This window comes from Lagenorhynchus albirostris, chromosome X, assembly GCF_949774975.1.
Source record: "Lagenorhynchus albirostris chromosome X, mLagAlb1.1, whole genome shotgun sequence".
NCBI classification, from domain to species: Eukaryota; Metazoa; Chordata; class Mammalia; order Artiodactyla; family Delphinidae; genus Lagenorhynchus; species Lagenorhynchus albirostris.
This window is the reverse complement of record NC_083116.1, coordinates 25,068,609-25,356,755: the sequence shown is the minus strand read 5'-3', so window position 1 is coordinate 25,356,755 and position 288,147 is coordinate 25,068,609. Positions and strand designations below refer to the sequence as shown.

General features: G+C 38.0%; 2 protein-coding genes, 1 non-coding gene and 2 pseudogenes across 6 annotated transcripts in view; 3 read left to right on the top strand and 2 right to left on the bottom strand.

Moving 5' to 3' along the window:
• LOC132513061 (partitioning defective 6 homolog beta-like) overlaps positions 1 to 5,142 on the bottom strand; it is a 17,721-nt pseudogene extending 12,579 nt beyond the window's left edge.
• XIAP (X-linked inhibitor of apoptosis) overlaps positions 1 to 42,677 on the top strand; it is a 55,068-nt gene extending 12,391 nt beyond the window's left edge. For both annotated transcript variants that reach the window (XM_060138740.1, XM_060138739.1), the window contains exons 2-9: positions 11,778 to 12,686; positions 13,784 to 13,883; positions 15,811 to 15,889; positions 17,727 to 17,769; positions 21,319 to 21,531; positions 27,780 to 29,626; positions 38,164 to 38,217; positions 41,941 to 42,677. In XM_060138740.1, the coding sequence (XP_059994723.1) occupies positions 11,810 to 12,686; positions 13,784 to 13,883; positions 15,811 to 15,889; positions 17,727 to 17,769; positions 21,319 to 21,531; positions 27,780 to 27,973 (1,506 nt within the window). In that variant the 5' untranslated portion in view covers positions 11,778 to 11,809 and the 3' untranslated portion in view covers positions 27,974 to 29,626; positions 38,164 to 38,217; positions 41,941 to 42,677. The remainder of the gene's footprint in view (positions 1 to 11,777; positions 12,687 to 13,783; positions 13,884 to 15,810; positions 15,890 to 17,726; positions 17,770 to 21,318; positions 21,532 to 27,779; positions 29,627 to 38,163; positions 38,218 to 41,940) is intronic.
• Positions 42,678 to 64,458: 21,781 nt separating this feature from the next.
• Positions 64,459 to 180,403, top strand: STAG2 (STAG2 cohesin complex component). 3 transcript variants are annotated; one of them, XM_060138737.1, is made up of 35 exons: positions 64,726 to 65,258; positions 65,547 to 65,677; positions 105,342 to 105,485; positions 108,680 to 108,758; positions 111,940 to 112,104; positions 117,579 to 117,675; positions 121,958 to 122,034; positions 124,700 to 124,904; positions 126,865 to 127,016; positions 129,455 to 129,528; positions 130,662 to 130,785; positions 131,578 to 131,676; positions 131,773 to 131,852; positions 136,451 to 136,558; positions 137,518 to 137,629; positions 141,941 to 142,058; positions 142,490 to 142,593; positions 143,628 to 143,720; positions 143,863 to 143,952; positions 144,545 to 144,748; positions 146,288 to 146,358; positions 146,684 to 146,771; positions 146,864 to 146,944; positions 149,067 to 149,159; positions 152,452 to 152,626; positions 156,613 to 156,752; positions 158,219 to 158,320; positions 160,328 to 160,476; positions 162,095 to 162,223; positions 165,846 to 166,069; positions 169,012 to 169,201; positions 169,292 to 169,402; positions 172,834 to 172,960; positions 173,944 to 174,021; positions 178,478 to 180,403. In XM_060138737.1, the coding sequence occupies exons 3-35, from the start codon at positions 105,442 to 105,444 to the stop codon at positions 178,499 to 178,501; spliced, it is 3,807 nt and encodes a 1,268-aa protein (XP_059994720.1). In that variant the 5' UTR covers positions 64,726 to 65,258; positions 65,547 to 65,677; positions 105,342 to 105,441; the 3' UTR covers positions 178,502 to 180,403. The 3 variants fall into 3 exon arrangements, with proteins under 3 accessions (XP_059994719.1, XP_059994721.1, XP_059994720.1); XM_060138736.1 differs by lacking the exons at positions 64,726 to 65,258; positions 65,547 to 65,677 and adding an exon at positions 64,459 to 64,693; XM_060138738.1 differs by lacking the exons at positions 64,726 to 65,258; positions 65,547 to 65,677; positions 169,292 to 169,402 and adding an exon at positions 64,459 to 64,693.
• Positions 129,166 to 129,266, top strand: LOC132514216 (U6 spliceosomal RNA; annotated as a pseudogene).
• Positions 180,404 to 283,541: 103,138 nt separating the features above from the next.
• TRNAG-CCC (transfer RNA glycine (anticodon CCC)) lies at positions 283,542 to 283,614 on the bottom strand. The gene has a single exon. It is a non-coding gene; the product is annotated as a tRNA-Gly (tRNA).
• Positions 283,615 to 288,147: the final 4,533 nt, after the last annotated feature.

Sequence of the window (288,147 nt, the reverse complement as noted above, 5' to 3'; positions counted from 1 at the left end):
GTTGACTACCAAATAGTAGTCACTTTAAGAAATTACTGTTAATTTTCATTTCAAGTAAGATTTTTATTAGAAAGCTTAATACTTAAATACATTTCTGAGTAGTGTTCTGATATTAAATCTCACAAAAATATTTCCCTGCATGGGATTTTTTTTTCTATTGCTTTAACATTAGAGGTTTTTTTTCAATTAATCCAGAATTTATTTCTTCATATTTTTTTAACCATTTAGAGAAGCTATCCTTTAAAAGGGAATCATTTGATCCTTCATTGTTTTAATAGCACACAACTGTTACAAAGGCATCCATACTAGCCCTATTATAAGATGATTTTAATAATTTTGGGGGGAATTATCTATAAACCACAGGGAACTTCATAATATTCTTAATTTCTATGTACATGCATACTGTAGTGCTTATGCACATTGTACAATGATAAATGCCGAAGAAATCAGGTAAAGAATGAAAGTTCGCAGCCTCACACTTACTTGTTCTAAGTGGATGTGTGGGAAATAAATAGCCTAATGAAAATAATATAGATAAACTTTACTTGTCAGTGGTAAATACCACAGCTTTCTCTTAAAGTGTAGGCAGTGTTCCCAGAATAATCCCACTGAAGAAAATCCAGAATCTTTGCACAAAAAAAGTGCACAGGTTTGTCCTGTGTGTAAAAACCTTTTAATCTAAGTGCATTTTATATCCAAAACAATTTGCACTACTTGAATACAGATCTTCCTCAACTTACTATGAGGTTACATCCCAATAAAACCATCCTAAGCTGAAAGTATCATAAGCTGAAGATTCATTTAATACACCTAACCTACCAAACATCATAGCTTAGCCTAGCCTACTTTAAATGTGCTCAGAACACTTACATTAGCTTACGGTTGGGCAAAATCATGTAACGCAAAGCCTATTTTATAATAAAGTGTGGAATGTCTCATGTAATTTATCAAATACTGTACTGAAAGTGAAAATGGAATGGTTGTAGGGTACAGAAAAGTTATGAGTATATCAGTTATTGACTCTCGTGATCTGAGCTGACTGGGAGCTGTGGCTCGACATGCTGCCCAGCATCACTACAGAGTATCAAATTGTGCTAGCCCAGGAAAAGATCAAAATTCGAAGTAAGGTTTCTACTGAATGCGTATCACTTTCGCACCATTATAAACTGGAAAAATCATAAGTCAAACCACTGTAAGTTGGGGACCATATGTACATTAAAAAAGTTCAAAAGCCTACCAATATAATATGTAGATATACACACCCAAAACAAAAGGAATACTTTCCAATGAGATTAGGAATGAGGATAAGAATTAAAGGAGAGTGTCTTCTATATTACCAGAGTCAATGAAATTAACTGCATTTTAAAACATAAATTATACCTATTTGGAATTATTTTATAAATATATAATCTATAGGCTGGACAAACATCAATGTGAAAAACTGTCACAGAATTTCATAATTTAGGAACATAGCTTCAGTGCTTCATAATGTGGAAAGAAACTCCTAAGAACAGCCAATTGGTTTGATTTCTTAGAAGTTAGAAAATAATGCATTTCAGAAAATGATTTGTAACAGTTAGTGACAAAAGAACAACATTAAGAAATAAAATACTGGGTACACAAGAACTGAGGTCCTCAGAGTACCAAAAGAGAATCAGACTTCACATTAAAATTTAAAGAATGTGGTTAAAGGAAAAACTAACTGGAATCTTTGTAACAGGTTAAATATTTAACCACTTCAAACAGAAATAATTTAGTCCTCTCACATAGTTCTGAAAATGTACTGTAGCATCTAGTTTTCCATATCAAAAGCATATAATTTGATTAGCAGAGCTCCCTTTGTTTTAGACTTAAAATCACCTCTGATCCACCAAAATTTGTACTAACAATTACCAAACTACTATTTGAAAAGCATTTAAACAGCTTTATTGAGATATAATTCACATACCATAAAATTAATTTTAAGGTGTACAGTTCAGTGATTTTAGTATATTCAGAGTTGTACAACCACCATTACAATCCAATTTAGAATATTTTCATTACTCCAAAAAGAAACCCAGTCAGTAACCATTTGCAGTTATTCCCCATTCCCCTCCTCTCCCAGCTGTAAGCAACCACTAATCTATTTTCTGTTTCTATTTATTTTAAGAACATTTTAAACTTACAACATTATTGTTCTCATGCCTATTCCAGGTCATTGGCTCGGAGGTTTGAAAGATCTTAAACTACCCAAATTTGCAAGTCCTGTGACATCCTCACTCAGAAAACATTCAAACGATGGTTTCATGATTGTTCAGTCTTCTAAGAGTTTTTGATCTGGAACATGTGTTTCAAATTCTGTTTGTACCATTTGCTAGGGGTGCTAAACTCATTTAATTAGACGGAATAAAACTATTCTTTCCAGACTCAAAACTGAGTTTGTTCTATTTGGGTTAACCATTTCCAGTCTTTTGATAGTAGGAACAGCTTTAGGAATCTAGTGTGGCACACCGCTGTCTTCAGTAATAATGTCATCTTCATCCTTTGGCTCAATGTTTGGTTCAATCTGCTGTGGATAGCCAAGAAAGCTGTTATCAGTAGATTGGCTAGAGCTGCCAGAAGTCCTACTGTTCCTAACGTTATTCTCCTGTTTACTTGCCTTCTATTATGATGAGGTTGTAGCTGTTTGCAGTCATCCTATTACTTGATCAAAACTCTTCCCTGAAACTTCTATACCATTAACATCTAAAACGTCATCATTAACAGCCAATATAGTCCTGTGCTGCGAGCCAGACCTCCTGGAATAAGCCAGGATATAAAGCTCCCTGGCGGGGGGTGGGTGGGGGGAGGAAGGGACTTCCTTGGCGGTCCAGCGGTTAAGACTGTGCTTCCAATGCAGGTTCAATCCCTGGTCAGGGAACTATGATCCCACATGCCACACAGCATGGCCAAAAATTAAAAAAACAAAAATAGCGCGCACACACACACACACACACACACGATCCCTGGGACCTTCTCTGAGCCATGTAGTGTCTCCGTTAGAATGAAACCATCCCAGCTATAGAGTCCCTAGGGAATGTTCAGTGTTGTGTTTGTAAAGATGAACTAATCCTATGGTGTGTTTCTGGGGGAGTGTCAACATCTGTAATAGAAGACACACATCTGAAGTCTTGGTGCATACCAATTACTAGATCTGGCATTTTTCTGTGGTTGACATTGAACATTGGTTAAAACATTTTCCTTCTTCATTAGCATGTCTGTACCAAAGGCACTGTTTGTTTCTTCCTTTTTTTCTGTGTAAAAATCTTAAGCAGCAGGTTGGTTGTTGAAGCAGTTATGTGATAATTATCATCTTTATTTATAGATAGTAAGTATCCCTGGATCTCTGTATATCCTAATAAAATGTCATCGTTAGGTATCTTATGAACATGTTGCAGTAATCCATAAAACTCCTCAAAAATGTCCAAGTTTTGCTCTTTCTATCAAAAACTGATGAAATTCAGTGCCAAACCTGCTCTTCTCCAGGATGCCCTGGCAGCCGCAGTCACGCTGAGTGCAGGGGCTGCAGCCCAAGAGCCTGCAACTCACCAAACGCACCTGCAGAGGTGGCTTGGGTCTCAATGCTGAGCTCCACAGGGTGGCTGGGCAGCCTGTCTGTGGTGCAAGTGGAGACACAACTCCATCCTGTCTCCCTCTGCTTTGGTGACTGCAGAACCCTGGTGGAGGAGGATAAGGGGGCAACTAGCCCATCCACCTCTTTGCTCTCGGCTGCCTTCCCCATGACCAGGCTCCTGACCCAGGCCAGTGGTGCTAACCGCAGAGACTTTAAGTAAAAATATTATTAAAGACATTTTGGAGAAAAAGGTCACCTATAATCCTGTCCCCTTAACTAACATATTTTACCCATATATTAAAAATTACCTCCAGGTTTGTCCATGAGTATATATTTTCACACAGTTGCAGTCAGATGTACATCCTACTTTATATCCTTTTCCTATTTAAAATAACCTTTGTTCTATATATTTGACAACTTTAATAATAAAAACCTGAAGGAAACAGAAACTTTTGTATTGTGTGCAGATACCAGGTAAGTGGGTTTTCTGTGTGTTTTTTTCTCCCCTCCAACTCCCCATATTCCCGCATTATTGCTAGAGAAGCAGTCAGTCTCCTCTCCTTGGCACATGCCCATGGCTATCTTTACCCAGCTGACTAGGCTAAATAAATACACACACACACACGTATACTGTGTGTATGTATATGTACAGGTATATGTATGTTTTATTTTTTTCATTGAAGCTTATTAAGCCTTCTTTTATTTTTTTTAACATTTTTGAAAAATTTATTTTATTTTTGGCTGCATTGGGTCTTCATTGCTGCGTGTGGGCTTTCTCTAGTTGTGGCAAGGAGGGGCTACACTTCGTTGCGATGCATGGGATTCTCATTGCGGTGGCTTCTCTTGTTGTGGAGCACGGGCTCTAGGCGCGCGGGCTTCAGTAGTTGTGGCTCACAGGCTCTAGAGCACAGGCTCAGTAGTTGTGGTGCACGGGCTTAGTTGCTCCGCAGCATGTGGGATCTTCCCGGACCAGGGCTCGAACCCATGTCCCCTGCCTTGGCAGGCAGATTCTTAACCACTGCGCCACCAGGGAAGCCCCTCCCCAGGAATTTTTAAATCTTTCCCTCTTAGAATAAAAGGTTTTCTGTGCTTTAAAACAGTCATAAATTTTAAAATTAACTTGTTATGCTATAAAAGTTAATTTCAGTCCTATTTTAAATAGGTACTACTTGGCTAACATGCACTGGTAATATATTAGCAATCCCAGTTGCTTGACAGATGTAGATGTTAGGTGAAAGCCAGTTGGTTAAATTATACTCACTTGTCCAAAGAGGAACGTAACTAGAGAAATTAAAAGAAATCCTCGGGCTTCCCCGGGGGCGCAATTGTTGAGAGTCCGCCTGCCGATGCAGGGGACGCGGGTTTGTGCCCCGGTCCATGAAGATCCCACATGCCGCAGAGCGGCTGGGCCCGTGAGCCATGGCCGCTGAGCCTGCGCATCCAGAGCCTGCGCCTCTGGAGCCTGTGCTCCGCAACGGGAGAGGCCACAACAGTGAGAGCCCTGTGTACTGCAAAAAAAAAAAAAAAAAAAAAAAAGAAATCCTCAACATTTAGGCAGTGTCTAACCAAAAAGAAATAGAAACAACGTGAGTTAGTTTCCTATAGCTGCTGTAACTGTTTTGCTTTTCTTTTTAACATCTTTATTGGAGTATAATTGCTTTACAATGTTGTATTAGTTTCTGTTGTATAACAAAGTGAATCAGTTATATGTGTATATATATCCCCATATCCCCTCCCTCTTGCATCTCCCTCCCACCCTCCCTATCCCACCCCTCTAGGTGGTCACAAAGCACAAGCTGATCTCCCTGTACTGTGCAGCTGCTTCCCACTAGCTATCTATTTTACATTTGGTAGTGTATATATGTCAGTGCTACTCTCTCACTTCGTCCCAGCTTACCCTTCCCCCTCCCTGTGTCCTCAGGTCCAATCTCTACCTCGGGGTCTTTATTCCTGTCCTGCCCCTAGGTTCGTTAAAACCATTTTTTTTTTTAGATTCTGTATGTATGTGTTAGCATACGGTATTTGTTTTACTCTTTCTGACTTCACTCTGTATGACAGACTCTGGCTACATCCACCTCACTACAAATAACTCAATTTCGTTTCTTTTTATGGCTGAGTAATATTCCATTGTATATATGTGCCACATCTTCTTTATCCATTCATCTGTCGATGGACACTTAGGTTGTTTCCATGTCCTGGCTATTGTAAATAGTGCTGCAATGAACGTTGTGGTACATGACTCTTTTTGAATTACGGTTTTCTTAGGATATATGCCCAGTAGTGGGATTGCTGGGTCATGTGGCAGTTCTGTTTTTAGCTTTTTAAGGAACCTCCATACTGTTCTTCATAGTGGCTGTATCACTTTACATTCCCACCAACAGTGCAAGAGGGTTCCCTTTTCTCCACACCCTTTCCATGATTTGTTTGTGGATTGTTTGATGATGGCCATTCTGACTGGTGTGAGGTGGTACCTCTTCGTGGTTTTGATTTGCATTTCTCTAATGATTAGTGATGTTGAGCATCCTTTAATGTGTTTCTTGGCAATCTGTATATCTTCTTTGGAGAAATGTCTATTTAGGTCTTCCGCCCATTTTTGGATTGGGTTGTTTGTGTTTTTGATATTGAGTCGCATGAGCTGTTTGTATATTTTGGAGATTAATCCTTTGTCAGTTGCTTCGTTTGCAAATATTTTCTCCCATTCTGAGGGTTGTCTTTTCATCTTGTTTATGGTTTCCTTTGCCGTGCAAAAGCTTTTAAGTTTCATTAGGTCCCATTTGATTATTTATTTATTTATTAAAACAAATTTATTTATTTTTTAATTTTTGGCTGTGTTGGGGCTTCGTTGCTGCATGCGGGCTTTCTCTAGTTGCAGTGAGCGGGGGCTACTCTTCATTGTGGTGCACGGACTTCTCATTGCAATGGCTTCTCTTGTGGCAGAGCACGGGCTCTAGGCACACGGGCTTCAGTAGTTGTGGCACGTGGGCTCCAGTAGTTGTGGCTCACGGGCTCTAGAGCGCAGGCTCAGTAGTTGTGGTGCACGGGCTTAGTTGCTCCGCGGCATGTGGGATCTTCATGGACCAGGGATCGAACCCATGTCACCTGCATTGGCAGGCGGATTCTTAATCACTGCACCACCAGGGAAGCCCCCATTTGTTTATTTTTTGTTTTTATTTCCATTGCTCTAGGAAGTGGGTCAAAAAGGATGTTGCTGTGATTTATGTCACAGAGTGTTCTGCCTATGGTTTCCTCTAAGAGTTTTATAGTGTCTGGCCTTACATTTCGGTCTTTAATCCATTTTGAGTTTATTTTTGTGTATGGTGTTAGAAAGTGTTCTAGTTTCATTCTTTTACATGTAGCTGTCCAGTTTTCCCAGCACCACTTATTGAAGACGCTGTCTCTTCGCCATTGTATATTCTTGCCTCCGTTGTCAAAGAAAAGGTGGCCATGTGTGCGTGGGTTTGTCTTTGGGCTTTCTATCCTGTTACAGTGATCTATATTTCTGTTTTTGTGCCAGTACCATACTGTTTTGATTACTGTAGCTTTGTGGTATTGTCTGAAGTCAGGGAGCCTGATTCCTCCAGCTTTGTTTTTCTTTCTCAAGATTGCTTTGGCTATTCGGGGTCTTTTGTGTTTCCATACAAATTTTGAAATTTTTGTTCTAGTTCTGTGAAAAATGCCATTGGTAGTTTGATAGGGATTGCATTGAATCTGTAGATTGCTTTGCGTAGTATAGTCATTTTCACAGTGTTGATTCTTCCAATCCAAGAACATGGTATATCCCTCCATCTGTTTGTATCATCTTTAATTTCTTTCATCAGTGTCTTATTTTCTCTTTCAGATTTTTTGTTAGTGTATAGGAATGCAAGAGATTTCTCTGCATTTTGTATCCTGCTACTTTACCAAATTCATTGATTAGCTCTAGTAGTTTTCTGGTAGCATCTTTAGGATTCTCTATGTATAGTGTCATGTCATCTGCAAACAGTGACAGTTTTACTTCTTCTTTTCTGATTTGGATTCCTTTTATTTCTTTTTCTTCTCTGATTGCTGTGGCTAAAACTTCCAAAACTATGTTGGATAGTAGCGGTGAGAGTGGGCAACCTTGTCTTGTTCCTGATCTTAGAGGGAATGGTTTCAGTTTTTCACCATTGAGAACGATGTTGGCTGTGGGTTTGTCATATATGGCCTTTATTATGTTGAGGAAAGTTCCCTCTGTGCCTACTTTCTGGAGGGTTTTAATCATAAATGGGTGTTGAACTTTGTCAAAAGCTTTTTCTGCATCTATTGAGATTATCATACGGTTTTTATCCTTCAGCTTGTTAATATGGTGTATCACATTGATTGATTTGCATATATTGACGAATCCTTGCATTCCTGGGATAAACCCCACTTGATCATGGTGTATGATCCTTTTAATGTGCTGTTGGATTCTGTTTGCTAGTATTTTGTTGAGGATTTTTGCATCTATGTTCATCAGTGATATTGGCCTTAGTTTTCTTTTTTGTGGCATCTTTTTCTGGTTTTGGTATCAAGGTGATGGTGGCCTCATAGAATGAGTTTGGGAGTGTTCCTCCTTCTGCTATATTTTGGAAGAGTTTGAGAAGGATAAGTGTTAGCTCTTCTGTAAATATTTGATAGAATTCGCCTGTGAAGCCATCTGGTTCTGGGCTTTTGTTTGTTGGAATATTTTTAACCACAGTTTCAATTTCAGTACTTGTGATTGGTGTGTTCATATTTTCTATTTCTTCCTGGTTCAGTCTTGGAAGGTTGTACTTTTCTAAGAATTTGTCCATTTCTTCCAGGTTGTCCATTTTATTGGCATAGAGTCGCTTGTCGTAGTCTCTCATGATCCTTTGTATTTCTGCAGTGTCAGTTGTTACTTCTCCTTTTTCATTTCTAATTCTGTTGATTTGAGTCTTCTCCCCTTTTTCTTGATGAGTCTGGCTAATGGTTTTTCAATTTTGTTTATCTTCTCAAAGAACCAGCTTTTAGTTTTTATTGATCTTTGCTATTATTTCCTTCATTTCTTTTTCATTTATTTGTGATTTGATCTTTATGGTTTCTTTCCTTCTGCTACCTTTGGGATTTTTTGTTCTTCTTTCTCTAATTGCTTTAGGTGTAAGGTTAGGTTGTTTATTTGAGATGTTTCTTGTTTCTTGAGGTAGGACTGTATTGTTATAAACTTCCCTCTTAGAACTGCTTTTGCTGCATCCCATAGGTTTTGGGTCATCATTATATGTATATTTTAAACACAACATCTCAGCATCTTGAAATCTTCCATACCCCTCGTATAAACATGTACCACCGCTTGCTGATTCTTTTTATACCAGTGTTGGCTTTCAGAGTGCCATTTTTCCCAACCACTGTTCCCTCACGATTTCTGACTGCCTGGCCCCTTTATGTCAAAGCTTTCTTGGACATCTTTCTCTGTGTGTGCCTTCTTGCCTTTCTCCTTACCTGGTACAAAGCCTGAATGTGCTTTCACAAAGAGGCCTTAAGTTACCTCAGCATACTTTATTCCACTCTGACTTGTTCACATCCAAAACCTTCTCCAGTATTCATACCTCATTTTCTTCTGTATTCCTGTGCCCCACATATACTTATTTTCTAAATATCATCTTCCCCACCTGCATTTCACTTAAATACTTTTTTTTTTAATCATCTCCCATCCCTTTCTTTTGGTGCTTCCCTCCAGTCCTAAGGTTTCTGTCTTTTGTCAATCGGTTTTCTCTCTTTTAGTCTTAACCTTTCTGGTAGTTCTGTTTTCTCACCCTTCTGCAAAAGCTCACACTCTGATAATATATTTGTAGTTTTCAGTTGAATGCTTCTGAATAAATATCTGCTTTTCAAAACAGTGAAATCTAAACTATTCGTATGGAAATAACCCCTGGGAAGATGAGGTCTCCGCCTGAAAGTTTCAAATAGAGATTCTCCTGCTAGTGTTGAATGATGGAGCTTTATCTTATATTATCTGAAATGGGATGACTACTTGAACCATGCAAAATATTCACTATTATGAAATGAGAATAGATCATTGATTTTACACTTTTATTTTGATTGACCTGAGAAACAAAACTTAGCCATCTCAGAGAAGGTAACTTTCATATGTTTTAGATTATATTCAGCGTTTATTCTTCAGGATAATTATAGACTTAGAAATGTTTAATACTGTCTCCTAGTCCATGCCAAAGTCCCTTCCAGTAATGAGAGGAATTCATAAGCTACAAGACAACCCAGTCCATTTTATACTGATATTGATTGTTGTAGCTGTTCATCCCTGTATTGGGTTAAAATCTACTGGCTTTAATTATATTCATTAATTCTGCCCTCAAGCTAAACAGAATTTGGATCCCTTTTCTACATGACTGCCTTTTAGATATTCTATCCTCTACACCCCTCTCCCTACAATTTTCTTTTCCCTTTGAGATAAATACTTGACTCTTCCAACTCTTCTTCATAGAATACCATTTTCATCATCCTGATTGCTCTCTATGGAAGTTACACTTTGTTAATGTCCCTTCTAAAATGTGTTCAGAATTAAAAATAATATTCAGTATGTAGCAGAATTGAATCTGGATGTTGCACACCTGTACGTTAATGCGGACTGAAGTTACTTCAGGTATTTTAGCTGCCATGTAATGTTGGCTCATGATGAGTTTGTAATTAACTCAAATCCCACGATTTTAATCTGGAGGTTTCCCTTCACATGACTTCTTTCCAAACCAAGATTCTATCTTCCTTTAGTTGTACCACAGATTTTTAAAGTCAGAATATAAGACTTTACACATATCCCTATTTTATCTCATTAGCCTATCAGCCAGCCTTGGTTTCTTTGAATCTTGGTTTTTGTCATCTACCTTATGCTGATTCAACAAAGAGTCTTGAAGCTAGTGCTAGAACTTTTTCAGACATCTGGGAAACAATAATCAAAAATCATGGAGACTGTCTTCCAAAAATTGTTGTATGCAGATATAACTCAGCTCTTGAGGTGTATATGAATTAATACCATTGTAAATTGGGCCCAGGAAAGACTGAAGTCCATTGCCAGCCTGCAAGACAGAAGCCTTTTGTTGAACATTAACTCCAAGAGAGATGATGTTCCAAGACATATTGTGCCAACATAATGCCAAAAGAGCTGCTAATTCTTCCCAAGAAATCAGTTACTATACGTATGAAGTAGAGACAGAGTCATTGTGACCATTCTTTTATTTTTCATTTGGCAAGCATGTACTGAGCACAGTGTCAGGAACAGTGTGAGGTTCTAAAGAACCAGGTTTGCCTGGGGCAACCCTTATTTGTGCCTCTTGTCCCAATGAAATTATTAGTAGCATCATTTTTCAGTTTCAAAAGAGTTCAGGTTTGGAGGATAAATTATCTCTTCTCATAATCCAGCCAGTTCCTGTTAGTGTTTTATCTTGGTTAAATATTACACAGCTGTAATTTGGCAGCTCTAATGAGGCTGCAATAGTACTTCTCTTCCATTTGAACAGTTTGTCTCTTGACCGTGGGCAGTTGATAGCAAAAGTAACTGCAGTTAAGGTCTACAAGTACTTAGTATTTTTCCTGAGCCACCCTCTAGAGGGCAGTATTATATACATTTGAAATGATCCAATTCTAACAAAAATGGACTCTTTATACGTGAAAATCATAAACATTTGATGCTCTTAAAGAATACATTGGAACCAACATTGTGAATAAAACTTATCTTTTGCTAATCAATAAAGAAATATTAAAAATTCATTAACATTCTGAACATTCTTTTAATTGTAAAAACTAAACTTAGTTGCCTTGAATATACAATGATCCATTATAACAATTATGCATAGACTTCAAGAATCTGCATATTTTATGCTTCTTTCGTGCTTTTCCTAATTAATGATTTTACATGGTTAATAATTTTAATATATTCTGCATCATATAGTTTTCATATTTATGTAAAATAGGCACTTAAAAATGAATAGTTCTGATCTACCTGCTTAAATATTACTTTCCTCTGAAAGAGAAAACAAAAATGCTAGTTTTTACTTTATAACCTGAATCATGTGGTAATGTAGGATTCTAGTATTTAGAATTAGAATGTTTCTTTAAAATTGTGTCATCAGTGGGTAATTTGTTAACTCCTAATATCAAAAGTATATTGCTTGTGTTTGACATTTTTGGATTTCCTAATGTAATGTTCTCTTTTTAGAAAAGGTGGACAAGTCCTATTTTCAAGAGAAGATGACTTTTAACAGTTTTGAAGGATCTAAAACTTGTGTACCTGCAGACATCAGTAAGGATGAAGAATTTGTAGAAGAGTTTAATAGATTAAAAACTTTTGCTAATTTTCCAAGTAGTAGTCCTGTTTCAGCATCAACACTAGCACGAGCTGGTTTTCTATACACTGGTGAAGGAGACACTGTGCGGTGCTTTAGTTGTCATGCAGCAGTAGATAGATGGCAGTATGGAGACTCAGCAGTTGGAAGACACAGGAAAGTATCCCCAAATTGCAGATTTATCAATGGCTTTTATTTCGAAAGTAATGCTGCACAGCCTACAAATCCTGGTGTCCAAAATGGTCAGTACAAAGCTGAAAACTGTCTGGGAAACAGAAATCATTTTGTTTTAGAAAGGCCATCTGAGACTCATGCAGACTATCTTTTGAGAACTGGACAGGTTGTAGATTTATCAGACACCATATACCCAAGGAACCCTGCCATGTGTAGTGAAGAAGCTAGATTAAAGTCATTTCAAAACTGGCCAGACTATGCCCACTTAACCCCAAGAGAGTTAGCTAGTGCTGGACTCTACTACACGGGTATTGATGATCAAGTACAATGCTTTTGTTGTGGCGGGAAACTGAAAAATTGGGAACCTTGTGATCGTGCATGGTCAGAACACAGGCGACACTTTCCTAATTGCTTCTTTGTATTGGGCCGGAATTTTAATATTCAAAGGGAATCTGATGTCGTGAGTTCTGATAGGAATTTCCCAAATTCAACAAATCCTCCAAGAAATCCAGCCATGGCAGATTACGAAGCACGGATCATTACATTTGGGACGTGGATATACTCAGTTAACAAGGAGCAGCTTGCAAGAGCTGGATTTTATGCTTTAGGTAAACTTTATTATAAAAGTAGGCTAATAAATAACTTTCCAACTATCCCAGGGCTCCTAAAAAGTAAATAGATGCCATTTGCCACCGGAACTGGTAAATATTTAGGTGTAGGCCGACATCATTATTTATATTAGTATTATTCTGTGAACCCTTATGTTGAATCTGTAATATAACCACTGAATTTACATGGAAAAGATTACCATATTATGAGTCATATTTATCTTTATGTAATTGTGTTTTGGAGAAGAATGACATGCCAAAGATGATAGATATCCCTGATAGAAGAATAGGTCTGATAGTAATACTAACTATAATTTATTACACACCTACTATATGTGCTCAATACGTATATTACATGCATTTTCTCTATGCTTCACAACAACCCTATAAGAAGAGTTAACATTAGGGAGTTTACTTTGGCTGATGTTAAAATTGATACCTGCCTTTTGTACATAGACTGTATATTTGAAAGCTGCCCTGTATATTCAAAAGATACCTTATTGCTTAAAATGAGCACTTTTCAAATGGACTGCTGTAGACATGTCAGTAGGGAAGGAAGGGCCATTAGTGTGATGGCTTCCAGGAATATTCAGAAAAATTATACCGTTATATATCTGACCCAGTTACTTTAAGATTGAATAGTGCCAAAATACAAAATATAAGTTATTTCAATATTTTATTTACTTAGTATCATATAGCAATCTTGAAAGTTTGTTTAGTGTCATATAGCTATAACCTTAGAGAAACTTATATATATGCTGAATTTTATTGTTAAAGTTTCACAGTTTGAAAAAGTAAATGTAGCATTGATGGCCCCAAATGACATATGTTAAAACAATTGTGATTTTTCACATAAAAATTGGGAAATTTTATTTGTGTCTTCTGTAAAATACCTCAAATTGAATCAGTGAATTTAGTGTGTATTTCCTCCTCAAATGATCTTATCTGTTACTTAGATGTGAATTCAGATATCTTCTTTTAAGCTATGAGACTTTCATGTAATTTAGAAATGCTTAATTTTATAGTATTTAAAAGGATATTTTGGGGTAAGCTTGTAATTGCACAAATACATGTATTTTTACTTGTGTGTTTCTTAGGTGAAGGTGATAAAGTAAAGTGCTTTCACTGTGGAGGAGGGCTAACTGATTGGAAGCCCAGTGAAGACCCTTGGGAACAACATGCTATGTGGTATCCAGGGTAAGGTATTTAAATGTTCCTTCAGTGACAGGCAAGTTGGACAGCACACAAGCAGTGGGAAGACTTGAATAACTTTTCACGTCAGCTATTTTTGCCTTCACCAATTGAAATTTGAAATTCACACCAGGTTTATAAAAATGGGGTCACCTACTTTATATACATTTGAACAAAACACCTAAGCCAGGCTTCCCTGGTGGCGCAGTGGTTGAGAGTCCGCCTGCCGATGCAGGGGACACGGGTTCGTGCCCCGGTCCAGGAAGATCCCACATGCCGCGGAGCGGCTGGGCCCGTGAGCCGTGGCCGTTGAGCCTGCGCGTCCGGAGCCTGTGCTCCGCAACGGGAGAGGCCACAACAGTGAGAGGCCCGCGTACCACAAAAAAAAAAAAACAAAAAAAACACACCTAAGCCTTCTCCAGTGACCAAACCATTCATTACTTACGTATCACATCTATGACGTTCAGATGATTCTATTTCTAAACACCAAATTAGGAACGTATGGGACTTCCCTGGTGGCGCAGTGGTTAAGAATCCGCCTGCCAAAGCAGGGGACACAGGTTTGAGCCCTGGTCCAGAAAGATCCCACGTGCCACAGAGCAACTAAGCCCATGCGCCACAACTACTGAGCCTGCGCTCTGGAGCCCGCCAGCCACAACTACTGAGCCTGTGAGCCACAACTACTGAGCCCGTGTGCCACAACTACTGAAGCCCATGCACCTAGAGCCCATGCTCCACAACAAGAGAAGCCACCGCAATGAGAAGCCCGCGCACCGCAATGAAGAGTAGCACCCGCTCGCTGCAACTAGAGAAAGCCCCCGTGCAGTAACGATGACCCAACGCAGCCAAATTAATTAATTACTTTTTTTTAAAAAAAAGGAATGTATGCTTTTGTTGTTGTTTGGAAGTAGGCTCTTTATTTTTTTTATTTTTAAAATTAAAAAAAAAAATTTTTGTCCTTGTTGGTCTTTGTTGCTGTGCGGCTTTCTCTAGTTGTGGTGAGCGGGGGCTACTCTTCATTGTGGTGCATGGGCTTCTCATCATGGTAGTTGCAGCACGCGGGCTCAGTTGTGGCGCACGGGCTTAGTTGCTCTGCAGCATGTGGGATCTTCCTAGACCAGCGGTCGAACCCGTGTCCCCTGCATTGGCAGGCAGATTCTTATCCACTGTGGGAAGTAGGCTCTTTAATGATGGGCATGAGAGCCCATGTTGCCAAGGAGATTCCTTAAGAATCCATCATGCCCTCTAACAAATACTACTGAATCTCGCGGATTCTAAGGCACACAGTTGGTCACATTTTCAGATCTCTGAAACCAGGACACATCTGGTGGTGGGTCATAATTTAATTGGCAGTGGTAGTACATAATATAATCATGCTGCTTACACTCAGTGGCATCTTAGAAAGATGACATATTCTAAACATCTCTTTGCCGTCTTGCCTCTTTAAAATAAAGTACACAGATGTGTACAGTGTACAGTGATGTGGATTTTTGGCCTACAAAATAGTACAACTTAAAACTTCAGAATGATCATTTGAAAATAAATTTTAACCTTAAACAGCCTTAAAAGGAAAAGCTGAAAGCCTAAAGAATTCCTTTAAAATGTACAATTGGTTAATCTCTAAATAAAACTCGTTAAGATTACTTAAAACTTGTTTTTAAATGTCAAGGTGCTAATTTAATAATTTGTGTAAAAGCTGAAAGTTCTCAAGTTGATATTTTTGTTGTACTGACATTAGCATATTAGGATAACAAAGAGAACATTTTTTTAACCTTAAAATGATAGTTTAATAAGGAATTGAGTAACATTTTATTTTGTGGCTCCTTAGAAATATCGAAAAGCAAGTTAATGGAATTAAGATGATGGAGGTTATATCTTTAATTATACTTTACTAATTTATGAGCTACTAAAGTTTAACGTTTTATTTGTTTAGGTGTAGATTTCTGTTAGAAGAGAAGGGACAAGAATACATAAACAATATTCATTTAACCCATTCAATTGAGGAGTCTCTGGTAAGTCACATATTGTAGAATATATATTTTCAGATATTACATAATTTGTTTTGCAATGATTTCTTAGTATAAAATTCATAGTATAGTATTTTAGATTAATAATGTATGGTGATAGAATGTAAAACAAGGGTGAACCCTAATGTAAACTATAGACTTTGGGTGATTATGACATATCAGTGTAGGTTCACTGATTTTAACAAGTGTGCCACTCTGGGAAGGATGTTGATAATGAGGGAGGGAACGTATGTGTTGGGGCAAGGGGTACATGGGAAATCTCTGTATCTTCCCCTCAATTTTACTGTGTACCTAAACAGTCTTTAAAAAGTAGTTGTCAAAAAATATTAACTCTGCTACATTGCTAAACAAAATATAATGGTTCAGAAGAGAGTTATGCAAAATCACCTAAAGAAACAGAATCGCTCCCAGGGCAGAAGGCTTGATGGAGGTGTTAAGACACCAAAAGAAGGTATGTGTGACCAAAAGGAAGTCAGTGAGCAAAAATGATACAAATGAACTTATTTAACAAAACAGAAACAGACTCACAGAAAACAAACTTATGGTTACCAAAGGGAAAAGGTGGGGAGGGGGATAAATTAGGAGTTTGGGTTTAACATACACAAACTACTATATTTAAAATAGATAACCGGGACTTCCCTGGTGGCGCAGTGGTTAAGAATCCGCCTGCCAATGCAGGGGACATGGGTTCGAGCCCTGGTCTGGGAAGATCCCACATGCCGCGGAGCAACTAAGCCCGTGCGCCACAACTACTGAGACTGTGCTCTAGAGCCCGTGCCACAACTACTGAGCCTGCGTGCCACAACTACTGAGCCCTTGTACCACAACTACTGAGCCCTTGTGCCATAACTACTGAAGCCCGCGCCCCTAGAGCCTGTGCTCCGCAACAAAGAGAAGCCACTGCAATGAGAAGTCCACGCACCCCAGTGAAGAGTAGCCCCAGCTCGCCACGAACTAGAGCAAGCCCGTGTGCAGCAATGAAGACCCAACACAGCCAAAAATAAATAAATTTATTAAAATAAATAAATAAAATAAAATAGATAACCAACAAGGACCCTACTGTATAGCACAGGGAACTCTGCTCAATATTCTGTAATAAGCTAAATGGGAAAAGAATTTGAAAAAGAATAGATATATGTATAACTGAATCACCTTGCTGTACACATGAAACTAACACAACATTGTAAATCAACTATACTCCAATATAAAATAAAAATTTTAAAAGTAAAACAGTAATGTATGGTGAGCTTAAAGGGGAGATCTTGAAGAGTGCTCGTTTTTCTTAAGCTAAAGCAAATTTGTGAAAAGGGAATCAGAATGAACTGATTTAAGTATCACTGTAGGCGAAAATGGGCTTGAAGAACTAAAACACTTAAATCCCTCAGCCTTCTGAACTTAGACTTGTATAATGTGTTTTGTACTACTAGTCTTTAACTTTTCACAGACAATATTTAAAATCTCAAAAAGGTATCTATATTGATAGTGTGGCCTGGGGTGGCCAAGGCATCAGTACTTTGTGGAAAGAGCCCTGGACTAGAATGAGACAGAAGAGTTGCCATTATGGCCCTGCCATGAACTGTATTGCCTCAATCAAGTTGTTTAATCTCCCTGAGCCTCAGCTTCTTGTCTGTAAAGTGAATGGATTGGGTTAGATGATCTTTTAACTTCTAGCTTCATCAGGCTATATGCCTCTTGTGAATATTCATATGTTGAACTGGAATAAAGCTAATTTATAAACTCATGATTAACATAACTTCTCAAATTGAAGTAATTGTCTTCTACCAAAAGGAATTCTAACTTATAATTCATATTTCTATTTTAGACGAGAACTGCTGAAAAAACACCATCATTAACTAAAAGAATTGGTAAATATTCTTATTAAAATAAATACTTTAATTTCATTGCCAGTTTATTATACTTGTTATTTATAAGGTGGAAAGGTAAACTGATTCTTTCAAGGTATATATCTTTGAGATGAGATTGCTGTAGACTTAAGAATTAATGAAGTGCCTATAAATTTAAGTTGGATATTTATATACTGGGAACATTAGTTCAGAGGTTGGACAGTTTTTCCAAGTTCCAGAGGAACAGCTGTAGGCTCTCCATTGTTATTTCTGTTAAAATCACAAAAAGCGTTAAGTGTATTTTTTTTTTCGTTAAGTGTATTTTTGTCAATGCGGTTTCTTTAGTTAGCCAGGATTGTGAATCCAGTGCTCTACTAATGTGCCATCACCATGATCAGCCCTAACCTTCCTGCTTCCTTATTCCATGCCATCTTTTTGCCTTCCCCAGCTTCTTCACAAAGGGGTATGGTTTGGTTTGTTTACCTCCTATTACCTTTTAGAGAGGTAGAGGATTTTTATCACAAAGATTATTTACTCATGATAGGCATCTTTAAAAACTAAGGTGTGCAGAGAAAGATATTATGTGAAACAAAGAAGATATCGTTATCCCACTTTTCAGATGAAGAAACAGAGAGGTTAAGTGACCTGCCCACGGTTACATTACAAAGCGTTAGTGGAACTAGGACTGTAAATAAGGTCTTCTGAATCCTACATCACACTACAGATCTCATTCTCAACGTAGGCATCATGTTTCAAAAATAGAATATGTCTGGTGATTCCCCACTCCCTATACTCATAACATCATCTATTTAGTATCTTAAGGATTAGAAGGCAAGAGAATACTATATATATTCATACGTATGCTAGAGAAGGAGAGCCAATTTGATACTATTTGATTAAGGTTTTGTAATGTGCATAAATGATACAGTTTAAGAAATCATTTATTCCAGCCTGTATTTTTGAAATTGTCCAGAAACAAAGATTCTATAACATTTCTTGATAATAATCATCCTTATACTGCATACTATTCCTTTTATGACTAGTAAGACTCTTGCTCTGGTTTAGGATTAGTGTTTTTAAATGAAGATATAATTCATATAGCAAAAATTGCACCCGTATAAAGTATACACTTTAGTGGGTTTTGATACATTCACAGGGTTGTACAACCATAACTACTATTTAATTGCAAAACATTATCATAACCCCAGAAAGAAACCCCATACTCCTTAGCAGTCATTCACCATTGCAGCCCCTCGACCCCCAAGCACAAACAACCACTTATCTACTTCTGTTTCTATAGATTTGCCTATTCTGGACGTATCATATAAGTGGAGTAATAATGTGTGGTTTCACGGTTCATCCAGTCATATAAGTTCAACCCTTATCATATATGAGTACTTCATTATTTTTTATGGTGGAAAATATTCCTTTATATGGATAATACCACATTTTGTTTATCCATTCATTAGTCAGTGGACATTTGGGGTGTTTCCACTCTTTGGCTATTATGAATGATGCTGATGCTGCTATGAATGTTTGTGTTCAAGTTGTTGTGTGGGCATATGTTTTTAGTTCTCTTGGGTATATGTTTAGGGATGGCATTTCTGGGTCATGTGGTAACTCTATGTTTAAACTTTTGATAAACTGCCAGACGGTTTTCCAAAGTGGCTGCACCATTTTATATTCCCACCAGCAGTGTATGAGGGTTTCAGTTAGTTTTTCTACATCCTTGTTAACACTTGTCTGTCTCCTTATTACAGCCCTCCTAGGGGGTGTGAAGCATGTCTCATTGTGGTTTTGATTTGCATTTCCCTGATATCTAATGATGTTGGGCATTTTTTTATGTGCTTATGGGCCATTTGTATGTCTTCTTTGGAGAAATGTCTGTTCATCTCCTTTGCCCTTTGTTTAGTTGGGTTACTTTTTTTTATTATGGAGTTGTAATAGTTCTTTATATATTTTAGTTCTTTATACATTATACATATAAGTCCCTTGTCAAATATATGATTTGCAAATATTTTCTCCCATTCTGTGGGTTGTCTTTTCACTTTCTTGTTGGTGTCCTTTGAATCATATTACTTTTTAATTTTGATGAAGTTCAACTTGTCTGTTTTTTGTTGCTTATACTTTTGGTGTCATGTCTAAGAAATCATTGCCTAATCCAAGGTCACCTGTGTTTTCTTCTAAGAGTTTTATGGTTTTAGCTCTTACATTCAGGTCTTTCATCCATTTTGAGTTAATTTTTGTATATGGTATGAGGTAGAGGTCCATCTAACCATCACCCAGATCAAGATATAGAACATTTCCACCACCCTGGAAAGCTCCTTCAGGCCCCTTCCCAATCAATATCCACCCTCAAGTTATATTCTGACTTCTATTACCATAGATTAGATTTGAACATCTTAAAAATGTAATCATACAGTATGCACTCTTTTGTCTCTGGTTCATCATTATGATGATGTTTTGTTTATCATATCTATGTGATTGATCCATGTTGTCTGTGGCAGTAGTTCATTTTTCTATCTTGCTGTGTAATATTTGAATATACCAGAATTTACTTATCCATTCACCTGATGATGGGCATTTGAGTTGTTTCCAGTTTGGCCCTGTTATAAGTACACTGCTGTGAATATTCTTGTGTATGTCTTTGGTGGATATATGTACTCATTTTTAATACCCAAGAGTGGGGAAGTTCCTGGCGGTCCAGTGGTCAGGACTCAGCGCTTTCACTGCCGGGGCGCAGGTTCAATCCCTGGTCGGGGAACTAAGATCCTGCAAGCTGTGTGGCGTGGAAAAGAAAAAGAAAAATACTGAAGAGTGGAATTGATGAGTCAGAGGAGAAGTCTCCTCTTTTAGCACATCACTACACAATCTGTATTCCTACTTTGAGTGTCATTAAAGTGACTTTCTATTTGCTTTCTTGCCTTATCTAGTCCACCCTCCCCCCAGCTGCAGAAACTAAGTCAGAGAGATAGGAAGCTGATACATTCAAGGTTACAGACTGCGTCTTCCTCTATTTCCCATGATTTTTTCAAAATAATTGCTGGTGATTCACTAAAGGCATCCACGCTTTTCAGAATTTTGAAGCGCTTAACCCTTTTCTTATCTGTTTTACCTTATCTTGTACTGTTCATGTAGTCTTTAAAGCACCTAATCTCAATTCATAATGCTACAAAATACATACTCATTGCATTTTCAACTGTTGTAAGATTCTGAAAGTGATTCTTCAACGCCCAAGTATTTCTAAGTCCTCTTCCCAAAGCAGCTTTGGTTTGGTGGTTTGGTTTTGATTTGTTGTTGTTGTTGTTTATTTATTTGGCTGCGTTGGATCTTAGTTGCGGCACTCGGGATTTTTAAATTTTTTTTTGAGGCATGTGGGATCTAGTTCCCTGACCAAGGATCAAACCTGGGCCCCCTGCATTGGGAGCGCAGAGTCTTAGCTGCTAGACCACCAGGGGAGTCCCTGGTTTTGATTTTTTGCTTGTTGCTTAAATTTTTCTTTTCAATTATACTTTGCTGTTGAGTTGTGTTCATGAAAATAATTAAACTCTATGATCTTTTCCTCATCAGTTTTCATTTCAGATGATACCATATTCCAAAATCCTATGGTACAAGAAGCTATACGAATGGGATTCAGTTTCAAGGACATTAAGAAAATAATGGAGGAAAAAATTCAGACATCTGGGAGCAACTATAAATCACTTGAAGTTCTGGTTGCAGATCTAGTGAGTGCTCAGAAAGACAATGCACAAGATGAATCAGGTCAGACTTCGTTACAGAAAGGTACGCATGCCTGTTTTTAAAAAGCAAGACACACCTAACATCACTTCATTATGGATAGTATCTTACATGACTTGGTGGCCCATTCATTTCCCTCCTCTCATATTCCCCTTAGGATAAATGTTTTTTAAAACTTTTTATTATGAAAACTGTCAAACATACTCAAAAGTGGAGAGAATAGTATAATGAACCCTCACGTACACATCGACCATCTTCAATAATTATCGACACTTTTCTAATCTTGTTTCACTTCTTCCCCCACCTTTTTTTCTTTGCTGTAGTATTTCAAAGTAAATCCCAGACATCCTATATATCATTTACCTATAAATACTTTGATAAATATCTAACAGATAGGGACTTCTTTTAACATCACCTTAATACTGTGTGTTAATCTGCTCAGACTGTTACAACAGTACTGTAAACTGGGTGGCTTAAACAGCAGACATTTGTTTCTCATAGTTCTGGAGGCTGGGAAGTGCAAGACCAAGGTGCAGGCAGATTTGGTTCCTGATGAAGACTCTCTTCCATGCTTGCTGATGGCTGCCTTCTCTAAGTCCTCACATGGCCAAGAGAGAGAGCACTCTGCTTTCTGTTCTTCTTCTTATAAGGACCTTGATCCCATCATGGAGTCCCATCCTCATTACCTCATCTAAACCTAATTATCTCCCAAAGGCACCACCTCCAAGTACCATCACACAGTGGGTTAGGGGTTCAACGTATGAATTTTGGGAAGACAGACATTTAGCCCATAACATACTATTGTCACACTTAACAAAATTAACAGTAATTCCATATCATCTGAAATTCAGTTGGTTTTAATTTTCCTCATTGTCTTAAAATGTTTTTTCAGTTCATTTGTTCTACTCAGGGTCCAAGTAAGATCCAGTGATCCATTCATTTTAAAAGTGTGAGTTTATGCTTTATTTTAGATAAAGAACAACAAAGACTAACTTTTATCGTTGTGTGTAGACTATAAGTTTTGTAGTTGAAACTCTTTGGATTTAGAGTGTTCTGCAACTTTTCATATGATGTAAATATATAAAGGGGTCATATTGCTAAATAGAGCTTGAATTAATGGCATCTTAATACTATGAATCATGTATAGAAAGTGTATTAAATAATGTAGAAGAGAAGTATATAACCTCCTTTTAGGAAAAAGAAAGATAAAAAATACAAGTTTCTCCTTTAAGGATGACAGCTACTCTAGAGCTTGCCAGCAACATTGGAGGTTAAAGAAAAGGTTTCAAACTGAATACATTCTTGGGGTACTTTATTATAATCGTTCTCTAAGCTTTTGACCACCTGTATCAAAAGATGAGAACTCTCCAAGGGCTAATGAACCTAAAAGTTCACTTTTTTTTTTTTTACCTTAAAGACCCTTTTGATCTTTAGGTTATTTCAGATGTTTTTGAAACATTATTCAGATAATTACATAAGTCATAAAACAGTATAACATTAATGATGTTTTAAATTACATTAGTTGATGTAAAAGATTCAGCAGAAAGCATCTTTTCCTTAAAGATGCATGTATTTTAAACCTATAATAGCTCCACGTGTCTTGGTGATAGTGAAACAAACCATTTACTTCGTGATACCAGTGATTGTGCCATTCTCCCCTTAACCACAACTCAAGCTTAATTAAGTTTGACAATAAGGTGTTAGTTTTTATACCTGAAGGTGTTTACAACAGAAAGATTTAGTGGGTTGCAGTAGAAAGAGAACAGGGGACAGAGTGCATTGGGGCATGTTTGTCCTCTATCCAACAGGAGTTGGTGGGGAGTTCTTATTACTGAGACTACAAGCCAGGGTAGTGTGGGAAGGAGGGCCTAAACAAATGCCAGCTCTCAGGGGCACGGGTTAGAATTCATCAGATGATTTCTCCTTAGTCTCACAAAATTGAGAGGCAAGTAATTGTTACAGGCTGTCTTCTCATGGAGGACTGCTGTCTATTTCTCTTCCCCAAAGCTGATGAGGAAAGACTGGCACTAAGAATCTTTTAATTCTATACAAAATAGAGGGTGGGCCTAATTGAAGTAAAACAGATGGAAGTTATTAGAAAAAAGTACAATGTTATTGTTACTCATTGAGAAATCCTAGATTCAATACTAGTTTTTATCCCATTGGCTCTGTGACAGAGAATACCCCAGTCTTCTAAAGATAGTACCAAATTAGTATCTTTTTTTCTTTCTTTTTAGAAACAACATAGTATGATACAAAGCCCTTTATTTCATGTGTGTGCTAAGGCACTTGCTTTAATCCTTATGTGTATATTGCAGAACATAATGTAAAAATCAAATAACCCATACACATTTTTTATCAGTCTGTCTTTCCACATGAATCTGCTCTGATAGGAACATTAACAACATCAGTTTATTCTAGAAGTGGTTTAAAATAATGTAGTAAAAATATTAGCAAATAACATCAAAGATGATCTAGCTGTTGCCTTTATTGCTATGTGCCAGAACCTCCCGACCTAGAAGGGGGCCTTGTAGAAAGTAGAAGGGGAAAGGTACCTCAGGAAAGGAGAGAACCTAGCAGTTACTCTAAAGGCTAGAGTGAAGTAATTGCCAGAGGTAAACTACTAGTCTGGAAAGAATGCCCAGACCATCACCATCTCAAGTAAGTGTCTGTATGCAAGCCTGAAATAAGGTAGGAAAAGTGGAGTTAATGATATCTGTGTTTGGTAGGCATGACATTTCATCCATTGTGGTCTGCAAACATGGAATCACAAATAATCGGAATGAAAGGAACCTTAAAGATCATACAAAATTTTCATTACTTCAGAGAAAACTGAACTGCAGATATGCTGTTACTCAAGGTCACTCAGATAGTTGGGAGTAAAATTCAGGTTTCCTGACTTCTGGTCCGGTGTTCCTGTTTTTTCTTGTTTTTTTTTTTTACTTTTTAAAAAATTGTGGGGAATTCCCTGGCGGTCCAGTGGTTAGGACTCGGCGCTTTCACTGCTGAGGGCCTGGGTCCCATCCCTGGTCAGGGAACTAAGATCCAGCAAGCCACGCGGCGCAGCCAAAAACAAAACAGTTGTGGTAAATACACATAAAATTTACCTTCCGAACCATTTTTAAGTGTACAGTTCAGTAGTTTTAAGTACATTCACACTGTAGTGCAGTCAATCTCCAGAACTCTTTTCATCTACAAAACTGAAACTCTTTACCTATTAAACAACTCCCATTTCCCCCTCCCCTGGCAACCACCATTCTGCTTTCTGTCTCTGTAAATTTGACTACTGGAGGTATCTGATCCAGTGTCCTTTTTTATTCATTGTGGCATTACATCCAAAAGTAATGTGTAAATTACTTAATTGTCTTCCTTTTTTTGATTTTTCTTGGAATTACAAAGCTACCTTTTTTTTTTTTTTTCCTGCGGTACGCGGGCCTCTCACTGTTGTGGCCTCTCCCGTTGCGGAGCACAGGCTCCGGACGCGCAGGCTCAGTGGCCATGGCTCACGGGCCCAGCCACTCCGCAGCATGTGGGATCCTCCCAGACCGGGGCACGAACCCGTGTCCCCTGCATCGGCAGGCGGACTCTCAACCACTGCGCCACCAGGGAAGCCCTACAAAGCTACTTTTTAAAAAACACTGGGAAGGGGTCGTCCCCTGACCCCCAGGACTGGCCCAGGTGTAGAGAGACTACCTGAAGGGAAGGAAGCACAAAAGAGACCTGCTGTAGACTCAGGGCAAAGGGAATGCCAGGCTGGGACCTGTGAGCACTACAGGAGGAAACTCTAGCATGGTGGGACTAGCTCCAGGCACACAGGAGAAGTACAAGAGGATTGGACATGAAGTTACTTGGATTCTTCGTTCTCATTTGCCTTTTTCTGCTTCTGCTGCATGATCTCCGAGTCCCTCTGCTTGTGGACGGCAGCAGAAAGCCTGTTATCTCAAATGCTTTCCCTTCACCAAGTCACTCTGCTTTTCCATATTCCTCTGGCAGGCTAGCTCGCACTGGTTACCACAGTCTTGGTGATGGCATGAATATATACTTTATTCTGACTTTTTTGGTCAGATGCTTCCATATAATATAAATCAGTTTATAATGCCATCCCTTTGCTTCTGTTGTTTCCTATGCCCCGAATGCCTTTTTCCTGTTTGTATACCTCATCTGATGCCCCACTCCACCCCCAGTTCCTTAAATCCATTTCTTGAACTCATCCTTCAAGGCTCAGCTCAAAGGTCACTTCTTTGAAGTTTTCTCCAATACCCATAGCAGAGTTTGCAGCTCCCTCTACTCTCTCTGCTGTTAAAGCAATTGTAACATCATTTTGGAACTGTCTTCTTTTCTCTCCTGCCCATTAGACAAGCTTCTTGGGGGCAGGCAGTTTATCTTCTTATCTCTATGTTCCATCTTTGAGTTTTGATTATGCCCAGGAAGTTGCCTTTTAAGAAAAAAGAGATTATATAATCCTTTTCTCCACCGCTAATCAAAAAAACCTTTCTGAAGCAATTCTGATATCTTTTTCCAGGTTAAAACCCTTCACTGGCTCCTGGGGTCCTCGGTGTCAAGTCCAAACTCCTTTACATGGGTTGCCAAATCCTTCATGATCAGGCTCCTGCTAACCTGTAGCCTCATGTCATGCTATTTCCCCCTCAGATTCTCTTCCCAAGCCTTACCCGTGCACTTGCAGGCCTGGTTCTGTCTCTCTCCTTGGAGCCTGCTTATGTCATTTCCTCTGCCCAGAACCCTCTTCTCCCATTGCTCCTGTCCCCCAAGGCCGTCTCCCTCTCCTACTTTACTCCTACTCATCCTTTAGGACCCAGTTTAGGTATAATTTTTTCTGGGAAGCCTTCCCTTTATGTGTGTGTGCACGGACACACACCCTTCCTGTGTTCTTCATAACACGTTATAATTCCTTTTTATCATCACACTGTATTATAATTTCCTGTCTGCTTGTGTTCCTTACTTGTCTATGAATGATTGGGAGCCCAGGGTCTATGTATTTGTTAATTGTTCTTTCTCTAATGCCTAGAACCTAGCTAAGTGTTCAGTAAGTATTTGTTGCATAAAATTAGACCACTGTTTCCCAAACCTGTTTTCAGAATAGTGTTCCCCAGAATGTTAAAAGAGATGCCATGAAAAATGAACTCTGTAGTTAAATAGGGAAATGCATTTTGAATTTCTAAGAGGGCATATATGCTTTATCATACTGCCCTGAACTTGATAGTCATGGTTCCCAAATGCCAGTGTGCTCAACCCCATTATTTTAGATTCAGTGAATGGGGCCAAGGAATATATTGTTAAAAAAATGCCCCAAGTGATTCTCATGTGAGGCTGAATTTGGTATACACTGGTATACAGTGATTACAAAGGTTGTTATAATATATAATGCATTTGGAATACTGCGTAGTACATAGTAGAAGTGCTATATTACTGTTAATTGCTGCTGTTGTTGATGTTGTTGTCATTATAGTTATATATGACAGTGAAACACATCTCTATGACATATTTGTTAACATTTCACAAAACTTAGTTTGACAAAGGCTGAATTAAGCAAGAACTTCAGTGCCACCTGTGTATTGATGACACCCAAATCTCTATCCTTAGCCCTAACTTCTTCTGATCTCAAGACTTGACTCTCCGATTGCCTGTTGGACATTTTTATATGGATGCTGTGCAAGCACCTCAAAAAATCTTGAAAATCCCAAACCTGTACCTCCTTGTATATTTCCTATTGGCATTACCATCCCCTTGTCAGCCATGCTAGAAATCTTGAAATCAACTTTATTTCCTTTCTTCCTCATCCCTCACATCTAGTCACCAAATCCTACTTGTCCCACTTCAGAAGTAGCCCTCAAATCCATCCCTCCATTTCTGGAATAAGCCATGCCTTTTCTATATGCTACTTCTTTTACCTAAGCCTTGCTTCTCTGCTTAGCAAATTGCTATTTTTAAATGTCACTCTTCCACTTCCCCCTCCCCCATCCAACAGCCGCCAACCCGTGAAGCCTTCCCCAGCTAATCTGAACAGAAGAACTTGTTCTGTGGTCTTGTCCCAGAGACTTTGTATGTAACTTTATTATAGCACTTATCACTTTGTGCTTACCTCCGTAGCCTCAGCTCATGTCTTTCTCTCCCACTAGCATGCGAACTACTTAAGAGCAGATGCCATATGTGAGTCATCCTATCTCCCAACACTTGATTAGTGTCTGGCACATAGTAGGGGTTCACATTATTTCAGTGAATTTAAACAACTAAGAAAGTCTAAAATTAACACTTTTTTTTCTCTCTTTGTACAGAGATTAGTACTGAAGAGCAGCTAAGGCTACTGCAAGAGGAGAAGCTTTGCAAAATCTGTATGGATAGAAATATTGCTGTAGTTTTTATTCCTTGTGGACATCTGGTCACTTGTAAACAGTGTGCGGAAGCAGTGGACAAATGTCCCATGTGCTACACAGTCATTACTTTCAAGCAAAAAATTTTTATGTCTTAATCTAACTACAGTAGGCATGTTATATTCTTATTACCCTGATTGAATGTGTGATGTGAACCAACTTTAAGAAATCAGCATTGAATTCCATTAGCATTTGCTACCAAGTAGGGAAAAAATGTAAACTGTGATGTTATAGTTAGCAATCTAAAATTTGAATTTCTGGATTTTTCAGGATTTTAGCTGTATTATCTGTCCTATTTTTTCACTGTTATTTAATTGAAACCCTAGACTAAGAAGCATCATATTATTATAACTGATCACAATTTGTATATGTAGTACACTGACTTAGATTTCTAAATGTAAGTGAATTAATCAACTGACTTTTTCATCCTTTTTAGATAGGCTTAACAAATGGAGCCTTCTTTGTAAACGTACAGATTAATCTCCCCAATCACATAATTTGTTTTGTGTGAAAAAGGAATGAACTATTCTACACTGGTAGAAAGATAGAGATTATCTTTAGATGTTTGTGTTTTAGGATTTTGTCCACTTTCTTTTAAAATTATACACATGTACTTGGGTGGATGATTTTTAAAAATGATTTTGCCATCGTTAAAAGGGTATTTAATGATTGAATACCATCTAGCCTACACGTACTGACGTGGAAAGATGTCAGAGGTATATTAAGTTTAAAATCAAGTGGCAAAACACTGTGTATAGAATGAGCCAAGTGAGGTGTGTGTGTTTTATATACGTATAGAACAGAAGATTTGGAAAGATAGGCACTAAACTGTTAAATGTGGTTTCTTTGGGGGGGTATGGGTCCCAGAGGGGCTTTACAGGGAGGGACCTTTCACTTTCTACTTTTTTTATTTTGTTCTGTTTGAATTTTTTATAAGTCTGTATTACTTTTGTAATCAGAATTTTTAGAAAGTATTTTACTGATTTAAAGGCTTAGGCATGTTCAAACGCCTGCAAAACTACTTACTGCTCAGCTTCAGTTTTTCTAATCCAAGAAGGCAGGGCAGTTAACCTTTTTGGTGCCAATGTGAAATTTAAATGTTTATATGTTTTTCCTGCTTTGTGGATGAAAAATATTTCTGAGTGGTAGTTTTCTGACAGGTAGACCATGTCTTCTTCTCTTGTTTCAAAATAAATATTCCTGATTTTGTAAAATGAAATATAAAATATGTCTCAGATCTTCCAATTAATTAGTAAGGATTCATCCTTAATCCTTGCTAGTTTAAGCCTGCCTAAGTCACTTTACTAAAAGATCTTCGTTAACCCAGTATTTTAAACATCTGTCAGCTTATGTAGGTAAGAGTAGAAGCATGTTTGTACACTGCTCGTAGTTATAGTGACAGCTTTCCATGTTGAGATTCTCATATCGTCTTGTATCTTAAAGTTTCATGTGAGTTTTTACCTTTAGGATGATTAAGATGTATATAGGACAAAATGTCAAGTCTTTACCTAAGTTTTTTGTTTTCTTGTCTAGTGATAGTAGTAGATACTTCTGAAATAAATGTTCTCTCAAGATCCTTAAAAACCTCTTGGAAATTATAAAATATTGACAAGAAAAGAAGAGTTGTTTGAATATTAAAGAAAAAATAAAACTTGAATAAGAATCAGTATATATTAAAAAAAGAAAATGAAAGTTTAAAAATGCTTCATAGAACACCCAGACAAAGATTCTCACAACAACCTGTTGTAGAGGTGAGTGAGGCATTTTACTGTAGAGAAAAGTTTGAGAGTGGAACTGTTAAAAGTTATATTTTTGTTGTATTTTCTAAGAGAAAGAGTATTATGGTCTCTTAACCTCTGTTGATTACTACTTTGATATTCATTTAAAGCACTGCAAATTTAAATGAGAATTTTAAAAATCAAATAATGACTGCCCTGTTTTTGTTTTACTATGTAAATCCTCAGTTCTTTACCTTTGCACTTTCTTCTACTTAGGTTTAGTTATATATTCATTAAGTTAAATTTTACATGTATAGTCTAAGCTTTAAATTTAAACTTAAATTACAAGGGGAGAAAAGTGTTAAAGTTTTAAAAATGTGTTTTCCAGGACACATCAGCTCCAAGTCAGGTAGTTAGTTCAGTCTAGTTGTTGGCCGAGGACTGAACTGTTTTAACATAAGGCTTTTCCAGTTCTGGAAGCCTCAGTTCATTAAAACTCTTTTAAAACTTGTATGTTTAGAGTTAAGCAAGACCTTTTTTCTCCCCATGAGTTGTGAAATTTAATGCATGAAGCTGATGTGGCTAACAAGTTTATTTTAAGAATTGTTTAGAAGTGCTGTTGCTTCAGGTTGTTAAATCACTCAACACTTCAACTTCTAATCAAATTTTTAAAGACTTACCAATGTTTGCCTTTGTTTGCACTATGAAAAGCCCTGGATCCTTCCCATCTAATTGTGCAAAGAATGATCACTTGCAAGGTCAAAAATATAGCCAGATCCAAATCTCTGCCTCCTCCTTCCCAAAATAGTTCTCACTATCTACATGTAGACATTCTTTTCTATATAAAGTTCACTCTAAGATTTCAAAAGGCACCACCTATTTTACTACATTTTAGTCATGCGAAGAGTCAAGTTGTTTTGTAATAAATAATTATCTTTATTCGTAATAATCTGGTGTGCTGATCAAAAGCTTTGTCTTAATTTTTGAGAAACGGGTTTAGTGTTTATAAAATAAATTCCAGTTTATTAATTAGTAGCTTTGTATTGCCTTTCCTACTAGATTTTTTGTTTGTTTTTATTTTTTTTCCCCTTTGGTTTGGGGCTAAGATGGGGTAGGATGGGTGTAGTGAATGTATATGATGTGATTTGGCCCTGTGTATTATGATCTTTTGTTGTTATATTATTTAAATGTTGGTAGTTTTTTTCCTGTTTTCATTTTAGTGGATAAAATTGGTATTTTGAACTCTGAATGGAGACTACCACCACAGCATTAGTTCCACATATCGTACCCTTTAGATCAAAATCATTGTTTTATTTCCTGCTCACCCAGTTGTTGAATATGGGGAAAAGGGGTGGAGGGGTGGGAGAAGTAGGATAGGTTGTGTATCATTTCCATTAGAGAAATAAGAAAACAGGAGGGAATATTTGACAAATATGGTTATTTTTAGCCAAATCTGCTTTAAAAAAGAAAAAAAGAGGTAACCATTTCTTCATCTGTGAAATGAGAATAGTACGTGTCTTACAAAGTTATGAGTTCAAGGAGGCCATATATGTAAAATACCTGTTATAAATGTTAATTCCCTACCTAACACTCTTTTACCTTCCGTGGATATGCCTTGACTCTGGAAATGTGGGCTAAAACTTAGATGATATCTTTCAGTGACTCTTACTCATTTTTTTTGTTTGTTTGTCATAGTCAAGATGCAAATTACAATGAACAAGTAGGTCAAGTCCTTAAAAATATTTAAATTCCTGTTTTAATAACTTGAAAAAAATATTCTTACCAAATTTAGTTGAGCTTTCCTAATAGAAACAGTTGGCTTATTCCCACTTTCATAATCAGTTCCAGTTTGACTCTTGTACACTTAGCACAGTGTGAATTTCATTTGCAGCATAATAGGATCATAGGGTGTCAGAGCTAGAAGAGACCTTAGAGAGTATCTAAATTCATCCCTCTTGTTTTACAGATAAGGGAACTGAGGCTGAAAGGTGAAATGATTTGTTCAAAGCTGTATAGCTAATTAGTGATAGCTCAGACTGGGTCATAGTTTGACGGTGAAAAACTTCAAGCTACCTCTCCAGGGAGGTCTCAAATGTTTATTTTTTCTTGTATACCATACCATAACCTTCACTACATATTAAATGATACTTTATAACTAATACAATAGGACAATCTTAAATACATATAGCTTCAAATTGTACAATACTACATTAATGTTTGGGTGGTAAGATTCTATTTTGAAGTCTAAAGTTTGCAGAAATGCATATAGATTTTTTGGCATTTATTACATTCTTGTGTATCATTGATGTAACATTTAAAATTACTATATATTTTGTCATTCTGTCTATACTTAGCAACAAATTTGCATTTTTTATTTGATGTAACAAAGGCTTTAATGTAATTTTTGTTAGAAGAGTTTGCATTTTTTTCATTACTGTTATACTTTATCTAACCTGACAAAATGACTGATTCTTATGTCATTGTATTAGTGTTGTGAATAATCATGTGAAATGTGTGAGAAAGAGTACTATATTTGTGAATATAATTTTATGGCTCTTTTCATTTAGTAGAAACCTTTCCATCAGTATGGAAAACTAAGAAAATTGCTTTCTACTGTAAAATCTGGCAGTCATCATAGATTAAAGCTTATTTTTCTGTGAATAAAACTTATTCAATAAAGCACTATTCTTTAAAATGATATCTTATTAGTTTCATTTTCTCAGAAGAAAATAAAATACTTAAAAATACTAAAATGTAACCTCCTAAATATACCCTATGCCATTGGGCCAGGCAGTAAGGTACACATCAAGTCAGATCATATTTAAAAAAAAAAAAAAAGACATCTGCTTTCAAATTAATTTATAGAATTCTATAAGTGCATAAAAAGTTAATTTTTAACATGTGTAAAAATATGAACCCCCCCCCTCCCCACAAAGATTGGCCTGGTTGACTCAAGAGATAGTATAGTCACCATAACAAGGCTTGAACAAGCAAGAGACCTAAGAAGCCACTGCCCCTTTGAGGCAGGCAGCAGAGAAGGATTTTTGTGAGTCTGTATTGGCAGCTGCCCAGAGAGTTTCAGAAGCTACAAGCAAATCTGGTGGAATAAAAAGTGAGGGAATAAAGGATCTTTAAAGGGAGAGAGAAATTTAGAAGAGGGCTATTTCCCCTACCCCTGCCTGCCCACAATGGAAGTTCCTAAATTGAGATTTGTATTTCAGGCCTAGTCTGTATAGTGACTGATTATTGAATCCTTGACTATGTTATCACTCTTATCCGAGATATACCATTAAGACCTTGTTTTAAATGCAGTCCACATTTTATACATGTTAACTACACTTTCAATGAATATTGATGAAGATGTGAATTTTCAAAGCTTTCTCTTAACAGAAATTTTCAAACTTACATAAAAGTAGAAAGGGAAATATAATGAGTCCCATGGTAATCATCATTCAGCTTCAACAAATAACATTTTGCCAGTCTTGTTTCATCTAGGACTCTCCCTCCCTTTATTTATTTTTAGATTTTATTTATTTATTTATTGCTGATATATTCTAGAGTAAATCTTAGACATTATGTTATTTCTCCTGTAATTACCTTGTTATATACCTATACCAGATTAGAACATTTTTTAAATTGTGAATTTTTAACACCGCTATTACTGCTAAATATTAATGGACATCTAAACAAGAATTAAAGGCAACTTTATTCCCCCTTTCACCCTATTTGAAGATTAAGGTAAATAAACCCCCTCAAAACTGATATTTAAAAAATACTTTTAGGGAGTTCCCTGGGCGTCCAGTGGTTAAGACTCAGTGCTTTCACTGCCGTGGCCCGGGGTTCAGTCCCTGGTCGGGGAGCTAAAGATCCCACATGCCACGTGGCGCAGCCAAAAAGAAAAAAAAATTTTTAAATGATCTTCTCACTATTTCATTTGTAGTTTGCTTATAGATTGTAGAATAAATGTGGTGCCTATTAAAAGTTGGTAGGCTAACTTGCAACAACATGGATGGACCTAGAGAGTATTATACTTAGTGAAATAAGTCAGAGAAAGACAAATACTGTATGATATCACTTATTTGTAGAATCTAAAAAGTAAAAATATAACAAACATTCACAGATACAGAGAACAAACTAGGGGTGAGGGAGCAGGTAAGGGACAAGATAGGGGTATGGGATTAAGAGATACAAACTACTATGTATAAAGTAAGCAACAAGGATATATTATACACCACAGGGACATATAGCCATTATTTTGTAATAACTTTAAGTGGAGTATAATCTAAAAATATTGAATCACGGTGTTGTACACCTGAAACTAATAAAATACTGTAAATCCACTAAACTTCTATTTAAAATTTTTTTAATAAAAAAACTAAAGGTAGGCTAACTGCATGGTGTATGGATACCTAGTGGTTCTCAAAGTGTGGTCTGGAGACCAGCAGCACCTGCATCACCTGGGAACTTGTTAGAAATACAAATTGTTGGGCCCCAACCTAAACCTAGTGAATCAGAAATTCTGGGGTGTAACACAGCAGTCGGTGTTTTAACAAACCCTCTAGGTGGTTCTGATACAGGCTAAAGTTTGAAAACCACTGGCATATGGTATGGGGTCCGAATCCAGAAATAACTAAGTGACTGAAACCTGTAAGTTAAATTGATGTAGCTCTCTGCAGGTGACTGTCATCCTTAACCTTTCTTCTCCTTGTAACTCATTGCTGATCCAGTCCTGTATTTTCTCCTGCTACCAAAATGCGAAGACTTAAAATGCAACATCCTGAAAATCCCTTCTGATTCCACTTTTCAACAAAATTTTCTTGCATACAGTACTCTTTGAATTTGATAATGCAAATCATTCTTCAGCCCCTACACTGCCAAGTTCAGAATAGCCTCACATTGCTCATTGCCATTAAACTGTCCTCCAATCAAGCAGTGAAAGGGTTAAGTATTTGAAGTCTCTCTTATAAGCACTAGTGTGACAGCAATTAGTTGAAATTGTACAGAACAGACCTGCACTTCTAGAAAGAGCCAAAGCTTCAGTGAAATGTGAGCAGTTAATCTACAAATGATAGAGTTGGAAGTGGTCAGCCTCTCTAATTCATAATAAGTAGCAGTTCTGGATTCTTTTTTTAGGTCTGAAATTTTAAAGTGTGGCACAAAAGAAAATTCTTGTAGTGGTTTTAGGTCTCTAAAGGTCTTCATAGTTGCATAAATCCACACTAAGGTCAATATTGGTCTCTAACTGTATCCAAAATAAAAATTTTAAGGTAGATAAAGGCTAGATGAAAGTCAGACTTAGTTTTCTTTTCCTGCAAACTACTAATTTGCTTATAACAAACACTTCCATAACCTAGCCATTTGGCTTTGTATAGATTTGGTCTGTTTAGAGTTTTTTTTTCCAATCTTATTCTGTTTAATTTGATATTTCCAAGACCCTATATGCGCCATAACTAGTAACTACAGCATAAGAAATCTTTTGCACGGGCCTATGCTTGTTAACTTTAGGCTTATGAATAAATAGTAGAAGAATACTGGTTCAAAACAAATAAGGAATAAGAACCCAAGAGAAACCAAACTTTATTTCCCCCTTTTATTTTCCCAGAAGAATTTAAATATTCAAAAAAAGAGTAGGGTATAATTAATTAATTGAGGTAATAGTATTTAAACAATGATCTTGCTTCAAAATCTAATTCTTGTTTCAGACAATTTTATGTTTCAAAAATATTTTTTACATGCAAAATTATAAATGTCCATTTGTTACAAAAACTTTTGAGCTTTCTTTTAAGTCTGTGTGTTGTGTTTTAACTTTATTTCGTTACTAGGTACTAGGGATTTCTTTTGAATTCCATTAGCTTAAATAAGGGGCTTTGCATTTTTGGCTAAAGCATCAAAAATGTATTTTCTCATTAAATATTGGAATTTTGTTTGGCAGTGATTAGGCTCTCCTTCTGCCAGATTACTGACAATTGGATTGAGGAAGGAAAAAAGAACACACAAGTATGTTCATGAACAATTACTGATGTTTCAGAGGAACTTAAATTGAAAACAAAGACCCCAAATTTCCCCCATAAAATTAATCTGGAGTGGAGAAAAACTTGCTAAAAATTATTTTATTTTTCATTAAATAAACATTGTGCAGGGATTTCCTAGCAGAAATTTAACAAAGGCCTGTGTTAATCATTAAGAGAATGACCTGACTCACCTGGAAAAACTTGTTTTTCTTTCAACTAGATTTTTGTTTGTTATTTGACTACTAAAAAGAACGTACTGTACTTATGCCTTTCTTGGTTTTCTACTGTAAATATTTCAGATACATTATGTTCTTATAGCTCATATAAGAATTAAGTAAAGGACTTCCCTGGTGGCATAGTGGTTAAGAATCCGCCTGCCAATGCAGGGGACATGGGTGTGATCCCGGGCCTGGGAAGATCCCACATGCTGCGGAGCAACTAAGCCCGTGTGCCACAACTACTGAGCCTGCGCTCTAGAGCCCACGAGCCCCAACTACTGAGCCTGCGTGCCACAACTACTGAAGCCCGCGTGCCTAGAGCCCATGCTCCGCAATGAGAGAAGCCACCGCAATGAGAAGCCTGTGCACCACAACGAAGAGTAGCCCCCACTCGCCGCAACGAAGACCCAATGCAGCCAAAAAAATTTTTTTAATAAATAAATTTTAAAATAAGAATTAAGTAAAAAGACCTATACTTAGTATGAGTTATAAATCAATATATGGTCATTTACATGTAATGAAATGTAACAAAAATATTAACACATAGGGATAAGTATCCCTGCTCCACCTACCTCAGAGGAGTGTTGAAAGGATCGTATGAGTAAATGTACATGAAAGAGCTTCAAAAAGTATAAACTATATAAGCCCAAGGAATCATTCCTCTAATTAGAGTTTACTGGACTAATTATGGGTTAGTTTCATACAAAATTAAACAGTTGTGGACCAGTATCTGATTAATCAAGGATGTATAGTGATGAAATTCATTTATACAGTTTCTTGGCCATTTCCGTGGCTCTCAAAATCCTTTACATGCATTATCTCTTTGCCTTCCACTCTCTACATGGTTACTCCTGTGTTTAAATCAGAAGTGTATGGGTAATGGCACGGAGATAATTGGAGAAATTGTTGCTGTACAATTTTGGAAATTGTGTTCATAAACCCTGCCATTCAAGTGGCCCTTAAATAGATTTACTTGGGCAGTCAGGCCAGCTCTGTTTTCTAACGTATGAAAATAAGACTATATAAAACGGATAAATTCAGGGAGGATAAAATAATTGGTCTGGTACTCTTGCACTATGCCGTTGTGTCTCTCATTCATTATAGTCACAGCACCTCTATAATTTATAGCTGAAGAACCCCAGACATAGAGGTTACCTGACTCACCTAAATCATATGGTGAATCACGAGTCGAGCTGTTCTTATAGGCAGTGAATATGTTTCTGGCTAATTTTCGGCATGAATTAGCTAAATTGGCTGCCTCACTGTCTGAACTTTTGAGTGTATACGTCCAAATCCAGGCTTTTTTTTGTACAGCAAGACCTGACTGGCCATATGATGCCAAACCACAAAGCCAAATAGAATAAATAGGTATATGTGGTCCTTACCATGTCTACTCAACTAGAATTGAAAAATTAAAGTAATTCTAAAAAACAAAATTGATTAACTATGTCTCTGATCTTAAGAATTTGGAAATGAGGAAGAGAATGTTTCACTACGTTGCCAAGGCAAACCTTGGAGGTCAGGAACCATATCTTCCTAATCACTATGTTCCCAATGACTAGCATGCTGTCTAGTCCATTAATAAGCAGAGTTAATTTTTTCAATACATAGATGTATGAGTGAAGGAATGAAAGAACAAATTAGTAAGTGAATGGAGTGGGAAAGCCTCCTCATCTAAAAGTTGTGCATTGACAAATGTAATACAATTTGGAATCAATACTGACTTTCTACAAATTTCATTTTAGTTTTTTTTTTTTTTTTTTTTTGCGGTACGCGGGCCTCTCACCGCTGCGGCCTCTCCCGCTGCGGAGCAACAGGCTCCGGACGCGCAGGCTCAGCGGCCATGGCTCACGGGCGCAGCCGCTCCGCGGCACGTGGGATCCTCCCAGACCGGGGCACGAACCCGCGTCCCCTGCATCGGCAGGCAGACTCCCAACCACTGCGCCACCAGGGAAGCCCCATTTTAGTTTTTTTAATGCACCAACATTAAACACCTACTATGTGCCAGGCTCTGTGCTAGATGCTAGGGAGTCAATTCTATCACTGAAGGGCAATAGGAACTGTATCTAATTCAAACTTTGGGGAGGGTGTGTGGGGGGCAGTATTCTGGAGTATGGGGCCCTTGCAGTAGTCAAGGAGGTGGCGGAAGGGATTTCTGCCTGGGAGGGAAGCATGTGCAGAGCTCAGAATCAAGAAAGTCTGACATATCTGAAGACTAAAAATGGAGGTTTTGAATGAGAGGTCTAAAGCCATTTGCTGGGAATCCTCATGGCCATTTTGTGTGCGCTAGGTCTCCTTGGGTACACATTTTGGATCAGTTTGGTTTTCTTTCTCCCTACAGATTAGAGAAATTCAAGATGGTATGATGGGTTTTGAATTTCTGGGCACGAAACAGGTGAGTTTTTTCTAAAGCAGGTTATGTGAGGTATGTTGGGGTATAAAGGAAAGGATATTCACTCACCAGGCAACCATCACCTTTTCTAAGCCTTTGCTGGGGCTGGACGGTATATACAAGGCTCACACAAGTTTCTTTTTATTTGAAATATATATTCAAATTAAGGCACCTTGTTTAATACGTTTAATGAAATCTTGTTTCACTTCATCATTGACCTCCACCAGTGTCTCTTAATCCTATTTAATCGTACCAACAGTGTGTAATAATTGCTTGCAGCGTACACAGAAATTCTGGGACATAGTGATAGAAGAAAGTAACACCCAGGCTGGGTCCTCCTGCAGTTTATAGTCTTGGTAGTAGAAAGAGATTTACATTCATCATTCACAAGGTATTCCCCCATTCCAAACATAATGCAGCGACCATTGGTAACCACGGTGGGTGTTGTTTAACTCAAAACAAATCAAAGGAACAAAAGAGTGTAAATATAGTGTGATACAGAGCTAGATTGTGTGGTATAGACTAACATTATTACAGGAACAAAGAAGGACAAGTGAGGTTGTGGCCCAATAATTGGAGCAGGTTTCATCAGAGTGGTGTGACCAAAGTTACAGACCCTGAGATTGTTGAAGGCTGTTCAGATACTAAAATTTTATGATTGTATGTGATATATTTGTTGTTGTTGTTTTGTTTTGTTTTCTATGCAAGGTTAATGGAGGACAAAAGTACGCACTTGGGCTGTTATGCTATAGGCTTCTGTGTGTGTTCTGGCATGTGTCTTGAATAATATTTTAATATATTTCCATACACATTCCATTAAATAATGACTCTTTGAACAGCATTTCATCTTAAAAGGAATTCAGCCTCCATTGCTTCTAAGCAAAAATTAGAAGACAAAGTTCCCTCAAAGTCCTGCTCAAGCATTCCCTCTTCATTGGGAAATGGTCAGTTAATTCAAATGACAAATGAGGAACGGGAGCAACTCAGCAGGTGATTCATGGTGTGATTGAAAGGGCCTGGTACGTTTTCTATGTCAGTTTCTTCATCTATCTGTAGGAAATAATGGTCTCACAGAGGTGCTATGAAAAATAATTAAAGTTGGTAATGTGCTTTGAGATCCATGGATGAACTGCGCTTTCAAAGTGCATAAGTACACACCACAGTGAGTCTCTCAGGCTGGTTTCCTCTACTCAGTCTTTCATAGGTATTAAAAATGACCCAATATACACACTATCAAACGTAGTAAGGTAGATAGCTAGTGGGAAGCAGCCGCATGGCACAGGGATATTGGCTCGGTGCTTTGTGACAGCCTGGAGGGGTGGGATAGGGAGGGTGGGAGGGAGGGAGATGCAAGAGGGAAGACATATGGGAACATATGTTTATGTATGACTGATTTGCTTTGTTATGGGGCAGAAACTAACACACCATTGTAAAGCAATTATACCCCAATAAAGATGTTAAAAAAAAAAATGACCCAGTTCAGGTAGGTTTTCCTTGTTCTCCAGTTGCTACTACATTTTTTAGCCACTGATACCAGTCGCCTTTAAAATGTTTAGAATACAACCCACAGTAGTAGTAAATACCACTAATCCTTTGGCTTTAGGATTCTTAAAGTCTTTTCTTTGGCGGAGTTTAGTTTTCCAGATCACTCTCTACCTTCATTCTCAATCTTTCCACTTCAGTTGACTCACTTATCTCCTCTCTGAGGCCAGTCCCAACAGATTGTAAAAGATCAGCTCAATGGCTTCACTGAAACCAAACAGGAGGTCTCGCTTTGCTTTGCTTAATACTTGATCATTTCTTCTTTGCTGTTCTTATTCCTCTTCTTTCCCTCCTGCCCTCTCCCCCATTTTAATTGGCCTGTTGGAAACACCCAGCAGGTGAAATTCTTTAGATAACTCCACAGCAGGCTGAAATCCAAATGTTGAGCTGTTGAGTTGGGGGAGGAAAGAAGCTAGGATTGGCCAAGCAGAAAACAAGAGGGGAGTTGGGAGCAAGATGTTGTGACAACATCCAAGTCTATCTGGGTAGTAAGGGGAAACCTAGAACAACAAAACCAACTGAGAACAACATGAGAAAAGAACCACTGACCCCTAACCTGGGCAGCCTTCCCACAAACTCCTTTTGCCATTTTTGCCATTTGAGAGAAGGAAGCAAGAGAACGTGGTATTGCTCCCCATCACAGGAAAAACAACGTCAAGCATATATTTCGTAATGCTCTTGGATTCACAGTGACATCTTTATGTTCAAAGGAAAGCACACTTCTTCCAAACGTTTGGTTCCAAGATGGAATATGAAATGGAATGAGACTATGAGTATAAATCAAACTTTTTCTTAAGCGCCTTTTGAATTCTGTCATTTATCAATATGTGATACAATTTCAACATCTGAATCTCGGGCAAAAGCTTTCCTTCATTCCCCCCAACCCCAATGTTCTGTCTGCACTGCCTGGTGGAGGGAGGGGGCAGAGTTTCCTTTAATAGAAACCACTGCTTGAAGCAGTGCCCATGCTGAAGGGCTTCAGTTACCGTCACTAAATTAGAACTTTACCAGAGTAAAATACCCAGAGACTGGGTCAATTTTACTCTTTTACTTTGCCGGTAGGAAATATTTTCCTTCAAACGGAGTAAAAAACACAAAGAGGGCTTTTACCGTTCTTGAAATACTGTAGCACTGCATATGCTTCTCACTCTAAGTGCAGAAAACTTTTGAAAAGTATCTATTTATATAACATTTTGGAAATGACGAAATGTAAGAAATGGAGGACGGATTAGTGGTTGCCACTAATCTGACTGCCTAGCCAGTGCTTTTCCAAAAAAGGGACGTGTAAGAAACAAGATGTAAAGGTCACTGAACTAAAAATCAAAAGAAATAGATTTTATTAGTAGCTCTGCCATTGTATGTGTTGAAAAGATACAAAATACAGACTTTTTTTATATAATGAGGAGGGGAGATCAGAGGGAGGTGGGTGTGGTTATAAAAAGGCAACTTGAGGAATCCTTGTGGTTTGGAACTGTTCTGTATCTTGACTGTGGTGGTAGATACATGAATCTACATGGGTGATAAAATTGTATATAAATTAATACAAACATGCATGCTTGCACCCACAAACACACGTACACAAACTAGTACAATTAAAACTGGGGACAACAGGGAAGACATATGGGAACATATGTTTATGTATGACTGATTCACTTTGTTATAAAGCAGAAACTAACACACCATTGTAAAGCAATTATACCCCAATAAAGATGTAAAAAAATAAATAAATAAATAAATAAAAAAATAAAAAAACTGGGGAAATCAGAATGAGACCAGTGGACTGTATCAATGTCAATATTCTGTTGTGATATAATATTACAGTTTTACAAGATGTTAACACTGGGAAGACCTGGGCAAAGTGTACAAGGGATCTCTCTGTATTATTTCTTATAATTGTAGGCAAGTCTACAATTATCGCAATAAAATTTTCAATTTTAAAATAGTTAACCAGGTCTTTTCTAGGCCCCACTCAAATAGCATAGGCAAAGAGACAAAATACCCATGGCTGAGATAAAGAGAAGAAAGCTGGACCCTGAAGACTGACTGACCCAGAACCAGAGTTCGATAAATCAGAAAAGAAGAAAAAAAGGGTTTTGGTTACAACTTAGCATTCCATGTAAAGGATTTAATTTACAAATTAGTAAAAAAGATGCTGAATTGTACAATATTTATTTCTCTTTAAAGTTGGTCTAGGGCTTCCCTGGTGGCACAGTGGTTAAGAATCCGCCTGCCAATGCTGGGGACATGGGTTCGAGCCCTGGTCCAGGAAGATCCCACATGCCGCGGAGCAACTAAGCCCGTGCGCCACAACTACTGAGCCTGCGCTCTAGAGCCTGCGAGCCACAACTACTGAACCCATGTGCCACAACTACTGAAGCCTGCACGCCTAGAGCCTGTGCTCCACAACAAAGAGAAGCCACCGCAATGAGAAACCTGTGCACCGCAACGAAGAGTAGCCCCTGCTTGCCACAAATGGAGAAAGCCTGCGCACAGCAACAAAGACCCAGCACATCCCAAAATAAATAAATAAAATAAATTTTTTAAAAAATTTTAAAAAAAGAAATGGTAAAATTTATTGAAAAAGACAAAGTTGGTCTAAGATATTAACTTTAAAATACAACTGTAATGGGGATATATATATATATGTATATGCATAGCTGATTCACTTTATTATAAAGCAGAAACTAACACACCATTGTAAAGCAACTATACTCCAATAAAGATGTTTAAAAAAAAATAAGATAAAAAGATGCAATGTACAGCACAGGGAATATAGCCAAAATTTTATAATAACTATAAATGGAGTATAATCTATAAAAATAATGAATCACTATGTTGTACACCTGATACTAATATAATTTGTCCTTTATACTTCAATAAAAAATATAAATTAAAAAAATACAACTGTAGAGGGAGATCAGCTTGGTGCTTTGTGAGCACCTAGAGGGATGGGATAGGGAGGGTGGGAGGGAGATGCGAGAGGGAGGGGATATGGGGATATATGTATACATATAGCTGATTCACTTTGTTATACAGCAGAAACTAACACAACAATGTAAAGTAATTATACTCCAATAAAGATGTTTAAAAAAAAAACAACTGTAGACAAGGACTTACTGTATAGCACAGGGGACTATATTCAATATCTTGTAATAACCCATAACAGAAAAGAATCTGAAAAAGAACATATTTTATATATATATGTATAACTGAATCACTTTGCTATACACCTGAAACACTGTAAATCAACTCTACTTCAAGTAAAAAAAACAAATAACTGTACCTCCTAATGCCTATTTAATTATTTTATTATAGAATTCTATTTTTATGAATAAGGGTGAGGAAATCATGCTGATGTCTGGGCAGAAATGTGTCTTAACCCAGGTGCCATAACTGTGAAATGACTGCCTCAGATTTGTTTGGAGAAATGAATAAATCTTATAAAGGTTAAATCTTCACACTAAGAGTATCAAGTGTCAGCAAATGTAGATACAGATTTTTTTTTTTGGAAATGAAGAAAAATATTAAGTCTAGGTTTTGAATATATATTTGAACCAAAAAGGTAGCAGTAGATAAGACCAAAGTGAGATGCAAAAGACTCTAGTTGTAGCCACTGATATTCTCAGTTAGATACTTATTATCCTGAGGGAAAAAAGGGGAAAAACCAGTTTAGCTCATCTGTTTAAGTATTAAAAGATTCTCCAATTAAATTATCCTGTGTGAGTAAATAATGAGGTAATTCAGATAGACTCAAACTAATAAACACCTTGATATAGAACTGAAAAGAATTCCGGGTCAAAGTCAAATCTCTGCCTAGTATCCTATTGGTATAATATGCAAGACTAGGTGTGGCTGAACAATAATGAATAATGTATATGCTGGAAGTCCAACTACTGTATGGATATTCCTGGCAAGTAACAGCATTCTTTCAAACAACATCCTGAAGGCTCAACAGGATGATATCTTCCATCCCCACAAAGACGAAGGATATCATCCAAGCAAAAAGGAAAATAATTTCCTGGAGGCTAAGTTAGGGATCTCAGCACCAGCGTGGAGTAGGAGAGAGCTCATAACTTAGCAGACACAAGATCAAGAGTACCACATTGGGGAAAACATGGGAGAAAGGGAAGGGCTGCTCTCCTAGAGGTTTGCAAAGACACAGTAAAATGGAACTGTCCGCTAGGTACACTATAAAAGAATTAAAGGGCTATACAGTGATTTCTAATGAGCCAGAAAAGAAACTGGGTGGAGGGAATTGAAAAACAGTATTCTTGAAAGCAAAAAGGGGAAAAGAAGCAATGAAGAGCTCCAGATCCAGAGGCTGTGAATATTAGCACAGAACTGATTCCAAGACCTCCAAATGCCTGAGAAATTATACATGAATGAATCAGTCCTAGGCTGTAAGAAGAAAGTGAAACAAAAATAGTAAGAACTTAAAAATGAGGATTTCAGAGAAGTATTACATAGTAACTGAAAAGGGAGTCTGGCCATATGTAATGTGGCTTTTTTTGCGCAAAGTTTACTTTGACGTTCAAGTATTCCAGGTGGTCTCTTACCAAATCTGGTGGCATTAAGCCAATCACAGTTTCATGGCCACTTAAAAACCTAGAGTCTATTATTTCAGAAACAAATAAAGGATCTTGATGGCAATTCTTTCTGTAAATACAGTATTGTCTTAGATAATAATAATTATATGAAAACCTCTCCTTTTCTGGGGCTAAGCATGCTCTATTGTAATCTACTGCCTGTCAATTTCACCCAATAGACTATAGACTTCTAGAAGGTAAGAACAGTGGCTTACTTTTTCTGAATCCCAAGTGCCTGGCATATGCTAGGAACTCAATAAATGTTTGCTTCTTTAATAAATGAACAGCAAAGAAAATTTAGCAAAAATGAAAGGCAATGTTAACTTACCCACTGGGCAGGCAGCTAAATTCTGAAAGTGTTTCTTAGTAATCTCTACATGATGACATTGAAGAAACTAGATAACGACCGAAAAATTTCTTCGAGGAGGTTTGGGAGAAAAGAGTTCACAAAGGAAAGGAACAATACAAGAGGAGCACAATTCCTGTGTGATGTTCTAAGATACGATGACATTAAACTGCAACTGGTAACAAGAGTTTTCCCTTCCAGACTTACATCCAGCTTCCCCTTTCATCAGCTCCTCCCTGCAGCATACCTCCTGTTTTCCTTTAGCCACACAATACCACTTGCCCTTCCTGAGATAGGCTGTGCACTTTGACACCTCTGTGCCTTGGTTCATTATATTCACTTTGCCTGGAAAGCTCTTGCTTCCATTATCTTCCTGGAGGATTCCTTATTCACTTTTCCATTGCCAGTTTGTCTCACTTACCTATTGCTGCATAACAAACTCCCCCTCAACTGAGTGGCTTAAAGCAACCTGATTTATTATTTCCCAAGATTCTTTGAGTTGGCTGGGCAGTTCTGTTGGTCCTCTCAGGCTCACTTGTGTGGCTGCAGTCAGCAGGTGGGTCATCTGGGGTTGGGCTCAGCTGGGACACTCTTACACCTGGTCCTCTCTCTCCACGTGGTCTCTCTTCCCCCATGGTCTCTCTCTCCACATAGCCTCTTTCCAGCAGAGTAGCCTGGGCTTTTTTTCCATGGCAACTGGGTTCCAAGAGCAGAGGCAGAAACTGCTAGTTCTCTTAAGGCCTGCCTAGGCTCAGAAATCCCAGAATGTCACTTTTGCTGCATTTTACTGGTCAACGCCAAGTTACACGGTCAGCCCAGATTCAAGGGGGAGAGGAAATAGACTTCACCTCTTGATAGGAGGAGTCGTAGCATCACATTGTGAAGGGACATGAGCACAGGGAGGTATAATTCACTGGAAGTCATTTTTAACAATCATACAACTGAAATGTCACCTCTTTATTCATCATTTGTGTTATATATATATATGGAGAGAGAAATCACATTATCTCATTACCTGTATCTATGTCTGTTTGAAGGAGGCAGGGCTTTAAGAAAACAGCCTGAAAGGACCACTTTCTGTAATCTGACTGGGGAAAGCTATACTCATGAGATACAGTTGAAAATATAATTTGGGGCCAGATCATGGGGGACCTTGAATGCCATACTAAGAAATTTAGATTTTATTTTGCAAGCATTCAGAACTGAAGTCAAGAAAATCTCTCCCCAAACTGCTTCTCCTATATTTCCTGTCTGGGTGAATGATAGAAATAAGGATTCACATCTTCTACCTACCTTATCCGAATGGCCTCTAAGTGCTGCTACTTCTTACAATTCCTAAATATCTCTTGACTCTGTCCCATGCTCCCATCTACACTGCCATAGCTTTAGTCCAGGGCCTCGCTCATCATTTCTCCTTTGACCTATTGTCACAGCCTATTAACAAGTTTCCCTGATACTAGTCTTGCCCCCTTGTCCATCGTCCATGATTCCACCAGAATCATCTGCTGACGTTAGCCCCCTCATTATAAGCCTTCATGGATTTCTATCACTCTCAAGATAAAGTTCAAAGTCTTTGGCACTGATTACAAGGTCCCTCCACAATTTGGTCCCTGTCTAATCTCACTCTACTGCCCCCCTGCCCTTGCCCTTTATATTTCAGCAATACTATACTTCTTGTTGTTCCTCGACTCATGCTGTATCCCCTTGTGCCTTGGTGCCTTTGCCCATGGTAGACTCTGTGTCAAAAACCATTGTCCCCTTCTCTGCTTGGGTAACTCCCAGTTTTCTTTCAAGACTCAATCTCTAGGACTACTGCCCAAACCCCCCTCTCAATCTGGGTTAGGTGCCCCTTTTCTGTGTTGCAATATCACCCAGTGCTTATGGCTATCAGAATAATACTATTTATTGATCACTCACGTGAATAACTCAATTCTTGTATCAACTGTATGAAGTAGATTCTTATAGTGACAGCTAGTAAATGACAGAGCCAGGATATGAACCCAGGTGGCCCAAGGACCTACTGTTGAAAGCACTATACTATTTTCTCGCTCAGGCACAGCACTCATCACTCTGTACTGTAACTGTCAATTTACCTATATGTCTCCCCCACCGATTGTGAGTTTCTCGAGAATAGAAATTATGTCACATTTTCTTTTTTTAAAATAATTAATTAATTAATTTTTATTTTTGGCTGTGTTGGGTCTTCGTTGCTGTGCACGGGCTTTCTCTGGTTGCGGCGAGTGGGGGCTACTCTTCATTGCAGTGCGCGGGCTTCTCATTGCGGTGGCCTCTCTTGTTGCGGAGCACGGGCTCTAGGCGCGTGGGCTTCAGTAGCTGTGGCTCGCGGGCTCCAGAGCACAGGCTCAGTAGTTGTGGCGCACGGGCTTAGTTGCTCCGCGGCATGCGGGATCCTCCCGGGCCAGGGCTCGAACCCGTGTCCCCTGCATTGGCAAGCGGATTCCTAACCACTGCGCCACCAGGGAAGCCCACATTTATCTTTTTATCCTCAGAAACTAACATAGTGCCTGCCACATAATAGGCACTCTAAAAATATGAGTTGAATGGATGGGTGGACAAATGAACGAATGAATGACTCCTGAAATTTATGAGTGATTCTTCTTGCTCTGTTGTTTTAGCCATTTTTTAAAGATAAAAAAATGCTTATAGAACTAGAAACATACTTCGATAAAGACCCAAATTATATTAAGGAAAAGAACAGAGAACTGTACACAGGTGATACATTTTCTGTTTACTGATGTTCTGTCAGCAGTTTAAAAAATGCAAGCAAGGGGCTTCCCTGGTGGCGCAGTGGTTGACAGTCCGCCTGCCAATGCAGGAGACGCAGGTTCGTGCCCCGGTCCGGGAAGATCCCACATGCCGCAGAGCAGCTGGGCGCGTGAGCCATGGCTGCTGAGCCTGCGCGTCCGGAGCCTGCGCGTCCGGAGCCTGTGCTCCGCAACGGGAGAGGCCACAGCAGTGAGAGGCCCGCATACCGCAAAAAAGAAAAAGCAAGCAAAATAATTTTATTAAGAAAAAATATGCAACAGTCTAATAAAAAAGGCACTAGATAACAGTAAGAGTTTAATTCTTCCTTCAACTTCTCCCCATTAAGGTAAGACATGAAATGAAACCTACTATTAAGGGAAGCTAGAGAGGGACACAAAGGCTGCCTAAGAAAGATATAACCTTGACCAGAATAAAGATATTAATAATACATAGAAATATAATACAATAATATACTGAAAAGTCTTGGTTGTAGTAGAAAGTACATACATTTTACATCCTAATTAGATATGAGTTTGAATCCTGCCCTGGCACTCTCTGTGAAAGTCATTTAAACTCTGAACCTCAGTTTTCTCATCTGTATAATGGAGATCATAATATCTACCACTGGACTTGAAGTCAACCAGACCTGGGGCTGAATCCTGGCTCGGCCATTTCAGAGCTTTGTGATCCGGGGGAAATTCCCTTAACCTCTCTGAGCCTCAGTTTCCATATCTGTAAAATAGGGATAATAGTACCTACTTATAGAATGAGGGGGTTTGTTCACTTATACCCAGGTCTAAAAACCAATTTAAAATGTAGTATTTTGGTTTGTGAGCTCTGAAAAAACAAAACTCATACCTATGAACGACAACCTAATTTAGGAGTCACAGCCATCAAAAGGCTCAAATAATCTGGTGTGATCCCAGAGATTTTGAGAAGAAATTTTTGTTAAAAGAACATGAAGTACTCTGGAAAATGTAAAATAAGAAGAATCTACCTGCTTATACCTGAGGTGGCTTCAACAGTACTTGGATATTGGAAACACGGTATCATGATGGGTTCACTGAAAAAAGGTCCTGGATATGCAGAAATGAGTTCTGGATCCAGAATTAAGTTGATTCTCTCTAAAGTACAGCCACTCTGAAAAGCCCTGTTTGGGTGGAGAGCTGGCCTCTTGCCATACCATCTCTACCTCAAGAATCTTTATCAAAAAGCATCAATTCATAAAATTACACACAAACCAAAAGGACTAGCTTAAAACTTTACAATCAGTTTTCATTAAACTAGTTTAGTTCTCTCCCATCAAAAGAAATACTGGACTTCCCTGGTGGCTCAGTGGTTAAGAATCTGCCTGCCAATGCAGGGGACATGGGTTCAAGCCCTGGTCCGGGAAGATCCCACATGCCATGGAGCAACTAAGTCTGTGTGCCACAACTACTGAGCCTGTGTGCCACAACTACTGAGCCTGTGTGCCACAACTACTGAGGCCCGCGCACTTAGAGCCTGTGCTCCGCAACAAGAGAAGCCACCGCAATGGGAAGCCATGCACCACAACGAAAAGTAGCCCCCACTTGCCGCAACTAAAGAAAGCCCCTGCGCAGCAACGAAGACCCAACGCAGCCAAAAATAAATTAAAAAAAATACAAAAACAAAAAACATATGTGAATGAAAACCACAAGCCACAAAAGGATATGTATGGTCTGATACCATTTATGTCAAATACTACAATACAATACTATGTATTTTTCTCTACCTATTTAGGTAGAAGTATTTAAAAGATTTATCTGGAAGAATGAGCATCAAACTCAAAAATGGTTATCTATGGGAAGAAGGGAGGGGAGCAAGTTGGGGAGGTGACCAAGGGGACTGTGATAATCAGTTTTATGTGTCAACTTGAGTAGGCCATGGGGTTGCTAGTTATTTGGTCTAAGATTATTCTGGGTGTGTCTGTGAGGATGTTTTGGGGTGAGATTAACATTTGAATCGGTAGACTGAGTCAAGCAGATTGCCCTCTCTAACATGGGCAGTCCTCATCAAATCAGTTGAAGGCCTGAATAGAATAAAAAGGCTGACCTAAAAAATAAAAATAAAAAATAAATAAATAGGGCTTCCCTGGTGGCGCAGTGGTTGAGAGTCCGCCTGCCGGTGCAGGGGACATGGGTTCGTGCCCCGGTCCGGGAAGATCCCACATGCCGCGGAGCGGCTGGGCCCGTGAGCCATGGCCGCTGAGCCTGCGCGTCCGGAGCCTGTGCTCCGCAACGGGAGAGGCCACAACAGTGAGAGGCCCGCGTACCGCAAAAAAAAAAAAAAAGACTGACCTTCCCTTCTGCCTGATTGTTTGAGCTGCTCAAACTGAAACATCAGCTCTTCTTGGGTCTCCAAGCCTGTTCGCTCTCAAATCGGAACTAGACTGTTGGCTCTCCTGAGTTTCCAGATTTCCAGCAGCAGATCTTGGAATTTCTCAGCCTCCATAATTGTGTTGAGCCAACTCCTTATAATCAATCTCTCTCCCTCTCCACACACACACAGATATAGATATAGATATAGATTATAGATATAGCTATGGATACAGATATGGATCCTTTAGGTTCTGTTTCTCTGGAGAATACTGATTAATACAAGGATTTTACCTTTATCTTTTTAAATATTTATTTATTTATTTGGTTGTGCGGGCTCCTTAGTTGCAGCATGTGGACTCCTTAGTTGTGGCATGAGAACCCTTAGTTGCGGCATGCATGTGGGATCTAGTTCCCTGACCAGGGATCAAACCCTGGCCCCCTGCATTGGGAGCTAGGAGTCTTATCCACTGCACCACCAGGGAATTCCCACCTTTATCTTTTTAGTGTCCTGATTTTTAAAAAGGAGAATAGATTCATTTGTTACATTTATTATTAAACGTATCTTCAAAGAACCAAAATATGTCAAGCCTGTATTATTATTCCCAGTTAACAGATAATGAAACTGAAAGGTTAAATGATGGGCACAGTCCTTCCCCTTAGCTCCCCCCATCACAGTTGGTGCTTGCAAAGACAAATGCAACATTATAAAATAACAGTATTTGGAGCTCCTTGTTAGAAATTAAAGGTATTATCATTTCTTGATTTTTCCTTCTCACCTTCTTTTCTCAGATCTTCCACACCAAAGGGGTGAGCTCACACACATAGAGGAAGAGAGAGGAGGCAACAAATGTCTCATAAACATGGTAATTAACCCCATGTTCCTTTCAAGTTGTGAGGATGTGCTAAAAGTTGTCTGACCCCCAGAGTGTGGAGTGAATACTGCTTTGGAAATCATTGACAATCAATGCTTCAGAAACATAATTCATGGGCACAGTAGCTAGACAACAACATTTGCAGTGGAAAATTCCTCTCACTCCCAGGTTAAAGGATGGGGATAATTGTTCTGGACAGGAAAAATGTGCTTTGAAATGTGTAAGAGGAAGGCAGAAAAAAAATTAAAAGGGGGAAAAAACGACATGAATATTTATAAAATATCCGCTCTCTTGACTTCGTTGTCTGTGTTTCTAGGGGAAGAGATATTGACAGGAAATTTGTGGGATTTTCTGCTTTACTAAAGAGGGGACAATAAGAATAAAAGTGTTTCTTTCTGTTGTCAACAAAACCAGAAACCCCCTTTCCACCAAATTAAGAGAAAGTTACCTCATCTTAGATTTTAGGAGGTCTCCTGTAACTACCTGAATGTCTATAAACAGGGAGATAGAACAGTCTCTCTTCTCCTCTGCCTCGCTCCAAATCAATGACTTGACCTTTAAATTAAAATGTGGGATTAGTTGTTACACAAATAAAATGTCCTATTATTCAAATAGAATTATGCATCTTTTCAAACCTGATCTTTTATCAGGACACTTCTGAAAGCTGCTTTCAGAATCCTTCCTTTTCCTTGATTAAGTACAACTTTTTTTAAGCAATGTAATTTAAATGTATAAACAACAGTATTGTATTCCAAAATGGTTATGTGGACTTCTGGTTTGAATTTGGACATGGTCTCTCAAGATACTGTATATGTTGTGCTTATGTGAATGTATGCTAATAATATTTTATTGTGAAGTTTCATTACTTTTATCTGTAGAAACTAATTTTTTTGGATTGTATCACTGAGCTTTTATTAAATATCCAAGTGCATTTCAACTGAAATGAAAAAGGGTTTCTGAATTTCACAGAATATTTATTTTGCATTATTTGTATAAATATTTAAACTACAATCAGAATTGTTTATTACATTGGAGATCCAAGACACATACTCTGGCTTTATAATATACCTTTTCATTTCTTCTGCTTAAAACTTGTTTTAAAAATTATGAAATGTTTTACAAATAAAGATATATAGAGAGAATAATATAATAAGCTTCATAGAGAATAATATAAGCTTCATTATACTCACTACCCAGCACTGTCAAGTCTTAAATGTTTCCCATATTTACTGAAGATCTTTTTTGTAAAAGAAATAAGACTTTATGGATATAGCTGAAGTTTACCGCCTCCATTCATTTACCGTCTCCCTTTCTCAGAAGGAGCCACATTTGTGGATTTGATGCCTTTCATTTCCATGCATGTTTTCATATTTTTACCACATATGTGTCTATCCATAAGCTGTATAGAACATCGTTTTGCATATTTTAAGCTTTATTAAATGGTATCATACAATCAGTAGTAGAGGTAGTATAGTGCAGTGAATAAGAGCACAAACATTGGAGCCAAAGGTGGTCTAGAATATCTGCTGTACATGTTACCAGCTGTGTGACCTTGGACAAATTACTTAATCTCTCTGTGCCTCATTTTTCTCATCTATAAAATGGAAATTCATAATAATACCTACACTGTAAGGTTGTTTTAAAGACTAAATGAGTTGATACCATACAAAGCACTTAGAACATAATAAACTAAGCATGATGTGTTAGTATTATTCTGCACCTTGCTTTTTTTAACATAACATTTTTGAGATTTATCCATGTTGATACATGTAGCATTAGTTCATTTTCACCACTGCATAGTATTCTATCATATGAATATACTGCAATACATCTACTCTTTTGTGATGGACATTTAGGTTGTTTCCATTATAAAAAGTGCAGCAATGAACATCCTTGTACATGTCTTCTTGTGTACATATATGAGAGAATTTCTCTAGATTTCTCCATTTTTAATTAACTATTTCTAGAAAGGTACATTTTTAGGAAATATGGCTCTGATTTCTTTTTCACAGGCAAAGGAGCTATGTATGTGTTTTATCCATTCCAGTGTCTTCAAAATCAACAGTGCTTATGACTTTCTAAACATTTGCAGCTATCCTCTTGAGCATCAAAATCACAGTTTGGTTGAAATAATGATGGCACGACAGCAAATACTGGTCTCATTAATTAATCTTTAAAATTTTCATTATTTTTTTGGCTGCGTTGGGTCTTAGTTGCGGCATGTGGGATCTTTCGTTGTGGCATAGGCTCTTTGTTGTGGTGCAGGCTTCTGTCTAGTTGTGGTGTGCGGGTTTTGTCTTCTCTAGCTGTGGCATGAGGGCTCCAGGGCGCGTGGGCTCTGTAGCTTGCGGCACGCAGGCTCTCTTGTTGAGGCACGTGGACCTAGTTGCCCCGTGGCATGTGGGATCTTAAGTTCCCCAACCAGGGATCAAACCCACGTCCCCTGCATTGGAGGGCGGATTCTTTACCACTGGACCACCAGGGAAGTCCCTCATTAATTAATTTTTGATTGCCTTTTATTTTTAACATACTGTTATCTGCGAATTGAAGGATAGAACCTGACCTCAAATCAAACAGCACACAATTTTTCTACTATGTATAAAAAATCTGATCACTATACTTCAAAGGTTTTGAGGTCTATGTCACAACAGTTGTAACTAATGAATGTCTTTTCAAACTGACTGTTTTGTTATTTCTTCTTGGGAAACCACTGAATTGGTCAAGTGGCTGTTTTATTGGTCTTAACTTACTGAATGGTAGGCTGTAAACCTTAAGAATGTTTCAACAACTCATAAAGGAATAAATACCCCAGTTAAAAGTCTCTGATGATTGGGATCTTAGACTACTAACCTCATTAAGTTTCATCTGGTAGTCCTTTTGAAAATGTATTCAAATTTTATCATTTTCTCTTTCTGAAGATTGTAAGAAAGTGTTATGTTTTATAAATAGGGACAGACAACTTCTGATAGCCATTAGTTTTTGCATTTTCTTGTGCTACTAATTAATACACTTCTCCTTTAAGAATACCTAAATGGCTATAATATTTTGCCCTGTAAAGTGACTTTAAATTGATTCTCAAAGTGTTCTATAAACCGTATTTAAATCTGAAAGAATAAAACCTCAATAAAGACTCCAAGGCTGATCTCATTTTATAATTCGGCACCTAGACATTTGGATGTCCCACCCTCTGGGAAACAAGTCATCTACTTTCATTGTTGATAGCCAGCTCTTCATTTACAGCTCTAAGAAAATACATGGCAGGTTTTATAGCTTCGTAAATAAATCAAAAGGCATCTTTGAAAAAAAAAGAGTACGCGAAAGGCATTCCAAACTAATGGATATATCAAGTGCTTATTGAGCACCAAATTTTATTCATTGAGCATCTACTGTGCTAGATAGATGTTCCTACTCTCGGAGGGAGTAAGCATGCTAAGTTTGGCCAGGAAGCAGAAGACTATGGTCTAATATTTAAGTCTGGTCTGGCAAGTGTGTGCTCTAGTGGCGTAGAGAAATAGCTCAGGGTTTGGGGAAGAGAGAGGAGGGTGTGCTCCTCACTCTGTCACCGGACACTGTGTTATACTGGGGACATTAGTCTCTTGGTCTTCAGTTTCTCCTCTGAAAAACGAGGGGGTTAGTCTGGATGCTCTTCTATGTACCTTCCACACAGTTTTATGAACTGGAAGGAAGGGACCAATGTGGAATGTGGTATTCAAGAGAGACCTTATGGAAGACATGAGGCTTCACAAAGTGCCAGGAAGAATTCAGATGCTTGGGAGGCAAGCAGTGTTTGGGCATAACTAAATTGATTTCTACTGTTAGATATGTGATTGCTTTTAGTTTACTGTGTACAATAAATAACTACAAAACTAAGATAATGTATATATTTACCTACTTCTTTTGGAAGATGTTTGAAAGATATTTTCAGGTGATTAGAGGATGACATATTAAAAATATTATTATTATTATTATTGAGTATTTAGCAGCACTAGATCTTTTTGAATGTTATCAACTCAGGTTAAAAGCAAATTATAGTAACAGAAAAATTTCATGAATCTAGACATTATCTTTGATTTTGATCCATGGCAAATATGTTTTAACAATTGGCTCTCCAGGGGAAAAAACAGCCCTGATCTATAGCATTTGCTGATTTTCATGGTGTAAATGCTCTCACCATGGCTGGAGCTGGGAAGACATGCATACAATCAGCTCTCGGGAGCTGGTGCTGGCAGGTTCTAGCATGCTACCATAATATGTAACGTGTATATAAAGAATATATTTACCTTTCTTTCCGAACCATTTAAGTTGCGGACGTAATGCCCCTTTTATCCTTAAGTACTCCAGTGTGTATGTATCTCTTAAGAATAAAGACATCCACTTAAGTAACTACAATACAATTATCAAAATTAGGAAATTAACACTGATACAGAATTATTATATACTCTACTAGACTGTATTCAATGTTGCCAACTGCCCCAATAATGCCCTTTATAGCTTAAAAAGAAAAAAAAAAGGTTTGGTCCAGAATCTAATCCAGTATTGTCTATGTTTTGGGGATAAAATGTATTTTCTCCGAAGTTTCTATCTCTAGCCCTCTGCCACTTTGCAAATCTCCCTTCATCCTTTCTTCACACCTCTTAATCTTTCCACAAGCAGTTCTAGCATTAATTTCTAGAGTCTAACATTAGAAGTGCTATCAGCATATAACAGTAAACTTGCTACCAATGATAGACATCAAATGTTGACAGTGGTTCTAGAATTTGAATTTTACTTAATATTTGTAGTTACTAGTAAGAAATACTGCACTTAAATTCAAGGAGTCGTCTTTGTTGCTATTAAAGTTAGTGTCCCTCTTAGTTACTAATATGACTTTGGCTTTACAAATTTGCATGCATGCCAATAAAAAAGAGTCTTATTGGAGGCTCTGGGCAACGCTAAATTTATTCATTTATTTATTTATTTTAAATATTTATTTGGCTGCGCTGGGTCTTAGTTGTGGCTCGCGGGATCTTTAGGGATCTTTAGTTGCAGCATGTGGGATCTAGTTCCCTGACCAGGGATCAATCTCGGGCCCCCTGCATTGGGAGTACGGAGTCTTAGCCACTGGACCACTAGGGAGGTCCCTGGACAATGCTAAATTTAACCAAATCACTTTCCGCAATATAGGGAAATAGCTAAAAATGTTTATTTGGGGTGGCTGTGTTGGTGTGTTGTTCTGCTGACAACAATGTTACTGCTTCCAAAAATTGCTATTTCTATAAAAGTGAATACCCAGCAACAGTTCCACAACGGCAACAAACAAAATGAAAAATAATGTAACCATTAAATGTGTATGGATTTGAAATGATAAATGTCTCTTGAACATACTGAAAAATCCTGCATCACAATAGGACCTTCAAAGTAATCCATAAGTTTGAGTTGATAGGTCTGCCTGTGCCATGATGTCTTTTTTGTTGTTGTTTATTAAATGTTGGCGCTCAAAAAAATAAGGCAAATGTCATCTGTCTACGTAAACAAATCCTATGACATGTTTAACTACTTAATACAAATAGCTAGGATCAGTGGCAGCATTAAGTGATGAAAGTATTAGCTGCTGAAGGAATGAGTTATTTTGGCTACTATTTCTGAAATGATTTAAGCAGAAAGCAGTTTTTTCCTTGAAATTTCCAGATAGTCACACCAAGTTTCGATTTTGCTTCCATGGAGATTTGGCCATTCAGTGAAGGCTGTGTCCCTGTATGTGAAAAGGAAAAGAAAAGAAAAAAGAAAGAAATAAAAGAAAAGAGAGGAAAATCGAATGGATTATCAAATAAAGACAAAACAAAGATGTTCACTGTAATTATCATCTGATTTCAAGCTAAAAAGCACACATACCCTATCTAAATCCTGACTACATTTTCACTGCCACTGCTTATTTAGTCCAAGCCCCATCACCTCTCAGACTGTCTAACCCTTTCCAATCTGTCTTCCAGAGACATCTTTCTAAAATGTCAAAATGAGCAGGTGGCTTCCATGTCTTCCCGTGGCCTGTGGGATACCAGGCTCCTTCCTTAGCAAGGCATTCCAAGGACCCTCTGGGATTGGGCTCCTGCCTATGACTCCAGCACAAACTTCTCCAGCTCTCCTTTTAATAGAGCTCTCTGCCTTCCAATTCCTAGGTGTAAATCAAACGAACTACTTGTAGTTCCAGGAGAGGGTCTCACTGCTTTGACTTCCATGCCTTTGTTTACCCTCCTCCCTGGGCAAAGCTTTTCATCTTTTGTTTACCTGATGAATACTAATCTTACTTTGCTTACAAATCCTCTTCTGACTCCTGCCCATATTCACCTTTGTACACACATTCTACTTTGTCAATCTTCTACAATAGCACCTCTAACACTTGATTGGATTTATTTGATCCCATCTTTTCTTAATAGGTTGCAAGCTCTTTGAGGTCAAGGACCATGAATTATTCATGTTTGTATCATCAGCTCCTAGCCTATTTTGTGTCTGGCACAGTAAATACTGCTGAATGGAGAACAATTGTAACTAGAATTATCTAGATAGCCATGGTCCAATACGTAGCCACTAGCCACATGTGGCCATTTACATTTTAATTAAATAAAATAAAAAATTCAGTTCCTCAGTTGTACTAGCCACATTTCATGTGCTCAGTAGCTACTTGTGGCTACCATACTGGACCGCACAGATTATGAACTTGCCATCATTGCAAAGAGTTCTAATACATAGTGTTGATCTAGATAATTCTTTTATTCTCCCATTTCAGTTTAATATAAACATTGATTTTCTACTATATGCCAACATTTGTGCTAGGCATGGTGGTTATAGCAAATGTGAACAAAACATGAACACTATCGTTATTATTTGCAAGGCATTCAAAATCTGGTAGGGAAGAGGCTTGCAAAATGAGAGAGATCATTTCCGTACTGGGACATCGGGGAAGGCTTTATGGAGATTTTCTCCTTTAAACTGGGCATTTAAAGATGAAGAGAATTTGGGACTTCCCTGGCAGTCCATTGGTAAGACTGTGCTTTCACTGCCTCAGGCGCAGGTTTGATCCCTGGTTGGGGAAGTAAGATCCCACAAGCTACGAGGTGCAGCCAAAAAAAAGCAAAAACAAAACAAAAAACCAAAAATGATGAAGAGAATTTGAATGGGGCAAATCTTAGGAAAGGAGAGAAAATAGTGTGAGAAAAGGTATACGTGGGAAAGTACCAGGAAAATGGGAAGTAATTTAGTTTGCTTAGAATGTACAGTATATGAGCAGGGAATTGTTTAGTTCAGTCAGTCATTCCTTCAATCATCCATCTAATGTTTTTTGAGCACCTATCTTGTTTCAGGCTCAATACTACACGCTGGGGATACAACAGTGACCTATACAGACACTGCCCCAGCAAAGTTCACAGTTATGAGTGATGAGATTTGGATAAGACTCCGTGGAAGGCACTAAAAACTACCCTAAAGAGTTTGTACTTTGTTCCTCAGGCCCTCACACTCAAAGTGTGGACTTTAGACCAGCAGCATGGGCTGGGCACGAACTGGGAGTTTGTCAGAAATGCAGAATCTGAGGTACCGCCCTAGCCTCAGGCTCATTGAATCAGAATTTGCATTTTAGCAAGATTCCCAGGTAATTCTTAAGCACATTAGTGTTTGTGGAGCATTGTTTTTGACCAGGTGAGCCAATAAGAGAATATGTAAGTGAATGAGTTAGAGTAAGTAAGGGAGTAAGAAAGAAGCAAGTAAGCAAGCATAAAAGTAAGGAAGTAAGGTAGAGTATTCTAATCAGGATTGGATTGGATGCAAAAGAAACTGGACATAGGACTATTATTGCAGCTTAGACGAGAAGTAGGAAGGGTTGGATGTGACAGATTGAATCTTTCGTATAAAGATATAGCTTCAGTTCCATTAACTGACACTGGAAATATCGTATGTTATTCAAAGTAAGAAAAAAAATCAGCAAATTCAGTAACATAACATTTGAGATGTCTCAGTAGGTACCAGCTATTCATTTCGGATAAGGCTTATTGATATGTCTAGTTCCTGTTGACACCACAGTCCACAGTCTTCTCCTGAGTATCAAAGTATCAAGCCCTTAATCATATAAGTTCATAGAATATTGATAAGGATTTCAGAAATTAAGTCATTATACGTCAGTTCACAAGAAGTTGATTTGTATATGAGAAATTCAATCTATTAATTTATAATGGAGTAATTACCTTTCTAATAACCAGAGATTTTTTCTTTTATTACCAGCATTAAATTTTTTATTACAACTTTTTATTTTGAAATAGTTTAGAACTTACAAGAAGTTGCAAAAATAATACAGAGAATTCCATGTACCCTTCACACAGCTTTTCCCAACGATAACAGCTTACATAACCATAGTACGATGTCAAACCCAGGAAATCGACAGATACAATAGTATTAACTCAAGTACAGACATTATTTGGATTTCACCATTTTTTTCATATAGTCGTGTGTGTGTGTGTGTGTGTCTGTGTGTGTGTGTAGTTCAATAAAATTATTATTTTTTTGGCTATGCTGCGGGTCATGTGAGATCTTAGTTCCCCAACCAGGGATCGAACCCGCCCCCCTGCATTGGAAGTGAGGAGTATTAACCACTGGACTTCCAGAGAAGTCCCAAGTTCTATAAAATTTTATCACATGTGTAGATTTAAGTAAACATCACCACAATCAGGATACACAACTGTTCCATCACTACAAAGAAACTCTCTCCCATTACTCCTTAATAGTTACACCCTTTCCCCAACCCTAACCATTGGAAACCATTAATCTGTTCTCCATCACTATCATTTTATCATTCTGAGAATATATATAGTGGAATCATATTGTGTGGCTCTTTGAGATTGGCTTTTTCCACTAAGCATAATGCCCTTGAGGTCCATCCCAGTTGTTGCATGTATCAATAGCTCCTTTTCATTGTTGAGTCGTATTCCATGGTATAAATGTACCATAGTTTGTTTAGCCATTTACCAGTTTATAGACATTTGGGTTATTTCTTGATTTTGGCCATTTAAAGTACATTTGCCATGAGCATTTATGTACAGGTTTTTGTGTAAACATAAGTTTTCATTTCTCTGGGATAAATGGTCAGGAGTAAGATTGCTGGTCATAGGGTAAGTGTATGTTTATTTTTTTTAATTAATTAATTAATTTATGGCTGAGTTGGGTCTTTGTTGCTGCGCACAGGCTTTCTCTAGTTGCCGCAAGCGGGGGCTACTCTTCGTTGCGGTGCGCGGGCTTCTCATTGCAGTGGCTTCTCTTGTTGTGGAGCATGGGCTCTTAGGTGTGCGGGCTTCAGTAGTTGTGGCCCCCGGGCTCTAGAGAGCAGCCTCCGCAGCTGTGGCGCATGGGCTTAGTTTGCTCGGCGGCATGTGGGATCTTCCTGGACCAGGGCTCGAACCCATGTCCCCTGCATTGGCAGGCGGATTCTTAACCACTGAGCCACCAGGGAAGCCCTGTATGTTTCACTTTATAAGAAACTGCCAAACTGTTTTCTGGAGTAACGAGTACAAGATCGTAAAAATTACCTAAGTAATACATGCTCACTTAAAAAAAAAAAAATTAACATAACAATGTATAAAGTGAAAAGTTAACTTACAAGCCCTGGAACCCTGTACCACCTATTTCCTGAGAGGTATTGCTAACCTGTTAGGTTTCCTGTATGTTCTTCAGGAATGTTTTATGCCTATACAAGCACATATATATGTTTGTAAATATACATATTCACAAATGGGATCATACTATACAAGCTATTTCCAACTTGATTTTTTTTTTCACTTAACCCATCCTAGACATATTTGTGTATCAGTAGATAAATACATACTTAATTGCCTTAATGGTGGGCATAAAACCCTATTGTATGGATGTATCACAATTTCCTTAACCAGTCCCCTAATGATGCCATTTCTATCATTGTCAGTTTCTCTTTATTACAAAGCTATAATGAAAATCTTCTATATAATCTCTGTATAATTGCATGAGCATCTCTGTATGATAGATTCCTAGAAATGGAAATGCTAGGTCAATTTTTCATGTTATGACATGACTTCATTTTTTAAACAATTTACACTCCCACCAATGGTATATAAGAATTCTTAGTTCTTCACCAACATTGAGTATTATCAGAATTTAAGGGCTTCCCTGGTGGTGCAGTGGTTAAGAATCTGCCTTCTAATGCAGGGGACACGGGTTCGAGTCCTGGTCCAAGAAGATCCCACATGCCGCGGAGCAACTAAGCCCGTGCACCACAATTACTGAGCCTGCGTTCTAGAGCCCGTGCACCCACAACTACTGAAGCCCGTGTGACACAACTACTGACGTCTGCGCGCCTACAGCCCGTGCTTCGCAACAAGAGAAGCCACTGCAATGAGAAGCTTGCACACCGCAACAAACAGTGGTCCCTGATCACAACTAGAGAAAGCCCGCGTGCAGCAATGAAGACCCAACACAGCCAAAAATAAATAAATAAATAAATTAAAGAAAAAAAATTAAAATCTCTTGCCAATATGGTAAAAGTGGTATTTAATTTGCATGTCTTAGTGGTGAATGAAGTTGAGCACTATTTTATATATTTACTAGCCATGTGCATTTCTTGTCCAATAAGTTGACAGTTTATATCCTTTGTTCAGTTTTCTACTGGAGTATTTTTATCTTATTGATTTGTGAGAGTTCTTTGTATATAAGGAAATGAGCCTCTTTCATTCGTGTAGCAAATATTTCCTCACAACTTATAGTTTACCTTTTGACCTTGTTTATGGTATTTTGATACACATAATTTTAAATTTCTGTGGACTCAAACATATTCATCTTTAGGCTTCTGGATTTTAGGTAACATATAGAATGGTGTTAGAAAATAAAAAATATATATGTATGCTGTGTAAAGTAAGAGACTATCTGGAAAACCTAATTATAATCAGAAGCTTGCTCCATTTACATGGAGTCGGAGCAAAGAGAATTGTGGTATGCTTTATTCTGACTGTGGTAAGACTGGAGGATCATCTCTGCTACACAGTGGGGTACGCATTTCTAAAGAACAAAATATTTTTGCATCAAATACTGTCTTGCCCCTTACACAGTATCAAATATTCTAACTATTCAACTTTACTTTCTCAGTATTTCTTATCAGGCACCAAAAGCTTCTGCCATTACAATATTATCTCATGAAGGACATGCTACAAATAATTAAGATTAAAGCTTATTTTACATCAGTTACATATTTCATTTGATGACATTTTCTCACTTTGTCCTCAAATTCTAAGGATGTACTCTTGGTCTTTCAGTACCCTAGGAAATAAATTCCACTTCTCAGATAGGACTGGGGCACACAGCACTCTGGTCTGAACATATTGAAGGTTTAAAAAATATTTTTTGAATGAACTCTAGAAAGAAAGAGGAGCTACTGTGAAACATTCTCAAATATTGGTATATATTTGCTATAAAATTTCTGATGTTACACCAGTTACACTTATTAATTTTCTTCAGTGGTAATTTTTACAAAATGAAAGTAAGTTTACTAAACAGAGGAAGTTTTCAATTTTGTTCAAAGTATAAAATTGTTTAAAGAAGTCTCAGTTGCTACATAGACAATCAGCTGATAATGTTAATTTATAAAATAAAAAACTATTTGTACCATGTACTTTCAATGTGATGTTTGGACCAGAAAACCAGTAATTTTCAGCTAATACTAAAAAGGAAATCATTTAATATCAATTGATATTAAATTGGCACAACTGAACTAAATTAATGTAAAATGATTTGGTACAGAGCCCAATTTTTCTATTACTTTAAGTGGAATTTTGCATTAACTTATAACTGTAAAATTTCCACTACTCCCTATTTAATGTTCTAGCTGCATCATTCTGTGACTTGAATCTGTTAAAAACTGAATAACATTCTACCAAAGATGGTCTATAAAAGAAACGGAAATTTATTTTGAACAGTATTCCACTCTCCAAAGTTTTTGAGGTAAGTAAAAATGTCTCAGATTTTATTTCTTGTTATTGATATTTAGATGATTCTGTTTAACTTTTATTTTTCAGTTGAATAAATATACCATAACTTTTTTAAAGTTGCAGGAAAAAATTTAAAAACCAGTGAACAGAGTTTCTCTCCTATCCTAAGACACAGGCGTGATAAGGATATAATTTAAGGATTGAAAATAATCATTATATTGCTTTAGGAATGTTTTAGAAGCGATATCGGGTGAATTCTCCACGACTTAACACGGGGGCTTGCATTATTTCTCATTTGGAAAATTTGTCTTGTTATTAAATACATTTTTTCCTTCTAATTTAAATCTAATTTAATATTAAAAGAATAGCTTAACCAAAAATTAAAGAAAAAGAAACAGCTCTTATTAACTAAACACTATTGTATAAATTTGTAACAGCAAGGGAAACACTGTAATAGGTCACTTCTCCCCGTCCTAGGAAAAGCGGCGCTTCGGAGGACAAGCCGTCCCCGAGTTGATCCTTCCCCCCCCCCGCCCCGTAGAGAGCTTTCGGCGGTCAAAGGTCCGGGACGCTGGATTCGAAACAAACAAAAAAATAAATAAAAAGGATAAAGACTTAAGAGTTTGGGGTCGAAGGAGCGATAGGGTATCCTTTCGCATTTCAAACATCTTGAGGGAGGGGTGAGGAGGCAGGATAAGAAGGAACCAAAATTCTTAACTAAGTAGCGAGGCCGCCTCCACCCACGCTTCCAGGAAGACTGTGGATAAGCGGGGGAGGCGGGGAACACCGGGTAGGTGCTCCTCGACTCCTTCTGCCCGATTTTCGATTTCCCTCCACTTCGCTCCGTCCTGTTCCTCCCCTCCGCCCCAAGAGTGGAGAATAAACTGTTCCAGCGCCCGGCCTAGCCTAGTAGCCCAGTTCCCTAAGTCTCCTAGACCCTGGAGAGAGACAGACCACGTTTTCTGGGAGACGGGACTAGTGTTATAAAGAAAAAAAAAATTTTTTTTCCTCCAGTGCCAGGTCTTCCCGGTAGAGAATCAGCTCGCTTTCTCTCCACACCCGAAGCAAAAAACAAGCAAAACAAAACAAAACAACTCAAAAAACAACCCCCCTAAATCACTTAGGATCAGGTGCCGGAGTCACGCGAGTTGAGTTCTTTCGGTGGGAAGGAGTAGGCAGTGCGGTGAAGCGAGGGTCCGGGATCTAGGGCCAAAGGCCCTCTCGCTGGGGCCTGTCACAGAAGTGGACGTCGGAGGGTGATGCCCGACTAGGCTGCCACCTCGGGCTGCGCGGGGGGCGGAGAGGCCCGGAGCACGAGTCCCCAGCGAGCCCAGTTTCCGATTTCCCACAGCACGGGGGCTCCTCCGGACATTCCTACCGCCCTCCCCTCGACCCCCCCCAATAAAGAAAGAGGAAACGCGGCGCGCCCGGCTGCGCGGCGGAAGCGCTGCTAAACGAATGAGTAAGTCAGGCGCGGGCACGCCACCTTGTTTACCCCACTCGGCGGCGCGCCCCTGCGGGCGCCTCGTTGGGAGGCGGCGTCGGAGACGCTGAACCCGGGAGGCAGTCGGCCCCGATTGGCTGGAGATTGGGAGGAGGATGCTGGGTGGGAGGGCAGGGGGCCAGGCGTTGCAGTGGCGACTCTTTGCCGCTAGATGACGCTCCCTCCCAACGGGAGCCGGGCGCGGGTTGGCGGCCGACAGATGGCGCCTGCGCGTTCCATTCGCCTCCAAGTCGCCGAAGAGCGAACACCCCAAACAATCCCGAAGCGCCACCAAAAAAAAAAAAAAAAAAAAAAAAAAAAAAAGAGAGAGAGAGAGAGAGAGAAAAAAAAAAAAAACCCGCCGGATCCGACCGCCACTTTCAAAACCCCCCACCGCTCTAGAACCGCGGGAGCTTCCGTCCCTGAGTAGAATTCGAGGGTGTAAAGAAGAGGAAGGGAAAAATATCTTGTACCAGCCCAGGGGTGAAGAAGCCCCCGGCCTGAGAAAGAAGGAAGGAGGAGTGGGGGAGGCGAACAGTCTCGTTGCTGCCTCTGTATACGCTGAGGGGGGAGGTAAGTTATAAAATGGCGGAGGCGAAGCTTCTAGAAGTTTGGAGGGGCACCCGGAGGGCGCGGGGCCCACCGTGAGGCGAGTGTGGTTGAAACAGGGCGCGAGAGAGGAGTTGGGAGGGAAAGACACTGGGCACTCTTGCCGTTTAATTTCCTCTCTTCTTCCTTTGCCTCCAGCGGGGCCCGCCGTGGAGCGGGCGGTCAAGTGAAGGCGGGGAGAAGCCTCCTCGTCCCCGCGTAACCCCCAGCCCTTCTTTCTCCCCTCTTCCCCCAAGTGGCTCCCTCAGCACTACCAAGAACTTCCAGCCCCCCTTCCTCCCTACCTCCTACTCCTAGAGTGGCTTTCTACCGCAGGACTCTTCTTTTCGACTACCCTCGCTGAAGGTTTTCTCTTCCTTCCCTCGCCCCACTCTCCCTCGGGGCCTCTACGGAGACCCCCCCCCCATGGGTGGCCCAAAATGGAGAACGCGGAGCAGCGCAAGATGGAGGCTCTGCTTCTCGGTGTAGTGTTAGATTTAGGTGCCTTTTCTCCGGCAGGCTCTTAAGCCTGGGAGAGCCCGAACTGGAGGTGGGGTGGGGTGCGAGCCGTAGTGGGGAAGGCCGGGCGGCCGCGGTTGGGGTGGGGGAGAGCGCGGCATCGCGGCGAGGGGAAGGAAGAGAGCAAAATGGTGGTGCTGGGAACCTAGGGGGGAGGGGAGGCGAGGAGGCTCGCTTGTGTATATTTGGGCCTCGGACCGAGGGAGGCGAGGGAAAATCTACTCTGATCACACCCCTCCCTCGTGCCCCCTCCCTTCTCCCTTCCCCTCCTTCCTTTCCTCCCTCCCTCCTCTCCCTCCCTCTCTTCCTCCCTTCCTAGAGAGGGAACAACATTCATGTGACGGGCCCCTCTGCTTCTCCCCCGCCCCATCATCTCCAGCGCGTGGTGGGGGAACTGCCGGGGAAAGCGATTGGCATCGATCTCTCCATCCCTTCCGAGGCCCGACTTCGGTCAGTTTTCTTCGGGCAACAATTTTCTGAATAGGTTGGGGTCTGGCGGTGTTGGCCCCCGCGTGCAGACCTTGCCCCGAAGGGGGCCCTGCCTGCCTGGCATGGGAGGAGGGGGGAAGGGCGGGAGTGGAAGGCTGTTTGTTGGGGGGTTTTGGCGCCACTTTTGTTTTAGTTTTAGTGCTGCTTTTCGTTCCCACCCCCACCCGCACTGTCTTTCTCAAGGCACGAACTGAGCTGATCCTTGCCCCAGGTAGGCAGCTTCTGCTTTTTCCCTCCACACTTTTATTCTTGCTTGGGGTCGACTTTCTTTTTTCTTCTCTCACGTACCCGGTGATCTGTGGACGGCGATTTTAGGACGGAAAGGGTCGGATGGGCCATGGGAGAGAGAAGGTGTGGGAAACAGCATCAAGTAGTTCCGCAAAACTTTGAGCCCCGTTCTCATTTTCTTCTGGCCTACATTCGTAAACGTATTGTTGATTTCTGCCCTTTTTTTCCCCCGTCGCGAGAATGTCTTGTTTTGCCTTTAGTTTTTTTATAAACCGCTGTACTTTCGACATTTAGTTTCCGCTCCCCCTTGGTGTATATGCCATTTTATTTTTAATCATGAACTGTAATGGGTTTTATCGTGTGATTTTTCGTGCTGCAGTGTTCAGCTTTAATTTTTAATATTGCATTAGTAGTTTCATCTGGTTTGTGAGACTTTCTCTTCTGTGGCCTAGAAATGTTTTATATGTTGTTGCCTACCGCCCCCCCTCCTTTCTCTTGGATGTAGTTTGTTAATTGAGGGTCATGGTGTTTGATTAAATGGTTATTTACAGTTTACGTGATATATCTATTAGAAACTTTTGATGTGTAGGATTAGATTTAAGTAAACGAAGAGCTCGTGTTGGTTTGAAATGGTTCCTTAAAATGCGCGGGCCGCCCTCCCCCCCCCACCGTAGAGCCCCATCTTCCCCTCACACTGGAGTGTAAATTCCATACCCCTTTTCTCCCACGGACCGCCGTATTTCACGGCAGCCACACCCTGTATTTGTCTCTGTGGATTGGGCTCATTATCAGCTTAATTTAGTGACTCTTAAACCACCATGATGGGACTTGCTTAAGCACGAAGCTTCTTTTCCTGTTTAGTCCTAGTGGTTAGTGTCGAAAGAGGAATAATCGAGGTTTCTTGATGAAACCTGGTGCGGTCCAACCTCTGCCTTTTTTCTGTTGTCTTTTTTCCTACTCCGGGCTGTTGGCGGTGTCAGCACCGCTGCTGGGGGCGGGGGTGGAGGGGAGAAAGAGTCGGGTTACCGAAGTGCGTCATTCCTGGCTCTAGCAGGGCCTGCTCGGGAGCTGCTGGTGTTTGTTACTGTCCTCGCAGCACTTTCCTGCCAACCTTCTCTCTCTGCGTATTGGTTAGGAGCAAAAGCAGGAGGCGGTCTCCTAATTCTATCTGTAGCCTAGCGCGTTGCGTTTAAGGGTATATGTGAACTTATTAAAAAAAATCGGCCTGGAAAGTGGATACATTTCTCTTTAATGACATACAATTCAGGTAGTTTAGACTTGATTTCATATATTTTCCAGTGAACGGTGGGGTAATTTTGAACATTTTAAACCACTTACGTTAAAATGCCTGTTTTTTTTCCTACATTGATATCAATCTATAATTAGGAATCAGAAGGACCAGTTAAGGCGTAAGTGTTCAGCGGTCTTTCAAGTGCTTGAACTGTAATTTTATGACACATTATGTTAAATAGTCTTTTTTTTTAGTTTTGAGCCAAGGTGCTACGTGAATGCAAGCTAATTGTAAATGTTTAAGTTCATTTTCATCACATTCTTATTTACTCTTTTAGACGTAATTTTAAATATGTCCTTGGGATCTTATTGGCTTTATCAGATTCTTAAAGATGGGTATTTCCCTGTTTAAAAAAAATCCGAATTCTTAAAAAAAATTTACCACCTAACAAGTAATTGTATAGGGTGGCTGTACAGTTACATTGTTAGATTCTTGACTTCTTGCTAGTCTTTGATACTTTTTTATCTTTGGATTTTTCTCTGTACATACTGAGCACAGTGTCTTCCTTTTAATTCTTTTCTGAAGATAATTGGGGGAGAGGTGGGAGGTAGAGATGAAACAAAAGTGGCCTTGAGTTGATGATTGTAGCTGGGTGATGAGTACAGGAGAGCTCATTGTACTATTCTCTCTACTTTAGCGTGTACTTGAATGTTTCCATACTTAAACAAAAAATTTGGAAGAAAAAAATTCAGATTGTCTTGCAATTTTGGTGTAATGACTTAAGTTTATATTTACATATTATTTGCCTGGGAAACTTGGCCTTGTGTATAAGTAATTACACAATGTCTGACTTACAAACTCAAAAAATATTTAAATTGAACCAGTATAGAATAAGCAAGATAAATGGTTATAAATTGGTTGAACTTTAAATGTTTGTAACTTAGTCTGAACGTGCTCTACTTTTAGTTTCTTTTTTAATCCTTTGAAAAATAGGAAAATTCCATTAGCAAATTTTGTAAATTCTGCTTGGTGTCTATTTCATTAAGTTGGAGTTCCAGTGAGTCAGTATGAAAGGGATTTACTATTAATAGGAGGGGCTTTGGCAGTTGGAATAAATGACAGTGGAAGGGATTCGGGTGCCCTAGGGAGCATTCCTGGTAAGAAGATCGAGGTAGGAGTTGAATTCAGTTTCAGTATTTGGTGTTTAATGAATGGGTAGAGAAGAGGATTGGAAAAGAAATCTACTTCTTACCTGTTCTTTCCCACTGTGAAATAACTATAGCATCCTAAGGTATCAGAGACGGGCAGTGGGGGTGGGGTGGTTTTTTAAAAAATTGATCTGAAAATGAATGTTTACATACAAAATGAGTTAAAGCTCCCCTCCCCCCACTTTTAACCATCTGATGCCATAAATAGTTAAAGGTTGATATGTAAAATATTTTAATGTTTTATATTAAGAACATCTGACCATTACCCATCAACAGTAAAGTAAAAATGCGTTGCCATTAAAACCTTCAGTCTCCTTAATTAGTGTATTTGTAAATTGCTCCTACAAAGAATTTGTAGATCATTTGAAGTTAAGTGCCTTATTTTCTGCAATTTTGTGTTGTTCAGTGGCAGGTTTTTTCACCCTATAAGATGTATTTCTGAACATACGTCAAAGTTTTAAAGGGAACCGAAAATAATGGATATTTAACTTCTGTATTTGGCGAAGTGTGATCCCTAATCATTATTAAAGCAAAAATTCCACCCTAGGCTGGGGACAGACATTTCGTAATTGTTAATATTAGTCTGTTTGTATATTTCGTATTCATCATTTTAGCTTTAGAAGGATGTTACGAGAAGACAGATTATGTATTTTGAACTCTTATATGCGAATAATCTTAAATGTTGAGGATTGTGACTTCAGATTTATTTTATTGTGAGGCAAGAGCTAAACTACTAAAGCAACAAACTATGAGTTTGGTAACTTTGAAGTCTATTTAGTTAGGTTTTTTTTTTTTAAAGCCCAAGTACTCAAGATTTTAATGAAATTAAATTATACATTATTTTTTCATTGTTTTCTTTTTGAACCTTAATGACGTTGGTGGTCTCCTGAGAACCTGTGAATTAAAATGGGTGGGTTGGGGTGGGGGACAGGCTCAGGCTCAAACTACCCTTTGGGAATATAGGGTTAGATGTGAATATACACCTTGGACAGTTTAGTAATGCTTAATACTCTGCATGTTTAACTGATGCCACCCACAATTATGTGTGGGAAGGGAGTAAACAGTGAATAGCATATTCTTCTTTGGGTTCTTTATCATAGATGGAAGACTTCAGTTTTTGATGCTGCAAGTTAACTTTCGAGCTTAAAATTTACAGTAGATGGACGCAATGATCTATTACACCTCAATGGGATAAGGTTCATATCTTTAATGTGACTTTTTTGTCTCACATGTTAAAAAAACACTGGTCTTGTGTTAGTACTTTGACTTCGCTATTAGATTATTCGAAGACTTGAACCCAACAGTTTACTGTGTAGTGGAGCTCTATCCTATACCTATTTTGGGAGTTGGGGAGATAGCAAAGGCAAGGGATAGTCCCAGTTATCTATGGGTGTCAGTATATATTGAAACACCGTTAATTATCAGAGAGTAAAGAAGAAACTTTAAAGATACAGATTATTTTAAGAGTTCTTTACATGTATTTTATTTGTGTAATTTCTACATTTGATACATATTTAGGACTTTTAATTTGTGGTTCAGTACTGCTCCTGTATAATAATTTTCTGATATCTCTGGATATCATGAGTGGTGGTTATTGCGTGTTCTCTTTGCCAAAGATACATGAGAAAACAAAATTGTCAGCTTGATATTTTTCAGTCTCCTGAGTTGCCTGCTTTGTATTTAATTTAACCAAATTTTATATTTTGTCAGTGTGAGTGGTGTTGCTTGGTGGAGTCTTAATTTTTGTATATGTGCATTTAAAAAAAAACTACATCTCTTTAGCAGCTATGGTAATCTGCTGCCTGAACTGTATTTTTTTTTCTGAACTGTATTTTTAATGTATGCTTGCTATAGTTCTATCTTTGCTACTAGCCAGAAGAAAACAAATCTTTACATATGGTTGGTCTAGTCTAGAGATTATTGAAATTGTTTTAAGCCCCATCATCTCCCCCAAATGAGAGGAGGGTGAATAATGTTGATGATCTGTTCTTTTTTATTTTAATTGGAAAATACACGGCTAGGCTTGATGAGACAAACTAGAGCGATTTCTGTAAACTCTGGATAATCTAATGTACACCTCAAAGGTAAAATTCCTTTATAAAAATATATTGTTCAATCTTTGCGATTGGCTCCCTACTGTATCCCTTTAAATTCTTCAGGAACACCCAAACACTGGTAAATATAAACAGCTTGTGATCGCAATAAATATATATATATTGTTTAAATTCTGTTGAATGTTGTTAGGGGGGAAAAAGCAGGTCCTATTTACACTTCTGCATGAATAACATTTGTTTTAATGGGATTTGACCTACAACTTGTTGAATCCTGAGATATTCTAAGAAACTCTTAATTTAGTTGCCATTTGAGTGACTTTTAAATGCCAATAACTGTACACTGTGTGTTTTAACATGTATTGTTTAAACTTCTCTGCTACCTTGCAAGATAGATGGTTGTCATTTTACAGATGGGGAAATTGAGGCTCTCAGAGAATAAATGACTTGTCACATGATAATAATTGACAGTCTGAATTCACACGCATATTAGCCTGGCCTCAAAACCTTTGTACTTTTTTGTTAAACTCAGTAGTTTCTCTTAACTGTGTTAGGTCTTGGGATATCTATCATTGAAAGCATGTATCTTTTCAGTGTTACAAAATGAAGATTTTTTTCACGTATAGTACAGGGTTAATGCAGATTTTTAATGTAGGGTTAGATGAGTTGCTGCCTGATGAACGGTCTAATTGTGTTTTATACTAATAGTTGAAATAGTTGAAATAAATCTGAGCTTTAGGTTTGTTTGAGTATGCTCATTATACAAAAGTTTGTGGAATAATATATATACTTTTTTGTTTTAGATGGGATAATATGTTGAATTGTATTCTTAATTTTTGGGGGGTCATACTATGGTAGATAGAGTGGTTTCACTGATTTTTTTTTCTTTTGTCATTTAAGCTCTATATAGAATGGAGCTAAATGTGTCTGAGAATAGTTCCCCAATCATTCAGCATGTTTATCGAGTGATTTGAAAAGAGAATTTAGGTGACTCTTATAATTCACTGCTCTGATTGGTTCTGTAGGGTTTTTTTGGTTATTTAATGGTACCTTAAAAATATTTTCTTCTAAGTGTTAGTACCTTATCTGTTTCTACTTTCTATTCTAGTTCATCTTTTCACTTAATTAAAATTTCTTGTTCTTATTTTTTATCAGGTAATAGTTAATATTGCTGCCCTGGATTATTTGGTTCATTAGTGATCAGAATCTTGGTCTCAGCCTTCTTTGCTTTTCCTCTTTCTCCTTCCTGCTTTTCATAAACTATAACTAGAACTTTTCTAATCTGAAGGAATGCTAGATATCGTGTAGCTGGCCTAAGATAAATTAGTGGAAATGGGGTAAAACCAAAAATATTAGTGCTTTTCACAGCCATGAGTCAAATTTATATATTTTATGTTAATCATTTCCTTAAGCTTTATTCTGTAGGAAATATTTTTTCCAGGTGATACTGTCTTCTACCCAGAGTCAATATTGAGTCTTTTCATCCATATTTTCCCCTTTGTAGTCCAAGAATACCACTGGTGTTCTACCACAGAATTATGCCCCAAGGCATCCATTGTATATAATAAATTAGTTTCTCTCCAGTGCATCTAGAAAGATACTAGCTATGTACTGTTCTTGGGAGAATTCAGGAAATTGTCACTCAAATCATTTTCTGAGTTCTGTGGTTAATAACATGAGGAACACTGGTTGAGAAAGGTTGCTAGAATATTAAGGGACTTGGTTTGATGTCAAACAAGGTTTTACTTTTCATGGTTTCTTTCCTGTCAGTAACCCTAATATAGCCTCTACTTAAAACTTAATGTTTGATAAAAAGTGAATGCAGTTGCTGATACTGCCATTTCTGTGGGATAAATTGGTCAGTGTTGATTTCAAGCAGTTAGTGCTACTTAGTTGTTTTAAATAATTGAATATTGAATTTGGGAAGTTAAATGCATAATTTCATTTGTAAAAAAGAATATTGTAGGAGCTCTGTTCATTATATTATTCAAAGCCTTTTATAAGAAGCCTTTGACAGTGACTAACATTAACAATAGGTAACACTAACTGTACTCTTACTGTGTGCCGGACACTATTACAAATGCTTTATGTGTATTAGCTCACTTAGTCTTCATAATCCTCTGAAGTAGGATGACCATATGATTTTTTGTTCAAACCAGGATACTGTTGAGAGTGAAAGGGGGCACTAAGTGGATGGCATGCTAGGATAACAGTATAAACTAGGACTGTCCCAGAGTAACTAGGATGTATGATGACCCTAATTAACAACTCCCACCCCTTTTTTAGAAGAGAAAACCAAAGCATAGGAGGCCAAGTAACTTGCCCAGTTAGTAAGTGGTAGGAAGAGATTCGAAACCCCTATGGAGATTTCTTTGGGCATGAACGTGATTTAAATTACTTTACACTGCCATATTCTTAGAGTTTGTTTTTACTCTTTGGAGGAGTTTTTATTGGTATGGGGTCGACAGTAAAAGACAAGATACAGTGTTTTTAAAAACCCAGTAGAATTTCCAGTTGGCTTTTTTCAAGTGACTCTTAAGACTTCAGTGATGATGTCTTAATGTTGAAAAGCAACTTCTCTGAGTGAGGTCCTCCTAAATAAAAACAGAAAACTCCATGATAACTACTTTTACTGTTTACATCTGTATTTGTTTTCCTTACATTGTTTAGACTCCCTTTACGGGTTTCTTAGGAGGAAATGTGAATTGTATGATATTTCATGGGGGCTCTTAGATGGAAAATTTCTTCTGAGAAGAAAGCTGAAAGAGACACAGTTTTGTGACTAAGGAGAAGTAGTATTAGAAAAGAAAGAAAAAGGTCTAGTTTAGAGACTTATTCGAAGTTAAACTGATTCTGTACCATAATTTGAAAATTAAGTCTTTTGGAGATTGATGTGTCATTTCATAAAATTAATAGTTGTCTTTTATTTTTGGTGACTTTTGCAACTGCTTTGTATTCCCAGCCTGTTTGTTTGTGGTACACACCCCCCCCCAAATGATTTAAACATTTGGTGAAATGATTTCAGCATAATCACAGATTTTACTATTTTGTAAAATAAGATTTTTTTCCCTCTTTTTTCTTTTAGTGAGGGTGAGTAGTAGAGAGCTGATCTTAAGAGGACTTCATACTTAGCTATTCTAATATTTCATTGAGGAATTTGTTTTTTTTTCCGCTAGCTAGTTCACTTTTATAAGTTTTGTTGGCATCACTATCTTATAAACAACTGAGAGGCTATTAAGTAGGTCTATTCAATTCTTAAAGTCATTTGTTTAGTTCATTTTTAAAGCCATCGTGAAGTTGGAAGGTGGGGACTGCATATCTGACCAGAGGAAGGAATTTGTGGGCTGCATAATGACTGGTAAACAAAAGGTTATTTTGTGGATTTGATTTATTATAGAAATTAATGCAGTTGGTATTTTTAAAAAGCTATTGCTGGGTTTTAATATGGGGCCCATGGATAGGGTGGAGGTGTGAGAACCCTGTGAAATTAATGTACAACATGTATAACTGCATTTATTCAAGTTTTCAAAAGAGTTCATTCGTTGTTTTTTCAGCTGGTACTTAAAGTGCCTTCAGGGATGGGATATACAGTGGTAAACTACATAGTCTCTGCCCTCAGTCAATGTTGTCAGTTGAGTTTTATCACCCCAAAAGGGTTAAAACTAACCCATTTTGGAAACATTATGTACTGGGATTACTGTATATTAAAGAATACTAAGCTAAAACCAATAGCCATCAATGCAGTTTTTTTATTATTTTTTATTTTTTTTGCGGTACGCGGGCCTCTCACTGTTGTGGCCTCTCCCGTTGCAGAGCACAGGCTCCGGACGCGCAGGCTCAGCGGCCATGGCTCACGGGCCCAGCCGCTCCGCGGCATGCGGTATCTTCCCGGACCGGGGCACGAACCTGCGCTGCCTGCATCAGCAGGCGAACTCTCAACCACTGCGCCACCAGGGAAGCCCAATGCAGTTTTGATAGTGTCCTTAATTTAAGATTAGTGACAAGTATTTAAAAATAAGGAGTACTCTGAAAAGCTTTGGGGAAAAATAACAATTAAGGACTGTTGATGTAGCATTGCAATGCTTCAGTTCAGTCTTCGGTGGTTGTTAATAAACTAAGTTAAAGAAGCCCATGATCATTCCCTGTAACCAGTTACTGTTATCCAAAGGTTGAGACCTTCTAAGTGATATTGTGCTTCTGTGTAAAAGAAAAAGAGGCCATCAACAATCACTCTGTTATATAGGACTCTTGTGTGTCTTTCTCTACCTCAAGTTGTAACTGCTTGCGTTTAAATAGGAACTTAAATTTATCCCTGCTTGTGTTTTGCTTTTTGACTTTGGATTCTTTGTTGGAGTGTTAGCTTGAAATGTCTTTGTAGCAGTATATGATATTCATTAAATTCATTCTCTACATACATATGATGATGTAGGTTTGGTATATTTAAAGTAGTATTTCCATTTCAGGACTGGGATGTATGATACTCTCTTTTCTTGGGTTTCTAACGTTTTTCTCTTTTCAAAAGCAAGAATATTTCCACACTCACCAATGTATCTCCTGCCTTGTAACTAATTTGCAAACTTTATGGTGGTTAGAATGTTACTACAAAGAACACATTTAATATTCTCTTACTAAAAAAGGCCTTTTTTGTGATTTAAAGAAATAGTATTAAAGATAGTTGGACATGAACCTTTGAGAATTTCCCTTCTATGCTAAAGAAGTAGAGAAAATGTAGGAAATATTAGCAAAGCCATAATATTTTTCCTTTGGGATATGTCCCTCCCTGTTTCCACCACTCATTCAGGCCAAAAGACATTCCTCAGACTTTATTCCTGGCAGGAGAATTGAGGAAGTGGTGGTAGCCATGGCTGGCAGGGAAGTAGAAGCTTGAAGGTATGTTTTTGAAAAGCAAATTTGTCAATGACAAATGGATTTTTCCAGTTTGAGTATATGTACTTTTTTGAGTTTTGGTTACATGTCAATGCATAAAGTGCTACTATTCATTGAGGAATATTCAGTGGTTGGATTCATATTTGGGTGTTCTAAATATACTTGAAAAATTTCAGAGGGATTATCTGGACAATACAGGATTATATTAGAAAAGATCGTTTAGTAGGGAATTAGTTCCTAAACCTTTGAAGTTAGACTGAAACAGTTATCCAGGTTGCTGCAGAAAAAATAGCAAACCTAACATGAGAGATAATTATTTGTGTGTATAAATATGTAATGTTTATATGTACAATATTGGTGAATATCCAAACTTATGTCTTATAACTAGTTTACCTTTTTCAGACAAGGGATTACGTTTTTATCTGATTTTGAATTCTTGTCTCATTGTGTAATATGTATCATGCAGATTCTGAAATGGTAATTAAAACCTTAGGTTTTCTAGGAAAGTAACCCTACATTACAATTACATTATTAATATCTCATCTTCAAGACCTGTATGTTGGAAGAGAAGTAGTCAATTAGTTTCCTCTAGTTGGCTTTGCATTAATGATAAACTTTGTGTATCTACAGGATATCATTTATAGGATCTACTACACAGCAAGGCTCCCTAACATTTAATTTTTATTTCTTAAAACAACCATGTGAGATAATTGGTGGTATTTTCATTTACTGAGGTTCAAAATAGTTAAGTGACTTGCTCACGTTCACTCAGCTAGTTAGTGGCAGAGCCTACTTTTGAATCCAGTTCTGCCTAATTCCAGCACACTTCTTTACACAGTGATACATTGCCTTCCAGTGGGATATTTATAGACTTGTGTAGTGATAACTTTTGGCGGGGGGGGGGGAAGAGTAAGAGGGGGCAAGCATACTAACTTGATGAGACTGAGGAAGTTAGACTTCTCAAAGTAGAAAACTTTTGGAAATTAGGTAGGGGAAAGGCTTATTTTCTACCAAGAGCTGATAGGGAATAAATTATTCTCAGTCTGAAGTTAGATGTGATATGTTTCGTATTTTATAATAAGCATCAAATAACACCTAGAAGAGGGTTGGGTGGGGGAAGATGATAAAGTTTGTTACATTGAATTTGTTTTAATCCCCAGTAAAGTGACATCTGAATTAATTTTAAGGAATTAAACTTCTTATAAAATAAACTATGAAACAAAATGTTATCCAAAGCATTGTTGGCATATGTCTCACTAGTAGTGTTCCTACTAAAGGACAGTAATACTAACGGGAGCAAAATCTGATCAGGTAAATTGGTCTAAATCCAGATAACATCATGATGCTACTTTTATGTTCTTCTGTTCTGTTTTGATTTTCATTTTTCTCCAGCACCCTTTTCTGTTGCTTTTCCATCTCCACTATCTGTACAATTTCTAAAATTCTCCATGTAAAGTAGAACTGTTTTGATGATGATTTCCTTTTTTCTACTTTTATACTTTTACTAATAATACTATATAACTCCATATGCTAGGCACTGAAATAGAAGTGATTTCAAAAATAAAGCCATTTTATCCTCCCAGCAACTCTCTGAGGTAGGTACTGCTATTGTTTTCTGTTTACAGGTGAGGAAACAGGTGCAAAACAAAAAGGTAAAATTGCACAAGGACACATACCTAGGAAAGTGGTGGAGACTTGATGTGAACCCAGGCAATCTGATTAGTGTCCCATGTTCTTAGCACTACAGTACCATACTGCTGATTGTTGACATTAATATGAATGGTTTCCTCATCTTGGCAGTGTATTTATTTTAAGTCTTCTCTTTAATCATGAAGTATGTTTGCTCATCCTAATAGGAATTTTAGAGGTCAGCAGAGGATTGGGAAATTTTCTGATCCTCAGGTTTCCTAGCTATAAAATGGGTGATCCTGCATGCCTTATGTTATTATGGGGATTAGGTAACAATACTTTTCTGAGTGTTTTCTGTATGCCAGACAATATGCCTAGGGTTTTGCTGGCATGATAGACCCCCAGATAACTGTAATATTTTCATTTATTGAGTACATTCTGTATGTCAGATACTTGATGTAATATACTACTTTTACATCTTACATTGTATAGGGGATATTGTACTCATTTTACAGAAAACTGAGGCCTAAAGAAATTTAGTAATTTGCCCAAATATGTTCTCACCTCTCGGCCGTTGTATTTACTGTTCCCTCTGTCTGGTGCGGTTGCTTATTTCTTTAGGACATTTTGCTCACTCAAGTAATCAGCCTTTCAGTGAAGTATTCCTTGGCCATATCATGTAAAATATCTTTTGCCCCCAACACTTCCTTTTCTCCTTACTGTATTTCTCTGCATGGCTCTTTTCATTATCAAACATAGTTTTATGTGGGTTATCTCTTTCCCCACCTTAGAATGTAAACCCATTGAGGGCAAGAATATTTGTCTTGTTCATTGCCTTAACCCCAGCACCTAGAACAGTGGTTGGGACATAGTAGGTTGTATAATATTTGTTGAGTGGATGCATTATGTGGTATCCCGAGACTCACTAGGCTTACTTGCAAGCTGATCCTGAATTAGACTGATTTAATCTTAATGGACCAAGATGGGCATTTTCCGAAACAGAGTTGTGATGAGGATTGTGCTTGGGGCTGTTTTGGGGTGGGAGTGGGGAGGCAGTGCAAGTCTCCTGTTGTAGTTTTTAGAAGTCTGTTCTCATGAATTGCCTTGAATTCCGGGAGGAGTATGTGCCCTCAGGTCAGCTTCTAGGTTCTGTGAAGCCTTTTATCTCTTAGTAGAGGTCTGCTTTCCAGCTTCTTACTGTCTTAACTTTCAACCCCTCATTTTGCCTAAAGATTTGTTCATTGACCATTTATAGTGTATTTGTGATGTGCGCAGTGTGGAGCTGTGAAGCAGGGAGTTGGCTTCATACAGGAAGATTCCTAGCTTTGCCATGATATGTACATAAACATGTGTGTATGGTAAAAAAAAAGAACTGCCATGTACTGAAACTTTAAATAATTGTTTTAGTTTTAATATTTTGATAGCACATAAAATCATTATTTTCTCATGTCTTGGAATTCATACCTCTTTCTTTCTGCTTCTCATAAAATTTGTTGCAATAATGTATGTAGTTGGAACATGGTAGTGATAATACTGAACCATGCTCTTGCACTGAAATGGTAGCTGATTTTTGAGAGAAAGACAAAATTGTATTTTTAGATATTTCAATCTTAAGCTGATATTAGCGCAACTGGAGTTCAGCAGATATAAGAGTAGGAGATAGACCTTAGGGATCCCTGTGCATACTGTACATTGGTCTTTAGAGGGGAGAAGTTATAAATAAAGAGGAGTAGAAGGCCAGGAGTGAAAACCTTATTATTAACTGGGTAGGAGGAAGAAGTAGGAACATTGATAGACTGGTCAGGGATATAGGAGAAAATCTAGGAAAATGTAGCATAAAATCCATAAGCATCTAAAATTTGAAAAGAATCCAGATGGCATGTTCTCCCATCTGTGAGATGATTTTAAATTGTATACAGTATAAAAACTGTTGTTTCAATTATGTCAAGATGAAATTATCTTTAAAGCTGATATAATCAATGGTTATCCTTATGTAGATTGTTTTCTTTGTGGCATCTCTTTGGGAGTTGGGTTCGTCTTCCACCCTGGGTCCCAGGTTACCAGACTAAGCTGGGAAGTGGTCTGGGACAAGAAGGGAGGGCATATCTGGCTTATTGCATTCTGAAAAGTCAATGAAAATTTTACTGGAATTACTTTGTATGGAGCTGTGGATAATCAAAGAATTGATTGTACTTAAATATGAGTGGTATTAGATAATATACTGCAATTTGATGTCCTCTTCAAAATAGCTGTGAAAATTATGGTTGGATTTGCTGGAGTCTATTTTGAAAAGGAAAACCTTTTCTTTTTTTCCTCTGTTCTTTTATATGAGATAAGTGTGTAGGCAACCACTTCACTTTTCTTCAAATTTTGTGGAAAAACTATCTTGGGTAGAAATAATGCCAGACGTGACTATCTTACAAAATTTTCTCACTTTTCTGCTTCTTGGGATAATATTTCAAAGGGAAATTATTGTTATCAGTCTAAAAAACTACTTATAATTCTACTTGCTTCAATCCAAAACTATTTTTTTCAAAACTATTTATTTTTTAAAATTTTGGTAAAATGTAAAATTTTACCATTTTAAGTATACAGTTTAATGGCATTAGTTACATTCACATAGTGGTCCAAACATCACCACCATCTATCTCCAGAACTTTTTCATCATTCCATAATAAAACTCTCTACCCATTAAACAGTTCCCTATCTCCCCTCTGCCCTCAAACAGTTCCTGGTAACCAGCGTTCTGCTTCGTGTTCCTATGTATTTGACTAGGTACCTCAGGTAGGAGGAAGCATAGAGATATTTATCCTTTTGTGACTGGCTTATTTTACTTAGCACATTTTCAAGGTTCATCCTTGTTGTAGCATGTGTCAGAATTTTCTTCCCTTTTAAGGATATATAATATTCCATTTCTGTATATACCACATTTTGTTCATTCACCCGTGATGGACACTTGGATTGCTTCCACCTTTTGGCTGTTGTGAATAATGCTGCCATGGACATGGTATACAAATATCTGTTTGAGTCTCTAGTTTCAGTTCTTCTGTGTGTATACCGAGAAGTAGAATTGCTCCACAAATATTTGAGTGTCTATAAGTGGCAGGCACTGTGCTAAGCACTGGGGATATCAGTGAACAAGGCAGGCCTGGTTCCTGCCCTCAGAATTTACAGTCTAGTAGGGAAAAAAGATATTAAATAAGCAGTTACAATTAAGTATGGTAAGTGTTACAAAAGGGCAAGTACAGAGTGCCATGTGTATATTTTATATGGTCGTAATAATGTATATATTGTTAAAGTAAAAAGAATACAAAACATCAAATGCTTTTTCATATTCTGATATCCCCTGCAGCACCTCACTCGCCAACCTACCACCACACGGAAACTTTTTTGTCCCCCCCACACACACATTTAAAAATTTAATGCATCTGGAATATATTTTTGACTCTGATGTGACGTAGGGCTATTGTGCTGTTGTAGTCTATAAGCAGTATATATTTGGTCTTCTCTATTTCTGGCACAGAGCTCCCCAAACCCTTCGAATTTCCTCAGTGTTCGGAGTGATAGAGGTATCTTTTGTTGTATCAATAAGGTGACTTTTAGAAAGCACCTTAGGGTGGGGACTGGTTGGTTGCTAGTGAAGTCAGCTGTGGTTAGAGGGTTAGAACTTTCAGTCCCCACCCCACCCCCACTTCTGGGGGCATGGAATGCAATCACCAGTGGCCAATGATTTAATCAATCCCGAAGCCTCCATAAAAACCCTACAGGAAAGGGTTCAGAGAGCTTCTGGTTTGGTGAACTTATGGAAGTTTGGGGAGAATGGCGAGCTCCAAGAGGACTTGGAAGCTTCCTCGCCTTTTCCCGGTACCTTGCCCTGTATCTCTTTCATCTGGCTGTTCCTGAGTTCCTTTTACAATAAACTGGTGATCTGCTAAGTAAAATGTTTCTGAGTTTTGTGAGCCACTATAGCAAATTAATTGAACCCAAGGAGGGGTTCTTAGTGTCAAAAAAAAATGCACAACCTAAAAGTTGAGAATTATGTTTTATTTGGAGGAATTTCTGAGGACTTCAACCCGCAAGACAGCCTCTTGAGATAGCTCTGAGGGACTGCTCTAAAGAGGTAAGGGAGGGGCCAGGATAAATAGGAGTTTTGCAACAGAAAACAGGTAGTTAGAACATCAAAAGACTACTGTTAGTTAAAGAAAACCAGACATTTCAAGTTAATGAATTTAGCACTTTTCTTGTATGGGAAGATGCAAGAGTCTGGGCTCATTGAAGTCATTCCTTTGATAGGCACCTTAACTATCTAGGGCCAGTATCCTGTTCTTTCCTGTCCTCAGTCCCCTCAGGGTGCACCGTTGCAGGGTGGCTGCTGTGGCTAAGGGTTTGGCAGCGGGAAGCCCCTTTGTCTCCATCCTGAGTTCCCTCAGGGCTCACCATCAGGGCAGCAGGTACTGGCTGATGGCTTGATGGCCATAGATAGCATCCTTTGTTTGCTGATATGGCAGGCAACGTTTTTCATTCTCATTAAGAACCTCTAATTTATAGCCAGTTGGTCAGAAGTACCGGTAACAACCTGGACTTGCGACTGCCCTCTGAAGTGGGGTTGGGCTGGGGCAGTCCTGTAGGACTGAACCCTTAAACCTGTGGAATCTGATGCAGTCTCTGGGTAGACAGTGTCAGAACTGAGGTGAATTGTAGAACTCCCAGCTGATGTCTGGAGAATTACTTGGTGCTGTATGAGATATCCCCCCACCCCCTCACCCCTGCCCGCAACACAACATTGGAATTGGGTCTCAGAACCAGTTTAGCTCTACACATTTTTGTCTTTTTGTGTGTGTGCCATACCATCAACTACCTAATTATTTTCCTTGCTGTACATTTGTCTCTTTCCTCCTCTGTTTTAGAAGGCACAGCTTCTATGAGTAACTTTGTCTTTTCCCCTTATCTAGTTATGTCCAGCAGTGGGATCATGCTGTCATTGAGTATGAACTTTTTGAAGCTCCTTGTAACTGAAGGTGTGTTGTTTTCCAGTAGGGTCGTACCTACCTTACAGTCCCACCGTTGCTGTCGTGTATGGTAACCACATTATCCCTGCTTTGGAGATGTTATTTTATTTTATTTTTTTGCGGTACGCGGGCCTCTCACTGTGTGGCCTCTCCCCTTGCGGAGCACAGGCTCCGGACGCGCAGGCTCAGCGGCCATGGCTCACGGGCCCAGCCGCTCCGCGGCATGTGGGATCTTCCCGGACCGGGGCACGAACCCGTGTCCCCTGCATCGGCAGGTGGACTCTCAACCACTGCGCCACCAGGGAAGTCCTGGAGATGTTATTTTAAGCAGTTTTGCTAGTGGTATCTCAGATTCCTTTAATTTGCATTTCTTTGATTAATAGCTAGAATGAACATTTCCCTTTATTATTTATTTATTTATTTGCGGTACGCGGGCCTCTCACTGTGTGGCCTCTCCCCTTGCGGAGCACAGGCTCCGGACGCGCAGGCTCAGCGGCCATGGCTCACGGGCCCAGCTGCTCCACGGCATGTGGGATCTTCCCGGACCGGGGCACGAACCCGTGTCCCCTGCGTTGGCAGGCGGACTCTCAACCACTGCACCACCAGGGAAGCCCTTCCCCTTATTTTTGAGCAAGGTATTTTGAATGTGACAGCCAACACTTAAGTTTAACCTGAGGGCCTTTTAATTATGAGTATACAGTAGTTTTCTGGTTAATTACTGGTAGTGATGGTTTTTAGTATTAAGTCTCAATAGAAGTATCTAATTTTATTTGGATTTGTGTATTGTTTTGTAATGTCTGTTCACCTTATTCATGGTGTTAGTTCATTTCAGTTTACGAACAGCAGTTGCTTAGGAAACCTGCAATAATCTATCCATCCACTTGTCTAGCCCAGTAGTGTTAAGTTGCATTCAGTGGACAGTTTGTGGATGAGCTGTGCTCAAGTGTTTTGTAAACAGAATATGAGAGAACCAGTGGGAAAAGCCCATATTTTTTTCTCACTGCAGTGTAATCTTCTTAGCAATGAAGCCGACAGTGAAATTAAATTTTTATTAGTAGTTCAGCCTGTTTTTCTTTCTTTTTTAAAAAAATTAATTAGTTTATTTATTTTTGGCTGCGTTGAGTCTTTGTTGCTGCACGCGGGCTTTCTCTAGTTGTGGTGAGCAGGGGCTACTATTTGTTGCGGTGCGCGGGCTTCTCATTGCGGTGGCTTCTCGTTGCGGAGCACAGGCTCTAGGTGCACAGGCTTCAGCACTTGTGGCTCGCGGGCTCTAGAGTGCAGGCTCAGTAGTTGTGACGCACGGGCTTAGTTGCTCCGTGGCACATGGGGTCTTCCCGGGCCAGGGCTCGAACCTGTGTCACCTGCATTGGCAGGTGGATTCTTAACCACTGTGCCATCAGGGAAGCCCTCAGCCTGTTTCTTGATAGTAATGATTATTCTTAGTCATGAGCAGGGTAGATAAAGTGAAATTGGCTGTTCGACGTTGTTCTTTGAAAAAAAATAATTACATGATGGCATTAATGGTTGTGCCATGTAGTAGTCAGTCCATAGACTACTTCCAGATAGTAAGTTCATAGACTTCCCCTATTGAGAATTTGTCAGTCTCAAGGCATTGTGAAACCAATGATAAAAGATACTCTTCTTTAGATATCTGAGAATGTTCTGGACTGTCTAACTTTAGAGTGATTAAAGATACATTAGCAGCTTTGTAGTGAAAAAATGTTCAGGTCCGGGGAGAGAAGTTCAGGGCAAGTGGAAATATAGAATAATTTGTAAGCATTTTTGGGGGGATTAGGACTGACTTTAGTTAGGAACATAAAATGTATTACTTATAGCTTTAGTTAAAATGATCATGCGTGTTATATTACGTTTAAATGTAGTGAATGGATCCCTGCTCCCCTCTCAACACAATCACCTTGTTTTATTTTCATGGTAGCTTTTCCACTGCTTGCTATTTTCTTATTTCTTTGTGGTCTTCGCCCTACTGGAATTTAAGCACCATGGGAACAGGGGCTTTACTGTTTAATGCTGTTTTCTAACAATGCCTGGTATATAGTAGGTCCTTAAGAAATACTTGTTGAATGAATGAATTAGTCACTAATTTAGCTGGATATGATTGAAATATTCAGAAATAAATTCAGTCCTACTTGTGAATGTAACTAAACTTCTGAACTTAAGAGTGTCTCAGAGCTTTTTGTTTTTTTATTTTTTAAAGCAGTTTGAGAAGTGGGAAAAAGATCCGAGAGGCTTGTCAGTGTTACTATAGAATACAAGAAATTAGAGGTAAGGCTAAAAAGGCACCAGTCTCCAAAGATCATTAAGTAAACTTTTTGCTGTGTGTAACTATGTCTGAACTCATTATGTGAGCTATGACTATTAGCATATTTTCTTATCAGTTTTATCTTCACAAGTTAAGACAAGCTTTTACTCTTAAGCATCTCATTTGGTGTATTTTCAAACTTAGACAAGTTTCTTTTACAAGTTGCAAAAGTTAAGAAATCTGATGCAGGTGAGAAAAGAGTAGTTAGAAAACTATATTGCCGTTTTGCCACCACCTTGTAGGGGGATTGATGGAGGGGGAGGTATGTTTGCTTTCACTGTGTTCTCCTGTGTTGAACCTATTACCTAATATCAAATTCTGAGTGTGCTGGTCATTACGTGTGTTAGTCAAATGTAATACTAGTGATGATTCCATCGTAGTTTTAGTGCATTGTAGAGTTTACGTAGCACTTCCACTTTGTTCTCATAATTATCCTTTAGGGAGGGAGGTCTTGTGGTATTCATGCTATTTTACAAATGAGGAATTACCCTTTTGGAGGAGCCAAACAACACGGCCTAAGGTCACACAACTAGAATTAGTAAATTAAACACTAGAACATACATCTTACGTGTTCTGGTTCTGTGTTCTTTAGAACCATAGAATTTTAGATCAGGAAGAAGCCTTAAAGATTCTAAACTATATATATACATACATATATATACACATATATATGTGTGTGTGTGTGTACACACACACACACACACACACACACACACACACACGAATTTAACATTACAAAGTTGATGTGCCAGGATTCTAACCCAGGTCTTCTCCTCATATCGAATCTGTATTGTTTCTAGTCTTCCCTGTCTTTGATTTTGGAGATGTGTATGCTACTGGATGAACTGGCTGTCTGATAACAAAGGTAGTTGGGTTTCTTAATATTTTTCTGATTCACATCTATGTTTGTAATGGTGAATAGCTTCCAAAAACATTTAAATGTATTTTGAGGCAGCTTGAGATAGTGGAAAGAACATAAGCCTTAGAGCCTAGCAGATTTAAGTTGGAATCCTATGACTTCTTTCCTCATCAACTGTGACATTGTGGAAATTTCCTAACTTCTTTGTTTCCTCATCTATAAAATGGGCAGGATATTACCTACCTTGAAAAAATCAAAGATAGTATAGTATGTTAAGTTCCTGACACATGGAATATGCTCGATAATGTTACCATTGTTTTATGTAGCATTCATACAAATTGACACGAACAGTTGTTAATGATCTTAAATGTTAGTGGATATGAAGTTTTCAATATTATTACCACTACCTGTTGATTTTTATTGGGTGCTAGGCACTAAGCTAAGTGCTTGATAAATCTGTCATTTTATTTTATTTATTTTTTAAATATATTTTAAAATACATTTATTTTTATTTATTTTTGGCTGCGTTGGGTCTTCGTTGCTGTGCGTGGGCTTTCTCTAGTTGCAGCGAGCGGGGGCTACTCTTCGTTGCAGTGCGCGGGCTTCTCATTGCGGTGGCTTCTCTTGTTGCGGAGCACGGGCTCTAGGCACGCGCGTTTCAGTAGCTGTGGCACACAGGCTTAGTAGTTGTGGCTCGCGGGCTCTAGAGTGCAGGCTCAGTAGTTGTGGTGCATGGGCTTAGTTGCTCCGTGGCATATGGGATCTTCTCGGACCAGGGCTTGAACCCGTGTCCCCTGCACTGGCAGGCGGATTCTTAACCACTGTGCCACCAGGGAAGCCCAAATCTGTCATTTAAAATCCTTAAGCAGGAACCACGCAAAGTACAGGTGCAAATCTCCTCACTTTACAAATAGCAAAGAATTGTAGGCATGCACCTTATCTCTAGCCAAAAGCCCTAAAATAAATGTTGATCTACTTGGATCTAATAATGATAAGATAGGGAATAATTAAACATAAAGTATGTACACAGGAAGCGGCATTAGTTATTGTAATGAAATACTGTGGTCAATCTTAATGTCTAACAATAAATAAGTAGGTTATAGTACATCACGTGTGGTGGAATTTCATGAAACTATTAGTAGTAGTTATTACGAATATTACAGAAATGGTAGAAATGCATATAGAGATGAAAAATTATGCACAGTTACATCCATTCTGTGGTTATAGTTTTGAAAATTTTACACCTAGACATTCAGGCATGCACATATGGACAAAGCCTGGAAAGAAAAATGAGAAAAAGTGATTTATTAGTGTAATGGATGCTATATGATTATTCTAAGCGTTTTAAAGGTAATTTCGTGTGTCATTTTGTGGGAACCAAGGTCATATGCTTCCTGTGTAGTGTGCACTGAAGGACATTGATTGCCCTTAAAACATTCAGCGGGTTTAACCTAGATGACAGGGTCCAGTATACTGTTTCTTATACTTTGTGGACACTTTAAGTAATCTCAACTATTGGCTTTTTATTCTTTTAGTAAACTCTCAGCACACATTATCATTCAACCCATTGCATTTTCCAATGGAATTTTAGTGTTTTTTTTCTTCTCTTTGTTCTTGAACATGATAGCCACCACAAGTAGACCTACATATATAACTACTTTTGTACCTTAATGGATTTATTTGAGAATCTTAAAGTTCTTGGGCTTTAAACCCCAGATATATGTCCCACTGCAGTATTATGAGGGGAACCATCCATTGTAATCTTTTTTGCCCATTACTTTTTCTTGTCAATCAGCAAAGCAAATACTTTACTGCTCTCTGCCTTCCGAATTACTTCATATACTTTATGGTTGATATATTTTATGGTATGTGTGTTCTTTTCTGTTTCATTGCTTCCATAAAAAAGACTGGTTTAGGTGTTAGTTTGATTCCTTCTGTTTTTCCATTTATCTGTGAGTACTACAAGACACAGTGCACCATTGATTCTTGCATTTCTCATTTATATTCTGATTTTAAAACAAGCTTGTTAGAAAGAATTTGCCTGCTGCCTTTTCAGTTGTTTCCAGTTAAGGGTTGATTCTATGTGTGTCTGTCTGTCTCTTACGTATTTTATTTATTTATTACAACAATTTATTTAGGCTGCATTGGGTCTTTGTTGCTGTGTGCGGGCTTTCTCTAGTTGTGGCCAGCGGGGGCTGCTCTTCGTTGCGGTGCACAGGCTTCTCATTGCAGTGGCTTCTCTTGTTGCAGAGCGTGGGCTCTAGGTGCGCGGGCTTCAGTGGTTGCAGCAGGTGGGCTCAGTAGTTGCAATACGAGGGCTGTAGAGTGCGCAGGCTTCAGTAGTGGCGCACGGGCTCTAGAGTTCAGGCTCAGTAGTTGTGGCTCACGGGCTCAGTTGCTCCGTGGCATGTGGGATCTTCACGGACCAGGGATTGAACCCGTGTCCCCTGCATTGGCAGGCAGGTTCTTAACCACTGCGCCACCAGGGAAGTCCCTCCCTGTGCCTTTTAAAAATGCAGAATTTTTCTGGGCATAGGACATACATATAATTTAGTGTTTTTTATTCCAGAAAAAATGGTATTGTAATTATTTCTCTATAATAAGTTAGCTTAGACACTTTTTGTTGTTGTCGTATTGGGGAGTTCATGGGGATGTGATTGAGGGCATATTTTATGTCAAAAGAATAGACTTTACTATACAGTTGTCCCTTGGTTTCTGTGGGGAGTTGGTTCCAGGACCGGCTGTGGATACCAAAATCTGCGGATGCTCAAGTTACCGTGGTCAGACTTCTGTATCTGTGGTGGTTCCGCTTCCGCAGATTCAGCCAACTCTGGATCATGTAGTACTGTAGTATTTACTGAAAAAAAAAAAATCTGCATATAAATGGACCCGCATAGTTCAAACCTGTGTTGTTCAAGGGTCAGCTGTATCTTTTCAGAGTGAATTGTATATAAGATGCAGTTTTTGTCCTCAAAGAGTCAGCAGTCAATACAGAAGGTAATTAAGGAAACAAAAACATTAAGAATACAGGATCATTAGGAACAGAAAGAGGTAGTGATTATCTGGGAGACTTCAGGGAATGAGCCTTACAGAGGGTAGTGATTGAGGTTCAGAAGCAGTTGACCAGGGCATTCCAAACCAACCCCCCACCCCATACATTGCAGTAGAGTATCCAACTGCTCTTAGTTGCCTTAACATACCACGAGTTTTGATGCCTCCATGTTTCTTTGCTTGAGCTGTTTCTAATGCATGGAATGCTCCTGCATCCACTTTTCAGCATACTGTGCATATCATTCTAGATTTAGATTGGGGTCACCTGGAAACCATGTCCGAGCTCCCCTTACCCAGTTAAGAGCCACTTCCCTGGGGCTTCCTGTGCATATTTATGCCAGTGTACTTTCTTTTTTTAATTTAAGTTTAATTTTATTTTTTTGGCCACGCCACATGGCTTGTGGGATCTTAGTTCCCCAACCAGGGATTGAACCTGGGCCCTTGGCAGTGAAAGTGTGGAGTCCTAACCACAGAACTGCCAGGGAATTCCCCATGCCAGTGTACTTTCTTATTTTTTTTAAATAAATTTTTAAATTTATTTATTTTTTGGCTGCATTGGGTCTTTGTTGCTGCATGCAGGCTTTCTCTAGTTGCGGCGAGTGGGGGCTACTCTTTGTCGTGGTGCGCGGGCTTCTCACTGTGGTGGCTTCTCTTGCTTCAGAGCACAGGTTCTAGGTGCGTGGGCTTCAGTAGTTTTGGCTTGTGGACTCTAAAGCGCAGGCTCAGTAGTTGTGGCACACGGGCTTAGTTGCTCCGTGGCATGTGGGATCTTCCCGGGACCAGAGCTCGAACCTGTGTCCCCTGCATTGGCAGGCAGATTCTTAACCCCTGCGCCACCAGGGAAGCCCCTAAAAATATACTCTTTAATGCTTTTTTCCATTTGAGTAAACTTTTATCTTGGGTTATTCAGAATTTCTAGAAACTGGCAGCTCCTGGTGTTTCTGTAGAAGATAGAATTGGAAAGAAGAAGATCCCAGTGGCAAATTGAAGTCTATATGGAATAAACTTCTTGGATATTTCAATCATGGTTAGCTTAAACTTGGGCAGTATCTTTTAGGAAAGACACATTTCTTTCTTGTGTAAAGAAGAGTGGTATGGTGACCACTGGTGGCTTAGACTTTGGGAAGCTTCTTAAGGACGTTCTGGGGGAAATGCATCATTGAGCTGTGGGTTTCTGGCATTTGTGTGAATAAGGTTCAGATGATTAAGTGGCCCAAGCAGGAAGGGGGAAGTGTGTTTGCTTTTCTTCCCTAACTACTCATGCCTTCTCTGTCTCTAAAACTGGGTCATTCTGTATATCAGAAGTTGCTTATTCCATGACTTAACAGCAGCTTTTCTTAAAGTGGGATTGGACCCACCTACATAGGGGATTTGTGAATAATACAAGATGCCTGACACTTGTATACAGGTCTACTGAATGAGTCCCTAGTTGTGGGTCCTGTGACCCTGCATTTAAACAAGCGTTTATATGATTCTTATGCCCACTGGAATTTAAGAGAAGCACTCTCTTATAGATAGAATTTTCCATTATTTATTACGTGATCACCTATAAGTATGGTGGTGGAGCTGCTGTTCCCCTTTGGGGACATACAATTACAAACAATAAGTGCTTATTTGCTTTATAAGATTGATGGTAAAGTGTAGCTGTTGGGGATTTTCTGCTGCTCAAGATTTTGCTAGAGATCATTTTGTGTACACAAGTGTAAGGAAAAAATATTGTTTTTATTGCATGTATTGAACAAGGTGTGTAAGACATTTCAGGGGTTTCCTATGTGATAGTTTTAGACATTTACGTAAGCATAGAGGAAGGAAACTAACACCTCTCTTATATTTGAAATTGACTGATTCACAGGACTTTAAGAGCATAATCTCATTTGTTCTGAAGAGCTGATACGTGGATTATCCTAACAGGGCACCCATCTATTTGTGAAGCAAATATGCAGAAGGCAGGTTCAAGCCCAGAGTTTTATCTCTTACTAGCTGTGTGACATTAGGCAAGACTTTTAATCTTTTAGAAAATAATCTTATGAGTGTTTAGGGGAAGTCAATGATGTGTTATGGAAACCATTTCATTACTTAAGTATTTTGGTAAGGCTTCTGGTCTTTCCATGGTGGCGTGAGGGTGTTTTTCTTCTTGCATCTAATATAGAAATAACAAGGAGAACAGAAAAAAGCCCTCTGTAACAAAATTCCTTTCAATCTTTTTTACATACTTGGAGACATAAAACGTGCAAATCACAAAAAATGTGTAAGGGTGGGGGTGGGTAGTGCATCAAAGAAGCATGGAGAGTAGTGAGCTAGTTAGCCCAGGGATGGCTGATCTGAGAAATCTCAAGTGCAAAAGATAATAACATCCTTTGTATGTGGCAATGGGAGTAGATAAGGAGGTGAGCGGGCTGGAAGATAAAGCCCTTGTGGACAAGGTCAGATTAGGAGAGATGGTAGGGCAGTATGTAATAACTATTGCGCAAAGACGCCATTATAGCAGGAAGTGATCTGTCTCCTTGGAAGCAATGGAGAGAATGTTTTGCTTTTTGAAGTCAGCAAGAAAGAGGTCATCAGCCTGTTAGGAATGTGGGCAAATGACATGAGCAGGGAGAGTTTATGGAAAAGACAGTAAGAATGGCTCTTAAATATAAGGAAATTAGAGAAGTGCAAATTAAAACTACAAGTATCACTTCTTAGCCAGACCTATTTGGTTCCTGATTTTTATTAGTGGGCAAATACTGCATTATCCAAATCTTCTGGTTTACAAGTTTTGAATAACAAGGGATTTATTGAAAATGTATGTTTGGTTTCTGAGTTTGTGAAGTAAAATTTTATGTAGGGAGATTCACCTATAACCTGAATTATCACTTTTCATTTTAGCAGATTGGCAAAAATTTGGAAGTCTTAACAGTGCACTTAGCTGTACAGAAACACACCCATACATAGGTTGGTTGCTGGTGGAAGTACAAATTGGTATAACCTTTGTGTATGGAGGCCAATTTTAATATTATTTGTTAATATTACAAATGCATATGGCTTTTGGCCAAAATCTGCAATCATGTACCAGTTGGTATGAGGGACAGCTTATGTGTTAATTGACTAAAATGACCAAAGCAACATGGAATTAAATATTGTTCAAGTGGTTAAAACAGATAGTTTTGGTGTTCTAGTATAGATGTTGAAGAAATTAATTGGAAGAAAGCATTTGGGTGGTGGTGGGGGGAATAGCACTGATGGACACAGATTTAAAAATTTTTTATTAAGATATCATTTACATAAAGTCCAAGTTACTCTTTTTAGTGAACAGTTCTGTGAGTTTGGGCAAATGTATTATATAGTTGTATCACCATTATCACAGCAACATATATTACAGTTCCAATATCTCTACCCCCGAATCCCTCCAAAACTCCTTGGTGTGTGTTGCTCTTTTTTTTCCAATCTGAGCCCCTGGCAGCCACTGATCTATTTTCCATCCGTAGGTTTTTTGCCTTTTCCAGACTGTCATATAATTGGAATCATACAATAAGCAGCCTGTTGAGTGTGGCAGCTTTCACTTAGCAGAATACATTTGAGATTTGGCTGACTCGATATATCTGAAGTTTGTTCCTTTTTTACTGTTGAGTAGTATTCCATTGTATGGATATAACATAATTTGCTTATCCATTCACCAGTTGAAGACATTTGGGTTGCTTTCCACCTTTTGGTGATTACAAATAAAGCCACCCAATTTTAGGGCTTCCCTGGTGGCGCAGTGGTTAAGAATCCGCCTTCCAATGCAGGGGACATGGGTTCAAGCCCTGGTCCAGGAAGATCCCACATGCCGTGGAGCAACTAAGCCCGTGCGCCACAACTAATGAGCCCACGTGCCACAACTACTGAAGCCCGTGTGCCTGGAGCCCATGCTCCACAACAAGAGAAGCCACCGCAATGAGAAGCCTGTGCACCGCAATGAAGAGTAGCCCCTGTTCGCCGCAACTAGAGAAAGCCCGCGCGCAGCAATGAAGACCCAACGCAGCCAAAAATAAATAAAATAAATAAATTTTTAAAATCATATTAAAAAGCTATTTTAAAAAAAGCCACCCGGGCTTCCCTGGTGGCGCAGTGGTTGAAAGTCTGCCTGCCGATGCAGGAAAAAACGGGATCGTGCCCCGCTCCGGGAGGATCCCACATGCCGCGGAGCGGCTGGGCCCGTGAGCCATGGCCGCTGAGCCTGCGCGTCCGGAGCCTGCGCTCCGCAATGGGAGAGGCCACAACAGTGAGAGGCCCGCGTACCGCCAAAAAAAAAAAAAAAAAAAAAAAAAAAAGCCACCCAATTTTATAGTTGAAGGTTTTTACATTTGAGTCTAGGATTCATTTTGAGTTAATTTTTGCATATGGTACAAGGTATGGATTAAGGAACTTTTTTGGCAAATGGATATATAGTCGTTTGAAAAGACAGTCTTTCTTCATTGAAATGCCTTGGTGCCTCTGTCAAAAAGTGAGTGACCATATATGTGTGTGGATCTATTTCAGGTCTCTATTCCATTGATCTGTCATAATCACCATTTACAACGTCTTGATTACTGTAGCTTTATAGTAAGCCTTGATACAGTGTATAGTGTAAGTTCTCCAAATTTGTTCTTTTTCAAAATTGTTTTGACTTTTCCGATTCCTTTACTTTTTCATCTAAGTATCAGTTTGTTGATTTTTTGGGGGAATAAAACTTCTAGGATTTTGATTAGACATTTTAAAGTTTGATTTTGGTATAATTAATACTAGATTCATAGGAAGTTGCAAAAACAGGAGAGAGGTCCCATGTATCCTTCAGTTAGTTCCTACCAATGGAAACGTCTTGCATAACTAGTACAATATAAAGACCAGGAAATTGACATTGGTGCAATCCACAGTGTATTCAGATTTTACAGTTATATGTGTGCTTTTTTGTGTGACTTTGTGTGTTTTTAATTTTGTGCAATTTAACACATGTATAGATAGATGTAACCACCACCACCATCAAGATACAGATATGTTCCATCATCACAAAGATCCCTCATTTATCCCTCCTTTATTGTTACACTCATCCCCCTCTCTCACCTTCTTCTATTCTGTTCCTAATCCCTGGCAACCACTAATCTGTTCTCCATAATTTTGTCATTTTGGAGGCTGTTCCATAAGTGGAAATCATACAGTATATGCTGTAGAGATTGACTTTTTTTCACTCAAAATAATTCCCTTGAGATTCATGCAAGTTGTTGCATCCCAACAGTTAATTCCTTTCTATTGATGACTCATATTCCATGTACTATGGTTTGTTTAACCATTCACCCGTTGAAGGATATTTGGGTTCGTATTAGTTTGCTTGGGCTGCCATTACAAAGCACCACAAACTAGGTGGTTTCAACAAATTTATTGTTTAACGGTTCTGGAGGCTAGAAATCCAAGATCAAGGTGTCAGCCAAGTTGGTTCCTCCTGAGGGCAATGAGAGAGAATCCATTCTATACCTCTTCCCTAGCTTCTGGTGGTTTGCTGGAAATCTTTGGGGTTTCTTGGTTTATAGAAGCATCACCCAGGTCTCCACCTTCATCTTCACATAACATTCTCACTGTGTGTGTCTGTCTGCAAGCTCCCCCTTTTATAAGAATACCAGTCATACTGGATTAGGGCCCATCCTGATGACCTCATTTTAACTTGATAACTTTTGTAAAGAACCTAACTTCAAATAAGGTCATATTTCAAGGTACTGGGGGTTAGGACTTCAAAATAGGAGTTTGGCTGGGGGGACACAATTCAACCTATAACAGAGTTGTTTCCAATATTTTGCTATTACAAATAAAGCTGCTCTGAACATTCATGTACACACTTTTGTGTGTGTGTGTGTGGTACACGGGCCTCGCACTGTTGTGGCCTTTCCTGTTGTGGAGCACAGGCTCCGGACGCGCAGGCTCAGCGGCCATGGCTCACGGGCCCAGCCGCTCCGCGGCATGTGGGATCCTCCGGGACTGGGGCACGAACCTGTGTCCCCTGCATCGGCAGGCGGACTCTCAACCACTGCGCCACCAGGGAAGCCCCATGTACACATTTTTGTGTGGACATAGATTTTCAGTTTTCTGGGATAAATGCTCACAAGTAAGATTGCTGGTTTTTATGGCAAATGTGTGTATGGTTTTAATTTTTTTAATTTTTTATCAAAATAATCTATATATAACGTTGAATAAGTTTAAGGTATACAATGTGCTGATTTGATATTTAAGGTATACAGTGTGCTGATTTGATACATTTATATATTGCAAATATGATTACCATAGTAGCTTTAGCTGACATTTCTGTTCCGTTACATAATTATCATTTCTTTTTTTTGTGGTGAGCTGTATGGTTTTTAGAAGAAACTGCTGAACTCTTTACCAGAGTAAAGATATAGCTGAGACTACCTTACATTGTTCAACCAAATACTTCAAGTTTTTAAAAATTAATTTTTTTGGAGTGTAGTTGCTTTACAATGTTATGTTAGTTTCTACTGTACAGCAAAGTGAATCAGCTATACATATACATATATCCCCTCTTTTGGATTTCCTTCCCATTTAGGTCACCACACTGCATTAAGTAGAGTTGATTTTTTTTTTAAAGCTAGATATTTCTTTGACTGTTTTGCCATAAAGATACAAGCTTTGTTTCCTATTTACTGTATAAATAGGAGACAAATACAGTATTCTGAGTGTAGATGTCAATTGTCAGTGTCTTAATTTATAAAATTACATTTTAAAAGATATCAATAGTTATGTTGTATAGTATGCTTGTTCACTAGAAAGGTGTTCTCAAGTGATTGATAAAATCTTGTTAATGTTTGATACAAGAGACGCTTGATAAAAGGGTTTAAATTTAAATTTTTTTATCGTGGTAAAAAACCCCGTAAAGTTTACTGTCTTAACCATTTTTAGGTGGACAGCTCAGCAGTGTTAAGTAAATTGACATTGCTGTGAAACTGATCTCCAGAACTTTTTCATCTTGCAGTTCTGAAACTCTGTACCCATTAAACACCTTCCCCTTTCCTGCCCCCCCACCAAAATGTGGTAACTACCATTCTGCTTTCTGTTTCTATGAATTTGATACTTTAGATAGCTCATGTAAGTGGGATTGCACAGTATTTGTTTTTTGTGACTAACTGGCTTATTTCATTTACAATAATGTCTTGAAGGTTCATCCATGTTGTAGCGTGTGACAGGACTTCCTCTTTTGTTAAGGATGAATAATATTTCAATGTATGTATATGCCCTATTTTGTTCATCCATTCAGCTGTTAATGGACATGTGGGTTGCTTCCACCTCTTGGCTACTGTGAATTTGCTGCTATGAATACGGTTGTGCAGATATCTCTTAGAGACGCAGCTTTCAAATATTTGGGATATATACCTGGAAGTGGAGATTTGCTGGATTATACGGCAGTTCTATTTAAAAAATTTTGAGGTACCTCCATACTGTTTTCCATTGCAGTCGCACAATTTTACAATCCTACCAACAGTGCACAAGTGTTCAATTTTTTCCACATCCTTGCAGGCACTTGTTGTTATGTCCTTTTTATTCTAGCCATCCCAGAGGGTGTGAAGTGGTATTTCATTGTAGTTTTGATTTGGTTTCAATTCAAGTGCTTTGTCCCTTTTAAATTTGTGTTATTTGATTTTTTTGTTGTTGAGTTGTAGGAATTCTTTGTATATTCTGGATATTAACCTCTAATCAGGTATGATTTGCAAATCTTTTCTCCCATTCTGTAGGTTGCCTTTCACTCTGGTGGTTGTGTCCTTTGTTGTGTAAAAGTTTTGATGTAGTCCCATTTGTCTGTGCTTTTGGTGTCATATCCAAGAAATCATTGCCACGTCCAGTGTTATGAAGCTCTTCCCCTAAGTTTTATTCTATGAGTTTTATAGTTTTAGGTCTTACATTTAGATCTTTAATCCATTTTGAATTAATTTTTGTATATGGTATGAGATAATGAATGATCCGACTTCATTCTTTTGCTTGTGGATATCCAGTTTTCGCAGCAGCATTTTTTTGAAGAGAAACCCCATGGAGTGGTCTTGGCACCTTTGTCAAAAATCATTTGAATGTGTATTCAAGGGTTTATTTCTGGCCTCTCCATTCTATTTCATTGGTCTGTATGTCTGTCTTTTTATTTTTTAATTAATTTTATTTTTGGCTGTGTTGGGTCTTTTGTTGCTGCATGTGGGCTTTCTTTAGTTGCAGCGAGCAGGGGCTACTCTTCATTGCAGTGCGCGGGCTTCTCATTGTGGTGGCTTCTCTTGTTGTGGAGCACGGGCTCTAGGCGCGTAGGCTCAGTAGTTGTGGCTGAGCCTACGTGCCTTGTGGCACACTGACTCCGTAGTTGTGGCTTGTGGGCTCTAGAGCGCAGGCTCAGTAGTTGTGGCTCACTGGCTTCGTTGCTCCGCGGCATGTGGGGTCTTCCCAGACCAGGGATCAAACCCGTGTCCCCTGCATTGGCAGGCAGATTCTTAACCACTGTGCCACCAGGGAAGCCCTGTATGTCTGTCTTTATGCTAGTATTGCACCTTTGTGATATGTTTTGAAGTCAGAAAGTGTGTTTCCTCCAACTTTGTTCCTTTTTTCCTAAACTGTTTTGGTTATTTGGAGTCCGTTGAATTTTATGAGGAAATTTTCCATTTATTTGTGACTTCTTTAATTTCATTCAGCAGTGTTTTATAAATTTCAGTGTTTGAGTCTTCCACCTGTTTGGTTAGGTTTGTTCCTAAATATTCTTTTTGGTGCTATTGTAAATGGAATGGTTTCCTTTTTGGATTGTTTGTTTTTAGTGTATAGAAGCACAACTGACTTTTGTGTGTTGACTTTATATCCTGCAACTTTGCTGAATTTGTTTATTGTAACAGTTTTTTTGGTGGTGGGGGTGAAATCTTTAGAGTGTTCTATGTATAAGACTATATCATCCGTGAACAGAGATAATTTTGCTTCTTTTTTTCTGATATGGGTGGCTTTTATTTCTTTTTCTTGCCTAATTGTTTTGGATAGGACTTCCAGTACCATGTTGAATAGCAGTGGAGAGAGAGAGCATCATTGCTTGTTCCTGATCTTAGAGGGAAAGCTTTTAGTCTTTTACCATTAGGTACGATATTAGCTGCGGGCTTTTCATAAGTGTTCTTTATTATGTTGAGGTATTTCCTTCATTGTCTAGTTTGTTGAGTGTTTTTATCATGAAAAAGTGTTGAATCTTTATTTATTTATTTATTTATTTATGGCTGCGTTGGGTCTTTGTTGCTGTGCGTGGGCTTTCTCTAGTTGTGGTGAGCGGGGGCTACTCTTCCTTGCGGTGTGCGGGCTTCTCATTGTGGTGGCTTCTCTTGTTGAGGAGCACGAGCTCTAGGTGCGTGGGCTTCAGTAGTTGTGGCACACAGGCTCGGTAGTTGTGGCACATGCATTTAGTTGCTCTGCGGCATGTGGGATCTTCCTGGACCAGGGCGTGGACCTGTGTCCCCTGCATTGGCAGGCGGATTCTTAACCACTGTGCCACCAGGGAAGTCCCAAGGTGTTGAATCTTATCAAATGCTTTCTCTGTATCAGTTGAGGTGATCGTGAGGCGTTTTTGCCTTTCATTCTGTTAATATGTACATTACAGTAATTGATTTTCATGTGCTGAACCAGCCTTCCATTCGGGGAATAAATTCTACTTTGGTCATGGTGTATAATAACTTTTAATATGCTATTGAATTTGGTTTGCTAATATTTTGTTGAGGATATTTGTATTGGTGTTCATCAGGGATATTGGTCTGTCGTTTTTTGTAGTGTCTTTATCTGGCTTAAGTTTAGTTTTTAAAAAGTAATTTACATGTTTTAATCTTTATTTAGGAAAGCTTAAGTTTAGAGAGAATTAAAATAATTTTGGAGTACAACATATATGTGACTCTCCTGTCATTGTCATTGTGTGGAATTACCAGCCTTTTAGATTTGAAATGAGAACTTGGAAGTGCCTATACTGTGTTCATAAACTTTATTGTGAAAACATGATTTCTGAACTTTAATATGACTATAATTCAAGCCTGTGAATTGTGTACTGTGGATGTTAGTAGGAAGATTAGTGGTTTATATCAAGTGGATGCGAATGCTAGGTATTTTAATAAAGTGTTACCTAATCAGACGTGGAAGGGACAAGAAATATTAAATATAGGACTTCCCTGGTGGTCCAGTGGTTAAGACTCCACGCTTCCACTGCAGGGGTTGTGCAATCCCTGGCTGGAGAACTAAGAGCCACATGCCACGTGGTGCAGCCAAAAAAAAAAAGTATTAAATATGTAGCATGTATGTTCTGTTTGCTGCCATAATAAAATGAATAAAAAATACTGTGCTTGGTAGTAGTAACTGCAGTTCTAAATTTTAGATTAAAATTTCCCACTGTCCTCTATAAAGTGATTTATTTTACACTTTATTAACCGAATTGTATCTAAGTTACAGTTGTGTCTCCATCTTCATGTGAGTTATTAATAAACACTCAAGATTTCATTTAGATACTTTTTAGTGCCTTGAATAAATGTGAAAGTGTTTTTGGTGTAATCAGTCTGAGAGTATATGAAATAAAAATTTGGATTTCCCTCAAAATCTGGGCGGGATTATCCTGTCTTCATCAACTTTGTTATGAAATCTGCCTTGATAACCGCTATTGATTGAAATCTGCCAGTGAGCCAGTGGTGCCCAGCGCGAAGTGGATTTGATGGTAATGATGCACTGTGCTTATATCATGCTGTATACCATTTACAAGTGTTAACACATGAAATTAGCTCGTTGTTGTAAATTTGATTTTCAGATCTAGACATTCATTTATACTAGCTAATTTTGTCTCACCTCTGAAATGTCGAAAGCCACTACACCCAGTAGTAATTGCTGCTGTTTACTCATGTCTTAACATACAGAAAGTTATGTCAGTGGGGCACATACATACTTTAAATTATTGCAGAAGGCTAACTTCAGAGTATGATATTCAAGTATAAGTGAGATGAAGAGTGAACATTGACAGTACTTCAAAAAATGATTCATGATTTAGCTGTTGACCTTGCAGACTGAGGTATGATTATGTATTTATTTATTTATTTTTGGCTGCGTTGGGTCTTTGTTGCTGCGCGTGGGCTTTCTCTAGTTGCGGCGAGCGGGGGCTACTCTTCATTGCGGTGTGTGGGCTTCTCATTGCGGTGGCTTCTCTTGTTGCGGAGCGTGGGCTCTAGGCGCGTGGGCTTCGGTAGTTGTGGCTCAAGGGCTCAGGAGTTGTGGCTCACGGGCTCTAGAGTACAGATTCAGTAGTTGTGGCGCACGGGCTTAGTTGCTCCACGTCATGTGGGATCTTCCTGGACCAGGGCTTGAACCCGTGTCCCCTGCATTGGCAGGCAGATTCTTAGCCACTGCGCCACCAGGGAAGTCCTGAGGTATGATATTTGATAGTATGTGATAAATATTTACCTGTTTTGATATTTATTTTGCGATAGGGCCAGATAATGTCTAGTCAACAGCAGCTGGTTAGGCAAACTGGGGAAGTAGCAGACTTGGAATTAGATAGTTTATATATGTCCACTGTATCAGGTATGATATGGTATCCAGTGTCTAGCAGCAGTCAGTGTCAGTATGGTAGACAGATGAGAGGAGGACAGTATTGTGGCATTTGGATTAGGGCAACTGGAGAGACACAGGGAGACTTTTTAGGGTAGGTTTAGGGGCAGGATTCCAGTTCCTGGGATGGAGCTGGTAGATACATTACAGCAAGAACAAGGCAGAGTGTTGATCCTTGGATGACTAAGGCACAGGGTACGACTGAGTACAGAGTGATAGAGTAGTGGGTCTGCAGGAATAAGGCAGAAGTCTTTTCTTATCTCCCCCCTTTTCCCCCCTCCTCAAAATGGTAGCACTTTGTGCATGTGAAGTTAACGATGGAGTGCTAGATTTTCTACAGAAATCAGAACTGATGGTCGAGAACTGGGGCAAGCTGCGTAGGTTGGGCCAGGTGATCCTAATTGTGGTTAGTACTTGAGTCACATTTGGAAAGTATTGGGGAATGTGGGTAGACAAGAAAATAAGGAAGATTGCTGAGCATATACTATCATACATTTAAAAATAGGAGGGGAACAGGTGGATGTTTCCAGTTCTATCTGGCTTAGTTTCTGGCAGTGTATAGTGATGCCAGATGTGTGTAGACTGTGCCCCAGCTTGCTCCTTCCCCTCTTCCTGCAAGTAAAAGTTGTTTTTGAAGTGTTGTGGCATTAGGTGTGTTCACTTTGTCTACTTAGTTATTTTAGAAAGTTTTTTTTTACTTTTGGCCTTCCCTTTCTTCTGTATATTATTTTTTAAGTTTGTAAGGGCAGATATTTGACCTCCCCTACCGTTAGTTAGGAAATGTAGACAGGATTATTAATTCTTTTACGTATTTAGATTTCTTCTAGTCCTACCTTCTCCAGATTACCTATCCCTGCACTAGAGCAGGTGCTCCCATTAGAAATTCTTTAGGACTCCTTCCTAGTTTGTGAAAAGGAAAATACATTTGCAAATGATTTATGTGGTAGGTGTAATGTGAGTATGCTATCAAGAAACACTTAGGTTAAAATTGTGTTGCTGGCCTGAATATACATGATCATTGTTTGATTTGTCATTCTTTTCACCCTGTTGTTTACTTAGAAGACTATTAGCAGAAATTAGGGAGATAAACAGAGGGAGGAAACATATCTTTTTGAGCAAGGAGAAATCTTTTTTTAAAGGCTTTTTTCATTTCTTGCCCTACCTATGTACTCAAAGTTGCCATGTATCATTTGACATAAGGAATGATAGTGACTTTCCTGTTTTGAGTAAATAACTCCAGGAACTAGTCTCCCTTTTCTTTCACAGTCTCATCCTAAATGACAGACTTCTGTCTGCTATCTCCTAAGAAAGTAGATAAGCCAATAAAAGGAACATACCTTTGGGTCTTGTCGGGAGTTCATATGAAAGTTTCTGTTCCCTGCTAATCTTGAGTAGGTGAACATAATAAAGATATTTTATGATAGAACTCAGTTTCTTTTTGTAGATGTGTAACTTTTTGACATTATGTATCTGAAATATGAATAGATCAGGTTTTAGCAGCAGAGATAGTTTTGTAGTTCCTCTCAGTTCAGATTTTAAGAGAAGACATTGAAAAATAAATATCCACCCTCATAATTTACTTTTTTTCTTACTAACGATAACACCGTAATTAAAAATTTAAAAATCAACCACATTTTCACCACTCTGATATGTTAACTGTTTTCCTTTGTTTTCTTTTTGGTTAATATTGTATCCTAATATAAGGCTTTAAACTTAATCAAACTTTACCCATGTTGCTACACAGTCATCATATGTAGTTTCAGTGTATGAATATGAATTACATTTTTGTACCGTAAGTTAATCCATGGCTGGGCATTTAAGTAGTTCCTATTTTTAAGTGTTTGCATTATAATGATGGTGGCATTTCAGAAGGGTATATACGTTTCCAAGATGTGATCCTTATAGATAGAAGAACGTAACCCTTTTGGGCTAGTGTTAAGATAAGGGTGTGACGTGTGGTATATGTGCTGAATTTGCTAGCTTTTAGCAGTTGACTATTTCTGCATTTTTAGGGAAAGAATTAATACACCAGCTACTTTAAGTGCTTCCCCCACTCCCCTATAACGTGTGAGTTCTGAGGGACCTTGTTAGTTTTGTAGTTTTTTATTTTCTATCTTGAAACCACTTGGGATTGAATTAAAGGAACTTTGAAACAATCATTCTTCTATAAAAAGAAATCAGAATTACCTTAAGTTTTTAAAACAATATCAAAGAAAAACGGGTTGTTTTTTGTGTATTTTTACTTTTTTGGCGGTGGGTGGATAATTTTAATCAAGTCATTTTTTGGAGTTAAGGATGCAAGCATAATTATATATATTTAGTATATATTTGTGTTTATGTGCTAGAGTAGTAGGTATCCAACAGGTTTTCAGCAGTGGAAGAAGAAAGTTTTTTTGTTACTGAATTAGTTAACTCGGGATCTAAACTGAGTAACAGGCCCTAAACATAGATTCATTATAGATAACTTGAAAAGTATGGTGATCAAATTTCAGCTTTTAGATCTCTGTTTATATCAAAAGCATTACTGCTGAGAGCGTTTACTTGAATTTAAGGTATAGAATTAAAATATATATAATCACCTATTTTTAATTTTAATAAATCTTTAATGGCAGTGTATTACACACTTGAGCCTAAGGAAGTGGTTTTACTTTAAAGTATGTTATTCAACCTATCGATAAATGTGTTTGCTTAGTTTTCAGTAAGGAGAAGCAGAAGCTAGTTGTTATTGGATGTATTTTTTCCCAAAAGGGAAATAGTGATTGAGAGTTAAAGCAAATTTTATTTCTGTGCTTTATCCTCCAAAGCTGTTGGAATGTTAACTCTCTTATAGTAGTTATAGAGAATTGGTACAAATGCTAAAAATCTCAGAGCTTTTCTTTGACATTAGGTGAGAGCTCCACCTTGTGATCTTTGAGCATATTTCTTAAAAATTAATAACCTACATACAGTAGGCCAGAAATGGTGTGGTGAGTTTGATTATTAAACTTATACTTTTATTTGAGCATTATGTATTCTTACAGTTTGGGGATTCCCAACTTAGGTCAAATGGCATTAAGTACATTTAAAGACCTTGTTTGTGAATTTTTTAATGAAAATCTTTGGGGGAAGCAAATTGTATTTATGTATAGCTGTAGACATTTAAAATAAAAAGGGAAAAATTCGAAGTTCTTCCTGCAGATAAAGTTTATATTCTTGAAGAAAAAAAACCGCAGACCAATGCTAACATATCCATCATTCCCCCTACCTCTTTAAATTACACAACAACTTTAATATATATAATTTTTTTGAGCTATGAAGAACTGTTTTGGTGGCAAATTGGTTATTTAGAGCATGATTACAGTAGTAAAAACTCAAGATACATGGAATTTAATATTATGTTTAATAATAGGTTGCATTAGAGGAAGGTGCCTTTTCCTAGAAATATATTTTCACATTTACTGTTACAGGTAGTTCCATAAGGGCAAGGATCATTGCTCTCCTGTTCACTACTGTATGTCCAGTGCCCACTGCTGCATTTGGCACATGGTAGATACTTTTACTTGGTTGGATGGATTTTTAATATTTAGAAACTTTTAAAAACAGGTGTTTCACTGGGATAGGGAGTTGGCTAGTTTAATAATTTTTTCTAAACCTATCAGACCCTGGCATGATATTTCTTTTTAAAATACAGACACCTTGTCTGGGAGACTCACATCTTTATAAATTCTATTTTTCTTTTGTGTTTTCTTTGGTTTCTAATTACCAAGTACATGTTAGTATAGCCGTACTTTGAGAAAAATAAGTTGACCTGGCAAGACTTCTTGTACACTAGAAATTAATTCTGTGCTATTTAGAGGAATGTAGTATATCATACAGTACCTGTTTTATTTAGTGCTCTCTGCTTTTCAGAGCTGATTCATTCTTTATGTCCTTTAGTAGAATACATTTATGAACTATCTTTAAAGTCTGCTTAAAAACTGTATATTTAAGGAATGCATCAAGTTTGGTTTTATAAAATGCTTAGAGAGAGAGGGGAGGGGACAGGTAGGCAGACAGACACAGCAAGCTCTTTATTTCCATCTTGCCATCTAGATGACCTGATGTGTTGGTTAGAACTTATTATCTCTGTACCTCTCCAGCTCACTTAAAAAAACAAAATTGTTCTCTTTTTAAAAAACAGTTTTCTTTTTTAAATTAGTTGGGATTTTTAGGAGGCTAGAGTGTATCCTACATGTGATGATGGCAAGTCTCAGAACTCTGATATACTACTTAGATAATTCCTTAGGTTACAATAAAAAAAAAAACAAATTAACAATTAGTGGTCTTGGAGGGGAACAATCCTGGGACCATGATTTAGTGTGAGAAGACTATACTAACAGTGATATCTAAATAAATATTTTACAATATGAGTATTCTTCAGAAAAAAAGAAACTCAAAGTGGTGGTATAGACAACCCTTGATTAGGGCTTAATTTGTATATTATTGATTCTTGTTTCTCCTCTTCATTATTTTGCTATTCATAGTAGCTTAATTAGAGTGAGCAAGGAAATGCAGTGTTTTGAACTTTTGTATGTTAATTATATTAAAAAATTTTTTAAAAATTATATATTAGTAGCCATTTATGATGTTTTTTCAAGATTTAAACTTAATGGAAAAATTGAATGATCAGTTTCTTGTATAAAGTTTACTCTGCTGGAAGAGATCATTAGAAGTTCATCACTATGTGATATTTGAATATTTATTATTAATTGGATATGTTTAGTCTTTAGGTGGCCACCAAGTATGAGATTTGCTTGGAAATAAAAGCATAAAATTTTAAAAGAAAGTTATACATAAGATTCAGAGCTTCAAACCCAGTCTGTTTTCTCTTTTTTGTTATAGATTTGTCATTTGCTTTTAGGTCACTCTCTTGTTTAGGAACTGCATCTTCCTATGGCCAAACTTACTTTGGTCACAAATGGCATTCATCTGTTGTCCATATGACATTATTGGTATTTAAATTGATTATAAGTTCCTTGAGGGAATGGATCAGAGCTAACATTTTTTCCCCTTTCCTGTTCAACGCAGATGGTGTTATCATGAAGTGTAGTTATTTATTAATAAGCCACGCTTTTGGACCGTATGTTTCTTCTATGGTAGAAGAACCTGTTTTTAAAGTATTTTAAAATTATATCTTAGATTTTTTTTATTAGCTCCTTTTAACTATACTGTACATCATAAGCAGAAAGCTATAGAATTTTCAGGCGTCTTGTATTATGGTTTAAACTTGTCATAAAGATTTTAGGATGAGTAAAAGTCTCATTCTGTTCCTAGTTAGGGTATCTGTCTTTTTAAGCAAGGCTGGAGAATCATAACAAATTAAAAAAAATAATTGTAGTAGAAGCTTCTTTCTTTGTATTTGTTGTTACTGTCGTGGGGCTACAACAGTTGTAACAAATCCGTATCTAGAAAAAGCAGAAATCCTTATTTACTAAAACACATTAGCAGACACTTGGAAATTTAGTTTTGGGGTAGATATCCTTCCCAATATTTTTGGCGTGTTTATAATAAATATGGCGTTCTCCCCGCCCCCCGCCCCCTGTCCCTTTTAAAGGAATTGTTTGTCTTAGAAGAAAGAAGCAAACCATCATTTTACCCACGTAAATATATGAATATATTTCTGACATTGGGGCGTCCCAGAAGATGATAAAGAAATGATAGCAGCTCCAGAAATACCAACTGATTTTAATCTACTTCAGTAAGTATATTATGATAATCTCTAAATACTCATTTTTTCCACAAAATGGGAACTGTATTAACTTCAGTTAAAGTTACTTCTGCTTGAGAAGATATAATGTTTCAGTATAAAATAGCATGCATACTTGGAAATAGTTTATATCAATGCTTACTGAGTTCTGTAACAGTAATTCCATGCCTTTTTTTGTAGTATATTTTATAATTTAGATCCTGGAAAATTTATTATTTTTGCTGTTCAGTTCTTTGAGTCCATACTTGGTTTTACAATAGCAACTGTTTTGAAGGGAGTGTCATGAAATTCTTAAAATGTTAAGTGTTCTCATTAGTAAGGAATATATACCATGCAATACTATTTAGGATGTAATGTCAGATTTCTGTTTAAAATCAAATGACAGGCTAAAACAAATGTAGGAGGGTAGGACATGCTTTCCTTTTTTTTTTTAACCCCCCAGAAACAAATTATATGCTAATTGGTCCATAAAGTGACTTCAGCATAGCTATTTTCTTTACCCTTGTCTTAAAAGCTACTGTACTCCTTATTGAGCTTTTATTCTCATTACTCTTTGGTGTTTTGATGTAGGAAAGAATTTGAGCTGCTATATGCAGCAGTGGTTTTCATACTAAGCTCCAGTTTCATGAGGTACCTAAGTGAAGAGTGGACCTTTAAACTGCTCGTGGACCCCCATTCACTTTATGCACACATATACCACATATTAGGGTCTTTATAAGACTTGATTTAAAAACAGAGTCTGGTTGCTAAAAATTTTGAAAACAGCAGATATCCTTGTACATAATGGTGGCCAGTGTCTGCTTTTGATGTTTTATAGATTTTCATTTTTTAAATAATTTTATTATTTTCAGAGTGTTAAGGGTCTGTTGGGATATTGCCAATATTTCAAAGTATGATTTTTAATGTGATTTTAATCCCAGTTTATATTGACTCTACTTTCAGATTCTTGAGGAAAATTTCTTGTTTTTGTTTGAGGGAGGATATGGGATAGTCTGAGAAAAAAAATAATTTTTGGTTTGACTACTATAAAATTATCTTATGAAATTTCTCAAATACATTAATACAGTAGAGGTAATTTAAAAGGTTTGCGTTATAAGCTAGACTGTTGACCATTAGAATATCTCGAGTAATTAGAGCCTGAAATAGGATAATGGATAAGAGGGAATCGATGTTGTGGAGGTAGAATAGACAGTATTTGATTGGGTATGTGAGGTGGGGGCAGGGTAAAGAGAAAGGAGTGGAAGATTCAGTCGTGTGATGGATGGCTCATGAAGTTTCCAGCCACTAAAAGGTGAACCCAGTATACCCCATAAACATATTAGCATATGTTAATTTCACCTAGGATAGGTTTTTGTTGTTCTTTTGATCTTAAAAACAGAAGGAAGCATTAGAGAAAGACAGACTCACAAGAATATTTCTTCTCTGGTTGGGGATATTTTAGACTCTTATTACCCCATTTACTCACTTCAGTTTTCTTCAGAAGGTTTTCCAGTTAGTAATTAAGCCTCTAGTGGCTCATTCTTTTAGTTGGGATAGCCTGGAGATGAGGATTAAGAATGTAATTGAGCCTTTGATTACTCTTTGGCCATCAGAATATTGGCAAAGACTAGTGATTGCAGACTTACAGCATTTACTGAGCTCTCTAAGAGAGCTAGTGTCCCACAGATATCTTGGGGAAGAAAGAAGATTACTTACACACCAAGATGTTTAAAACCATTTTCAAAAATTTTTTTGCAAAGCCATATAGGCATGTGGGAAGATTATTGATGACAACAGTATTCTTAAGATGTAAGAGGCATGAGTTTCAAGGTTAATATTAAGTAGTCATTCAGTTTTGAGTGCATTAACTATGGGAAATGGTGTTTATTACAGGCTCTTTTCCTCGCAACATTATAGGACATAGTTAGGATTGCCACTATCTTCAATTCATTGTTTAAATAACTTTGTAGGTAAGTGCTATAAATAGTAATTTTTTCCCCCTGCTAGCATCTTAACCATTATTTTAGATTTATAAAGTATTCCTAACTCACAGCCTCTGGACAACTGGTTATTATAACAATAAAAATGGAAATAGAAGAAATCTAGTTAGAGAAGACTAGCTTTAGAAAGATAGTCTTTCACTTTGATTCTATTTATTTTAAACAAAACTGACAATAGTTTTACACATTTAAAATGGTAAAACCTTTATCTTTTATGTGTGTTGTTCAGTTCTAAAATCCATTGTGACCCAAATATTGATACTGGGTATGCCTTGCCTTAAGCATTTAAGTGTGGGTCTGTTACTACTATTTAGATAGATAGACCCATGTTTACATATATAGGAAGCATCACACATGTGTATTTAAATTGGTTTACTTCCATTTTGCCTTAGAAAAATCCAGATTATACAAAGCACCCCTCCTACTCCAAAATGAGGGACAGTTTCTTAGAACTATAAATCTATATTTTAGAGATTAAAGAGACTTCAGAGATTTCATTCTTTCCTGCATAAACATTGTTTGTAGATGAGAAGATTGAGTGGTTGTCAGTTGTCCAAGATCACAGTTTCCTAGTACCGTATTAATTAGAACCAGTTTTCTTGACTATAGCTCAACAGCTTTTTGCTTCATGAAGGATTTTGATCAATTAGCACACTTCCCTACCCTGTTGATTTAGTTTGTAAAAATGTTTTACGTATATTCTTTCAGAAATACATGTTTTGTATAGTTACACTTAGATTATGAATATTTTTGTGTTATATAGGAAAGGTCATAAGATCCTTAATATTGCTAAAATTCCCTAATAAAGATTATCTCATACCTAGTGCTAAAATACAGTTTTACCTGAACACCATGGTCTTTGAATCAGAAAATGAAACCAGCCATTCCAGTAGAACACCACGTTTCCTAGAGTTAAAAGTTTGAGAGCCCCTGGTTTTGTTTTTATGCTTTGGTTAAAAATTAACAAAATAAAAACATGCTTAGACATTTGTGTTTTAGATTAATGTTTTTGTGTTATATAATTTTAAATGTTTGGTAATATGCTACGATATGTTGCTTTGGGAAAGCATCTTAATTACATTTAATGCTAATATAGTTTTGTAATGAGTTAACCAAGCCTTTCTTTTAGAAAATATGGCAAAATTTAGAAACTCCATCTACATTTCTAAGGAAGATTTTAAATAATTGCTTATCTTTTTGTCATAGGGAGTCAGAAACACATTTTTCTTCTGACACAGATTTTGAAGACATTGAAGGAAAAAACCAAAAGCAAGGCAAAGGAAAAGTATGTATAGAATATGTGTCTTTATTTTGGTTCTTACGGTCATAAATATACATATATGAATAAATATAATTATATACTATATATAGTTGTTTTAGTTATGTCTCAGATGTTGTTGTCTTTTAAAAATGCTTTTTTCCCCTGACTGGTATGGCAAGCCTTTGAACACTTCTACTACTATAAAGTTGAAATTAATACGTCATTGTTTCTAGTAGTTTATTTTATAAAGCATAGTATGCTAAGCAAAATGTGGTACTCTGTTGGCTTTATTTTTATTTGTACATGAGTAGTCCAATGTAAAGCAAATCAGTAAATTTCTTATTCTAAAGTACCCTAAAAATGTAACCTACAAGCGTTTAAGTCTAATGGGTTACTGTTGACAGTGACTCTTTATAAGTAATGTCAAGGATAAAAACTAACAAAGTTCTGAGTCAATAGAATGCAAGTTTAGAGTATGAGTGGGTAGCCTGAGAGGTGTGGGTAACTTAGTGAATGGTTAAATCATTTTGCTATTTTGGAAAGTACATTTGACTCCGTGCATGTGTAAATACATTGTGCAAAAGATGACTTGCTTTTGTTCAGCATTTTCTTTGCCAAAATGAATTTTGGATTTATATTTTCTCATGACACATTTACTTTTTTTTTTCTCTTTTTTTTTTTTGATGATTCTCTTATTTTTATTGGGGTATAGTTGTTTTACAATGTTGTGTTAGTTTCTACTGTACAGCGAAGTGGAGTTCCCTGTGTATACAGCAGGTTCTTAGTAGTTATCTGTTTTATACATATGTGTATATATGTCAATCCACATTTACTTTTAAAAAGTCTAAATAATGCAGAAATGTACAATGAGCAAAGTAAAAATTTCCCATTTTAAATATGTAAACATTTTTGATGAACATACACATGTATATATACACCTGTATATAAAAATGCACATAGAATTTTACTTAAATGGAATCATACTGTGCAAACTGTTTCATTTGCTTTTAAAACTTAATGACATGTTGTCAGCAGCTTTCCTATCAGTGAATTTTTCCTGTCTGTAATTTTTAATGGTGTCATAGGATCCCATTTTATGTATGGAACATAATTTATTTAACTAGTCCTTGGAATATCTTTTTAGAGTGCACATAATCCATGTGTTTCATAATTTCGTATGCATTCTTAGTCCCTTAAAAAGTGGCGGAGGGGAGAGAATGTGAATGAATACAAATGTTAACTCATGACTATCCAAAGACAGCCATAATTCTAGTGGGTAGTATATGCTTATTCATTAGAAAACCACTTTTCCTTGTTCTGCAGTCATCTTTCAAAACCGAAACTCTGCTTTTGGCTTTAATTTGCAAGCTGGGATAAGACTTATAGTGGCATCTGAATAGAGTAGCCACTGTTGTGAGTGAGGTATTAGGCATCAGATCAATGATTTATTATAACAATAATAATGTTTTGACCCTATACTATGTATGTTCCATGCAGTGTGCTAATAATTTTACATGTTATCTAATTTAATATTTGAACAGCCCTGTAGATTAGAAAACTTAATTTTTATAGATAGGAAACTGAGGTCTAGAGAAGCTTAGTCATTAAGGATTTGAGCCCACATCTGTTGAAAGGTGGTATACTCTTAATCCACTATAGTATACTACCTCATAGTCTTTTTTTAAAAATAAATTTTATTTATTTATTTTTGGCTGTGTTGGGTCTTCATTGCTGTGCATGGACTTTCTCCAGTTGCGGCGAGCATGGGCTACTCTTTGTTGTGGTGCACGGGCATCGCAGTGGTTTCTCTTGTTGCAGAGCACGGGCTCTAGGCACGTGGCCTTCAGTAGTTGTGGCTCTTGGGCTCAGTAGTTGTGGCTTGTGGGCTCTAGAGTGCAGGCTCAGTAGTTGTGGTGCACGGGCTTAGTTGCTCCGCAGCATATGGGATCTTCCTGGACCAGGGATTGAACCCGTGTCCCCTGCATTGGCAGGCGGATTCTTAGCCACTGCGCCACCAGGGAAGCCCCTGAAGTAGTTCCTAAGAGTAGGGTGGTTTTAGATTCTTGAAGAAGGAGAAAAGACCCTTTATGGAACAAAGTATAGAAACATACAGACTGTCAGTGGAAGTAAATTTGTAGATCTGGCTATAGATCAGGGATCTGCAAACTATGGCCTGTTTTTGTACTGCCCACGAGTTAAGAATGGTATTTACAGTTTTAAAGGATAGTGAAAATAAAGAATATGTGACAGAGACAGTATGTGGCCTGCAGAGCCTTAAAATATTTACTATCTGGTACTTTACAGAAAGTTTGCTGACTGTTGCTCTAGATCATAGAAATGGGTAGACCTAAAAGAGACCCTCGAAATCATCTATTCTAACCTGTAAAGATATTGATACAACTCTGGCATTTTAGAAATGAGGACTCTGAGTTGGGGAATGACTTTTTTTTAATAATAAGGTATAAATGCTGTTGGAGGTGTTTTATATCTGAGGCATGTAGGCAGCCTATTCACTGATTTATGAAGTCCCTCCACCCAATGTTAACTTTCTTATAAAGGGGCTTCATTTCCATAGTGTTCGTTAATTGAACTTTCATGATAAATAAGTGTTGGAGGGAAGGCCCAGAACAAGAAAGAGGTTGATATACCTATTCATACTGTTTAGAATTCCTTTGTCAATGCACTGCAGTGATTTATAAGACTAACAATAGACATCAAGTTAAAATGTTGAACTCATTACGAGTTACTTATTTCATAGAGTTTTGTTATTCTTGCTGCCCACTACAGTCTGCACCCTAAAGCACAATCCTATGAAGTAGGCACTTTTGTTTTTTTTTTTACTTTTATCCTCATTTTACAAGTTAGAAAATCTCTCTGAAGCACAGTGTGGTTAAGTAACTTGCCCAAGATCACTCAGCTAACAGGAATAGAAATTTGGGACTTAGGCAGTCTGTCAGTCTACAGAGACTGTGCTCCTAACTGCAGTGTCACATGAGGTATATGGTAGTATAAGTTTAAAAAATTGATACCACAAAGAGCCTGTCACAACCATATCATTTTATTATGACGCATGTGTATGGCAGTCCCCTTTAGGTCAGGTTTAAGTGTTTTATAATTATGCACGCTATCAGCTGCTCCTGCTGTAGCTTTATTTTGAACTCTCAAGGATAAGGATATAACTTAAGCAACTTGTATTTTTATGCAGACTTGTAAAAAAGGCAAAAAAGGCCCAGGAGAAAAGGGCAAAGGTGGAAATGGAGGAGGAAAACCTCCTTCTGGTCCAAACCGAATGAATGGTCATCACCAGCAGAATGGAGTGGAAAACATGATGTTGTTTGAAGTTGTTAAAATGGGCAAGAGTGCTATGCAGGTAATGTTTATTGTGTTCTTCCTGGTTCATTTGTACATTTTGAACTTAAGTGAATTATATAAAATATATCCCTGATTTTTCTAATTGTGTTTAAAAATTTTTTAATACTGCGTATTAGAAAAAAGCAACAAACTAGTCAGAAAACAAGGGATCTGTCTATTCAGACATAAGACCTTTAAGCTGTGTCTTGAGTCATTTTCTGCTGCATTATTTTCTTTTAATGGCATATAATAAAAAATATGTCAAAAAATATGCTGATGTAAACCCTGACTGTGACATTTCAATTTCCTTTGAGTTTATATAGTGGCTGTTAAAACATGAAGTTCTTTGCACATACAGAATTCTTGGCTGAGTGACCTAATGTAATCACTGTCCACTTTAGTGAATTCTTTTGATCACTGTTGTCTATTACAAATTTTATTACTTGTGCTGTTTCTTACCAGAGGAGTACAGAGTTGGAGTCATATTCATGTTAAATCATCCTAAATTTGTTTCTTCATAATTTTATGACAGTAGAAGCATTTCAGCTTTACACTGGAGGCTAAACCCATATGGTTTTTAAAAATTGAATCAACACTATACTCAATATACACGCTTAATGAAATTATTATTTAATTTATAAAAGCTATAGGGAATAGTTTTTTTCCTTCATGGAATTAACTTTCATCTACAAAAGGTGCACATGGATGGTTTAGGGAAGGCTAGTCATTAAACTTTGTTATTAATGAATAACTGAAATGTAAATCTTGATTATAAATATGCATTTATCTAAATATGTATGGTTTTGTAAATAAATTTTAAAATATCAATTGGAACTAATAAGGCACAGTTTTTACACGTAAAATGAAAAAGAATTGTTAGCTTTTGAACTATCACCAATTGTATAGTGCAACGTATTTTCTTAAATTCGAATTCACTGTCACTTATCCATATATGGTTAGCTTTCATAGGGTTGTGATTAGGATGTGGATTTTATTTCTTGTTTAATGTTTTAAATGATTATTTTGTGTACACATTTGAAAGAAATAATGTCTTATTATATTACTGTGCTATGGTTTATTTAGTCATTTCCTAATTTAAAAAATTATCCTCCTCTCTGGTTACCATTTTGGGTTAATTTTATTGAAGGGATAAATTATCTCTGTTAAATTGTATACCATTTCATTACTTTCCTTTTTATATTTATATTATACTTTTCTCTATAATATTTTGTTCTAAGCGGTTAAATGCATTATTTTTTTTCTAATATCTTATCATTTTTGTTAACATCAGAAATCTCAACTTATATCCGCAGCTAATTAGGCTATTCTATTTTTGTCTAGTCTGTAGGGTTTTTTTTTTTTTAACTTTTTGGCTCATCAGAATTTTTTAATAGAAAATGTGAGGGCTTAGCTTTATATTTCTTTTTGTTAATGGTATCTCAGTGTTTAAAGAGTGAACATTTTTCTTATTTTTGTGTTGCTTATGGTTTGTCATATGTTAAGATTGTACCTCTATGCCATTTGTTTTTCTATTTCTAAGTGTGATTTCCCGCTTAAAAGCAGTATATCCACAGTATCTCTCCATTGATTTCCCTGAATCATCTCTCCACCTCCAGTTTGTTTTGTGTACTCCCACTTGTGTTATCTTTCTAACACCAAATTTGATCAAGGAAGTCTCCTGTTTACAAACTTCTAAGAGTTCTTCCTTATCTAAAAGTTCCAGCCCAGATTTCCTTATGGCATACTTGCTGTTCTCTAGCTGCCATATGTTCTCTGCCCCTAGACCTTTCTTTTTGTTTTTCTTACTGCCTGGAATAGTCTTATTTTTCTCCCTTCCATATCACAGGATTGACTAATTCAAATGTCACTCTTTTTTGGGGAAACATTTTTGGACTCTTATCTCCTTCTCCCCTTGAATGTATTTCTTATTCTTCTCTTTCCAGTATAGCACTTAGTATATTGTATTATAGTTATGCACATGTCTGTATTTGCTTCTAGATTGTTAATTCCTTGATTGGGGACTGTGTATTACTCATTTTTTTGTATCCCCAGGATATCCCTATTTCGGTGATTATGAGTGAGAGTGAATAAGTACAAGACTCACTGTTGGTTTTAAAATAGTTCTTAAATTTTAAGAAAGAAGAAATCATGCATGTGCCCCTAGTTCTATTAGATAATAGATGTTGAATTTTATTGAATGAGTTTTTAGTATATTATTTGATGATTAAAAATTTTAAATATATTTCATTGTGATAGCTTATATTAGTTTTACTATTTGTATTTTATTTGTATTTATTACAGCAGCCTTATGTAAACTCTAGTATAAACTCTTCTTGATCTTCAAGAATAACTTTTTGATGTGATGTGATTTTTTTGTAAGATTTCATTAAATATTTTTGTATCTTTATTGATGAGAATAGCCCTTGTTCTAGTTATCTATTGCTGCATAACAAACCACCCCAAACTCAGTGATGTAAAAGAACAACCATTTTATTATGCTTAGTGATTCTGTGGATCTAGAATTCAGACAGAGGTAAATAGGGATGTCTCTTCTGTGCTTCCATCCATGATGGCTGGGGTCTTAGCTGAGATAGCTTGAATGCCTGGAGGTGACAAAAGCAGTTATGGACTATAATAATCTGGAGACTTCTTTATTCATGTTTGGTACCTAGTCAGTAGTGATTTGAAGGCTGGGCTCAGCTGGAACTGTTACCTGGAGTACCTACAAATGGTCCTTCCACGTGGCTTTGGCTTCTTACAGTATGGCTTCTGAGTTTGGAGAGACTATCCTGAGAGGAAGTATCTAGTTCTGTAGTGCTGCAAGAACCCAATGCAGAAGTTGAATAGCCTTCTATGACCTAATCTTGGAAGCATCATTTCTGCTGCACTCTGTTCTGGAGAAGGGGACATAGACCTCACTTCTTTTTGGGGAGCAATGTCAAACAACTTGGGGCCATGTTTTAAAACTCCCATATCACATAATATATTCTCTTGATACTGCCCATATCATATTTGGGGATCATCTTAGAAACATTTCTTTCATAAATTGAGTTGGTTCACATACACAAGCTGCTATAAAATATAGAAAAGGACTGAAATCTAGAAATTAAGCAACATTTTAGAATATGTCCAGTAAATCTCTATGAGCCAGGTTATTCTTAAATAATATTTTCTTTTTCTTTCCTTTTTCATGTGATCATATTATCTTTTTTGTACATCAAATTGTACATATTTTATTCATTCAGTTCATACCCAAATTCCGTATTTATTGGTATATAACTTAAAACATTTTCCCTCCTGACTTTTCATTTTTTATATTAGCTGTAATTTATCATCTTAATTTTTAAAATTTTGTTTATTTAAAAATTTTTTTATCTGTTTTGTGGTTTCCTCTTTTGTCCATGAAGGAATAAAGTGCTGCTTTTATTTTTTAGTTCTGTTTTTTAAAAAATTGCTATATTGAAATATACTTCACAAACCATAAAATTCACCCTTTTAAAGTGTAAATTCAATGAATTTTAGTATTGGTACATTCACAGAGTTGTGCAGCCATCACCACAATCTAATTTTAGAATTTTTTCAATACCCCAGAAAGAAACCTCGTGCCCATTAGCAGTCACTTTCTCCTCACCTGCCCCCAAGTCTAGGCAACCATGAATCTACTTTCTATAAATTTGCCTATTCTGGACATTTCATATAAACGAGGTCATATAAATATATGGTCATTTTTGAGTGGCTTCTTTGACTTAGCGTGTTTTTAAGGTTCATCCATGGTGTGGCATGTATTATAACTTCATTCTTTTTTATTGCCAAATAACATTCCATTGTATGGATATGCCATGCTTTATTTATCCATTCATCCCTTGATGTATCTGTGGTTTGTTTCCACTTTTTGGCTGTTGTGAATAATGCTGTTATGAGTATTATTGTACAAATTTTTGTTTGGACATACGTTTTCATTTCTCTTGGGTAATAAATACCTAGGAGTTGAGTTCCAGGGTCATTTAATTCTTTAGCTTTTTGAGGAGCTGCCAAACTGTTTTTACAAAGTGGCAGCACCATTTTACTTTTTTACGATCAGTGTTTTAGCATTCCATTTCTCCAAATTCTTGCCAGCATTTATTATTGTCTGTACTTTTTATTATAGCCATCTTAGTGGGAGTGAAGTGGTATCTTATTGTGGTTTTGATTTCCATTTCCTTTGTGGCCAGTTACACTGAGCATCTTTGCATGTGCTAAGGGCCATTTGTATATCTTCTGTATAGAACTGTCTATCCCGATCCTTTGCCTATATTTTTAATTGGGTTATTTGGCTTTTTAAAATTATTGAATTGTAGTTCTTTATATTTTCTGGGCACAAGTTCCGTATCAGATATATGATTTGCAAATATTTTCTCCCATTCTGTGGGTTGTCTTTTCACTTCCTTGATGGAGTCCTTTCAAGAATAAAGTCTTAATTTTGAATAAGTCAAATTTATTTTTTCTTTTGTCTCTTGTGCTTTTGGTCTAATATATAAGAAGGGTTTGCCTAACTCAATGGTTATGAAGATTTACTTCTGTGTTTCATAGGTTTAACTCTTACGTTTAGGTATTTGATTGTGTATGATGTGAGAGAGGGTCCAGCTTCATTCTTTTGCATACAGATATCCAGTTGTCCCAGCACCATTTGTTGAAAAGACTAGTCTTTTGCTATTGAATTGGGTTGGCATCCTTGTCAAAAATCAAATGACCATCAATCTAAGGGTTTATTACTGGACTCTCAGTTTTATTCCATTAATCTACGTATCTGTCCTTATGCCAGTACTCTACTGTCTTGATTACTGTAGCTTTGTAGTAGGCTTTAATATCATGAAGTGTGAGTCCTTCAACTTTGTTCTTTTTTCAAGACTGTTGACTATTCTGGATACCTTGCATTACCCTAAGAATTTTAGGATCAACTTTTCAATTTCTGCTAAGAAGCCAGCTGGGATTTTGATAGGGGTTGCATTGAGTCTGTAGCTCAATTTGGAGGGTACTGTCATCTAACAATATTAAGTCTCCAGATCCATGAACTATCCTACTTTCTTTTGATGCTCATTTCTTATTAATATGGGACTATTAGTGCTCATTACAATATTTTAGTCAAATATCAGTATTTTCTAAGGTATCTATAATATCTATATAGATATCTATATAGATATCACTATATAGTGATATCTATAATATCACTAAGAAATTTCAGTTTATAGAATTGGGTCCCATATTTAGTTTTTAGATTCCTTTTAATGCAAAAATGAGGAAGATGGATCATTTATGTACAATCAGGTGATTAATTTACTGAATTTGATTCCATTTTATTGTTTAAATTTAACTTTAAATTTTAGTATACAAGTGTATGTATTTATTGAAATAATGTGATACCACTTAATGTTGAATCTTAACGACTTTAATCTGACTTAATTAACTCTTAGAACGTTAGAAAAAGCTAATGGTTCTTTTCCCCCTCTGCTGTAGTCGGTGGTAGATGATTGGATAGAGTCATACAAGCATGACCGAGATATAGCACTTCTTGACCTCATCAACTTTTTTATTCAGTGTTCAGGCTGTAAAGGTAAGATATTTATTTTGGAAGCAGAATGTTCTCAAATGTTCTCTTCTTTTTTGTTTCACCTAAAGATTATTAGCACTTCATGTGGAAACTAATGCCACGATACTGAGTTATTTGCATTATAACCATACAAAATGTATGTAAGGAAAAAAGAGCAAAGAACAAAGAGAGAAAGTCTGTTGAGACTGTTATATTCATATGTGAAAGTTAACTAAAAACTTGGCAATTTATAATTGTTATGTTACTTTATTAGATATATTTCCCACTTTCAGCATCTGGTTTTAGGAGCAAAGAAATGGATTAAGAATGGAGGAGGAAGATAATGAAGAGATACAGGTTCAAGTGGCAGGGAATTGTAGAGTGTAGGGAGTTAAAAAGTGCCCTGAATAACAGTAAGTAAGTAAGTAAGTAGGTAAGTAAGTAACTAAGTAAGTAAGTAAACTAAGGAATTGGTGACATTTACAGGTTTTTTTCCCTAAAAGGTAGAGAAACTGGAGTGGGGAGCGGGGTCTTTTTTAAAGTGTTTATACTTTATTTTAAAAGATTTTGAAGTAAGAGTAGGGAAAATATAAAATGTCTTCCCTGAGACAAAAACATGTAGTACACACATTTGGCCAGGGAGACAAAATTGTGTAAGTTGGGGAGTCAATACATCCTGATCTGGATCAGTAAATGAGTTAGTCAAGATCATGGGCAGGTTCTGATTTATTCTGTGTCTCCCTAATACTTGGCCCATCCTTGAAATTCTAGAAGATGCACAGGCTAATAAATGTTACAGAGTTTTCCAAGGGTATTACATTTTTTTAATGAAAATGGCACCAAAAACATGGGCATTAGAAGTTAGGAGGAGGGAAGATTGCCTAAAAGTAGATCTAAAGAATTAAGGTGCTAAAGAATGACTGATTTAATAAACAAATCTGAAAAGAGATCCCAGAAAACAATTTACTTATGTCTACTCCTTTAATTCTACAAAACGTCTTTAAACATCCTGTCATTGGAATTGGAAAACAAGTAACATTTTAAGAACTGATGCATTTTATGAGGTCGATCACAACTTTCAGTGCAGTCTACATATTAAATGTTATATATGTGAGGCCTGATAGACAAATTTATTAACTTATTGGGTCTATGGTCTTCATAATGCCATTAATATGGCCATTTTTTAGAAATTTTAATGTCTTTAGAGTGCAGAGTTGCCTAGTTTACTTCTTAGCTAAAGGTAGCTGTAAATCAGTATTAGAAAATTCTACTGAATCTGCTCAGAGGAAGTGTTGTAGTAATGACAGTATGATGAACCAGATTAACTCTTTAGAAAATGAGATATGTTGATATTATTTTTTTTTGTCTATGTCCATCCCATCTTTCTGGAGTAGAAGGGTACAAGTACCTGTTTGTGGTGTTATGTAATCAAGGGCAATGTCCTTTCTCCTTAAATTCTTTGAAAATGGAAGGTTGATTGCAGAACAAGTGAACAGGTGCCAGAAATAATTTAATGATTTGAAATTCTAATTTTTATATTCAGTCTTACCTATTATACCATAGTTTGATCAGTTTTAGTTTCCTAACTAGACTTCTGAATTGCAGTTTTAAAACAAAGCCGTAGTCAGAGCATTTCCCTTTATCAGATACATTCCTTTTCTGGCATCACTGTATTTATAAATCAGGAGCTTGCCCATTAAACATTTGGACATACCTTGTCACAAACAAGGTTGTGAAAATTTTTAAAAATTGAAGGTGTTGAAAACTTAGGTAGATTTAAACACTGCTATAATATTTATTTTAGAAGCAAGGAAGCTCCATAAAGAGGAATTTACCATGTAATCAAAGTTAAGGTCATTAAGTACTTACAAAACATACTCAAAAATATTTTGGTAGAATTCTTTTATAAATGAATTAGAAACATGCTTAAGTGTATACAGTGTACCTTTTCCTGTGGATTTAGGACTGTTATTATGAGCATCAGTTATTTTACTGTAGTTATGCCTTCTGAAGTATTGAGGTATGTGGAGAGATGTTTGGCCCTACACTGAATGGCTCCAGACTGCTCTGTGGTTGGTGATTCTGTGGCCAGTTGTTTCCTTCTTTCTTTCCTGGTCAGCTGTCACTTTTCAGTTTACCAGTTTTTAAAGCAGTCTTGCTTCATGTCCCCCACACTTTTAAGGCAGTGGGAGCTGGCCTGATGTCCTGATGGCTCCTTTATACCTGCCTCAGGAGTTATTATATGCATGGAGCTTGTGACAGCTATTTTGTTTTCTGCTTATATTTGGGTTTATGGCTGTTATATGGTCTATGAGATGAGAGGAGGAGCTTTAGAAGTTTGTCAAAATGTATGCAATATGTTTACTTTGAGATTTATTTATATATAAATGCTTATTTCGTAGAAATTATTTCAGGGATTGAGTTACTTGTCCTTCTCTAGCACTGCTACATTTACAGTACCTGGGTATAAAGTATGAAAAGGTTCTGGAGATACATCCATGGCTCTAGATATAAATTAAAAACCTCTCAAAAGGTTTTTGAGAATGTGCTTCTTTAGGCAGGGAAATCATGCTTTCTTTCAAATTTGTTAATATTTTTAAACAATCATTTGGTTTTTTAATGTGGTAAGTAAGGGCTCTTTCACAGTACCAGTAGAAATTGATCTCACCTGGGGCTGGGCAGCAAGATGTAGACTAATAATCTCATACAAATTATTTAACTTCTCTTTGCCTTAGCATCGGTTTCCTCATCTGTAAAGCCAGGATTATAGTACCTCCTATATAGGCTTGTTGCCAGGGCTGAAGTGGCTGGTGCATACGCGGCTCAATGGATGTTAGTTCCTATTCTACTCCTGCTGGTTTTGTTACGCTACTGGAAGGTCTTCAGATTGCATGCCCATAGAGAAGGGAGCTCACATAGCAGTTGTTCTTTTCAGATTTGGGGTTGGAAAGAGAGTATGATGTTCTATTGTTGTTTTTAAATTTATATGCACACACACATGTGCATGCATATATAAAATAGAGCTTGGTCAATTGAAATATATCTAACTTTTATAATAAATCTCATATTCCTGTACCAAGACATTCTTTTATTTTTAAATTAAAAAAATTTTTTTGTTTGGCTGTGCCGTGCTGCATGTAGGATCTTAGTTCCCCAACCAGGGATCGAACCTGTGCCCTCTGCATTGAGAGTGTGGAGTCCTAACCACTGGACTGCCAGGGAAGCCCCAAGACATTCTTTTAGATGTTACTATATTTATGGTATTCATAGTGATTAGACTGGCAAAGAATAAATAATCTAGCATTAGAAATGTGGTTTAGGAAATTCACTTTTTACATTTTTTCTTTTTTAAAAAAATATCTGACACTCCATCAGTGGAAATTCATGTATGACTTCTTCTTGCATTGTCTCCTACTCATAACTTTTTCCTAGAAACCCCTTTTTTGATATTTGACCTATACCTGGCTAACTTTTACTACCTTTTTTTTTTTGAAATACAGTTGATTTACAGTGTTAATTTGAGGTGTACAGCAAAGTGATACAGTTATACTACTTGTAATGTGCATCCTTTCTCCTCGCCTCTTCCATACTCCTTTAAAACTCTAAATGTCCTTATAAGAAACACCTACTTATCCAGATCTTTTTTTTCTTTTTTTGTCTGAGCTATAGTCTTTCTTGGGTTTTCAACTCATTTGGGCATTTATTATGTACTAACTTTAATACTTTATTTTTCCCTTTCTCTCTGCTCCCCGCCCCCCCCCCCCCCGTTATTCTTTGTTTAAACTTACAACTAGATTACAGGCTTCTGGATGAGCAGGAACTACAGCTTACTACTTATGTTTATTTGAAGCCCTTTGAGGGGATGATGGGATGTAGTTGCCTTACATATTGTTGTACTTAATAAAGAAACCTGGCTAAAGTGAAGTCTACCTATTACTCTTTCCCTTATTTTCTTCAGGTTCATCCTCAAGGTTTTAAATGTTACCCTGGATGCTGCCTCATGCTTGACGACATATGCTTTATATTAAAGGGTCTTAGTCATTCTATGCATGAGTAAAGTTAAGTCAAGTAGAAATGGCTAAGGCTGATTGTGCTAGGAAAAAAAGATACCTGTCAGAAGTGTGGGGCTGTTTTCTTGTATATGTTGATAATGGCATTTGTGCTTTATAGGGTTGAGTAACATGGTAAAGATCAAGTGCTATTGAAGTACACCTTATTGTGCGATTGTAGACATTTTAGTGTTAGAGATGGACTTAGAAGTTATTTTTTAAATTTACCATTAACTTCTTACACTTGCACATTTCAGGTGTTGTCACAGCAGAAATGTTTAGACATATGCAGAACTCTGAAATAATTCGAAAAATGACTGAAGAGTTTGATGAGGTAAGTTATTACCCTAAATGTTATGATAATTTTATGCATCTTGATCTTGATTTACTCTTCAGAGTATTAAATTCTGAATATTAGTGTTGTGGATAAGAGCTTTGGCAGTAGAAATCCAATCAAATGATGGCCATGTGACCTTGGGCAAGTTGTCTTAGCATCAGTTTCATCATCTGTAAAATGGAGCTAAAAATATTTATAAGGCTGTTATGAAAATTGAATGCAGTAGTGTTTGAAAAATTCCTTAGCATTTTACAATGCCTGGCATATAGTAAGAACTTAATAAATGGTAGCAGTTTTTATTTGTCAAAAAATTAAAATTTCAAGTAAGAATAAAATTTAAGTGCCTGTAAACATACCTTATGTTTATAGAATGTTGTAGAAGGAAGATTAGATAAATACTTGGGGAACCAGGTACAAGCTTAGGCAAAGGAAAATACATACATACATATATATGTATAAAATTGTTTAAAGTCTTATTTATGTTTCAAATATGAGTAGTAAGAACAATACAAATCCATAATAAGTAGTAGCTTAGACTTTAGTTGATCCTTTATCACGGTGATGTCTTTGAAGTATTGTTGCCAATAAAGACATATTTAGATTTACTATAATATAAACTCCTTCAGGACAGGGATTTTTGTTTGTTTTGTTCACAGCTGTATTCCAGCACCAGTAGTTTTACTCTTTAAAGCTTTTCACCATGAATTTTCAAGTAGAAAGCCTTGTCTCATTTGAGTTTTATTTGATGTTTTTTTGGTTTTTTTTTGCTTACTCAGATGAAGGAGCTTTCAACTATCATTCTAAAAGATAGACAAGAGTTGTTAAAATGGCTTTGATGATCACTAAGTGCTATTAATCAGTCTCTAATTGAGATATAATTATGAGGAATGGTATTATTTTAACTTTCTGATATTAAATGTTTTAGTGAGAACTTTCTTTCTTCTAAACAGCTATTTGAAACAAGAATCCTGAAATAAGATTTGAAAATATCAGCAAACCAAGTTGCTAACAGCAATTAAGATGACACTTTTCAATATAGCACTAAATGAGCCAATCAGAAAATGTGGAAGAAAACCTTTTTGTGGAGTATTAGGACCTTATTCTCAGATGAGACATAGTTCAACTTGTTTATGGCATGACTTAAAATTTTAAAAAATGTATGGCTCTAATGACAAAATTTAATTGTTAAAAATTTTACTAAATCATACTGATAAAATGACCGTAAGTTTCTAGGACATTCTTGTCAGAGACTCTTACTTTTAGAGGTTCTGTGTAGTATTGATCTCTGTTTTTATCTTTATGACTTGCTTGTTTTTAATGATTTATGGAGGACGTCAGTGTATCTTCATTGGTGAATGCCCCATCTTATACATAGGAGTACTTGAGTACCTGTCTTTCCAGGTCATTCTAGGTACATTTCCATTTTTTAAAAAAATATCTCATTGTTTACATCTGCTGACTATTTGATGTCCTGAAGCTAATGAAAACATACATTGTAATCCTTCGATTATTTATAACTCATACATCAATCCATTAGACTGGCTGAGAATGTGATTTCATCATTTTGAATCCATTAAAACATATAACTTTGGTTTGATGTTGGTTTGGTTTTGTTTTAAAGAAATTTAGTAACCGTATCTTTGCTTATCAGAATAATGTTTTGTTTGATGGGAGAGGCTTTTTATTTTGGTATGTAATTGGTATATGTTTTCATTGGTTAGAGTGAATTCAGAATATCCATTTTGTTTTTTTAAAAGATTTATTATTTATGTATTTATTTATTTAGGGCTGCATTGGGTCTTAGTTGCAGCATGTGGGATCTTTGTTGAGGCACGTGGGATATTAATTTGCGGCTCACGGGCTTCTCTTTAGTTGTGGAGCGTGGATTCCAGAGTACGTGGGCTCTGTAGTTTGTGGCATGCGGGCTCTCTAGTTGAGGCGCGAGTTCAGTAGTTGTGGCTCATGGGCTTAGTTTGCCCCGTGGCATATGGTATCCCAGTTCCCTGTCTAGGGATCGAACCTGTGTCCCCTGCATATTGTAAGGCGGATTCTTTACCACTGGACTACTGGGGAAGTCCCATCCATTTTGATCTTAAATAAAAGAGATGTGTTCAAAGGTACCTCTACCTTTGCATATTATTCTCCTGCCTACTTTGAGGATTTATTATAGAAGAAAGATGAGATAAAGGAGTTTTTCTTTAAAAAATAAATTTGTTTATTTATATTTTATTTTCGGCCGCATTGGGTCTTCATTGCTGCGCACAGGCTTTCTCTAGTTGCGGCAAGCGGGGGCTACTCTTCGTTGCGGTGCGCGGGTTTCATTGCGGTGGCTTCTCTTGTTGCAGAGCATGGGCTCCAGGCGTGTGGACTTAAGTAGTTGTGGCACGTGGGCTCAGTAGTCGTGGTTTGCGGGCTCCAGAGCACAGGCTCAGTAGTTGTGGCGCACGGGCTTAGTTGCTCCGTGGCATGTGAGATCTTCTCGGACCAGGGCTCGAACCTGTGTCCCCTGCATTGGCAGCCGGATTCTTAACCACTGCACCACCAGGGAGGTCCGATAAAGGAGTCTTTTCAAGCTTCTGCCTAGGGTATTTGAAAAAAAAAAGTAAAAGTTTATTAAGTCATGTGTTTTAAATGAAATTGCTGTTTAAAATTTCTGTTTTAGGATAGTGGAGATTATCCACTTACCATGGCTGGTCCTCAGTGGAAGAAGTTCAAATCCAGTTTCTGTGAATTCATTGGCGTATTAGTACGGCAGTGTCAATATAGTATCATATATGATGAGTACATGATGGATACGGTCATTTCACTTCTTACAGGATTGTCTGACTCACAAGTCAGAGCATTTCGACACACAAGCACCCTGGCAGGTCAGTATTTAGAAATATTTTCTGTGCATTTTCTTAGGTTAGAGATGAAAATGATTTTCATTAAAAGAAATGAAATAATGGTGACAAATTAATTTTATTTATTAAGTAGCCCCTAAGAGGACACTCTCCCCTCTCCTTCAACCCTCACGAATTACTGGGAATGGAGTGATATCTTCAGTTTTGATTTTCTGAAGGCATAATTAATTTTCTTGTGGTAAACCTACTTGTTTCCTATCCACCTCTTCTCCCTTTCTATGGCATAGTGATCTGTTGGGTTCTTGAAATATGTTTTATCAAGGAAGGTATTGACAGCAAATTTGGGGAACAGTCATTTTGGATATGTAATTCTAAATGACTTTTATGCATAGTCTCTGCTAGCATAGTCCCTCCTGGTATGATGGTCACTATAGGATGATGCTTATTTAATCACACCACAAAAAGTTGATTTTTCTTACGCTTCTGAGTAACTTTAGGCTGAGTCAGATTCTTTGCTCTTTAAATTTTAATGAAATGAGTTACATTTTTAAGGCTCACATGATTAATTCTAGAACAGTGGTTTTTAGTGTTGATGTTGATAAAATGTTCTGGTTTCTCTTTTGTGCTGAAAGTACTATTATTGAATATGTGCTTTTTGGTTTGAGTTTGAATAAATCAACTAGGCATTAATTGTTACTATAGTATTCTAAGCCTTAATGATAGAATATTTTGATTTCTACAAAAATGTTTCTTTCTCTAAGTGTGGGGATGTTTTTTCCTTTAGAGTATTTCCCCAGAGAATTAAAGCTATGATTAAAGATGTACTTCTGCTCAGCCCTCCATTTAAAAAAAAATAAAATGCATACAGTCAACCTGTAGGTTTTGCTTTTAGATTTGAGGTCACAAAATATGAATGTGATCTTGCTCTGTGAATTTAGGTAGCTTTGATGTTAAGAACTTGAACAGTTAAAGTAAATTAAAGCATATATGATGGGGTAAGGTGGGTAATTTTAGATCAGAATGACAAACTGGTTTGCTGAAGGTGTGGAATAGCTCAGAAGATTGGAAATCTCTTTTAAAGAGAGCCAATAGCCACAAATTAAGGTTTAGTTTTGTGGTGTTCTATCACGCAGTGAACCAGGTGTGAGACATAGTCTGGACTAAGCTATATTAAGCATAAAGTGTTCAGATATTTCAATTAATAAGTTTGAAATCACAGGCAGTGAGTCTTGTCTTAGTAGCAAGAGTTCAGTAACAGAAGGTAGAGATCTGGAGGAACTCTGATAAAAAGCACTTTATTGAGTGATATTTTACTCTTTGTACTTTTGACTTTTTATCTAGATCTGTCCTTCATAATCGCACCATTGTCTTTATGATGATATGTAATAGAGTAAAATTAAAGGAAATCAAGTACTGATAAAACTGTTCAACATTTCTACACACTGTACTTTGATAAAAAGCACTTAAGTTCCCTCCCCCTTTGGTTACTGGATAGCTAAATGACTGCTGTATGAATCAAAATTTATTTAGAAGGTGAATCGTGGTCTCTGGAAAAGGTCATTGTAGGAGACATATATATCATAGTATAGTGGGATTTGAGCATAGTCTAGAGTCAGATTACCTAGTTTTGAATCTTGGTTTAACTATGTATATGAACTGTGTAGTCTGAGGCAGATTTCTTAATCTCCCTGAGCTTCAGGTTCTTCATGAATGAAATGAGGATAATACTTAACTTTGAGGGCTGTTGTAAGGATTAGGAGTTAATCCATGAAAAGTATTTAGCATAGGTAACTGACATATAGTAAGTATTCAATACACATTAGCTGTTGTTTTACTATTGTTGTTGTCATTTGTAGCAGCTATATTTTTCTTTTCTGTTAGAAGTGGAACAGCCCATCTTGTTTTTAATTTCTCTTAAATTGATCTTAACTTGTAAATTTTTGTGTCTGTGAGACTAAGTTCAGCATTTTCCATTTAAAAATAGCTATGAAGTTGATGACAGCTTTGGTGAATGTGGCACTAAATCTTAGCATTAATATGGATAATACACAAAGACAATATGAGGCAGAACGGAATAAAATGATTGGAAAACGAGCCAATGAGAGGCTAGAACTCCTGCTACAGAAGCGGAAAGAGGTATGTACACTTTTGCACTGAATATTTAAGCTATTAATCTGTAACTAACTTGGTCACCATTAATTATGATATAACTTTGCTAGTTCATCGGATAAATTTTTTTGAAAAATTTAAACAACATGTTTCAGGTTGTTTATACATCTAACTTATTTTTGTTGATTATTCATGCCAACAGTACCTTCTGTGTATATATTCTTTCTATGTGGACTAGGATTAAGAGTTCAAGGCTTCACATAAGGAGTCCTGGGCCAGTCTGACAAGCTGCTTAATGCTTTAGTGTTGTTCATCTCTACTGTGAAAATATCTCTCCTAACTTCCTCCGTCAGCTTATTGTCAGGATGAAATGAGGTTTCACTTATGTAAAGTCACTTTGAAAAATAACTTATAAGCGATTTATGCTGTCATAATCTGTGTTTTTGGTTTTTTTATAGTGTAAGAGGCACTTGGTTAACATTAATGACCACCAAATTCAACTTTGAATGAGGAAAATATATTTTTTCAGTTTTATGCTAAATAATAATAAATAAAATCATTCGATGTTGTGTTTTTTGGTCGTTGTTGTTGTTGTCTCCCCTGCCCCCATGCCGTGCGGCTTGTGGGATCTTAGTTCCCTGACCAGGGATTGAACCCAGGCCCTGGCAATGAAAGCTCCGAGTCCTAACCACTGGACCGCCAGGGAATTCCCTTGATGTTGTGTTTTTGATTTAAATTCCTCCTTCATTGGTGATGTAATATTTTGCTATCTGATATTGGGGATGTTTATTTTTATTTCTAATAGGCAAAGTCTGCTGTTTCAGAAATATTAGTAATGCAGTTGAGTTAAAATATTTGCCGTGGTATTCCATAAATTACTTACTTGATTTTGACATTTTTTGGGGGGTAGTGGTAACTATAATTTAAAAGTTGGTTATTTCTGAGATAGCCAATAACTTTTTAAAATGCCCCTTGCTCAAGAGAAGCCAGAAAAATCTTGCCCACATTTCCACCATGCCTAAACTCCTCATCTTTTTCACGTACGGTTGACCTTTGAACAATACAGGTTTGAACTGTGCAAATCCATTGATACTTGGATTTTTTTCAGTAGTAAATATTACAGTACTTACATGATCCACAGTTGGTTGAATCTTTGGTTGTGGAACCTTGTATATGGAGAAACTGTGGATACAGAGAAACTGCATATACGGAGGGCCGACTATAAGTTTTATTTGGATTTTCAACTGTGTGGAGGGTCAGCGTCCCTAGCCCCTGCGTTGTTCACGGGTCAACTGTAGTTGAAATGAAGAATTGACCTTTTTGCCCCTTAACTTAGTTAATAAATTGCATTGGACGCTTTATTAGATGAACATAATGCATGAAATTATGGCCTGATTCTAAGATTCTGAACATAGAATGAGTGGATATAGGTAAAAAGGGGTTTTGAGTTTAAAATTCTTGTACAAATATAAGATATTAATACTTCTAGTGTGGGTTAAGTTTTTAAACATGTTGAAAGACCACCTGTGCCTTTGACTGTGCTAATTAATACAAGTGCATGCCCTTGTTAGCATTATTTGGAAATGTGAGATTATATTCATGAAAAGAAAAAAAAACATTTTACAGAAACATAGAATATAGCCTAAAAGCTAATTAATACTTAGCATGTGAAAGATTTTCCTTGTACTTCTCAAGCTCTGAAACAATTTTCTCTTAACTCTCAAGCTCTGAGTTGAAAATATATGGGAGTAAATAAGTCAACCCAGATTTGAAATGTTTAGTTGGTTATTTCAAGTGAGCCTTGTTTCCCTCAAAAATATTTAGCAGGGAGACAAATTTTTTGCCAAGTTATTTTACTCAAATCGTTTTTGTTCTTTTAGCAGGCACTAGTTAACATGACTTATTTTTCAGATGCTACAGACCAAGATAATGAAACATTGTTATGCTCTTTTGATTATATGTTATATAATATGTATTATAATAAACTACATAACAGATTTCTTTATGTACATTTATACAATGAAAATATGTGACCATTTAAAAAATTAGTCTACCAGCTAAACATTAAAAACCAAGTACAAATATTCCAGGTATTAAGGGACTGTGGCTACCTAATAGACAACAGATGTTAATTTTTGTATGTGGACACTTTTCGTTTAGTGGAATTAAGAATTGGGTGCTCGCTTCGGCAGCACATATACTAAAGTTGGAATGAGAAGATTAGCGTGGCCCCTGCGCAAGGATGACACGCAAATTCGTGAAGTGTTCCATATTTTTGTTGTAAAGCAGAAACTGACACACCACTGTAAAGCATAATTATACTCCAATAAAGATGTTAAAAAAAAAGGAATTGGGTGTAATAACCAAAACACCGGAGAAACCTGCATTTGTGTTTGTAACAACTTTTAGATGTCCTTTTGGTTCTCTTCCATTACAATTGAAAAGAAATGATGTGTTCTTTTCAGCTTCAAGAAAATCAAGATGAAATAGAAAATATGATGAATGCAATATTTAAGGGAGTGTTTGTACATAGATACCGGTAAGTCAGGGCAGTTTTTTTAATGTAACTCTTATCCTGTTCAAGTTTGGATATTTAGAGGTTTAGGTAATATAAATTTAGTGGAAATCGTGTTAGAGTAAGATCAGTGTTAGAATCTAAGCTCTTCCACTGATTGAGACACTCTATGCAAGTTACTTAACTGCTCTCAACTTTGTTTTCTATCTGAAAATGGGGTAATGTTGTGCTTGACTTGTAGATGCCCAGAAAATGGAAGCTACTGCTGTTATTAGGAGTCAGGGTACAGAATACTTAATTGATTTTGGAGGTACTATGTTAGTAGAGACTGTACGTTCTGATTCCTGACTCTTTCCTCTTCCATTTGAATATTAGTGGGAAAAGCTGGATAGATTTAAGTGAGATGTTTCCCTTATTTTGAATGAGTAGAGGAAAGAAATAGGTAATCTTACCACCATTTCTGCTGTAACCTATTCTTTAAATGTTGGTGGCATGTTTATTTAACTTCTCCGTCATTTCCTTAACTTGGCAGTTATTGAATCAGGTTAATACTTCCTTTGTAATATCCCTTTGTCTATTCTTACCTTTTTATTTCTGTTGTCACCATTACCTTAGTCTGTTCCCTCGTCATTCTCATGCCTAGAGATTATTGCAGTTGTCTTAAAATATTCTTTTGTTGCATCATTCTTCTGCTCAAAAGCCTTGAATGACTTACCATTACCTACAGGATGAATTCAAAATAATTTAGTCTGACATTCAAATCCAAATTGAGCTTGGCCTCAATATTAGGTGTAACTAATTCTCACCTGGAAAATATTATCTAACCAGACTAGTGTTCCTGCTGTCTGAACACACCATGCCCAGGAGGTGTGAACAAAGGCTGGGGTATGGCATGGTATATAAAAGGTGGGGATTGGATTCTGTTTGTAGGTTTATTTAACTTTAAATATTTATATGGTGATAATTATGCTTTGACAACTAGACTGTAAGCTCTTGGCATTCGGGGGCCATGCTTCAATTCTACATTTAAATCCCCAGTAATACTTAAGGTAGTGGTATATTCATAGTAGGTATGGAGTATTTGGTGCTGCTTAAATAAACCACAAGTCCTGTGGTATACTGGCACTAATATGCATAATTTTCCTTCCTCCATGCAGGGATGCAATAGCTGAAATCCGAGCTATTTGCATTGAAGAAATTGGCATTTGGATGAAAATGTATAGTGATGCCTTTCTTAATGACAGTTATTTAAAATATGTTGGTTGGACTATGCATGATAAGGTAAGATATGCCTTATAGACTGCTTTTCTTTTTACACATAGGCATAGCTATCTGCTGCTCTCATTCATAGTGACTTATCTGCATATAGGTAAAACTGGGAGCACATTCCTATAGGCCTCTCTCCTTTATTCTTTTCTGTCCGCTCCATGAAAATATGGTCTCTATCACATAAAGTCCCCTAGTTTTTTGAATCTTGGTGACTGATTTAGCCTTCAATCTTGAAACAATTTTTGTACTGAAACAATTGGATCATGTAGGCGATGGTGGTAGTGGTGAGACATTTCTTAGAGCAGTAAGAAGAATTCTTACTCTGTTAATATGTAAGTGCTCTATACATTTTAAAATTTCTTTAATTTTGATTCTCTTGATAAACATGTATCTTAGCCAGATTATAAGTTACAACTTGGCTTCTGACCTTTTTAATTTTTTTTTAATTAATCTACCTTTCTCTTAGTCTGCCTCTTCACAAGCCTTGAAGTTCTTTGTATATATTCCTTACAAATATTAATTTCTGTAAAGGAAAACTTACTGTGAAATATGCTACTATCGTCTTTCACAGTAGTATTGCTTTGAAAAAATTTTCATTTGACCCACAGCAGTAGTAACCCCAAAGGTATTTAGTTTTAAGTGTTTATGTATTGATTCCTATTTTTGCATTATCAAAGATGAGAGTTTCCGAAGAAATGCTATTGTATAGAACATATTTAAAGTAGAAAATATTGTAAGTATCTTGAATGTTCAGGTTGAAAATATGCAGAGTTTTAATGCATTTTCTCCTCTTGTTTCATTCAGCAAGGTGAGGTAAGACTCAAATGTCTCACTGCTCTACAAGGGCTTTATTATAACAAAGAGCTTAATTCCAAACTGGAGCTATTTACCAGTCGGTTCAAGGTTAGTATTACTCTAAGTATTTAAAAATTACCTGTTATTTGAAAGTATTTTTTCTGGCTTTCCCTTTAAGAATATTTTAATTATTTTTGTCCTTAGGATAGAATTGTGTCTATGACCCTTGACAAAGAATATGATGTTGCAGTACAAGCAATAAAATTACTCACTCTTGTTTTACAGTAAGTATGTTTTTTAAAAAATATTTATTTATTTATTTGGCTGCCCTGGGTCTTAGTTGCGGCATGTGGGATCTTTTAGTTGTGGCATGCAGGCTCTTAGTTGTAACATGCATGTAGCATCTAGTTCCCTGACCAGGGATCGAACCCGGGCTCCCTGCATTGGGAGTGCAGAGTCTTAACCGCTGGACCACCAGGGAAGTCCAACAGTAAGTATGTATTTATTGCATATCGCTAATGTCTAGTTATCTAAACAATACATTAGAATACTTGGTTTAAATTTATTTAGATCTAAACTTTAATCACTTGGGGTTTTACAGCAAGAAGTTTAATTTTTTCATGCAAAGTTGAGAAAACAGGAAGAGAGAACCATTGGACTAGAAAATTCTGAGCTAGGAATTCATGAGTTCTCATTCTCTTGACTAGTTTCCTTTCAATTTTACTGTCTCTAGATGCTCTTGAAATAAAGTTAAACACTTGAATGTGTTAAATATGCCTATCATATTTTGTCACTATTATTTTTTTAAGATTTTATTTATTATTTATTTATCTTATTTATTTTTGGCTGTGTTGGGTCTTAGTTGCAGCATGCAGGATCTTTGTTGAGGCATTTGGGATCTTTCGTTTCAGTGCGTGGGCTTCTCTTTAATTGTGGCGTGCGGGTTTTCTCTCTCTAGTTGTGGCGCGCAGGCTCCAGGGTGCGTGGGCTCTGTAGGTGTGGCGCACGGGTTCCAGAGTGCATGGGTTCTGTAGTTTGCGGCACGCGGGCTCTAGTTGAGGTGCGAGAGCTCAGTAGTTGTGGCGTGCTCGTTGCCCCTTGGCATGTGGGATCTTAGTTCCCTGACCAGGGAGCAAACCTGTGTCCCCTGCATTGTAAGGCAGATTCTTTACCACTGGACCACCAGGGAAGTCCCTTGTCACACTTTCAGAAATTAGTATTTACTGAAACTTATCTGTAAACAATCTGAATTTAAAACATATTCTATTATGTTAAAATGTAAAAGTGATGGAATTAACTTTTTTCTTTTTAAAAAGGTGTGGTGATATATACAAGATTTACCATTTAAACATATTTAAGAGTACAGATCAGTGGAATTAAGTACATTCATATTGTTCTGCAGCCATCACCATTATCCATCTCCAGAACCTTTTTTATCTTCCCATACTGATACTCTGTAGACGACTGCCAAGTGTGATTTTAAGTCATGTTGTCTACTCTTTATCTCTGAATTTGATTATTTTAGGTACCTCATATAAGTGGAATTATACAATATTTGCCCTTTTGTAGCAGGCTTATTTCACTTAGCATAATGTCTTCAGAGTTCATCCATGTTAGGTTATGTATCGGAATTTTATTCCTTTTTGAGACTCAGTATATTCCATTGTATGTATAACACATTTTATTTATTCATTCATCTATTAATGGACATTTAGGTTGTTAACATGATCCAAATAATTGCAAAAGGGCCTTTTCAAAAAAAAATCATAGCATGCTAATTCTGATACTCATATGTATGGGAAAGTCATCATGTAAGAGTAGCCAGCAAAATTCTGATTAAAAACTAATGAGAGACGACTACCCGGTATGATTTTAAGTCACTATATTGTAAAACCACAGTAACTTTTATTATTATTAATTTAAAAAATTGAAGTATAGTTGATTTACAGTGTTGTGTTAATTTCAGATGTACAGCACAGTGTTTCGGTTATATATATACATAGTAGGTCCTTGCTGGTTATCTGTTTTATACATAGCAGTGTGTATATGTTAATCCCAAACTCCTAATTTATCCCTCCCTACCCCTACCATAGTAACTTTTAAATTTTGGCACTAGTATGTGAATAGACAAATCAATGGCACAGAATAAAGAATAGAGACAAACTTAAATGCATCCAGGAACCTAGTGTAGGGTAAGGGTTGTTTCCTATCAGAAAATAAATGGTTTTGTGACACTTAGGTTCTATTTGGGGGGAAATTAAATTGGATTCATATTTTGACCTTATATAGAAATGATTTCCAGGTGGATGAAATGTTTAAATGTAGATAAATGAGACCATTAAAGTGCTAGATGAAAACTTAGGGGACGATTAAACATTTATATTTTATATGTAAACTGAGCAATGTCTTTCTGAGCATGACATAAAACCTAGACATTAAAAAAATACTGAATTTTAACTACATGAAAAACTAGAAGAAAAAAACTAGAAATGTGTATATGACATAAAATATAAACAAACTCAGAAAACAAATGACAGACTGGGCAAATATTTGCATCATAGGAGTCACTTTCAATAAATCAATAAAAAGAACAGAAACCCAATAGGAAAAGAGTCAAAAGTTAGGAACCACATCATAGACAGAAAAGAAAATAAAAATTTAAACATATGAAAAGTTGTTTAGCCATACTTAGAGATATGTATATTAAAATGAGACCATCTTTTACCTATTGCTTGACAAAGATACAAAATGTGTTTGGTAATACACTACGTCGGTAAGGCTATGCAAAAACAGACCCTTATACATTATTGATGGGACTATGAATTGGTATAACCTCTTTGGAGCAAAGCTTGGCAGTATCTATTCAAAATATTAAATGCTTACATTCTCTAACATAGTACTATTTGTAATAGAATTTTGGAAATATTCTAGATGATTATTAATAGAGGAAGAATTAAATTTATATATAATAACTAATAGAAGCACCTCATAGGGGTTATCTCATTTCATGCAGCAGTCCTGTGTGAGGAGCATGGTTATTAACGCCATTTATATGAAATGGACTACATTGCAGTCATTAAAAAGAAGGCAGCTCTACCTCAAAATTTAAATTAGGTGGTTGGGATTAATATATACACACTACTATATATAAAATAGATAATCAACAAGTACATACTGTATAGCACAGGGAACTTTGCTCACTACTCTGTAACAACCTATATGGGAAAAGAATCTGAAAAAGAATAGATATATGTATAACTAAATCGCTTTGCTGTACACCTGAAACTAACACAACATAGTAAATCTACTGTACTCCAATATACAATAAAAATTAAATTTAAAAAAATCAGAAAAAAAGAAGGCAGCTCTAGATACACTGACATTTTCTGAGAATTCCCTTAACTGGGGGGATTTTGAGCAGTCTTAACAATTGCATTTTTCTTTAATTTTTAATTAGATTTAAAAATTATAAATTATTATATGCACATTATAAAAATATTGAAAGAATCCTGAAGTAAATAAGAAAATAATAGTATCCTACTTATAATTCTACAGCTTCTCCCCTTTTCCTCCGTAATACCCTGTGGACATCTTTTTTTGTTGTTTCTGGTATTTTAATGAAGGGTAATGGCCATTTTTGTTGATTCAGCCATGTATATACCTAATAACTGAAACTTGTCAGGAACATTCCTTATTGGTTAAAATGAGTGAACTACTACACATTTACTATAGTTTCACTGATTTGATTCAATATATATGTATATGTATATATTTTATTATAAGATGGCACAAGTGGTTTTTCCAAAAATGATCCAGTATTACACATCGAGTTAATTTAAATTAAAGTGCTTTTCAAACTTTTAACATTTTGGTTTCATTTTTCTCAAAAAGAAGTAATACTTCCTTAGACATCAGACTTCTGGAAACCTTGTGCACAGCAGAAAACCAAAAAGGATCTGAGCTCCTGAGCTAACCATCTACTATCCTTAGGCTTTTTTCTCTGATGGTGGTCCTATGATTCCTAATTTACATATAATGGTAAAAACCTAGATTGTTTATCTCACAGTAGACTAAAAGCATATTAGGAGGGAAAGAGGTGCCAGAGGTCAGGACTTCAAATGCAGAGTCCCACTATGGAAGCACCCAACAAGGTTTACCCTGGGGTATTGTGGTTGATGGGCCTAATAATGACTTTGATTTACCAAGATTTTGTTAGGTTTATTTTGTTCTTTTAAAATAAGGTCAGTAAAATGAGCACTGCATTTTAGTAAGATTTTTTTAATGATACATTGTAAAGGTCTTTGGCACTTAAATTTTAATTATTTGCTAAAATGCTTTTGCATTGCCTTATATGGTGTTTAATACATGGTGAATGAAGTGTTATTCTTCACTGTGAGATAACTGGGGTGTTAGTATATTTTAATGTTGCAATATTGTCTCTTGCCTAATATTACTATGAAATACATGCAAAATGTTCTTTGTGATTATTAACTCTAAGCTCTTAGCATACCACCACTTTTTTTCCTACGTTAGTTTATATTATTTTGTCTTCATTTCCCTTTAGCATATTTGTCACATTGTTATTTCTCTTAGTATATGTTTCATTATACTCGGTATTCACTCTAATTTTACCTCCCATTGATTTTAGATGTTAACAAAATACTCAGCTGTTTTGTCAGGGGATGCTTTTACTGATAGACAATAATGAAATAAGGTTGATTTCTTCTTTCAACAGAAGTTCTTAATGAAGGTTTTTTTTTTTAAACACAAGTTTAAAAGTGGAAGTGTACTATTTTTTAATGTGTGAATATGAATTTTTGTAATCAGTATGCTTAAAATTACAACATTACTTTGAAAACTGCTATTGCTTATTTCTTCTTAGGAGTAGTGAAGAAGTTCTTACTGCAGAAGATTGTGAAAATGTCTATCATCTGGTTTATTCAGCTCATCGGCCAGTAGCAGTAGCAGCTGGAGAATTTCTCTACAAAAAGTAAATCTGTATTTCTGTTGTTCATTTGTCTAAAGTATACTTTAATGGAAGTAATTTATTGTGTTATCATTCATATTAAAATATATATAAATATAACTTATTAAAAATTATTCAGTACCGGTCTTAAGCCTATTTTTGCGTTACAAAAAAAATATTTTTCAAAATAATAAAAGGTTTTACTTCGAGTACTTTGATAACGGTTTGATATAAGAACCACAGGAATCCTTTAGTCTCTTTTCTTTTATGTTGCTGTTTAACACCTCAGATTAGGTAGTATAGATAGTATGAATATCTAATCACCGAAAATATTTAGTAAATGTTATGTAATGGCTTTTAAAGAGAACAATTTGAACCACTTGGACTAAATTGTAAGATTTTAGATTGTAAAATCTTAAAGATTTTATTAAAATGCTCATTTGGGGTGAAGCATTTATTAGAAAGAGTACATGATGTAAAACATTTACACTACAGTTTTCTATTCATTGTTATCCAGTGATAACTTTTGTTGTTTATAAGAAAGAATGATCATGATACCCGTAGAAAGAGGCCACTAAGTTCAGACTTTGGGATAAATTGTGCAAGCAGGATAGAAGGAAAAGACATGTCATTTTTAAAGAGAAGAATGTTTATCATAGATTTATGTGCATAAATGGTATAGGTTAGTCATTGTGATACTTTTATAAAAAGAAATGCTTGCTTAAAATGCAGTAAGGGTTTTAAAAAGAAGTAATTCACAATGCAACTAACTTGAGAAGTTAATTTAAAAGGATTTAGAAGTACCACCAAGTGTGAAATGAAAAAGGTTTATAGCAATTACTTAGTATAAAGTTGGAAAATACTGTACCTACCCAGCTCCCATGTACCCCTTTGTTAAATGCTTAAATATGGAATTCAGACAGTTTTTTTTAAATTAGGAAATTTTTGTTTTAAAAGTAAGTATTTTGCATATATTATCATAGGCTCTTCAGTCGTCGAGATCCAGAGGAGGATGGAATGATGAAAAGAAGGGGACGACAAGGTCCAAATGCCAACCTTGTTAAGACATTGGTTTTTTTCTTTCTGGAAAGTGAGGTTAGTTGATGTTCATGTTAGTACTTACGTTCAAAACAATTTGGAGGTGGGGTTCAAATGATGTAAATCTTAAAATCTTCCAAATATCACAGTGAGTGTTGGATAAAATAGAGTTCTACCAATTCCACACCAAAAAAATTTTTTTCTGTGTTAGTAAGATACTCAAATAGTATATTTATATGTAGTGCTAAGAGCATGAATTTTGGAACCAGAAAGACCTGATTACCGATTGGGCTTCCCTACTTATTATTTGTATAACCTTGATTCAGTTACTTAATCTTTCTAAGCCCATTTTCCTTGTAAAAATGTGGATAATAATTTCTTAGATAACGCTGAGATAATCCATGTAAAACTCTTAGCACAGACCTAGCATTTTGTTAGTTCTCAATATTTGGTACCTGTGATTATTATTGTTGTTGCAGATACAGATTTACATTTAACATCAGCTCTTTTAGGTCTCCCTTAGGTTGAAAACCTACCTGTTCACCAGAATTTGAGAGGGCCCAACATACATTTTTAGTATATGTGTATTATTTAATCAGTGTTAGGGCCTTTTAATTAGATTTTCTAATTGTTTCTATATATAGAAATACAGTTGGTTTTTGCATATTGACCTCTTATCTGCAGTTTTGCTAAATTCACTTTTTAAAGTAAGTTTTTAATAAAATTCTTAGTATTTTCTATAATATACAATCAAGTCATTTGCAAATAATGATGATTTTACTTCTTCCTTTCCTACATTTATGCCATTTTTTTCCCCAGCCTTATGGTACTGGCTAGGGCATCCAGTAGAATGTTGAATAGAAGTGGTGAGAGTGGATAGCTTTGGATTGTTCCTGATCTTAGGGGAAAAGCATCCAATATTTCAACATTAATTACGTTTTTAGTTATAGGTGTTGCGTAGCTATTTATTATATTGAGGATGTTTCCTCCTATACCTTTTTTTGCTGAGAAGTTTTTTTTAATTTTATTGAAATATAGTTGATTTACAGTGTTGTGTTTAATTTCTGCTCTGCAGCAAAGGGACTCAGTTATACATATGTATATTCTTTTTCATATTTTTTGTTATGGTTTATCACAGGATACTGAATATAGTTCCCTTGCTGTACTAGGACCTTGTTGTTTATCCATTTTATACATAATAGTTTGCACCTGCTAATATCCCAGACTCCCAGTCCTTCCCTCCCCCACCTCTCCACCCCCTTGGTAACCACAAGCCTGTTCTCTATATCTGTAAGTCTGTTTTTGTTTCATAGATATGTTCATTTGTGTCATATTTTAGATTCCACATATAAGTGACATCATATGGTATTTGTCTTTCTCTTTCTGACTTGACTTCGCTTAGTATGATAATCTCTAGGTCCATCCATGTTGCTGCAAATGGCATTATTCCATTCTTTTTTGTGACTGAGTAATATTCCATTGTGTGTATGTGTATGTGTATATACACACACAAACACACACATATCTTTCTTTCTTTTTTGAGGGGGGGGGCGCCCCGCAGGGCATGCAGGATCTTAGTTTCCTGACCAGGGATCGAACCCATGCCCGCTGCAGTGGAAGCATGGAGTCTTTTTTTTTTTTTTTTTAGCATCTTTATTGGAGTATAATTGCTTTACAATAGTGTGTTAGTTTCTGCTTTATAACAAAGTGAATCAGCTCTACATGTATCCCCATATCTCTTCCTCTTGCGTCTCCCTCCCTCCCACCTTCCCTATCACACCCCCTCTACGTGGTCACAAAGCACCGAGCTGATCTCCCTGTGCTATGTGGCTGCTTCCCACTAGCTATCAGTTTTACTTTTGGTAGTGTATATATGTCCATGCCACTCTCTCACTTTGTCCCAGCTTACCCTTCCCCCTCCCCATGTCCTCAAGTCCATTCTCTAGTAGGTCTGCGTCTTTATTCCCATCCTGCCCCTAGGTTCTTCATGACGTTTTTTTGTTTTGTTTTGTTTTGTTTAGATTCTGTATATATGTGTTAGCATACGGTATTTGTTTTTCTCTTTCTGACTTACTTCACTCTGTATGACAGACTCTAGGTCCATCCACCTCACTACAGATAACTCAATTTCGTTTCTTTTTATGTCTGAGTAATATTCCATTGTATATATGTGCCACATCTTTATCTATTCATCTCTCAATACCACATCTTCTTTATCCATTCATCTGTCAATGGACATTTAGGTTGTTTCTATGTCTTTGCTATTGTAAATAGTGCTGCTATGAACATAGGGGTGCATGTATCTTTTCAAATTATAGCTTTGTCTGGGTATATGCCCAGGAGTGGAATTGCTGGATCTTATGGCAACTCTATTTTTAGTCTTTTGAGTGGCTGCATCAGTTTACATTCCCACCAACAGTGTTAAGTGGGATCCCTTTTTTCCCCACCCTCTCCAGCATTTATTATTTGTAGACTTTTTAATGATGGCCATTCTTACTGATGTGAGGGGATACCTCATTGTAGTTTTGATTTGCATTTCTCTAATAACCCGTTGCGGAGCACAGGCTCTGGATGCGCAGGCTCAGCGGCCATGGCTCACGGGCCCAGCCACTCCGCGGCACGTGGGATCTTCCCGGACCGGGGCACGAACCCGTGTCCCCTGCATCGACAGGCAGACTCTCAACCACTGCGCCACCAGGGAAGCCCAATGAGCATCTTTTCATGTGCTTATTGGCCATCTGTATGTCTTCTTTGGAGAAATGTCTATTTAGGTCTTCCACCCATTTTTTGATTGGGTTGTTTGTTTGATATTGAGTTGTATGAACTGTTATGTATATTTTGGAAATTAAGCCCTTTTCAGTCACATCATTTGCAAATATTTTCTCCCAGTCTGTAGGATGTCTTTTTGTTTTGTTTATGGGTTCCTTTGCTTGCAAAAGCTTATAAGTTTGATTAGGTCCCATTGTTTATTTTTACTTTTATTCCTGTTGCCTTAGGAGGCTGACCTAAGAAAACATTTGTGCGATTTATGTCAGAATGTTTTGCCTGTCTTTCTCTTCTAGGAGTTTTATGATGTCTTGTCTTATATTTAAGTCTTTAAGCCATTTTGAGTTTATTTTTGTGTATGGTGTGAGGGTGTGTTCTAGCTTCATTGATTTACATGTGGCTGTCCAGCTTTCCCAGCACCACTTGCTGAAGAGACTGCCTCTTCTCCATTGTATATTCTTGTCTCCTTTGTCAAAGATTAATTATCCATAGGTGTGTGGGTGCTGAGACATTTTATCATGAATGGATGTTGAATTCTGTCCAATGCTTTTTTCTTCATCCCTTGAGATGATTATTTTATCTTTCATTACATTAATATGATAAATTATGTTGATTGTTGTTTTGAATGTTGAATCAACCTTGCATTCCTAGGATAAACCCCTACTTGGTCATGATCTGTTATCCTTTTTATATATTGCTGGTTTTAGTTTACAAATTTTTTGAGAACATTCCCTCCATGTTCATGCAGGGTGTTGGTATGTATATATATTTAATTGTAACGTCTTTGATGGGTTTCGGTATCATGGTAATGCTTGTCCCCTAAAATGAGTTGGGAAGCTCTAGGGCCATTTTAAGCTTCACAGAATGAAGAGAAATGATTTAGTTATATATTGAATTGATAAGTAATCATGTATTTTGTATTTTAAGTAATCGTTACAACTCCCATTAAGTTACAATAAATTTGTAGTATATTTTATAACTGAGAGTAGTTCACCCGTGTAATACAGTTGGCCCCCCATATCTGTGGGTTCTGCATCTGTGGATTCAGCCAACAGGGGATCCAACCAATAGTGGATTGAAAATATTTTTTGAAAAATTCCGGAAAGTTCGAAGAAGCAAAAGTTGAATTTGCCACATACTGGCAACTATTTACATAGTATTTACATTGTATTTGGGTACTATAAGTAATCTAGAGATGATTTAAAGTATATGGAAGGATGAGCATAGGTTATGTGCAGATTACACCATTTTATATAAGGAACTTGAGCATCCTCGGAAAATCTGACAGGGGGTCCTGGAACCAATCCTCCTTAGATATAGAAGAATGACTGTATTGAGTCAGGTACTAAATATGCATGCATATAGTCTCTTCAAAAATAATTTTCATGTGAATGATTTAATGATTATTGTGAGAAATGTTACTACCTAGCAGGGTTTACTTATACATAGCAAGCTAAGGCAGTTCTTCTCTGTCCTTTCTTCCATTTGACCTCAAAAAACAAATTGTTTGAGTTTGCACATGGTGCCAACAAAGCTTCCATTCTTTTGATTAAGGCTAGTATGATATTTGTCTAAGAGCACATTGCTCTTCTTAAATTTTAGTTACATGAGCACGCAGCGTACCTTGTGGATAGCATGTGGGACTGTGCTACTGAGCTGCTGAAAGACTGGGAATGTATGAATAGCTTGTTGCTGGAGGAGCCACTTAGTGGAGAGGAAGGTAAGGATGTTTAATTATGGTATTTTTGTTGTCTAGATAATTTTGAAAATAGAGTTTACTTATTCCATTTCTTTATCTTTTAGCATTAAAATAATGATTCAAAGTCTTTGAATAATTTTGTTTTCATACACATGAATATTATGCTATGTAGAAGGATATAATTGCTGTCAATATTCTTTATTTTGTTTTATTATATTTTATCTTTTTGTATCTGTTCATATTTTCATTTCTCAAATTGTGGAGCAGTGTTTTACAGATTTGTAATGCTTAGGAGGGTTTAACTTGTTCTGAACCTTTTTGTGATATAGTAATGGGATTTTCTTTAGTACATTAGGTCAGATTCTGTCACAGGCAGAAGGAACTGTTATGTAATATTATAAATGGCATATAAAGAAAAGAAATAGGTTAACTTTCTGATTTTTTTCTTTCAGCGCTAACGGACAGACAAGAGAGTGCTCTGATTGAAATAATGCTTTGTACCATTAGACAAGCTGCTGAATGTCATCCTCCTGTGGGGAGAGGGACAGGAAAAAGGGTATGCCAACATATTTTCAGTATTCTAAATTATATGTCTCTTTTTCAATATCTTTTTTAAAGTTCTTATTTGTAACCATATAATCAAATTTTTGAATCTTAGATTTTATTTTTCAGGCGATCTTTGCTTATAAATATGTGTTAGAAGTAAATTTTAAAGCATTAGCAATTTGCGAAATCCACGTTCCTGCCATAAGATACTTTGTGAGTTAACTACAGGAGATGCAGTGGTTGACAGTAACTACAGGAGATACAGTGATTGACAGTCCCTGCCTTTAAGACCGCATGTTGTGCAACATTTTAGAATGGTGTATTTGTCTGTTTTGGTTTATTTATAGATTTGCTTTCTTTTAATAAAAGTTAGAAATAAAGACAGGATAATCATTCATTAATATGGGGGAAATTCCTATTTCCTGGGATATGATTTTAATGCATTATTTCAAAGTTCACATAATATTTGTATTGTAGACCAGAGTTGCACAGGCTTTCAAACTTTGTGAAGCACAAAAATACATTTTTATATTGTGACCTCGTACACATCTATATATATGTGTTTGTGTATAACTGAAACAGAATTTCATCAAACAATACTGCAACTTAGGTGATGCATTCTATTTTCCTTTGTTTTCTTTTCGTGTTTTTTTCTTGTTTTTCTAATTGCTGGTCGTTACTTATGTTGATTTCATAACTCATGGATCATGGCACAACTTATAGTAGACTGAAATCCTACTCAGTCCTATTATTATATAAACTCCTAAACTACATTTCCTAACTGCTTCTCCTTTCATCCAAAGGTAGAGTTAGTTAATCTAATTGGGTATTGATTTTGCCTCTAGACCTATTCAAAGTGTTGCTATTTTTAAAAAATATAATGTGCAAGCTATTCTCTTTGTTACTTTTGGGTTTCAAGTTTTATAGTAGAAATTCTTGTATCCATCATTACTTATTTTGGATATCTTAACTTAAAGTTGAGCACCTAACAGTGTCAGTGGGCTTATTAATAAATACTTAGAAACTTTGTTGTGTTAACCTTAGGTGCTAACAGCAAAGGAGAAGAAGACCCAGTTGGATGACAGGACAAAAATCACTGAACTCTTTGCTGTGGCCCTTCCTCAGTTATTAGCTAAAGTAAGTTTGTGTCAGTATCAGGAGTGTTACTAAGAAATTACAAGTTTTGTTTGGAAGTGCCACACAGAATTTTGCACTTATCATAATATTTACTTACCATTATTGTGATGTTTTTGACATGATTTTTTTTTTTATTTCAAAGTACTCTGTAGATGCTGAAAAGGTGACTAACTTGTTGCAATTGCCACAATACTTTGATTTGGAAATATATACCACTGGACGATTAGAAAAGGTATGGTGTTTCTGTGTATAAAAAACCTTGAAGAAAAATCGTTAACTTAGTTCATCCCATCATATTGTTTATTTATATTTTTTGAAATATGTTTTTGTAACTTTTAATATAAAAGGAAACCTGTATCTTGTATGCCATACATATTTTAGATAAAGTGGATTTATTAGAGAATGGCACTAATGAGGTTTCCCTTTGATTCATGCCCATGTCCGTACCATCATTGCTAGCCATTATGTGACTGTATCACTGACCATTTATGGAGATTAGGGGTGGGTAACTAGATAATAACAACTGCAAAATGAAAGCAGCTAATATCCATTAAATACATTTACTGTGTTCCAGGAACATATGTATTTATATGTATTAACATCTCACCAAGGTCCTATGAGATAGGTAATACTATTCCTGTTGAAGTTGGGGAAATAAGTTTGGGTGGGTCAGTGCATTTATTTATTATGACTAGAAGAACTTAAAGTATGTCCTACTGGTTGTAAAGTTACTGTGTTTGAAGCTGTTCATCCCAGTTGTGTAGTCATTTTATGCCTATCATATATATACCTTAGTTTTAATGAAGAAAACTTTGATTTTGCAGCATTTGGATGCCTTATTACGACAGATCCGGAATATTGTAGAGAAGCACACAGATACAGATGTTTTAGAAGCATGTTCTAAAACTTATCACGCACTCTGTAATGAAGAGTTCACAATTTTCAACAGAGTAGATATTTCAAGAAGTCAACTGATAGACGAGTTGGCCGATAAATTTAACCGGCTTCTTGAAGATTTTCTGCAAGAGGTATATATTACAAGTATTTTGTCAGCTGTGCCCCATTGCGCACCCCCCCACACCCCCCAGAACCAAATTAGTCACTAGTCTTGGTGATAATCCCTAGCAGTATGTTGAAAAGTCATTCAGACTTTTTGTTCTATGATTCATCGTGATACTATTATTCATCCACCAAAATAGGAAGGTGGCAAGAATCTGCAACTAAGAGAGGGTGAAAGCAAAGCTAACATCTTTCCCCTTTTTTTAATTTAAAGAAATGATCTGGGAAGTTTCCAGGGTTTAGTTGAACAAGAGGCTGTTAGGGAACAGGGTGTTAACAGAACAGAAAAGTTGAGCTAGACTGTGGCCACGTAACCTCAAAAATTGGGGTATTTCTTAACATTTTGGAAGTTTATTTATGGTCTTTGATATTATAAAGCCTTGATAAATTATAGCCACTGTCGACTTTGTTGTTTTGTTGTTCTGTTGTATTTCCAAAGAGGCTTAAGTGTGGTGCTCAAATACACTTGTATTTTTATTGTGATTTTTATCTTTTCTGGAAAGGTACACTTAACAGTTTAATTGATTTGCATAAAGTAAAAAGTTGTGATTCTCAAATTAATGCATTTAGCCTTTTCCACATCACTTTTGTCATTAATGCTGCAAAAAATGATGTGGACTTTTGTAATTTCTAGTTACTTTGTTTAGCAGTTACTTCTTTAACTTTCTTATTTCTGTGTATAACATTTCATGCTTACTATGTTTTGCTTAATTGGAGGTTTGTGCAAATATGTTGATGTACGAATGATCACATTCTTAAAAATTGTAATGGCTCTACTATTGGCTGGATATGATTCTGATTAGGACAAGTTAATTTAAAATCAAACTATGGTTTGTTAATTAAGTTTAATTACTTACCTTGTATAAAAATTGATGGTGAAAAACAAGCATTTTTTTGAGAAACCTGGGGTTTAATACAGTAAGTTCGATAGTATTTTTAAAAATTTGTAAGTTTCTTATAGTGAGACTCATAAAATTGTCAAAAACTTAAGTTACTCTAAATTGGAAAGTTGATACCCAGAAAAAGGATTAGTATATCTAGTCCTTATGCAGAGGATTTTTTCCAAATTAATTTTAATTGGTCTGATATATCTTTCTTGAGCACTATGTTTCATTTACTTAGTAGATTGTCCTTTAGGTATTATCTTTTATGATCTCTTTCTTGTCCTCTAATATATTTCTCTTTATTGTCCCAATGCATTTATTACTGTGAAAGAGTAGATGTCTTCATTGTTTTGTGTCAAGATCACTTAAAGGAAAAAAGGAGAATGTCATTCAGTTTTTCTCTTTTGGGTATAATGTATCTGTTATAACAACTCTATGTTGACCCATTATTCTGGCCACATTGCTTTAAATTTGGCCAGGTAAGTATTGAATGACAAAGTTATTTTGTGGTTTTTAATTAGGTTATTCTTTATTTTCAAGGTGTGGAAATCACCAATGTGATAGCCTAAGATTTTTCACTTTTGTGGTTATTAATGTTTAATATGATATAATTAACATTCATAGGGCGAAGAACCTGATGAAGATGATGCATATCAGGTATTGTCAACATTGAAGAGAATCACTGCTTTTCATAAGTAAGTTGAATCTTAAAGTTTCTGATTTCTTAAAACTGTAGCAAAATCAGAACCAAATTGCATGTTTGGGGATTATAGTGTCAAATTTTTTGCTGGATTTCTTGTGCTTTTGCGAAAAGTACTTGATAGAGTCATGTTGTGAATTGGGGAACAACAAATTATCAACTAATATACTTTTTAAAAATACACATTTTTTTTGTTGTTCTTGTGGGCGCATGTTAGAAAGTTTACTACATTTTACTTCAATAGTATTCTTTTAACACTCAAGTCCAGAACAAATGTGATTAAGCTTAACTTTTTAATATAACTTAATTCTTTTTTACAGTGCCCATGATCTTTCAAAGTGGGATTTGTTTGCTTGTAATTACAAACTATTGAAAACCGGAATTGAAAATGGAGACATGCCTGAACAGGTTTTTATTTATTTACAAGTTACATATTTAACTTTGAGAAAGAAGACTTGTGACTTGTAAAATTTAACTGTATTCTCTTTGTTCTTTTATAGATTGTTATTCACGCACTGCAATGCACTCACTATGTAATCCTTTGGCAGCTTGCAAAGATAACTGAAAGCAGCTCTACAAAGGTTTGTGGTGGTTCAGTGGCGTCTTTTTTTATTAAATAGCATTAACTTTTCAGCAAACTTAAACATAAGACATATCAATAAAATCTTGCTTATTTCTAATCTATTTAGGCATGTTTACTTTTAAAAACAGTTATTTGTAGTTGTATATTCAGTGAAAGAACATTAATATGTTTTGTTTAGGGTATGATTCTAAATTTAAAAAATCACATTTATATGTGGCATAATTTATGGATTTCCATATCATTCTCAAAAGTACTGGGTACATAAAGAACTACAGATTTTGTAAATCATGACCAAGAGCCTTTGACACATACAGATACAGCTATTGGGTTATATAAATTAATTATTACAAACCACCTGTCCCTAGATCTTATGCCTCGTATTGTTTTGGGATCTCCTTATTCATACTCAGGATCTCTGTACTGATGTTCCAAATTCATGATAAATCACTTTCTGGTTGAGTGTAATGTGCCAGCTACTAGGTCATAGAACTTTCAAATTTTTATCTGTAGTGGTAATCCTTGATGTGTTTAGTAATTGAACTAAACAGTACTGCCTTTTCATTTGTAAATTAGAAACTTAAACTTCGTACTTGTAGTAGTAGATGTTGCCTTAAATATTATTTGGGCACATTTTTATAAATATTAAGTAATTTTTGTAAGCTATAGAATTAGCTGTTCATAGTTATTTTCCTCAAAAAGGAATCCTCTTGATAATCAGTTTGTTTTGCATAATTCACAGAATAATTTTAGAATTTTTTTGAGGTTTTTAAGCACAAGATGCAATTATATCTACAAATGGATGTTTTCCACCTTGAAAAGACAATGTAGTACTGTTGTTAAAATAGTGTACTTTTTGTCAGACACCCAAAAAGTTTAATTCAATATCAAGCTTGCAGTAGGAACAGTGACTGTATTAGCAAATATAATTGCTCACCTAAATCAAAAGCATTGAGTTACAAATTAACATGGGAAAAAAGGTAATACTTTTAGTAGAGGAAACAGGGTAAAAATGAAGGTTATTAAATGCAAAAATTATTTCTACTGAAGCTTGGTTGAGTTTTCTTCACCAAATCAATCTCTAAGTTAAACCTGTTTTTATTTAACTTGTCTATTGCATATACCAAATATGTACTGATACTCTATCGTTTGGCATCCAGTATCAGGAGACGGGCCAGAGGTTATGCCTTAAATAAATTAGTGTGGCTGATCTTTATAAAGTAGTTTTCTATTTTAAATTAACTAATGTAAATATTTAGAAAAAGAAAAAAAAGATTCATCCTTTTAGTGTAGGTTAAAATTTTTTTTTCTTAAGTGGAGTAATTCCACAAAACTAATTTTTCTTTGGTCCCTCTCTGTTTTTAAAAAGCACAACCACTATCCTACAAATGAAAAATGAAACATGCTGTCCCTTTTTTATCATTTATTTTATTCCATTCATCAGTCAGCCACTCATCAAATTACAAAGTGAGGATGGAACATAAATCTTTACTTGTTAAGCATTCTGAGGTAGTGGATTTATATGGATAGCCATATATAGTCATATAAGTTTTCTCATTCTAAAGGACCCAGATCACGTAGGATATTATCCGTTAATATACCTGGTATTTTTTTTGATAAAATTGTATTCTTATATACAGATGCTTTTTCTATATGGTGATATTTGGCTTTGAGTGAATATTCTAACACTCAGCTTTGTGAAAACATATATTTACTACACCACCAGTATTTATATATTCATTAATGATATGCATGTACTAATAGTCTGAGGATTTTAAGTACTAGGCCTACAATATTAAGTACATAGTAAATTAAGTGTATTACAGAATGAACAGAGAAATGGAAATTGAAAAAGGCTGAGTTAAAGATGATATAAACAATATTTTTAGATGTCAGCTAATTATCATGAATATACCTGGTGTTTTTAAGCCTGCAATTTGTTGAGATTTTAAAAGTGGTTTTTGTTTTCCTTTTTGATAAATAATAAAGATTTTAAATCTAATATACAAGCAGAGTTAACATAGTTAAATATATGGTGATGTTTTATGTAATTTAAAATATCTTAAATATTGAATGAGTTTTTAATACAGTATTTTAAAATGCTCATGTTAAATTTTTTCAAGGAGGACTTGCTGCGTTTAAAGAAACAGATGAGGGTATTCTGTCAGATATGTCAACATTACCTGACCAACGTGAATACCACCGTTAAAGAACAGGTTAGTAATTACTATAGATAGCAGTCTTTTGTAAGCAACCCTGAATAAATATCTGAACTAATATAGAAAATTTAAGAAATACTGAAATTGGGCAAAGTAGAAATATCTTGTATCTGTCTGTATATATACTATGCTCAAAAAATAGATTAACATTAATTCCATGTGGAGCATTATAGATTACCCGCATATTGCAGTTATTCTGTGTTATTGTTTCTTTATGCCACACATGGTAAACAGACCCATATATACAAAGTAGGTGTATGCAGTTACATAAATTATTCCTGAAAGCAACAAGTATAACAGATATGCCTCAGGGAGGAAAGGTCCATCTGGTTTTGTTATCTCAGAGTATTATCAGATGTTGGCATTCCTGCCCATTCCTGATTGTGTGAGTTATTTTTTCTTATGTGGACTTTGAAATAAAAATTTTAATCACTTCCGTCTTCAGAGTGTTACCTTCCCACCCCATATGCCCTCTTGATTCCATTGCTGCCAAGCTTCTCAGTCTGGAAATACATTGTTACTTGGTGCCATGGGTAGTTTTCCCATCTGTAAAATAACTTCTGATCCTGGGACCAAGAGCCTATTTAGTTTTGAACTGTAACAATAAAGGACTTGGGACATTTTCTTCTCTACAATTCAGATAAGAGGGACAAAATTTCAGAAGGTAGTAAAATGAGTTTATAGTTAATGTCTTAGAATAGGATTTCAGTGAAGTATACACTGATCTAAACTTAATACATGAAGTATTACTTGATATATTTTCATAGGCCACCAAGATACTCAGCTTAATATTCCGTATTTCTTACAGTGTTAGCACATAATTCCTTATGGGTTATTGTGTGTAATCTCCTTTATATATAATCTGTTGTTCAGGCCTTGGAGATTAATTATTTGGTCATTAAATAGCCTGTGTACTAGTCTTCCTAACAGCTTCCAGGAATATGTCCTGGTTAGCTCACAAGACCTGTCAGTTCACCTAATTAGTAAATGTCACCACGCTTATCACTGTGTATCCTTACTGTGTATGTTGCAAAAGCTTTTGTAAACTCAAATATCTTGATAGGTATAAATTATTACTATAGTAGTAAAATGAGAGGAAGAGACCAAAAGAAGAGGTAAAAGCATAGAGAAAAAAATAAATGTGGTTAGTTCCAAAAAGGCAAAGCTATTATTAAAATCTGCTTTGAGGTCTATATTATAATCTGTCCTTCTAGTAGTAGTCTTCCATTAAATGTAATTTTCTGTTGACTTTGTGATCACAAAATTTTATTTTCCTTATCCCTTCCCAACAAATAACTAAATTTTTTCCAGTTACCTTCTGACTACTTTTACCAGTGTTTGACTCTATTTAAAACTCCTGGCAGAGTTTTTTTTTAACATCTTTATTGGGGTATAATTGCTTTACAATGGTGTGTTAGTTTCTGCTTTATAACAAAGTGAATCAGTTATACATATACATATGCTCCCATATCTCTTCCCTCTTGTGTCACCCTCCCTATCCCACCCCTCCCTATCCTACCCCTCCAGGCAGTCACAAAGCACCGAGCCGATATCCCTGTGCCATGCGGCTGCTTCCCACTAGCTATCTACCTTACGTTTGTTAGTGTGTATATGTCCATGACTCTCTCTCGCCCTGTCACAGCTCACCCTTCCCCCTCCCCATATCCTCAAGTCCGTTCTCCAGTAGGTCTGTGTCTTTATTCCTGTCTTACCCCTAGGTTCTTCATGACATTTTTTTTTCTTCTTAAATTCCATATATATGTGTTAGCATACGGTATTTGTCTTTCTCTTTCTGACTTACTTCACTCTGTATGACAGACTCTAGGTCTATCCACCTCATTACAAATAGCTCAATTTTGTTTCTTTTTATGGCTGAGTAATATTCCATTGTATATATGTGCCACATCTTCTTTATCCATTCATCCGATGATGGGCACTTAGGTTGTTTCCATCTCCGGGCTATTGTAAATAGAGCTGCAGTGAAGATTTTGGTACATGACTCTTTTTGAATTTTGGTTTTCTCAGGGTATATGCCCAGTAGTGGGATTGCTGGGTCATATGGTAGTTCTATTTGTAGTTTTTTAAGGAACCTCCATACTGTTCTCCATAGTGGCTGAACCAATTCATATTCCCACCAGCAGTGCAAGAGTGTTCCCTTTTCTCCACACCCTCTCCAGCATTTATTGTTTCTAGATTTTTTGATGATGGCCATTCTGACTGGTGTGAGATGATATCTCATTGTAGTTTTGATTTGCATTTCTCTAATGATTAATGATGTTGAGCATTCTTTCATGTGTTTGTTGGCAGTCTATATCTTCTTTGGAGAAATGTCTATTTAGGTCTTCTGCCCATTTTTGGATGGCAGAGTTTTTATAAAGCTCCTCAAGATATAACTTCATCCAAAAAAAAAAATATATATATATATATATATATATATATATATATATAAAAAACACTTCAGCTTTATTGCTTTATTTATTTATTTAGCTGTGCCAGGTCTTAGTTGTGGCATGTGGGATCTTTAGTTGTGGCATACGAACTCTTAGTTGCAACATGTGGGATCTAGTTCCCTGACCAGGGATCGAACCCAGACCCCCTGCATTGGGAGCGTGGAGTCTTAGCCACTGGACCACCAGGGAAGTCCCACTTCAACCTTATGTTTATTATACTGTCAGGTTTGCCTGATGATTAGTAAGCAGACCCACACTTGGTTATGTTTTTTTTACTTAATCATCACATATACTGACAATGAGAAGTCCTATAGATTTTGTGATCTCTCTTCTAAGAGATCTTCTAGGAGATATTCATCTTCTTGGTATAAGTGTTTTTCTTCCATAGAAGAAAAGAATGGTACCAAGTTTATACATTATTTGATATTTGAGAATGTATACCATGAGACATTGTGGTATATATAGTGTAAAGGGTGGGGTTTGGAGTCAGAAAACCTGAGATTGAGTCTTGATTGCATGTTTTGATGATGTTAACATATTGTACAAATCACTTAAAAAATTAAAAGAAAATTGCTGAAAATTAAAAAATATTTGTGAAATTATCTTGCAGTTAGTAAATCACAATGCAAATATCAGTAGTTATTGTTGAAAAAATTACACTCTTCACTTTTAAAATCTTAGGAAAATAGTAGACATTGCTTTTCTTATGAGTTTCAAATATAGAAAGTTGGAATTTATTTCCACATTAAATATGTAAGTTACTTGTGGCAGTTCGTGAGAAACTTTGGTTTATGGCATGCTATCCTTTTTTTTTATTTTTTTTTTTATTTTTATACTAGGCCTTCACTATTCTATGTGATATTTTGATGATCTTCAGCCATCAGATTATGTCAGGAGGGCGTGACATGTTAGAGCCATTAGTTTACACCCCTGATTCTTCATTGCAGTCTGAGTTGCTCAGCTTTATTCTGGATCATGTCTTCATTGAACAGGATGATGACAATAACAGTGCAGGTAATTTTATTGCCATCTTTTTGTTAAATCTGTGTGTCTACTATAAATCAAATTTAATTAACAGCAATGTAAAGTGTTACACTACTGTTTGATATTTTATTCTTAAAACATGAAACACAGGTACATTTTCCAGTGCAATTTGTGTTCATTGCTTGTAACATTGTAAAGACAATGTGGTATCACAGAGCATAGGCTTTGGAATCAAATCTTTGTTTCTCACTAGTTGTGAGCTTGTTTTTCTAATTTGTAGCTACCTTACAGAACTGTACAAGTTAATTAAATTGAGCAAAGTGACTAGTATAGTGCCTGGGCATGTAGTAGGTAGGTACTCAACAAAATTTACTTCTCTTTCCCCTTAATCATTGGTAATACCAATATTCAAGTAATTAGAGCAGAATAAAGTGTTTCTTTAAATGACCTTTTTGTTGTATACTTTCATAGCATAATTTTTCTGTAAAAGTCTGGGGCAGTACAGAATGTTACAGGTAAATAATCAAACCAACGTTGCCTAGTGTTAAGTTACTCTTCGCACCCTAATTGCATACACAGATGCCTTACTTGAACAAGAAATCGTGGAAAAACAGATAGTATTTGGTGACTTCTTCTGGGTTTTTTTTTTTCCAATTTGAAGTTAAACTTGAAGGATATATAACATCAGTATGTGTATGTCCATACATAAACTGACACATCACTGCAAAGCTTTTAACTATATATAATTCTAGACATGGCTTGTAGCTTATTTTTTATCAATAGAGAGCTTTGTTCTCAAGTATTAGAAACTTAACCAGAACAGAATTGAGAAACCTAAGTAGCCAAAACAGATATCAAAATCCATGTACTAAAGTTTATATACTTAGAATTTTCCACCATTCACTTTCAGCTGTTGGTTTAGTTACACTTTATTTTTAACATTCATTTGACATTTATTGGGCAGCAGGCAGTATACTAGATGCTATGAATATCAAAAAAATGAGACAGGGTCTTTTCCTTTAAGAATTCAATTCAAGTGGAAAAGACATATCTAAAAACAAGTAATTATAATGTAATCTGACAAGTAATAGAGGTAGGTACAAAGTGTTGTGGGCATGTAGAGGAAGTTATAACTGTTCTGTAGGAGTCAGAACACCACTGAAATAAGCTAACATCAGAAATGGATCCTAAAAGATGAGTAGGAGTTTTTAAAACTTCTATAGGAAAACATAGTTATATTCCCAACACTGATACAAAATTGGTTTTGGTCTATAACCCTTTTGTTAGTTGGGGACTACCTCAACTTCATTTAGATCATAGGAAATAGGAATGAGAATAAGCTTGCCAATACTCCTAAATTTTCTGGGAGCTTCCTGGAATTACACTTTGTCTTACCTCCTTGGACTTCGTGTTTTTCTATTTCCACTTTAAAAATGAAATGTATTGCAATTCTATGGAAAAGAATAAAATGTAACACACTTGTATATACCAACCACCAGCATTTGTCAAATTTTGCTCTGTTTGTTTCATATTTGTTTTTTAAAGGAATAGATACAAAAGAAGCCCTTGTTTGTATCCCTCCCCATCCCATTATTCTTTTTCCCTAGAGATAATGCTATCCTGAATTTGCTGTTTATCATGCCTTTGCATTTTAATTTTATTTTACTGGGAATTTATGTATCTTTTAACAATATATAGTTTATTTTCTGTTGCTAGCTTCCACATAAATGGTATCATGTTGAACATTTTATTTTTCAATTTGCTTTTTTGAGTTAACATTATTTGTGAAATTTGTCAGTATTGACATGTGATTATAGCTTATTCATCCTGACTGCTGAATACTATGTGATATGAATTAACCACACTTTATCCATTTTCATATTGATGAACATTTAGGTTTCCATCTTTTCTCCTATTATAAATAGTGTTACAAAAATGTTCTTATACTTATCTCCTTGAGCACATGTGCAAATGCTTTTCTAGTGTACAGGCATACCTCCTTTTATTGCACTTCGTAGATACTGTGTATTTTAATAAATTGAAGGTTTGTGACAACCCTTCATCACACATGTCTATGGGTGCCATTTTTCCAACAGCATTTGTTCTCTTCATGTTTCTGTGTCTTTTTTTGGGTAATTCTTGCAACATTTCAAACTTTTCCATTATTATAATATTTGTCATGGTGATCTGTGATCTTTGATGTTACTACTACAACTCGCATGAAAGTTTAGATGATTAGCATTTTTTAGCAATGAAATGTTTAACGTATGTACATGTTTTTAGACATAATGCTATTGCACACTTAGTAAGACTATAGTATAGTGTAAACATAACTTTTATATGAACTGGGAAACCAAAAAATTCATGTGACTCATTGTAGTATTCCCTTTATTGCGGTGGTCTAATCAAACCTGCAATATCTCCGAGGTGTGCCTGTATACCTACGAGTGGCATTGCTAGATTATGTAGTCTATGTATATCTTAAACTTGACCACAAGTTGCCAGATTATTCTCCAAAGTCGTTTTATTCTTTTATCCTCCCACCAGCAACATATGATAGTTTCCATTGCTTTTCATACTCATCTAACCCCTGGTATTGTAGACCCATGGTTATTTGATTTGTTAGCCCACATCAGACTAGAAGGGGAGAATAAAATAGGGAATGCTTCTAGAGGCACTGGCAACACATAATAATAATGGCAACTGACATTTATTAAAGGCCCAGTGTGTTAGACACTTCTGTAACATTCTTTAATCCCCACAAGAGAAAAAGGTGGCTAATTTTTGATAAGAAACCTAAAAATCAGGGCTAAAAATACTCTTAATATCTGGGTAACTTAGTCTGTAGGGGGAATAAGTCTGTATCCCTCTAGTTCCTGAGAACAGTACCAAACAATGATTGGAAACAATATTGTATAGAAATCCATTATAATCACAGAGTCATTAAGAAAAAGTTAGCTTGTATGTTCAGTGTACTCTTTTAAAAGAATGAACAGTACGTTTTAGGTTTCTAAGCAAATGACTTTGGCATTCTGGAATAGGCACTTTTGATAACAGAAACTTTCGGATGGTCTGTCTTAAACAAACTCCTATTCTTAAAATTTGGTTTTTATTTACTAGCAGTTATCAAGGATTATCAGAGTCAGGGTAAAATAAATACTTGTTTTAAAAGAGTTCTTATTTTATACACAGTATTTTTTATGTAAGTAATTTCATTTGTAAAATTTGTCAAGAGGAAAATTCTTTGCATAGCTTTTTATGTAAAAGGCTTCGTTACAATTTTATGCACAGTATCAAATAATTTGAAAATCCTTTGGCAGTACTTGGAGGCTGTAATCCGGCTTTCTCAGCTATGAATTTGGAAATAATTTTGTCCCTTTGATAACTGAATATCAAGATCTCACATAATGGATCAGAGCAGATATATGTGAAGTTACCTTAAAAAGACAGAATGGTTTCTAGGCCAGTCTAACTGAATATCTGTAATATGTATAAAGAAAGTATCTGTCAATAAAAGTTGGGTTTGAGGTTGAGTGGGGTCATCTTTAGAAGGAATAACAGAATCTCTGAGGTTGTCTGCCCCTAGGGAAGAAAGAGCCTTACCCAACAGATACTGAATATGCAGGTCTCATCGGCAAACTATCCTGCTAGGGAAGTAGATTAATGTGTTAGGCAAGCTTAGCCTGATTTCCCTAAACATCAGTTCCTCTCACTCACTCCACTTGTTCCTGTTCCATGTTCACTAAACAGCCTTCTGATTTGACGTCACAAAAATTTTGTGTATTGGAATAAATGGGCTGGTCATTCATGAAGATATTGAGTGATTATAATTTTTATTTTATTTAAATGTTTTTCCCTTATTTTTCAAATTCTCCAAAATAAAGATGTTTTATATTGAATTTGATACACACACACAGACACACACGCATGCACATACACATGCACGCGCGCGCACACACACACACACGGCTGAAGTAAAATACAGATGGCTTAATGTTGGAAACCTTTTTCCCCAGATGGTCAGCAGGAAGATGAAGCCAGTAAAATTGAAGCTCTGCACAAAAGGAGAAATTTACTTGCAGCGTTTTGTAAGCTAATTGTATATACTGTGGTGGAGATGAATACAGCTGCAGATATCTTTAAGCAGTATATGAAGGTAAAGTTGAAAAATGGATAGCGAGATATTTTTATGTTGCTTTTATGTTTGGTTGCCATTGAATTTTTTAATAGTAAATTACTTTTCTAGTGTAAAAGAAATCTCTTAAAATATTTAACATTTTCAGTAAATTTTCTCATACCTCTGATCCTCCATTAATGGACATTTTGGGTTTATTGAGTTCATTTGTGTTCGGAATATTGCAAACAGCTTGTCTTAGGTTAACTGTCACTAATAGAAATTGCTTTTGTGATTTAGTTTAAAACAACAGGATGGTGTCCCTCCCCTGCTTGATGTAACATAAAAAAGTGTTTAGGAGTCAGAGAACTAGATAATACAGTTTTGGCTTGGTTACTATGCAGCTTGTGACCTTGAGTAATTCAGTACCTTTTGTGTCCTGCGTTTCTTCATCTGTTCCACTGTGATAGCTAAGGTTCCTTAAGCTCTGAAAATCTGATTTGAGTCACAGTGGGTTATTCACAAATTGTCATAAATATGTGTGAGATTCTTTAACTTGTAAGTAGTAGTAGAAAGGATATTGTTGATTGTACTAACAGAATGTGACTAAATACGGTGTGATGATTTTTCTGTAATCCTTTTTCAAGTAAAATCTAATTATAAATGTAAACATTTTTTAAGCTTTTGCTTTTACAGGATAAAACATGTAATACATTTATCAAAACCTAATTAATTCTCTCTTCAGAATACTTTCCTACATGATAGAACCATTAATAAAGTACTTTGGAACTTAAGTTATTTGGCCTGATACTTGTTAGATTTTTTTTTTTTAACTAAGGTTGTTTTTGAAGTCATTTTGCAAATTTTAAACTTTTAGACTTAGGTATTCTAAATTAAAGTCAATTTTGTTAGTCATATAGGAGCATGGTTATCCTGTTATCTCTGGTAGTTGTTAATGTATGCATTTTGAAACAAGATCTTAAATTAGAAAAAATATTCCTGTGCAGTGTGTAATGTAAATGCCACATACAGTAAGTTTTCTTTTAAATGTTGTTAACAGGCTGTTAGTTTCTATAAGCCAAATCAATAAATTTGGAAACTGCTCATGAACTACATGCCATTAGCAATGAATAAGTTATGAAAGTAACTGATTACATTCATTGTCTTAATAGTTCACAAAGAGCACAGAACTTTGTTTCTGTCCTTTGTTTTATTTCTGAAAATCTGTATAACTTAATTATTGTTAAACAATATACCTCCTTAAAACCAACTGTGGAGCTTAATGTGATTAGATCTTAACTGTCTGATATTTCTGAATTTATTGATGTTAGGGATTATGTGTTTAAAGATTACAATGACGTTTTAGTAACATTCTTCCGTGTCTTTGAAGGCATAATTCTAGCCAAATAACATTCTTGTGATATGCTTATGTGACTAACCTAAAATTAGTCTTATTGTCCAATAGTTTTAAGAGACAAAGGCCTAATTTGTACAAATTTCTTTTCTAGTATTATAATGACTATGGCGATATCATCAAAGAAACAATGAGTAAAACAAGGCAGATAGACAAAATTCAGTGTGCAAAGACCCTTATTCTCAGTTTGCAACAGGTAAGACATGAAGAGTACCAGGTTTAGGCTAGCAAAATAAGCACTTAATAGTTTTCAAGTTAACAGTTGAAAACTGGGAAAAGGATGCAATAGATAGTTCATAAAAGTGGAAATGAAAAATACTCAATCTCACTAGTAGACATTGTGCAAGTGAGATCATTTTTTGCTTTGAGACTGGCAAGAGTGGCAAAACCTATAGCCGCCTAAGGTATGGGAGAAACAGGTTCTGACAGCAAGGTATATTGGTTCAACCTTCCTGGCAGGTAGTTTGGCAATATATGTCAAAATTTATAATGTGTATGCCATTTGAGGCAGCAGTTCTACTTCTGGAAGTTCATCCACAGTGGTAATAGGATAACTTTGCAAAAATGAGTGTAAAAGATTATACATTGCAAAGTTATTTATAATAGCAAGAAATTAGAAAATATAAATGCCTGTCAATAGGATATTAGATGAATATATTGTGTAGTATATCTCTGCAGTGGCTGTGTAGCACTTAAAATTGGTGTAGATCTGTATTCATTAATTCGTAAAGATCTCTACAATATATAGTTTGAGAATAAAAAAAGATTGCAGTATAGCATCTCTATAAAATTGTGCACATCTCTGTGTACCTATTTGGAAAAAATAATCACCAAAATGTTAGCTGTGGTTAACTTGCTTTGGTAGGTTCCAGGTGAATTTTACTTTATTCTTTGTACATTTGTACATGTATTTTAATGAGCATTTATCAACCGTATAATCAAAATGTACCAGTCATTTTCATTTTGGCAGTGTCAAAGCAGGTTTAATTAGGCAAAAATCATTTGCTTAGTATACTTTTGTCTGTAGAGACCAAATGCATGCAGAACATAACCCAACCCATTTCACTTTGATAAACTTTCTTGCTTTTTAGAGATCTAGGTATGAAAGTTCTTAATTTCATTTGCATATTTTGATATTCTTTATTAAAATTAATAGAATTTAAAAGGTTTTAAAGGCAGCATTTAAATAACTTTTGGTGTAAAATAATAGCTGTTTGCTGTAGAAAGTTTAGAAAATATAGGAAAACTAGAAAAAATACAACTTATCTTTAATTTTTTTCACTTAACAGTGTTTTAATTTTTAACTTCCTCATCTTTTTTATGCCTATGTGAAATCTTATTTTACAAACATAAAAAATCATATTGCACATTGTCTTGAAATGCTGAATTTTTCATATTAATAAATCCTGAACACTTTCATGCCATTAAATACTTTCCTCTGCATTTTTAATGACTGTGTAGTATTCCATTTTATAGAGGGACTATAATTTAACCAAGATCTCTTCTCGTTTGATGTTGAGGTTTTTTACAATTCTTGCCATTATAAATAGCACTAAGACAAACATTTTTGTACTTACGTATTGTATACAGATATTACTGTTATCATTCCTTTTGGATAAAGTCTGACAATAACAATTGCTTACTCAAGGGGCATGAAAATTCTAAAGCTTTCACTACACATTGCCAGATTGCTCTGTAGAAAGGTTTTCTCAGTTTATGTTCCCAGCAGATCAGTGCCCATTGCACTGTATTCTTAAGTAGTAGCCATTATCTTTTTAAAATCTTGGCAGCTTGATAATTGAAAGATTGTATTTTGTTTTGCTAACTTTATGATGAAAGTTCTTGATGTGAAGATCCATCATTTAAATGTCAATAAGAACATAGTTGTTAGTTGGTTTCCTTTTTCTTTATATTTTTATATGCTATTTTAATATCCAATTAATACCGGCAGAAAAGAATTCTGTCGTAACTAATCTAAGGAGTTTCTAATGTCAGTAACTACCTCTAGTCTGAATATATGAAGTGCTACAATTTTGGTCATTTGTATCATGTTTTTAAAAATCCATGTTATAGAATGAACTACAATGCCTTATTTATAGAACATCAAGTATATTTTAAATATAAAATGTAGTATTTTAAAATTAGATGTTAATAATCCATAGTTATTAAAAAACTTTAACATGCTTTCTTTCTTTCCAAACAGCTTTTTAATGAAATGATACAGGAAAATGGCTATAATTTTGATAGGTCATCCTCAACATTCAGCGGCATAAAAGAACTTGCTCGACGTTTTGCTTTAACTTTTGGACTCGATCAATTGAAAACGAGAGAGGCCATTGCTATGCTACACAAGTAATTTCCAAATATTTTATTCAGCTTGTTTGTTAATCATGAAGTTTTTTTGTATCTTGCTCTTTTGTTTAGAATAACCAAGTTCAATTGATGCTTTATTACTTGTTTACAAATCTGTGGCATGTCTCCTTTCTTAAGAACCAGTTATAGTGCTATCTCTGTTAACACATGAATTGGGACTAAAACACCTTTTATAGAAAAGTCTTTGCTTTAATTAAAACCATACAAAATCTTTATAAATTACGTGAAGAAAAGCAACATATATTCATCAGGTATTATAGAATCTCTTTTAACAGTTTTTGTCATAATCTCTCTTGCTGGGTAGATAATGTTTTGAGATTTGATTTCTTTGTTTCAAGTTTTTTGTTTCTGGTTCTGTTCTCTATTTTGCAGTGACCTTTTCTCTTGTTTTGAGCCACAATCTTTATTTTGTCTGCATGTTTTCTTTGCCTTATCAAAATTGGAAATCATCTCATTTTATTTTAGGCATGTAATTTAGTGATCAATTATACTTTTAAGTATATTTTAGAGCTCTAACATAACCAACATGTGGTTATTAATACCCTTTATGTCTTTATTGTGGATAAAGAGCCTTGCCTTTGGAAAAATCAAGAGGCTTGGGCTCTGTTTCATTGAAAGCTCTCTGTTTTGTGTCTTTTTAAAATTCCTGTTGCTTACTTAATTATGAAGTGTTAAATGTCTTCCTTCAGAAATTGTTCTGCTCTTTGTTAGTCCTATACCTTCCTCAACTTTAATTTACTCTCTCCTTTTCACTTTGCTCTAAAAGTCTCAATTTTCTTTTTATGCCTTTTAATACTATGGATGAGAATTTTAGGTAATATTTAAGGACCACACATGTAGTAATTATTTTGAGAAGTAATATATTATTTACTTCATATATATATATATATATATATATATATAAAATGTTGGGTAGTTGTCTTGATTAATAGAGGTATTTATTGTTAAATAAATATAAACTGGGCCTTGAGTGGAGTTTAATTTTTAAACTTTACTCTTAAGTGGGTCATTACAGATAGTCTTGAATCATTATTTTTAAGTTGATCCTATGTGTTATAGTTGATCTCCTTTGTGTCTTGAAAAATACAGAAAATGTACTGATCATTATGTGAAAGGATTTGGGTTATTTTCTATGGAAAAGAGAACTGAGGAGAGAATGTAGATATATCAAACCACATTTTAAATAAAGACCAGCTGGTGTGTGTATGTGTGTGTCTGTTTTGTTTTAAAGAAAGTAACAGTTGGGAGTTCCCTGGCGGTCCAGTGGTTAGGACTTGGCGCTTTCACTGCTGGGGCAAGGGTTCAGTCCCTGGTCAGGGAACTAAGATCCTGCAAGCTACGTGGCGCAGCATGCCCCTCCCCCCCGCCAAAAAATAAAAATAAAAACCAAAACAAACAAAGTAAAAGTGGCATAAAATGTAAATATATTTGCTCATTCTCGCACTGTAGCCTCCTTATTCTCTCTATTCCTCAGATTAAATGCATGACAAAGGAAACATCTTAGTAGTGGGATGAAGTATAGAGAAATTCCCTAAGTTATTCAATTTTGTATTGTAGTCCTTTAAATATTTGTCTTTTTTTGTTGTTTTTGTTGCAGAGATGGCATAGAATTTGCTTTTAAGGAGCCTAATCCACAAGGAGAGAGCCATCCACCTTTAAATTTGGCATTTCTTGATATTCTCAGTGAATTTTCTTCTAAACTACTTCGACAAGACAAAAGAACAGTGTATGTATTTGTTAGAAATACTCTATTTAATTTTGTTTTGGAATTCTTAAAGATTAATTGTTATACTTGGTTTCCCTCTCAGATTAGATTAGATTTGTAGGATTGCATTAATGCACAAAGAACTTTATACTTCAGAAATTTTATACTTTAAGGATTATAACTGTTTTATGCATAATACTCCATTTTAATTCTGTGAGTTCCCCTTACAGTGTAGTTGAGGCTTTAGAGGTGTAACTGGAATGCTTTGTGTATTCCTATTTGAGTTCTTGGCTCAGCCTAACTAATGAAGGAGCATTTAACAAATAATGATATCGCTGATCCATCAGGAGCACCTTAGTCTGTGTCCTGAGCCATGACTACACTGGAAAGTAGAAGTCCCCCTCTTTTATCTTTGTACTTTAACTACAAGTCCTGTTCTCAACAGGCCATTTAAACAGGATACTTTTATGGTTTGGTCTTCTAAAATCATGACTTATGTTCTAAGAGAGCCTAACAAATGGAATTAAAGTCTCAAAATCTTCTTTCATCTCTTCCACCCCCACCCCCCAACCCCGGGCTTTGAGGTATAAAAAGACAGAAGAATATGAATAACTCATAGGTAATGTCTTCTGAAAGCCCACCAGTATTTTGCTTTTAAAGATTGTATAGATCTTGGGGACTTCCCTGGTGGTCCAGTGGTTAAGACTTCACCTTCCACTGCTGGGGGTGCGGGTTCAGTCCCTGGTCGGGGAGCTAAGATCCCACATGCCTTGTGGCCAAAAAACCAAAACATAAAAAAGAAGCAGTATTGTAACAAGTTCCATAAAGACTTTAAAAATGGTCCACATCAAAAAAGTCTTTAAAAAAATCATTGTATAGATATTATATGAAATTCTAAAGCAGACAGAACGGTGATAGAAATCACAATAGTGGTTACTTCTTGGGGTTGGGGAGACTGAATGGGAAAAGGGATACAGGGTACTCTGTAGGGTCATAGGAATGTCCCATATCTTGATAGGTGTATGGGTTACATGGCTGCATTCGTTTGCAAAACTGATCCAACTTTACTGTTAATTTCTGTGCATTTTATTATAAATTTATCCCAGTTCAAAATTGCATTGAGGAATTACCTGGTGGTCCAGTGGTTAGGATGCCGCGCTTTCAGTGCCAAGGGTCTGGGTTCAATCCCTGGTCTGGGGACTAAGGTTCCACAAGCTGTGTGGTGCGCCCCCCGCCCCCCCAAAATTGCATTGACACTATTAATTAGAGAAATAAAAATTAAAACAATAAAAAAACATTTCTCACTTAGCATATTAGCAAAACTTAAGACATTGGATAGCGCCAAGTATTGCCAAGGATGTGGAGCAATAGAGGCTTTTATACATTGCTGGTGGCAGAGTAAATTGGTACAAGACCACTTTGGAGACAGTTGGCAATGTCTAGTAAAGTTTAAGATTCTCCCTACCTCATGATCCAGTAATTCTATTCATAGGTAGATACCCTAGGGGAACTCTTACACATGTGTAGAAGGATAACTATTAAAGTACTTGACTGTTGCATTGTTTGAATAGGGAAAAACTCAAAACTGACTGAGCATCTATCAGCTAGAAAATGGTATCAATTGATTAATATACAATGGAATACTATACAGTGGTCAAAATGGTTAGATTTTTAAAAAGTAAACACAATTCCTTAATTTTATTAAAAACCCATTTAATTGTTCAAATTTCTAGTATCAGATGTCATCAATGACTTTTATTTGATTGAATTGGGATTGAAATAAGATTCACACAATCCAATTGATCTGCTTTTAAAATCTTAAATTTTTTCAAGTTTATTGAGCTATAATTGACACATAAAATTGTAATATATTTAAAGTGTACAACATGATGATTTCATATACATTGTGGAAGGATTCCCATAATCAAGTTAATTAACGTATTTATCACATCACATATTTACCATTTTTTTGATCAGAACACTTAAGCTCTACTCTTTTAGCAAATTTCAATTATATGGTATTATTTAAGTACACAGTATCATCAACTGTAGCCACCATGTTATACATTAGACCCTCAGATCTCGTTCATCTTAAAAAATTTTTTTTTCTGACTTCATTGAGATATAGTTGACATATAATACTGTGTAAGTTTGAGGTGTACAACATGTTGATTTGATACACTTACATTATTGGAAAATGATTGCCACTATAGTGTTAGCTGACGTCACTCTTCCAAAATGGTTAGATTTTAAAGTTATAATGTTGAGTGCAAAAAGCTAAGTACAAAATTGTGCTATGATGTTTACAGACAAATAGGTGTTAAAACATTACAAATGGGGACAAAAAATAGCAAGTTCAGGTTAATGGCAACCTCTGTGGCTGGAAAGAGGACAAAGGGAACTAGCATCAGGGAGGGCTACTTATCTGGAATGTTCTGTTAAGCTTTGTGGTGGATACATAGTTGTAAATCTCTCAACTAGTGAGTATATTGTGTCTCAGACTGCACATCTTGTGTCAGGCTGGTAAGTTCTCAGACTAATAGCCAACTTCCAGACCACACTTTGATGAGTACTGTACTACTGTGTGTAGCTGAAATATATTTACAATATATACAACTAACACTAAGCAGTATGTTTGTAACTCATCTCTCCTGCCCTTTCTCTTATGGTGTTCAAAACTGGTAGTTCTGAACTGATTCAAATTAACCATTATTATGACAGCAAAATTTGGTTTGCACTTTACAGTTAGTTGATGAAACTTGTGTGAAGCATAATTTACACAATAAAGCACTGAACTCTTAGTGTCAGAAGCCTGGGATTTGAATCATGGTTATACTGCTTTCTCATTTTTATGACCATGGTTATATTACTTAACTTTTCTTATCCTTTCTCTCCTTATCTGTCAAATGGGGAGAATGTCTCCCTCACAAGACTGTAAGAGTAAAGTTAAAGACCCCAAGAGGAAAATGCGTAGCACACAGTAGTCACACAAATGTTAGTTGATTTTTGATTGCTATATTATATATGTCATAAAATCCTTGTGATACTTGAATCCAAGGGTAGATGTATGACTTCCATCAGGCTGAAAATATTGTGCAGGTAGGGACCATATCTGATTGACCTTTGTATCTATCCCCATTGCCTGGGACATAGATGCTCAACAAATAATAAGCTGAAATGCTATGAATTATTTCATTTAATGTGAGAATCTTGATAGAGACAAAATTGTTCATTAGTGTACTGATGAGGCTTAGATTGAGTAGTGAAGTAATATGCCTATGCTCACACAGCTACGGGTTGGTAGAACTGGGACTAGAACCCAAGTTGTGTAATTTTTAAATCCGATCCTCTTTCCGGGAATATGACTCAGGTTCTTCTAACAGAGGACTTGTAAATGTTAGGATAAAACAGAGACTTCTCGAGAAAGAACGCTAATAATCCTTCGGTTGTTACTGTATGCTTTGAGGAAATGTAGACCCATCAACCACTATTTTCATTCTAATTTACTTTTTATTTAACTCATTAAATCATTGTATGTTCCGTTATAGTGTGTGAGCCTATAGGAATAAGCAAAAAGCAAAAAAAAAAAAAAAGCTATGTCAATTTAATGTATCAAAGCTAATGGTTTCTACTCCTTTTCAAGGTATGTTTACTTGGAAAAGTTCATGACCTTTCAGATGTCACTCCGAAGAGAAGATGTGTGGCTTCCACTGATGTCATACCGAAATTCTTTGCTAGCTGGTGGTGATGATGACACCATGTCAGTCATTAGTGGAATCAGCAGTCGGGGGTCAACAGTGCGGAGTAAAAAATCAAAGCCATCTACGGGAAAACGGAAAGTGGTTGAAGGCATGCAGCTCGCACTCAGTAAGAATATAGTTTATTCTCTTTATATTTGTCCTTTATGTTTACCATAAACCTTAATGACTGAATTGTCATTAAGGGTCACCTTATTTTTAAATTTGAGGTATGTGTTGTTAAATAATATCTTGAACAATGTGTCCTCCAATTATGTGTAAATGTACTGTTCTAAACATTTTAGATACATAAATTCAGTTCTTACAACTCTTTAGGTACATACTCATTTTTCAAATGTGAAAGCTGGTACAGAGAAGTTAAGTAACTTTTACCTAAGGTCACACCAATATTAAGTAGCAGAGCCAGGCAGTCTCACTCTAGAGGACCTGCTTTTAAATCACTGCACTATACTCTATGTATAGGGATATGGACTCAATATTTTAGAGCTAATCATTACCTAAGAGATAAAATCATCTAGTTTAAGTGGTACAACAGATTCAGAGAGGTCCCAACTTTTGAATTTCTATGAAGAAGAGTATTAATCATAAAGAACTTGATAGAAATACAAGTTGCTGTCTATAATCTTAGGGTTAAGAATACATTATGACACTTGAATCTCTTGGACTCTTAGTATTCCAGGGTTGGTTCAAAATGGGTCTGGGGACTTTTTTCCTCTCCTTAGGAAACTTTAAACAAATTAGCATAGTTGCCAAAATTTGCTGCAGCTATTATTCCTGAGTAATAAACTACCCCCAAAACTTATGACATAGCAGGGACATGATGTCTGGTGCTTCCGCTAGGAATACTCAAAGGCTAGTGACTGGAATCATACGGAGGCATCTTCACTTACAGATGTATCTGATACTGGCTGTCAGCTGGGACCTCAGTGGGATTGTCTGCCAGGACCACCTTACACATGTCCTTTCCATGTGGCTATTTGGCTTTCTCACAGCATGTGACTGGGCTCCAAGAGCAAGTGTCTCAAGAGACAAGAACTCTGGAAGCTGCCATTTTCTTAAGGCCAGGAATTGGCATAGCATAATTTCCATCATATTCTATGGACCAAGCAATCACAGGGCACAGGTTCAAAGGAATGGGACATCATCCCCCACCTGTTAATGTGAGGAGTGTCAAAGATTTGGGGGCCATATTTTAATTTTATTTATTTTTTTAGGGGCCATATTATTAAATTGCCACATGGATTAATGGTTTTAGTACTTTTTGTCCAATAATATAAATGCATAAACTCATAACTTATAACTTAAGCTTGTAACTTAGATTTGGACTTGATTGGTCATATAGTCCCAACATCCCAGTCTGTGGAGAAATCTCTCTTACAGTGTCCCTGACCAGTTAAAATAGTTAGGGCTTGATAGCAAGTTAAAATAAAATTTCCTTTTTTTAAATAGAAAAGTTATCAAATTAAAAGATGTATTCCCTGCATGCCACTATAAATTTTAAAGCGTTCTGAACCTCTAACTCACCTGGTCTACACAGTTAACCTCCTAAGTGGCCTGTTTGCTTACTAGTCTTCATATTCTTTTTTTTTTTTAACATCTTTATTGGGGTATAATTGCTTTACAATGGTGTGTTAGTTTCTGCTTTATAACAAAGTGAATCAGTTACACATATACATATGCTCCCATATCTCTTCCCTCTTGCGTCACCCTCCCTATCCCACCCCTCCAGGCAGTCACAAAGCACTGAGCCGATATCCCTGTGCCATGCGGCTGCTTCCCACTAGCTATCTACCTTACGTTTGTGAGTGTGTGTATGTCCATGACTCTCTCGCCCTGTCACAGCTCACCCTTCCCCCTCCCCATATCCTCAAGTCCGTTCTCCAGTAGGTCTGTGTCTTTATTCCTGTCTTACCCCTAGGTTCTTCATGACATTTTTTTTTCTTCTTAAATTCCATATATATGTGTTAGCATACGATATTTGTCTTTCTCTTTCTGACTTACTTCACTCTGTATGACAGACTCTAGGTCTATCCACCTCATTACAAATAGCTCAATTTCGTTTCTTTTTATGGCTGAGTAATATTCCATTGTATATATGTGCCACATCTTCTTTATTCATTCATCCGATGATGGGCACTTAGGTTGTTTCCATCTCCGGGCTATTGTAAATAGAGCTGCAATGAAGATTTTGGTACATGACTCTTTTTGAATTTTGGTTTTCTCAGGGTATATGCCCAGTAGTGGGATTGCTGGGTCATATGGTAGTTCTATTTGTAGTTTTTTAAGGAACCTCCATACTGTTCTCCATAGTGGCTGAACCAATTCACATTCCCACCAGCAGTGCAAGAGTGTTCCCTTTTCTCCACACCCTCTCCAGCATTTATTGTTTCTAGATTTTTTGATGATGGCCATTCTGACTAGTCTTCATATTCTTAAGTCCACCCTCTACACTACCACTACATACTTTGTCTAAAACATGTAACTACCACATTGCTTCCCTGTCACCTTAGCACAGCTTATAAGACTTTGCATAAATTGATACCTGCCTCTTTATTCAGCCTTACCTTTTGCCGTCTACTCCAGGAGTACTAAACTCTTAGTTTGAACCATATGAAATTACTATTTTTGCAGGTCAAAAATTGCTGAATATCAGTAAATTAGTATGGTTCAGTCATTGTTTCATGCCTCGGTGCTTTTGCTTATGTCCTCCCCCCTGCCTAGGACACTTCACAGTCCACACAGTATCTACTCTAGACAGAAGTAACTTCTGAGTAGCTGGCTCTGATCCCTCTCATTGTTCTCATTCTACCTGTGCTTCCGTCTCTTTTAGCACTTACCACACTGTGTTATAATTGCCTGTGTTTTCTTTTTCCACAACTAGGCTATAAGGGCATGGCAGGGACTGCACCTTACATACCTTTGTATCCTTCTGTTCCAAGCTCTAGCATGTGGAGAGCAAACAGATGATTTTTGACCTGAACACATTGTATCAGACACTTGGTTAATCAAAATTAGTGACTGAACTTCATTGCTGTTAATTTTCTTTCTCAGCTGAAGAAAGCAGTAGTAGTGACAGTATGTGGCTAAGCAGAGAACAAACACTGCACACCCCAGTTATGATGCAGACACCACAACTCACCTCAACAATTATGAGAGAGCCTAAAAGATTACGACCTGAGGACAGTTTCATGAGTGTCTATCCAATGCAGACTGAACATCATCAAACTCCTCTTGATTATAAGTAAGTACATTTGATCATTTTCTGTACTATAACTTTATTAATTACATAGAAAAAAGTTAAGTTAAAAGAAGAATAAAATTCTCCTTGAAGCACGCAGGTAACATGGATGTTAGCTCAAAGACAACAAGAGGAAGCAAGGCAACAGCAGGAGAGAGCAGCAATGAGCTATGTTAAACTGCGAACTAATCTTCAGCATGCCATGTAAGTGAGAGTGCCTTATTGTCTGAGTACAGGAAGTTCACTAATTCATTTTAACATATTTTAATGTGTGCCTTATCTAAAGATTTCAGCAAACTCTCTAGAGTAACTAAGCTGAAATAATCAAGGAACTAAAAATTGGTCTTTCCAACAGAAAATAAAAACTTAAAGTTAAATATTGACTAGTTAGCTAAAGGACTGATCATAGGTTGATCTGTTGGAAAAGTTTAAATATGAATCCTTGTTTATTTTGGTACACAGAACTATAGCTAAAAATTCAGTTTTGTTACATCTTAATTGATCCCTACCTTAGTTCAGGCCCTCATCTCTCACCTGAACTATTATATTAGCTTTCTAACTCGTTTTCTTCCCTCAAATCTCCCATTTATCCTCTCACCAACCCCTTCCCTCACTCCCCTCACCACCACTCCATCATTCACACTGCCATCAAGAATTGCTGTTCTAGAATAAAAATCTGATAATGTAACTCTTTTTCTTAAAACCTTTCCATGGATCCCCATTGCCTGCAAGATACAGTTCAAACTCCTTAACTCATGGCATGCAAGATCTTTCTAAATATGGCCCCTGCCTACATTTTAGTATCATATCTTACTCCCTGGCAACTGGTAAAATCATCATAAAAGAACAAGCTCAGGTGTCACCTTATGTGAAGCTGTGGTGTCATCTACGCTCCCACAACACTGTGTATACTCCTATTTCTTATAGCACTTACACATTGTATTGTAATTTGTTTTATGAATTTGTCCCTTTCTCTAGACTGTGAGCTCCTTAAGGGCAGGGACCTCTTTCTTTCTTTCTCTTTTTTTAATTGAAGTATACTTGATGTACAATATTATATAAGTTACAGGTGTACAATTTAGTGATTCACAGTTTTAAGGTTATACTCCATTTATAGTTATTATAAAATATTGGCATTTCCCTGTGTTGTACAATATATCCTTGTAGCTTATTTTATACATAATAGTTTGTACCATTTAATAGGGACTACTTTCGTTTCCTGTTAGTGCTCAGCACATTAAAAAGTACTAAGTAAAAAAAAAAAGTACTAAGTAAATGTTCATTAATGAATAAATGTCCAATGCTAAAAAAAATTAGCTTAATTTTCAAATACTTTGTTTTTACTGGAATCTGTATGAGAGTTTTATAAATCTTTATTAGCTTTGGCTCCAAAAGAAATGGCATATAAGTAGTCCTTAGATGACTGGTACAAAGGGGGAAGATCTGATGATTCTGATTAAGTTTTTTAGTTTGAAAGCTTTGTATTTGTAACATAATGTGGTATATGTTTTAATGCTGGGAGATAATAATTGTTACCTTTTTTAAATTTATATTTTGTTTCATTTTATTGGTTTTTGAGTGATGAGAATTTTACCTATATTTCTTAAGAAATGATCATTTACCACATGAGTGGTAGTCTACTTAAATTCACATTAGTTATCTGTAGTGGTGTTAAGAACCTCTACAGACAAGGTATACTTTATCACATCTATAGATTCTGATCCGAGTATGTCTAATATGTTCATTCTCTATACTATCTCTTGATTCTGTCCCCTATTCTGTTTCTATAGCCACATTCCCTTTAATATATGTTCTTATTTCACGCTGAATTCAACAAGTGATTTCTTAGCTTCTGACCAGTCACCAGTCCAAACACTTCAGAATTCTGCTATGCAATCATTTGGTCCTTAATGTCTCCCCTGAAAACTTTCCCACCGGTGCCCAAGATCTTCCACAGCATCTCATTACTCAGTACCATTTATCATTATTCTTTTGTTTGTAGATTGATTGATTAACTTTGTTTCTTCAAGTTTTATAGAGATAAAATTGACATACAGCACTGTATAAGTTTAAGATGTTCAGCTTAATGATATGACTTACATACATCCTGAAATGATTACTACAAGTTTAGTGAACATCCATCATCTCATATAGATACAATGTTTGTAGTTAGTTTTAATTCTTCTTAGAGATAAACTTCCTCAGGTGACTAAGAAATTATCCCAGTTAAATAATTATTACCAGAAGATCCTTTTGGGTGTTGTACCGTAAGTGTTCTATTGCTTGAGACTTTAAAATATTTTTGTTTTACAACACTGGTTTTGTAATGGTATCTGCCCTATAACTGAAAATACTTCCAAATTCTCCCTCCCTCTCTCGCGCTCTCTCTCTCTCTCTCTCATAGTTTGTATCACATATATCTTTCTTATACTTCAAATGAAGTGCCGAATGAATTTCTGTTTTTCTATAATACATGGTCCCCAGAGCACACATATCCCCTTCACAGTTGCCTCCACCAAATATAGTAAAATTGTCATTTACTATCCAGAACTCTTGGGAAATAGGGACCATTGTCAGCATATTTGTCCAGGTAGTCTGGACTAGACATCACGTCTTGCTATCTTTATCTTTTAAGACTCAACATGGTATTGTGTAAATTGTAAGCTAGCATTCAATAAATAATTGATTTTTGAGGTGGAATCTTTAAATGAGTGAGAAAAGAAGGAAATGTTAGCCAAACTGGGGAATAAGAAGTCACCCTCAATTTCACTATTATGTTGACTCTTTTATGCTGATCTGGGCTAATTTGTGAACTTGAAATTTGAGTTTTTTCCTTATAATAATGTGATAACAGAATTTTTATTCTTAATTTTTATTTTACTTTTCTATATATGTCTCAGTTTTGAGTTTTATAGGATACAGAATGCAAGTTTCAGCATAGATGTTGCTCATTTCTTCCTGAAGGAGAATTAATCTCTTCTTTCAGTATATCTTTATATCACTAAAGGCATATTTCTCTTGAAATATTTATCACACTTTGTCATAATTAATTATCTCTGTTTCCCAGAGTAGACTGTGAGCTCCTTGAGGGCAGGAACCATGTCTTATTCATCTTTTATTTTGCATCCATAGGACACAGTAGAAGCCTGTCACATAGTAGGCACTGTGTGAATGAATGAGTGAGTGCCTGGTACATTTTAGGTACTGAGTGAGTGATGGGTAAAATTAACATTATATGTTCATGAAAATACATGTATTCTGAAAATGTCATTTCTTTGGTCTCTGTTTTATACTTGTTTATTAATTTATACCCTGCCTACTTTCAAAAAGGATTTGAGGTATTATCTTGTCTGTTCCCATGTGGGAAATTCTCATTGAACTTCTAAATGGGATATCAGAACTATCAAGCTAAATGTATTGAAGTAATATCGAATAAACATAACTCCTTAGCATTTTTAGACATTGGGGTTTTGACATCATTGATGACATGATCAATGCCTAATCAATCATTTTCCCTGACCTTTAATTCCATCATTTTCCATTACACTTGAATAGACAGAGCCACATAGTTGCTGCCAATATATTAATAGTCACAACTTTGGTTCAGATCTTGACCTTGTTTTGTATTTCTCTAGTCGGCGTGGTACAAGCCTAATGGAAGATGATGAAGAGCCAATTGTTGAAGATGTTATGATGTCCTCAGAAGGGAGGATTGAAGATCTTAATGAGGGGATGGATTTCGACACCATGGATATAGACTTGGTAAGATACAATGATTCTGTAGGATTTTCTATTTAGATTTTTTGGAAATTAAGTTGGATATTTACTAGAGGAGAGAAATACTTGCTATGAAAAGTAAGTTTTGCAAAATTCTTAAATAAAATAGTTGCCAGGAGTTTAGATACATGAGAAGGGATTGAGGAAGAGGGTGAAGTTGGTGGGGGTGTTAGGTCCTAATTTAAGATGATGAACTTTCAGATTAATTTAGGAATATATAGATTTAAAGGATTTATTTTGTTTAATAGTATACTAAGTATAATATCACCTTTAATTTGCCATCTTTTTACCATTATCAAAATAATACATTGTTAACATGATTTACCCTGTTATTGAGATCAACTGCCGTATCAGATAATAAAGTAAAATACTTAAACTTGGAAATTTAATATATATGAGGGTATATTCTTTGATAATTACATCATATATACAGTTAGGGCTTTATTGTATACAAAATGCTTGTACATATTTCATTTTGCCACACAGCTTATTCAACTTTGTGAGGTAGGTTGAAAGGCTTGAGGATATTGAAGCTTAGACAGCCTATCCAAGGAGACAAAGCTAGGAAGCAGTAAAGCTGAGATTCATTATAAGCCAGGTTTTCTGATTCTGTTTCTCAGTATACCTTGGTATATTCTCCTTAAAGGGAAGAAATAATTAAATATGGCTTCTCTTCAGAATAGCGTAATTCGGTATCTTGAAAGGAAAGTTGAGAGAGACATTTTTAAAGTAAAACAAAAAAATTGGTTTTCCAGTTTTCATCTTTAAGAATAATTTTCCACGAACGAATTGGTTTTGCATGTTTAAACAGTCTGTAGTTCGAATATATAGCATTTGAAATATTGTAGGGTACAATTGCAATTACATGGACCATGTGAACACTTAATGATAATTTCAATATTTTCAGTTACTATTTGGCTTATTATAGGTATGACAATTGTCAACTAACTTCCTTTTTTCTCCCTTAGCCACCATCAAAGAACAGACGAGAGAGAACAGAACTGAAGCCTGATTTCTTTGATCCAGCTTCAATTATGGATGAATCAGTAGGTTTAATTTAAATATGCCTCAAGATTATAAAATCAAAAGTAATAGGCAGTCCCTAAGCCTGAGGTTGAAGAGCTGGGACAATACATTGAGAATGAATAAAAACAACTGGACAGGAGGAAAAGAGGCAGGCAGGAGGGATTTCGGGGTAGGGTTGGGGAGGGGTTATGCAGTGGTGGTAACAGATTCAAAGTAGCTTTGAATCCCTGGCCAACTGGGACATGATATGTTAAGGAATTTGGACTTTTCCTGTAGGCTTGAGTTACATATTGAAGGATTTTGAATGAGGGAGCGGCATGATCAGAATTGTGTTTCAGAAAGATTTCCTTGGATAGGATGAAAGAGAAGAAAAATAATCACAATAGTCATAATCATAATATGAAGGCATGGTGAAAAATAGAACTTGAACAGAGGCTTTGGTAATAAAGATAAGGGGATTGAGATAATTGGTTATTGTTAGGTATTGTCAATTGTGTTTCTTCTATCAGTCCCTGTTACCATGTTCTCCCTGAGAATGCCTTGGTTCAAATCTTATAGTTTCTCTCAGACACACCATGCTCTTTCATGACTCCATGACCTTGTAAAAGCTTTTCTTTCTGTCAGAATTGCCCCTTTCCTTTTACTCGTATTGAATTCTTTCTTCAGTAGTCAGTTTGGACATTACCTGCGGAGTTTTTCCTAACCTTTTTAGATAGATACTTTATTCTCAGTTCCCATAACACTTTGTATATACTTCTATTTTGATAACTACCAGATTGGTGTAGTGAAATAAGATATTACATTCCACTCAATAGACTGAACTCCAGGCAGTGATGATTTTATTCATTTTGAGTTTTGCCTAGCTTGGTAGGTATTTAGTTTTATTTGTCAAATTAATAAATCGGTTAAGTGCCCTTCTATCTCACTTTTAGGTGTCTACCCATTTATGCTCCTTCTTTCTAACACCTCCTGCCTCAGGTGACTGTTGTATCATCCTCTGAGGCCTGCCTTCTGTGCCCCTATCTCTGCCATTCTCTCCTTGCCCTCTTCTTGCCTCATAATCTGCTTTCAGATAGCTCTTGGAAGGATTTTGACAAACTAACTCATGCTAACATGTTTATATTAATAAGGCCAGCTATTTGAGCTAAAAGACAAATATTTCATAGATCAGCGGGTATAGAAATCTTTGGACAAGCCTTGGGATCCTTTAAACCAGTGTTTCTCAATCTCTAAGGTGCATATGAATCATCTGGAGATCTTATTAAAATGTAGGTTCTGCTTTAGTAGGTCCGAAGTGTGGCCTGACATTCTGCATCTCTAACAAGACCGTAATTTGAGTAACATAGGTGACCTAGGCCTACCCTTAAGTCTGTAGTTTAAGTGCCTATTGAAGTATGTGGTTTCCCTGATAATCTAGGAGTATGTATCTTCCAGTTCGTTAAATAAAACATTTAGGTAGTGATTGTGATGAGGAATAAAAGAGAATCTTTTCAAGCAGATACAATGAAATGCATTAATTCTGCAGTTTATCAAGTTGGAAATTGGTACTAAAATGAATAAGATGCTCCCCCTGCTCTCAGAGGGTTTGTATTCTAGTCCAACTGTACTATCACTTTGAGGTGAAAAGGGATGGAAGCTGGTATTTGAAAACTTATGTGCCTGACACTATGCTAGGCACGATTTAGTTTGATCTAATCAGCAACCTTGTAAGAAAGGTGGTGGGATCCCACTTTTACACTCAAGCAAACTTGGACTGAAGAGGTGGTTCAGTGACTTGCTCAGAGTTATACAACTTTAGTGTCAGAGTAGTAATTTGACCTGAGTTCCTTTTGATTTAAAAATCTCATGCTACCTCTACTGTGGAAGAAATACCAAGAAAAATATTTTAGAAATTGGAATGATTAACTTTAGTCAAAATTGATGTGGGCAAAGATCTCCTTATTTTTTCATGTGTTCATCTAAAGTCAGGAAAACTGTAGGCATTTGTTTCCTTGGTCTCTTACTAGATTTGCAAAAAGGTGCCCTTCACTTCAGGTTACTACAGTAGTTGAACAGCAATGTAAATGTGTGTATATTTTTGACATTTAACATTTAGGGAAAACTATAATCTGAGTGAGGCCAGAGATAGGGACCTAATAATTATTTGTTATTTATAGAAAAATTTTGGCATTCTTGTGTTTATTGAATATGTTATAACTAAGGGGATAGTTCTGCTGCTTCTAAAATTGGGAAAATGAGCACATGCGTCTGTACCTGTAGTTTTATAGTATTACCACATGATGGCAGCAGTCACATAACTGAGTGCTCAATATCTTTAAAAGCGCAGGTATCTTTAGACATCTTTAACCATGTATATATATTTAAGTTAATACTAGTTTGTTTTAAAATATACATTAAACTTTACCTCATTATCTCAACAATAACTTAAGAAGTGGAATAATAGAAATTTTTAAATGTAAAAATCTGCATTTGCTTTTCTGCAATAGCTTACATCTGTTTTTATTCAAGCCTGTGATAAATGAGTCATCAAAACAATAGTAAAATTGGGACTTTAAATCCTTTTATACTCAGTTCTAAGATTCTCTAATTTTAAGTGAAGTAACCCAAAACATCCTACTATAGATACTAGCATCCTAGTATAGATACTAAATAAATCCTAAATGTGTTTTTTGTAACATGTTATCCATGTAATTCAGAAGTGGTAATAGGAAAACTCTGAGCAGATCAGTTTTGGGTTGCATATATACAACATTCTAGATTTATTATTTATTTAGTTTCATATTTGGAAACAGTGTCAACATTGGTTTATCCCATTGTGCCAGTGGTTGCTTTCTGCTACTAGTGGGCCAGTATTGTCTCAACACACCAAAGCTTGCTATTGGTACTTTTAAAGTATATGCTTAAGTGGTTATTAATGTTAACACCAGAAACAGGTGTAGCTTATGTTAGCACAGAAAGAGAATAAGTATCACTAATATCATTCTTCTGTGTTGAGACTCTTATTAGAATTATCTGTAGTATAAAATTGGTAAAAGAAGAGTTCGGTATAATTGAACTAATTTAACTGTTCTAATAGAAGAATCTACTTATAACCTAGACTGTACAAACACAGGAGAAAAGAAAAAAACCTGTTCAGGCCATTTCTAGGTAGGCACTTGGTTTGGAAAGAACTTGAGTTCACCTTCATGCCACACTCTACACTAAAATTGCTAATTAAGATTTTATCCTTTCATTCACCATTAGATCTTCCTTTACCCAGAGTCACAGAGTGTTATGGCTAGAAGGGATCTTTAAACATCACGTATCACCTAGGCCTCTTTGGTGGAAACATTCTAATCACCCAAACTCTGACTCTAACCAAAAAAGGAGAACCCTGAAACTTGGGTGGGGGCGGGCAAGGGGTGAGTAGTGGTGGTGGTTTTGGTGGATGACAGGTAAGAAATGGGGTACATTAATTCTCTATTGCTTTCATTACTGGGGATTCCAAACACTTTACTTGATGATTTACTACAATGAGCCTGCAATGAGATAGATATTTGTTTTCTGGTCTGAAAATACACAATTCCTTCAATTCAGATCAGAACAATTTGTGAGTTCTATGACTTTTGTTAAAGTGAGGTTTAATAATTTACAAGAGCCCTTTGTAATCTCAGTCTTAGCTCATTACCTCTGACTTTAATATCAGTTTTTTACTAGTTTATTATAGTATTTTAAAATATTACTTAATTGTCATAGTAAGTGCTGGAATTTTAATTGAAGAGCGTAACTTTTAGTATATACAACTGAAGGTTATATCTTATTCTTATTTAATGAACGAGAGGGAGTTGCTCCATTTATTACCTGCTATTACTTTTTTAAGTTAGTGACAAGTAATTATTAGATTTTACTTAACATTCTTTTCCCAACTGAAATGTAATGAAAAGCATCAATATAACTTTGTTTGCTCAGATTTTACCTTACTTATTTGATTTCTTAAAATTTGCAGTCCTGTTCATTCACCCAGAAAGCTTCCTATTTTCTACATATTTATATTGTTTTTGGATGTTTTTGGTCTGCATGTTCAAATGCCTTTTTAAAAACTATACCCACTTCACAGTGCAAATGACTGAGTTTGCCATACATCTTGTGCCAGAAGTGTATGTCAAGAAGCACATTCATTTGTTCATTCAACAAATGTCGGGTGCCTATGTTCAGGGCATTATCTAGGCATTAGGGGTGTGTATAAACATATAAATGAGACATGATCTTTGCTTTTAGTTATATTTGTGAGGTAAGTAGCATTGTGATTAGGCCTGATGTTATTTCATTATATGTTAATGGTAATTATAATTTTAGAATTATATATCTGAGAAGGGAATTTTTCAAAGTGGTTTTTAGCATGTTATTAAACTTAATATTACCAAGTATCAATGTAATATATTTTACAAAGAAATGAATGACAATTTTAACAAGATTTTTTTTCCTCTCTCTCATTAGGTTCTTGGGGTGTCAATGTTTTAATACCAGTACACAATTAAATCTGTGGTGAAGTCATTTTCTAAGTGGAAGAGGAAATTTTAAAATAAAGTGTGGTAGATACAGTGAAATTCTGTACAGATTTTTCTCTAAGGAGAATATGACGTGCTTATACTTACCAAGATCAAGTGCATTTGAGGGGCAGTTTTGTTTGCCTGAAAAAAGTAAAGGACAAGTAAACAATTTGATGATAAGCTACAGTTTTTCTTAGAAAGTAAATATTTTATTTATGCGCTGTTAGTTGGCTTTTGAATCAATTATTTCATGCTTTTTTTAAAGAAAATATAACAATCTGAAGAGGCATTTGGTACAGACATGAATCCTCTCACATTTATTTACTGGGTGTACTAAGTAATGATGACCTCTGCTGGATTTCTGTTTACATCCAAGAAACAAAGTTAAGGATGGATTTATTCCCCTACCCTGAAATTATAGGATAGAATTGTTTTTAGCATTCTAAATTTAAATGCTTGAAACATCAATCAACAAAGCTTTCTTTTAAAATATTGTAATTGTGGAGAAAAGTAAACTTATAAGCAGAACTTTTACAATTTTTTCATCTAAAATGTATTTTAAGATATTTTTAAAATCCAAGAGCTTCTCTATACTTTTCAGAAATACCCAGATGCAGTGAACTGCCAGAAGGTAACCAGTCTCAAACATGCTTATCCCATTATCAACCCTGAAAGTTTGCTTGTCCTTTAAGATAAAAATGTAATGTTGTGATATTCCTTCCAGTAGTGCCACTGTATTTTGTCTCCAAATAAAAGAAGCTTATTGTAGTATGTTTGCAGAAAAAATTCTAAACAAAAATTATACAGCTTATTAGAGTGTGGGAATAGGGATCTAAATTTTAAATAAAATTATATATATATATAAATTGGTGCTGATTTTATAATTGCGCAGTTTGTTTAGTTTTTTCTTACTTTTAAATTCCAACTTAAAATTATGAGGTTTCAGAAATATATTGAAAGTTTAACAATGTTTAAAAATAGAAAAGCATGAGTGTTCATGCTTTAAAATGATTTTTAAATTTGTATTTTATATTGTTTTATCTATCTGTCTTTGCAAGCAGTCTTCAGGTTAAAGATACTTCTAACAGGTTACAGTACATTTCCTCTGTATGTAAATTAGATGGGATAATAGAATTCATAACCCATAATATTCTTTGAAAGCTAAGCTTTAAACTTCATTTTATGTCCTTTCACAAATTAGTTTAAAACAGAAAGTGGCTACTTGCCATTTTGACATCAACTCATTTTGCGAGGCTTAGGCAGCTAGACATCGTTTAAAACAAAATATTAACTTATATTACATGTGTATCTATCTTTTGTCAGTCGTCTCTCAGTTCTTGAGGTATATTATTTTAATCATTCCATGCCTTAATATGCTTGCAATACAAGAATATCTTCAGATGGGTGAATACCAAAAGGCTTCCAGTTCTTAGAGTCAGAAATCAACAAGCATTGGGCTGTGGTAGCCAAAAACCATAGGTTAGCTAAAGATCATGATAAAATTCAATTATTTTATTAAATCATGGTTAATAACAAATGAAGTCAGACTTGTCTAACAGATTTTCCATCAACAAATATTGTTATGTGCAAAAAAGTATTGCCTATGTTGTTTTTCACACCACTGCATTTACTAGAACTGCTGAGAGGACTGTATATATGATTTTAAACCTAAGTTGATTTTTTTTCTCACTCTTGAAAGGAGTACTTCTTTGTGAAAGCAGTTCTTACAGCTTTGTTTTCAACCAGCTAAAAATGTTTTATATATTACTCTAACCTGTTGTCCTCCACATTCTATTGTCCTAATTGTACTGTTTTCTGATTTGTATTTATGTCTTGAGACAGTAACTTTTTGAATAAAAATAAACCTACAGTATGTTGTATGTTTTATCTTTTGTAATTGAAGGAGGAGGGTGGCTATAAATGGTTTAGAAAGTGTACCTGTTATATCTTTTAACATGTTTGGGTGGGAATAATTTATAGAAAACATTGCCATTTTATATTTTTAATAAATCATACTTTTTAAAAATGAGACTAAATCCCTAATTGGGTTATTACTTTAAAATAGAAACCTGTGACCATTATTACTTTAATTTTTATCTGGTATGAGTTAAACGCTCTTTAAAATATCTGCATTGTTCATCCAGGATACATTTGAGTGCCCGCTATGTGCTAAGGCATGTGTTAGAGATCTAGCAGTGAACAAGATAGACAGGGTCCCTCCCTCGTAGATCTATTGTGGCAAACAAATAAGGAAAGACTCAAATAAAATAATTAAACTTGTAATAAGTGCTAGGAAGGAAACCAGCAGGGTGTGCTGAGCTAGAGAGTGAGAGAGAGAAAGAGTTTGTGTGTGTGTGTAAAACCTCCCTTCGATAAGGGACTGATGCTTGGAGGTGAGTGAAAGCCCATAATTGAAAAAGAATTTACTAACTGAATTCTTATTGAAAATTCTTAGTCTTCAACGTGTTAAGATTTGCATTGTACTCTTTAATTTTTAAAAAAATTTTTGGCTGTGCCACGCAGCTTGTGGGGTCTTAGTTCCCTGGCCAGGGATTGAACCCAGGCCATGGCAGTGAAAACACCGAGTCCTAACCACTGGACCGCCAAGGAGTTCCCTGCATTGTACCCTTTTTTTTCCCCCAGCTTTATTGAAATGTAATTAACATATAACATTGTGTAAGTTTAAAGTGTACAACATGAATATTTGATACATGCATATATTGTGAAATTATTACCACAAAGATTAGTTAACACATCTACCACCTCATATAATTACCATTTTTTGTGTATATGGTGAGAACATTTAAGATCTACTCTCTTAGCAACATTCATATATACAATACAGTATTATTAACTATAGTCACCACCCTTCATTGTACTCTTAAAAAATGATTTATATCAATGTAACACTGGCACACTGGTCGTTTAGGCTACTTTGTAGATATTATAAGCCCAGTCTTCTGCCATTCGTGATGTGGAGCTGAACATAATAAATGACAGCTAAAAGCTGGGCACTGTTTGGTTTACATGCAGTAACTTACTAATAAGGCTCATGACAACAGGTGAAACATGTTATTATCATCCCCCCCCTCCCCTACACCACCCCTGTCCCTCGACTTTTTTTTTTTAAATCAGGAGGCCGTGAGGAAAATGAAGCACAAAAAAGTTAAAACACCTTGGGCAAGGTTATATGGCTAGTAGGTGATGCGGTTGGCACTCAAGCCCAGACAGTCTGGCTGCATTAAGTCCTGGCAGTATTGAAACTATTTGATACATAAGGATTACATAGATAATTGCATAAAGATAAAATGGCACATATTCATTGTGCCATGGTGAGGAAATGGAGCATCTTTAAGGAGTCCAGGTGGCTATAGAATTGAGTAGTATGAATCAACATAGTCCTTAATATGCTACCCAGCTGGCTTCTGTAAAGAGTATAAATTAAATCTGAGCCCTGAACACATTGATAGTTACTAGTTAATAGTTTTTAAAGTTGAGAGACTGGGGAAGAGGAGTAGGATTAACCAGAAGCGATGTCTTCAAAATCTTGCCAAAAAGGGAACTTGTAAGGATTCACATGGATTAATTCCAGGTCAGATAGATTATTCTGGGAGCTGTAATGATTCAGCAAAAGAAAATGAGCCAAGGTCTTTGATTATAAGGAAACTAGGAGATGAGTTCACTAAGCATCACTTCAGGTCAACAAATCTTACTGTCTACTGTGTGCCTGGCCTTGTGCTAGCTGCTGAGACCAAGAAGACAGACTTTGTTTTCAAGTTAATTACAGTTCGTTGGGGTGCAGATGCAGAACTAATAAAATGGGGTAAGTTCAGTGTTTTTACTGGGTGTTATGAGAGCCCAGAGGAGGGGCACTTACGGTGGGTGTGCTCTGGGAGGCTTCCTATAAGGCTGACACTTGAGTTTTTCCCTCAGCGTTTTACTATGAAAAATTTCACACAGCAACGCTGAATTTTACAGTGAACACATTTTACATTCTTGCTTTACCATATATCCATCTATCAATATGTCTTTTTCATGTAATTTAAAAGTAAATTGCAAACATGGGTACACTATCCCCTAAATATTCCAGCATTTATCATTAGGAGTTTAATATTTACCATGTTTTCCTTTTGGTATAAAACTCATATATGATGAAATACACAAACTGTAAGTATATATTTGCTGAGTTGTAACAAATGCTTACAGCTGTTTAACCCAAACCCCTATCAAAGATATTGAACATTACCATCAATCCAGAAAGTTCGTTTGTACTCCTTACCAATCAATCTCTGCTTTCATCCCCTCTGCAACAACTCTTGTTTATCTTTCCACCATAGATAAAATTTGGCTGTTCTAGAACTAGATATGAATGGAATCATACAATATCCTTTTGTGCCAGGTTTCTTTCACTCAGCCTGTTTTTGAGATTTATCCATGCTGTGTGTATCAATAGTTTATTTGTTCAATAGCTAATGGACATCTGGGTTGTTTCCACTTTTTGACTATTATGAATAAAGCAGCTACTTGAGTTGAATTTTAAAAGCTGAAAGGTGGGCTAGGTGAAATGGGGGCAGGGTGACCAAGGCTGAGAATTCCAGGCAAAGGGGACAGCATAAATGACCATCATGGACAGCACTGTAAGTCACCTGTACTTCAATTTTTTAAAAAGTGGCCATCATGGGTGTAAGAACTATTTTGTAGCCACTTAGGGGTGGGTGGGGCAAAACTGGAAGATAGTTGGCCACCCACTACCTCACAACAGCTTTAAAAAAGAAAAAGGGCATTCACAGCTGTACCTTTGGTCACTTCATTGTTAAATGCAGTGTTCTCAGAATTGGCAAGTATCCAAGATAGTAGTAGTGTGCCTTTAAATGAGCTGTAATAAATTGATTTGTATACTAATATGATGGATTAGTCACATTAGGCCTTGTTCTACCATTGAGAAAAATAATACATTCCCTACAGTTTCAGTTGTGTAGTTGTATTAAATTCCTGAGAAGTAGGTTCCTCAGTAGAAGTCAGTTTGGGGCTGATCGTGCAAACTTAAAATGGAGGGTCAGCTACAGTAAGTTTACTTGCTTTTTATTTTACCTCTTCCATCTTAAGTTCAGGATAGGCGGGAGGAGTTTAGTGAATCTTTGGCAAGTTAGCTTTTAAATAATTTTATGGTACTTATAGCAAAATTACAACTAATTTTGAAGAAATAACAGCCAATATTTGTTGGATGTTTACTGTATGCCAAACTAGTCAAAGCACTTCACTGGTAGTTAATTCTTGCATCAGATTTCTAGTTGATATTATCCACATTTTACAGATAAGGAAATGATGCACAGGTTAAATCAACTTGCCTAAGGGCATGTAACTCAAAAGTGATGGAATTTAGATTGAACCCATCATCTGACTCCACGGTGCATGCATGCTCTTAAACCACCTCTCTTCATCTTTGTGATACTAAAAATGTACCCAGCTACTTGCCTCTATTTGTATACACTGCATTTCCTTTTGTTACAGTGGAGAAACTGTCCCTGTATCAAAGACACTGGATTTCCCTCTCTCCCCTCCCTGCATTATCAGTTTTCCCCTCAACTCGATCACTCCTAACAACATGCAAACCTTCTATCTTCAAAACTAGGGAAAAAAAGCATTCCCTGGATTAAACATCTCCCTTTAGCCACTGCCCTGTTTTTCTCCTTTTGCTGTCTGAACTTCCTCTTCTCCGATTCTCTCTTGAAAGCTCTCCAATCAGGCCTGCCTTCCTACCACTGCAATGAAACTCTTCCATGTGCCAGTCCTAGTGACCTTCATTTTGCTGGATTTCCTTACCAATATTCTCTCTAACCTATCTACAGAGCTTTGTTTCCTCCTCCAAATCACAGTTTCTCGCTCTGTACCCCAAGCTAACTCATTGATGGCAGGTTGAGAATCGCACCCTTCTGGTGGAGTTCTGAGGATGCCTTTCTTTGGCAGCCATCTCTCAGGGAACCGACAGAAGGGTGTTCCCATGTGGCTTTCCCATAGCCTGAACTTCTAACTGTTATATGAAGACCCCAACCTCCATAGCTGTCAGGGTCTGGCTTATGCCACATGGAAACTTGCCAGTGATTTCCTTGTTAGTGAAGCAACCAATTTCATCATCTCCTCCTTTGCAAATGGCTTTGGTAGTGAGTTGAGAGAGGTTTGGATGGGGTGTTAAGATTAAGCTTGGAGCAGAGCGTGGCACTCGATTTCACGCCTGCCAAAACCTGTTTGGGTCAGATTCATTTTCTGATTCTAAATCTCTTGGGACCAGTGTCCTTTGTACCAAGTTTCAGTATAAGTGTAGACACATTTAACTGGCCCTTCCATAGCATTTAAAGGTTTAGCTGGCATTTCTTAGGATTTTAGCACCTTCAAAAGCCTTTTGTTAAGAATTGTCTGCTCTGAGAGCCCCAGTGGCCTCTGTATTAACTTCAGAAGGCTAAGCTGTTGCAAGGACAGACTCAATAGCGATTCAGTGGTTTAATACATAAATTTTCTCCCGCTGGCAGTAATTCAGGACAGCTCTTCCAAATTGGCAGGTGCCTTTTCTCTATGTGGTTGTTGAAAGACACAGGCTCATGGCAGGCAACTCTGACATCTTTAATACATGGTTTCCCAGGTTGTTTGGTCATCGCCATTCTAGCCCACAGGAGGTGGGGAAAGATCATGGATGTGCGCCTGAAAATCGCACACATCACTTCTGTTCACATTTCATTGGAGAGAACTTTGTTATATGGCCACACCTAACTTGCAAGGGGGCTGGAAAATGTAGCCTAGCCATATGCCCAGGAAGAAGGGAGGAATGGATTTTGGCTGACCACTGACATTCTCTGCCTCAGACTTTCCCCTCTGGCCATCCGTGTATATCTCTCTTGCCATTCTTAGGACGTGCTTGCCCCATTCCCCAAGGGAAACAATCCAAAGTCCTATCCAGTTACTACATGCAACTCAAAATTTAGTTTCTCTGCCTTATGCTCAGTCTTCTCCATCAGGTCCAGATACAGATGGATATCCTCTAACACCCAATATAGAATAGTGCAGCATGGACAGAATAACCACAATGACCCACATTCAGAAGAAAGAAGGATGGCAGTGGAGGAAGTCTTTTGGTCAGATTCTCGTTCTGCTCTCCGGATGGGATTTCCTTATCCTTTGTCTTCCTTATCCTCCTTCTGGAAGTTTTTCCTTGTTCTTTATTCTCCATGGCCACCTCTGAACTGGGCAATGCCAAATACTTTATTTTGTTTGGCAGCATGCTGCTTTAAGGTACCTGATCTGTACTAGTTGGTGCAGGATACCCTGCTGTTAAGCTCCAACGATGGCTTACATACAGTGGCTTACATAAGAGGGTTTTTTTCTGCTCTTCTATAATCCAGGGTAGCTGTTCTAGGTTAGGATGTCATTCCTATGTGGTTATCCAGGCTGACAGTGAGAAGTTCTGTCATTTTTTGCAACTACTTTTTAGTATTTTACTGCGTTAAATTTAAAAATTAACACGAGGAAAACTGATATCTTTATGATGTTAAGCTGTTCTATTCAAGCGGTATCTTTCCATTTGTTCAAGTCTGCTTTGTATCTTTCAGGACCGTTTTAAAGTTTTCCTCACATAGGTTTTGCACATTTCTTGTTAAGTTTATTTCTAAGTATTTTATCTTCATTATTACAAGTTGAATGGGGTTTTCCTCTACCATTATCTCCCCTATTATTGCTTGTGTATATGAAGGCTATTCATTTCTGTATCTTAATTTTATATTCTGCTATCTTACTGGATAAAATGGTGCTGGAATAACTGGTTAACCTCAACCCTCATCTCACACTATGCACAAAATCAATCTGATATGGAATATAGATCTAAAGCTTCTAAAAGAAGACAGAGGGGGAGGGACTTCCCTCGTGGCACAGGGGTTAAGAATCCGCCTGCTAATGCAGGGGACACAGGTTCAATCCCTGGTTTGAGAAGATCCCACATGCTGTGGAGCAAATAAGCCCATACACCACAACTACTGAGCTTAAGCTCTAGAGCCCGCGAGCCACAGCTACTGAAGCCTGTGTGCCTAGAGCCCGTGCTCTGCAACAAGAGAAGCCACCGCAGTGAGAAGCCCACTCACCGCAACAAAGAGTAACCGCCGCTTGCCACGACCAGAGAAAGCCTGCGCGCAGCAACGAAGATCCAACGCAGCCAAAAATAAGTAAAATTTATTTTAAAGAAAAGAAAATACATCATCAGTATCTTAAAAATAAAAAGAAAGAAAACAGAGGGGAATATCTTTGTTATTTGGTGGTAGGCAAAGGTTTCTTAGGACATAGATAACAATATTTACCAAAGAAAAAATTGATAAAATAGACTGCATCAAAATTTAAAAATTGTGCTACTGAAATGACACCATTAAGAAAATATATAGTCAAGCTATAGAGTGGGAGAAAATACAAAACATATGTCTTTAAGAGGACTGATATCCAGGATATATTAAAAAAAAAAACTCCTGACGGCTTCCGGGAAGATGGCGGAAGAGTAAGACGCGGAGACCTTCCTCCCCACAGATACACCAGAAATACATCTACACGTGGAACAACTCCTACAGAACACCTACTGAACGCTGGCAGAAGACCTCAGACCTCCCAAAAGGCAAGAAACTCCCCACGTACCTGGGTAGGGCAAAAGCAAAAAGAATAAACGGAGACAAAAGGATAGGGACGGGGCCTGCACCAGTGGGAGGGAGCTGTGAAGGAGGAAAAGTTTCCACACACTAGGAAGCCCCTTCGCGGGCGGAGACTGCGGGTGGCGGAGGGGGGAAGCTTCAGAGCCGCGGAGGAGAGCACAGCAACAGGGGTGCGGAGGGCAAAGCGGCGAGATTCCCGCACAGAGGATCAGGGCCGACCGGCACTCACCAGCCCGAGAGGCTTGTCTGCTCACCCGCTGGCGCGGGCGGGGCTGGGAGTTCAGGCTCGGGCTTCGGTTGGATCCCAGGGAGAGGACTGGGGTTGGCGGCGTGAACACAGCCTGTAGGGGGTTAGTGCGCCACAGCTAGCCGGGAGGGAGTCCGGGAAAAGGTCTGGAGCTGCCGAACAGGCAAGAGACTTTTTCTTCCCTCTTTGTTTCCTGGTGCGCGAGGAGAGGGGATTAAGAGCGCTGCTTAAAGGAGCTCCAGAGAAAGGCGCGAGCCGCGGCTAAAAACGCGGACCCCAGTGACGGGCATGAGACGCTAGGGCTGCTGCTGCCGCCACCGAGAGGCCTGTGTGCGAGCACAGGTCACTATCCACACCCCCCTTCCGGGGAGCCTGTGCAGCCCGCCACTGCCAGGGTCCCGGGATCCAGGGACAACTCCCCTGCGGGAGCGCACGACTCGCCTCAGGCTGGTGCAGCGTCACGCCGGCCTCTGCCGCCTCAGGCTCGCCCTGCACTCCGTGCCCCTCCCTCCCCCCCGTTCTGAGTGAGCCAGAGCCCCCGAATCAGCGGCTCCTTTAACCCCGTCCTGTCTGAGCGAAGAACAGACGCCCTCCGGCGACCTACACGCAGAGGCGGGGTGAAATCCAAAGGTGAGGCCCTGGGAGCTGTGAGAACAAAGAAGAGAAAGGGAAATCTCTCCCAGCAGCCTCAGGAGCAGCGGATTAAAGCTCCACATTCAACTTGATGCACCCTGCATCTGTGGAATACATGAATAGAAAACGAATTATCCCAAATTGAGGAGGTGGACTTTGAGAGCAAGATTTATGATTTTTCCCCTTTTCCTCTTTTTGTGAGTGTATGCTTCCGTGTGAGATTTTGTCTGTATAGCTTTGCTTCCACCATTTGTCCTAGGGTTCTATCCGTCCGTTTTTGTTGTTTTTTAAAAATTTTTTCCGTAATAATTATATTTTTATTTTAATAACTTTACATATTTTATCTTTATTTTACTTTATCTTCTTTCTTTTTTCCTTCCTTACTCCCTTACTCCCTCCCTCCCTCCTTTCTTTCTTTCTTCTTCTACTAATTCTTTCTTTCTACTTTTTCTCCCTTTTATTCTGAGTCATGTGGATGAAAGGCTCTTGGTGCTGCAGCCAGGTGTCAGGGCTGTGCCTCTGAGGTGGGAGAGCCAACTTCAGGATACTGGTCCACAAGAGACCGCCCAGCTCCACATAATATCAAATGGCGAAAATCTCCCAGAGATCTCCATCTCAACACCAGCACCCAGCTTCACTCAACGACCAGCAAGCTACAGTGCTGGACACCCTATGCCAAACAACTAGCAAGACAGGAACACAACCCCACCCATTAGCAGAAAGGCTGCCTAAAATCATAATAAGTCCACAGACACCCCAAAACACACCACCAGATGTGGACCTGCCCACCAGAAAGACAAGATCCAGCCTCATCCACCAGAACACAGGCACTAGTCCCCTCCACCAGGAAACCTACACAACCCACTGAACCAACCTTAGCCACTGGGGACAGACACCAAAAACAACGGGAACTACGAACCTGCAGCCTGCGAAAAGGAGACCCCAAACACAGTAAGATAAGCAAAATGAGAAGACAGAAAAACACACCGCAGATGAAGGAGCAAGATAAAAACCCACCAGACCTAACAAATGAAGAGGAAATAGGCAGTCTACCTGAAAAAGAATTCAGAATAATGATAGTAAAGATGATCCAAAATCTTGGAAATAGAATAGACAAAATGCAAGAAACATTTAACAAGGACCTAGAAGAACTAAAGATGAAACAAACAATGATAAACAACACAATAAATGAAATTGAAAATACTCTAGATGGGATCAATAGCAGAATAACTGAGGCAGAAGAATGGGTAAGTGACCTGGAAGATAAAATAGTGGAAATAAGTACTGCAGAGCAGAATAAAGAAAAAAGAATGAAAAGAACTGAGGACAGTCTCAGAGACCTCTGGGACAACATTAAACGCACCAACATTCGAATTATAGGGCTTCCAGAAGAAGAAGAGAAAAAGAAAGGGACTGAGAAAATATTTGAAGAGATTATAGTTGAAAACCTCCCTAATATGGGAAAGGAAATAGTTAATCAAGTCCAGGAAGCACAGAGAGTCCCATACAGGATAAATCCAAGGAGAAATAACGCCAAGACACATATTAATCAAACTGTCAAAAATTAAATACAAAGAAAACATATTAAAAGCAGCAAGGGAAAAACAACAAATAACACACAAGGGAATCCCCATAAAGTTAACAGCTGATCTTTCAGCAGAAACTCTGCAAGCCTGAAGGGAGTGGCAGGACATATTTAAAGTGATGAAGGGGAAAAACCTGCAACCAAGACTACTCTACCCAGCAAGGATCTCATTCAGATTTGATGGAGAAATTAAAATTTACAGACAAGCAAAAGCTGAGAGAGTTCAGCACCACCAAACCAGCTTTACAACAACTGCTAAAGGAACTTCTCTAGGCAAGAAACACAAGAGAAGGAAAAGACCTACAATAACAAACCCAAAACAATTAAGAAAATGGGAATAGGAACATAAATATCGATAATTACCTTAAACGTAAATGGACTACATGCTCCCACCAAAAGACACAGATTGGCTGAATGGATACAGAAACAAGACCCATATATTTGCTGTCTACAAGAGACCCACTTCAGACCTAGAGACACATACAGACTGAAAGTAAGGGGATGGAAAAAGATATTTCATGCAAATGGAAACCAAAAGAAAGCTGGAGTAGCAATTCTCATATTAGACAAAATAGACTTTAAAATGAAGACTATTAGAAGAGACAAAGAAGGACACTACATAATGATCCAGCGATCGATCCAAGAAGAAGATATAACATTTGTAAATACTTATGCACCCAACATAGGAGCACCTCAATACATAAGGCAAATACTAACAGCCATAAAAGGGGAACTCAACAGTAACACATTCATAGTAGGGGACTTTAACACCCCACTTTCACCAACGGACATCATCCAAAATGAAAATAAATAAGGAAACACAAGCTTTAAATGATACATTAAACAAGATGGACCTAATTGATATTTATAGGACACTCCATCCAAAAACAACAGAATACACTGGAATATTACTCAGCCATAAAAAGAAATGAATTTGAGTTATTTGTAGTGAGGTGGTTGGAACTAGAGTCTGTCCTACAGAGTGAAGTAAGTCAGAAAGAGAAAGACAAATACCGCATGCTAACACTTATATATGGAATTTTAGGGAAAAAATGTCATGAAGAACCTAGGGGTAAGACAGGAATAAAGACACAGACCTACTAGAGAATGGACTTGAGGATATGGGGAGGGGGAAGGGTAAGCCGTGACAAAGCGAGAGAGAGGCATGGACATATATACGCTACCAAACGTAAGGTAGATAGCTAGTGGGAAGCAGCCGCAGAGCACAGGGAGATCAGCTCGGTGCTTTGTGACCGCCTGGAGGGGTGGGAAAGGGAGGGTGGGAGGGAGGGAGACGGAAGAGGGAAGAGATATGGGAACATAGGTATATGTATAACTGATTCACTTTGTTATAAAGCAGAAGCTAACACACCATTGTAAAGCAATTATACTCCAATTAAAAAAAACAAACAACAACAACAAAAACCTCCTGACAACTCAAATGAAAGAAATACCCAATAAAAATGGGCAAAAATTTGAACACACACTTCACCATGAAAGATAGACGAACGGGAAAAAAAAACCTATGAAAAACGTGTTCTATAGTATTAGTCATGAGGGAAATGCAAATTAGAATGAGATACCACTACACACCCACCAGAATGGTCAAAATCAAAAAGACTGATGGCATAAAATATTGGCAAAGATGTGGAGAAAGTGAAACTGCTATTTTGTTTTGGAAAAAGGTCTGGCAGTTTCTTAGGAAACTAAACATACACATACATACCCTGTAATCCAGCAATTCTACTCTTAGGTGTTCACCCAAGAGAAGTGAAAGCATATGTCTATAAAATGACTTGAACAAGAATATTCATAGCAGCTTTAGTTTTAATAGCCCCAAACTGGAAAAAGCCCAAGTTCCATCAACAGGAGAATGGATAAGTAAACCGAGGTATATTTATACAGTAAATATGACTCAGCAATAAAAAGACATGGTGGAAAAAATCGTAACAGTGGTTGTCTCCACTGTGTAGAGGCCAGGATTGACTGGACAGTGAGACAAGCGAACAATATGTGGTGATAGATAAACTTTGTCCTGTGTGACTCAAATGCTTAGACTTAAGATTTGTGCATTTCACATTATTTATATTTTACCTACTAACAAAAACCATAAACAAATATTTAACTCTAGTTAATATTTATACTGAAGTGTTTAGGTGTGAAATGAACTTCTGTTTTATTTCAAAACGTACCAAAAATAAGAGTAATTCATGGATGAGCTGGATTAGATGGATAGATATGTGTAGTTAAAATGTTAGTTGTAGTCTCCAGGTGGTGGGTACATGAGTGTTCATTGTAGAAATCTTTCAACTTCTGTGTTTGAAAGTCTCCATAGCAAAATGTTGAACAGGAAGGAATGAGCAGAGAGGAAGGGTGGAGGAGGGGAGGAAAAGAAGAGAGGGAGAGGGAAGAAAGAATCACTTATCCCTAGCTTTAAGCTGGGACTATGTGGTCCGTGGAAACAAGGAAGGTTAACAATCTGTTCCTAGTACCGAATAAAGAGACTAGGTAGTTCACCGATCGTATGCAGACAGTATACGGTTTTGGAAGACCACTTAATTTACCATTGTTTTAAAAAATACAGTTTTAATTCAAGAGTTTAAGTAAAAAAGCAACAAGAACACCACTGATGGCTTATTCACTTCCCCTATGGCAGAACTCCTCAAGCTTAAATCAGTGCAATCTATTTAAATAAGATTTTGCCTTGTTAAATAATTGGTAGTGTGGCTGCATTCAGAAAGCTATTTAATTTTTGTGACTTATGATAGAGTGGCAGAGCTGGAAAGAACCTCAGAAATTTCTAATCCAACTCACCTCGTTCTACACAGAAGAAAGCATGCCCAGAGAATAACAAAGCAAGTTAAGGGCAAACCCAAGTTTTCCAACTACCTGTCTCTTGTTTTTCTCACTCCCAGGGATTTTCAAACATGTTAGAACTATTTTGTAAACTGAAATTGTACATGGAACCCCTATATGTGAAATGGATGAAAATAACAAATGAGTTCCGTAGGTAGTTTGAATCTCTGGTAGAAAACATTTAACTGAAGAACCTCTACTATTTCTAGGATCCCATTTTAGAAAATGTGGATAAAGGTAAAATGACTTTTTTATTTATGTCTTGGTAACTTACGATTTTCCACTTCTGCCTTGAAGGCAGTTATTGAAATTTAAGAGGATGTGCATATGGTCCTCTTGCCCAAATGACTTCTAGTTTGCTTTCTCTCAATATTCAAGGCCTTGTTTCTGTTCAGTTTCTTGTTTCTGTTCAGTTTCTTGTTTCTGTTCAGTCATGACTTGTAGAGGGGGCTAAACGGCCACTAATGTGCTTTTCAAAAAAGGATGCTTTTCAAAAAAGGATAATACAACAATATAAATATAAGCAAGCAATCAGGCTAGAAGACAATTACAAGTAAAAAATCAAGGTCCTGTATACCTGCTAGAAGTGGGCCATAAACTTGTTTCCAAGCTTTCTAAAGTGAACACCAAGAGTGAAAAAATAGTTACAGGATTCAGTGTCTCTAAGCATCTAAAACAAAACCAGTTATTCAGATTAAGCTTAACTCTTATGAATTCTTATAAATAGGATCCTGGGCAATAAATTTTACTTACTGTCAAAAATCTCACATTTCTAGTATATTTCTTGTGATATCCCTCAGTGTAAGCTACTAGTGTAATGCTAAAGTGCAATTCATTAGAAGTAATTCCAGGCAATTCCCTGATTGTCCAGTGGTTAGGACTTGGTTCTTTTCACTGCAGGGGCCCAGGTTCGATCCCTAGTAGGTGAACTAAGATCCCACAAGCCACGCAGCATGGCCAAAAAAAAAAAAAAGAGTAGTTCCACAGCAGCATTATTCACAATAGTCAGAAAGTGGAAGCAACCCAAGTGTCCATCAACTGATGAATGAATGAGTAAAATTTGGCTTATCCACAAACGGAATATTATTCATCCATAAAAAAGGAATGAAGTAGTGATACATGCTACAACATGGATGAACCTTGAAAATATACTTAGTGAAAGACTCCAGTCAGAAAAGACCACATATTGGATGATTCCATTCATGAACCATTTAGAAAAGGCAAATCTATAAGAGAAAAGAGAAGTGGTTGGCAGTGGATGATGGTGGTGGTTGGTGAGGGGAAAGAGGGTGTGACAGCTAATGGGTATGGGATTTTTTCTGGAGGGGAATGATGAAAATGTTCCAAAGAATAACTGTGGTGATGGTTACACGACTCTGTGAATATACTAAAAAAACATTGAATTGTACATTTTATTTATTTTTAAAAATAAATTTATTTATTTATTTTTGGCTCTGTTGGGTCTTCATTGCTGTGCGCGGGCTTTCTCTAGTTGCGGCGAGTGGGGGCTACTCTTCGTTGCGGTGCGTGGGCTTCTCATTGCGGTGGCTTCTCGTTGCGGAGCATGGGCTCTAGGCTCTCGGGCTTCAGTAGTTGTGGCTCATGGGCTCTAGAGTGCAGGCTCAGTAGTTGTGGCTTGTGGACTTAGTTGCTCTGCGACATGTGGGATCTTCCCGGACCAGGGCTCGAACCCATGTCCCCTGCATTGGCAGGCGGATTGTCAACCACTGCACCACCAGAGAAGCCCAAATTGTACATTTTAATTTTTAAATAGAATTTTATGGTATGTGAATTATATCTCAATTTTTTAAAAAGCAGTTAAGTTGGGGCCAAAGCAATTCAGTCCAGGGATACAGTATTCTTGTATTCAGGGGTACACTTTTTTTTTTTTTTTTTTGCGGTACGCGGGCCTCTCACTGTTGTGGCCTCTCCCGTTGCGGAGCAACAGGCTCCAGACGCGCAGGCTCAGCGGCCATGGCTCTCGGGCCCAGCCGCTCCGCGGCATGTGGGATCTTCCCAGACCGGGGCACGAACCCGTGTCCCCTGCATCGGCAGGTGGACTCTCAACCACTGCGCCACCAGCGAAGCCCCAGGGGTACACTTTTATCCAGGGATAAATTTTAGACCAGAGAAATGGATGGACTTCATAGCCTTCAGGCAATCCTCCATAAAATTTGATTTCTCTCAGCAGAGCTTTTGATAAGTTGAGCAACTGTGGGTTTGAGGGTATGCGTCTGACAAGTCCTTAGAGCACAACTAGTCTGTGTTTGCCAAAGTACAGAGCCATGTGTTTTAAAAGTCAGCCTGAGTAAAAGATAAGCCAAACAAGAACCCATCCCGGAGTAGAAAGCCACTGCCCTTCAGTGTGAAGGCAGGCCAAGGGAATACTCACTGTCAGGGCCAATGTAAGTCTCGAGAATTAAGTTGGGATTTGCTTTAGCACACAGATGAATCAGATCCCCAAATTCTAAAGTAGAGAGCAACACTATAGCAATTTTAGGCTGGAAAAACTTTAAAGCAGTAACCAAATCTGCCATGAAAAAAGAACAGCAGGAAAGATTTAGCTTTGAACAGTGTGACTTCCTGATGAGCCAGCCACCGAAGAGGTACTAGTTGTAAAAGGTATGCCCAGGTAACCGAATGAATTGACTTACTGAATAAGATTGTTAGTGCTGAACTTGATAAATGTTGGGGAATGTCTACCCAAAATGGTGACTTTGATTTTTTAAAAGTGATATTAAGTTATGAAGGTACACCTAAACTGAGCAGGAGCTAGAATACATGCCCATTGGATGAATCAGAAAACTTACAATGGGTTAAGTGAAATATTCCTAGTGATTCTGCTGTTCTTGTTTACTTGGTGACTAGAGGTGCACTGAATATACATTTAGACAAAATGCTATATGCCCACATGTTAAAAACAATATTTTCCTGAAGCTAAGGCCAAAACTAAATAACACTATCGTAGGAAAAACTTCAGGAATAGAAGAGTAAATCCAAAATTTTATTGAAAAACTATTTAAAATTTTTGTTTAAAAATGAGGTTTTTCACATTAAAAATTTTGGCATTATGATGCAGGAACACTAATTTCTCAGCACTGTCAGTTTTGTGCACTGCTTGAAGAAAATGTTTTCTGAATATTTTTTAATAGACTTTATTTTTTAGAGCAGTTTCAGGTTCACAGCAAAACTAAGTGGAAGATATAGAGATTTCTTATATACCTCCTGCCCCCTCACATGCATAGCCTCCCCCATTATCCACACTCTGCACCACAGTGACACATTTGTTAAAATCAATCAATCTATATTGATACATGATTATCATCCAAAGTCCATAGTTTACATTAGGGTTCACTCTTGGTGTTGTACATTCCATGGGTTTGGACAAATGTATAATGACATGTATCCATCATTAGAGTATCAAAAAGAGTATTGTCACTGCCCTAAAAATCCTCTGTGCTCCACCTATTCATCCCTCATCCCCACCCCAACCCCAGGCAGCCGCTGATCTTTTTACCATCTCCATAGGTTTGCCTTTTTCAGAATGTCATATAGTTGGATTCATACAGTATGTAGCCTTTTCAGATTGGCTTCTTTCACTTAGTAATATGCATTTAAGATTCTCCCATGTCTTCTTATGGCTTGATAGCTTATTTGTTTTTAGCACTAAATAATATCCCATTGTCTAAATGTACCAGTTTATCTATTTACCTGCTGAAAGACATCATGGTTGCTTCCAAGTTTTGGGAATTATGAATAAAGCTGCTATAAACATCTGTGCGCAGGTCTTTACATGGACCTGTTTTCAGCTTCTTTGGGTAAATACCAAGGAGCATGATTGCTGAATTGTATGGTAAGAGTATGTTTAGTTTTTTAAGAAACCACCAAACTCTCTTCCAAACTGGCTGCACCATTTTGCATTCCCAGCAGCAATGATTGAGAGTGCCTGTTGCTCCACATTCTTGCCAGCAATTGGTGTTGTCTGTGTTCTGGATTTTGGCCATTCTAATAGGTATGTAGTGGTATCTCATTATTATTTTAATTTGCATTTCCCTGATGACGTATGATGTGTAGCATCTTTTTTTTTGGCGGTACGCGGGCCTCTCACTGTTGTGGCCTCTCCCGTTGCGGAGCACAGGCTCCGGACGCGCAGGCTCAGCGGCCATGGCTCACCCGCCCAGCTGCTCCGCGGCACGTGGGATCCTCCCGGACGGGGGCATGAACCCGTGTCCCCTGCATCGGCAGGCGGACTCTCAACCACTGTGCCACCAGGGAAGCCCCTAGCATCTTTTCATATGCTTATTTGCCATCTGTATAGCTGCTTTGGTGAGATGGTTATTAAGGTCTTTGGCCCATTTTTTAAAATCAGGTTTTTTGTTTTCTTATTTAGTTTTAAGACTTCTTTGTGTATTTTGGATAACAATCCTTTATCAGATATGTCTTTTGCAAATATTTTCTCCCAGTCTGTGAATCAACTTTTCATTCTCTTGATAGTGTCTTTTGCAGAGCACAGAAAGTATTAATTTTAATGCAGTCTGGCTTATTAATCCTTCCTTTTATGAACTGTGCCTTTGGTGTTGTATCTAAAAAGTCACCATCAAATCCAAGATCATCTAGATTTTCTCCTATGTTATATTCTAGGAGTTTTATATTCTACATTTAGATCTGTGATCCATTTTGAGCTAGTTTCTTGAAGGTCTGTGTCTAGATTCTTTTTTCTTTTTTGCATGTGGATGTCCACTTGTTTCAGCACTATTTGTTGAAGAGACTATTTTTGCTCCATTGTATTCCTTTTGCTCCTTTGTCAAAGATCAGCTGACTATATTTATGTGGATCTATTCCTGGGCTCTCTATTCTGTTCCATTGATCTACTTGTCTGTTCTTTAACCAATAACACACTGTCTTGACTACTTTATAGTAAGTCTTGAAGTTGGGTACTGTCAGTTCTCTAACTTTGTTTCTCTCCTTCAATACTGTGCTGACTATTCTGGGTCTTTTGCCTCTCCATGTAAACTTTAGAATCAATTTGTTGATATCCACAAAATAACTTACTGGGGTTTTAATTGGGATTACATTGAATCTGCAGATCAATTTGGGAAGAACTGAACATCTTGACAATATTGAGTCTTACTATACGTGAACGTGGAATATCATTCCATTTATTTAGTTCTTTGATTTCTTTCATCAGAGTTTTATAGTTTTCCTTATATAGATCTTGTATATATTTTGTTAGATTTATAGCTAAATTTTACATTTTTTGGTGTGGTAATGTAAATGACATTGCATTTAAAATTTTAAATTCCACTTATTCATTGCTGGTATATAGGAAAACAATGGACTACTTTGTATACTAACCTTGTATCCTGCAACCTTGCTACTATAATTGCTTATTAATTCCAGGATTTCTATTTTTTTTTGGTCTATGCATTCAGATTTTCTACATAGACAATCATGTCATCTGGAATAAAGACAATTTATTTCTTCCTTCCCAATCTGTATACCTATTATTTCCTTTTCTTGTCTTGTTGCATTTGCTAGAGTTTATGATGTTAAAAAACAGTGGTAAGGGGGAAGTCTTGCCTTGTTTCTGTTCTTAGTGGGAAAGCTCCAAGCTTCTCACCATTAAGTGTGATGTTAGCTATAAGATTTTTGTAGATATTCTTTCTACAAAAGTTGAAGAAATTTCCCCTCTATTCTTAGTTTACTGAGAGTTTTTATCATGAATGGGTGTTGGATTTTGTCAAATGCTTTTTCTTCATCTACTGATATGATCATGTGATTTTTCCTCTTTAGCCTATTGATGTGATGGGTTAAATAACTGATTTTTGAAAGTTGAACCAGTTTTGCATACCTGAGATAAATCCCACTTGGTTGTGGTGTATAATTCATTTTATGCACTGTTGGATTTGATTTGCTAATATTTTGTTGAGGATTTTTGCATCTATGCTCATGAGAGATGCTGGTCTGTACTTTTCTTCTAATGTCTTTGTCTGGTTTTGGTATTAGGGTAACACTGGTCTCACACAATGAATTACGAAGTATTTCCTCTGCTTCTATCTTCTGAAAGAGATTGTAAAGAATTGGTATTAAATACTTGGTAGAATTCATCTGGGCCTAGTGCTTTCTGTTTTGAAAGTTTATTAATTATTGGTTCAATTTTATTAATAAATATAGGCCTATTCAGATCATCTATTTCTTCTTTTTTTAAATTAAAAGTTTATTTTATTTTTTACAATTTTTAAAGTTACTTTCCATTTACAGTTATTACAAAATATTCCCTATATTCCCCGTGTTGTATAATACATATTGAGCCTATCTTACAATACTTTGTACCTCCTGCTCCCCGTCCCCTATATTGTTCCTCCCCACCCCTTCTGCCTCAGTTATTCTGCTATTGATTCCTTCTAGTGTATTTTTCATTTCAGTTATTGTATTGTTCATCTCTGTTTGTTTGTTCTTTAATTCTTCTACGTCTTTGTTAAACATTTCTTGCATCTTCTTGATCTTTGCCTCCATTCTTTTTCTGAGGTCCTGGATCATCTTCACTATCATTATTCTGAATTCTTTTTCTGGAAGGTTGCCTATCTCCACTTCATTTAGTTGTTTTTCTGGGGTTTTATCTTGTTCCTTTATCTGGTACATAGTCCTCTGCCTTTTCATCTTGTCTATCTTCCTGTGAATGTGGTTTTTGTTCCACAGGCTGCAGGATTGTAGTTCTTCTTGCTTCTGCTGTCTGCCCTCTGGTGGATGAGGCTATCTAAGAGGCTTGTACAAGTTTCCTGATGGGAGGGACTGGTGGTGGGTAGAGCTGACTGTTGCTCTGGTGGGCAGAGCTCAGTAAAACTTTAATCCACTTGACTGTTGATGGGTGGGGCTGGGTTCCCTCCTTGTTGGTTGTTTGGCCTGAGGTAACCCAACACTGGAGCCTACCTGGGCTCTTTGGTGGATCTAATGACAGACTCTGGGAGGGCTCACGCCAAGGAGTACTTCCTAGTACTTCTGCTGCCAGTGTCCTTGTCCCCACAGTGAAACAGAGCCACCGCCCGCCTCTGCAGGAGACCCTCCAACACTAGCAGGTAGGTCTGGTTCAGTCTCCCCCGGGGTCACTGCTCCTTCCCCTGGGTCCCGATGCGCACACTACTTTGTGTGTGCCCTCCAAGAGTGGAGTCTCTGTTTCCCCCAGTCCTGTCGAAGTCCTGCAGTCAGTTCCCACTAGCCTTCAAAGTCTGATTCTCTAGGAATTCCTCCTCCTGTTGCCGGACCCCCAGGTTGGGAAGCCTGACGTGGGGCTCAGAACCTTCACTCTGGTGGGTGGACTTCTGTGGTATAAGTGTTCGCCAGTCTGTGAGTCACCCACCCACCAGTTACGGGATTTGATTTTACTGTGATTGCGCCCCTCCTACCATCTCATTGTGGCTTCTCCTTTGTCTTTGGATGTGGGGTATCTTTTTTGGTGAGTTCCAGTGTCTTCCTGTCGATGATTGTCCGGCAGCTAGATGTCATTCTGGTGTTCTCGCAAGGGGAGTGAGAGCTCGTCCTTCTACTCCGCCATCTTGTTTCCTCCAAAACCATGATTTTTAATGGCTAATATTTCACCATAGATATGCACCAAATTTTATTAAATTAACTCCTTTATAAAATTAAGTCACTGTCAAGGAACATGGTATATCTATCTCTACTTACTCAGTTTCTCTTTATATCTCTCAGTAACATTTTGTGGTTTCTTCATAGCTATGATACATTTGTAGGTTAACTATTTTTTGATGGATTTTATTTGTTTGCTGCTATTGTCAGTGGAAACTTTTTTCTCTTATCTTCTAATTGCTTATTACTAGTATACAGAGCAGCTGTTGAATTTTAGATATTTACCTTTTTTTTTTAACATCTTTATTGGAGTATAATTGCTTTACAATGGTGTGTTAGTTTCTTCTGTATAACAAAGTGAATCAGTAGATATTTACCTTTTATCCAGCCACTTTACAGAAATTTATTTTTATTTTTGGGGGGCTGTTTATTTTCTTTTTTGGTTTTGATAGACAGCCCTAGTCATCTGCAAGTAGTAGTTTTGTCTCTTTCTAGTAGCTATAACTATTAGTTTTGCTTCATGTCTCATTACACCAACAAGAATTTGGAGATCAACGTGAAATAATGATGATGATTTATGTTTAGGTCCTGGTTTCAGTGAGAATGCCTCAAGTGGTGCTTCACTGTTGAGGATGTTGTTGCCTGTTGATTTGATAGGGTTTTTTAAAACCATGTTAAGAAACTGCATTTATTTCAAGTTTGTGTGGTTTTTAAAATGGTGAATGTATATTGAATTTTATCAAACGTCTTTTGTATTTATAGAGATAGTTATATTGTTCTTCCTTATTTGACCTATTGATGGACTGTATTACACTAATTCCCTAATATTAAACCCTCTTTTATTCATTATTCAACAAATATTTGTCGAGTGCCTTCTATTTGCCAGGCACTATTCTAAGTGCTGCACAATCAGTAGAGAACAGCATAGGTAAGGTTGCTCCTCCAGCCTTGGTTCTTGCTTCTGTGCTGTTTGATGCTAGTGTCACGTAGATGCCTATAACCCATTAATGCATTCCATAAACATGTGAATACCTTTCATGTGCCAGGCGCTGTGTTCTGGGGATATAGCAGAAAGCAATGTAGTCATGGTACTTCATGAAACTTAGTGAAGGAAACAGAATTTAAACTGATAAGGTATAGTCGTATCATTGCAGGGGGGTTTTTTGGTTTGTTTTGGTGGGGTTATTTTGGCCACACCGTGTGGTTTGTGGGATTTCAGTTTCCTGACCAGGGATCAAACCCAGGCCCTCTGCAGTGGAAGCCCAGGATCCTAATCACAGGACTGCCAGGGAATTGCCCATAATTGCAGTTTTGATAAATGCTATCAAGGAGAAATACAGAGAGTTTATAAGAGTGCTAACTAAATGCAACTAACTAAATTAGGCAGGGTACTCAGGGAAGGCCTCTTTGAAGAAGTGACATTTAAATTGAGACCAGAGGGGAGAAGTAAGAGACAGGTGAAAATGGGGAAGAGTATTCCAGGTAAAAGGAACTGCATGTGAAAAGGCCCCAATTTGGGAAGTAGTTTGACACTTTCTTTGAAATGAAAGAAGGCCAGGATGCCTGAAAGAAGGCTCAGGCACAAGGTAGGACAGGCTAGGACCAGATCCAGTAGGGTCTCGTAAGCCATGATAAGGAATCTGGACTTACAGATTTCTAAAAATTGAAAGAATATGAAGGATTTTATGCCTATGTTTGGGTGCCAGTTAGGAGCCTCCTTCAGTAGTTTAAGCTAGAGAGTAAGAATGGAGAGAAGTGGACAGATCTGATAAATGTTTTTGGAGGTTAAATCAACAGAGGTTGGTGTGGGTGCAGGGGGTGAGCAGAAGTGTCAAGGATGAATCCGAGATTTCTGGCATGAATGTGGATGGTGGTACCATTTGCAGAAATAAGAACGTTGCAGGAGGAATGAGTTTTCCTGGGGTAGGGGTCACGAATTCAGTTTTAGCTATGTTTACTTTGAGATTTCTTTGAGACATCTGAGTGTAGGTGATAAATTGGCAGTTGAATGTATGCATCTGAAGCTCAGAAGTAAAGTCTGGGTCTCTAGCACATAGAGGGTATTTGAAACCATGAGAGATGATGTGACTGTATATAGAGCTGTGCTCTCAGATACCATAGCCACTAGTCATATGTGCCTATTTAAATTAGTTAGAACGAAATTAGAAAATCAGTTTCTCAGTTCCTCAGCACTCCTCAAGTACTCCTTAGCCACATGGGGTCATTGGCTACCATATTGGACAGTGCAGTTAAAGAACATGTCCATCATCACAGAAAGTCCTATTGGACAGTGCTGATACACAGTGAGAAAAAGGTTTAAGATTGAACTCACTCTACTTTTTAAAGTTCAGATAGAGGAGGAGATGCTTCAAAGGGCACTTAAAATTAGTGACCAAAGAGAGAGATAAACTAGATGAGCATGGTGTCATAGAAGCCTTTGGAAGAGACTGTTTCAAGGAGGGGTCAAGTGTTGATTTCTGCTGCTAGGTCTGATAAGATGACTGAAGAGTATCCATTGGATTTAGCACTATGGAGATCATTGGTGACCTTAACAAAGCAATTTCAGAGGGGTGGTAGGAGCCAAAGTCATATTGGAGTGGATTAAAGAGAGAAATGGCAGGTGAGCAGGTAGCAACTGTGTGTCTTTTAAAGCTTGACTGCAAAGGGGGAATGTAGAGGTGGACCGGAGTTGGAGGAAGATATGGGGTCCAGGAAGGTTTTTTGTTTTTTAAATGAGGAGGATTTAGAACATGATTTATTTTAATGCTGATGAGAAGGAGCCTGTGTGAGGAAGAGGTTAAAGGTACTTGGGGGAGGTGTCTAGAGAATGACTGTGAGATTCCTGAGAGAACCTGAGGGGTTGCAATTCAAAAAGAAGATGGCCTTTGATAGGAGGACTCCTCCTTCGTGCATCAGAAGAGAAAGGAGAAGATGAGTACAGATACAGGTAGGTTTCCATGTGATGGCTTCTGTTTCCTCTGAGGTATGAGGTAAAGTTCATAAAGTATGAAGAAGAGAGCTTGAGAAGAGGGGGATCCAAAGATTGAGGATAAATGAGAAGGTGTGAATAGTGGTTCCAAATAGTAGTGGGAGACAAGTGGACTATGGAAACTTAGATTGCTTCCTATCATATAGGGCCCCGTTGAGGTTAGCAGTCAATTTATAATGGTGTGTGTGTGTGCGTGTGTGCGTGTATGTATGTGTGTGTATGTATGTGTGTGCACGTGTGTATGTATGTGTGCGCGTGCGTGTGCGCGCGTATGTATGTGTATGCGCGTGTATGTATGTGTGTGCGCGTGTGTATGTGTGCGTATGTATGTGTGTCTGTGTGTGCGCGTCTGTGTGTGCGCGCGTGTATGTGTGTGCGCGCGTGTGTTGTATGTATGTGTGTGCGTGTGTGCGCACGTGCGTGTGTGTATGTGCGTGTGCGTGCGTGTGTGTGTATGTGTGTGCGCGTGTGTGTGTATGTGTGTGCGCGTGTGTGTGTGCGCGCGTGTGTGTGCGTGCGTGCGTGTGTGTGTGGTTTTACTCCCTCAGACGTAAGTACAGAGAAGGCAGTTATTTTGATTTCTGAGGGTTGGGAGTTAGCCAGATAGGTGTTAGCCAAAACAGAGTGAGAGTGGTAAGGCAGTTCTGGGTTTTTGCAACAGAGTGAAACGATGGCATCTGTTTGATAAAAAGGGAAGTGAAAGCAGGAGGAAGTGAATGGATACTGAGAAAGTGGAGGGATCAGTGCGCTGGAGGTTCCCATAAGAGCAGGTAAGCTGGAAGGAGTAACAGTTCAGAGGGGGATATTTGAATTAGAGATTTATGAGGTGATGGTGTTTCTGTGATGAAAGGTCCAGGGTAGAACTGAGGCAGCCCCAGTAGGGACTGAGGGAGGAGGTGGCTGAGGTGGAGGGGCAAGGTCGTTGGATGAGGAAGTTGAAGGTGTTGACTGAGCTTTCTGTGCTAATTTTTCAGGGACGCAAAGTTAAAGCAGGGCTGTGAGTGGAGAGGAAGTCTTAATCAGGCCTGGATTTGGAAGTTTCTGGGAAGTTGGTACATGATTCCATAGAGGAGGGAAGGGAAGAAGCTGGCATAGCCCAGTGGGTGAGCCTCAAAGGAGAAGGGATTTTTCATGAGGGAGGAGGAGAAGGAATGGTCTGGAGATGGCATTAGGACAAATAAGGACATCAGTCTTAAATTACATAGGGTGTGAAAGGCTATAAATAGCCTCTAGTTCAGAGGGCCGCAGTGGGAGCTAGTCTCAGGGCCCAGCCAGTTTGCAGGTGACTCTGATTTTCAGTCTGGATGCACTAGACCACCTGGAGGAGTGTTTTAGAAACTCCCGGTGCCTGGGCTTCACCCCCAGAGATTCTGTTTTCTTGGCCTGGGATGGGGCCCCAAGTGGCAGTATTTCCTAAAAGCGCCTCTGGTAATTCTAATGCACGCTTAGTTGAGAACTACTGAGAGATGCAGGGAGTATTCAGAGGAGAAATTGAAGATAGAGGAGTGTTTGCTGATCACAAAGAGGCCAGAGGGGCTGGAAGGGAGGAGAGTAGAAGGTTGCGTGGTGGGGGTAATTTGTCCTCTTTCCCATGCAACGTGGTGAGAGAGCATCTAGTGTTACTTTGTAAGCAATTTCTGGAATCTTTTGTCCGTTAAATGGGTCAGTTTATTTTTTATATTTGCTAAAATATATCTTTCAAGGATTGTGGGACAGAGAGAATATGTGTTCTTGTTCTAAGTCTGTATCAGGTAGGAACTGCTCTTTTTAAATTTTTTTCTACTTTTAATATAAATTATCTGAGAAAGAGAGGACTACTTGTGCCCTGAAGGAGGTTTTCCCATCGTATCTTCAAGGCTGCTCTAATTGACAGTCCTTATTCATGCCCCCTCTTTTTTTCTCCACCTTACAGAGGCACCCCCGTTAATTTTCTTATTGCTGGTCCTCTTGGGTGCCTTCTTTTTCATTTTTTCCTCTATGTTTATCTCTTTTATTCTGATCACTAAATATCTGTGAATACAGAAACTTAAAGAAATGCAAAGAAAGAGAGAGTCAAAGGTTCAGAAGTGGATTTCTACCATAAGAAACTAGGATTTTCATTTTATTTTCTCACCTCTTTGTTATTTACAAGTGTGAAAGAGTCCAGTTTGGGAGTCATTAAATGCCTTCTGTCTGTGAAGTCTGATGTCATTGTTATCAATAAAGTGACCGACGACCCGGTTTGCCTGGGACTTTCCCGGTCTTAGCTTTGGAAGTCTTGAGTCCTGAGAAGCCCCTCTGTCCCAAACAACCCTGGGAGACCATTGAGAGTGTTGTGTTGGATAACCGGTATGTGCAGCCTGCCTCTTGCCCTTAAGGAGCTTATCGTTTCCAGGGCCATGAGAAAGCAATAAATGTAATAAATCAGTTAAAATAAGAATGTAAACAAGGACATGGGTTTCCTGGGTCACCATATCCAGACAGTTGATGGTAAATAGAGGGCATTAGAAAAGGGGAGACAGTATGTTATATACATAAGAAACTAAAGTCCCAGATAACTTTGCTTCTAATTATACTGTTTTCCAACTGACTGTACTTGAACCAGACCACTCCTGGACATGGGTCATTATATTGTTTTTGTGAGTTTATTCAAGACATACATTTTTCACTTGACATAAATGAGGTATACATGCTTCTTTTCAGAATAATTCAAACCAATCCCATTATGCTTTTCTTTTTAATTAGCTTATAAATTCAATTGCCTGGGTACAGTCTGTACCTAGGAACAAAACATCATATTTCCTTTTTTCCCTTCACACTTCAGAGACTCTTACTATATGATTTGGATTTGAAGTGGTAGGAATTTCCAGCTAGGAGATGGGTGGTTGAGGAATTGATCTTCTGCTAGATTTTGGAGGTTCCTACAGTGACATTTGAGCAATATATCAGAAAGTAGGAAACTGTGATTTCAGTACATACCATATCACTCTATCGGGCTGCTCATTTACACAGTTTATCAGCCTTCACTAGATTTTCCTCTGTGCATCACCCCCAGCACCACCACCACACCCAGTCCCTTGATCTTATAGGCATGCTTCACACGTTAGAGGTCTGGAATATTTGCAATCTGGACCTTCTCCTATTAAATTGGTAAGTTGAAAATATCCCAAGAAAACATTATTTTCCGTAGCTATATGTACATGGATTTCCATTCTTTTTAGGTGGCTGCAAAATTCGGATTCAGGGGGACTGGAGCAGAGAGCGCCGCTTTGAAATCCCTGATGAGGAACGCTGTCTGAAGTTCCTCTCAGAGGTCCTTGCTGCTCAGGAAGGTAACTCAAGCCTCAGCAGTTTTCTTTCTACTACTTGCATGGGACATGCTGTACAGAGGCAAGTGGCCATTAGCAAAGTACCTCACCCCTAGAGCCTTGATAGGCGATTTTTTTTTTTCTTCAGGAATGGCCCCAGGGATAGGTTAGGGAATAAGTCTATTCAGCTTTAAGGACACTGAGTCAATTTCCAGAATCTTCAGTTTCATTCCTTGGACAGCTTACTGCAGACTGTAATCCTCCTCTGGTCCCAGATGATCCCAGAGCTGCCCTCATTTTCTTAGTCTCTTCCTTTGTATTCAAGAATGGCGCTGGCCCCTGCACTTGAGTGCTGAGTGAATGGCCTTTGGTTATGTTATATTCCATTCAATGGAATAGTCATTCCATTCTGACTATAACCCTTATCTCTCCAGCGCAGTCACAACTTCTTTTTTTTTTTTCATTTTAACATCTTTATTGGAGTATAATTACTTTACAATGGTATGTTAGTTTCAGCTTCACAACAAAATGAATCGGTTATATATATACATATGTTCCCATATCTCTTCCCGCTTGCGTCTCCCTCCCTCCCACCCTCCCTATCCCACCCCTCCAGGCGGTCACAAAGCACCGAGCTGATCTCCCTGTGCTATGCGGCTGCTTCCCACTAGCTATCTACCTTACGTTTGGTAGTGTATATATGTCCATGCCTCTCTCTCGCTTTGTCACCGTTTACCCTTCCCCCTCCCCATAGCCTCAAGTCCATTCTCTAGTAGTAAGTCTGTGTCTTTATTCCTGTTTCACCCCTAGGTTTTTCATGACATTTTTTTCTTAAATTCCATATATATGTGTTAGCATACGGTATTTGTCTCTCTCTTTCTGACTTACTTCACTCTGTATGACAGACTCTAGGTCTATCCACCTCATTACAAATAGCTCAATTTCGTTTCTTTTTATGGCTGAGTAATATTCCATTGTATATATGTGCCACATCTTCTTTATCCATTCATCTGATGATGGACACTTAGGTTGTTTCCATCTCTGGGCTATTGTAAATAGAGCTGCAATGAACATTTTGGTACATGACTCTTTTTGAATTATGGTTTTCTCAGGGTATATGCCCAGTAGTGGGATTGCTGGGTCATATGGTAGTTCTATTTGTAGTTTTTTAAGGAACCTCCATACTGTTCTCCACAGTGGCTGTATCAATTTACATTCCCACCAACAGTGTAAGAGGGTTCCCTTTTCTCCACACCCTCTCCAGCATTTATTGTTTCTAGATTTTTTGATGATGGCCATTCTGACTGGTGTGAGATGATATCTCATTGTAGTTTTGATTTACATTTCTCTAATGATTAGTGATGTTGAGCATTCTTTCATGTGTTTGTTGGCACTCTGTATATCTTCTTTGGAGAAATGTCTATTTAGGTCTTCTGCCCATTTTTGGATTGGGTTGTTTGTTTTTTTGTTATTAAGCTGCATGAGCTGCTTATAAATTTTGGAGATTAATCCTTTGTCAGTTGCTTCATTTGCAAATATTTTCTCCCATTCTGAGGGTTGTCTTTTGGTCTTCTTTATGGTTTCCTTTGCTGTGCAAAAGCTTTGAAGTTTCATGAGGTCCCATTTGTTTATTTTTGTTTTTATTTCCATTTCCCTAGGAGGTGGGTCAAAAAGGACCTTGCTGTGATTTATGTCATAGAGTGTCCTGCCTATGTTTTCCTCTAAGAGTTTGATAGTTTCTGGCCTTACATTTAGGTCTTTAATCCATTTTGAGCTTATTTTTGTGTATGGTGTTAGGAAGTGATCTAATCTCATACTTTTACGTGTAGCTGTCCAGTTTTCCCAGCACCACTTATTGAAGAGGCTGTCCTTTCTCCACTGTACATTCCTGCCTCCTTTGTCAAAGATAAGGTGACCATATGTGCGTGGGTTTATCTCTGGACTTTCTATCCTGTTCCATTGATCTATCTTTCTGTTTTAGTGCCAGTACCATACTGTCTTGATTACTGTAGCTTTGTAGTATAGTCTGAAGTCAGGAAGCCTGATTCCTCCAGCTCCGTTTTTCGTTCTCAAGATTGCTTTGGCTATTCGGGGTCTTTTGTGTTTCCATATAAATTGTGAAATTTTTTGTTCTAGTTCTGTGAAAAATGCCAGTGGTAGTTTCATAGGGATTGCATTGAATCTGTAGATTGCTTTGGGTAGTAGAGTCATTTTCACAGTGTTGATTCTTCCAATCCAAGAACATGGTATATCTCTCCATCTATTTGTATCATCTTTAATTTCTTTCATCAGTGTCTTATAATTTTCTACATACAGGTCTTTTGTCTCCTTAGGTAGGTTTATTCCTAGATATTTTATTCTTTTTGTTGCAATGGTAAATGGGAGTGTTTTCTTGATTTCACTTTCAGATTTTTCATCCTTAGTATATAGGAATGCCAGAGATTTCTGTGCATTAATTTTGTATCCTGCTACTTTACCAAATTCATTGATTAGCTCTAATAGTTTTCTGGTAGCATCTTTAGGATTCTCTACTTCTTGTTCCAGAGCAAAAGGACTCATCCAGCTGGTACCAGAAATTAGACACTGAGGACAACTCTGTTTTTTCAGGTACTGAAAAGATTCTTTTTTTCCCTGGTTGCTATGATTATTGCAGAGTCAATAGATTTTATCTGGGCAGATAAGATAATGTGGATTAATGTCAGTGTCAGATACCTTCTCCTATGGAGTGGTTTTATCAAGTCCGTACCCACTGACTCACGTTCACTCCTGATCCTTTCTGTGGCACATTAGGTCTTTCAGTGCCAGCTTAGCAGAGGGGTGAAAAGTGCAGGCTCTGGAGCCAGACCACCTGGGTTTGAATCCCCGTTCTCTGACTTACTAGTTATATGACCTTGGTCCAATTACTTTGACAACTCTGAGCTTCTGTTTCTTTTTCTGTAACATAGGAAGATTTTTAATAGCACCTACCTCATGAGGTCTTTGTGACAATTAAGTGAGATAATGATATAGCTCCTTACTATCAACCAGGCATTGTGCTAAAAGTCTTCTATAAAGACTAGCTCTTATTATTCACGTTCCAAGTTAACGTAACTTACTGTCATTCTAGTTAATATGTCAGTGCTTCAGGGACAGATGTGCTTCTTCCCCCAATCTACGTTATCACTACTTTTATACCTTTCTGTTTGGTAATGCCACTGAGCAAATAGTGATCAAACCAAAACCGCTGATCAAAGCAAAGTCCTATCAATCCTGGATAAGTTGGATGTTATCTTTTCCCCCCTTCCACTCTGGGTTCTGTGTCCTTCAGGGCTTCTTGGATTTGAGGATAATTTTTCGTCTTTGAATTTGGACAAGAGAATAAATTTGCAGAATCAGCCTACAGGGGTTCATCAGGAACCGCCACCCCCACCGTCTTCAGTGAATAGAATGTAAGTCCTATGTTGAAACAGATTTCCCACGTGTGAGACACACATGGGAATTGTTTAAGGCAATTTCACTTTTGAATTCCTCATTTATTTGCTAGGCTTCCACGTGAAAAGGAAGCTTCTAACAAGGAACAGCCCAAGGTGACCAATACCATGTGGAAGCTCTTTGTACCAAACACCCAGTCTGGGCAGCGGGAGGGTCTCATCAAACACATCCTGGCAAAGCGAGAGAAAGAATATGTCAACATTCAGACTTTCAGGTTAGTCTCTCTTCTACTTACTGAGGCTAAACGTTAGTACATATAGGAAAAAATGGTCTTTGGGTATTTAAGGTATTAGTTTAATTAGCTTAATTCAGAATAAAAGCATAAAGAAGAGAATGGTGAGCTGATTCAAGCCCCTGTCTTTATGCTGGTCAATAACGTACATATCCAAAATAATGCAAGTGCTACAATTTCCCTTGGATTTTCTAATTACTAATGATACCACCTCTACTAACCTTTCTATCCACTCTTAAAGAACCAAGTCAAGCTCACAAGTACTAGAGAATTGTCTCCTAGTACATTCCATAAGCAAGTGTGTTTATCTATCTGACCTGCTGAATTTCTTCTTGCCAATATTGGAAAATTAAGTCCGCCATTACCACTAGACTTTAATTTACCTACTTTGGGAAGTTAACTGAAGGAAGTTTCACCCAAGCATCTTGATTGGGAGGTCTATCTTCGATTCTTTCCTCTATTATATTTTTCATTTCATCTTGGTGATATCCTCTTTTCTGGACTCACTACGTGTGGTGTGTGTCGTGTATCCCGATGTTCAAAGCAGCAACGCTTTTCTTTGTTATTTTCGAACAGCATGTACCCTTTTAGTCCAAGATTCCAGTCCCATCTGCTATCCCATTATGCCTCATTTATTCTAATTCAGTCATGACTATATCCCTATGCTGAAACCTCCAGATCTTCAGATTTCCCGTGATGCTTATATTTGTATGTAAACAGTTAAAACAGTCATGAGTTTTCCCTTCTGCTTTCCCCCTTAATACTATATCTGTCTCAACAGAATTTCCTACACAGATGTCCTTGTAATCCTTCGGGAAGTGAGTTTTTGGATTTAACTACAACTCCTTATGGAATAGTTATCCATGTTAGACATCCTTATAGCATGAAGATACCTCTTTCCCATCCACAAGCTCTCCCTTCAGATATGAGTTTGGATGGAATGTAATAGAAAGGAAATGTGGTAGAGCAATTCAACTTCTGTTTTTTAAATAGAGACTTGGTTCCTTTCTGTAGGTTTACCTGATGTAAACTTTGGAGAGAATAAGCCCACTGCCTTTGTCTTCTACAGGCAAGAGGGTTTTGTGTGTGTGTGTGGAAAAACAGTTTGAGAAATTATGTTGCTTATTGTGACCATCCACACTTGACCTTTGTTTTTAAATTATGTTTTGGAATCATGTATTAGGTTCTTTGTTGGAACATGGAACGTGAATGGCCAGTCTCCAGACAGTGGGCTAGAACCTTGGCTGAACTGTGATCCGAATCCTCCCGATATCTACTGCATTGGGTAAAATGGCGTCTGGAAGTTCATTTTGGCTGTATGTTTGGTGTTAGTTTATGTGACATTTTGCTTTTTTTCCCCCCACCATTTGTAAAAACCTACTGTAGACTATATGTGAGAGTTAACTTGTGGGTCAAATTTGTGAGATCGTAAAGGAACAGATACCTGAATTGGTGTAAGGAAGCATCTAATCCTCTCAAAACCCATAGAAAACTATATACTTCATAGAAACTGAGATTTGAGGTTAATTCTAACAGTGACTATTTCTAGGATATATAAGCAAAGCTCTACTGTTATCCCTTATGGAGGTTTTTTTGTTTGTGTTTTGCATAGCCTGTGCATATACCTGTGGCGGGGAGTCTTTTGAAAAGAAAACTACTTGTCCTTACTGATCACCTGAGTCAATAGAGCAGTTCTCTAAAATTTATCTTTTCCGCATTGTTTCATCTAATGTCTCAGAAAATGGGACAGGAGGTAGTCAGAGATAATTATGGGATGTGTGTAGATCCGACATCCTCTTGTTTTCTCAGATTCCAAGAGCTGGACTTGAGCACAGAAGCCTTTTTCTACTTTGAATCTGTGAAGGAACAAGAGTGGTCCTTGGCTGTGGAGAGGGGTTTGCATTCCAAAGCCAAGTATAAGAAAGTAAGCTGCATTGAATTATCTTTTTTAGTATACAACTAAGTAGAACTCACTAGAAGTTACTCTGTTATCTATAGCTTGTTCCAAAAGAGTGGTTTAATTGAATTCTTCCCCATGTGTAATACTGGAATAGGGCAGACTAATCCTTTTTATTCCTATTTCCTAGAAAAAGAATTCCCTAAGTTTCCCGATCTTATAGTTTCATTGCTTAGGTAGTTTTTAGGAGAAAAGAAGAATTTTATTGTCCTCATAGCAGTAATTAACTCAAATGATGACACATAAGATAAGTGATTTTTGCAATGAGAGTTTAAGATTGAAATTGTTTGCTGACATGGTCAGAACTGGATGCTTTACAGAAAAGCAGTTTGAAGCATGTGGGTGCATAGGGCAAGCTTTGGAATTGGAGCAAGAACAGGAGTGTTGTGGAATTTCAGTGAGCTCGAAACTTGGTTGTAAGTCAAGAATAGAGTTGACTTTAGCAAGGTGGCCCAATTTGTTGGTCTCTAGAAGGCACGTGGTAGAGGCTACCAGAAGAGTTATTTTAATTATGAGGCTACCATACCAAGCCCTTTAAAAGGAGTCATTTGTCTAAGTAATTTTCATCTGCATCTTCTAGCAGCTGATATAGGTGATAAGACTCCTGAAGATGTTATTCCTCTCGTATAGACTAATACACATTTCAGACATATTTCTAGTTCACAGACTTAAAAGTAAAAAGGAGTGTTATTTTATACATTTTAATTTCTTAGGAAATTGTAAATCAGAAACTAGGAAGAAGAGGCAAAAGGAACAAGCTGGGATAGAGGCTTTGTCATTATTATTCGAATTTTTAATGCTGCCTACTCACGGTAGGCTAAAAAGTGATTAAAATAATGAATCTAGAGCTGAGTGTACTCGTTGTCTCCAAAGACTTTTAACTCCTACTGGTCAGAGCCAGATTAAAGCTTTCCCAGAGAAGTTTTGTTTTCTCTTTATGAGGCCCACTGGGAAATTAGAGGATTTGGATTCAGATTAGGGCATGGTTATATCTTCTTGGTGGAAAATTAGTTGTGGGAATTCGATATGTGGCAAAGAGTGGTATTAACATGAACCTCTTCTAATTCCCTGCGACTCATAGGTTCAACTGGTCCGCCTCGTTGGGATGATGCTCCTGATATTTGCCAGAAAGGATCAGTGGTGATATATCTGTGATGTCGCTACAGAAACAGTTGGGACTGGAATCATGGGGAAGATGGTGAGTTACTTCGGAAATGAGCTCAATTATGATTTATGTCCATGTGAAGTTCAGGTGCTAGTTGCATCTTTGTACTAACTGTGGATCATTACTCTTGCTAACAGGGAAACAAAGGTGGGGTAGCTGTGAGATTTGTATTTCACAATACTACCTTTTGCGTTGTCAATTCCCACTTGGCTGCCCACGTGGAGGACTTTGAGAGAAGGAATCAGGATTATAAGGACATCTGCGCACGAATGAGTTTTGTGGTCCCAAATCAGACCCTCCCACAGCTGAACATCATGAAACATGAGTGAGTGGTTAAGTCTTCCTTAGCCTTTGAATAGTGGTGGTGAGAAGAGACTAAACGTGGTGAGAAGCTATAGAAATGTGAAGAGTGAAGAGATTATTGTTTAGGGATTGGGGTCACGAAGAAGGGGGCGGGTTTGAGGAATAGCAGATGCATTGAGTCAGAGGAATTAGATTTGCTATCAGAGGAAAGGTTAGTTCTCTTAGTGGGCATCTAGAGTAATGGTAGAGGGGGGTCTGTCAATTGACATCAGTTTTTATTATTTTTTATTATAAAATAGAAATGTTCATTGTGAATGTAATAAAAGGTAAAAGTAAAAAATCCCTCATTTCTTGCCTCTGCTCTCCCCGGCCAGTCCCTCCTTCTGAAGAAAAACACTGTGGACAATTCAGTGTGTATCCTTCCAGATCTGTGCTGTCCGTTATGACAGCCAGTAGCCATAGGTGGCTGTTGGGCACTTGAAAGTAGCTAGTCCAAACTGAGATGTGCTGTGAGCATATACACTGAATTTAGTAGGGAAAAAATGTAAAATATCTCAACTTTTTAAGTATTGATTACATGTTGAAATAACAAAAGTTTGCATATATTGAGTTAAATGGGATTTTTTTTTTTAAAGAAGGCATTGGGGTTTTTTGTTTTGTTTTGTTTTTTTAATTTATTTTTGGCTGAGTTGGGTCTTCGTTGCTGTGCACGGGCTTTCTCTCGTTGCGATGAGCGGGGGCTACTCTTCGTTGCGGCGCATGGGCTTCTCATTGTGGTGGCTTCTCTTGTTGCGGAGCACGGGCTCTAGGCGTGCGAGCCTCAGTAGTTGTGGCTCACAGGCTGTAGAGCGCAGGCTCAGTAGTTGTGATACACGGGCTTAGTTGCTCTGCAGCATGTGGGATCTTCCTGGACCAGGGATCGAACCCGAGTCCCTTCCATTGGCAGGCAGATTCTTAACCACTGCCCCACCAGGGAAGTCCCTATCTCTTCTGAATAGTGCTGTTATAGACTTTTCTCTATGCACACACAAACACACACATACTCATTATATAGGACTGTATTATCCTATTTATTGTGAATCTCTTTCCAAGTCAGTAAATAGAGATCTACATTATTCTTTTTACTGGCTGTGAATCATTAAGAAAAGGGGCTGTGGAGATTTAAAGACACCAATGGATAATGTGAAAGGTTAGTGAAGAATGGGACTTAATAAGGATAGAAACAAAAATCAGTTGAGGAATGGATTGTTAGTAGTAAATGGTTAGTTGTAAGGAAATTAATACTAGTAATTGAAATTCTGAGAGGGTGATGAGATTTGGAATAGTGGTTTGAGATGTGAATTAGTAGGAAAACAAAAGATAATTTGGGGGTATTAGGATCAGTAGAGAGTGGGGTAATTGAGGAAAGAGTAGGGAAAGGTAGTGATGTTGGCCTCTTTCCATATTGTCTCAACAATTAGGATCATATAGAATTCTGTTTCACAGTGGTAAAACCAGACCTTGACATCAGTAATCCATTCTTTTGCCTCAGTTATTCTGCTATTGATTCCTTCTAGTGTATTTTTCATTTCAGTTATTGAATTGTTCATCTCTGTTTGTTTGTTCTTTTATTCTTCTAGGTCTTTGTTAAACATTTCTTGCATCTTCTCGATCTTTGCCTCCATTCTTTTTCCGAGGTCCTGGATCATCTTCACTATCATTATTCTGAATTCTTTTTCTGGAAGGTTGCCTATCTCCACTTCATTTAGTTGTTTTTCTGGGGTTTTATCTTGTTCCTTCATCTGGTACATAGCCCTCTGCCTTTTCGTCTTGTCTATCTTTCTGTGAATGTGGTTTTTGTTCCAGAGTTTGCAGGATTGTAATTCTTGCTTGCTCTACGTCTGCATATTTATTCCTGTCCTATCCCTAGGTTCTTCAGAACCTTTCTTTTTTTTTTTTTTAGATTCCATATATATGTGTTAGCACATGGTATTTGTTTTTCTCTTTCTGACTTACTTCACTCTGTATGAGGTCCATGCACCTCACTACAAATAACTCAGTTTTGTTTATTTTTATGGCTGAGTAATATTCCATTGTATATATGTGCCACATCTTCTTTATCCATTCATCTGTTGATGGACACTTAGGTTGCTTCCATGTCCTGGCTATTGTAAATAGAGCTGCAATGAACATTGTGGTACATGACTCTTTTTTTTTTTTTTAAGAAGATGTTGGGGGTAGGAGTTTATTAATTAGTTAATTTATTTTGCTGTGTTGGGTCTTCGTTTCTGTGCGAGGGCTTTCTCTAGTTGTGGCAAGCAGGGTCCACTCTTCATCACGGTGCACAGGCCTCTCACTATCGCGGGCTCTCTTGTTGTGGAGCACAGGCTCCAGATGCGCAGGCTCAGTAGTTGTGGCTCACGGGCCCAGTTGCTCCGCGGCATGTGGGATCCTCCCAGACCAGGGCTCGAACCCGTGTCCCCTGTATTAGCAGGCATATTCTCAACCACTGTGCCACCAGGTAAGCCCCATGACTCTTTTTGAATTATGGTTTTCTCAGGGTATATGACCAGTAGTGGGATTGCTGGGTCATATGGTAGTTCTATTTTTACTTTTTTTAGGGAACCTCCATACTGTTCTCCATAGTGGCTGTATCAATTTACATTCCCACCACAGATTGTCTATTTCTTCTTAACGTGAATTTTGGTAGATTGTATCTTTCAAGGAATTGGTTCACTTCATCTAGGTTATCACATTTGTTGGCATAAAGTTGGTGGTGGTATGCCTTCCTGTGTTACGTTTTTAATGACTATTAGATCTATAGTTCTTTCTTTCATTCCAGATATTAGTAATTTGCATCCTCTCTCTTTTTTTTTAATTAGCCTGGCTAAAGGCTTATCACTTTCATTGATCTTTTCAAGGAACCAGCTTTTGGTTTCAGTGATTTTCTCTGTTGATTTCCTGTTTTCATTTTCATTGATTTCTGCTCTAATTATTTTTTGAAATTAATTAATTAATTTTTGGCTGTGTTGGGTCTTCGTTGCTGCATGTGGGCTTTCTCTAGTTGTGGCGAGTGGGGGCTACTCTTCATTGCGGTGTGCGGTGGCTTCTCTTGAGGAGTACAGGCTCTAGGCGCACAAGCTTCAGTAGTTGTGGTACGCAAGCTCAGTAGTTGTGGCTCATGGGCTCTAGAGAGCAGGCTCAGTAGTTGTGGCACACGGGCTTAGTTGCTTCAAGGCACGTGGGATCTTCCCAGACCAGGGCTCAAACCCGTGTCCCCTGCATTGGCAGGTGGATTCTTAACCACTGCACCACCAGGGAAGTCCCTCTGCTCTAATTCTTATTATTTTTTCCCTTCTGCTAACTTTGGATTTAATTTGCTTTTCTTTTTCTAGTATGCTAAAGTGGAAGCTTAGATCATTGATTTTACATCTTTTTTATTTTCTAATAGATGCATTCAATGCTGTAATTTTCCCTCTAAGCACTGCTTTTACTGTACTTTACAAATTTTGACAAGTTAGGTTTTCATTTTAATTTAGTTCAAAATATTTTCAAATTTCTATTGAGATTTCTTCTTTGACCCATGTGTTATTTGGAAATGGGTTGTATTTCGGAATTTTCCATCTACCTTTTGTTGTTGTTGTTATTGATTTCTAGCTTAATTCCATTGTAGTCTGAAAGCATGCACTGTATGATTTCTATTCTTTTAAATTTGTTAAGGTGTGGTTTTTGGCCCAGAATGTGGTCTATCTTGGTGAATGTTCCATGTGAGCTTGAAAATAATGTGTATTATGCTGTTGTTTGATGAAGTAGTCTATAGATGTCCATTATATCTAGCTGGTTGATGGTGTTGTTGAGTTCAACTTTGGCCTTACTGAATTTTTGCCTGCTGGATCTATTTCTGATACAGGGGTGTTGATGTCTCCAACTATGATAATGGGTTCATCTATTTCTCTGTGCAGTTCTATCTGTTTTTGCCTCACTGGTTTGATGCTCTGATTTTGAACACATACACATTAAGGACTGTTATGTCTTTTTGGAGAATCAACCCCTTTATCATTATGTAATGCCCTTCTTTATTGCTGATAACCTTCCTTGGTCTGAAGTCTGCTCTGTCTGAAATTAATATAACTACTCCTACTTTCTTTTGATTAGTGTTAGCATGGTATATCTTTCTCCATCCATTTACTTTTAATTTATATGTGTCTTTATATTTAAAGTGGGCTTCTTGTAGACAACATATAGTTGGGTCTTGTTTTTTCAATCCACGCTATCTCTGTCTTTTAATTGTTGCATTTAGACTCTTGATATTCAAAGTGATTATTGATATAGTTGGATTAATATCCACCATATTTGTTACTGTTTTTTACTTGTTATCCTTGTTCTTTGTTCCTATTTTTGTCTTCTTCTCTTTTTTGGCCTTTTGTGGTTTTAACTGAACATTTTATATAATTCCATTTTCTCTCCTTTCTAAGCATATCAGTTATACTTTTTTTTAAACTTTTTTTAGTGGTTGCCCTAGAGTTTGCAATATACATTTATGACGAATCCAAGTTCACTTTAAAATAAGACTATACTGCTTCACAGGTAGTACAAGTACCTTATAATAACAAGATAATCCTAATACATCCCTCCTGTCTTCTGTATTATTGCTGTCATTTATTTCACTTATACATAAGCGTATACATATCTCATTTTATTGCCCCTCACTTCATTGCACTTCATAGATATTATGTACTTTACAAATTGAAGGTTTGTGGCAACTCTTCATCGAGCAAGTCTATGGCACCATTTTCTCAACAGCATTTGTTTGTTTTGTGTCTCTGTGTCACATTTTGGTAATTCTTGAAATATTTCAAGTTTTTTCATTATTATTATATTTGTTATGATGATCTGTGATCAGCACTCTTTGATGTTACTATAATGAGTTGCTGAAGACTCAGATGATGATTAGCATTTTTTAGTAATGAAATATTTTTAAATTAAGGTATATACATTGTTTTTTAGACATAATGCTATTACACACTTAATAGACTGCACTATAGTGTAAACATAACTTTTTATGCACCGGGAAAATAAAAAATTTGTGTGACTTTGTGTGTAGCTTTATTTGTGTGTAGTTTTATTGCAATATATGCTTTACTGTGGTCTGGAACTGAATTGCAATATGTCCGAGGTGTGCCTGTACACGCGCACACACACACACACAGGCATAATAGTTGAATACAGTGTTGCTATTATTATTTTGGACAAACTATTTTATGTTAGATCAATTAAGAATAATAAAAATTAAAGTTTTAATTTTACCTTCAATTATTCCTTCTCTGATGCTCTTCCTTTCTTTATATAGATCTGTGTTTCTGATCTCTATAATTTTCCTTTTCTTTAAAAAAATTCTTTTAACATTTCTTGCAAGGCAAGTATACTGGGAACAAATTCCCTCTATTTTTTTTTTTTTGAGAAAGTCTCTATTGCTCTTTCATTTTTGAAGGATTCTGTTGCAGAGTACAGAATTCTAGATTGGTGGGTTTTTTTTTTTCACTCAACACTTTAGATATACTCACTCTCTTCTTGCTTGCAGGGTTTCTGAGAAGTTGGATATAAATCTTATCTTTGCTCCTTTATAGGTAAGGTGTTTTTTTTCCCTTTGATTTCTTTCAGGAGTTTTTTCTTTATCTTTAATTTTCTGTAACTTGAAAATAATATGCTTAGGTGTAGTTTTTTCGGCATTTATCCTGTTTGATGTTCTCTAAGCTTCCTGGGTCTGTGGTTTGGTGTCTGATACGAATTTGGGGAAATTCTCAGTAATTATTGTTTCAAATATTTCTTCTGTTCCTTCCTCTCTTTCTTCTCCTTCCAGTATGCCCATTATGCAAATATTACATCCTTTGTAGTTATTCCACAGTTCTTGGATATTGGGGGGTAGGTTCAATCTTTTTTTTTTTTTTTTTTTGCAGTACGCGGGCCTCTCACTGTTGTGGCCTCTCCCATTGCGGAGCATAGGCTCTGGACGCGCAGGCTCAGCAGCCATGGCTCACGGGCCCAGCCACTCGGCAGCATGTGGGATCCTCCCGGACTGGGGCACGAACCCGTGTCCCCTGCATCGGCAGGCGGACTCTCAACCACTGCGCCACCAGGGAAGCCATAGGTTCAATCTTTTATCTGCTTGCTTTTCAGTTTTGGAGGTTTCTATTGAGATATCCTCAAGCTTAGAGATTCTTTTCTCAGCCATTTCTAGTCTACTAATAAACCCATCAAAAGCATTCTTCAGTTTTGTTAGTGTTTTTGATCTCTAGCATTTCTTTTTGATTCTTTGTTTACATTGTCCATCTGTTCTTGCATGCTGTTCTTGCATGTTCTTGCATGCTGTCTACTTTATCCATTAATCATTGTTTTAAATTCCTGGCCTGATCATTCCTACATCCCTGCCATGTCTGAGTTTGATTATGATTCTTGCGCTATCTTTTCAAACTGTTTTTTTGCCCTTTAGTGTCTTGTAATTTTTTCTTGATAGGCAGGTATGATGTACTGTGTAAAAGGAACGGCTGTAAATAGGCCTTTAGTGGTGTGGTGATAGGGTGTGGGGGAAGGGGACGGACTCTATAGTCCTGTATTAGATCTGTGGAAGAATGTTGCCTGCAATATCAGTAAACAAAAGATGCCATCAAGCCTTCAGCCACTGCAGCCACCCTCAACTGTGCCCCCTGAGGGGATTCAGGATAGAGAAAAGCAGGGTACTGGCCCTTAAGGTGCGTATCAAAGGAATGATTTCAATGAGCCCAGACTCCTACATTTTTCTATACTTAGAAAAGTGCTAAATTCATTAACTTGAGATGTCTGGTTTTCTGTAATTAACAGCAATCTTTTGATGTTCCAACTACCTGGTTTTTTTTGCAAAACCTCCTATATATCCTGGCTCCTCCCTTACCTCTTCAGAGCAGTCCCTCAGAGCTATCTAAGAGGCTGTCTTCTGGGTTTAAGTCCTCAGAAATTCCTCCAAATAAAACATAATTCTCACCTTTTAGGTTGTACATTTTTTGGGGGGTTGACAGATCTCAGACTTTAAGGGAGACCTGTCCCTCTGGACTGTGAACTTCACATGTGCTTCTCAGGTTTTTTTTCTCCCCCCTAGGTGGGACAAGATGGCTTGAGTGGACTGGAGTTGGGTATTTCCCTTTTCCCAGGTGGAAGGCTAGAGTTGGCTGTATTTATTTCCCTTCCCCAGGTCAGTTAGGCTCTGATAAAACCCCAGCAAGTTAGGCTTTAGTTATTAAATAGTTTCTCCTGAGGGCAGAGCTTGTTAAGGAGAAAAGAATGCTCCAGCGTATTTCCTTTTCCCCTCCCCTTGCTGGAAGCAGGAGGGGATTGTTCTCTGACATTCACTATGAGAACCTGGTAGAGATCCAGGAGGTAAAACTCACAAAAGTCTGGGGGACTCCTGATGGCTGGGTCCTCCTGCAGTTTTAAGGATGACAAAAAATATGTTACAGATGAAGGAGCAAAGTAAAACCCTACAAGACCAAATAAATGAAGAGGAAATAGGTAACCTACCTGAAAAAGAATTTAGAGTAGTGATGGTAAAGATGATCCAAAATCTCAGAAATAGAATGGAGGCATGGATCGAGAAAATACAAGAAATGTTTAACTAACACCTAGAAGAACTAAAGAACAAACAGTGAAGAACAACACAAGAACTGAAATAAAAAATACACTAGAAGGAATCAATAGCAGAATAACTGAGGCAGAAGAACAAATAAGTGAGCTGGAAGATAGAATTGTGGAAATAACTGCTGAGGAGCAGAATAAAGAAAAAAGAATGAAAATAATTGAGGACAGTCTCAGAGACCTCTGGGACAACTTTAAACACACCAACATTCAAATTATAGGGGTCCCAGAAGAAGAAGAGAAAGAGAAAGGGTCTGAGAAAATATTTGAAGAGATTATGGTTGAAAACTTCCCTAATATGGGAAAGGAAATAGTTAATCAAGTCCAGGAAGCACAGAGAGTCCCATACAGGATAAACCCTAAGAGAAACACACAAAGACACATATTAATCAAACTAACAAAAATTAAATTCAAAGAAAAAATATTAAAAGCAGCAAGGGAAAAGCAACAAATAACATACAAGTGAATCCCCCAACAAGTAACACACAAGGGTTATCAGCTGATTTTTCAGCAGAAACTCTGCAGGCCAGAAGGGAGTGGCAGGATATGCTTAAAGTGATGAAAGGGAAAAACTTACAACCAAGATTACTCTACCCAGCACTCATTCAGAGTCAAAGGTGAAATCAAAAGCTTTACAGACAAGCAAAAGCTAAGAGAATTCAGCACCACCAAACCAGATTTACAACAAATGCTAAAGGAACTTCTCTCGGTGGGAAACACAAGAGAAGAAAAAGACTCACAAAAACAAACCCAAAACCATTAAGAAAGTGGTAATAGGAACATACATATCGATAATTACCTTGAATGTAAATGGATTAAATGCTCCAACCAAAAGACACAGACTGGCTGAATGGATATAAAAACAAGACCTGGGGCTTCCCTGGTGGCGCAGTGGTTGAGAGTCCGGCTGCCGATGCAGGGGACATGGGTTTGTGCCCTGGTCCGGGAAGATCCCACATGCCACGGAGCAGCTGAGCCCGTGAGCCACGGCCGCTGAGCCTGCGTGTCCGGAGCCTGTGTTCCGCAACAGGAGAGGCCACAACAGTGAGAGGCCCGTGTACCGCACAAAACAAAACAAAACAAAAACAAAAAAACAAGACCTGTATATATGCTATCTAAGAGACCCACTTCAGATCTAGGGACACACACAGACTGAAAGTAAGGGGATGGAAAAAGATATTCCATGCAAATAGAAATCAAAAGAAAGCTGGAGTAGCAATACTCATATCAGATAAAATAGACTTTAAAATAAAGACTGTTACAAGAGATAAGGAAGACGCAGACGTAGAGAATGGACTTGAGGACACGGGGAGGGGGAAGGGTAAGCTGGGATGAAGTGAGAGAGTGGCATGGACATATATACACTACCAAATGTAAAATAGATAGCTAGTGGGAAGTAGCCACATAGCACAGGGAGATCAGCTCAGCTTGGTGCTTTGTGACCACCTAGAGGGGTGGGATAGGGAGGGTGGGAGGGAGACACAAGAGGGAGGAGATATGGGGATATATGTATATTTATAGCTGATTCACTTTGTTATAAAGCGGAAACTAACACACCATTGTAAAGCAATTATACTCCAATAAAGATGTTAAAAAAAGAGATAAGGAAGGACACTACATAATGATCAAGGGATCAATCCAAGAAGAAGATATAACAATTATAAATATCTATGCACCCAACATGGGAGCACCACAATACGTAAGGCAAATGCTAACAGCCATAAAAGGGGAAATCGACAGTGACACAATAATAGTGGGGGACTTTAACACCCCACTTTCACCAATGGACAGATCATCCAGACAGAAAATAAATAGGGAAACACAAGCTTAAATGACACAATAGACCAGATAGATTTTATTGATATTTATAGGACATTCCATCCGAAAACAACAGAATACACTTTCTTCTCAAGTGCTCATGGAACATTCTCCAGGATAGATCATATCTTGGATCACAAATCAAGCCGTTGTAAATTTAAGAAAATTGAAATTGTATCAAGTATCTTTTCTAACCACAACACTATCAGACTAGGTATCAATTACAGGAAAAAATCTATAAAAAATACAAACACACGGAGGTTAAACAATACACTGCTAAATAACCAAGAGATCACTGAAGAAATCAAAGAGGAAATAAAAAAATACATAGAAACAAATGACAATGAAAACACAGTGACCCAAAACCTATGGGATGCAGCAGAAGCAGTTCTAACAGGGAAGTTTATAGCAATTCAATGTCACCTCAAGAAACAAGAAAAATCTGAAATAAACAATCTAACCCCCTGCAGTTTTAAACTCTCAGACTTGGCCACACCGAGCTTCCAGCAATTCATCAATTACAATTTAGGTTTCCCTGCCCAGCACTGGTTCCCACAGAAGTTTCTGCTCAGGTTAAGTTGTGATTCTCCTGCATTCACCCGTTAGTCTCTCCCATTTGGTGAGCAGCAGTCTGCCCTGTGACATCATTTCGGTCACGGACCTAAGAAGAGTTGCTGAGTTTTCAGTTTGTTCAGCCTTTTACTTGTTAGGTTGGAGAGGTGACTTCTAAGTTCCTTACATGTTGGACTGGAAACTGGACCTGTATTGTTAGTAATCTCTGAGATCCTTTAGGCCAGAAACTGTGTCTTGAACTTTGTCATAAACTCAGCAACTTACATAACGCCTGGCACATAATAGGTGCTCAGCTAATACTTGTTAAGTGAGAGAATAAATGAATGAAAGAATGAGTATTGGCAAAACAACTCACAGATGTCCTCAGCGAGATCTTCAGATGTTTTATAGCCTCCTCATGAACTCCCCAATTCTTTGCCCAATTGTATAGTATCAAATATGGGAAAAGAACTATTTTCCCTCCTAGTGGAGACTTACAAGCTTCTTTCATGCTGGACTGGAAACTGGAAGTTTTGCTTTCTTAAGATTTTTTAGATGCCATTTTAAGATTGCTGCCCTCATTTGTGTTTTTGTTTCTGATATTTTGTATGCCCTTGGTGTTTTTTTCCTTTTAATTAATTTTATTTATTTATTGTTATTGGTTTGTAACATTATATGTTTCGTGTGTATAATATTACATTTCAACTTCTGTATACCCTACAATGTGCTCACCACCAAGAGTTTAGTTTCCATGCATCACCACACAGTTTATCCCCTTTACCCATTTCACCCTCCTGCAACCCCCTTCCGCTCTGGTAATCACTACTCTGTTCTCTGTATCTATGTGTGTGTTTGTGTTTGGTTTGGTTTGTTGACTTACTTTGTTTTGGTTTTGTTCCACATCTGAGTGAAATTGTATAGTATTTGTCTTTCTCCCTCTGACTTAGTTCACTTAGCATAGTAACCTCAAGGCCCAACTATGTTGTTACAAATGGCAAGATTTCACCTTTTTTAAATGCCTGAATAGTATTCCATTGTGTGTGTGTGTGTGTGTGTGTGTGTGTGTGTGTGTGTGTATGTTTCTATACCAACCACATCTTCTTTATCCATTCATCTGTCAATGGGCATTTAGTTTGTTTCCATACCTTGGCTACTGTAATGCTGCAGTGAACATAGGGGTGCATATATCTTTTCAAATTAATGTTTTTGTACTCTCTGGGTAAACTCCCAGAAGTGGAATAGCTGGATCATATGGTAGTTCTATACTTAATTTTTTGAGGAATCTCTTTATACTGTTTTCCATAGTGGCTGCAGCATGGTATTGGCAGAAAAATAGACACATAGATGAAAGAAACAGAATTGAGAACCCAGAAATAAACCTGCATATATATGGACAATTAATTTATGGCAGAGGAGCAAAGAACATACAACAGAGAAAGGATAGTCTCTTCAATAAATGGTATTGGGAAAACTGGACAGCCACATGCAAAAGAATGAAACTAGACCACTATCTCACAAAAATCATACACAAAAATCAACTCAAAATGGATTGACTTGATTATAAGACCTGAAAACATAAAACTCCTAGAGGAAAACATATGCAGTAGATTCTTTGACATTGGTCTTAGCAACATCTTTTGATTAATTTTTATTTTAAATAGTGTTTATCTTAGTTTTCTTCTATTTCTCAATTTAACATACAGTAAAATTACTTTATTTTTGGTGTATAGTTCTATAAGGAGTCCATAAACCACTTTCTAGTGTCATTTTCCTGAGTCCCTCCCTCTCCACTAACTCCCTGGTCCTTTCTGGTTCCTAGGGCTCCCCTATTTGGTCCTCTGGCCAGAAAGCTGGGACTTTTGTTACCCTGTTCTGCCATGTACCTCTTGTGACCATGTCCATATCTGGAGTAAAGAGAAAAAAAGCAATGGTAGTTTGCCTCACCCTTTTGGTACTACATCTTCCTGAAGAGGAAGGTTCCCCTCTCTGAGAGTGTTAGGCTTCCATGGGTCCCTGCTACTGCTACTGTCAGTGCTGTTTCCCCTGCCATCACAGGATTGCTTAAGGGTGCCAATTTTGTGGTACTTTGAATTCTTATTTTCCAAGATGTGTGGTAGCACTTACTGTACAGAGTTCTTAAATAGCTGCTCCATGCATTCTGTCCAGGTTTTATAGCTGCATTCAGTGACAGAGACAGAATGGAGTGTATACATCTTAGCAGGAATGGAAACCAGCCCTTGCTGTTTTTTTAAATCATTTGAGAAAATTTCCCTTTAATTTTTGGATCTAGAAATGTGACAATGGAGTGATGTAATTGACTCAAGGTATTAAAATCATCTATGAATTTCCACCTATATCTTAGTATTCATTGCATGTATATATCCAATCAACCCCCAGAGGTAGATTTACCTAGTTGACCCACAGCTGCTCATAGACACATGAAGAAGCTCAGCTGAGACCAGAACTGCCCAGCTGAGTACAGACTGAACTGCCAACCCAAAAAATTGTGAGCTAAATAAATGATTGTTATATTATTAAGCCACTAAGCTTTGGGGTAGTTTTTTTTTTTCTTTTAACATAGAAATAGCTGATTCTGTAAGCAAGTAAAACAAAAGCATTAATCCATTGTGCTGTCTGATTAAAAATTTTTTTCTGGGTGTTTCTGCATGTCCAAGTGTATGATGCACAAAACTTAAAAAATAGCACATCTAATGGTATCACTAATCATTTTGTGCACAGTACAATATAATTCAGAAAAAAACGTTTTCCAGTAACTTAATTTCTAGCATAAACTTTGTACCTGGGATTTATAGCTTGGGCACATCTCAAAATCCTTCCATTTCAACTACTGAAAATCGTTGGCAGTCTATAAGTATCATTTCAACAGTTTTGTTTAGATTTTTGAACTCCATAGACCTAAAATTATGAGGAAGTTGAAAGCATACCTGTAAAGTCTGTTGTTTTGAAGTTTGCTTAGTGAGAACCAATCTTTGGCTATCTCACTTGTCTCTAATACCTTCTTCTCTTTATAGTCACTACAATCTTTATCACTACCTTTGGTTAGAACACGATTTATCATGGGTGTTGTGCATGGTTTTGAAAATTTTCTTCGTTATAAAATTTTGAGATGGAAAAGTTGACATTTAGCTTTTATTACAGCTTCATACACCATGAAGGATTTTCAAATAAGGCTTCTTCTTAAAACATTCATTATAATTAAATAATTAAAAATCAAATATAGTCCTTAAAGGCTATTTTGCTTACTGTTATGAATGCTAATACAAAAGACAACTCTACAAAGGTTAGAATATGGTATTTAATTTTTATTTTTGTCTTATACTTAATTAAAAAATTATTGGCTCAAAGAAGATGATGCTTTTAAAGTTATTTGGTCACTTCATTTTTCTTAATAATTGTGTTGACTTCATATATTTCCCTATTTAACTGTAAGTTCCTAATAATTATTTTGGTACATAAAATTGAAAGTTTTCGTAATCATCAATAAGTATCATAGCATTTTACTCCTGCCATGATAAATATGCATTTCTACTTCAAATGACTGAGAGATTTCAACATATAAAGCATATAGGGAGATTTTTCACTCCAACTGACATCTAGAATGCTTACCTATATTTGAAAATAAATGTTTAGCTATTAAAAATAAATGCAGGTGATATTCTTTGTTCATTTTTTCTGACATTTGGAGACTGATTATAAACGATGGTAACATACAAGATTCCATTCTGCACGTGTTCCAGGATGGGAGAAGTGATATTGAGGTCGACATTTGGCCTTTAAAAGAGTGAGGCCATAGCTGAGAGATTTTGGCCAAATACGTCAGTACTTCCCTACAGTTGACGTTCAGTAATTTCCCTGCTCCAGAACTTTCCTGGATTATGTGACTTGAAACAGTTGTGGGATGATTTTTATCCATAGCAGCACACAGAGGAACGTCATAAAATCCTGCTTCATTCAGCTCCACTTCCATATAGCATCATGTGTTTTCATTAACACACCATACCTGCCCCAAGAAACACTAATTTCTTCCATTTGTGAGCTGGGTTCTTTTTTTTTTTTACATCTTTATTGGACTATAATTGCTATACAATGGTGTGTTAGTTTCTGCTTTATAACAAAGTGAATCAGTTATACATATACATATGTTCCCATATCTCTTCCCTCTTGTGTCTCCCTCCCTCCCACCCTCCCTATCCCACCCCTCTAGGTGGTCACAGAGCACCAAGCTGATCTCCCTGTGCTATGCGGCTGCTTCCCACTAACTATCTATTTTATGTTTGGTAGTGTATATATGTCCATGCCACTCTCTCGCTCTGTCACAGCTTACCGTTCCCCCTCCTCATATCCTCACGTCCATTCTCTAGTAGGTCTGTGTCTTTATTCCTGTCTTACCCCTAGGTTCTTTATGACATTTTTTTTCTTAAATTCCATATATATGTGTTGGCATACGGTATTGGTCTTTCTCTTTCTGACTTACTTCACTCTGTATGACAGACTCTAGGTCCATCCACCTCATTACAAATAGCTCAATTTCGTTTCTTTTTATGGCTGAGTAATATTCCATTGTATATTTGTGCCACATCTTCTTTATCCATTCATCTGATGATGGACACTTAGGTTGTTTCCATCTCTGGGCTATTGTAAATAGAGCTGCAATGAACATTTTGGTACATGACTCTTTTTGAATTATGGTTTTCTCAGGGTATAACTGTTCTCCATAGTGGCTGTACTAATTCATATTCTCACCAGCAGTGCAAGAGTGTTCCCTTTTCTCCACACTCTCTCCAGCATTTACTGTTTCTAGATTTTTTGATGATGGCCATTCTGACTGGTGTGAGATGATATCTCATTGTAGTTTTGATTTGCATTTCTCTAATGGTTAATGATGTTGAGCATTCTTTCATGTGTTTGTTGGCAGTCTGTATATCTTCTTTGGAGAAATGCCTATTTAGGTCTTCTGCCCATTATTGGATTGGATTGTTTGGTTTTTTGTTCTTGAGCTGCATGAGCTGCTTATAAATTTTGGAGATTAATCCTTTGTCAGTTGCTTCATTTGCAAATATTTTCTCCCATTCTGAGGGTTGTCTTTTGGTCTTGTTTATGATTTCCTTTGCTGTGTAAAAGCTTTGAAGTTTCATTATGTCCCATTGTATTTTTGTTTTTATTTCCATTTCTCTGGGAGGTGGGTCAAAAAGGATCTTGCTGTGATTTATGTCATAGAGTGTTCTGTCTATGTTTTCCTCTAAGAGTTTGATAGTTTCTGGCCTTACATTTAGGTCTTTAATCCATTTTGAGCTTATTTTTGTGTATGGCGTTAGGAAGTGATCTAATCTCATAATTTTACGTGTAGCTGTCCAGTTTTCCCAGCACCACTTATTGAAGAGGCTGTCCTTTCTCCACTGTACATTCCTGCCTCCTTTATCAAAGATAAGGTGACCATATGTGTGTGGGTTTATCTCTGGGCTTTCTATCCTGTTCCATTGATCTATCTTTCTGTTTTTGTGCCAGTACCATACTGTCTTGATCACTGTAGCTTTGTAGTATAGTTTGAAGTCATGGAGCCTGATTCCTCCAGCTCTGTTTTTCGTTCTCAAGATTGCTTTGGCTATTCGGGGTCTTTTGTGTTTCCATACAAATTGTGAAATTTTTTGTCCTAGTTCTGTGGAAAATGCCAGTGGTAATTTGATAGGGATTGCATTGAATCTGTAGATTGCTTTGGGTAGTAGAGTCATTTTCACAATGTTGATGCTTCAAATGCAAGAACATGGTATACTCTCCATCTATTTGTATTATCTTTAATTTCTTTCATCAGTGTCATAGTTTTCTGCATACAGGTCTTTTGTCTCCTTAGGTAGGTTTATTCCTAGGTATTTTATTCTTTTTGTTGCAATGGTAAATGGGAGTGTTTTCTTGATTTCACTTTCAGATTTTTCATCATTAGTTATAGGAATGCCAGAGATTTCTGTGCATTAATTTTGTATCCTGCGACTTTACCAAATTCATTGATTAGCTCTAATAGTTTTCTGGTAGCATCTTTAGGATTCTCTATGTATAGTATCATGTCATCTGCAAACAGTGACAGCTTTACTTCTTCTTTTCTGATTTGGATTCCTTTTATTTCCTTTTCTTCTCTGATTGCTGTGGCTAAAACTTCCAAAACTATGTTGAATAAGAGTGGTGAGAGTGGGCAACCTTGTCTTGTTCCTGATCTTAGTGGAAATGCTTTCAGTTTTTCACCATTGAGGATGATGTTGGCTGTGGGTTTGTCATATATGGCCTTTGTTATGTTGAGGAAAGTTCCCTCTATGCCTACTTTCTGCAGGGTTTTTATCATAAATGGGTGTTGAATTTTCTCGAAAGCGTTCTCTGCATCTATTGAGATGATCATATGGTTTTTCTCCTTCAATTTGTTAATATGGTGTATCACGTTGATTGATTTGCGTATATTGAAGAATCCTTGCATTCCTGGGATAAACCCCACTTGATCATGGTGTATGATCCTTTTAATGTGCTGTTGGATTTTGCTTGCTAGTATTTTGTTGAGGATTTTTACATCTATGTTCATCAGTGATATTGGCCTGTAGTTTTCTATCTCTGTGACATACTTGTCTGGTTTTGGTATCAGGGTGATGGTGGCCTCGTAGAATGAGTTTGGGAGTGTTCCTCCCTCTGCTATATTTTGGAAGAGTTTGAGAAGGAGAGGTGTTAGCTCTTCTCTAAATGTTTGATAGAATTCGCCTGTGAAGCCATCTAGTCCTGGGCTTTTGTTTGTTGGAAGACTTTTAATCACAGTTTCAATTTCACTGCTTGTGATTGGTCCGTTCATATTTTCTATTTCTTCCTGATTCAGTCTTGGCAGGTTGTGCATTTCTAAGAATTTGTCCATTTCTTCCAGGTTGTCCATTTTAGTGGCATAGAGTTGCTTGTAGTAATCTCTCATGATCTTTTGTATTTCTGCAGTGTCAGTTGTTACTTCTCCTTTTTCATTTCTAATTCTATTGATTTGAGTCTTCTCCCTTTTTCTCTTGATGAGTCTGGCTAATGGTTTATCAATTTCGTTTATCTTCTCAAAGAACCAGCTTTTAGTTTTATTGCTCTTTGCTATCGTTTCCTTCATTTCTTTTTCATTTATTTCTGATCTGATTTTTATGATTTCTTTCCTTCTGCTAACTTTGGGATTTTTTTGTTCTTCTTTCTCTAGTTGCTTTAGGTGCAAGCTTAGGTTGTTTATTTGAGATGTTTCCTGTTTCTTAAGGTAGGATTGTATTGCTATAAACGTCCCTCTTAGAACTGCTTTTGCTGCATCCCGTAGGTTTTGGGTCGTCGTGTCTCCATTGTCATTTTATTCTAGGTATTTTTTTATTTCCTCTTTGATTTCTTCAGTGATCACTTCGTTATTAAGTAGTGTATTGTTTGGCTTCCATGTGTTTGTATTTTTTACACATCTTTTCCTGTAATTGATATCTAGTCTCATAGCGTTGTGGTCGGGAAAGATACTTGATAGAATTTCAATTTTCTTATATTTACCAAGGCTTGATTTGTGACCCAAGATATGATGTATCCTGGAGAATGTTCCGTGAGCACTTGAGAAAAATGTGTATTCTGTTGTTTTGGGATGGAATGTCCTATAAATATCAGTTAAGTCCATCCTGTTTAATGTATCATTTAAAGGTTGTGTTTCCTTATTTATTTTCATTTTGGATGATCTGTCCATTGGTGAAAGTGGGGTGTTAAAGTCCCCTACTATGAATGTGTTACTGTCGATTTCCCCTTTTATGGCTGTTAGTATTTGCCTTATGTATTGAGGTGCTCCTATGTTGGGTGCATAAATATTTACAATTGTTATATCTTCTTCTTGGATCCATCCCTTGATCATTATGTAGTGTCCTTCTTTGTCTCTTCTAATAGTCTTTATTTTAAAGTCTATTTTGTCTGATATGAGAATTGCTACTCCAGCTTTCTTTTGGTTTCCATTTGCATGAAATATCTTTTTCCATCCCCTTACTTTCAGTCTGTATGTTTCTCTAGGTTTGAAGTGGGTCTCTTGTAGTCAGCATATATATGGGTCTTGTTTTTGTATCCATTCAGCCAATCTGTGTCTTCTGGTGGGAGCATTTAGTCCATGTACATTTAAGGTAATTATCGATATGTATGTTCCTATTCCCATTTTCTTAATTGTTTTGGGTTCGTTATTGTAGGTCTTTTCCTTCTCTTGTGTTTCTTGCCTAGAGAAGTTCCTTTAGCATTTGTTGTAAAGCTGGTTTGGTGGTGCTGAACTCTCTCAGCTTTTGCTTGTCTGTAAAGGTTTTAATTTCTCCATCAAATCTGAATGAGATCCTTGCTGGGTAGAGTAATCTTGGTTGCAGGTTTTTCTCCTTCATCACTTTAAATATGTCCTGCCAGTCCCTTCTGGCTTGCAGAGTTTCTGCTGAAAGATCAGCTGTTAACCTTATGGGGATTCCCTTGTGTGTTATTTGTTGTTTTTCCCCTGCTGCTTTTAATATGTTTTCTTTGTATTTAATTTTTGACAGTTTGATTAATATGTGTCTTGGCGTATTTCTCCTTGGATTTATCCTGTATGGGACTCTCTGTGCTTTCTGGACTTTATTAACTATTTCCTTTCCCATATTAGGGAAGTTTTCAACTATAATCTCTTCAAATATTTTTTTTCTCTTCTTCTTCTGGAACCCCTATAATTCGAATGTTGGGGCGTTTAGTGTTGTCCCAGAGGTCTCTGAGACTGTCCTCAGTTCTTTTCATTCTTTTTTCTTTCTTCCGCTCTGCAGTAGTTATTTCCACTATTTTATCTTCCAGGTCACTTGTCCGTTCTTTTGCCTCAGTTATTCTGCTATTGATCCCATCTAGAGTATTTTTAATTTCATTTATTGTGTTGTTCATCGTTGCCTGTTTCCTCTTTAGTTCTTCTAGGTCCTTGTTAAATGTTTCTTGCATTTTGTCTATTCTATTTCCAAGATTTTGGATCATCTTTAGTAACATTTTTCTGAACTCTTTTTCAGGTAGACTGCCTATTTTCTCTTCATTTATTAGGTCTGGTGGGTTTTTACCTTGGTCCTTCATCTGCGGTGTGTTTTTCTGTCTTCTCATTTTGCTTATCTTACTGTGTTTGGGGTCTCCTGTTTGCAGGCTGCAGGTTCGTAGTTCCCGTTGTTTTTGGTGTCTGTCCCCAGTGGCTAAGGTTGGTTCAGTGGGTTGTGTAGGCTTCCTGGTGGAGGGGACTAGTGCCTGTGTTCTGGTGGATGAGGCTGGATCTTGTCTTTCTGGTGGGCAGGTCCACATCTGGTGGTGTGTTTTGGGGTGTCTGTGGACTTATTATGATTTTAGGCAGCCTCTCTGCTAATGGGTGGGGTTGTGCTCCTGTCTTGCTAGTTGTTTGGCATAGGGTGTCCAGCACTGTAGCTTGCTGGTCGTTGAGTGAAGCTGGGTGCTGGTGTTGAGATGGAGATCTCTGGGAGATTTTCGCCGTTTGATATTATGTGGAGCTGGGAGGTCTCTTGTGGACCAGTGTTCTGAAGTTTGCTCTCCTACCTCAGAGGCACAGCCCTGACACCTGGCTGCAGCACCAAGAGCCTTTCATCCACACGACTCAGAATAAAAGGGAGAAAAAGTAGAAAGAAAGGAAGGAATAAAGAAAGCAAGGAAGGAAGGAAGAAAGAAAGAAAGAAACAAAAGAAAGAAAGAAAGGGGGGAGGGAGGGAGGACGGAAGGAAGGAGGGAAGGAAGGAAAGAAAGAAAGAAGGTAAAATAAAATAAATATAAAATAAGATAAAGTTATTAAAATAATTATTAAGAAAAAAATTTTTTTAAAAGAAAAAAAAAGCGGACAGATAGAACCCTAGGACAAATGGTGGAAGCAAAGCTATACAGACAAAATCTCACACAGAAGCATACACTCACAAAAAGAGGAAAAGGGGAAAAATCATAAATCTTGCTCTCAAAGTCCACCTCCTCAATTTGGGATAATTCATTTTCTATTCATGTATTCCACAGATGCAGGGTGCATCAAGTTGAATGTGGAGCTTTAATCCGCTGCTCCTGAGGTTGCTGGGAGAGATTTCCCTTTCTCTTCTTTGTTCTCACAGCTCCAGGGGCTCAGCTTTGGATTTGGCCCCGCCTCTGCCCGTAGGTCGGCCGGAGGGCGTCTGTTCTTCGCTCAGACAGGACGGGGATAAAGGAGCCGCTGATTCAGGGGCTCTGGCTCACTCAGGCCAGAGTGAGGGAGAGAGTGGGGGGGGGAGGGAGGGGCACGGAGTGCAGGGCGGGCCTGCAGCGGCAGAGGCCGGTGTGACGTTGCACCATCCTGTGGTGTGCCGTGCGTCCTCCCGGGGAAGTTGTCCCTGGGTCCCGGGACCCTGGCAGTGGGGGGCTGCTCAGGCTCCCCGGAAGGGGGGTGTGGAGAGTGACCTGTGCTCGCACACAGGCTTCTTGGTGGCGGCAGCAGCAGCCTTAGCGTCTCATGCCCGTCTCTGGGGTCTGCGCTTTAGCCGCGGCTCGCGCCGGTCCCTGGAGCTCCTTTAAGCAGCGCTCTTAATCCCCTCTCCTCACGCACCAGGAAACAAAGAGGTAAGAAAAAGTCTCTTGCCTCTTCGGCAGCTCCAGACTTTTCCCCGGACTCCCTCCCGGCTAGCTGTGGTGCACTAACCCCCTGCAGGCTGTGTTCACGCTGCCAACCCCAGTCCTCTCCCTTTGGCTCCGACTGAAGCCTGAGCCTCAGGTCGCAGCCCCGCCCAGCCCCGCGGTGAGCAGACAAGCCTCTCGGGCTGGTGAGTGCCGGTCGGCCCTGATCCTCTGTGTGGGAATCTCCCCGCTTTGCCCTCCGCACCTCTGTGGCTGCGCTCTCCTCTGCGGCCCCGAAGCTTCCCCCCTCCGCCACCCGCAGTCTCCGCCCGTGAAGGGGTTTCCTAGTGTGTGGAAACCTTTCCTCCTTCACAGCTCCCTCCCACTGGTGCAGGTCCCGTCCCTATCCTGTTGGCTCTGTTTATTCGTTTTTCTTTTGCCCTGCCCATTTACGTGGGGAGTTTCTTGCCTTTTGGGAGGTCTGAGGTCTTCTGCCAGCGTTCAGTAGGTGTTCTGTAGGAGTTGTTCCACGTGTAGATGTACTTCTGGTGTATCTGTGGGGAGGAAGGTGATCTCTGAGTCTTACTCTTCCGACATTTTGCCCTCATCCGTGAGCTGGGTTCTTTTAAGATTAATAGGCGGGACAGTAAGTGGGGAGTGCACCTATAGTGGGGAAAGAGAGATACTAGAAAGAGATGAACGAACTTGACTAAGAGAGGATATGAGAAGAACCAGGGAGGACTCTGGTTTTCTTTAGAGAATAGAAGGCTGCAGAGGTAGGGCATCGTTTGAGTTATTAAACGATTGTTGGAGGTTACTCATTGTTTCTAATTTCCCCTAGGTATGGGTGTGAACATTGTTAAGTTTTAAGGAGAACAGTGTTTGATGGAAGAAGCCACGTTAAATGTTGAAGAAAGTTGCTGAGGCAGGATCTCAGGAGCAGTGAGGAGGAAAAACCAATGGAATGATGATATTCTCTGAAACCAGCAAACATTCTTACTAGGCAGACTTTCCAGTTTGATGTCTTTATGGTTTTGTAAAAAGTGAGAATCACTTTGCTATAACAAAGCACAAAAGATGGGTTTCCTTCAAGCTCCTGGTTGTCTATTGCAGATTAAAAGGAAGGCCTGCTGAATGCAATGGGGTTTCCTGGATTGGATCCTGGGATAGAAAAAGGACATTAGTGGAAAAAACTGGTGAAACCTAAATCTGGAGTTTACTTAATAGTAATGTACCAATGTTGGTTTCTTGGTTTTGACAAATGTACCATGGTTATATAAGATAGTAACCTTGGGGGAAACTGAGTGGAGGTAAATGGGAATTCTCTGTACAAATTTTCTGTATATCTAAAATTACTAAAAAAAACTTAAAAATAACTAAAGTTGGGGGTAAAAAAAGAAGGCTTCAATTTGAAAGAAGGATGCTGGGTTTTGGTAGAGAAGTGTTGCTTTTGGGGCAAGACAGACTCAACAGAGGTCAGATTAGAAAGATGGAAGGACTGCTCTAGTTATGGACTAGAAAGTAAGGTGATGGAACACAATTAAGGAAAGAAGTAGGCAGACTCGCATCGGGGTACTTAGTATAAATTTTAAGGAAAATATCTCAATAATAATATGCATATTATAATGAAATAGTAATGGTTGGCCTAATACAAACTCATTCTCTAACATAGGTTATCCTTTAGTCATTAGCCAATGTTCAGTTCACATGGAACTGACATTTGCCACCTTTGGTACAGGACACCAGATATATTTCTTCCCTTCTTCCCTATAGATGTGAGCTGCAGTTAAACTCTAGTTTTTGAGTGAGATGGTTCAGCTTTTTTCTTCTTAGCGTGTTGTTTCATAGTATCAAATTCTGCATTTAAAAAATTAAACAGCTTCAAACATGATCATAAACCACATCCACCTTTTTTTTTTAAAACCACATAATACAAGAAGCATGCTTTGGTAATGAGACTAGGCCTTCTTCATGTCCCCTGAGTCTGTAAATGATGGCTGGGCCTTAGATCACAACTTCTTGGATTTCTGAATGGTTACTACGCGTGTAACAAGTCACAAGACATTCCACCACCTAGCCTGCTCTCTACTACTAGGTGTGTAAATTGCGCCAGCCAACCAGTGTAGTTGCCTCACTCCCTTTTGGTAGACTTGGATAAGAAAGGTGTACTGGATAAGATTTTGGTTTTAAATAGTAAATAGTGTCTCAAGCCAGCTTAAGCAAAAAACCTATACATTGTCATTTACAAAAAGGAAATGGCGGAGGCCTCATGGTATCTACAGGCAAGAATGTAGGTGGGTCTCAGGTGGAAACTAGAACCAGGAACCAGAAAGCCAGCAAGGAACCCAGGAATCATACTCTCTTTTGGCCTCTCATCTTTGCTTCTCTTTGCAGAATGACTTTCTTGGCTTCTCTGTCTACACAGAGACTGACTATCTGACTCTAGGCCCCATGAAAAATTCCCCAGAGAGAAAAATCTGATTGGCTAACTCTGGCAGACACGACCCTTAGTCTAATAAACTGAAACCATGGAGGCAGAGTCACATAGTGTAAGCGTGGCTTCCTATCCATATAAGTAGAAGAATAGTACTGAGAGAAACAAGAAGTACTGTGAGCTATGCAGACACCTCAGAGGTTATCTACTAAAGGAAATGGTGATAACCATAACGCAGAGCAGAAAGCAGAGATCTGATTGTTGTGTGAAACCCACACAAGCACACAAACCATGTGGTATTGAACATCCTCTTAGAGTTAAGCATCAAATGTTGCTTCAATTCCTCAAAGAATATTGAATATTTACTTTGTGCATAGGTTTGTCTAAGTACCATGGGCAGAAAAGAAGTTTTAGATAAGGTCTCAGCCCTCACTTGAGTTAGGAAGATGTGTCTATGAGAAAATAAACCAACACTACAAGGGAGTATAATATTAAATATCAAGTAGTACAGATGTTAAGTTTTACTGGAGTTCATGTCTAGAATGAAAACTTTTTGTTTATCTTTTGATTCAAGGTCCATTTTATTAATGGGGCAAATGCATACTGGTGTTAGTTTTATCTTATATAGTATGAAGACTGTAGGGGCTATGGAATGGCATAGGGTTAAAAGTCCAACTACTGTGTCTCAACAAGGAAGCTGTTTGAAGAAATCTGTGCAGCAGTGATCTAATTAAGCCCAGCACCTCCAGGTCCTGCCCCACCATAGGTGGGCCAAAAGACACAGTCTCATCTCCTCTGGTCATTTTTATGAACATTGCTCCACAAATTCCTTTTGAAAAAAGCATATGCTATCTGGACTACCCTATTTGAGTGCAACTGCTCTTTGGAATACTGTATGATCAAGCATACCTTAGCATAGATTGGTTTATCTTATCCTAGAGAGTGGTAAACTTGGATGAGAAATCTGAAAAGATCTTGAGTATAGAGTATGGGCAATAGCCCCTTTGGGGGTCTGTGGTGGTGAATGATGAGGTGTAGAATGAGATGGTGAGAGGCCGCTGGAAGTTACCTCACTTAGTTCAGGTTGTTGCCAAGTGTTCTGAAGTCTCCCCTAACTTCGGTTCCCAGAAAGCTTCTGTAAAAGTCTTAATGGCAAAGATTAAATCCTCTGTTGTCTTTTTCTTTTTTTTAATTTTTATTTTATGTGATCCTCTGTTTTCTTTTTAAAGTCCTATAAAGGCTTATACTCATACCAACTTTCCTCATTCTTGCAGAATCCTGTAAATAAATCTTCAGTTGACTGAAGGATCAAGATTAGGGAACATACTTCCGTCAGAAGAGCCAGTCATCTGTGTAGCCTCTTCCTCCCACCCCAAAATAGCTCTCTGACTGGTCTGATGCCAGGAAATTTCTTATTAGAGTCCTTGCTTTGGGGTATTGTTAACCAAGCCTGGCCAAGATGGTGTTCAGTAGTATTTGTTGTAAGATATGGTGATGACATCAGGGATTAGCATGAATGTCTCTCAGTTTAATGAGATCAGATTACCCATATAAAAGATGTTGGGTGGGGGAAAGCTGGTAAAATATGTCATGGTTCTATTTATTCTATGACAGTGTAAACATAGGACATTTTAAAAGACCAAAATAGAAAGTAAAAACGGACCACGAGCACAATGTCAGAGAGAGGCTTACCACTACCACATCACATTGCTTCCCTTCTCTTCAATGACATCCTAGCCACCTGCCGATTGATGTCTGCTAAGAAGACCAGTGGTGGAGGCTGAACAGCTCTGCCAAAGTGAAATATACAAAGCTACTGCTTATCCCTCCCCAGCTGTTCCAATCAAATCATCAGAGGGTGGAAATAACTCCGTGGCTAGATTGCCTGCTTTGACTGGTTCAAAGCAATTTATCCAGATAAACCTTCCTATTTCCTCCATCATTCTGTGAAAAATACCATCAGAAAAGGTCATGCAAAGTAAATCCACTAGGTTTTAAGGAAGTCTTTATATATTCCACTTTGAAGAAATATGTTTAAGGGAAACAAAATGAATTATGGAGTTTTCACTGCCGGTTTTAACACAAATCAACCATGTCTTCATCACCTGGTAATAACCTCGCCTTCTTTTGTTTCTAAAAAATTAGATAGTGGTTGTATATGGTGGAAAGTATGCTGATAAATCAAGAGGAAAAATTTTTAAATTTTAAAGTGAAATATTGAGATTAAAAAATTACACGGAGAATTTGGAGAACAGCTTGACAGAATTCAAATCAACCTTTGTCATTTTATAATACAGTACAATTGACTCCAAGGACCGTGTGTCTAAACCAGATTAAAATGACTAGGCCCTGGAGAGAAGGGATTTGAATGCATAAGTACTTTTCTATGTCAGCCATATTTTTAGTAAAATTCTGAGAAGACTTTAAAGCTCACATTTGCTACTAAAATTTTTATTTTTTAGAAATGTAGCTCATGCAAATAAAGGTCTCTTTGGGCCCAAATGAACATTATTTTATGAGAGAAACTGTCTCTAGTTTCAAAACTATACCATAACATACCTATCAGTATAAGAAAACAGTTCAATTATTTTTTAATATTTGTCCAGTCAAAATGGCACCGTATCTGACTTAATTCCATTATAAGAATTTCAATACCCTGCTATTACAGTATTGATACCCTGCTGCTTTTATGGTATGCCTTATTTTACAATAGCAATGAATTCAGAAAAATACACATGGAAATAGAATCCTGTTACCCTCCACTGATATTGTCTAATATGGTTCTGCTGATTAAGGAGACTGCTCAGTTACCCCTCCCCCCTTTTCCCTCTTTTGTCCCCATCCTCACCCCTGCCCAGTTCAGTAAAGTGTACTAGACCAATGGGATGGGGTGGGAAAGAGTGAAAAATTGCTGAATGCAAACCACCTCAGGGTAGTATAAAAACACATTTCATATAAATGGAATCATATATGACCTTTTGTGTCTGGCTCCTTTCACTCAGGGTAATGTTTTCAAGATTCACCCATGTTGAGGCATGTATCAGTACTTCATTCCCTTATATGGTTGAATAATATTCCATTATGTGGATATACCACATTGTGTTTATCCAGTTATCAGTCAATGTACATTTGAGTTGTTTCTACTTTTGGGCTATTATGAATAATGCTACTATGAAGGTTTGTTACAAGTTTTTGTGTGAATGTTTTCACTTCTCTTGGGCATGTGCCTAGGAGGGGAGTTGATGGGTCATATGCTATCTCTATGTTTAACTGACTCAGGAACCACCAAACTGGTTTTCACAGCAGCTACACTATTTTATATGGTCATCTGCAATGTATGAGGGATCCTATTTGTCCACATCCTCACCGACACTTGTTACTTTCCGTGTTTTATTTTATTTTATTTTATTTTATTTTATTTTATTTTATTTTATTTTATCTTATCTTATTTTATTTTATTTATTTTTATTTTTTGCAGTACACGGACCTCTCACTGTTGTGGCCTCTCCCGTTGCGGAGCACAGGCTCCGGACGTGCAGGCTCAGCGGCCATGGCTCACGGGTCCAGCCGCTCTGCGGCAAGTGGAATCTTCCTGGACCGGGGCACAAACCCATGTCCCCTGCATCGGCAGGTGGACTCTCAACCACTGCACCACCAGGAAAGCCCTCTGTGTTTTATTTTTTTAATAGCCATCCTAGTTGGTGTGAAGTGGTGTCTCATTGTGGTTTTGATTTTCATTTCCCTGATGACTAAAGATGTTGAGCATCTGTTCATATGCTACTTGGCCATTTGTATATCTTATTAGGATAAATGTCTATTCAAGTTCTTTGTCCATTTTTTAATTGTTTTTTTTTGTTGTTGTTGTTGCAGTTGAGTTCTAAGAGTTCTTTATATATTCTGAATACAATACCATTATCAGATATATGATTTGCAAATATTTATCTCTCATTCTTTAGGGTTTCTTTTCACTTTTTTGCTGGTATTCTTTGAAGCATAAAGTTTTTAATTTTAATGAAGTCGAAATTATCTATTTTTTTCTTTTATTTCTTGTGCTTTTGGTGTCATATCTAAGAAAAGATTGCTGATGAACATGATTTACTCCTATGTTTCCTTCTAAGAATTTTAAGATTTTTTTTTTTTTTTTTTTTTTTTTTTTTTGCGGTACACGGGCCTCTCACTGTTGTGGCCTCTCCCGTTGCGGAGTACAGGCTCCAGAAGCGCAGGCTCAGTGGCCATGGCTCACGGGCCTAGCTGCTCTGCGGCATGTGGGATCTTCCCATACGGGGGCATGAACCCGTGTCCCCTGCATTGGCAGGCGGACTCTCAACCACTGCGCCACCAGGGAAGCCCAGAATTTTAAGATTTTTAGCTCTTATATTTGTCATTGATATATTTTGAGTTGATTTTTATATATGGTGTGAGTTAGGGGTCCAAATTCATTCTTTTGCATATGTCTATCCAGTTGTCTCAGCACCAATTGATGAAGAGATTATTCTTTCCCCATTGAATGGTTTTGGTACCCTTGTTGAAAATCAATTGGCCAGAGATATGTGGGTTTATTTCTGTACTCTCAGTTCTGTCCCGTTGGTCTGTATGTCTGTGCTTAAGCCAATAATACACTGTTTTTGATTACTGTAACTTCATAGTATTGAAACCAGGAAGTGTGAGTCCTCCAACTTTGTCCTTTTCAAGATTGTTTCAGCTATTCAGGGTCCTTTGCCATTCCATATGAACTTGAGGATTGGCCTTTCCATTTCTTCAAGAAAGGCCGTTGAAATTTTGATAGGAATTGCTTTGAATCTGCAGATCACTTTGGATAGTATTGCCATCTTAAACAATATTGCCTTCCAATCCATGAATATGGGGTGTCTTTCCATTTAGTTAGGTCTTCTTTAATTTTATTCAGCAATGTTTTGCAGTTTTCAGTACACAAGTCTTGGACCTCTTTGGTTTAATTATTCTTAAGGATTTCATTCTTTTGGATGCTATGGTAAATGCAAATGTTTTCTTAATTTTCTTTTTGGATTGTTCATTGCTAATGCATAGAAATACAATTGATTTTTGGATGTTGATCTTGTATTCTGCAAATTTGCTGCATTTATTAGCCTAAGTAGATTTTTCTGTAGTCTTTGTAATTTTCTGTATACAGGATCATGTCATCTGTGAATAAATTTTTCTTCTTCCTTTCCAATTTGGATGACTTTTCTTTTTCTTTCTTTTTTTTAAACTGTAGCTTTTTCTAAAAAATAGATTTATTTAATTAATTTATTTTTGGCTGCATTGAGTCTTCGTTGCCGTGTGTGGGCTTTCTCTAGTTGCAGCGAGTGGGGGCTGCTCTTTGTTGCAGTGCGCAGGCTTCTCATTGCAGTAGCTTCTCTTGTTGCGGAGCACAGGCTCTAGGCATGTGGGCTTCAGTAGCTGCAGCACGCAGGCTCAGTAGTTGCGGCTCACAGGCTCTAGAGTGCAGTCTCAGTAGTTGTGGTGCACAGGCTTAGTTGCTCCGTGGCATGTGGGATCTTCCCGGACCAGGGCTCAAACCCGTGTCCCCTGAATTGGTGGGTGGATTCTTAACCACTGCACCACCAGGGAAGTCCTGGATGCCTTTTCTTTTTCTTGCCAAATTGACCTGACTAGAACTTCCAGTACTATGTTGAATAGCAGTGGAGAAGAGATGTCTTTGTCTTGTTCCTGAATTTAGGAGGAAAGCTTTCAGTCTTTTACCACTGCATATGATGTCAGCTGTGAATTTTTTATAAATGCCCTTTATCAGGTTGAGAAATTTCCTTTATATTCCTAGTTTTCTGAGTGTTTTATCCTGAAAGAGTGTTAAATTTTGTAAATTTTTTTCTGCATCAGTTGAGATGATTGTGTAGACTTTTTCCTTCATTCTACTAATGTGGCGTATTACTACATTGATTGATTTTCTTATGTTGAACTACCCTTGCACTTGTGGGATAAATCTCACCTGGTCATGGTTTATAATCCTTCTGATACACTGCAGAATCCGGTCTGATAGTATTTTCTTGAGGATTTTTACATTTATATTCATAAAGGATATTGGTCTGTAAATTTCCTTTCTTGTGATGGCTTTGTCTGGCTTTGGTGTCAGGGTAATGCTAGCCTCAAGAATTAGAAAGTATTCTCTCTAATTCTATTTTTTGGGGAGAGTTTGAGAAGGGTTGGTGTTAATTATTTTTTAAATGTTTGATAAGATTCACCAGTATTGACATCTGGTCCTGGGATTTTCTTTATTGGAAGGTTTTTTTTGTTTTTTTTCCTTTGTTTTTGTTTGTTTGTTTGTTTTTTAGGCCATGCTGCAGCATGTGGGATCTTAGTTCCCTGATCAGGTATCGAACCCGCACCCCCTTCATTGGAAGCACAGAGTCTTAACCACTGGACTGCTAGGGAAGTCCCTGGAAGGTTTTTGATTACTGATACCATTTCTTTACTTGTTATAGATCTGTTCAGATTTTCTATTTCTTCTCAAGTCAGTTTCAGTAATTTTTTTTTGGTCTTTTTTTTTTTTTTTTTTTTTAACTCGGGCCTCTCACTGTGGTGGCCTCTCCCACTGCGGAGCACAGGCGCCGGACGTGCAGGCTCAGCAGCCATGGCTCATGGGCCCAGCCGCTCCGCGGCATGTGGGATCTTCCCGGACTGGGGCACGAACCCGCATCCCCTGCATTGGCAGGCGGACTCCCAACCACTGCGCCATCAGGGAAGCCCAGTAATTTTTTTTTTTTTTTTTTTTTTTTTTTTTTTGCGGTACGCGGGCCTCTCACTGTTGTGGCCTCTCCCGTTGCGGAGCACAGGCTCCGGATGCGCAGCTCAGCGACCATGGCTCACGGGCCCAGCCACTCCGCGGCATGTGGGATCTTCCCGGACCAGGGCACGAACCCGTGTCCCCTGCATCGGCAGGCGGACTCTCAACCACTGCGCCACCAGGGAAGCCCAGCCCAGTAATTTTTATCTTACTTATTTTTTTAAGTATTATTTTTTAAATTAATTAATTAATTTTTGGCTGAGTTGAGTCTTCATTGCTGCACGCAGGCTTTCTCTAGTTGTGGTGAGCAGGGACTACTCTTCGTTGCAGTGTGTGGGCTTCTCATTGCAGTGGCTTGTCTTGTTGCAGAGCACAGTCTCTAGGTGCACAGGCTTCAGTAGTTGTGGCACGTGGGTTCAGTAGTTGTGGCTCGCAGGCTTAGTTGCTTCACAGCATGTGGGATCTTCCTGGACCAGGGATCAAACCCGTGTCCCCTGCCTTGGCAGGTGGATTATTAACCACTGTGCCACCAGGGAAGTCGCTTTTAAAAGTGTTTTCAACATATGCATGAAATCTACTTTTCATTTCTGATATTGTCTTCCTTATTTATGTCTTCTTCCTTTTTTCCTTGAATAATCTCACCAAAACTTTGCCAATTTTATTAATCTCAAAAAATTTGGATTTGTTGATTTTTTCTATTTTATGTATAGTTTCTATGTCACTAGTCTCTATTTTTTTTGTTCTCTTTCTTCTGCACTTTGGTTTTTGTTTTAATTCATTGATTTTCAACCTTGTATATATATACATATATATATTAGGCTGGGCTATATAAAATTGTCTTTTTTATAGGAAAATGATGATCAAATATTGGCAGTTTAATGTGATTCATTCTAATACTTAAGGCTAAAAAGGTTTGCTGTAAGCAACATTTCCCACAAGTTAAAAAAAATGATATTACAAAGTTATTTATTGTTTATGAGTGCATTTATTGGTAGTAAAAGTGCAAGTCATACATGGGAAATATACACACCAATTTCAGGGTAGTACTTACCTCTGGGAAGCAAAGGAGGTAAAGGGATATATGTGTAATATTTTATTTCTTACAAGGAAAACTTTAAACTATAAATAAAGATGTAAAGCAAATAAGGTAAATTATCAATATCTGTTTAATTTTGTTGGGACAATCCCACAAGATTTGATACTTTTTGTTATCATTCAGTTCAATATATTTTCTTATTTTAATATAATTTATGATTTCTTTCTTCCTTTTTTAACCTTTGAGTTGTTTGGAAGTCTATTTTCAAATTCCTAAGCATATGGACATTTTCTAGTTATCTTTGTGTGCGTGTGTGTGTGTAAATAGAGAGAAAGAGCGAGAGATGTGGTAATACATCTACATTTGAGGAATCTGGGTGAAAGGTATATGGGAATTCTTTTTTAGCATTCTTGCAACTTTCTTATGTCTGAAATTATGTCAAAATAAAATGTTTCAAAAATCTAAAAAAAAATGATTTGCCTTTTCTAGAGACTCATGCTTAAAATGAATTTTGCTTCACATAATATTAATCCTAAAAAACTTGTATTTTAAACTTTCTCCTTTTAGCTCTTCCTTTTATAATACATTAAACAAGTTGATATGCTAAACAATTCTATTACTCATATTTGATATTCACTATACCGCATGACTATATCCAACTATGGCATATTGGGTTCTGTTGGTGAAATTAGCCTGTTTTTTTCTTATTGGGATAAATGTATCATGTTACTAAATATTATTATTTAATTTGCACAAATCTCCATAAGAATTATTAATATCATTTTATATAGTCAATATTCACTTACACTTACCTATGTACTCATACGTATATATATATATCTTTGATCACCATTTCTTTCTAAATCTCAGGTTGCTTTTTTTTTTTTTTACATCTTTATTGGAGTATAATTGCTTTACAATGGTGTGCATTTTCTGATTTATAACTAAGTGAATCAGTTATACATATACATATGTTCCCATCTCTCTTCCCTCTTCCCTCTTCCCTCTTCCCTCTTCCCTCTTCCCCCTCCCTCCCTCCCACCATCCCTATCCCACCCCTCTAGGTGGTCATAAAGCACCGAGCTGATCTCCCTGTGCTATGTGGCTGCTTCCCACTAGCTATCTGTTTTACGTTTGGTAGTGTATATATATCCATGCCACTCTCCCACTCTGTCACAGCTTACCCTTCCCCCTCCCGATATCCTCAAGTCCATTCTCTAGTAGGTCTGTGTCTTTATTCCTGTCTTACCACTAGGTTCTTCATGACATTTTGTTTTCTTAAATTCCATATATATGTCTTAGCATATGGCATTTGTCTCTCTCTTTCTGACTTACTTCACTCTGTATGACAGACTCTAGGTCCATCCACCTCACTACAAATAGCTCAATTTCGTTTCTTTTTATGGCTGAGTATTATTCCATTGTATACATGTGCCACAACTTCTTTATCCATTCATCCGATGATGGACACTTAGGTTGTTTCCATCTCCTGGCTATTGTAAATAGAGCTGCAATGAACATTTTGGTACATGACTCTTTTTGAATTATGGTTTTCTCAGGGTATATGCCCAGTAGTGGGATTGCTGGGTCATATGGTAGTTCTATTTTTATTTTTTAAGGAACCTCCATACTGTTCTCCATAGTGGCTGTACCAATTCACATTCCCACCAGCAGTGCAAGAGTGTTCCCTTTTCTCCACACCCTCTCCAGCATTTATTGTTTCTAGATTTTTTGATGATGGCCATTCTGACTGGTGTGAGATGATATCTCATTGTAGTTTTGATTTGCATTTCTCTAATGGTTAATGATGTTGAGCATTCCTTCATGTGTTTGTTGGCAGTCTGTATATCTTCTTTGGAGAAATGTCTATTTAGGTCTTCTGCCCATTATTGGATTGGGTTGTTTGTTTTTTTGTTATTGAGCTGCATGAGCTGCTTGTAAATTTTGGAGATTAATCCTTTGTCAGTTGCTTCATTTGCAAATATTTTCTCCCATTCTGAGGGTTGTCTTTTGGTCTTGTTTATGGTTTCCTTTGCTGTGCAAAAGCTCTGAAGTTTCATTAGGCCCCTTTTGTTTATTTTTGTTTTTATTTCCATTACCCTAGGAGGTGGGTCAAAAAGGATCTTGCTGTGATTTATGTCATGGAGTGTTCTGCCTATGTTTTCCTCTAAGTGTCTGATAGTTTCTGGCCTTACATTTAGGTCTTTAATCCATTTTGAGCTTATTTTTGTGTATGGTGTTAGGGAGTGATCTAATTTCATACTTTTACATGTACCTGTCTAGTTTTCCTAGCACCACTTATTGAAGAGGCTGTCCTTTCTCCACTGTACATTCCTGCCTCCTTTATCAAAGATAAGGTGACCATATGTGTGTGCGTTTATCTCTGGGCTTTCTATCCTGTTCCATTGATCTATCTTTCTGTTTTTGTGCCAGTACCATACTGTCTTGATTATTATAGCTTTGTAGTATAGTCTGAAGTCAGGGAGCCTGATTCCTCCAGCTCCGTTTTTCGTTCTCAAGATTGGCTATTCGGGGTCTTTTGTGTTTCCATACAAATTGTGAAATTTTTTGTTCTAGTTCTGTGAAAAATGCCAGTGGTAGTTTGATAGGGATTGTATTGAATCTGTAGATTGCTTTGGGTAGTAGAGTCATTTTCACAATGTTGATTCTTCCAATACAAGAACATGGTATACTCTCCATCTATTTGTATCATCTTTAATTTCTTTCATCAGTGTCTTATAATTTTCTGCATACAGGTCTTTTGTCTCCTTAGGTAGGTTTATTCCTAGATATTTTATTCTTTTTGTTTCAGTGGTAAATGGGAGTGTTTTCTTGATTTCAATTTCAGATTTTTCATCATTAGTGTGTAGGAATGCAAGAGATTTCTGTGCATTAATTTTTATCCTGCTACTTTACCAAATTCATTGATTAGCTCTAGTAGTTTTCTGGTAGCATCTTTAGGATTCTCTATGTATAGTATCATGTCATCTGCAAACAGTGACAGCTTTACTTCCTCTTTTCAAATTTGGATTCCTTTTATTTCTTTTTCTTCTCTGATTGCTGTGGCTAAAACTTCCAAAACTATGTTGAATAAGAGTGGTGAGAGTGGGCAACCTTGTCTTGTTCCTGATCTTAGTGGAAATGGTTTCAGTTTTTCACCATTGAGGACGATGTTGGCTGTCGGTTTGTCATATATAGCCTTTATTTGTTGAGGAAAGTTCCCTCTATGCCTACTTTCTGCAGGGTTTTTATCATAAATGGGTGTTGAATTTTCTCGAAAGCGTTCTCTGCATCTATTGAGATGATCATATGGTTTTTCTCCTTCAATTTGTTAATATGGTGTATCATGTTGATTGATTTGCGTATATTGAAGAATCCTTGCATTCCTGGAATAAACCCCACTTGATCATGGTGTATGATCCTTTTAACCCCACTTGATCATGGTGTATGATTCTGTTTGCTAGTATTTTGTTGAGGATTTTTGCATCTATGTTCATCAGTGTTATTGGCCTGTAGTTTTCTCTCTTTGTGACATACTTGTCTGGTTTTGGTATCAGGGTGATGCTGGCCTCGTAGAACGAGTTTGGGAGTGTTCCTCCCTCTGCTATATTTTGGAAGAGTTTGAGAAGGAGAGGTGTTAGCTCTTCTCTAAATGTTTGATAGAATTCGCCTGTGAAGCCATCTGGTCCTGGGCTTTTGTTTGTTGGAAGATTTTTAATCACAGTTTCAATTTCAGTGTTTGTGACTGGTCTGTTCATATTTTCTATTTCTTCCTGATTCAGTCTTGGCAGGTTGTGCATTTCTAAGAATTTGTCCATTTCTTCCAGGTTGTCCATTTTAGTGGCATAGAGTTGCTTGTAGTAATCTCTCATGATCTTTTGTATTTCTGCAGTGTCAGTTGTTACTTCTCCTTTTTCATTTCTAATTCTATTGATTTGAGTCTTCTCCCTTTTTTTCTTGATGAGTCTGGCTAATGGTTTATCAATTTCGTTTATCTTCTCAAAGAACCAGCTTTTAGTTTTATTGCTCTTTGCTTTCGTTTCCTTCATTTCTTTTTCATTTATTTCTGATCTGATTTTTATGATTTCTTTCCTTCTGCTAACTTTGGGATTTTTTTGTTCTTCTTTCTCTAATTGCTTTAGGTGCAAGGTTAGGTTGTTTATTCGAGATGTTTCCTGTTTCTTAAGGTAGGATTGTATTGCTATAAACTTCCCTCTTAGAACTGCTTTTGCTGCATCCCATAGATTTTGGTCATCAAGTCTCCATTGTCATTTGCTTCTAGGTATTTTTTAATTTCTTCTTTGATTTCTTCAGTGATCACTTCGTTATTAAGTAGTGTATTGTTTGGCTTCCATGTGTTTGTACTTTTTACACATCTTTTCCTGTAATTGATATCTAGTCTCATAGCGTTGTGGTCAGAAAAGATACTTGATACAATTTAAATTTTTTTTAATTTACAAAGGCTTGATTTGTGACCCAAGATATGATGTATCCTGGAGAATGTTCCGTGAGCACTTGAGAAAAATGTGTATTCTGTTGTTTTGGGATGGAATGTCCTATAAATATCAGTTAAGTCCATCCTGTTTAATGTATCATTTAAAGGTTGTGTTTCCTTATTTATTTTCATTTTGGATGATCTGTCCATTGGTGAAAGTGGGGTGTTAAAGTCCCCTACTATGAATGTGTTACTGTCGATTTCCCCTTTTATGGCTGTTAGTATTTGCCTTATGTATTGAGGTGCTCCTATGTTGGGTGCATAAATATTTACAATTGTTATATCTTCTTCTTGGATCCATCCCTTGATCATTATGTAGTGTCCTTCTTTGTCTCTTCTAATAGTCTTTATTTTAAAGTCTATTTTGTCTGATATGAGAATTGCTACTCCAGCTTTCTTTTGGTTTCCATTTGCATGAAATATCTTTTTCCATCCCCTTACTTTCAGTCTGTATGTTTCTCTAGGTTTGAAGTGGGTCTCTTGTAGTCAGCATATATATGGGTCTTGTTTTTGTATCCATTCAGCCAATCTGTGTCTTCTGGTGGGAGCATTTAGTCCATGTACATTTAAGGTAATTATCGATATGTATGTTCCTATTCCCATTTTCTTAATTGTTTTGGGTTCGTTATTGTAGGTCTTTTCCTTCTCTTGTGTTTCTTGCCTAGAGAAGTTCCTTTAGCATTTGTTGTAAAGCTGGTTTGGTGGTGCTGAACTCTCTCAGCTTTTGCTTGTCTGTAAAGGTTTTAATTTCTCCATCAAATCTGAATGAGATCCTTGCTGGGTAGAGTAATCTTGGTTGCAGGTTTTTCTCCTTCATCACTTTAAATATGTCCTGCCAGTCCCTTCTGGCTTGCAGAGTTTCTGCTGAAAGATCAGCTGTTAACCTTATGGGGATTCCCTTGTGTGTTATTTGTTGTTTTTCCCCTGCTGCTTTTAATATGTTTTCTTTGTATGTAATTTTTGATAGTTTGATTAATGTGTTTCTTGGTGTGTTTCTCCTTGGATTTATCCTGTATGGGACTCTCTGTGCTTCATTGACTTGATTAACTATTTCCTTTCCCATATTAGGGAAGTTTTCAAGTATAATCTCTTCAAATATTTTCTCAGTCCCTTTCTTTTTCTCTTCTTCTTCTGGAAGCCCTATAATTCGAATGTTGGTGCGTTTAATGTTGTCCCAGAGGTCTCTGAGACTGTCCTCAATTCTTTTCATTCTTTTTTCTTTCTTCTGCTCTGCAGTAGTTATTTCCACTATTTTATCTTCCAGGTCACTTATCCATTCTTCTGCCTCAGTTATTCTGCTATTGATCCCATCTAGAGTATTTTTAATTTCATTTATTGTGTTGTTCATCATTTCTTGTTTCCTCTTTAGTTCTTCTAGGTCCTTGTTAAATGTTTCTTGCATTTTGTCTATTCTATTTCCAAGATTTTGGATCATCTTTAGTAACATTTTTCTGAACTCTTTTTCAGGTAGACTGCCTATTTCCTCTTCATTTATTAGGTCTGGTGGGTTTTTACCTTGGCCCTTCATCTGCGGTGTGTTTTTCTGTCTTCTCATTTTGCTTATCTTACTGTGTTTGGGGTCTCCTTTTTGCAGGCTGCAGGGTCTTAGTTCCTGTTGTTTTTGGTGTCTGTCCCTAGTGGCTAAGGTTGGTTCAGTGGGTTGTGTAGGTTTCCTGTGGAGGGGACTAGTGCCTGTGTTCTGGTGGATGAGACTGGATCTTGTCTTTCTGGTGGGCAGGTCCACATCTGGTGGTGTGTTTTGGGGTGTCTGTGGCCTTATGTTGATTTTAGGCAGCCTCTCTGCTAATGGGTGGGGTTGTGTTCCCATCTTGCTAGTTGTTTGGCATAGGGTGTCCAGCACTGTAGTTTGCTGGTCGTTGAGTGAAGCTGGGTGCTGGCGTTGAGATGGAGATCTCTCGGAGATTTTTGCTGTTTGATATTATGTGCAGCTGGGAGGCCTCTTGTGGACCAGTGTCCTGAAGTTGGCTCTCCCACCTCAGAGGCTCAGCACTGACTCCTGGCTGCAGCACCAAGAGCCTTTCATCCACAGGGCTGGCACAAGGTGGCCATCCCTGGTTTCACATCAACATGATCTCATGCACAAACCTCCTTGTTTTTCCATTTTGTCTTTAAGTTACTTGTTGAAACAACCGGCCCGCCGTCCCCACAACTGTCGTGGCTTCGGCCGCCGGGGCCCCTCCAGAGCCGGCAGCCTCAGTGAGGCCACCCTCCCCTTGGGCTCCGGGGCAGTTCCGTGACGGCGGAGGGAAGAGACCCCTGGCCGTTTCCTTTAATTTTGAGAACTGTCAGTCCTACAGAGAAATTGACAGCCTGTATACCCTTTACCTGGATTCACTAACTGTTAATGTTTTGCTACATTTTCTTTCTTCTTCTCATTTTCTCCCCCTCTTTCTCTTCCTCCCCTCTTCTTCCTGTCTCCTCCTTTTTTTCCTCTTCTTTTTCTCTTTCTTGTTAACACTAACCCAATTAAGAGTACATTGCAGATATTATGACACTTCACCCCTAATTCTTCAGTATGTATCTGTTGAGAACATAGACATTCTCCTGTATAACCACAAAATAATTATTACAGGATGCTAATGTTAATACAGTATTATTACCAGGTATTAAGTCCACATTTACATTTCCCCAATTATTCCAATAATGTCCTTTACACATTTTTTTAAAATCCATGAACCACCCCAGGACCATCGTACATTTAGTTGTCCTGTCTGTGATGTGTGAAGAAGTATCTTTCTTTATATGTATTCTGCTTGGGAATCATCGGGTTTCTTTAATCTGTTTATTGCTGTCCTTCATAGTTTCTGGAAAATTCTCAGTCATTACTTTCCTGTGTATTGTCTTTGTCCAATCTTTCTCTCTTCTCTCTCTGGAACTCTTATGAAATACAGTAAATCCTCATTATTTGTGGATTCCATATTTGCAAATTCACCTACTGGCTAAAATTTATTTGTAACCGCAAAATCAATACTTTGTAGTGTTTTGTGGGTATTCGTGGACATGTGCAGAGTGGCAAAAAGTTTGAGTCACTTGACGTGCGTGTTCCCAGCTGACGTCAGACAAGGTGATGCTCTGCCTTCTTGTTTCAGCTCTCCTGCTATAAACAGGTGTCCTTTTTTCAGCCTATTTAGTATCATGTTTTTTGCACTTTGTTTAAAATGCAATGTTGATTTTGTTGGTTATTTCTACTAGTTCTTGCTCTTGGAGTCTAGTTTCCTTGTGTGCTTGGTCATCTTGGACTGTGTGTTGCTCATTGTATTTAATTTTTTTTGTAAGAATAATTTGAGATCAAGAGTAAAGGTGTTTTCTGTTGGTAGGAATATAAGTTGATGCAGCCACTATGGAAAACAGTATGGAGGTTCCTTAAAATACTAAAAATAGACCCACTGTATGATCCAGCGATCCCACTCCTGGTCATAATATCCAAAGAAAACTCTAATTTGAAAAGATACCTGCACCCCAATGTTCATTGCAGCACTATTCACAATAGCCAAGGCATGGAAGCAACCTAAGTGTCCATCAACAGATGAATGGATAAAGATGTGGTCTATATATATTTATATTTATACACACACACACACACACACACACACACACACACACACATAATGGAATACTACTCAGCCTTAAAAAAGAATGAAATAATGCCATTTTCAGCAACATGGATAGACCTAGAGATTATCATATTAAGTGAAGTAAGTCCGAAAGAGAAAGACAAATACCATATGATATCACCTGTACGTGGAATCTAAAATATGACACAGATGAATTTATTTACAAAACAGAAACAGACTCACAGATATAAAAAACTTATGGTTACCAAAGGAGAAAGGTGGTGGAGGAGGAGTAAATTAGGGGTTTGGGACTGGCAGATACAAACAACTAAATATAAAATAAACAACAAGGTCCTACTGTATAGCACAGGGAGCTATATTCAATATACTGTAATAAACCATAATGGAAAGGAATATGAAAAAGAATATATATATATGTATATATATATATATATATATATATATATAACTGAGTCAATTTACTGTACACCAGAAACTAACACAACATTGTAAATCAACTATACTTCAACTAAAAAAAAAAGAGGGCTTCCCTCGTGGCACAGTGGTTGAGAGTCTGCCTGCTGATGCAGGGGACACGGGTTCGTGCCCCCGTCCAGGAAGATCCCACATGCCACAGAGCGGCTGGGCCCGTGAGCCATGGCCGCTGAGCCTGCGCGTCCGGAGCCTGTGCTCCGCAACGGGAGAGGCCATAACAGTGAGAGGCCCACGTACCACAAGAAAAAAAAAAAAAGAGTAAAGGTGTCTTCCTCCGAAGAGGATATGGATTTGTTTCTGTTAGGCACTTGGGGGTACCAGCAATATGGAACTGCCTTAAATCTAGTTCAAGGATTGAAGTTCTCAGAATGACCCGGAGAGTCAAATTTGGGCTGTATCCCTATGTAAGGACTGTCCCAATTCTGGTTCACCATTTCCCTGAGGGTGTAGCATTTTAGGGTCTAAGCTTATTGTGGGGAGAGTCTCCTGTTTGTGAGGGCTCTGGGCTTTGACTTATGTCCTGCTGCCACTTGTTTTGTGAGTTTCCAATGTGAAAATTTGAAATTTTTGGAATTGTCAAAAACCCCCAGGGAAAAAGTTCCTTTTGTTCTTATTCACCTCTCTGGTGAATATTTTCCCTTTACTTTTGGTCTGGTAGTTCCACACTGTCTTGTTGGGTCTTTTATGCTTTTAAGATGGTGATTTTTATATTTTTATCCAGGGTTTTCAGTTGTTTTCGGTAGGAGGGTTGTCCAAATAATCTAGCCCTCAATGACCAAAATTAGGAAGCTAGCATTTAATTCCATCCCATTTTATTTTCTATCTCTTCTGCAAGGTGAGAGCCATTCCTGTCTGTTCTTTCAGGCTCAATTTCTCATCTCCTGTATGTGAAGATATATTTCCACAAGAATAAGCAGTAGTTATAAGGCAAAGAAAGGACAGTTCCCCAGGGCAAAAAAACAAAAACCTGCAGAAACATAAGGTAACTGTAGTTCAACTACACCCAACGATTTTTGCAACACTTTACATTATCAAACAGAACTCAGTTCATCAGTCTAAAAACATCTTCATTCAGGTTGCTTCATAGTTTCCTTCAAGAACAAAGCATCTGGGCTTCCCTGGTGGTGCAGCGGTTAAGAATCCGCCTGCCAATGCAGTGAGAAGCCCATGCACCGCAATGAAGAGTGGCTTCCGCTCGCCTCAACTAGAGACAGCCCGCGCGCAGCAACGCAGACCCAATGCAGCCAAAAACCAAACCAAAACAAACAAACAACGTATCATTATTTGCTTTGCATGTATGGAACTGAAGGGCCCGTTCAAGGGTTCTCCCCAACCTCTCCCCAGGAAGGAGCAGTTTGAACTAAAGGTGGATTCACATTTCCAGTTTCCGAGCTCTGTGCTTGTTTTTTGTAAATAACAACCTTCTCAACTTTTATGTACCAATATTTTCAAAAAATTCCTAGGCCTCACAATTCATTCTAGGCACCTTGCTAACTTTCCATCATAACAGGCAGAGTCCAACTGACTCTTTCCTCCATTGTTCATGTTCCCAACCTTGGATAGTTTAAATGGAACAAAAGTTGATAACCTGCGATGCTGCCTTTCATAAAAGCTGCCTGTTGCTGAATAGGTCTTGCCAACACATTGGTTTATAAAAAACAGGCACCTCTGTGGCAATATGTTATTCCAATGATGCTATTTCCATTCTACCAGTACATACCAGAAATGCAATTGTTTTGGTTAATTGCCCTTAGTACAATGGAATCAACTGTTTAGCTTTACATTTTTTGGTCTTGTGTTTTGGCTGGCTAAGAAGCCCAGGCTGAGGTGTTTACTGAATAGGAAGAATATGAATAAGAAAGAGGGTGGTACTTGAAGGGACTCTCTATTGGTTTTTTGTTTTTGTTTTTGTTTATGCAGTACGCGGGCCTCTCACTGTGTGGCCTCTCCCGTTGCGGAGCACAGGCTCTGGACACGAAGGCCCAGCGGCCATGGCTCACGGGCCCAGCCACTCTGTGGCATGTGGGATCTTCCCGGACCGGGACATGAACCCGTGTCCCCCGCATCGGCAGGTGGACTCTCAACCCCTGCGCCACCAGGGAAGCCCTCTCTATTGGTTTTTAAATTTGAAAATTAGTGCTCACTGTCCAGCAAGTTTTCAGTCATTATTTGATATACGTACAGGATATTTCAAAGAAGCATCTTAAAATATTGAGTTTTAGAACAATTCGTTTTAACACGAGGAATTTTGTATAGTGGGCATAGATGGGAAAAGGAGGGAGAGTGTCTCTGTGTAATAGAAAATCCATCAGAAAAAAGGGTGAAGGGAGGGAGGGAGGGAGTCAGCTGCTTATTAGGCAAAGGAAAAGAATGGACAATTTGGTTAAAGCTGGCCACCTGCCTCCTCCTGTCCCTCCAAGTCTGTAGGGACATTAGTTGAGGATATTCTAGGTTATGACATGGTAACAAATAACTCCCAATGTTAGTGCCTTAATGCAACAAAGATGTATTTGTCTCTCATATCCAATGTAGGTCTGAGGGACTTCCTAGCGCAACTGTACCTCTATGTGGTGACTATTCCCTCCAGACTGATGGGGACCTTGCCATCTGATAATTGTACCCTCTTAAACATCTGGTTGTTTTAACCTTAGTTGATGTAATATTGGAAGAAAGAGAGTTTGAGGATCTTGCACAAGCAATTAAATACTCTGTTCCAGAAGTGATACATGCCACTTCAGCCCGTAAGCCACTGGCCAAACTTGTCATATGGCCCTGACCAAGTTCATGATGGATGGAGAAGTGTAATCTCCTATGTGCTTGGAAGGAGAGGAGAATAAGACATCAATGAGCGTGAGAAGTCTCTACCACAGAGGTGCACAACTGAGGCTCTTTCCCTGTCTTGCAAGTTATTGTGTCATAAAACATAAGTGGGAATGTATGGTTCTTAGCCACAAGATACAAGCCTGTCAGATGTATGGCTGTGGCACACGGTGTAGAGGAAGGAGCCATTTGTTTTTAGAAAAACTCACTCCCACTCCTACTGCCATTAGGATCAAGTCCAAGTTCTGATTTCATGGTTTGCAAGGCTCTCCACTACCTTGTTAAAAAGAAAAGCTCCAGGCCCAAAATAGCGTCACTTGTGCTAAGGCCTATGATACCAAACCTAGATTTAATGCCTAACATGATTGCAATTTTGACATTCACTGGAAATGTAATCTTCATCACCCAGTCTGGAACTTTCTGGTCAGCACTGACAAGGTCATTTGTCATGTGGGCTCTCTCCATCCCCTGGAGAAAAGACAGTTTATTTGTCTTCCTCACCAGGATGTGAGCTCCATAAGGGCAGAGACCACCATGTCTGTCTTGTCCAATGCCTAGCACATGGCTTAGCAATTAATGGGTGTTCATAAACGTTTGTGAATGAATTACTAAGTAAAGGAGTGAATGAATGTCAGACATTCTGTAACTCCTGATGTCAGGATTCTCCCGGTACCTCAGCCTCCAAAGAAATTGCTGAGTTTTCCTGGGAAGGAACTCCCACCGATTTTCTTGTTTAATTTGACCCATATATGCAGCACAATCTTCCAGATACACACAGGGCAAAGCAGCCAAGTTCAGGGGTTCGAGGATGAGGCAATAGGGCAGTGGTGGTACTTGTGTTCCTGGTAGGTTAGTAGTATTGCCTGTGTAGATGAAGGCTAATTTTTTCATACTTGTAATTACAAAATTTTTTAGACAATTTCAACACAATGTAATAAATGTTATCATAAAGATATGTGCAGGAATCACTTTCTAGTGATTAGTTATTCATTTACACTAGTATAGTTATTCATTTACACTACCTACAGCATTTCCTCTTCATTTTTGGGTCCTCAGTGTCATGGCCATTGCCTCTTGCATCACAGAGATTTTTTTAAATTAAAGTATAATTGACCTATGACACTATGTTAGTTCTAGGTGCACAACATAGTGATTCCTAAAATTTTTCTTAATATCACATCTGTCTCTCTCAAGTGGAATGCCAGTTCCATGAGGACTGGTGCCAAGTTTTCTGCTACTTTTGGAGGCCTCTGACTTTGCTGGTCCAGTGCTTACCAGTAGATAAGGCAGCAGCCCCAGGGGCTGATTGAAAGTTTGTGTGCAGGGAGATTGATTGAATGCTTTGTTTAGCTCACCTTGCCAGAGGTAGCAAAGTTTTGCCGTTGCTGATTGGTTGCTGATGATTTTGAGGCTCACTGGCAAAGATAACCGGATGAGAAGCATGCTCTTGCCCTTGTTTTATAGTGGTGTGGGGTGTCCTCTTGAGTGCAGGCACGGCCATATGCTAATACTGGGTTATTGTTATAACAACTCTGCTGTGGGAATAAAGTTTCTCCCCAGGTCTTTGTTATTCATTTTAAAGTGTAAACATGTCAACTACAGAGTCTCCTTGGAAAATCCCACCAGCCACTTCTGAAAAGAAAAAGGGGCGCTTTACATCTAGAGGAAGAGATTACTCTTGTCGTACCCTCTGTATAATGAATGTCACAGTTTTGATTTTACTGTGCCTTTTAGTCTTCTCCTGGAGTTTAACTAACCATGAACCCCAGAGAACCTATGGTGGCTTCACCTAATAATTAACCCAGGTAGGACTGGTGCCCTCTCAGCTCTATAACAATTGGAATCCTGGAAGGTAATCTGTAAGCTGATACAGTTCCCTTCCAGAAACCCTCCAATCCTGTCTCTTCCAGACCAGAGGCATACTGAACTACACTGTAGGTCTTGTAAAACAAAAATTCGAGGGCTATCTGAGTCATGATTCCTTCAGTGACTGTTCTTTTGCTAACAGATCCTGTACCCTTAGTCAAGAGGTGACCGCCTGACCTGAAGTGGACTAATCAGAATCCTTCCCCAGAATTTTTCATACTAATATAGGACATGAGCTGTAAAGATATAAGCCAAGATCTGTTTAAAGCCTTCTTCCTTACCTTGTGTGTAGAAAAGGTAGACAGCAGGAGGTAGAAAAGTAAACATTCCAAGAGAAGCAGCGATGAGAAATAGAGAAATGGAGATCTAGAGATAGTGAGCGAGAGCCAGCTAATGGTATTCGTGTCCCTTCAGCCAGTCATCACTGAGGTCAGCTCCATCCCTGCCATTTATACATTTTTGGTTCTTGAGTCAATAAAGGTACTCCCCCACCCCCATTGCTTCTTTGGCTCACGTTAGTTTGAGTTGAACTTCTACCACTTACAACTAAATGAGTCCTGATTAGTAAAGTGGTTTAAGCAACTCTCTCTCTTCTTATTCTTATTTTAATGTGACTTTATGTCAGTGTTTCCCAACTCCTTTACATCACAACGCAAATGGAAAGTGATTACATTTGTATGGCACCTGGGGGTAAGCTGGAGGGGATTTGTGGGTGTCTATATGGGACAACAGTCATTACTTGTTTGTAGCATTCAATTACGGTAAGAAAAATGAATAGAAAATATTCAAGAAGATATTAAATATGTATGTCAAACTTCTAAGTAAAATATTTTCAAAAACGTTTCATGAAAAACTTGAGGTTGCTTCCTTCAATATAACATTTTACATCTGGTGTTGTGCTTGAAATGATTATGTACAATTCCCTATCAAGATTTTAGTGGTGACTCTTTGAATTCTTCCAGGTCACCACTGACAAGGAATTTTGTTCCCACAAGTGGGTGATAAAGACAGTTTCAACTGTGTTTTACAGTCATTTCCAAAATTTACCACAGTTGAAATTATCTTTAGAGTCTAACAGCTTTTCATTTTCTTTCACTGATAAATACTATGATGAAATATCTTATGATGACACAAATGGATTTCAATTGCAATCGAACCTTTTCATGTCAAGTGCGGTATTTCAAAATAACGATGATGCTACAATTCGCAGCACACACGTGCAGTCACATGTGGCTAACTTGGATGCAACTAAAAGGGTGTATCAAACAGATGTTAAGTATGTGGCATGTGAAGATATGGATTTGAGTCTGGTACCTGGAGCTGTGCCACCCAGCAGCCCCCCTCCTCACTCTCTCCCCTAACCTCCTTCAAATCCCTGTCTGGTGGTGCAGCACCTCCTTGGGTGCACTCAGCGAGAAACAGTGGAGCAGCCGGAAGTGCCCTCAGTGCTGGCTGCCCGTGAAGACTGTAGGACAAAATCCCAGATTCTGTTCTACAGGCTCTGTCTTCTGAAGGAAAAAAAGCTCTATCAAGGCTGCTAGCAGCTGGTGGTGACTGGCCTGGGGGCTCTGGCTCCCCCAAGCCCTGTCTGATTGCTCCAAACCCCGAGAAGATAAAAAATTCTTGCCCACTTCTCACCCATTGGCAGCACCCAGTGTGCCAAGGCCCGTCGGTTGGGAAGCTCTGCTTTATCTTTCACAAGAACTACACAAGAGGATAGGAGGAAGTCTCACCATTTTAGGCCTTCAGAAGAGGGGTGTCCCCTTGCATTGTCTCTCTCAACCCCTCTGTCTCTCAAGTCCCCCCAGTACTTGTTCTGAAGTCCCTCCAGCATTCTAACCCTCTTCCTTGAGAAACTTATCTCCTCAAGAGAAAGAGTTGCAGAGTGTTCTGGTTTCTTCATCTGAATGCAGATGGAGGCTTGCTACTACTCCGGCTTGACAGCTGAGGCTGAGGCCTACGGGTGGCGTGACCTGCCCACACCTGAATATACCACTTCTGCTGCTACCCCCTCCAATACCCAGAGAAGCTTCTGTGCCTGTGCAAGCTTCAACCACCATGACACCAGGGATGGGGTTGGACTGCTGGACGCCTAGCAATGCCATGTTGTAGAAACAGCGACAACAGCTGAAGAAAACATTTCCTAGGTGGACCGAGCAGGCTTCCAGCTTTCTTTCCTCAAAGCAACAGAAACCAGCACTGACCCTTTGAAATGAATATGTAGCCCTGAGATTTGTTGAACTCTTGTGAGAGGACGCACCCTAGAGAGGGCAGAAGTGTATTCCAATGATAGGTAAAGTGAGGGGCTAGGGAGAATTTAATTAGAAAAGTAATAGAAGTTTAATTGTTTTACCTCACGCTAGATAAATGGTATATACTTTTTTTTACACTTTTAACTTGTTATTTTCCAAAACATAATTGCCTTAAGTTATTATTGGCTTCTGGCACAACTGGCCATAAGGGAGATGTGATGACATATTAAAGGAGTGGAACAAAATGGGCTGCCCTCTCTGTTAATCTTGCCTGTTGTGGACATCAAATCTCATTCCAAACCTCATTTTCTTTGGGAAGCTAGTCCTTGCTCTGTCAGCTTCTTTAATCCTGGGTGTCCTTGGACAAGTAGAACAAAACTTTTGAATTTTTTTTCCTATTTGTTCATCTGCTCAGATGTATAGGATTTAGTCCACCAGCTGACCACTCAATGTACTGAAGTGCTCCCCATTCTGTGGCTCTGGCGTGCCTGGAGAACGTGAAGAAAAGAGCGAAGTACAAAGGAATGTTGCACCGAGTCAAGGTCCTGGGAGTTGCCTTCTTTTCTTCTCCTCGGAATTATAAATATCATTTAAGTCATGAAACTGCTACCCGGTAAGCAGCCAAGATACTGTCTACCGTCAGCGGGGCTGGTATTCCAGTTCACCAATTGCACTATTCATTTCTTGTTGACCCTCATGCTTCCTCCTCTATGCTCCCCTAAGCAAGTTAAGCTTTTCGCACCATAGCATTTAGCACCCTGCTTACTTTGTCTTCCCCACTATCCTAAAAGCTCCATGAGTCCAGGGCTTAAATCTGCCTTGTTCTCCACTGTACTTGCCACACCTGGCGTAGGCTCTGCCTGGCATAGAGTCAGCATTCAATACATATATATATATATATTTTTAGTATTTTTATTTATTTATTTAGGCTGTGCCGGGTATTAGTTGTGGTATGCAGGCTCCAAGTTGTGGCATGCAGACTCTTAGTTGCAGCCTGAAAACTTGTAGTTGTGGCATGTGGGATCTAGTTCCCAAACCAGGGATTGAATCCAGGTCCCCTGCATTGGGAGCACAGATTCTTACCCACTGGACCACTAGGGAAGTCCCCTCAATATATATTTATTGCATGAATTGAACCAAACTCTATTTGGCTTGGTGACCCAAGAAAATACATTCCTTTCTTTAAGCCCTATCTGTAAAATGAGGGCTATGGGGTGGATACTCTCCAAGGTCCTTTCAAGTCCTGACATTTTAGGGTTTACTTTCCTCAAACCTCAATCCAATCCCAGTCACATTTCTAACTGATGACTACACCTTCCATTTTGTAATCCCCAAATTGTCCAGTGAGATCTTGCAATATATCCTGTCCATTTCAAAATTAGTTTGCATAGCTGCCTCTTCCCCCTTTTATTACCTCTTGTTTCAAAGAAGAAAGCTTTCTCCTTCCAGCCAAAGCTCACTCCTTCATCCATACTCTCTACCCATCCCTGCCATTCTCCTCTGGGAGCTTACTTTCATCCATTCAGTCAGTGAACATTTGTTGAGCATCTACTATGTGCCAAACCCCATGCTAGACACCAAGGATAGAACTATAAGTGTCTAAGCCCTACCTTCAAAGGCTTTATACTCTTCCTCTATCATATCTCTGCAGATGCTCTCAAATCTTTATCTTCAGCCTAGATACTTTTCCAAAGCTTCTAGCTTTTTTTTTCATACGGATGTCCCATCAATCCCTCATATTATATATGACATAGCCCAAACTAAACTCTTCGCCTCCAAACTGTTTTCACTTCTTGTTGATATTCTTACTTGTGTTAATAATTCTATCATGATTAGAGTCATGCAGATTTGAGGTCCCAGAGTTACAGTTGCCTTCCTTCTTTTTACTACCTGTGATAGGTGAATAATGCTCCTCACACGATATTCACACCCTAATCCCTGGAACCTGTGAATGTTGTCTTGTACGGCAAAGGGACTTTGTGGATATGATTAACAATCTTGAGATGGGAAAATTATCTGGATGAGTCTGATATAATCACAAGTGTCCTTAAAAGGGAGAGGCTGAGGGAAAATTGACACAGAAGAGGAGAATGCCATGTGACTGTGCAGGCAGAGATTGGAGTGACACAGCCACAAGGCAAGGAATGCTGGCAGCCACCAGAAGCTGAAAGAGGCAGGGAACAGATTCTCCCTTGGAAACTTCAGAAAGAACCAGCCTTGCCTAAGCCTTGAATTTAGACCCATAAGACTCCTTTTGGATTTCTGGCCTCCAGAACTATAATAGAATAAATTTCTGTTGTTTTAAGCCACTAAATTAGTGGTAGTTTGTTACAGCAGTAATAGGAAATGAGTACACTGTCCTACCTCAAATCCACTGCTAAGTCCTTTTGAGTCTCCCTCTACCTGTCTTCCAAATCCATTCTTCCCCACAGCATGGCTACCACTAAGGCCCAGTTCAAGTTCTCATGACCTTTCCCCCATGTTACTGAAATAGCTTTCTAGCTAGTTTCCCTTTCTTTTTTTTTAATATTTATTCATTTATTTATTTATTTGGTTGAAGCAGGTGGGCTCCTGAGTTGCGGCTCACAGGCTCCATAGTTGTGGCTCGTGGGCTCCTTAGTTGCAGCTCACAGGCTCCTTAATTGTAGTTCGCTGGCTCCTTAGTTGCGGCATGCATGTGGGATCTAGTTCCCTGACCAGGGATCGAACCCGGGTCCCCTGCATTGGGAGCATGGAGTCCTATCCACTGCGCCACCAGGGAAGTCCCTAGTCTCCCTTTCTTAAGTCTTACCTCCTCCGATTCATCTACCAGACGAATGACGTTTTTTGTTCTAAAAACAAAGTGTGGATCCTAGCTGTCTTAAGTATTCCAAATATTTTGGCTGTAAATCTCTACTTGAATACATCCAGAGACGAGGAGCTTCCTGACTTATGATATAGTCAAAACGATTATCAGATAACTCAAGTTGTTTGACAGTTATTCCTGTAACATTTATTAGCCGCAAGTCTACCCATCAGGCCATTCCTGGTTTCCAGCCTCTACTTCTGTCCTTACTGTGCAGTTCATTCGGCTAAGCTGAACTACCTTTCCCAGAATTTCCTTCCCTGTGTAGGGAAGACAGATTCTTGTGTGACATTTGCAAGGTGGAAATGAAGCAGTAGCCATTTTGTAGCTCATACGTGTTGTTCATCTGTTGACTCACTTCGTTGGTATGAGGCAGTCTGGGCCTGCCACTGCCCTACCTTCCCACGGATCTCTCTTCAGCATCTCCAACTCCTGAGACAGGTGTGTGTGTTTCTCAGGACACCCATACTACCAAAGTCAGTGGTGACCAGAACTGGTGGGTTTTGGTTTGTCCTCCCGGGCTTCAGCTTGTGCTCGTGGGTTTCAGCGTGTCCTTGCTCTACTGCATTTTACATCCATCTTCCCTTGCCAACTGCCTGCCCTGTGGACTTCAAGCTGGAATATCCGATGCAAAGACCACAGCCTGATAGAGATCCAGAGAATGCTTAATCAGCTTTCACAATTATATAATGTCAAATCTCTGCAGCAAACCCATATAACCTACATATATACAGGATATATATGTAGGTATAGTGGCTCCTAGTGGCTAGGGCCACTCCTAGCGCCTCTGCTTCTTGAATTAAACCCTGACTGATGCACTCCCCCTGCTGGGACCATTTACTAGGGGATCATCCAGTTCCTGAGCTACAGTGTCAGCTCTTTCCCAGGCTCTAGGACCCACCCTGACCACGGGCCAGAGGGAAGTCGGTGATGGTAAGCCAGCACTCTGACACTCTTCCTCAGGTCACTCTTGCTTCTGGGCCAGCCTCGAGTTCAGGTCCCACTTCTGATAACTGGGCAGCTGCCTTCTTCTTGAGACCCAGTCTCCTCCAGGTTTGATAACTGGGGCCTGAGTGAGGTACACTTTTGCTCTCACCACGTTCTCACTGCAGCCCACATATGAGGCACTAAGAGGATAGAAACCACAGAAGCTTCTGAGTGGGGACTCATGAACCACATCTTTAGAAGCGCTGTCATTGATTTACACAACTCCCATCTCCTTCGGCACTTATGTGTCTCCCCTTAAGTCAGATTCCTAGAAGAGGGAGTTAAGTTGGTCTAGCTTGGGTCACATGCGCATCCTTGTGATTGGCAGTACAACAGAATCCTAAGAAGTGCAGGGGATGCAGATCCTCGGTGGACAGAAGTGAGATGTTCATCACATGTCTGCCAGCTTAGTTTATCCCAGACCTTCAGCTCAATCCAGAAGTTCACCTTTCCTCAATTATGTATATCCCATCACAGGGGGCCTAGCAAATTTACAACGATAGCCCTTCCCAGTGCTATCTGTGGACTACATTTTTTTTTTTTTTTGCAGTATGCGGGCCTCTCACTGCTGTGGCCTCTCCCATTGTGGAGCACAGGCTCCGGATGCGCAGGCTCAGCGGCCATGGCTCACGGGCCCAGCCGCTCCGCAGCATGTGGGATCTTCCCGGACCAGGGCACGAACCCGCGTCCCCTGCATCGGCAGGCGGACTCTCAACCACTGCGCCACCAGGGAAGCCCTGTGGACTACATTTTGCTGTGTTCTCAAGGTATGAATTATTCTGCCTTTTGGAATAACGTAGAATAAGTCAATTCCTCTTTTATACAACATTCCTTTCAAGAGTTTAAAACAAGCTTCAGACTCCGCTTGACCTCGTTCCTTCCCTCTACCTTGGAGCCATCTCTTCTTCATGGTCCACTTTAAGTCTGCTTTTTGACAGCAGGAACTATACCTTAAGGCTTGGCACAGAGTAGGCGCTTAGTCATTGATCCATTAATGTGGTTTCTATACTAATCACTCTCCTGGTCAGTCTTCTGGAGGCAGTCAAATTGTCATTGGTTTCAGTCGTGCACACAGACTGGTGCAGAAGAGAGTTGGAGGGATTCTTTCTTTGGCTGGGATGCTATGCTTATCTGAACGTAGTCCACTGAGCTCAGACCACATTTGAGAACATGATAGCAATAGCTCCATGATGACTGTTGAGCTCACTTCTACTCCTCACAAACCCCACAAAAAAAGTCCAGAAGCTTGCTTAATTGCATTTTCTTGAAACTGCTTCAAAGGGATGCACTGGCAGCAAACCAGTTGTGCCTGTGAAAGAAAACATCTTAACGCCCACCAGCGTGCCTGCACCGATATGCTGCCCAGGAATGTTAACTCTAGAGAAATAAGGGAAAATGAGCAAAAAGAAGAGAGTAAAATCCCACAATTCTGCCATCCTGAGGCAACCACCATTAATACTTTGGGTACAATATAGTTTATAACCTTCCAGGTTTGAATTCTGACTCTGCTACTGCTTTTTGACTTTGGGCAAGTTTTTAACTTTTCCTAGCCTTAATTTTCTCATCTGAAAAACTAAGATAATAATGCCAATCTAGCAGGGCTGTCGTGAAGATCTGACAAGATAATTTATGTAAAGCACTTAACCCATAGTTACGCTGAAAATTGTAACTATTATTATTTTACCAGGTTATTCCAATTCCAAGTAACAGTCTTAACCACTCTTCTGATCTTTCTTGTGATGCTTTTCTTCCATAAAAAAAAGAATTGGAATATAGATGGAACAAAATTGGCCATAAGTTGATGATTATTGAGAACGTGGATTCATTGTACTCTTCCCTCTACTTTCTATATGTGTGTGGGAGTTTTCCATAAGAAAATGTTTTAAAAAGACAAAAAACAGTAAGAAACCCTGAATCTAGATGTTGCCCCAATTTCTTGTTACAAACTTGTTTTCTACAGCTTAGGAGCTAGCAGGAAGGGACCTTGCAAGTTGGGGCTTGCAAGTATGAACTGGGGCCCAGAAGTAAGGGTATTTTGAGCTGTAAGTGTGTGGCCATGAGCATTAGTTTTGGATTGCATAGTTTATGGATATTGAAGTGAATGAGTGACTTTCTCCCTACAGGGCATAAAGCCTATGAGAGGTGGTCGGGGCAGTATAGAGGTCTGCGTAAAGAGGCTAATATGGTGGTGACCCGACTGTGATGTTGAGTAGTTCTTGCTATGAAGACCCTCTGGTACTGCCTAGTTGCTGACCTTCTTCTGTCTCCCTTCCATCCTGTGAGCTTCTCCCTATCAGCTCTGAGGGCCTATTGTTAACTTTTCAGGAATTTTGGGAACCAGATAATGTCACGTCAGTAGCTTGCAATTGGCCATGGTGGGAGTATTTATATGATGGAAATAAGTAAACCGTACGAGTCAGATTTTTTGTTGTTGTTCTGAAGAGCTGGTTGTTAAATATTTACCAGTGTACCACCGACCAGACCATTCCAGTAAATTCCCTTTTTACTCAAATGAGCCAGAGTTGGATTCTGCCACCCCTCTCCTAGCTTCTCCGAGTAAAACAGTTAGTAAAAAGGTATACCTCGAAGAGAGAGAACAGCTTGTTACTGCGGCTGCTTCGAAGAGCTAAACATGGCATTGGGGCTCTTTTAGAGTCGGTGACTCCGTAGATACCGTTAAAGTGCTTAATTTCCTTTTCTAATTGTCAAACAGCTCTTTGGGGGAATTCTAAGTGACAGGTACCAGCACTGGAGGCCTCAGAGAAGGCAAAATGCACAGCCTCTTCTTTTTTTTTTTTTTTCACAGCCTCTTCTTGAACACCTCCAACCTGATACATTCCATGGTGTCATAACAAGCCTCTGTCCTTCTCTCTTTCCCTGTTCGCTGAGAGTGGAGGACTGGGTAGCACACGTCTCAGATTTAGTGGTTCACTGGTTCCTACTGTCATTTCCAGTTTTCTTTCTGGTTTTCAAATACAGTTTTCCTATGGCATTGAGGAGACCTGGGTTGTACACTTAACTTTGTCACTAACTCACTATGTCAACTTGGGCAAGTCGCATCTCTTGAGGTTGTGATCTATAAATTCATGCTGGGCTCTGGCATTCTCTAATTATGCTTGTTGCTGCTAGAGTAATGGGGCTACTACTGATTTCCCCCATCCCAATGTGTGTTAATGTTGTCTAAAAGCTTATCTTAAACAAGTTTTTGAACTAGATGATTTTTTTTAGTGAGCTGAATTCACTGCTGTTCTAAAGGTTCAAATAACATAGAGTTACATAGAGTAAAATGTGAGAGTCCTTCATTCCTTCCCCATTCCCCCATTTCTCTTCTTAGAGGTAGCTATGGTTATTAGTTTGTGTGTTTCCATCCACTTCTATTAAAATGAATTTACATACATACATAAATACATATACATGTATGCAGTACACACACATGAAATGGGATTATACTACACATCTTGGTTTATTACTTGCTTTCATGGGCTGATCTGAGGATATCGAATCAGAACAATAATGGAGACAAGGGACTCATCTTCAATGCCCCATTTCCCTCTACATGGCTATTTTGCTGTCTGATTTTGCTCTCCCCTCCAAGTCCCAAATCCTCTCACCCTCCCCCCTGACACTATAAGATAAGAATATTTGGCCTCCCCATCTGAGATTTGGGCAGAGGAAGAAGCCAATTGCCGATGATGTTAGGTTGGAATTTCTGTCACCATAGGGTATATATTGCAGGGTCTGTGATGCCATAATTTACTTAACCACTCCCCTATTGGGCACCCCTGTTTGCCTTCAGATTTTCACTATTACAATCTTGCAAAAAACATCCCTGTAAATATATCTTTATGCATGTGAGTGAATCCATAAGCTAAATTCCTTGAAGTGGAATTACTGAGTTAAAAGGAATTCACATTGAAAAATCTGAGAGATTATTACCAACTACACGCTAAAAGTTATTATTTCATATACCACCAATAGCATGTGAGGGCCTATTTCCTCACACATTACTGTCAATACTAGATATTCTCAATCTTCTTAGTTTTTGCTAACTAATAGACCAAGGATAATTTCATTTTAATCAGCACTTCACTAATAACTAGTGAGGTTGAACACCTGGTATTCATGACAAGTGATCACCTATTTTTCATCTTAAGAATTGCCTTAGGGCTTCCCTGGTGGCGCAGTGGTTGAGAGTCCGCCTGCCGATGCAGGGGACACGGGTTCGTGCCCCGGTCCAGGAAGATCCCACATGCCGCGGAGCAGCTGGGCCCGTGAGCCATGGCCGCTGAGCCTGCGCGTCCGGAGCCTGCGCTCAGCAAGGGGAGAAGCCACAGCAGTGAGAGGCCCGCGTACCGCAAAAAAAAAAAAAAAAAAAAGAATTGCCTGAAACATCACTGAAATGGCAAAACAGGGAACTCCAAAAGTCCATTCCTCCATAAAAACAATGAAAAAACCTGTGAATGCCGTCAGAATAAACTTTTTCAGAACTCTGAAAACTAAACAAATACTTACAACAACCAGGGGAATACTTAAGCAAGAAACTGTATCTGAATCTCAGTAAGAGATTTGTGGCATTTAAACTTACCCTGGTACCACTCCCTACCCCAAGCTTGGCAGTGGCCTTGAAAACAAGAGCCCATATTCCTGGTACAAGCACCCAGTACTGGAGGAAGTAGAACAGACCTTATTCTCAAAGAACTGTGGTTAATATTTTGACCTATCTGGTATCTCCCTGGAGGATTAGCTCAAAAGGCTTGCGTTAATTTTACCTAACTTGGAACTTTCCCAGGGCTAAGGTGGCTACCCAGGGGATATTGGTTGAAAATATTTAAAGGCAAGTGTTTTCAGCTGCTGCTCCCTGGAGTAAGGGATAACAGTAGTAGCAAACAATAGAAAACTGAAAAGCTTGGGAGGAGAGGCTGGGAAATGAGATGCTTTGGGGGGAAAGACCTTTGAAAAGCTATGTATTCCTGGGAATCTACAAGGCCACGTGTATGCCCAAGGCTGTGCAGATGCTCAGGAAAGATCTGAGAAGGTTGTAAGCTCTCACCTATGGCTCACCTCGAGGATCTGGAAACAGGGAGGGAAGGTCAGGCAGAGCTGTAAAGTGCCTGATTGCTAGTTGATGGCTCAGCACAACACACACAGAGGCCCTCTGCACAGACCAGGAGATTGTTGCTGTAGTTCCAGGCATTTAAGGAATTCTCTGTTAAATCACTAGCTGACCACTAAGTGTATGGAAGAAGGAGTTCAGTGGCCACACATGACAAAGAATACAAACCTTACAAAATTAGTTCAGAAAAGTCACTAAAGAAAGAAACAACAACCCTTCTCAAACTCTTCCAAAGTATAGAACAATAGAGAACACTTCCTAACTCCTTCTATGAGGCCAGTATTACTCTGATACCAAAGTCAGACAAAGATCCCACTGAAAAGAAGAATACAGACTAATATCCCTTATGAATACAGATGTAAAAATCATCAACAAAATACTAGCAAACTGAATCCTGCAGCATATTAAAAGGATTATACTCCATGACCAAGTGGAATTTATCCAAGGTATGCAAGGGTGGTTTCAACATATGAAAATTAAACAATGTAATATGCCATATTAGAGGATGTTAATATTCTCTAATTAACATTCTCATATTAAAAGAATGAAGGATAGGACTTCCCTGGTGGCGCAGTGGTTAAGAATCCGTCTGCCAGTGCAGGGGACATGGGTTTGAGCCCTGGTCTGGGAAGATCCCACATGCCGCAGAGCAACTAAGCCCGTGTGCCACAACTCCTGAGCCTGTGCTCTAGAGCCCATAAGCCACAATTCCTGAGCCCATGTGCCACAACTACTGAAGCCCACACGCCTAAAGCCCATGCTCCACAACAAAGAGAAGCCACTGCAATGAGAAGCCCACGCACCACAACGAAGAGTAGACCCCACTCGCCGTAATTAGAGAAAACCTGTGTGCAGCAACGAAGACCCAACCAGCCAAAAATAAATAAAGAAAAATAAATTTTAAAATAAATTTTTAAAAACTCTTAAAAAAAAACCCAAACCACGAAGCTACAGTAATCTTAACAATGTGGTACTGTCATAAGTACACACATAGAGACCAAAGGAATAGATTTGAGAATCCAGAAATAAACCCATACATTATGGTCAATTCATTTAAAAAAATTTTTTTTTTTTTAAACCCACATTTGTTTATTTATTTATTTTTCTGGCTGTGTTGGGTCTTCGTTTCTCTGCGAGGGCTTTCTCTAGTTGTGGCAAGCGGGGGCCGCTCTTCATCGCAGTGCGCGGGCCTCTCACTATCGCGGCCTCTCTTGTTGCGGAGCACAGGCTCCAGACGCGCAGGCTCAGTAGTTGTGGCTCACGGGCACAGTTGCTCCCGCAGCATGTGGGATCTTCCCAGACCAGGGCTCGAACCCGTGTCCCCTGCATTAGCAGGCAGATTCTCAACCACTGCGCCACCAGGGAAGCCCAAGGTCAATTTATTTTTGACAAGTCTGCCAAAACTGTTCAATGGAGAATAAATAGTCTTCAATAAATGACGCTGGGACCACTGGATACACACACACAAAAGAATGAAACTGGACCCCTATCTTAAAACATATACAAAAGTTAACTCAAAATGGATCAAAGACCTAAATGTAAGAGCTATAAAATGCTTAGAAAGAAACACAGGTGTAAATCTTTGTGACCTTGGATTAGGCAATGGTTATTTGAATATGATACCAAAAGCACAAGCAACAAAAGAAAAAAAGGAGATAAATTGGACTTCATAAAAATTAAAAACTTTTATGCTGCAATGGATAATACCAAGAAAGTGAAAAGACAATCCACAGAATGAGAAAAAATATTTGGAAATCATATATCTGATAAGCATCCAGAATATATAAAAACTCTTACAACTCGACAACAAAAAGAAAAACAACCAATTAAAATGTGCAAAGAAATAGACATTTTTCCAAAGAATATATGGAACCAGCCAATAAGCACATGAACAGATGCTTGGTATCATTAGTTTTTAGGAGAATGCAAATCAAAACCACAATGGGATACTACTTTATACCCACTAGGATAGCTATATAAAAACAAACAAACAAACAAATCCGAGAAAATAACAAGTTGTAGCAAGGATGTGAGAAATGGGAACGTTCATACATTGTTGGTGGGAACTTAAAATGGTACAGCCGCTGTTGAAAACAGTTTGCCAGCTCCTCAGTAAATTAAACAGAATTACCAAATGACCCAGCAATTCCACTCCTAGGTGTATCTTTGAGAGATTTAGAAATATATGTTCACACAAAAACTTGTGTTTTTGGACAGCCCAAATGTCCATCAACTTATGAATAGATGAAAATATGTGGTATATCCATACAATAGGAATATTTCAGCCATAAAAATGATGTATGTATTGATACATAATACAATGTGGATGAACCTTAAAAACATTATGCTAAGTGAAAGTAGCCAGACACAAGAGGTCACACATTGTATGATTTAATTTACATGAAATATCCAGAATAGGTAAATCCATACATTTATGTCAGCAGTCCCCAACCTTTTAGGCACCAGGGACGGGTTTTGTGCAAGACAACTTTTCCATGGACCTGGGGTGGGGGGATGGTTCAGAGGGTAATGTGAGCACTGGTTCAGGCAGTAATGTGAGGGAGGGGGAGCTACGGGGAACGGCGGGTGAAGCTTCGCTTGCTCGCCCGCTGCTCACCTCCTGTTGTGTGGCCTGGTTCCTAACAGGCCTCCGACTGGTACTGGTCTGTGGCCCTGGGGTTGGGGATCCCTGATTTATGTAGATTGTGGATTTATGTAGAATGTAGATTAATGGTTGCAAGGGGCTTGGGGTAGAGAGGAATGGGTTACTTATTGGGATGATGAAATGTTCTGGAATTTGCATAGTGGTGATGGTTGCACAACATTGTGACTATTAAAAACCCTCTAATGAAAAGAATTGCCTGTTTACATCTTTTGACTATATTTCTATTGTATAGTTGGTGTTTTATTAATTTGTGGAAACTCTTTATATTTGGTGGATATTTATCCTTTGCTTTATAGGCTGCAAATATTTTCTCCCAGTCTGTTGCTTGTCCATTACATTTGTTTGCATTATTTTTTGCTGTACAGAATTTGAAAATTTTTACATAGCATGATCTGTTAATATTTTCCATTATGGCTTCTGAATTTGAAACTTAAGAAGATATTTTCCATCCCAAGATTATAAAAATGTTTTCAACATTTCCCTCTAATCTTATTGAGCTTTTATAAAATGTAGATTTTAAAAGTAGAATTTTTATATGTTTAGCATAAAGTGGGAGTTTAACTTTATTTTTTTCAAATGGTCCCACACAATTCATTGAATAATTCATGCTTTCCCCACTGATTTGAAATGTTCCCTGTACATATTTTGATAATAACATTGAAAATGTAGTCGTCTTTCACACTTAGGTCTTTCAGAGATTCCTCTGTAACAACTGATGGTCAGTGTAGCCTATTCTATTTGAATTATAGACATAAAAACAATGATATTTATACCTATGCAGTTATTTTAACTATTTTCCCCACGAGGCACTTTTGTATCTCTTAAATTATTTGATTGTCTCAACATTTTTCATGGTGGGTGTATTTGTTTGCTAGGGCTGCCAAACCAGAATGCCATAGACTTGGTGTCTTAAACAACAGAAGTTTGTTTTATCATAGTTATGGAGACTGGAAATCCAAGGTCAAGGTGCCAGCAGGTAGGTGTCTGATGTGGACTTTCCCTTTGGGTTGAAGACGGCTGCCTTCTTCCTCTGTGCTCACCCAGCCTTCCCTGGGTGTGTGCATGGGGAGAGAGCGAGAGAGAACTCTCTGGTGTCTCTTTTTATGAGGACACTAATGCTATCAGATCAAAGCCCTATCTTTATGACCTTATTTAACTTTAATTACTTCCTTAGAGGCCCCATCTCCAAGTACAGCAACCCTGAGGGTTAGGGTTTCAACATAAGAATTTGAGGGACACAAACATTCAACCCATGATATTCCATTCTTTGTCCCCCCAAATTCATGTCCTTCTCACTTGTAAAATATATTCATCCTACCTCAATAGCCCCCAAAGTCTTAACTCATTTCAGCATCAACTCTAAATTCCAAAATCTCATCTAAATCAGGTATGGGTGAGGCTAGGTATGAGCATCCTGAGGCAAAATTCCTTTCCAGCTGTGAACCTGAGAAACTAGACAAGTTATGTGCTTCCAAAATACAGTGGGACAGGCATAGGACAGACATTCCCATTCCAAGAGGAAGAAATAGGAAAGAAGCAAGGAGTGACAGGTCCCAAGCAGGTCTGAAAGCTAGCAAATTCCATTAGACCTTGAGGTTTGAAAATAAGCCTGCCATCCAGACCAACTGGGGTTTGCAGTGTTGTTCCCATGGCCCTACGTGGTGTTCTCACTCCTGAAGCTCTGCTGGGCGGTGTTCCAGCCCCTGTGGCTCTGCTCCAGGTTGTGGCAACCTGGTCTGTTGAAACTTGAGAGGTGGGCCTACCCTCAAAAACTGAGGAGGAATCAAGTTTGTCCCCTGGGACTGTGGTGGGAGTGGTGGCCCTTATGATCTCTAGCCATTCTTCTCTTCTGTGGAGGGATAACACATGTTTCACAGTCAGGTAGCTCTATGATCCCACCCTATAGAACTCAAGAAGTTCAATGGCCTTCTTTCTTTTTTTTTTTTTTATAATTTTGTTTTTTTTTAAACCCCACATTTGTTTATTTATTTATTTTTGGCTGTGTTGGGTCTTCGTTTCTGTGCGAGGGCTTTCTCTAGTTGCGGCAAGCAGGGGCCACTCTTCATCGCGGTGCACGGGCCTCTCACTGTCGCGGCCTCTCTTGTTGCGGAGCACAGGGTCCAGACGCACAGGCTCAGTAGTTGTAGCTCACGGTGCTAGTTGCTCCGCGGCATGTGGGATCTTCCCAGACCAGGGCTCGAACCCATGTCCCCTGCATTAGCAGGCAGATTCTCAACCACTGCGCCACCAGGAAAGCCTGGCCTTCTTTCTTTTTGAAGCCTCTCTCCCCCTTCAGTGGGAACTGGCAGTGTTTCTGCTTGTCTAATCCCAACATCTCTTTATTGAGTGATAGTCTAGCCACGCCGTACATGTTCTCCTCAGAACATCCATTTTCATATTTTGCAATATGAGCAGGGTGAGAATTTTCCAAATATTTAAGTTCTGATTCCTTTTTGTTTAACAACTTCTTCAATTTCCCTTTCCTCTCACATTTTACTATAAGCAGTCAGGAGGACCTGGGCCACACCTCCAACATTTTTCTTAGCAATCTCCTCAATTATATAGCCAATTTCATTGTTCATAAATTCTGTCTTCCACAGAACACTAGAACACAATTCAGCCAGATTCTTTGCCACTTTATAACAGAGATCACCTTTCTTCTAGTTTCCAATAACCTGTTTCTTGCTTTCCTTCTGAGACCTCAACACCATGAACTTTAATAATATTTCTACTAACATTCTGTTCATGAATATTTATGTGTTCTCTAATAAGATGGAGGCTTTCTCTCCAGCTCTCCTCTTTTCTTTCTGAGCTCTCCCCAGAATCGCCTTTAACATTCACATTTTTACCATCAGTCCCTTTAAGGCAATCTAGGCCTTTCCTAGTCTGCACCTCAGAACTCCTCCAGTCTCTACCCATTACCCAGTTCCATAGCCACTTCCACATTTTAGGTAGTTCTTACAGAGGTACCACACTTCTTGGTACCAAAATCTGTATTAGTCAGCATTCTCCAGAGAAACAGAAACAAACAACTGCCCTCCCTAATGTGGGTGGGCCTCACCCAATCAATTGAAGGCCTGAATAGAATAAAAAGGCTGACCTTTGTGTGAGTAACATAGAACTCCTCCTGCCTGAGCCTTTGAGCTGGGACATCTGTTTTTTCCTACCTTTTGACTCAAACTGAAACACTGGTTCTTCTTGGGTTTTGAGCCTGCTGACTTTCAGACTGGAGCTACACCTTCAGGTCTCCTGGGTCTCCAGCTCACCAACTGCAGGTCCTAGGACTTCTCAGCCTCCGTAATGGTATGAGCCCGTCCCTTATAATCAATCTCTCTCTGTCATTCATTCTCTCTCTCTCTCTCTTCACACACACACACACACACACACACACACACACACACACACACACACACACACACACACACACACACACACACACACACACACACTATAGGTTCTGTTTCTCCCGCAAACCCTGACTAATACAGTGGGTGAAGCAAGTATTATTAACCTCATTTTGGTGATGGGTAAGTTAAAGCCCAAGAGTGGTTAAGTCTTACTAAATAAAGATCATTAAATGAGTTACAAACTATGACTAGGTCTTTCAGGTCACAGCCTCTTGTCTACTCAGTATCCCTACTGAGAATGCACATGGTGAAGGTCATTGTACCTGCCTACATTTTATAGTGTATCAACTCTTCTGAAGCAATGAAACCTCCTCTCAGTTCCTTGCATTATATTGATACTGGATAGCAAAAGCCCCTTTCACTTTAATATCCCTTTGAATGCAATTTCCCTGTTTTGGGGTCAATGACTTGTCCCCCATAGAGAGTCCCAGGAGGCCTGACCTCTAGGGCAATACTTAAAAACATTACTTAGTAATTTTTCTTATTAAGACCTTACTTTTTAAGTACTTTCTTCCTAAGTACTTTCTTACTTAGCCCTTAGAAAAATACTTTATTCCTTTCTCCTTCCTTTCCTGCATCCATTCTACCTACTTTTGGCCAGAGGACGTCAATTTCATTTTGAGAAATTCTCTCTATATGTAATGGATAAAGTCTGGCAGGAATATTAAAGATACCTTGTCCTCTCCTAGCTCAGGAGCAGTGATGTGGACCCAAGCTGGGTCAGTTAGAAGCTTGCACTTGGATTTGGCTAGTGAGTAGAGTGATAGAGACTAGACAAAATGCTAAGCAGTTCTTGCACAACACCTTCTGGAGTTGCCTGGTTTCTGCCCTAGTTTCTGGAGAGCTTGGTTTGCCAGCCTTTTCTTAAACCTGTTTGCTCCCCTGTATCTGTCCTTCAATTAAATCCCTCTTTTTTCCCTAAGTTAACCAGAATTGGATTTTGTTATTCACAACCAAAAATCCCCAATTCATATAGTAAAGGTGATTCATTCATTCATTCAGCAGATATTTATTAAGTATTTACTATTTTTCAAGCACTGTGCTAGTCAGAGGGGAGGGCTTTCCAAGTGCTTAACAGGCTGATCTCTTTTTGTCAATAAGAGAGAAAACCCGGGGTTAACTCTACACGCCTTCATTTTAAGTGCCAGAAAAGAAAGAGACTCTAGGAAACTCCCAGTGCTTCACTGAGAGTTAATTATTAACTACCATTAAATAAAGTTTAATAGAAACACTAAAAACATGAATGTTGGAATTGTAATACTTTTCTCTAACTGAAATATTTAGTTCAGAGCTGTAATAATTTTTAACTTTGTAATGAGTTTCTTTGGACGTCATATGTATTGTTATATTCTGGTGAGGTTTGAGTAGATCCCTGTTGCTAACCACTCAGGAACACAGTACATTGTGTTGCCTGTATGAGAAGTAGCTCCATCACAAAACAACGTTGATTATTTGAAGCATCTGTGCTTGTGATTTATTAATAGCCATGAGGCGAAAGATACTCAGTATTTCAGGCATTTAAAAGATGAAGGGGTAGTTTGAGGGAACGGGTGGTTTGGGGGAGTTAAATACTGATTCCTCTCTACTGCACGCCATGTAAATATACAGTTTAAGCTCGGATATTGTCTTAAAGATCTTGGAATTCTGAATGCCGCTTCATTAATAAAGATTTTAGCAATTTTGGGGGCTTAGTAATTGGCTCCGACACGACCTTTTCATTGGAACATTTAGGCTCTCCTTTCAGATTCCAGACATAAAACTGGTGTAGATTCCTTGGCATAATTGATTTGGAGCTCAAATTTAAAGGCACTATTTTCTCTAGCAGAAGCATCTGAATTCACAGCTCACATATCTCCTGATCAGTGGCCAAGTGTCTCTTTGAACTGGACTTTGGTTTCAACTGCCTGTGAAAGAACATGACTCCTGATCTCCCACCAAGCATTCTTCTCATTGCACTTTCATGTGCCCTTGAAAGAGCCTATCTTTCCAACTGGCCCTCACATGGGTATGCCTTTCAAATTGGGTTTCCATCTCTCTTAACATTCTCATTTAAAATGCTCTTGGTGACGTGAAGCTAATATTTATTACAAATCTTTGGTGTGGATTTTGTGGTATTTAATTTCTTTGTGTTCAGAGAAAAAACAAAATTAAAATTAATAAATTTGAAAAACTAATGCAATTTTGGAATGTCCTCTTCATCCATGACATTTTATTTGAGCAAAATTCATAAGGTGTACATTTCTTAACTCATACAAACCTTTCAAATGATGGGCCACATAATTCACTAAGAAAGGAAAAAATAACCAAGGCACCCTCCAGGGTCCCCAAAGTTAGTTTTGTCAATACAATGCGTTCTAAATCACACCATCTTAAACATAGCCTGCAAATTTGGTGAAAATCTGTGTAGCTGTCTCCATACCACAAAGAAACAGACAAAACTGGATGTTAATTACATATAGATAAGACATAGGTAATCTGTCCAATCAGTGATGACTCTGGCCCTTTCTTCCTTGACTCCTGCTACTCCTTAGTAACTCCACCAGAGGGCAGGCAGTAAACGAGAAAGGAAAGGAGAGGCCTGGCCGTGAGGCCCTCACGACACAAGGAAGGACTCAAGCTACCTAAACCCATTTCTGTACTCACTCCCCCATGATCCTGGTGGGTCTAGCTTATTCGAGTGAAGTTCTTATTTCAGATAGGGACACGGTGTCCAAATCATGGCTCAGTCAGTTCAGGTAGTCAAGAACTATTTATTGAGTGTCTGCTGCTGTATGCGAGGCACTGTTTTAGGCACTGGGGATGCAAGACAGACAAAAACATTAGCTTCTGGAACTAACATTCTAGTATTGTATTTTCATAATCCCTGTGAGCCTCAGTTTCCTAATCTGTACCATGGGGGCAATAATACTAGTTTCTGTGAGCATTTAAATGAGATACTTACACATCTAATGAAGTTTCTGGATTTATTATAATTTACAGTTTGTATACAGCTTTGCATAGTGTTTATAAAGTTTTGTGTCTGGGACTTCCCTGGTGGTCCAGTGGGTAAGACTCCATGCTTCCAATGCCCAGGTTCTATCCCTGGCCGGGGAACTAAATCCCACATTCCACAACTAAGAAGTCTGCTTGCTGCAAGTAAAGATCCCACATGCCACAACGAAGATCCTGTGTGCCGCAACTAAGACCCGGTGCAGCCAAAATAAATAAATAAATAATATAAGAAAGAAACATTAAAAAATAATGCTGCTTTAAAAATAAATAAAATTTTGCGTTCTACTTTACATTTTCATGAACGTTTTCCTATGAACATTTCTTTTCTACTCAGTATTTTAACAGTAATGTAATATTTCATTGTGTCAATTTATCATAATATTTAAACGTGACTCTGTTCTATTGTATACTTGGTTCATAGCAGGTTCTCAGTAACTATTTGTTGAAAGAAAACATGAATACCACACATTTATATTATTTGCATCTTTTCATTATCACAAATAATACTCTTTTTAGCTTCTGAATAATCCTTCTGGGAAAAGTTCTAAAAGTAGGGTTATTATATCAAAATGCATGACACAAGGCATGAATATTTTCATGATCCTCAATATATATTACCATCATGCTGCCATGAAGACTGTACTAATTTACAATTAATGACAACCACATTGTGGTTTAATTTGTATTCTATAATTATTCATATTATCTAAGTTCTTTCATATAGTTACTATTTGGATATCCCTGTTGTAAAACTTATGTGTTTGGGCTTCCCTGGTGGCGCAGTGGTTAAGAATCCGCCTGCCAATGCAGGGGACGCGGGTTTGTCCCTGGTCCGGGAAGATCCCACATGCCATGGAGCAACTAAGCCCGTGCGCTACAACTACTGAGCCTGCGCTCTAGATCCCGTGAGCCACAACTACTGAGCCCACATGCCACAACTAATGAAGCCCGCGCGCCTAGAGCCCATGCTCCACAACAAGAGAAGCCACTGCAATGAGAAGCCTGCGCATGGCAACAAAGAGTAGCCCCCGGCTCACTGCAACTAGAGAAAGCCTGCGTGCAGCAATGAAGACCCAACGCAGCCAAAAATAAATAAATAAAATAAATAAATTTATAAAAAAACCTTATGTGTTTGAGGGGCAGGACACTTTGGGGGGAAGACAGGGAAGACCCTACATGTAGGATGCTAATTGAGCAGAGCGAGCCTCAAAACTACCCCCTAAGCCATCAGGCCAGCAGGAGCAGAGAATGAGGTGACAGAGGAAGAGTGATGCAGAAAATAAATCAGAGGGACATTGAAGAGATATGTTACATTTTTGCCAAAGACTTACAGATGACAGATAAAGACTATTACCACAAAGGAGTACCTCTTTGTTACATCACAGCAGGGGTGGGGCTGTTTTGTGCAATGAGCACCTGTGACATTGGAAGTGAAGTCTGCAAACCCTGCTGTCTCAGTTGGACTTGAGAGAGCTGATGCAGCACTGGGCATGGAAATGTTGATGAATTAGTTGATGAATTGGGGCCTGGTTAGCAATGTGATTTGCATACCTGTGGTTTGGGGTTAGGCGTACCATATCTTTACCTCTTTGCCCTGACGAATACAATTGGTTGAGAGGTTGAAATTAAGCAATGAGCCTTTGATCTGAAATGGTTTGGTAAAATAAGCAATTGTGTGGTTTTGAAAAATAATGTATTTTGAAATGTTTTCAAACCTACAGAAAAGTCACAAGTGCAGTACAAAGAACTTCCACATCCCTTTCATCTAGTTTCCTAAGTGTTAACATTTCACTGCATTTGTGCTCACTTGCTCTCTTTCTCCCTCTATAGTCCCCAGACTGACCCAGCAATGTTTCATTTTCCTCTCTGGTCCAGGATTCCATTCAGGAACATGTGTTGCATTGAGTTGTCATATCTTTCAGGCTCCTCCAGTTTGATTTTTTTTTTTTTTTTTTTTGGCCACGCTGCGCGGTGTGTGGGATCTTAGTTCTCAGACCAGGGATCAAACTTGCACCCCCTACAGTGGGAGGTGGAGTCTTAACCACTGGACTGCCAGGGAAGTCCCCAGGGACCTCCAATTTGAAATAGTTCCATAGTCTTTCCTATCTTTCATGTCCTTAGCAGTTTTAGAAACTTCTGGTTTTACATTTTGTAGGATGACCCACATGTTTCCTTAGGACTAGACACAGGCCATGTTTTCTTCTCAGTGCATCACATCAGAGGGCACACAATGCCAACCTGTCCTGTCACTGGTACCATTAACCTTGATCACCTGGTCATGTTGGTGTCTGCAGGTTTCACCACCATAAAGACACTACTTTTTTCTCTTTGTAACTAGCATTTTGTGGGGAGATATTCCCAGATTATGCCAACGTCTTGTTCCTCATCAATCCTCCACCAGCCACCCTTAGCCTCCTGAATCAACCACTATTTGTCGTGGTGGCCAAATAGTGATTTTCTAGTTCCATCAATCTTTCTACATTTATCAGTTGGCATTCTACTATAAAGAAAAAACAGGATTCTCTCCTGTTCCAACTATCTATTGCTGTGTATCAAAATATTCTCAAACTTAGTAGTTTAAAACAATAATCATTGATCTAGTTCAGGAATCTGCATCTGGGCAAGGTGATGTATCAACCAGTGCAGTCGACTGGGTCTGGAGGATCCACTTCCAAGGTGGCTCACTCACGTGGCTGACAAGTTGGTGCTGCCTTTTGGCTAGGACCTCAGTTGGTCAGCCTGAACCACTACATGAAGCCTCTCCGTGTGGCTGCTTGATTTCCACTGCAGCATTGTGACTGAGATTCAACAGCAAGCATCCCAAGAGAGTAAGGTGAAAGTGCTTGGCCTTTTTCTGATACAACCTCAGAAGTCACAGGGCTTCACTTTCATTGTACTCTCTCGTTTAAAGAAGTTACAATTATCCACCCAGGTTCAAGGGGAGGGGACATAGCATTTACCACTCAGTGGGAAAGTTGTTAACATCACATTGTAAGAATGGCATGTAGGATAGAATATATTGTGGTGGGCTTCTTTGTAAAATACAGTCTGCCCCATTCCCCATTTGTTTATTCATTCATTTATATCAATATGGACTCATGGATTCCAATTTTACATAATCGGTTGTAATCCATTACTATCATTATTTATTTTGATGCTCAAACTGGCCCACATTTGACTATTGGGAGCCTCTTCCAAGGTGGTAGGTGTATTCTTTTGACATGTTGCCATTATTTTTTGTGCATTTTCTTTGGTGGAGGGTGGTACATATAAACCATGATCTGGGTACTTGGTGTGCTCATTGCTAACAGGCTGTCATTGCCTCTAGGTCCTCTTATAGATAGAGCTAGTCTGTAAGAGGGCCTAGAATAAACACACACACACAACACACACACACAGATAAATACATTTCCCCATCTCTCTGAGTATAAATGTTAAAAAAGCATGGGTTCAAAAAACAAAAAAGCATGGGTTCATATCAAAACCTCCAATTTCAACTCAGAATCTTGGGGTTCAGTCTGGTCTTGCTCCTTTCCATGATTTTTCTATATACTGCAACAGTAAGAAACCTGGTGTTTATTATCTTCAATATAATCCTCACTTATTTGCTCAATTAATATAACCAGTCTCGCAAATACGCTAGCTTCTCTCCTCCACCTACCACCCCTGCACCCTGCCACCAGCACTCTGCATTCTCAGATATCAGCAGGCACGTTGCCAATGTGCTTCAATGCGGCATCCTGTACTGCTTCAACAACCCATATGTTTGGGCACCAACAGGCACACCTCCAGTGCATCTCTGTGCAGCTCCCCTCTTCTCCCCCTTACCATCCCATGCCCTTGGGTGCCACTGGGGATAATACTGACATCCCTCCATACAGCACCTCCTGTATCCCTCCCTAGCACTATATCCTCAGGCACCAGCAGGCATACCACTGATGTGTCTCCACGTGGCAGCTCTCTTCACTGCCACTGACTCCTCCAAGCTTGGAAGGGAAGATGGAAAGGGAAAGTAAGCAACTGTGTTTTAACATGATTGAGACTGGCCAATACGTGGTCCAGAGTCCTCTGTCTTTGAACATCCACACTAGCTCCTTTTTAATCATTTAAACATGCAAACTTGATCTTGCTGTTCTGTTTCTTAAAACCCTTGGATGATTTCCCGGCCCTAAGGCTAAAATCCAAAAACTCTAATATGACCTACAAGACCCTACATAATTTGACCAACCGCCTATTTTTTCCAGCATAATCTCTGTTTTATTTCTCTGGGTTCAGTCAGTTTCCCAGAGCAGAGTCTTCCAATCTCCAACTTGGAGTGTGTAAACTTTGGCTGCCAGTATTTTGGGGAACTGAGCCAAGGAAAGGGCCCAGAGGTCTCAATGATCAGAATGCAGACTTTAACTTAATCCCTATTTTCAGAATGTCATCTCATGCTTGGTTTAAGTGTCTCATCCTTTACTCAGATGGAGGAAGGGATCTGGGAACTAGCTGCTCCTTATAAATATGTTCAATCAATCATCCTGATTCCAACTGCATACTCCCATTTTCAGAGATACCTGGTACATTTAATTCTTGAGACTTTTGGGGTTTGCAGTACAAATAGCTTCCTTAGGTTTCAGCTTTCTCTAGTCTGCTAAATCAGTTACTACTCGTTTATCCATTTTCTAGTTTCCACATTTTGTTCGAGGTAGGTGGGGGGAGGGTGTTGTCTTGCCTGTTGTAGCTTCTCTTCCCATTTCCTTTGTCCTCATGGTGTTTGGCCTTTTAATTCCTTTACTGTCTTTTTTGTGGGGTCTCAGGAAGGAGCTAAGTGCATGTGTTCAATTCACCAAAGTTAACTGGAACTGGAGTTGTCTTAAATAGCAAACACCCTGGTTCCTTTTAAAGCAGATTCCATGAACACAAATTGGATTTCATAGAATCATGAAATATTATATTATAATTAGAAACACTTATTCAGCCCAGTGGTTCTTTTTTTTTAATAGACTTGATTTTTTAGAGCAGTTTTAGGTTTACAACAAAATTGAGAGGAAGATACACACATGCATAGCCTCCCCCATTACCAACATCCTCCACCATAGTATTAGTACATTTGTTACAATTGATGAATGTACGTTGGTTGACACATCACCACCCAGAGTCCGTAGGTGACCTTAGGGTTCACTCTTGGTGTTGTGCGTTCTATGGGTTTGGTCAAATGCATGATGACATGTATCCGTTATTATAATAACAATCAGAGTATTTTCACTGCCCTAAAAGTCCTCTGTGCTCTGCGTTCATCTGTCCCCACCCCCACCTCCGGAGATCACTGATCTTTTTACTGTCTCCATAGTTTTTCCTTGTCCAGAATGTCATATAGTTGGAATCATACAGTATGTAGTCTTTTCAATTGGCTTCTTTCACTTAGTAATATGCATTAAGCTTCCTCCATGTCTTTTCATGGCTAGACAGCTCACTTATTTTTATTTATTTTTTAAAAACATTTTAAAAAATATTTATTTATTTATTTGGCTGCGTTGGGTCTTAGTTGTGGCTCACGGGATCTTCGTTGCCATGTGCGGGATCTTCATTGCGACATTCAGGATCTTTAGTTGCAGCATGCGGGATCTTTAGTTGCAGCATGCGGGATCTTTAGTTGCAACATGCGAACTCTTAGTTGCAGCACGTGGGATCTATTTCCCTAACCAGGGATCGAACCTGGGCCCCCTGCATTGGGAGTGCAGAGTCTTAGCCACTGGACCACAAGGGAAGTCCCAGCTCATTTATTCTTAGTGTTGAATAATATCCCATTGTCTGGATGTACCACTCCTTGTCTTTTTACCACCAGGTACCTCTTTTATTATATATTCACCTTCCCTCACCAAATACCCATATTTGAAAAGAGTTAGACTTCCAAAACTCAGTTTGAGAAACTATGGTCTAGTCAGAGCCCTCATTTTACAGATGAGACTGAGCCCCAGAAAGGAGAGGTGATTCGCCAAAATCTCACAACTACTGATGGGGTTCAGGGCAGGCCATCCCAAGATGTGCCACTTTGGCATGCGGATTATTTTGAGCTGAAAACAATCAAGGCCCAAAAGCCTCAGGAAGAACTTTTGAGCTCTCCTCTAACTGCCTAAAAGAATTTACATAGAGGACCTGTTCTAGGAAGGGAGATATCACCATGGATAACTACAGCATAATATGAACTAGGTGTGGAGGGCAGGGAGGAACCTAGCAAAGTCTGTTAAAATTTCCCTCTGTGTCCCACTGTTTCTGTTTGGCCCAGCAAACGTTTGTTTACAAACATTTGCTCTTTTTCATCTTCCTGTGAATTGCCTTCCTTCCCTTTGAAGTCCCAGACCCCTACCCCCTTCTCCTTAGTCCAGGATGACACATATACCCTATTTTACCTGACTGTCCTGTGGGCCTCATAGTCCTACGGAGCCCACATATGCACAAAATTAAATCTGATTTTCTCCTCCTATTAATTTGTTTTATGTCATTTAAATTATTTGACCAACTAAAAGAACCAAGAGGGGAAGAGGGAAATTTTCTCCTCCCTGACACTAATGAGGGGCCACGTTAGGATGTGAACCCAGGTCTCCTGCCTTTTGCTCTAGTGCTCCTTTTAGATCTGTGATATAAGATTTATGTTCCCCCAAACTGATAAGCAGGTGAGGGAAATCTTTCCTTCTGACTCCATGCAGTGGTTTTGCCTCAGCAGTATCATTCGTGGCATTGAAACATTACTTCTTCTGGTGCCTAGGAGGAAAAACGGCCTCCCTCCCATTTTGAGGGCCACAGAGGGCTAAACACACTGGGAATCACTGGAGCTTTCTCAGGGCCCTGGGGGAACTGTTTGCTTGAAATGTAATAAAGATTCCTCTCCACCAAACATGGAGAAAAAGCAATGCTGGAAACACGGCAGAGTCAGCGTGGGAGGTCTTGTCTCTCCTAGTCAACCAACCAATCGTCAGGGATAGATTAGACTCCTACTGTGAGCTCTTCTATGCTAGAAGTTACCAAGGATACATAGGCTTTGCCCTGAAGGGATTTATGATCAAATTGCAGAGACAAAACGTTCCATCCTCTCAACCTCTCTGAAGGCACGGCCTTTGTCTTCCCCATTTCTAGCCGGCCTCAGTGCACCTGGCCTCCTTCTGGATACATGTTCGTTATCTATGGTTTGATTAAAGCTTCTTTGTTGCACTATTTCCTCTCCTACAAATGAGGAGGCTAACGATAAAACCCCTACTGTTTGTATAGGCTTTGTAGTTTACCTGATCTCAGTTAATCTTCTATCTTATCTTTTTCCTCAGCTGCTTTGTACACAAATGTTATTGATTCCCTCCAGAGGCAGCCATGTGTGGTGGAATAAACAGCATTAAAACTGGGGTTTTAGCACATACCCCTTCAACTAACTATCTGAGTGTCATTAGGGAAGATGTTCCCCCTCCCCGGGCCTCAATTTACCTACATGCAGAAGGAGGAAAGGGTTTGGATTCCACAGAATCTGAGGCCCCTTCCAGTTTCTAATTTGAGTGCAGCGCCATTGTGTGGTTTTTGCTATGCGTGTTGTTCCAAACCAAAGGGCAGGGACAGGATGCAGTCTGATAACCAGGGACAGAGAAGGAGTGGTTGAGCAGCTTTGCACATTTGTGGGTGCCTCGCTCCCTGTCCTTAGATTTCCCAGGCTGTTTAAGTTCACGATCCCAGGGCACTGCTTGTCCGCCCCCTGCCATACACGCCATGCCATTCAGGGTTTCTTTCCCAGGGTCTGCTTTGAAGCCAGAGGAAGATTTTCAGAGCTCTCGAATCTTCTTACTTCTTGCCCTCTTGACATCTGAGGCCTGAAAAGAACTTGGGTTGCCTGCCTAGGCAGGCTTCCGGAGGCCACAGGCTTCTGTCTTCAGGGGCTGGGGGCAGGAGGATGCCCGAGCGAGCGCAGGCAGTCATTGTTTGGGTATTGACTCAAAGGAGCCAGAGACACAATGCACAGGAAAAAGGATGAGCTCATGACAGCTAAATGAAAAGATTCTTATCTTGGAAACAGCGGTTTCTTATGCAAAACAGGGGGCGGCAATGTGATTGTGCCCCACGGAGTACATTCAACAACAGGGATTTCAAATGAAGAAGCTGTTTTGCATACCTACGGGAGCGGCAATGGGCCAGATTGTTCATTAATTAAAAAGGGGGGGCGGGTGCTGAAAAACCCACGCTCGCACTTGCTGCTGAACCGAAATAATTCATTTGCCTTCCTCTCAGTCCCAGTTGATCAGCTGGGAGACAAATGTCGTTTTTTCAACCGTAGCCACCTCTGGAGGAGGGAGGGGAGGGCAGAGGGGGAGGGAGGACGGGAGAAGGTATGGGCGGGGAGGGGAGCGCGTCACAGATAACTGGAATAGCGGTGATCTTTCAACCATTTCCACTTGGTGGTGTTCAAATGTATTGTACAGAGGTGGGTGGCTTTTTTGTTGCCTTCTCCCCCGCCCCCGCGCCCCCAGGAGATTTACCTTCCTAGTTCTGTTTGATTTCATATGAAAGAAGTCTAAGCGAATCCCCATTGATGGGGTGGAGACGAAAGAAAAGAAGAGGGTGGGAAAGGGAGAGGCTAGGAATGTGTCCCTTAACTACAGTCCCCCTTTTTCCCCAACTCTGACATGTGGTCCCCTGAGTGGATGGACCAGAGCTGTGGCTGTCCCGGAAATTCCAGAATAGAGGTCACCCACTGAATGGGTAATGTCACAAGTGGAGAGCAGGGTTGAGTGTGGTTGCAGGTGGGAGGCAGTAACCCCTCCCACGTAACTTTCCTACCAGCCAGACTGCTCTCCTTCTACTGCACATCATCTTTTGATTTAGGAATAAGATTGGTTATCATTTATCAAGCACTTTCATATACATTACTTCCTATGTTATGTCCTATCACTATGTTACACCTGGCGTCAGGCACTTTCACTTATGTTACTTATTTGAGCTTCTTAGTTACCCAGGGAGATAACTGGGTATTATTGCTCCTGTCTTAGAAATGAGGAAACTGTGGCTCAGACACATTAAGTGGGTCACCCAAGGTCACAGAAGTTGGAAATAACAAAGCTAGGATTTGAACCCACATCGGTCTGATGTCAAAACCTGTGCCCTAAACTACTGTGCAACGCTGACTCTCCTCCCTTTCCTCCATTCTTCCCTACTGTTAATCAAAAGGCAAACCTCCCAAGGATGGCATTCTGGCAAGCAGGGCAAGGATGGAGGTCCTTCCTGAATGTGCGACATTCCCCCCAAACACGCATACCTTCAGTATGGAAGACAAGCTAAGGAAGACAAGCTTGGTAGACCTTTTCTCTACCATAGGCTCACAATATGATTCATGTTTTTTAAAGTCCAGTTTATGGAGGTATAATTTTCATACAGTAAAATTCTTTCTAAAGTGCTGTTCAATGAGTTTTGACAAACGTCTACTGTTGTGTCGCCACCAACACAATCAAGATATAGAATATTTTCATTACCTCCCAGAAGTTCTCTGAGCTCCTTTGCAGTCAATCCCTTGCCCCTATACCCAACCTTTGGCAACCACTCATCTATTTTCTATTTCTGTAGTTTTGCCTTTTCCAGAATATTGTATAAATGGAATCATATCATATGTATACTTTTGAGTTTGACTTTATTTAGCATAATGCTTTTGAGATTCATCCATGTTTTAGTTCAGTCCTTTTCATTATCAAGTAATATTCCACAGTATGATTGCACTATAATTTTATACATTCATCAGTTGATAGACATTTGGGTTGTTTCCAGCTTGTAGTGATAATTAATAAAGCTGCTATGAATATTTATATACAGGTTTTTACATGAATATATATCTTCATTTCTCTTGGGTAAATAGGAGTTGATTGCTGGGTTATAGGGTAAGTGTATACCTAACAACAACAAAAAATCCCTGCCAGACTTTCCAAAGTGGCTGTACCATTCTGAATTCCCTTAGCAATGCATGAAAGTTCTAGTTGCTCTGCATCCTTGCTAATACTTGGACGGTCTTTTTAATTTTAGTGATTCTAATAGATGTGAATGTTAGCTGACTGTAGTTTGACTTTGCATTTGCCTAATGAGTGATGATGTTGAGGGTCCTTTCATGTGCTTATTTGCCACCTGTGTCTCTTCCTTGGTGAAGTATCTATTCAAATCATTTGCCCAATTTTTAATTGGGTTGTTTGTGTCCTTATGATTGAGTTTTGAGTTCTTTATATAGTCTGGGTATATGTCCCTTATCAGATGTGTGTTTTGCAAATATTTTCACCCAGTCTGT

Bases quoted from the DNA above. Each gene is read 5' to 3' on its own strand.
- STAG2 (XM_060138736.1), top strand. From the start codon at position 105,442: ATGATAGCAGCTCCAGAAATACCAACTGATTTTAATCTACTTCA. The intron at 146,359-146,683 runs GTAAGTTGAATC...TCTTTTTTACAG, and splicing joins AGAATCACTGCTTTTCATAA to TGCCCATGATCTTTCAAAGT. The intron at 166,070-169,011 runs GTAAGAATATAG...TTTCTTTCTCAG, and splicing joins AGGCATGCAGCTCGCACTCA to CTGAAGAAAGCAGTAGTAGT.